The sequence below is a fragment of the Mobula birostris genome, chromosome 3 (genome assembly GCF_030028105.1).
Source record: "Mobula birostris isolate sMobBir1 chromosome 3, sMobBir1.hap1, whole genome shotgun sequence".
Taxonomy (NCBI): domain Eukaryota; kingdom Metazoa; phylum Chordata; class Chondrichthyes; order Myliobatiformes; family Myliobatidae; genus Mobula; species Mobula birostris.
In genome coordinates, this window is record NC_092372.1 from 16,110,241 (window position 1) to 16,398,598 (window position 288,358).

General features: G+C 41.6%; 4 protein-coding genes across 5 annotated transcripts; 1 reads left to right on the forward strand and 3 right to left on the reverse strand.

Moving 5' to 3' along the window:
* Positions 1-10,692: 10,692 nt before the first annotated feature.
* Positions 10,693-32,615, forward strand: grp (gastrin-releasing peptide). Its single transcript, XM_072251754.1, has 3 exons — positions 10,693-10,949; positions 21,542-21,789; positions 32,237-32,615. The coding sequence occupies exons 1-3, from the start codon at positions 10,793-10,795 to the stop codon at positions 32,288-32,290; spliced, it is 459 nt and encodes a 152-aa protein (XP_072107855.1). The 5' UTR covers positions 10,693-10,792; the 3' UTR covers positions 32,291-32,615.
* A 21,422-nt stretch (positions 32,616-54,037) lies between these two features.
* Positions 54,038-78,813, reverse strand: rx3 (retinal homeobox gene 3). The gene is made up of 3 exons (XM_072252114.1): positions 78,573-78,813; positions 77,692-77,933; positions 54,038-54,490 (listed from the first exon to the last, which is right to left on the reverse strand). The coding sequence occupies exons 1-3, from the start codon at positions 78,811-78,813 to the stop codon at positions 54,038-54,040; spliced, it is 936 nt and encodes a 311-aa protein (XP_072108215.1).
* An 18,190-nt stretch (positions 78,814-97,003) lies between these two features.
* cplx4a (complexin 4a) lies at positions 97,004-145,960 on the reverse strand. Its single transcript, XM_072251755.1, has 3 exons — positions 145,794-145,960; positions 106,577-106,664; positions 97,004-97,231 (listed from the first exon to the last, which is right to left on the reverse strand). The coding sequence occupies exons 1-3, from the start codon at positions 145,958-145,960 to the stop codon at positions 97,004-97,006; spliced, it is 483 nt and encodes a 160-aa protein (XP_072107856.1).
* Positions 145,961-156,514: 10,554 nt separating this feature from the next.
* lman1 (lectin, mannose-binding, 1) lies at positions 156,515-220,277 on the reverse strand. Of its 2 annotated transcripts, none has more exons than XM_072252275.1 (13): positions 220,016-220,277; positions 203,003-203,157; positions 202,811-202,918; positions 199,445-199,506; positions 197,767-197,866; positions 195,871-195,994; positions 195,708-195,766; positions 190,532-190,664; positions 182,041-182,231; positions 180,774-180,844; positions 167,715-167,859; positions 165,900-166,021; positions 156,515-158,400 (listed from the first exon to the last, which is right to left on the reverse strand). In XM_072252275.1, the coding sequence occupies exons 1-13, from the start codon at positions 220,179-220,181 to the stop codon at positions 158,364-158,366; spliced, it is 1,473 nt and encodes a 490-aa protein (XP_072108376.1). In that variant the 5' UTR covers positions 220,182-220,277; the 3' UTR covers positions 156,515-158,363. The 2 variants fall into 2 exon arrangements, with proteins under 2 accessions (XP_072108376.1, XP_072108375.1); XM_072252274.1 differs by having other exon boundaries at positions 182,041-182,234; positions 220,016-220,215.
* Positions 220,278-288,358: the final 68,081 nt, after the last annotated feature.

The following is a 288,358-nucleotide window of genomic DNA, read 5'->3' on the forward strand; positions in this document are numbered from 1 at the left end:
TGGATAAGAGACAGAGGCCATGGAAGAAAGGGAAGGGTGAAGAGCAAAGGAGGGAGGGGATGGCCAGGTAGGAGAGAGAAATGCAATTCGACTTCCCATTCCCACTTGTCAGTCCATGACCTCCTCTACTGCTGCAAAGAGGCCACACTCACGATAGCCTCCAACCTGATGGCATGAACATCCATTTCTCAAACTTCTGCTAATTGCTCCCCCCCCCCCACCACCATTCCCCATTCCCCTCTCTTATCTTATCTACTTACCTGCCCATCACCTCCCTCTGGTGCTCCTCCCCCTTCCCTTTCTTCCGTGACCTTCTGTCCTCTCTAACCAGATTCCTCCTTCTCCAGCCCCGTACCTCTTTCACCAATCAACTTCCAGCTCTTTACTTCACCCCTCTCTTGGTTTCACCTATCACCTTGTTCTTCTTCCTTCCTCCCCACCTTCTTACTCTGACTTCTCACCTCTCCTTTTCCAGTCCTGTTGAAGGGTCTTGGCCCGAAACGTCCACTGTTTACCCTTTTCCATAGATGCTGCCTGGCCTGCTGAGTTGCTCCAGCATTTTGTGTGTATAATACATTTTGCTGTACGTTTTGATGTAGTTCGATGCATGATATTCTCCCAGTGTTTGTCATCTGGGATTCCCTTAATGGAGAACGCCTGCACGCGACTTCATTCAACATGGGGAGGCTGTTGCATAGACAGCTATCACACGGTCCTTGACAGATCAGGGTCAGGGTCCAGTGGCCTGAGGTGCAAGACGACTGGGGACCCTTCACTGCTGCAGCTTTCCTCTGCCTTCACTGTCTTTGTGATGTGTCATCATCTTCCACCAGCCCCACCATTAAGGTCTTGGTTGGATTGCTCTTTTTCTGGAACCTCCCCCTTGACCTCATCACCACGCGAGACCCTACCAGGAGCTAAGCACCAGACGGCATCACTCTTGGGATCTCAGGAACTGGCAAGCCTCTCCACCAGGTAAAGGTAACGCTCTAATATTTCAATGTACAGTACATGTGACAAATGAATCCGAATCTGAATTGGAATATAATTCAAACAGTCACAGGTCCTGCTCTTACAGGTCACAGATCCCCTGGACAGGGCAGTTCCAGCTGCTCAGTTACTGCACGTTTATCCTGAAAAACCCCATAGATCCCGACAGAGCAGGCACTGAAACTGGGAAACGCCACATACTCACTGCCGCCATGAAACGTTATCTCCCTATAGGTGTGTCCTACCTACCCAAGTTGAGAAACGTGTAGATTCCAGCTACCTGGAGTCAATACCTGGAGTGTTCCAGGTGCTGGAGAAAATCCAAAGGAGGTTCACAAGAATGATCCTAGGATTGAAAGGATTGAGGAGCATTTGATAGCTCTGGACATGTACTCTCTGTAGTTTAGGAGAATGAGGGGAGATCTCCTTGAAATCTATTGAATAGTGAAAGGCCTGGATCGAGTGGAAGTGGACAGGTTGTTTCCCATAGTGATGCAGTCTAGGACCAGTCTCCTTTGAACAGAGATGAGGAGGAATTTTTTATCCAGAGGGTGGTGAATCATTGCCACAGATTTGATGGGTCAAATGGCCTAATCCTGCTCCTATGTCTTATGGTTTTATGGGATGTAAGGGTACTCCAAGTGTATAACACCTCTGTTAAAAATAAATATGGCTGAGGTTATCCTCATGATTGTGTGATTGTGTGGCCTTTCTCCAGGTGCTCTGCTTTCCTCCACACTCTGAGGATGAACGTGTTTAGGATTATTAAGTTGTGGGCATGCTAAGTTAGCGTCAGAAGCATGGTGATACTTGCCGGCTGGATACTTGTTAGATACAAGCAGGCCTTTTCCACTGAGGCTAGGGGAGAAAAAAATCAAAGGACATGGGTTAAGGGTGAAGGAAGAAAAGTTTAAAGGGAACATGGGGGGGGGTGTCTTCACACAGAGGGTGGTGGGAGTGTGGAATGAGCTGCCAGATGAAGTGGTAAATGCGGGCTCACTTATAACATTTAAGAAAAACTTGGACAGGTACATGGATGAGAGGTGTACTGAGGGATATGGTCCAGGTGCAGGTCAGTGGGACTAGGCAGAAAAATGGTTCGGCACAGCCAAGAAGGGCCAGAAGGCCTGTTTCTGTGCTGTAATGTTCTATGGTTCTATGTTCTATACAAGCAGCACAACATTGGACAAATGACGCACTTCGCTGTATGTTTCAATGACCATATGACAATTAAAGCAGATATGTCTTCTTTAATCTTTAGCTTCTGTGGACGTGACCAACTAGAATGACTCGGCCCATCAATGGTAGGTTATTCGAGAATGGGAAGATTCCAGGAATCACTGTGGTGTGAATTGGAACAAACTGCCAGTGGAAGTGGCGGATGTGGGTTCTATTACAATACTTAAGGGAAGTTTGGGTAAGTACGCGGATGGCAGGGATTTGGAGAGCTATGGTCCAGGTACAGGTCAATGGGACGTGGCAAAATAACAGTTTGGCATGAACTAGATGGGCCAAAGAGTCCGTTTCTGTGTTGTAGTGCTGCATAACTCTGTGATTGGTTGAAACATTTCAAATTCGCTCCGTATGTGAGGCAAACTGCTCAGTTACCAACTGTACCCTTGATTGGTTCGTTCTGAAATGAGACTAGCACTGGAAGATCTTGCTATGTAACTCCACAATCGTCATGGAAAAAAGTTCAGTGCTCCCATTTTATTTTCAATTCAGCCCTGATCATTTCAAAGATTTTACAGCCCTGTTCAACCACTTAACACTTCAGCTCTTAAAATGAGGTCCTCTTTTTATGAGTTGCGAACTCTGTCATCTCCATCACGGGCACTAGCCTCCGTAGCATCCAGGACATCCTCAAGGAACGACGCCTCCAAAAGGTGGCATCCATTACCCGTGACATGCCCTCTTCTCCTGCTACCATCAGGAAGGAGGTACAGGAGCCTGAAGGCAGACACTCAACGATTCAGGAATAGCTTCTTCCCCTCTGCCATCGATCTTTGAAGTGGATGGGCTACAGCAGCTGACGACCACGAACATACACTCAGTGGCCACTTTAGGTACATGAGGTACAGAGTAATGTGGCCACTGAGTGTAGATGGAGGAACACCAATGCCTTTGAATGGAAAATCCTACAAAAAGTAACGGATATGGCCCAGTCCATCACGGGTAAAGCCCTCCCCACAATTCAGCACTGTCAAGGTCACTTAGATCACACTTCTTCCTCATTTGATGTTTGGTCCGAACAGCAGCTGAACCTCTTGACCATGACTGCATACTTCTATGCATTGAGTTGCTGCCACATGATTGGCTGATTAGATATTTGCATTAATGACCTGGAAGAACTCAGTGGGGTGAGCAGCATCCGTGGGAGGAAATGAACTGTCAACACTTCAGTTTGAAACCCTGCATCTGCTCTGATGATTCAGGATCTAGATTCCAGTCTCTTGTGTCTTCCTGCACTGACATGGTGAACTTTCCCTCACTGGCAACCCTGCTTCATACCCAATGAGTTACAAAATTGAGAAGTAAATGGTTGTTATACTGGGCTCAAGGTGATGGGCAAAAATTTCCTGGCTGTTTCTACTTTATCACAAAAAACATCCAAGTCATACTATACTTCATTTTGTGGCCTTCAGATTTCAGATTCAAAAATTGAAGTCAATTGAGAATCAAAATCAATTGAGAAATTAAGCTTTGTAGAACAAAAATGGCAAATATTATATTCTAGTGCCCAATTCTCACCGGAACATATGATTTTGCGTACAACCTGTTAGGGCAGGACTGAAATCACTTATCACACCCAATGACTGATGAATATGTCCATGCATTTTGTCAAAGATTACATGTACACATTGCCTGGTTAGACCACGCGTTATAACAGTGGATGTACACATCAGCCACTCTGATCAAATACATTTATTTATCATGCATGTCGAAATGCATCATTTGCATTAACAACCAGCACAACCCAAAGATGTGCTGGGGGGCAGCCACAAATGTTGCCACACATTCCGGCACCAACATAGCATGCCCACCATGTTTGCAGAATACACAATCAACAACCACAGAACAGCAACAAAACAACAGTAAAACAAACCTCTTACTGCGCGTGCACACACACACACTTCCAAACCCCAGGACAAGCGTCTCTTGGTGCTCAACCTCCAGTGGACTTGTCCTCTCAGACATTGGGCCATTGGCTTCCCTGGAGGACTCACAGACCAAAGCTTCAACCATCTGGGCCTGTACTCACTAAAGTTTAGAAGAATGAAGGGGGAATCTCATTGAAACCTATGGAATATTGAAAGATCTAGATAGAATGGATGTGGAGAGGATGTTTCCTACAGAGGGGGCATCCAGGGCTAGGGGACACTGCTTCAGAATAGAGACATCCATTTAGAATAGAGATGAGGAAAATTTCTTTAGACATGGTGGTGAATCCATAGAATTCATTGCCATAGATGGCTGTGGAAGCCAAGTCATTGGGTATATTTAAGGCGGCAATTGATAGGTCCTTGATTAATCAGGGGTCAAAGGTTAGTGGGAGAAGACATGAGATTGGGGTTGAGAGAGATAATAAATCAGCTATGTTGGAGCAGACTTGATAGGATGAAATGCCTAATTCTGTTCCAATGTCTTATCTTTTTATGAACTTCTGGACTGCATTGGGATTCGATTTTCAGTATTGGTTCACCAATGACAATGAATGAGAGCCCTAGTTGAAAACCCTGAACTCCAGGCCTTGAACTCTGGATTCGCTCATGACAGGACCCAAACCTTAGGCCTCAAACTCTGATCTCGGTTGCTCCTACCCACATGAAACCACCCAAAGACCTTGGGGGACAACCTGCCTTTGTCCTCACTGATCTGCTGAACATGGATTACTATTGCTGAATTAAATTTATGTGCCCATGTCTCTCTGCAACGTTGTTCAATAATTAGCCCCCGCTGTATTCTATAGAATATTAAATACATTTATTTTGTGAGCTGACTTTCAGAATCAGAATCAGGTTTAATATCACTGACATATGGCATGAAATTTGTTATTTTGCAGCAGCAGTAGAATGCAATACATAAAAAGCTACAAATTACAATAAGAAATATATATTTAAAAATTAATTTAAATAAGTAATACAAAACAGAGAGCAAAAATAGTGACGTAGGGTACGTGGGCTCATTGTCTGTTTAGAAATCTGATGGTGGAGAGGGAGAAGCTGTTTGTCAACTGCTTTCTGTGTGCCTTCAGACTCCTGTACCTTCTCCCTAATTGTAGCAATGAGAAGAGCACCATGTTCTGGGTGATGGAGGTCCTTATGATGGATACCACATTTTTGAAGCATCGCCTCGATGCATCACTGCGTAAGCTGCTGTCCATGATGGAGCTGGCTGAGTTTACAGCTTTCTGCAGCTTTTTCCGATCCTCTGTAGTGGCCGCTCCACACCAGACGGTGATGCAACCAGTTGGAATGCTCTCCATCTGTTGAAATTTGCTAGAGGCTTTGGTGACATAACAAATCTCCTCAAGTTCCTAAATATAACCGCTGACGTGCCTTCTTTGTGATTGCATCAATATGTTGGGCCCAGAATAGCTCTTCAGAGATGTTGCCATCCAGGTATTTGAAACTACTCACCCTTTCCACTGCTGATTCCTCTATGCGGTCTGGTGTGTGTTCTCTCAACTTCCCTTCCTGAAGTCCACAATCAATTCCGTCTTACTGATGTTGAGTCCAAGGTTGTTGATGCGGCACCACTCAAAGACTTCAGAATATTTCACAAACACTAACTTTTACCCTGAGACTGATCCTGGAATGTTCCATAAAATTAATAACATTTTACTACTGAAGAGTTCAGGAACATGACAGGAGCACTGGTGGCAAATCAGTCAAAAGGGCTCTTGTGACAATGGAAATCACACATTACACTAGGGAGGTCTCGTGGATCTTCAGATTTGGGACTTTGTGTGTTGATGATCATAAAGAAGAGACTGCGTGTGCTGAAATCTGGAACAACACACAATCAGCTGAAGGAACTCAGTTGGAGATCAAGCAGCTTTGGTGTGGGGGGGGGGGGGAAGAATTTGTAGATGCTTTGGCCAAACTCCTGATGAGAATGGAAAGATCGGCAAGCCCTAGGATCAATAGTGAAGACTGAAGTCTAAAGGTCGATCAGTAGTCCGCAAGTTGAGGCCCGACGGCTGAAGCTTGGGTTTTCGAGATGGGCAGCATTGCAAGGAAACGGGGAACTCTGAGAAAGAACTCCAAGGCAATTGGTGGCAGAGGAGTATAAGATGACAGGCAGATAGCAGCAGATAAGGGAGGTGATCAGGCAGAGTTGGAAGACTATGGCAGGTGAATGATTGATGAAAGCAGAGAGAGAGAGATTAGAGAGTAAAAAAGAAACACCAGATGGAACAATGGGAGAGTGAAATGGGAGGCAGCTGCTGGAAGAGTTGTTCTGGAGAATGTTCTGGCAAACATTGCTTCCAAACAATAGAATCACCAAATGACCATTTGGTTCGCTGGTTGTCCAATGAAAGAAACTCTGTGGAATTTGATCCCCACCATTTTCTCTTGCTGACTCACAAATGTAGTCTAGAAGAAGGCATACCATTTGGATTTTGAGGCTATTTGGGATGTCACCAAAGACACTTAAATTTTCTGATAGATTTAGGGTGCTGAGTATTCTGACTGGTTGCATCACAATCTGATATGGAAGCCCCAACGCACTCAATCACAAAAGGCTGCAGAAGACTCGGGCAGTACCATCAAGACACAACCATCTCCCATCTAGGACATCTTTAAGAAATGCTGCCTTAGGAAAGTCCTACTAAAACCCCTCACCATATGGGATATGCCCTCTTCCTGTTACTATCATTGGAGAGGAGGTACATGAGCCTGAAGACCCTTACTCAATGATTCAGAAACAGCTTCTTCCTCTCAGCCATCAGATTTCTGATCAGTCCGCGAGCCTATTTGTTCTTCTTTTATTTTTCGTAGTTGTCTTTGCACTGTACTGCTGCCGCGATGCAACAAATTTCGCGTTTTGTAAGCCAGTGATAATAAATTGATTCTGATTCTAAAGGAGACAATAAATCGAAGAATTACGCTGGAAGGTCCATCCCCCTCGGAAAGGTCGGCCTTTCAGAGGAGGTTCACAGACACGAGAAGCTCTTGGCATTTATCTGTTCAGATCTATCGGGATACAGAATGGGCGACCCAGGATACGATTCACCGCAGTCTTTACATACAACACACTTTCAAACTCATAGAGGGATTTTTTGGCAATGACGTGACCTAGAGATTAACCCCCCCCCCCAAACATGCCCCTATGAGTCACCGCCCCGCCCCGCTGTTGCAATTGGACTCACCCTGGTGGTTTTACAGCCGTGTAAATTAGGGTTATAGAGCACCACAGCACAGGAACCGGCCATTCCGTCCACCTAGTCTGGGTCGAACTGTTATTCTGCCTAGTTCCATCGACCTGCACCTGGACCATAGCCCTCCATACCTATAATGTACCTATCCAAATTTATCTTAAGTGTTGCAATCGACCCCACATCCACTACTCCCACTGGCCGCTCTCTGAGTGAAGAAGTTCCCCCTTAAATGCCACATAAACATTTCACCTTTCACCCTTAACCTATGACCTCTAATTCCAGTGGAATATGGCTGTTTGCATTTACCCTATCTATACCCTCATAATTTGGTCTACAACAGTGAATAACGTGCAAGAGTAATTCAAAAAGACGGCAGGCTGCATGGCCTCCATTTAATTCGCTCATTGGTTACAGTGCGTCAAATTCCCGGGCGTAAATCTGCTGACTTCCCGCCTCGTGTGCACCATTACTCCAAACAACGCGCTGCAATTCTGATCGAGTTTTACAAGCAAAGGTTGAAAGAGAGCCGGAGAAGTTCAAAATACCGGGGGGGGGGGTATGTACTGAACTCGTCACGACCTCGTCAAACACCCACCCTCACCCTCGGTACTACACTACACTGTAACCACTTTAAACTACATTTTATAATGCTGTTTATATTGTAAGTACATGCCTGTATTTATGCACATTTTATTCCATATTTGTATTTGCAACTTTATTTTTTATATATTTCATCTCACTGTATTTCCTGCTGTGCGGGAATCTAAGACTAGGGGGCACAGTCTCAGAATACAAGGATGTCCCTCTGGAACGGAAATGAGGAATGTCTTTAGCCAGAGGATGGTGAATCTGTGGAATTCATTGCCACAGACAGCTGTGCAGGACAAGTCGTTGGGTATATTTACAACAGAGGTTGATCAGTTCTTGATTAGTCAGGGTGTCAAAGGTTACGGGGAGAAAGCAGGAGAGTGGGGTTGAAAGGGATAATAAATCACCTCTGATGGAATGATGGAGCAGACCCGATGGGTCGAATGGCCTAATTCTGCTCTTATGATCTTATACATTCTTTATTCTGTATAACAGTTGAATGTAGCGCCAACATACCACAGCGATTTCCTAAGCCATGTGGATAAATGGCAAATAAAGTTGATGCTTAATCCTTCAGTTTCCAGTAGGAAACCTCGAATCGGTTCCTTAGTTACCGCCGCATACAACCTCATTGGGAAAGCAAGTCCATGTCAGGACATAAACCGTAGAGGTTTTTAAACTATCCCACCAAGTGGTGTTTGATCGGTTAACCCACGGTTTTAGAGTCGTGTCTGCAGAAGAATTAGTAGAAGAACATCTTGCGCTGCAGGTATCTTGACAGTACTGAAAACAAATCAGTCAGCATCCGAATCACACACACACACACACACACACACACACACACACACACACATATATATATATATATAGCAAGGCTTCATAAGACTTTTGCAGTGCTATACAGTAGGAGCAGAATTAAGCCATTCGGCCCATCGAGTTTTTCCGCCATTCCATCATGGCTGACTAATTACCACTCTCATCCCCATTTTTCCGCCTTCACCCCTGACTAATCATAAACCTATCAACCTCCGCTTTAAATATCCCCAATGACCTGGCCCCCCAGAGCTGCCCGTAGCGATTAATTCCACAGAATCGCCACCTTCTCGTCTAAAGCGGCGTCTTTCTACTCTGAGGCTGTGCCCTCTTGCCTTAGACTCCCCCCCCCCCCAACTACAGGAAACATCCTCTCTACATCCACTCTACCTAGGCCTTTCAATATGGGACTCCCCTCCCTGCCTGACCCTCCAGCATTGTGTGTGTGTGTGTGTGTTGCTTCAAGTTAATTTTGATCTGTTGGCCTCTTCTGAATGTCCACTAATCACTGGTCTAGCTGTAGGGAAAGGTATGAAATTAGTGCCTCGTTTCAGAGTAAACGTGCAACATTACCCAGACGGGGCTGGTGGAGAACCGCCCGATTTTTAATTTCACTCCAAAGACGGAAGGCAAAGTGGGTGTCGGGGATAAGCCCCAATATAACACAAGGTGCGTGAGGAACTCAGCAGGTCAGACAGCATCTATGGAGAGGCATAAACCATCGACGCTATTCTGCTTGACTTGCTGGGTTCCTCCAGCATTTTGTGTGTGTGTGTGTGTGTGTGTGTGTGTGTGTGTGTGTGTGTGTGTTTGTGTTGCTCTGGATTTGCAACATCTGCAGATCAAACTTATTTTTAAGCACCAGAATATCGGACGCAAAAAAAAAGAGGCACTCAAAAGATTAAAGCATGGTTTGAATTTGTTGATCTGGGTGAGGACGTTGGTCATTCAGATACCTAAATTTCCATAATAACTAAATAAAAATAAAGAATCCAATGTTTATCCTTTCTAATTCTTCATCAGCAAGGCATCTCGTTCGTTTACCTTCAATGGATATTTTCTGCGCTGACTGTACGAGAGTTTAAACATCAGCACAAACCAGTTCAAAAGGCGATGAAAGTTGTAGCAGCGATGACTGGACAAGCGATGAAAGGAAGCAGGCGGTAGGATGAGTGAAGCGTGCCGAGTTCTGAAAACCTTACAAACACAAAGGGAAAAGCTAACACCAAAAAAAATGGAAAACATGGTATATAGATCAGAAGTTAAAGCAAGAACAATAGGACAATAACAAAGGTGACTTTAATGTAAAAGGGGCAGTGAGAGAGCGATGCAAGTCGGATAGTCTTTAGATGAGGTCCTCCCTTGAGTGACTAATGGTGAGGTTTTCAGCTTCGTTTGGCTCGGTTATCGGAGAGCAGATCATCAGGTCGCCAACATCTCTCATTGCCGCCGCCTTTACTAGGCGAGTGGAGACTGGGTTATCTCTCCAGCTTTTTGAAAGCGTTCACTAGACACAAGCTGAACAACACGGCTCCTCTTCTGCTGGCACCTGTCTGTCACTGAGATGAGATGACAGGCGGAGAAGGGTGTACTCGTGGGTTAAAAAAGGTCCCTGAAGCATAAAAAAAACATAACTTTTTACACAATGGAAAATCTTGATAACTTTTCCAAAATTAACAAAGGGAACCCTCGTGGATTCATTAAGGTACCATATCCGGCGCCGGGAGACACAATCGATCCGAAAGAGAGATGGATGATAACGTAACCCCTGATTTATACCACACCAACACATCACGCATGCCATCGTCAGCCGCTTTAATTTTGTCGGCTCCCCGCGATTTCGTCACGGTTTCTTATAAATTCCGCTCACAGCCGAAGAGAGACAGAGATCATTTTTGTGACTGAAGATCGGAAGATCCTTCTGAAGCGCTCCGGGACGGCGTTTTCCCAGTCTAGAGGGAAAGAAAGAGAGAGGACAAGGGGAAGGGAGGGAGATTGGTGAGCAACTACCGGGAGATGGGGTCGGAACTGATTTTTTGGAAACATCGTTTGCTCCTATCTCTGATAGTTTTCAGCATTACTAGTTCCAAAGTCCACTATGGACTTGCTGCTCCAGTTCAAAATCACGGCGGTTTGTCTAAGATATTTCCCAGAGGCAGTCACTGGGCGGTGGGTGAGTATACAATTTTATTGCTGCTTGTTTGAAACCTGATTCAACCCGGCAAGGGGGCACAAGTGGACATTTTATCGGCCTGATTAATGTCAGGCTGGTTGCGATTTTGCCAATGATGTCTTGTGTTCAACCTTCTGAATTCGAGGATTTAAAGATTGAGGAGGGATCTGATTGAAACCTATCGAATATTGAAAAGCCCAGAGAGTGGATATGAAGAAGATGTTTCCTACAGTGCAGGTTCCCAAACTGGGGTTCACGGACCACTCGTCCATGGCACAAAAAAAAAGTTGGTAACCCCTGCCTGAGGGTCTAGGACCGGAGGACGCAGCATCGGAATAGAAAGACGTCCCTTTAGAACAGGGGTTGAGGAGAACTTTATTTAGCCAGCGGTTGACGAATCTGTGGAATTCATTGACACAAACGGCTGAGCCGACCAAATCCTTGGGTATATTTCAAGCCGAGTTAGTGAGGGCGTCAAACGTTACGGGAAGAAGGCAGGAGGAGTTTCGGGGTTCAGAGGGGTAATGATTGAATGGTGCAGCAGACACGATAGGTTGAATGGCCTCATTCTGCTCCTATGTCTTATGACCAAATGTGTTTTCTCTTCAAATGTCAAATATCGGAATTTTACTGAATATATTTTGAATGCGTATTTGTTTTAAATTTAAGCAGAACTTCTGCGCACTTGTTCCACCTCTGCGCCTGAGTCTCAGCACTCTTTCCACCGTAGAACAGCTTTGCACGTTTTATTTTCTTCAGATTCAGAACTGTTTATCATCTGCCCATCGAAACATGTGAAATGCGCCGTTTGCGCTAACAGCTAGCACGGTAAATGATGTGCTGGGGGCAGCCAACAAGTCTTTTTAAGCAGCTGCGACGCTTTCGATAAATTCATTTCGCAAAGCGTTATATAACGCGTTCGCCCAGAACTTTTCATCCACAAAAGCGCTGCCTGAACACAGTTGCGAAGTTCTACTAAAGACAAATTGTCCCATGATTAGGCTAGGATTAAATAAGTGGGTTGTTGGGTGGCGCGGCTCGAAGGACCGGAAAGGCTCGGTAGATTAATAAATAAATAATTAAGCAGAGTAATGAAACTAATTTATGCTAATAAAAGGTTTAATAGGATCAAAATGCAACCTGACATAGAGTTTTTTCTCTTTGGAGTGGAAGAGAATAGGAAGTTACTTTATGGAGATATACAAGTTGATAAGAAGCATAGATAGAGTGGATATCCAGACACTTTCCCCAGGGCGGGAGTGGCTAATACGAAAGGACATAACTGTTAGGTATTTGAAGGAAAGTATGGGGTGGGGGGGGCGGTGAGAGTCTGGCGGGCTGGGCGGATGAAATTTATAGAGAGATCCAACCGCCAGGAGGGCGGTTCGGCAACGCTCCGTGGAAAGTGAAGGGCATGACACGGCACAGAAAACTTCATGGTCATCCACTGCAACCAGGGAAGACCCAGTTTGTGACGCTCGTTCGTACCACTGGACCTGGACTTCTGGGATCGAGGAAGTGGAATTGCCGCACTGTAAAAACTCTCCCACACAGCTTTCCTGCTATCGTCGAACACGATGGACAACCACCATAAAATGGGGGGGGGGGGGGAGGACACCAGAGCCAGGTTTCTTTCACACCCAGCGTCTGTGGAAATGTCGGATCAGGCCGACACCCTTCTTCAGGACGCTTTAACACAGAAGCTGGCAGATGTTGGAGCGCAGAGGCGGTGCTAGAGGCAGATGCATTAAAGATGTTTCAGAGCCTGTAGGATAGGCACAAGGACGAGGAAACTGGAGGGCTGTGTGGGAAGAAAGGATTAGATTGAATCTTGGAGCAACACACATAAAAGTTGCTGCCTGGCCTGCTGCGTTCACCAGCAACTTTTATGTGTGTTGCTTCAATTTCCAGCATCTGCAGAATTCCTGTTGTTTGCGAGATTGAATCTTGGAGTAGGTTGTACTATACTGTTCCATCTTGTGCGTTCTGAAGACCCTATACTTAGTATTTAACAGTTCGGCGATGTCTCTGTCACATGGTGTTAACCTGGATCCTCCGGCTGCAGTTTTCTCTAATTTGCTGTAGGACGGAAGTATTTGTTCACCCCTGAAGGGCAAAAAGCGCATCAACAATGGAAGCAGCGTCCCCAGTTAAGGTGAAAGCACTTCAGGCAAGAAGTCTCGTCTCCATTTATAATTCTATCTCCCTCTCTGGAGCTCGGAAATTCGATTGCAGACAAGATTTTCACAATCTCCAACGCCGTCATTTCACGGACTTCCAAAGTAAATCTATACAGTGGCGATTTCGATGGAGGCTAGAACAGGAGACCGTTCCAGACCTATTAATTGACCGAAACTCCTTGACATACTGTATTTATAGTCTAAAGGGAACAGACCTCTGTAACACAGTATTCACCCGTGAGAGAGACGCATCCAAATCGCCCGGGTAATTTATCAGCTAATTTTAAGACCTAAGAGGAGAGTTAGACCGTTCGGCCCATCGAGTCCACCCTGTCATTCCGTCGTACCCACTTTCCTGCCTTTTCTCCGTAACTTTTGACGACCCGACTAATCAGGAACTTTAAATATACCCAGCGGCTTGGCCTTCACAGCTGTTTGTGACTATGAATCCCACAGGCGGTCGAATGCCAATTCATTGCAACCGCGTTATTTCGGATGAAGAACCTCTGCCCTCCGTAGGTGCTGCCTGACCTGCTGAGTTCCTCCAGCAATTTGTGTGTGCGTTATTTCGCCAAATTTAAAAAAAAAAGATTCACTTCATTCGCCATATGCACTTAGGAATTTGCTCTGGCGTGTCGGCGCGACGTGATACAAAAAACAATATTCAACACTTACAGGAATAAAGAATTACATAAAATACTCTTAGAGGTTAAAATGCGGTATGAAATAAAATGTGCATAAATAGCATGATGCATTTATTATAAAGAGCATAATAAACAGGGGTTTAACGTATTTACAGTGCGGTGGAGTGATTGAGGTAATAGATTTGCTGTGCCTGGACAAATTTCTCTTATTACAAAGGCCGACAACAGAATAGTTAGGATCAGTTTATTAAACATGCAATATGGTAGAAGTTTGCTTTATTGGCTCTTAGTATCTCTGTAGATATTGTGCAACTTTCGTGTGAGCGGCAGGATCTCTAGTTTGCGGTGGTTTGCGCCACCTTTTGTTAATGTTTGTAACGGCAGGCTGAGTTATTAACAGGTTGGCAGCCCGAGTCACAGCCGTCGAAATGGGCTGCAGTCAGAGTCGGTGAACAGTTTCGCCATCTAATGGATACATTTCCTGAACCATTTTCTGTCTTTCTTTTCCGTCGTATAGACCAACTCGTGGGGTTCTGTCAATCACTCAGTCAGTTATTCCGAGCTAAAATTGTTTTGTTGTTGCAGCTGTTCTAGTGTGAGCTGGATTAAGACCTCACGATTTTGTTTTGGCTTGACATGTGGTTTTCCTACATGGTAGTGACAGTTTAAATTCCAGTTTATTGTCATTCAACCATAGACAGTGTGACCTGTAGTATTAATCTGTAATCATTATCTCCAAAAATAAATCAGGTGGTTATTTATCCTGTTGCAAAAAAAATCCCAATGTTACAACTGTGAATACTTTTCAAGAAATATTCAATATATGCAAAATACTCCGACAATTCTTAAAAATGTATCCCTCACTTGGTTTCACCTATCATCTGCCAGTTTATAGTCCTTTCCCTCCTCCCACTTTCTTATTCTGGCTTTTGCCCCCTCTCAACCTAAAATGTCAACTGTTTATTCCTCCCCATAGATATTGCTCATCTCCTTCAGCACTTGAGTACGTTGCTCAAGATTTCCAGCATAAGCAGAATCTCTTGAGTTATTATTCTGGCTTCTGCTCCCTTCCTTCCTGATCCTGATGGAGCGTCTCTTCCTAAAATAGCAACTGTTTAATGCTTCCCATAGATGCTGCCTGACCAACTGATTTTCTCCAGAATTTTTTCTATGTGTTGCTCAAGACGTCAAGCATCTGCAGAATCTCTTGCATCTTGAAAATATGTCCACTGTTTTATAAATGCATGTTTTTTTTGAACCAGCTGTGGTGGGGTGGGACCTATTCTAGATTTCCACAGGCAGTCAAATTAGACTTGAAAGAACCATTAGGTACTGCCATAAGCAAACCTTCTGAATATAATCATTGATTGACATATAAATAGACTCATTGTGATAACTATTTGATCAGCTTTGCATGACTCTGTAAAGTAGGACTACTGAATTAAAGTAATTCTGCTCCAGAGTAAGTAATATACAAAGACCCCCACCATCCAGGTAATGTCCTCCTGTCACATAAGAAATAGAAGCAGGAGTCGGCCATCTGGCCCGTCGAGCCTGCTCCGCCATTCAATAAGATCATGGCTGATCTGGCCATGGACTTATCTCCACCTACCTGCCTTTTCCCCATAGCCCTTAATTCCCCTGCTATGCAAAAAGCTATCTAACCTTCTGTTAAATATACTTACTGAGGTAACCTTCACTGCTTCATTGGGCAGAAAATTCCACAGATTCATCACTCTCTAGGAAAAACAGTTCCTCCTGATCTCCATCCTAAATCTACTCCCCCAAATCTTGAGGCTATGTCCCAGGCAACTCAACCTTGCCTCATAGTCTAACCCCCTCATCTCTGGAATCAACCATCAGGCAAGAGGTACAAAAGCCGACACCATTAGGTTCAGGAATAGTTTTTACCCTACAAACATCAGGCTTCCAAACTGGACTGGATAACTTCACTCACCTCAACTCTGAACTGATTCCAAATATTGAGGCATTGATCCTGTGCATAGTCAGAGGCTTTTCCCCAGGGCTGAAGTGGCTAGCACGAGAGGGCATAGTTTTAAGGTGCTTGGAAGTAGGTACAGAGGAGATGTCAGGGGGAAGTTTTTTTATGCAGAGAGTGGTGAGTGTGTGGAATGGGCTGCCGGTGGCAGTGGTGGAGGGGGAAATGATAGGGTGTTTTAAGAGACTCCTGGATGGCTACATGGAGCGTAGAAAAATAGAGGGCTATGGGTAAAGGCTAGGTAGTTCTAAGGTAGGGACATGTTCAGCACAGCTTTGTGGGCCAAAGGGCCTGTATTGTGCTGTAGGTTTTCTATGTTTCTATGTTCTATCTTTCTAGAGATTTACTTTCAAGGATTCAACTTTGTTTTATTTTGTATATTGGTTATTTGTCAGTGTGTTTCTGTCTGTATATAGTTTTTCATAAAAATCTGTTGTATTTCTTTCTTTTCCTGTAAATGCCTGCAAGTAAATGAATTGCAGCGTAATACACTCAGTGGCCACTTCATTAGGTACACCGGTACACCTGCTCGTTAATATAATTATCTAATCAGCCAATCATATGGCAGCAACTCAATGAATGAACGCGTGCAGACATGGTCAAGAGGTTCAGTTGTTGTTCAGACCAGACATCAGAATGGACAAAAAATGTGATCTAAGTGACTCTGACCGTGGAATGACTGGACGGTTTAAGTATCTCAGAAACTGCTGATCACCTGGGATTTTCATAGACAACAGTCTCTAGAGTTCACAGAGAATTGTGCAAAAAAAAAACATCTAATAAGTAGCGGTCCTGTGGGCGAAAACACTTTGTTAATGAGAGAGGTCAGAGGAGAATGGCCAGACTGGTTCAATCTGGCAGAAAGGTGACAGTAACTCAAATAACCATGTGTTATAACAGTGAACATCTCTGAATGCGTAACACATCAAGCCTTGAAGCGGACTGGTTACAGTAGGAGAAGACTGCACTGGATTCCACTCCTCTATCTTTCAAGAATCATTGGACTCTGGCATGGTTCTGTAGAACTGGAAAATTCCAAATGTCACTCCAATCTTTAAGAAAGCAGGAAAGCAGCAGAAATGAAATTATAGACCAGTTAGGCTGAGCTCAGTGGTTGGGAAGATGTTGGAGTCAATTGTTAAGGATGAGGTTATGGAGTACTTGGTGACACAGTACAAGATAGGACAAAGCCAGCATAGTTTCCTTAAGGGAAGATCTTGCGTGACAAACCTATTGGAATTCTTTGAGGAGATTACAAGTAGGATAGATAAAGGGGATGCAGTGGATGTTATATATATGGATTTTCAGAAGGCTTTTGACAAGGTGCCTCACATGAGGCTGCTTACCAAGTTAAGAGCCCATGGTATTACAGGAAAGTTACTAACATGGTTAGAGCATTGGCAGCAAGTGGGAATAAAAGGATCCTTTTCTGGTTGGCTGCCAGTGACTAGTGGTTTTCCGCAGGGTTCAGAGTTGGGACCATTTCTTTTTATGCTGTATATTTATGATTTAGACAATGGAATAGTTGGCTTTGTTGTCAAGTTTGCAGATGATACGAAGATTGGTGGAGGGGGAGGTAGAGTTAAGGAAACAGGAAGACTGCATAAAGGCTTAGACAGATTAGGGGAATAGGCAAGAGTGTGGCAAATGAAATACAATGTTAGAAAATGCATGGTCATGCACTTTGGTAAAAGAATTAAATGTGCAGACTATTTTCTAAATGGAAGGAAATTCCAAAAATCTGAGATGCAAAGGGACTTGGGAGTCTTTGTGCAGAACACCCTAAAAGTTAACTTGCTGGTTGAGTCGGTGGTGAGGAAGGCAAATGTCATGTTAGCATTCATTTCAAGAGGTCTAGGATGTGATACAGAGGCTTTATAAGGCACTGGTGAGGCCACTTCTTGAGTATTGTGACCAGTTTTGGGCACCTTATCTAAGAAAAGATGTGTTGGCTTTGGAGACGGTTCAGAGGAGGTTCACAAGAATGATTCCAGAAATGAATGGGATAATACAAGAAAAGTTTGATAGCTCTGGGCCTGTACTTGTTGGAATTTAGAAGGTTGAGGGGGGATTTCATTGGAACCTTTCGAATGTTGAAAGGCCTAGACAGAGTAGATGTGGAAAAGGGGCATCTAGGGCATGAGGGCACAGCTTCAGGATAGAGGGGTGTCCATTTAAAACTGAGATGTAGAGAAATTTCTTTAGCCAGAGGGTGGTGAATTTGTGGAATTTGTTACCACAGGCAGCTGTGGGGGCCAGGTTGTTGCGTGTATTTAGGGTGAAGATTGATAGGTTCCTGACTGATCACGGCATTAAGGGTTTCAGGGAGAAGGCCGGGGAGTGTGGCTGAGGTGGGGAATAAAATGATCAGCCATGATTGAATGGCAGAGCAGACTCAACAGGCCAAATGGCCTAATTCTATGTCTTGTGGTCTTATGGTCTAATCTGAACGCACAACACTTTGAAACTTGAGGTCAATGGGTTACAGCAGCAGAAGATCAGGTTCCACTCCTGTACCAAATAAAGTGACCACTGGATGTATACCTATGTATTTGACAATAAATTTACTTTGAACTTGGAACAATACGAGATTATGCATGTGAGTGACAGCAATGAATTGTTGAAATTGCTCCGGAATTCCAAGATTTGCATCAGGCCTACGAAAATTATAGACATCTGACAGCGAAGGATTGTTTGTAATGAATCTGCTGCAACCAGTAATGAAGAGAACCCCCTTCTATTGTGAAAACCTCATCTTAAGTGTTTCTAGCTGGTTGCTTCTAACCAGGAAAAGAAGCTTTTATCAGAGTCAGAAGATGAATTGGACATTCTTGAAGATTTAATAAAAAAAGGGGCTAATTTAATGAAAATTATGTAGTACTGTTTGCATTCTGAGAGGTAAAGGCAAGCACTGTGGCAACACGTGCAGTTCTATATAATTTTATGGAAGCTAATATCAGTTAGAGAATTACCCACATAGTGTTCCAGATACTCTCAAAAGCCATATTTTCATTGGCAATTTACTAAGAGGTGTATAAATAAGATCTGTAAATTGTGAATTGAAATGCGCTGACAAGCATTAGTAGTTGCTAACGTGGTGGTAGCTAATTATGATTATGTTTTTGTTAAAAGTGAAAAATAAACTGTGAATTTTGGATCCTTTCTAAGTGTGTGGAGACTGAGCTTTTGGTAAGGGGCTGTGTCCTGAGAGAACAGTTAACACTGTTCAGACTTGCATTACCAGTGGAAGTGTAGAGTAACAGTAGCGGCTGAAGGAATTGTGAAACGGCACGGATATTCTTGTGAATGATTGCTATACATTATAAATGGTCTCCAGGTGACAGAGTGAATCGCAGGGTTGTATAGGGTAACATATATAAGAATCAGGTTTATTATCACTGGCATGTGTCGTGAAATTTGTTAACTTAGCAGCAGCAGTACAATGTAATATATAATAATATGGAAAGAAAGTAAATTACAGTATGTATATTTAATAGTTAGATTAAATATAATGCAAAAACAAGAAATAATATTAAATAGAGGTAGTGTTCAATGTCCATTTAAGAATCAGATGGCAAAGGAGAAGAAACTGTTCCTGAATTGCTGAGCGTGTGCCTTCAGGTTTCTGTGCCTCATTCCTGATGGTAACAGTGAGAAGAGGGCATGGCCTGGGTGGTAGGGGTCCTTAATAATGGACACCGCCTTTCTGAGACACTGCTTCTTGAAGATGTCTTTGATACTATGGAGGATGGTACCCTAGATGGAGCTGACAAATTTTACAATTCTCTGTAGCTTCTTTTGGTCCTGTGCAGTAGGCCCCATACCAGACAGTGATGCAGCCTGTCAGAATGCTCTCCACGGTACATCTATAGAAGTTTTCAAGTGTTTTAGGTGACAAACCAAATCACTTCAAACTCCTACTGAAATATAGCCACTGTTTTGCCTTCCTTACAGCTGCATCGATATACCGGGACCAGGTTAAATCCTCAGAGATCTTGACACCCTGGAACTTGAAATTGCTCACTTTCTCCATTTCTGATCTCTCTATGAGGATTGGTTTGTGTTCCCTCATTTTACTCATCCTGAAGTCCACAATCAGCTCTTTGGTCTTACGCCAAGGTTGTTGCGGTGACACTACTCAATCCTATTGCTGTGATACTACTCAACCAGCTGGTATATCTCACTGCTGCACGCTCACTTGTCTCCATCTGAGATTTTACCAACAATGGTTGTATCTTCAGCAAATTTATAGATGGTATTTGAGCTACACCTAGCCACACAGTCATGGGTGTAGAGAGAGTAGAGCAGTGGGCTAAGCACACACCCTGAGATACGCTAGTGTTGATGGTCAGTGAGGAGGAAGTATCACCAATCCACACAGATTGTGGTCTTCCAGTTAGGAAGTCGAGGATCCAATTGCAGAGGGAGGTACAGAGGCCCAAGTTCTTTGATAATATATACTTTGATAATAAACTTACTTTGAACTTTGAATTTTTCAACCAGAATACCTGAAGAATATTAACAGGGAAAATGTTAAAAAGTTTTAAGTTTGTACTTAAATGTTGATGAGAGTATGGCTTGCTGCCAGCGGAAGTGGTAGGTGGGGAGCGGATGGGGTTTGGTTACAGCATTTAAGAGAAATTTGGATAGGTACAAGAATGGGAAGGGTATGGAAGGCTATGCTCCAGGTGTGGGTTGTTGAGACTATGAAGATAAATAGTTTGGCATGAACTAGATGGGCCAAAGTGCCTTTTTCTATGCTCTAGTGCTCTATGACTCCAAATACTCAGAAACACAAGTATATTCTGCCTTGATAAAGGGCCTTGGCCTGAAATATCAACTGTTTATTTCCCTTCATAGATGCTGCCTGACCTGCTGAGTTCCTACAGCATTTTACATGCATTGTTTGAAATACTCAGCAGCTCTGGCTGCATTGGTCACAAGAGAAACTAAGTTAACCTTTCAGGTTGATTAACCCTTCACAGATGAGATGTCATTGACCTACAACATCAGTGACTTCAGTCTTTGCGGATCTCTACTCTACTGCCCGTTACACCGCCGGCTTTTAGGGCAGCAATGAAGGTCCTCCATCTTTGGCGGTGTTCAGAGCTTCCTTCATCATGTCGGTAGCTCAGTTTTCACTGCTGTCAGTCATGCAAGTCCTGGGTGGAAACTCAGGAATACCACCTCACTCAGATGTAGAAGGATTCTTCATTGCTGTTTCCAGTGGACCACTCTTAGTCTGGCCTCTATACTTTGACCTGTTAGGCATAGGCAACCCTACCAAAAGCCAAAGTACAAAGCTCTGACCCAGCCAACATAGCCCCCGGGGTTGTTGAGGCACGCAAGCCTTCAAAACCTCCGACAAAGTTGTGGTCCTCTTGGAGGGGTCTTTGCATTTCCAGCAAGTTGTATTCACTTCAAATTTCTGACAGCTTTTGATTTCTGGTATTAAGTGTTGCTTGTTTGAAAATACATTGTGTAAAGATTAAATAAAAATAGCTTTAATTGTCACGGACAGATTGAATCATCAAAACAAATGAGTCATTAGTGTTGATGACCAATACAGTCTGCAGATGTGCTGGGGGACAACCTGTAAGTGTATAATTTGCATGTAATTTTAATATTGAACCTTTATCAATCAAGATATCTTAAATGACTCCTTTCATTCCTGGTGAAGGTTCTGTCTTCGAGGAAAAATATTATTTGCGAAATCCCGCCTTTTCATGCTTATAGAGTAAAGATTTCTTTGTTTCATTTTTTCAAAAGGACACTTGATGGGGAAAAAGAGTATAGATGATACTCTTTATGGCTATGCCAATGGAAACAGCATGATATATCCAGTTCTGTCAGGAATTGCTAAGCAGCCAGATGACAGCTTGCAGTCGACCGAGGTGGACAAGAATTTCTTAAGTTTGTTGGAACAAACCTTGTCAACAGACATTCAGAAATCAAGAGAAGACATTCCAGTACTTAACAAGAAAACACAGCAGACAGCTGACTACAACTTCAAAGAGGCAAGTGTGTTTAAAACAAAATACATTTTGTTAAATTGTTTGCCCCTTGTTATGGCTTATACAAGGGGATGTAAATTTAAGGTGTTGGGAAGAAAGTATAGGGGGGATGTCAGAGGCATTTTTTTTTACACAGAAAGTGAAACACACTGCCAAGAATGATGGAAGGGGCAGATACATTAGGGGTATTTAAGAGACTCTTAGATAGGCACAGAGATGAAAGAAAAATGGAGAGCTATGTGGGAGTGAAGAGCTAGATTGATTTTGGAGAAGGTTAAAGGGTCGGCACAACACCGTGGGCCAAAGGGCCTGTTCTGTGCTGTACAAGATATTGGCACAGAATTGGGCCATTTGGCCCGTCGAGCCTTCTGCACCATTCCATCATGGCTGATTTTATTATCCCTCTCAAGCCCATTCTCCTGTCTTCTCCCAGTAACCTTTGACACCCTAAATGACTTGGCTTCCACAGCGGTCTGTGTCAATGAATTCCATGGATTCACCACCCTCTGGCTATAGAAATTCCTCCCTATCTCTGAGATATGTTCTATGTTCTCAAAACAGAGTATTCCAGGTTTAATTTGGGGAAACAGCACGTTGTATGATAGTTGGATTTAATAATTGCATAATGCATTTTGGAATGAGGGTTCAGGTAATCACCATTTTATAGTGAATCCCTCATGATGTATTTGCCTATGATGTATTGGAGAAGCAGGCCAGCAACCAATGTTCATGAAGGAGAACTACTTTTGTAAAGCAGAAGAGATCACTTCTTGTCTAAAGAATAACAGATTTCAGTCAGGAAGGAAATGAAGAATGTTGAAAGAAGAAACAAAAGTTGACCTAGCTATTGAGTTTGACAGTCGCGAGGTAATATTGCAGCTCTGTAAAACTCCGGTGTTTATGGTCAGTTCTGGTCACCTCATTATAGGAAGGATATAGAAATTTTGGAGAGGGTGCTGACGAGATTTACCAGGATGCTAACTCAATTAGAGAGCACATCTAATGAGGAAAGGCCGAGCAAGCTAAGGCATTTCTATTTAGGGTGAATAAGGATGAGAGATGTCTTGATAGAGGTGTATAAGACGATAAGAGGCATTGATGGAAGAGACACTCAGTGCCTTTTTCCAGGGCAGCATAATTTTAATATGATTGGAGGAAAGTATATGGGGAGTGTCAGAGGAAGGTTTTTTTCCAATGCAGAGAGTAGTAGGTGCATTGAACATACTGCCAGGGGTGATGGTAGAAACAGATACATTAGGGGCATTTTTGAGACTCTTAATGTTAGTGTTGATTTTATTTGATACTGGTGCTGTGAATTGATGGAAATAAACTGTTGTACCAAAGTTGTGATTTAAATAGAAAATTATTGTCAAAAAAAAGCATCAGTTATTCACCTTGTAGGATGAAAGAAAAATGGGAGGGAAGGGTTAGGTTGATCTTGAAGTAGGCTAAAGGTCAGCACAACATCATGGACCAAAGGGCCTATACTGCACTCTACTATTCTGTGTTCTATGTTCTATTTTCAGATAGTGTTTTCTATGAATGTGATAACTTTATCTAATTTATAGTTATACAATGTATAACAGTGACAACACAAACACATGCCCAGTAGAAAGCAGATACCAAGATAAGTGATCAGAAGCATAGTCAAAGCATTTGTTCTTTCGAGGCATCTTTGGCAGAAAACTTCAGGTTGGTAAGTCCTGATACTGGAATTGAAAACCTTGAAACCAAGGAAAGCAATTAGTATCATTACAATGGTTTCGGAAAGGCCATGTCCATTTTTTGTCAATTACATAAAGTATGGTAAAGTTGGAAGGTCATTTTATATAAAAGGGTGAGTAAGTAGTTTTCACTATAATTTCTTTAAGATACTCAAACTAATTTTTTTTGTTATTTATTATTAATCTCCTTAAATGGAGCATGTGTTCATGTTGATTGTATTTAATAATGTTCCTATGAATTGATGGGAATAAACTGTTGTACCAAAGTTGTGATTTAAATAGAAAATTATTGTCTGAAAAACTGATCAGTTATTGACTTTTCAGGTTCTGGTCTAGTTGTTGGTGACAGTGGCAATTGTTTCTTACCAAAAAACCTCAAAGAGCATTTTTACACAAAAATAACTGATCTTCGTTGATGCCTATTGTCAGTTTAGAAGTAACCAGTTTGTTTTGGTTTTATTTCCTTTGTCTTTTCCATGGCAGCTCTGTGTTTTTTAAATTTCTAATTAACATAGGTGCTCAGATATGCTTTACAATGTATCCAGCCTTGATGAAGGAGCTCAACCCAAAATGTCGATTCTGGTCAGTTCTGGTCACCGAATTGTAGGAAAGATGTCAACAAAATTGAGAGAGTACAGAGAAGATTTACTAGAACGTTACCTGGGTTTCATCTCCTAAGTTACAGAAAAAGGTTGAACAAGTTGGGTCTTTATTCTTTGGAGTGTAGAAGGTTGAGGGGAGACTTAGATTAGATTAGATTAGATTATGAGGACACGCAGTCCTCTTTTATTGTCATTTAGTAATGTATGCATTAAGAAATGATACAATATTCCTCCGGTGTGAAATCACAAAACACAGGACAGACCAAGACTGAGAAAGCTAACAAAACCACATAATTATAACATATGACTTGATAGAGGTATTTAAAATTATGAGGGGGATTGATAGAGTTGACGTGGATAGGCTTTTTCCATTGAGAGTGGGGGAGATCCAAACAAGAGGACATGAGTTGAGAGTTAAAGGGCAAAAGTTTAGGGGTAACATGAGGGGGAACTTCTTTACTCAGAGAGTGGTAGCTGTGCAGAATGAGCTTCCAGCAGAAGTGGTTGAGGCAGGTTCGATGTTGTCGTTTAAAGTTAAATTGGATAGCTATATGGACAGGAAAGGAATGGAGGGTTATGGGCTGAGTACAGGTCGGTGGGACTAGGTGAGAGTAAGAGTTTGGCACAGACTGGAAGGGCCGAGATGGCCTGTTTCCGTGCTGTAATTGTTATATGGTTATATATGAGTTATTCCTTTCCCTAGATGCTGCCTGACTTGTTGAGTTTTCCAGCATTTTGTGTGGGCTGCTCTAAGTTTTACATTCCCTGAATGTAATAAGTTATCCATGTAATTTATGTTCAAGTTTAATTGTCATTCAACCACACATAAATACCCAAAGAATACAGCCAAATAAATCAGTGTTCCTCTGAGGCCAAGGTGCAACACACAGAACCAACAGTCATACTTAGCACAAGGCATATATAACACATTTAAAATAGCAAAGGCAATTAAGATCGGAATAAACTACAGTCACACAAAAAGAAATATGGTCCAAGTCCCTGAGTCCATGAATGTTGCAGCAGTCTGCAGTCGAACACAATACAGCTTGTCTTCTGCCAAGCAAACTCACTGTCTCTAGCATGGATGCATTGTCACATCACCTCTGGCACTCTGGCACTTTCGATTTGGTCTGTGGTAGAAGTAGAATATAAATTCATTTTGGTCACTGGTGTTAACCAAATACTAGAGTATTAGTTGTACTTTTGTTCATTTGGCCTCTCGAATCTGATGCTGGTAAAGCATTGTTGTGTATTGCAACATCCGACCTATGAAAGCATGAAACATCGGGAAAATCCGACAAAGAAATAAAAGTCTATTGACAGATTTAAACTACATCATGAAAGCATCTTACTGGGATCACTCAAAAAGCCTAGATTGACATGAGTTTAGTTATCCATAATGTTGTGCAAAAATAAAAACAACTGCAAGTACAAAAAGAAAGAGAAAAAAGATTATAATAATAATAAATAAATAAGCAATAAATATCAAGAACATGCGATGAAGCGTCCAAAACGCGAGTCCAGTTCAGTGGGAGAAGTTCAGTGACGTGCAAGTTAGTTGAGTGAAGTTATTCCCTCTGGTTCAGGAGCCTGATGGTTGAGGGGTAATAAAAGTTCCTAAACCTAGGTGTGCCTGTCCTGAGGCTCCTGTACTTTCTTCCCAATGACAGCAGTGAGAAAAGAACATGCCCTGGATGATGGGGGTCCTTGATGATCGATAATGCTTTCCTGCTACAGTGGTCCATGTAGATGTGCTCAGTGGTGGGGAGGGTTTTTCCCATGATAACTTGGCCATATCCAGATCTTTCTGTGTAGGCTTTTCTGTACAAGGGCATTGGTGTTTCCATCCCAGGCTGTGATGCAACCAGTCAATACATTTCCAAAGACATCTATAGAAGTTTGTCAAAGTTTTAGATGACATCAATCTTCACAAATTTTCAAGCAAGTAGAGGCACTGCCATATTTTCTTTATGATAGCACTTACGTGCTGGACCCAGGTGATAACACCAAGGAATTTAAAGTTGCTGACCCTTTCCATCTCTGATCCCCCATGATAAGGACTGAATCATGAATCCCCATTTTCTCCTCCTCAAGTTGAGAGGGTAAACAGCTTTAAGTTCATCGGCATCCACATCACCGAGGATCTCACGTGGTCCGTACACACCAGCTGTGTGGTGAAAAAGGCATAACAGTCCCTCTTTCACCTCAGACGGTTGAGGAAGTTTGGTATGGGCCCCCAAATCCTAAGAACTTTCGACAGGGGCACAATTGAGAGCATCCTAACAGGCTGCATCACTGCGTGGTATGGGAACTGTACTTCCCTCGATCACAGGACTCTGCAGAGAGTGGTGCGGACAGCTCAGTGCATCTGTAGTTGTGAACTTCCCATGATTCAGGACATTTACAAAGACAGCTGTGTAAAAAGGGCCTGAAGGATCATTGGGGACCCAAGTCACCCCTAATATAGTCTATTCTAGCTGCTACCATCCGGGAAACCATACCACAGCATAAAAGCCAGGACCAACAGGCTCCAGGACAGCTTCTTCCACCAGGCCATCAGACTGATTAACTCATGCTGATTTGAGTGTGTTTCTACGTTACATTGACTGTTCTATTTATTATAAATCACTATGAGTGCACATTGTATATTTAGATGGAGACATAATGTAAAGATTTTTACTCCTCGTATAAGTGAAGGATGTAAGAAATAAAGTCAATTCAATTCAACTCAACTCAATAATCTTCTCCTTGGTCTTGCAGATGCTGAGTGAGAGGGTGTTGTTGTGATACCACTCAGCCAGGTTTAAAATCTCCCTCCTATATGCTGATTTGTCACCGTCATTGTTCGGCCAGTGATAGTGGTGCCATCAGCAAACTCAGATATGGCTCTGGAGCTGCGGTTAGCCTCACAGTCATAAGTATAAACTGAGTAGATAGGGAGCTAAGCACGCAGCCTTGTGGTGTACCTGTGTTGATGGAAGTTGTGGAGTAGATGTTATTGCCAATCCGAACAGGCTGGTGTTTGCAAGTGAGGAAATCGAGGATCCAACTGCATGAGGAAGTATAGAGACCTAGATCTTGGAACTTATTGATTAGTTTTGAGGGGATGATAATAATGAGTACTGAGCTGTAGTGAATAAAGAGTTTCCTGATGTGTGCACTTTCACTGGCTAGATGTTCCAGGCTTGAGTCAGGAGCCAATAAGATGGCATTTTACTGTTGTCCCCTTGTGACAGTAAGCAAATGGAGTGGATTCAAGTCCCTTCTCAGGCAGGGGTTAATGTATTTCATCACCAACCTCTCAAAACACTTCTTCATTATGGATGTGGTGCTACTGGATGATAGTCATCAAGGCAGGTTACCACAAATATCTTAGGCACAGGTATAATTGATAAAATAGCCAAGTTTCCCCTTGTTTCTTAGGAACACTGTGCTGCTTAAGTTGGACAGGAGACTGTTGCAGAACAGTTTCTAACTAGTGTCATTCATGTGCACTTGTGTAGCCATTAGGCTCTACCCTGTGCTTTGAGCAAATAGTTTTAAAATAGTATCAGTAGCTCATATTTTGTGTTCAAAAATCAACAATTTTTATCACTGATAATTGGTGAGAAATAAGCAGTAAGACAATTCAGTATTGTTTTGTTCACTGTGGTTTCAAGCATTCAGGCTTAGAGATGCCAGAAACTGTATCTTCAGGCCAGACATTTCTTACAGGAATATTTAAGTAAATTTTCCATATATACAGGATTCTGACCTGTTAGACATTATTTTAAAAATGAATCCTTCAGTGAAAGGTTTTACTGGGAAAATTTATAATTTACTGCTACAACAGTACAATTACCTTCACTTAAGATTAAGCAAGATTGGGAAAGAGAGCTTAACATGACCTTGATAACAGAGGATTAGTTGCGAATTTTGAACTTTGTTAACTCTTCTTCGATTTGTGCCAGTCACTCTTTAATTCAATTTAACATTGTACATCGTTACTATTTGACAAAGGAGAGACTGTCTAAAATGTTTCCTAATGTTGATAGTCAGTGTGATAGATGTAAAACCGAGACAGCAATATTGACACATACGTTTTGGTCATGTTCTGTACTGAAACGGTTTTGGAAATCTATTTTCTCTACAATTTCTAAAGCTTTAAAAATTAATTTACAACCTAATAAGTTGACAGTTTTGTTTGGTACAATCCCTCAATATATTCATGGTATTTCTATATCAGACCAACACGTAATTGCATTTGTTACATTATTGGCCAGAAGGGCTATTTTATTAAAATGGAAAGATGCCTCTGCTCCCATTTTGATACAATGGTTCTCTCAGGTGATGTTATGTCTTAGTTTGGAGAAAATCAGGAGTCGAACTTTTGATCCTCGATTTGACTTTGAGAAAAGGTGGGGTTCTTTTGCCCGATACTATCATCTGATTTGAGTTAATTAAGATGGTTTCCTTCTGACTCTTGTTTAAATGGATTTGAGTTGGCGGATTGATGTTTTTCTTTTATGGAAGCTTGTATGGCGTATAGCACCGGGGTTGTGCTCCCAATGGGGTTTTTTTTCTCTTTTTTTCTTAGCAGGGGGTTTTTTTGTTATAGTTATTAGGGGTTCTTTTTTCCAAAAATATATTCTTAACACTTTATTTTTTCTTCTTATTATTGATATATTGTTTAGCTTTGTTAATCAGATATTTGGTAATTTAATTCCTCATTGTACGTATTGACATGTTGACTTGATTAATGTTTTTTTGTTGACCTCAATAATAATCAATAAAAAAGATTTAAAAATGAGAGATGCCAGAAACTGCTGGAAGTGAAAATGAAACAATTTAGCTACTTCAACAAGCTTCCCTTTCTCCAGCATCAATGCTGCCCTCAACCGTATCTCTCCCATTTCATGCAGTTTGCTCTCACCTCATCCTCCTGCCACCCTACTAGGGATAGGGGTTTCTCTTGTCCTTACTTACCACCCCACCTGCCTCCACGTCCAGCACATAATTCCCCATAACTTCCACCATCTCCAACGGGATCCCACCACCAAGCTCATCGTTCCCTCCCCCCCCCCCCCCCAATTTCTGCTTTCCGCAGGGATCACTCCCTACATGTCTCCCTTGTCCATTCTTCCCTCACTACTGATCTCCCTCCTGGCACTTATCATTGCAAGAGGAACAAGTGCTACACCTTCTCCCTCACTACCATTCAGGGCCCCAAACAGTCCTCCCAGGTGAGGTGACACTTCATCTGTGAGCCTGTTGGGATCATATACTGTGTCTCGTGCTCCGAGTGTGATCCCCTGTATATCGGTGAGACCTGACGTAGATTGTGAGACCGCTTCGCCAGAAAAAGCAGGATCTCACAGTGATTACCCATTTTATTTTCAGTTCCCATTCCTATTCCGGTATGTCAATCCATGCCTCCTCTACTGTCACATGAGGCCACACTCAGGTTGGAGGAACAACACCTTATATTCCGTCTGGGTAGCCTCCAACCTGATGGCATGAACATCGACTTCTCCAACTTCTGGTAATAACCCCGCCCCCCCCCCTTCACCATTTCCCATCCCCTTTTCCCTCTCTTACCTTATCTCCTTGCCTGTCCATCGTCTCCCTCTGGTGCTCCTCCCCTTTTCTTTCTTCCATGGACTTCTGTCCTCTCCTATCAGATTCCCCCTTCTCCAGCCCTGTATCTCTTCCACCAATCAACTTCCCAGCTCTTTACTTCACCCCTACCCCTCCCAGTTTCACCTATCACCCTGTGTTTCTCCCTCCCCTCCCCCATCTTTTAACTCTACTCCTCATCTTTTTTTCTTCAGTTCTGCCAAAGGGTTTCGGCCCAAAACATCGACTGTACTTTTTTCCCATAGGTGCTGCCTGTGCTGCTGAGATCCTGCAGCATTTTGTGTGTGTTGCTTGGATTTCCAGCGTCTGCAGATTTTCTCTTGTTTTTGAAACAAGAATAATTCTATTCTATTTACAGTGGCAAGTTAACTTGCCAACCTGCATGTCTCTGGGATGAGGGTAGAAACCAGAGCACACAGAGAAATCCCACGTGGGAACGTGCCAACACCTCGCGAGCATCATCAGAGGTCAGGGTTGAATCCAAGTCACTAGAGCGGTGAGACAACAATCCCGTTAGCTGTGGCACCGTGCCACCAGGCAGCATCTGTTGAATGAGAATCAAAAGTTAATATTTGAAGCTGAAGGCTCCATCACAGATTTTAGAGACCATAAGAACATAAGACATAGGAGCAGAATTAGGCTATTCAGCCCATCGAGGGTGCTCCGCCATTCCATCATGGCTGATCCCGGATCCTACTCAACCCCATACACCTGCCTTCTCACAGAGAGGGGGATTCCTATTGCAAGATTCTACTTTTGGGTAAACTTTGTAAATTTTCTAGATTTGGCTCTGATGCTATGTTACAAAGGCGATTTGCTTAAATATCAACAATCAACTTCAATTGCCATATTCATTTACGTGTGAATTTGCTGTAATGTATTGGTGTAACATACAACAAAAACATCATTCAACAGTTATAAGAGTAAAGAATTAGATTTAAATAAAAACTTAGGTTAAAGTACGGATATAGAATAAAATTTGTATGAGTACATAAATACCAGAGACTACAATATAAACAGCATTATAAAAAGTGGTTTAAAGTGTTTACAATGCAGTGCATGACTGAGGTAATAGATAGAGGGGGCTGGCGTGTCTAACCAGAATGATTGATCACATTAAGTGCCTGGGGAAGTAACTTTTAAGATGGTGCGATTTTTTTTTTGTTTTAATGCTATAGGGATATAAAAACGAAAAGCTTCATGCCATCTTAAACATCTCTTAATAGCAAGGAAAAGCAGCTAAGATGGTACCAAAAAAAATGGAAAATACTTAACTCAATTGTACTGTGTCTACAGATTTTGTGTATCCACTTGCTGTTTTGGGGGCAGCACAGTACCATAGCAGTTAGCATAAAACTCTTACGGCACCAGGAACTGGGGTTCAATTCCAACGCTGTCTGAGGAGTTTGCATGTTCTGTGCATAACTGTAGGATTCCTCTGGCTGCTCCTGTTTCTTCCTACGTTCCAAAGGTGTGTAGTTTGCTAGGTTAATTGGGCTTATGGGGCCGGATGGGCCTTTTACTGCACGATGGGCTGGAGATACATCTCTGTCAAATGAGTTGCAAGGTTCTTCGTACCTCTGCTAGCCTGCAGGTCACCATTGGGCAAGGTGTAGCACCTGCTCAGCACCCCCGATCAGGGTCACGTGAAGCCATGGGAGCAGGTGGCGGATAGTCATATGAGCAGCTGGTGCACATCACAAGCCCTCGTTATGGGACTATTGATGACAGTGAGACAATCTCTGAAGAGCATTGATTATGGCTGGGGTCGATCATCTTGTAAAGACACTGGCCAGAAGGATGCAATGGCAAACCACTTCTGCAGAAAAATTTGCCAAGAACAATCGTGACAGGGCACACAATGATAATGGTGATGGGCCCGTTACTTGCTGTATCTCTAAGTAAGTCTTCAGTTGGGCCAAAAGGGGGAGCTTCACCATGTCTGAAACAAATGTAAGCCTCACCATATCTGTATTTTACCAGAGATCAGCAAGGAAGTATGGAAGTCTGAAAACAAGTCAAATGCCTCTGTTCTATTTACCTTTTTTTTGTGAGATCAGTAATCAAGAGGAAAAGAGAGCTAATAAGGACGAGGGAAATAAAATATAAAAATACAAATACTATTACTCTTTGAAATGTCTAAAACCAGAAGGCATGTATTTAAGGTGTGAAGAGGTCATTTCAAAGGGGATGGGAGGGGAAAATTTTTTACACAGAGTGGTGGGTGCCTGAAATGTGCTGCCTGGGGTGGTGATAGGGGTAGATACATTAGAGACTGTTAAGAGACATTTAGACAGGCCCATGAAGGTGAGGAAAATGAGAGGATGTGGACATTTCATAGGCAGAAAAGTTTAGTGTATTTGGCTATTTGATTACTAATTTAATTGGTTCGGCACAACATTGTGGGCCAGAGGACCTGTTCCTGTGCTGTACTGTTCTATGTTCCAAACAACCTTAAATGATTAAAATTACCACTCTTTTGCTAATGATGTATTTCTTCTTTGACAGATGGTGGACTATCTTCTACAGTTTATGAACGTGAAGGATGAAACCCCAAGCTGAATACACAACAAGAGTTCAACCAGAAATATTCTAAAGAGACTATTATGTTTTTGTCCTCCAAGTGTTTAGCACCACCAAATACCAGACTAAATCGCTTTTGTTTTAAAATTACTGAATGTTCTTGTATGTCTGAACTTGAACTAAATGATTTTCACACAGCAGATTATGTTTTGATGTTTTTAATGTAAATAAGTATTGTAAGGGCCAGTCTTCCAATAGAAAGATCCTGATGTTACTATATCCGTGTTTTATCATCATTCACCTTTTTGTTTGCAACTGCATTATGAATTAAAGAATAAAATCATAATTCATGTCATATTAGTTGGTAAAGTCACAGTAATTAAAGCCCATTTTAAAATGGCTTTAACTTAAGAGTCTGTTATTAGTTATACTGAATGTTCGCTTTGGAACATCACTGCATAGTACAGAACAGGTCCTCCAGCCCACGACGTTGTGCTAACCTTTGAACCTACTCAAAGATCAATCTGCAGAGAGTTGTAAGCTTAGTCAGCTCCATCATGGGCACTAGACTCTGTAGTATCCAGGACATTTTCAAGGAGAAATGCCTCAGAAAGATGGCATCCATCATTAAGGACCGCCATTACCCACATCATGGCTTGTTCTCATTGCTGCATCAGGAAGGAGGTACAGGAGCCGGAAGGCACACACTCAACGATTCCTCCCCTCTGCCATCCGTTTTCTGAATGGACATTGAACCCATGAACACTACCTTACTATTTTTTGTTTCTATTAAACTACTTGTTTAATTTAACTATTATATATACCTACTGTAATTCACATCTTCTTCTCTATTATTATGTATTGCATTGTACTGCTGCTGCAAAGACAACAATTTTCATGACATATGCCGGTGATATTAAACCTGATTCTGATTCCTCCCACAGAGCCCTCAATTTCTCTATCACCCATGTGCCCATCTGAGAGACTCTTAAATGTCCTTAATGTATCTGCCTCTCCACCATCCTTGGCAGTGTGTTCCACACACCTAGCACTATCTGTGCTAAAATAAAACTTACCTCTAATATTCCCCTATACTTTCCTCCAATCATCTTGAAATTATGCCTCCTTGTATTAACCATTTCTGTCCTGGGGAAAAGCCTCTGTCTGTCCACTCTATGTATGCCTCTTATCATCTTTTACATCTCTATCAAGTGACCCCTCATCCTCCTTTGCTCCACTGAGAAAAGCCTTAGCTTGTTCAAGCTATCTGCATGGCGTGTTCTCCAATCCAGGCAGCATCCAAGTAAATCTCCGCTGCACCATCTCTAAGGCTTCTACATCCTTCCTATAATGGGGTGACCAGAACTGAATACAATATTGCAAGTGTGGGCTAACCAGGGCTTGATAGAGCACAGATGGATAATCAACGTCAGGGAGTGCATAAAAAGAGCTACCTTTCAGTCAGGCTCACTTTCAAGATTTAGTAAGCTGGGTTTCATGTACTTTTCTCTGAGTTGGACGATAGATGTGAGGGAGTGAGTAAAAAGAGCTAGCTTTCGATCGGGACGGTGACTGAGATTTTAAAGGCAGAGCTTCGCAGCAGTTTCTCGGAGTTGAGCGACCAATCAGCAGGAGGAATTCATTAGAAAGGGCCAATAAAAATGGCAAGGGTGCAAGAGGAGCAGCCATTCTCGTGGGTGAGCCAGTGTCTGGGCTTTGGCTCACCATGCTTAGGTGAGTACAGGCTTGGGTGAGGTTAAGTATCTTGAAAGTATCTCTTTCTGTTCTTATTTGTTCATTCCTCATCTGTTAGGGCACAGTAGTTGAGTGAGAATGGCTCCAGGGGCAGTGCTTTGTACTCTGTGTGAGATATGGGAAGTCTGGGAGACCTCCAGTCTCCCGGAAAAAGACACCTGCACCAGATGCACTGAGTTGCAGCTCCTGAGAAAACATATTAAGGAACTGGAGCTGCAGCTCGAGACTGAGGAGGTGATAGACAGGAGCTACAGGGAGGTAGTCACCCTTAGGAAGGAAAATGTACAGCTAGTGCAGAGTACAACTGAGGTCAACTGAGACCGTTCACTTTAATAATAAGTCTACAACTTGAGATACTATTGAGAGGGATGACTTACCAATGGTGAGCTACAGTGACCGGGTCTCTGGGACTGAATCTGGAGCTGTGGCTCAGAAGAACAGAGAGGTGAAGAGGATTGTAGTGTTGATAGGAGATTCATTAGTCAGAGGAACAGAGATGAGATTCTGTGGCCACAATAGAGACATCGAGATGGCATGTTGCTTCCCTGGTGCCAGAGTCAGAGATGTCTCAGATTGGGTGAGCGGAAGTGAGCAGCCAAAAGTCTGGCTACATATTGGCACAAATGACATAAGTAGACAAGGTGAGGAGGTCCTGAAGAGGGATTTTAGGGAGCTAGACAGAAAGCTGAGAAACCGGACCTCCAGAGTAGTAATCTCTGGATTTCTGCCTTTTCCATGTGCTATTGAGGATAAGAATAGGATGATTTGGCAGGTGAATGCATGGCTGAGGAACTGGTGTGGACGGCAGGGATTCACATTTATGGATCATTAGGATCTTTACTGGGGAAGGTATGATCTGTACAAAAGAGGTGAGTTACAAAGGGTGGACTTAAACTAATTTGGAAGTGGGGTGGGAACTGCAGTGATAGGGCTGAAGATGAGGTGGCCAGTTTACAAACAGAGGCAATGTGTAGTGAGGAGAGGCTGTTGATAGGGCAAAATTGCAGCCAACAGGATGAATTGCAACATAAAAAGCAGACAAAATCAAAAAGGATGAATGCAGGACTGACAGTGTTATATTTGAACGTGCGCAATATACAGAATAAGGTCGGTGAACTTGTAGCACAGTGACAGATTGGCAAGTATGATGGTGTAGGCATTTCCGGATCATGGCAGAAAGAAGATTATAACTGGGACCTTAATGTCCAAGGATACACATTGTATTGAAAGGATAGGCAGGAAGGCAGAGGGGGCAGCATTGCTCTGTTGGTAATAAAATGAAATCAAATCATTAAAAAGAGGTGACAGAGGGTTGGAAGGTGTTGAATAATTGTGGATAGAGCTAAGGAACTGTAAGGGTAAAAAGACTCTGATGGGACTTGTATACACACCCCTGAATAGGAATAAGGATGAGGTCTCCAAATTACAACAGGAGGTAGAAAATGCATGCCAAAAGGGCAGTGTTACAATAGTCAACATGCAGGTAGATTGGGAAGATTAGGTTGGTGTTGAGCTCCACAAGGGTGAATTTCTAGAATGCCAGTAAGACGAGTTTTTAAGAGCAGCTTGTAGCTGAGCCCACTAGGGGACCTCCCATTCTGGATCACCTATATAGGCCTCCAAATAGTAGCCAAGATGTGGAGTTGGGATTGCAAAGGGAGCTGGAAAGGGTTTGTAATAAGGGTATTAAGAAACTTCAATATGCAAGGGGATTGGGAAAATCAGGCTGGAGTCAGTTCGCAAGAGAGAGAATTCACCGAGTGCTTTTTAGAGCAGCTTGTGTTTGAGCCTACCCACAGAGAGACTATCTCAGATTGGGTGTTGTGTAATAATCCAGATTTATTAGGAAGCTTAAGGTAAAGAAACCTTTAGGAGGCAGTGATCATAATATGATTGAATTCATACTGCACTTTGAGAGAGAGAGAGAGAGAGAAGCACAAGTCAGATGTATCAGTACTGCAATGGAATAACGGGAATTACAGAGGCATGAGAGAAGAGCTTGCCAGGTGGATCAGAGGGGTATACTGGAGGAAATGACAGCAAAGGAGAGGTGGCTGAAGTTTCTGGGAATAGTTCACAAAGTGCAGGATAGATAGGTCCCACAGAAGAAGAAGTTCTCAAATGGCAGAGGTAGGCAAACTTGGCTGACAAGGGAAGTTAAGGACCGCATGAAAGCCAAGGAAGGAACATACAATGTAGTAGCAAAAGTGAGTGGGAAGTTGGATGATTGGGAAGTTTTTAACATCCAACAAAAGGGAACTAAAAAAGTCTTTGGAATGGAAAAGATGAAACATGAGGGCAAACTAGCCAATAATATAAAGCAGGATACAAAGAAATGGTGGATGAACTTACTAAGTATCTTACATCAGTATTCACTGTGGAAGGGACACGAGCAGTGTGCCAGAAGCCCATGAGTGTCAGGGAGCAGGAGTGAGTGCCATTGTTATTACAAAGGAAAAAGTGCTAAGGCAAACTGAAAGGTCTTAAGGTGGATAACTCACCTGGACCAGATGGACTTCATCCCAGAGTTCTGAAAGAGGCTGCTAAAGAGGTAGCAGATGCATTGGTTATGATCTTTTAACAATCACTTGATTCTGGCATGGTTCGGAGGAATGGAAAATTACAAATGTCACTTCACTCTTTAAGAAGGGAGGAAGGCAAAAGAAAGGAAATTGTTGGCCAATTAACCTGACTTCAGTGGTTAGGAAAGTGTTGGAGTCCATTATTAAGGATGAGGTTTGGGGGTTCTTGGAGACTAATGATAAAATAAGTCAAAGTCAGCATGGTTTCTGGGAAGGGAAATCTGTTGGAGTTCTTTGAGGAAGTAACAAGCAGGGTAGACAAAAGGGAGGCAGTTGATGTCATTTATTTGGGTTTTCAGGAAGTATTTGATAAGGTTCCACACATGATGCTGCTTAGGCAAGATAAAATCCCATGGTATTACAGGAAAGATACTGGCATAGATAGAGAAATGGCTGACTGGCAGGAAGCAGCAAGTGAAAATAAAGGAGATCTGTTTTGGCTGCCAGTTACTAGTGGTGTTCCTCAGGGGTCAGTATTGGGACCACTACTTTTCACATTGTTTGCCACATTGATGGCTTTGTGACAAAGTTTGCAGATGATATAAAGATAGGTGGAGGGGCAACTAATGTTGAGGAAGCAATGTGGTTGCAGAAGAACTTGGACAAATTGAAAGAATGGGCAAAAAAGTAGCAGATGTAATACAATGTTGAGAAATGTATGATAATGCATCTTGGTAAAAGGAACAAAAGTGCCGACTACTATCTAATTGGGGAGAAAATTCAAACATCAGAGGTGCAAAAGGACTTAAGAGTCCTTGTGCAAGACTCTCAGAAGGTTAATTTACAGGTTGAGTCTGTGGTAGAGAAGGCAAATGCAATGTTGGCATTTATTTCAAGGGGAATAGAATCTAAAAACAAGGAGATAATGCTGAGGCTTTATAAGACAGTAGTTAGGCCACATCTGGAGTATTGTCAACAGATTTGGGCCCCAGATTTGTTGCCATTGGAGAGAGTCCAGAGGAGGTTCATGAGGATGATTCCGAGAACGAAAGGGTTAACAGATGAGAAGCGATTGGCAGCTTTAGGCCTGTACTCACTGGTATTTAGAAGAATGTGTGGGGACCTCATTGATCCCCACCAAATGTTGAAAGGACGAGATAAGGTGAATGTGGAGAGGATGTTTCCTATGGTGGGGGTATCCAGAACTAGAGGGCACAGCCTCAAAATAGAAGGGCAACCTTTTAGAACAGAGATAAGGAGGAATCCTTTTAGCCTGTGTAGTGAATCTGTGGAATGCTCTGCCACAGACAGCTGTGGAGGCAGACTGCGAGTATATTTAATACAAAATTTGGTAGTTTCCTGATTGGTCAGGTTGTGGTGAGAAGGTAGGTGTATGGGATTGAGTGGAACTGGGAGATCATTGTTAATATGTTGGAGAGAGCGCCGGCTGGTGGCGTAGTGGCATCAGCGCCGGACTTCGGACCGAAGGCTCCCGAGTTCAAATCCAGCCGGCTCCCTTGCACACTTTCCACCCGTGCTGGGTTGAGCGTCGAGCTAGCAACTCGGCCTCGTAAAAATAAGAAAACCTGCTAAAAAAGACGCCGTCGTGCTGGCGTCCCGATGACTCCACTTGGAGTTAAGGGCTTTCTTCTTCTTCTTCATGTTGGGGAGAGCATTGCATGGAACGTCTAGAATAGCGACCATCTCAAAATAAAGAGCCATCTATTCGACTAGAATGCATAGAAATTTCCTCACCTTGATGCTGGTAAATCTTTGGGAATCTCTTCTGTGGAAGCTCTTTCGGCAGAATCTAATGAGTTGGTACTAAACGAATTTGGGATATGGGGTTAGTGCAAAAATCTGGTTTTGAAATAAAAGATTTAAGTGATCTAATTGAATGATTAAGCTGATACAAGATGTCAAACAGACTATTCCTTTTCCCTTTCTCCTGTGCCAGCCTGAACAGTGGCCTCCATACTTCCCAAATGAATTAACAAAATTGACTGATCAACCAGCATTCAGAATCTAACCACAAGAGATTCTGCAGCTAATGGAAATCTTCAGCAACACACACACAAAACACTGGAGGAACTCAGTTGATCAGGCAGCATCTCTGGAGAGGAATAAACTGTCAATGTTTCAGGCCAAGACCCTTCATCAGGACAGGACAGAATAAGAAGTTGGGGGGGGGAGAGGAAGTTGCACAAGTGACAGGTGATAGGTGAAGCCAGGTGAGGGGGAATGTAGGTGGGTTGGGAGGGAAGGGATGAAATAAGAAGCAGGGTGGTGATAGGTGGAAGAAGTTAAAGGCTGAAAAAGAAGGAATCCGATTGGAGTGAACAGTGGACAATGGAAGAAAGGAAGGAGGGACACCAAAGGGAGGTGATTGGCAGCTGAAGAGAAGAGAAGGGGTGAGAGGGAAGTCAGAATAGAGAATGGAAAAAGAGAGGGGAGGAGAGAATCTCGTACCTGTCCATGATACCGTTGACTTTTAACCTACTCGAAGATTAATCTAATCCTTCCCTCCTACGTAGCCCTCAATTTTTCTATCATGCTTGTGCCTATCTAAGAGTTTCTTAAATGCAACTAGGGTATCTGCTTCTACCACCATCCCTGGCAGCAAATTCCACACACTCACAACTCCCTATGTAAAAATAACTTAATTCTGACATCCCCCTACACTTCCCTCAAATCACCTTATAATTAGCCCCTTTATTATCACTTTATTACTTCCTTTTTTTATCAATTGGACTCTCTGTTCTCTAAGTTAACTCTTGGAAAGTTTAGTTCCTGAACTTAGCTATTTGTAACAATTTTGCAATAAAGACAATTAGATTGTTCCTTTTTATGACTATTCTGCCACCAACTCACTTGTCTTATTTTGAATGCAGCATGCATAGGACATGGAACATTACAATATGAGCCCTTCGATATACCAGAAGACCATAAGATATAGGAGCAGAATTAGGCCATTTGACCTATTGAGTCTGCTCCAGCATTTCATCATGGCTAAACCATTTCCTCTTGGTCTTCTCCCCGTATCCCGTCATGCCCCGACTAATCAAGATCCTGTCAACCTCTGCCTTAAAGAAGAACCTAATGATTAACTTGCAGGTGTAAGGAAGAGAAATGCAATGTTAGTATTCATTTCAACAATACAAGAGCAAGGATGTGATGCTGAGGCTTTGTAAGGCACTAGTGCGGCCTCACCTTGAGTTTTGTGAACAGTTTTGACACAAGATCCTATGACATCTTTCTACTGATCCGATGTCATTCTTTGCCAGCAGAGCCATGCCACCCCCTCTGACTACTTTTCTATCCCTCTGATACTGACGCCAGGCAGACAATCTCTGAAGAGTTTTGATCTCCACATCTAAAAAAAGATGTGCTGTCATCGGAGAGGGTTTGGAGGAGGTTCACAAGGATGATACCAGGAATGGAAAGTTATCATACAAGGAATGTTTGATTCTACATCCCCCCCCCCCCACCGTACTCGCTGGAATTTAGAAGAATGAGGGGGGAACTCATTGAAAACTTTCGAATGTTGAAAAGTCTAGACAGAGTAGATGTGGAAAGGATGTTTCCCATGGTGGGGGAGTCTAGGACAAGAGGGCATAGCCTCAGGATAGCAGGGTGTCCATTTAAAACAGAGATGCGGAGAAATTTCTTTAGCCGGGGGGTGGAATTGTTCCCACATACAGCTGCGGAGGCCAGGTCGTTGGGTGTACTTAAGGTCCTTGTTTGGACATGGCATCAAATGTTACAGGGAGAAGGTTGGGGAGTGGGGTCGAGGAGGGGAGAAAAGGATCAACTATGATTGAATGGCGGAGCAGACTGGACACGCCAAATGGCCTAATTCTGCTCCTGTGTCTTATGGTCTCATAACCAGGACTTGTGATCTGCACCAGCTGCTCACACGACCATCCACCACCTGCCCCCATGGCTTCACATGACCCCGATTGTGGGGGGGTTGCTAAGCAAGTGCTATACTTTGCCCCAGGGTGACCCACAGTCTAGTGGAGGAAAGGAGCACGTTGCACCTCCTTTGGTAGAGATTTAACTCCACCCCACCACCCAATAGTATTCATATTTTGATAATAAATGTACTTTGACTTGATTATTGCTTTGCCCCTTGTCTTACCTTTTGTCAAATGGTGACAGGAAAGTGCCTAAGCGATTGTATAGCTAATGCATAGTCGACACTGGTACCTCATTCCTGCTAAAATCCAACATCAGAAAACTCAGCGCCCATCTATTTGACAAGGTTTCTCTATGTGCACTCTGTGATAGTCTGAATCAGGGACCAAAACTAAGACACCTCAGCCTGCACAATTCAGCACTAGAGAACTCTAATATAAGTGTTCTCTTCAGCACTTAACTGTCAGGGATCAGTGCTGGGTCCATTGTTATTTGTCATCTATATAAATGATCTGGATGATAATGTGGTAAATTGGATCAGCAAGTTTGTTGATGATACAAAGATTGGAGGTGTAGTAGACAGTGAGGAAGGTTTTCAGAGCCTGCAGAGGGACTTGGACCAGCTGGAAAAATGGGCTGAAAAATGGCAGATGGAGTTTACTACTGACAAGTGTGAGGTATTGCATGTTGGAAGGACAAACCAACATAGAACATACAGGGTTAATGGTAAGGCACTGAGGAGTGCAGTGGAACAGGGGGATCTGGGAATACAGATACAAAATTCCCTAAAAGTGGCGTCACAGGTAGATAGGGTCGTAAAGAGAGCTTTTGGTACATTGGCCTTTATTAATCGAAGTATTGAGTATAAGAGCTGGAATGTTATGATGAGGTTGTATAAGGCATTGGTGAGGCTGAATCTGGAGTATTGTGTTCAGTTTTGGTCACCAAATTACAGGAAGGATATAAATAAGGTTGAAAGAGTGCAGAGAAGGTCTACAAGGATGTTGCTGGGACTTGAGAAACTCAGTTACAGAGAAAGGTTGAATAGGTTAGGACTTTATTCCCTGGAGCGTAGAAGAATGAGGGGAGATTTGATAGAGGTATACAAAATTATGATGGGTATAGATAGAGTGAATGCAAGCAGGCCTTTTCCACTGAGGCAAGGGGAGAAAAAAAACCAGAGGACATGGGTTAAGGGTGAGGGGGGAAAAGTTTAAAGGGAACATTAAGGGGGGCTTCTTCACACAGAGAGTGGTGGGAGTATGGAATGAGCTGCCAGACAAGGTGGTAAATGCGAGTTCTTTTTTAACATTTAAGAATAAATTGGACAGATACATGGATGGCAGGTGTATGGAGGGATATGGTCCGTGTGCAGGTCAGTGGGACTAGGCAGAAAAATGGTTCGGCACAGCCAAGAAGGGCCAGAAGGCCTGTTTCTGTGCTGTAGTTTCTATGGTTTCTATGGTTTCTTTAGAGTTTTACCACCTTTTGTTGCCTGTCACATTGATTGACAGCTACGCTACTCCTCATTCTATTTTCAAAACAAACAGTATGTTGAGGACAAAGATGTTTCTTTCACCTTATGAGTAAGAGCCTAATATAAAAGAGTGCAAATTTAAAGGCAAAACAGCCACATTCAAAATCGTGTATAATGGTTTCACGAGGGCTACCTGAATGCCTAAATGATTTCCTCATTTAAAACCTGGGACTCTTACAGCAAAACATGGATAATACAGAATGAATTCAAAGCAACAAGCACTCAATGCCATTTGCTGAATAGCCTGTCTCATTTGCAACAAGGAATACTTTATGAAATCAAACATCAATCGTTGGCACAATCAGCTAAGCTTTTCATCCCCTTCTGCTTCAAGGATTCTTGTGATTGAATTCATTTCTGCCGGGAACTTAATATGAAATAATTACCTGCTAATCGTTGAATTACCATGTTGATCCTAATGAATTAAGTCAGAATGGTTTGGGCATATAATGAGCTAATATAACCTAATAAGTCTTAGGGACCAGACTCAACAGTATATATTTTTTACATTTGCAAACATATTTTCCCTTAATTTTGCTGGAATATGGTATCATGGGTGCAAGCTCTCTTTTTACTGTACCAGAACTGAATGGACTTCTCTCAGGTGTACTGTATGTTTGGACAGTAAATTTATTTTACTTAGAGCTACAGCAGGAATAGGCTGTTCTGAAATAAAATGTACACAAATTTTAAAAAGTATATAATATTGATTCCTAATGAAGATACTGATATAATCCATCAACTAGTCCTTAAAGCCTATGAGGATATATTAGCTCATTATATGCCCAAAACATTCTGACTTAATTGATTAGGATCAACATGGTAATTCAATGATTAGCAATTATACTTCATATTACATCCCTAGCAGAAATGAATTCAATCACAGGAATGCCCAGCAACCTACCTATTTGACCGTAACCTAATCGAGGACCATTTACAATGAACAATTAACCTACTAACTGGTATGTTTTTGGACTGTGGAAAGAAACTGGAGCACCTGGAAGAAACCCATGCAGTCACAGGAAGAACGTACAAACTCCTTACAGAAGATGCTTGAATTGAACTTCAAACTCCGGTGCCCTGAGCTGCAACAGCATCATGCTAACCGTTACACTAAAGGATGTCCGAGCAATAAAACTATGAAAACTAGGAAGTTATAAAAGGATGCAATATATATAAACACAAAACTTTCTATCCTAATTGGTTTTAAATTTATAGGAAGAGGTGCAGTCGACGTTTCAGGCCAAGACCCTTCGTCAGGACCCTCCTGACGAAGGGTCTCGGCCTGAAACGTCGACTGCACCTCTTCCTACAGATGCTGCCTGGCCTGCTGCATTCACCAGCAACTTTGATGTGTGTTGCTTGAATTTCCAGCATCTGCAGAATTCCTGTTGTTTGGTTTTAAATTTGCCTTTTTTCTGGAGCAACAGACACAAAGTGCCAGACGCCAGGCACAATCTAAGATGGGGAATAAGCAGTCGGTGTTTCAGGCTGAGATCCTTCATCTGGTTTTCCTGTATCTTGTGTTTATGTTTTACCTTTTTCTGGTTTATATCTAATTGTTTTTTATTTACGCCTATGGATTACCTTGAAAGAATCACTACAAATCACGCTGTCCTTGTAACTTTTTATCGCTCTCCAGATTTCCTCCATTACTTTCTTTCCGAGGCTGTAGAGTCTGTGACATTACACTTATGAAATTACCATCTCCTTCTGTACACTGCTAACAGTACTGGATGTTTTCATTTCTACACTAATCAGTATTGCAGAGTAGGTATCATTGTAACACCATGTCACCTTCTCCTGTCAATGCTTCAGATTCAGAATCAGGTTTACTATCACTGCTATATGTTGTGAAATTTGTTGTTTAGCAGCTACAGTACAGTGCAAGACATTCAAGGTTACAATAAATGATAATGTAATAATTTACAATAATATACTAAAATAAATAGTGTAATGTTTAATAATAATGTAAATTGTATAACATATATAACTATGTCAATTGCCTAGAACATAGAATATTACAGCAAAGTACTGGCCCTTCAGCCCACAATTTTAACATTTAACCTAATCCACGATCAATCTAACCCCTTCCTCCTACATAGCACTCCATTTATCTATCATCCATGTACTTAACTTAGAGTCTCTTAAGTGCCCTACTGTATCCACCTCTAACCCCACCCCTGGTAGGGCATTTCACAAACTCATCACTCTCTGTAAAAACTTATTTCTGACATTCACCCTACACTTTCCACCAATCTTCCTAAAATTATGCTACCTGGTGTTAGCCATTTCTGTCGTAGGCAAATGTCTCTGGTTGTCCTCTCAATTTATCTTTCTTATCATCTTGGATACCTCTGTCTAGTTATACAAATTGAAAGTGAGAGAGAGGCGTGTATTTTAATCTGAAGACTGAATGCTGTACAAGGAAGGGACTGTTACTAATGGAACGGTATAGATGAAAGGGCTGGCATCTGCTATGAGGTTGGAAAATGCAGAGGAATAGAAATTGTGAGAGTCCAACAGATTTTCATTCACAGAGCTTTTTACAGAGATGGCTCTTTGCACTGGCGTTCTGCTTCACGAAGCTAGGTGGCAGTGTGGGCTGTGGAGAGAATTGATCAACATTTTCAGGGATTGTACATAAGGAGTTCAGCTGTATTTGTCACATGTGCATCAAAACATCGAAATATATAACGAAATGTGTCACATGCATCAACGACCAACACAATCCGAAGCTGTGGAGGTGGGGGGGGGGGGGGTCAAGCCAAAAGGGTTACGGAGGAGGAAACTGGAGCATTGAGAGGAAACCCATATGGTCACAGGGAGAACGTATAGACTCCTTACAGACAATGGCGGGAATTGAACCTCAATTGCTGGTGCTATAAAGCAATACATTTACATTATCCACTGCACTACCATACCACCCATGTGAATAGGTTACAGTATATGAATGGTTGGGAACCTGGCAGAGGGAAAATAATACAGGGAAAATTTAAGTCACACAACTTAGTGGAAAAAATAGGAAGGTAAGGTATGCTAATGGTTAAGAGATAAATAGCTTTAGTGTCCAGAGAGGAGTGAGAGACGAGAGAAGTCACCTTAGACACAACTTACTGAAAGTTAAAATCAAGAATAGGAGTGGAAATTGAAGTCACATGTACCAAAATACAGTGAAAGGTTTGCCTTGCATACTTTTTATACAGATCAGATCATTACACAGTGCATTGAGGTAGATCAATAGCAACACTGAATAAACTATAACAGGGGATGCCATGGAAGCGGAGTGGTTACCATGACGATATTACAGCTTGGGACATTCCGGAGTTTGGAGTTCAATTCCAGCTCTGCCTATAAGGAGTTTGTACATTCTCCACAGGAACCATCGTGTGCTACGTCTGAAGATGTTTCGATTAGTAGGTTAATTAGTCATTGTATATTGTCCTGTGATTAGGCCAGTGTTAAATAGGTGGGTTGCTGGACATTGCAGATTGTTGAGCCAGAAAGGCCTGTTCCATGCTGTATCTCTGAATAAATAAACAGATAAATAAATCATTCATTCATTCAGGTGCCTTGCCATTCAGTGCAGGCGATCATGTCTCTCCATCCATCACGGTCCCTGACCCTCCGAACTGTAGTTGTTGCCTCCCCTGTTTCTAACCAGGATGTTATTCCATCGATCGTTTTCATTCTCTGTCTGCCTCTGCTTCTTTTTCCTTCCAACTTTCCAGTTGTAACTAAATGTTCTAATGTCTCTCTTCGCATGATGATGTGTCCAAAGAATTTTGATTGCTGTTTTCTGATTTTTTTCAAGTAATGTACATTTTGTTTTCGTTCTCTGTAGAACTTCTTCGTTGGTTCTCCTGTCTGTATATGATATGCAAGGCATTCTTCTGAGGAACCACATCTCTGCTGCATCGATTCTTTTTCCCATTGCATTTGTGATGGTCCATGACTCGCAGCCATACATCAATATAGGAAGAATGTAGCAGCTAAGAGTTCTAAGGCAGATGTCAATTGCTATTTTCTTGTTCGTTAGGATGTTTCTCATTTCTGTAAATGCTGTTCTTGCCATTGCTATTCTTGCTTTTATGTCTGTTTCACATTTGCCATCAGATGTTACCCATGATCCAAGGTACGTGAAGTTGTGAACTTGTTTCAGGATTTCATTCCCCAATACGATCCTACAGTTTGAGATATCAGGTTTCTTTGATATTACCATTACTTCTGTTTTCTTTTTGTTTAAGGTTAGGTCAAGTCTTTCGCTCTCTGTGTTGATGGTAGATACTAGTTTCTGTAAATTTACTTCACTGATAAATAGCTACAGATAAAGTGCGGTGCAGGGAAACAATAAGGTGCAAGGTCCTGATGAGGTGGACTGTGAGGTTGAGTCTATCCTTATCATACCAGGGAACCACAATAGTCTTATAGCAGCAAGGTAGAAGCTGTTGTTGAGAAAACAATTTTGGAAGTAAATGATACTTTAACCTGTATTTCTAGAGGATATGAGTATAAGAGCAGAGATTTCTTACTCCAGAATCAAAGTGGGACCATATCTGGAATATTGAGCACAATCCTCGTTTCTATATCTAAGGAAGGATATATTTATGATAGAGTGAATGTGTCACATTGACTGCTGGAATAGCAATTTGTATTATGAGGAGAAATTAAGCTGATTGGACTTATTAATTTATTAGTTTTGGAAACTGAGAGTCGAAGCCATTGAAAGGCATAGCTTTCTAACAGGGCTGGGGTGTCTGGAACCATAAGACCATCAGACATAGGAGCAGAATTAGGCCATTCAGCCCATTGAGTTTGCTCCACAATTCGATCATGGCTGATTTATCATCCCTCATGTTCCTCTTCATTTATTAATCACACATTTTCTGGTAAATGATCACTGCAATCAATAGTCAGTAACTTCCCTTTCGGAGGTGACATTTTGAACCGCATGTATGATCTGGCATTTTTGCAACGTGAGCTGGATTCTTTCAAGGTGCAGGATGGTTATAGTATATATACTTTGATAATAAATGTATTTCGTACTTTTGTACTTTGTCATCTCTGTTCTAAAGGGACATTTCCATTCTCAGACTATGTCCACTGGTCCCAGCCTCTCCCACTAATGGAAACGTCCTCTCCACATTCACTTTATCTGGACAATTCAGCGGGGTTTACAAATTCATAATAAGTGTTGATTGTTCAGAACAGAGATGAGGTGAAATTTATTCACCAAGAGGGCTGTGAATCTTTGGAATTCATTATCCAAGTGGACTGTGGTGGCTCAGTGACTGACTATATTTAAGATAAGTTTCAAAAGATTTTTGGATGTTAAGTAATTATGGAATGGAGAATTGCTTTGAGAAAGCGACGCTGAGGAGTGCAGTTATGACCTTATTTAATATCAGAGCAGCCAGACGTTATTGGATTCTATGTTGTGTGATCTTAAACTTCTATTAGGAATGGTCTGTATAATAAAGTTATCAGGTAAATGAACATTCATTCTGTGTTTATATCAAGTTGTATTCACACACAGTTGTAGCTGAGTCAGAAAATGAATTGCATACTGCTTTTATTTTTAAAGATAACCTTCTGAAAAGGCAGAGCCACCTGAAGTGGAGAAGTGAGAGAGACGGTAAGGTGGAGAAGTCAAGGTGAGCAGTGGGGACAAAATTTGATTCACAGGGCTTTTAATTTACAGGTTCTTGGGGGTTCAATGGTAGTCAAACGTTTGATGGGCAAGGTAAATTTGTTAATGAGCAACAGAAGTTGATTGGATAGCTGCAGTGCAAGGGAAGGGCTGAAGTTGCTATGGGAACTGGATAGAGATCGGTGACTGGTGAAGAGAAGAAGGTCTATATTAGTTAGAGAGATGAAAGTTCAAAGTAAATTTGTTATCAAAAGTATGTATATGCATTCATTTTCTGGCAGGCATTCACAGTAAAACAAAGAAATGCAGTAGAATCAATAGAAAACTACACACAAAAAAAACAATCAACCAATGTGCAAAAGAAGCAAAACGTGCAAATGTAAAAAAGCCAAATAATTAATAAATAACTAGCAAACAAATAAACAATTAATACTGAGATCATGAGTTGTAGAGTCCTTGAAAGTGACTCCGTAGGTTGTGGAAGCAGTTCAGTGTTGCTCGTTCGGGAGCCTGATGGTTGAAGGGTAATATTTGTTTCTGAACCTGATGGTGTGAGTTCTGAGGCTCCTCTACCTCCTTCCCGAGGGCAGCTGTGAGAAGAGATCATGGTCTGGGTGGTGAGGATCCCTGATGACAGATGCTACTTTCTTGTGGCAGCACTCCTTGTGGATGTGCTCAGTGGTGGGGAGGATTGTTCCTGTGATGGCCAGGACTGTATCCACCACTTTCTGTTGATATTTCCATTCTTGGGCATTGGTGTTTCCATACTGGGCCATGATGCAACCAGTCACTGTGCATCTGTGGAAGCTTGTTAGTGGAGTTATGGGGTATTTGCTGGGCTTGGTTGTTTTACCAGGGCTTTGGGGTAAATGTCTTTACTTCACAGATGAACACTTCACTGTTACTTGAGCAGCAGCCCTGAATTATGAAATCAGTTCTTCCACAGAGTGCCAAAAGGAAAATATAAACATTGGCACAATGAGTAAGGTTGTTGATTAATACTTATGTGTTACTAGTTAGAAGCAACAATGCAATACCATAGTATTTAACAGCCTTGTTTCTGTGGATCAGCAACTGCCTTTGCTAATTGGGTGACCACACCACACAAGATGCCGCAGGACAGCATCTATGGAGGAGAATGAACAGTCAATGTTTCGGGCTGAGAACCTGTATGGAAATGAAGGGAGTGGAAGGGGCCTTGGCCTGAAATGCTGACTGTTCATTTCTTTTGATTTATTTCTCTTTCAACTCCATGTTCCTGTCTCCTCTCCAAAATCTTTGGCACCCTTACTAATCAAGAACCTACCAACCTATGTTTAAAGTATACCCAATGACTTGGCTTCTGTCGCTGTCTGTGGCAATGATTTCTTCAGATACATCACCCTCTGGCTAAAGAAATTCCTTGTTATCTCTGATCTAAAGGGTTGTCCTTTTATTCTGTGATCTCTGGTCCTAGACTCTCCCGCTATAGGGAACATCATCTACCTGTCCACTTGATCCAAGCCTTTCAATGTTCGGTAGGTTTCAATAAGATTGCCCCTCATTCTTCCAAACTCTAGTGAGTACATGTCCAAGAGTAATCAAAAGATCTTCACTCATTAACCCTTCCAGCTTGGGCCACTTAGGTAAACTTACTCTGGACCCTCTCCAGTGCCATCACATGCTTCCTTAGATAAGGGGCCCAATACTGCTCCCAGTACTCCAAATGTGGTCTGGCTAATGTCTTATAAATCATCAAATTTACTACCCTACACAACCGTGGGATGGCATAGTAGCGAAGTGGTTAGCACAACGCTTTACAGTACCAGGGACCCAGATTCAATTCCCGCCATTGTCAGTAAGGAATTTGTACATTTCACAAGGATTTCGTGAGGATTTCCTCCAGGTGCTCCAGTTTCCTCCCACTGTCTGAAGATGTACCAGTTGGTAGGTTAATTGGTCATTGTAAATAGTCCCATGATTGGTCTAGGATTAGGTCAAGGGATTGCTGGGTGGCACAGCTTGAATGACTGGAAGGGTCTATTCCACATTGTATCTCAATAAATAAATAAGTAGATTACATCCTTGTTTGATATTCTAGTCTGCTTGAAAAGAATGCTCACATTGCTGCTCCACAAAGCTCTGTGTAGATCACATGGAGTATTGTGTTCCTTTCTGGTCACCTCATTATAGAAAGGATGTGGAAGCTTTAGAGAGGCTGCAGAAGAGATTTACCAGGATGTTGTCTGGATTGCAGAGCATGTCTTCTGAGGATAGGTTGAGTGAGCGAGGACTTTTCACTTTGGAGTGAAGGAGGATGAAAGATGACCTGATAGAGGTGTACAAAATAATAAAAAGCATAGATAGAGTGGACTGCCAGGGACTATTTTCCGGGCGGAAAAGGCTAATACAAAGAGGCATAATTTTAAGATGATTGGAGGAAAGTATAAGGTGATGTGACAGTGAGTATAGGAATAGAATGAGGTGGAGGATAAATGTGTGGCTGAGGGATTGGAGCAAGGGGCAGGGGTTCAGATTTCTGGATCATTGGGACCTCTTCTGGGGCAGGTGTGATTTGTACAAGAAGGATGGGTTGCACTTGTATCCAAGGGGGACCAATATCCTGGGAAGGTTTGCTAAGGCTATTAGGGAGAGTTTGAACTAGAATTGCTGAGGGTTTGGAACTGAATTGAAGTGGCGGAGGAAAGGGAGGTTGGCTCACAAACAGAGAAAGTTTGGAGACAGTGTGAAATTGAGGATAGGCAGGTGGTAGAGAAGGGACGCACTCAGTCTGATGGTTTGAGATGTGTCTATTTTAATGCGAGGAGTATCATGAATAAAGCGGATGAGCTTAGAGCGTGGATCAGCACTTGGAGCTATGATGTTGTGGCCATTACAGAGACTTGGCAGGGGCAGGAATGGCTACTTCAAGTGCCAGGCTTTAGATGTTTCAGAAAGGACAGGGAAGGAGGCAAAAGAGGTCGGGGCGTGGCACTGTTGATCAGAGATAGTGTCACGGCTGCAGAAAAGGAGAAAGTCATGGAGGGGTTGTCTACGGAGTCTCTGTGGGTGGAAGTTAGGAAAAGGAAGGTGTCAATAACTCTACTGGGTATTTTTTATAGACCACTCAATAGTAACAGGGACATCGAGGAGACAGATAGGGAGACAGATTGTGGAAAGGAGTAATAATAACAGGGTTGTTGTGGTGGGAGATTTTAATTTCCCAAATATTGATTGGCATTTCCCTAGAGTGAGGGGTTTAGATGGGGTAGAGTTTGTTAGGTGTGTTCGGGAAGGTTTCTTGACACAATATGTAGATAAGCCTACAAGAGGAGAGGCTGTACTTGATCTAGTATTAGGAAATGAACCTGGTCAGGTGTCAGGTCTCTCAGTGAGAAAGCATTTTGGAGATAATGATCACAATTCTATCTCCTTTAACACAGCATTAGAGAGGGATAGGAACAGACAATTCAGGGAAACGTTTAATTGGAGTAAGGGGAACTATGAGGCTATCAGGTAGGAACTTGGAAGCATAAATTGGAAACAGATGTTCTCTGGGAAAAGTATCGAAGAAATGTGGCAAATGTTCAGGAGATATTTGCGTGGGGTTCTGAGTAGGTATATTCCAATAAGACATGGAAAGGATGGTAGGGTGCAAGATCCGTGGTGTACAAAGGCTGTTGTAAATCTAGTCAAGAAGAAAAGAAGAGCTTACGAAAGGTTCAAAAAACTAGGTGATGATTATGAATCTAGAAGCTTATAAGGCTAGCAGGAAGGAGTTTAAGAATGAAATTAGGAGAGCCAGAAGGGGCCATGAGAAGGCCTTGGCGGGCAGGATTAAGGAAAACCCCAAGGCATTCTACAAGTATGTGAACAGCAAGAGGATAAGACATGAGAGAATAGGACCAATCAAGTGTGACAGTGGAACAGGGTGTATGGAACTGGTGGAAATAGCAGAGGTACTTAATGAATACTTTGCTTCAGTATTCACTATGGAAAAGGATCTTGGCAATTGTAGGGATGGTTTGCATTGGACTGAAAAGCTTAGGGACATAAGGGCCATTTAAGAGACTCTTAGAAAGATAGATGGATGAAAGAAAATGGAGGGAAGGGTTAGATTGACCTTGGAGTAGGCTAAAAAGTTGGCTGAATACTGCTATCACATTCCATGTTCAATGTTCTCTGATTCTAGTCTTATCCACCAGGGGGGAATGTCTCCACAAGATCCAGCTAGATTTTTGGACTATAAGGAAGTCAAAATTTATGGGCAATAGTCAGAAAGAAAGTGGTGTTGAAGCCAAAGTGAGATCAACTATGATCTTATTAAACAGCAGACCAAGCCTACTACTCCTGTTCTGTATGTACTTATGCTCCATAAGTGCTGTTGATCCAAACTCACACCTCTGTGCCCGATCTGTTCATCAGTAATAGTGAGACCAGCACATACCACAGTTCTGTAAGAGCAGTTCTGGAATTCCTAGCTTACAAATCAGATTATCAGTGCTGGAAAATGCACGGCTGATTACAGGAGCAGTTAACATGTTGAATTGTGATCCTCTGTTTGTGTCTCCAACTACTAAATGGATACCTACTTGGGGAGCAACACTCACAAAATGCTGGAGGAACTCAGCATGTCAGGCAACATTTATAGAAACGAATAAACAGCTAGCATTTCAAGCCAAGACCCTTTATCAGGACTGAAAAGGAAGGGGGAAGATACCAGAATAAAAAGGTGGGAGGAAGGGAAGGAGGACTAGACAGAAGGTGGTACGTCGCCAGGTGGGTTGGAAAGGTAAAGGGTTGATGAAGGAGGAATTTGATAGGAGAGGAGACTGGACCATAGAAGGACAGGAAGGAGGGGTACTAGTGTGAAGTGAGAGGCAGGTGAAGTGAAGAGATAAGAGGCCAGAGTGGGGAATAGAAGAAAAGAGAAGGGGGAGGGAAAAGAATTACCAGAAAGAGAAATCTACAAATGCTTGTATGTTCATGCTATCAGATTGGAGGCTAGCTAGATAATTATTTGGTCTTGGATTCATATCTGTAGAGTCAAATTTGAGTAAACTCTTCAAGTGCAGAATGAAGAGGGAACCCAAGGTAATCAATGTAACAAAAATATGCTACATGATTCTGGCTTCTTCCGCCTTCCTTTCCAGTCCTGACGATGAGTCCCAGCCCAAAATGTCAATTGTTTATTCCCCTCCAGAGATGCTGCCTGACCTGCTGAGTTCCTCCATGATTTTGTGTGCATAACAAAAAAAATGCACTCCTTAAAATTTAGAAATACCTCAAATCCATTATTATTGATGAAGTAACGCACAGAAAATGCTTGAGAAACTCAGCAGAGCAGGCAACATCCATGTAGAGGAATAATCAGTCAATAATTTGGGCCAAAACCCACCATGACTCCTAATGAAAGGTCTTGGCCCAAAATAGAAACAGTTTATTCCTTGTCAGATGCTGCCTGAACTGCTGAGTTGCTCCAGCACTTCTTGTGTTTTACTCTGCATTTACTCAGCATTTGCAGAGCCTTTTGCATTTTTACTGATGGAGTTTTCTTTTTAAAGTGACCTAATTGGGCACATGGCCAAATGGTTAAGGCATTTGACTAACAATCTGAAGGTTGAGAGTTCGAGCCCCAGCCGAGGCAACGTGTTGTGTCCTTGAGCAAGGCACTTAATCACACATTGCTCTGCGACGACACTGGTGCTAAGCTGTATGGGTCCTAATGCCCTTCTCTTGGACAACATCAGTGTCGTGGAGAGGGGAGACTTGCAGTATGGGCAACTGCTGGTTTTCCATACAACCATACCTAGGCCTGTGAAGACTTTCCAGGCGCAGATCCATGGTCTTGCAAGACTAACGGATGCCATCCAATTGGAAGAATAATTTCATAGCTTCAGCAAGTCACTGCAGGAGTAGTTAGAGTAACCCAAAAAGTCAAAGTCAAAAATCTAACAAAATTCAAGGCATAAAGTACTGTACATCTATATTTTTTTTCCAAAATTTAAAACTTTAATGTTCTATTTTTAATTACTTGCAGAAAAGATAATTTGCTAAAAAGTTGGCTCAGATTTCCTTTGTTATTTGTGAATCTTTCTACAATAAAATGCATATTTTAACAGGGTATCGATATAAAATGTACAAAAATATTAACAGTGGTTTAAACCATTAATTTGTAACTTATCTGACATTCGCTTAGGAAACTACAGACCACGAGAAACACAAAATTATTGCATCTACAACAAATACATAGTTAGCAACAGATGTACAAAAATAAAAACAGATTAATTAAAATTCTGAGGAATAATGCAAAAAGATTATGCTTCTTTGACACTTAATAACAGCTTTATACATTCAAATTTTAAAATTCTGATCAGCATTTTAAGCAATAGTAGAGGATCATTAAAAGACCTCTGCAATCTGCCTCAGATGGTCTGCCAGCTTTTCCCAATGAACTGGATGTGTTCTTTGGCCTTCATTCTGAGGGAAGCTATGCTGGAGTGTCTCTGTTCTGCATCTTGCAGAGGAAATTTGTCCACATAGGGGGTCCCACACTGAAAGGTGGAGGGACTGATGCCGCCCATGGGTTGCAAGGTATGCCCTAAGCCTGGGGAGTTTAGAAAAGGCGGAGGGGTATAGCTGCCCTGCAAGCCCTGTGTTGTGGTGGTCATGAAACCTGGGAGGTTCTGTAATGCAGTTGTGCTGGACATTGGTGAAGTGAGCCAAGGATCCATTGATAAGTTACTGTTCAGAGGGCCTATGGCTGAAGACTGCGATGATCTGTTGAAGGACAGCATTGGCGAATCCTGCAATTTCATGGCACTGGTTTCCAACTTCTCTTGCCGCCTCCACTTGGCTCTTCTGTTTTGAAACCACACCTGAAACAAGAGCATATTAGTTTGACATTTATATAAAATATGGGAATTGTAAGGTCTCTGACCTTGGGACCTTGCAACGGATTGTGTGGACTGCTGAAAGAATCGCTGGTTTCCCTCACCCACAATCCCCTCCCCATCCAGGACGTATACCAGAATTGCCACATTCGCAGAGCCATCAGCACTATCAAGGACCCATCCTCAACCCCCTATCCCCACCCCCCTACCCCATCTGGCCCACAAACCTTTTGACCTCCTACCGTCAGGCAAAAGTTACCGCAGTATCAGAACGAGAACAAGGACTGTTAGGCTGAGTAACAGCTTCTTCCCCCAGGCTGTGAGACTTCTGAACACCCTGCTACCTACCCAGTATACATTAGTTATGAAAGCGCCAGTAACAGTGCAAAACTGTTGTATATTTAACTAGATATCATATATGCACTATGTCAACTTGTACATCTGGAGAATATTATCTGTCCATATTATTGTGTTAATACTATTTTATGAACTGTATGTGATAAATATACTTCTTGCAGCTTGGTCCCAGAGGAACAGTGTTTCATTTAGCTGTATACATGTGTATGGTTGAATGACAATAAACTTGAAAATTCATACTAACTGTTTTGCCAGTTTTTCTGACATGGAACAATTGATTGCTGATGTGTGCACTACCCAGCTGACAATTTCACTTTTACTTCCAGGCTCACAATACTTAGTTTAATTGCTATCGATGATCAGTTAATTCAGTCATTCCCATGGCTTCCAGTGGCGTGAGGTATACAGTCATGCACATACTCAGCAAACTATCTTACAAGATGGAGTTGAAGGCAAATGGCCTTCCAGTCTCACCAATATGTACTTTTTGACATGGTGATAGAGGTCTGGAGTACACAACTCCCTTTAGGTCTTCTCAGTGCCACTTTGCTTTGCCTTTTTCTAATTATCTCCTCACTTTTTGCTATTACGTGGACACCACATTTTTGGCAAATTTGTCTTCGCTTTTCATTTAAGCTGCCACTGAATGGCACAATAACTGTTCTAGCTGGAGGTTGACTTTGTTGTGTTGCACTCCATTCCTTTCTCAATTATGTGTATATAATATTACGTCACTGAAAGTAAGCATGCAGGTACAGCGGGCAGTGAAGAAAGCAAATGGCATGTTGGGCTTCATAACAAGGGGAGTTGAGTATAGGATCAAAGAGGTCCTTCTGCAGCTGTACAAGGCCCTGGTGAGACCACACCTGGAGTATTGTGTACAGTTTTGGTCTCCAAATTTGAGGAAGGACATTCTAGCTATTGAGGGAGTGCAGCGTAGGTTCACGAGGTTAATTCCCGGGATGGCGGGACTGTCATATGTTGAAAGATTGGAGCGACTGGGGTTGTATACACTGGAATTTAGAAGGATGAGAGGGGATCTGATTGAAACATATAAGATTATTAAGGGATTGGACATGCTAGAGGCAGGAAACATGTTCCCGATATTGGGTGAGTCCAGAACCAGTTTAAGAATAAGGGGTAGACAATTTAGAGCAGAGTTGAGGAAAAACTTTTTCACCCAGAGAGTGGTGGATCTGTGGAATGCTCTGCCTCAGAAGGCAGTGGAGGCCAATTCTCTGGATGCTTTCAAGAAAGAGTTAGATAGAGCTCTTAAAGATAGCAGAGTCAAGGTATATGGGGAGAAGGCAGGAACAAGGTACTGATTGTGGATGATCAGCCAGGATCACAGTGAATGGTGGTGCTGGCTTGAAGGGCTGAATGGCCTACTCCTGCACCTATTGTCTACCGTCTATATTGGTGAGACTGGAAGGCCATTGAAGATCACGATAGCAGAACATAAGAGCGCCTTAAAAAACTTGAGAGCAGGACGAAGTGGGATCACTGAACAATGTCTACCATATTCATGTAGACCAAGGTTTGATGAGGCCAACATCCTTGGCCAGGAAGAGAATGCCTACAAGAGAACGATTAGGGAATCACTAGAGATGGAGCATGAAGGGGACCTAAATGTAGGTTCTAAGAGTGTAGAGATAGCTCCAGTCTGAGTTCTGTAGGGTTTATTTGTTTTGTGGCTATCTCAAGGTTGTATACAGTATACATACAGTATCTTGATAATAAATGTACTTGGAACTATGTAGAATCTTTCACAGATTTGGCTTCCTCAGAAAATGGCCTCCATTTCACATCTGCTTCAGGGTGCCATGAAATTTGATGTTAACCAACAGGTCCTGGTAGCGTAGCCATTAACACAATGCACGCACATCTCAAGGTATTAAGTTCGGAGTTCAATTCTGGTGCTGTCTGTCATCAGTTTGTATGCCCTCCCTATGGATGTGTGGGTTTCCTTCACATGCTCTGGTTTCCTCCCACCGTCCAAAGTAGGTTAATTAGATATTGTAAGTTGTCCTGTGATTAGGCTGGCATGGGTTGCTGAGTGGTGTGAATCAGAATCAGCCTTAATATCAGCAGAATATGTTGTGAAATTTATTGTTATACAGCAGCAATACATAATAAAACTGTTAAAGTATGTAGATATATTAAAAGTTAAATTTTAATAAATAGTGCAAAAATAGAAATAAAAAGTAGTGAGGTCGTGTAGAGGGGTTCAATGTTCATTCAGAAATTGGATAGCAGATGGGAGGAAGCTGTTCCTGAATCGCTGAGTGTGTGCCTTCAGTACCTCCTAACTGATGGTAGCAATGAGAAGAGGGCAGGTCCTGGGTGATGGGGACATTGGGACGGAGGGGGACTGATCTGTGCTGTACCTCTTAAAAAAAAACAAGTTCCAGCACAGATGAAACTCTGGTGCAGACTGGAGCGGAGCAAGGCTAGCTATCACTCACATTAGAGGAACACTTCAGCTCCACCAGGGTACTACTTGGGTAAAGAGCACGTAGTCGCAGAGCACGACGGCACAGAAACAGGCCCTTCAGCCCATCTAGTGCACGCCAAAACATTTAAACTGACTACTCCCATCGACTTGCACCTGGACCATAGGCCTCAAACCCCTACCATCTTAGAAATTTGGTTAAGTGCTGAAATCAAACATGTATCCACCACTTCTACTGTTCTACCTCATTCCACAATTACATCACCTTCCGAGTGAAGATGTTACCCCTCATGTTCCCCTGAAACATTTCATCTTTCAACCTTAACCCATGACCTCCAGTTCTAGTCTCACCTAACATCAGTGGTAAATGCTTGCTTGCATTATCCTTGTCTATACCCCTCATATGGGGGGCATGTGGGAGACTATTTCTTGACAACATTCCATAAACAATGTCAGAATGACATTTTGGCCAAAGAGCCTGTTCTTATGCTGCAGTGTTCTATGACTCTAAGGTTATTACAACTTCAGTCGTCAACACCTTCAGTGTTGGCGCGTGGCCAAGTGGTTAAGGCGTTCGTCTAGCGATTTGAAGGTCGCTAGTTCGAGCCTTGGCTGAGGCAGCGTGTTGTGTCCTTGAGCAAGGCACTTAACCCCCACACTGCTCTGCGACGACACCGGTGCCAAGCTGTATGGGTTGCAGCTCATACCTCACCACCCAAAACTCCGCAGCCATACCTCTCCCAGTCACACATATACATCCACAAGCCCAACACTTAATCCTAACATACAAGGGGGCACACACCCCTACAAACCCAAGGCACACCCCGACTAACCCTGGCCACACCCCCACAAACCCGATTACCTTTGTCAGGAGGGGCAAGATCCAAGAAAGGCGAGTATTGGACATGGTTAATGAGGGTGTGGGCCAGATCAAAGTGGCAGGGTTGTGTGAAATTGAATCTCAAGTGAGTAGATCAAAAAGCACAAGAGGGCTGATTTGCCCACTGCCCGCATACTCTCAATGCCCTTCCCTTGGACAACATGGGTGCTGTGGAGAGGGGAGACTTGCAGCATGGGCAACTGCTGGTCTTCCATACAACCTTGCACCCTGGAAACCTTCCAAGGCACAAATCCATGGTCTCATGAGACTAACGGATGCCTATATAAAAAAAGTCGTCAAGCAAATACAGATAACTCTGCACCTCCACCATTACTAAGCTAATAAAGCCCTCCACACCATGAAGCAGATCTACAAGGGGTGCTAACACAAGAAAGCAGAATCCGAAGAGCCCCACCATCCAGGCCATGCCCACTTCTTACTAGTGCATTTGAGCAGGAGGCACAGAGCTCATGTCCTGCACCACCCAATTCTGGGACAGTTATTATCCTACAACCATCAGGCTCCTGAACCAATATGGATAACATCAATCACCACAACCCTGAAATGATTCTACAACAGGCAGAATCACTTTGAAAGACTCTTTACAACTCAAGTTCTCAGTATTATTTTTAATTTGTGAAACCACGCGGTATCCTTGGCCACGCAAGTCTAGGGAATTCACACTCCAGTCCTGCCAAACCCGTGAGGTTGAGACGTCTCTTCCATCCCAAACCTCAGTTTATGCGGATGCTGTGTAATTTGCTACCCTGTTACAACTCAGTACCAAGAAATAGCAGACAGCACACTGCATACGAGTAAAAGAATTATATTTATGAATCTTAACTTAAAGGGTTAATAAAGAAAAGGAAAACCAAAAAGAGCCCATTATAATTAAACAGTCAAATGTGCACAAGTTGGAGCTCAATTCTTCCAAAAGTTAACCATATCCACCGATCTTCCTTACACCCTGGCATCTTGCCCTGTTGAATCATGGTCCCCCACCGGGTCAAATCCTACGACCTGTTCTCTCCAGCATCTTCTCTCTTCATATTCTGCCAAACAAATAACCCAGCTCACACCGGTGTCAGGCACACAACACAAAAACACACTCCCCCTTCTCCTGAAACATGTTCCAAAACCCCGTCGTAAGCTCCATTGGGCTTCCCGTTGCGCCAAAAACATTCTCTGGCGCTCGCATGCAGCCTGCGGAAGTAGCAAAGGGGTTCTGCGCCACTGTGCATCTGTCCCCCTCAGAATCTCTATCAATCTCTGTCTTTTTATGTCATCAGAGCACTGCCACTCATCCAGCATCTGAGAATTCTGCTCTGCTCAAGTCTCACACTCCTCTTCCCCGCCGGGCGTGAGCGTTTTTCCCCCGAGAATGTTCTGAGCCCTACAATAACTGGGACTTTCAACCTGGGCACTTTGCCATTTATTCACCAGGGAGGCGAGGGCCAATACCAACTCAGAATGCTCACCCCTCACTAGAGGACTCATTCGACATTCCAGAACACTCCTTCCCCTCGCTCTGCAGAAACAAGGGCAACTTGTCTTTAAAGTCTCCACCCCCAGCCATGGGAAACTCTGATTCCAATTCGGCAGCCTCACCTATATTTGCATTGTCAGTCTTCTTTTGCACGTTGGTTAAGTCTTTATATATATAATATTTTCATAATTCTATTATATTTCTTTATCTTCCTGTAAATGCCCACAAGAAAATGAATCCCAAGGTAGTATATAGTGACATATACTGTACTTAAATTTACTTTGAGCTTTGAATTTTAATATTTTTTTTTATTTGCAGAGTTTGTCTTTTGCACACTGGTTACCAGTCTTTATGTATAACTTTACGTAAAGAAATACAATTGAATTTATCTTCCTGTAAATGCTTGCAAGATTCCTGCTCCTGTCTGTAAAGACTTTGTAGATTCTCCCCGTGACTGTATGGGTTTCCTCCGGGTGCTCCAGTTTCTTCCCTCAGTCCAAAGGGGTTATGAAGTTTAAATGGTCCGTTATTGTAAACTGTCCGTTAATAAACTATGGTTCAGTTGAGGGATTGCAGGCAGTGCGGCTCGGAGGGCTGGAAGAGCCTATTCTGTGCTGTATCTCAATAAATAAATAATGAATCTCAGGGTAGTATATGATGACATATATGTACTTTGCTATTAAATTTACTTTGAATTTTGAAAGATCTTTTACCAACTTGCCTCACTACACAAAACCACACTGTTGCAAATAAATGCCCAAAATAAAACCTTGGAAAACAAGGACAAGAAGACAGACACTGACGATTAAAACCAGTGTGCCATCAAAATCTTTGCCATCTGAGGAACAAAGAAGTCAAAAGGTCAAGACCTCAAACCCAATACAAAGTTTATGAGCAACAAACACAAAATGCTGGAGGAACTCAGCAGGTCGGGCAGCATCTGTGGAGGGCAATAAACAGTCAATGCTTCAGGTCAAGAACCTTCATCAGGACTGGAAAGGAAGGGGGAAGAAACCAGAATTAGGAGGTGGAGGTGGATGATGGAAAGGAATACAAACAGGCAAGTGATAGACATAACCAGGTGAAGGGGAAAGTTGGTGGGTGGGGGTGGAGGTGAAGCAAGAAACAGAGAGGATAGGTTGAATAAGTAAAGAGCTGAAGAAGGGGGGATCTGATAGGAGGGAAGCATGGAGCATAGGAGAAACAGGAGGAGGAGGGGCACCAGTGGGGAATGACAGGCAGGGGAGGAGAAGTAAGAGGGGAGCCAGAATAAGGAATGGAAAAAGGGAGAAGGGGAGGTGTGAGAAAGTATCAAAAGTTAAAGAAATTGCTGTTCATGCCATTAGGTTGGGTATAACCAGCATTTTATGTGTGTTTTATATATGCAAGTCTTTCTATCCTTTTTGGTCCTAAACTTGTCTTGATTCTAGTTTATGATCTATCATGCAGCATTGAGATCTTTGCCCTCTATGCTCCAGTGACATGTATTACCCTCAAAAGCACCAGTGGACTGGTTGTAGTTCATTAGTGGAATGGACAGACAAACGTCAGCATCTTCTCCCAGGAAAGGCACCCCATGGATCGAATGGGTTAATGGATGAGAAGAGTTTCAATGGATCTGGGTCTGTTCTCACTGGAGTTTGGAAGACTGAGAAGGATCTCATTGAATCCAATCCAAAATAGTGTGGATGTGGAGAGGACATTTCCATTAGTGGGAGAGTTTAGGACCAGAGGCCTCAGCTTCAGAATAAAAGGACATGCCTTTAGAACAGAGATGAGGAGGAATTTCTTTAGACAGACTGTGGTGAATCTGTGGCATTTATTACCATAGAAGGCCAAGTCATTGGGTATACTTAAAGCAGAGGTTGATAGATTCTTGATTAGTAAGGATGTCAAAGATTGTGGAGAGAAAGTTCAAAGTAAAATTTATTATCAGAGAACAGACATGCCATCACATACAACCCTGAGATTCTTTTTCCTGTGGGCATATTCAGCAAATCTCTAGAACTATAACTGTAAACAGGATCAATGAACAACAAACTGTGCAAATGCAAATATAAATAAATAGCAATAAATAATGAGAGCATGAAATAACAAGATTGAGTACTTGAAGTGAGATCATTGGATGTGGGAACACCGGAAATAAAATGAGTGTAGTTATCCTCTTTCGTTTAAGAGCCTGATAGTTGAGGAGTAGGAACTGTTCCTGAACCTGGTGGTGTGAGTCCTGAGGCTCTTGTACCTTCTACCTGATGGCAGCAGCAAGAAAAGAGCATGGCCTGGGTGGTGAGGATCTTTGATGATGGATGCTGCTTTTCTATGATAATGTTTCATGTAGATGTGCTCAATGCTTGGGAGTGCTTTACCTGTGATGTACTGGGTTGAATCCACTAACTTTTGAGAATTTTCTGCTCAAAGGCATTGGTGTTCCTACACTTTCCGCCACATATTTATAGAAGTTTGCCATGGTTTTTGATGACATGCCTAATCTCTGCAGACTGCTAAGGAAGTAATGGCGCTGTTGTGCCTTCTTTGCAATTGTATTTATATGATGGGTCCAGGACAGGTCCTCTGAGATAGTGACACCCAGTAATTAAAGTCACTGACCACCTCCACCCCTGATCCTCTGATGAGTACTGGCTCACGAACCTCTGGTTTCCCTCTCCTAAAGTCTACAATCTGTTGCTTGGTTTTGCTGACGTTGAGTGAGAACTTGTTGTTATGACACCACTCAGCCAAATTTTTCAATCTCCCTCCTGCATGCTGATTTATCACAACCGTTGATATGTCCCACAACAATGGTGTCATCAGCAAACTTGAATATAGTAGGAGAAACAAGCAAGTTTATTTGTTTAGCATTTTTCAAACACAAGCCAGCTCAAAGTGCTTTACATAGAACAAGATATTAAAAAAATCAAATTTCAGACAATATATGAGAATAAAATCACACAAAAACTGCTATGATAAATAGAAGTTACAGTGCAGGAGATTCTAATTAAAAGCAACAGCGAAAAGAGAAGTTTTAAGCCTCAGTTTAAAAGAACTTAAAGTTGGGCAGACTTCAGATCTCTGAAAGGTTATTCTGGATATGTGGAGCATAGTAATTAAAAGCTGCTTCACCATGTTTAGTTTTGACCTTGGGGACGGTAAGCAGACCAGCTCCAAACAACCTGAGAGCTCGGGAAGATTCATAATGCAGCAAGAGATCGGACATGTATTTTAGCTCTCGATCATTCACCATTGGTAATATTTTAAAGTCAATCCTCTGATGGTCAGGATGCCAATGTAGCGATCTGAGAACTGGAGTGATGTGCTCTACTTTTTTAGTTTTAGTGAGGACTCTAGCAGCAGGATTCTGAATGAGCCGCGGCTGTCTGAGGGATTTTTTTTTACAGAGACCTGTGAAAACACTATTACAGTAGTCAAGCAACACACATCAAAGTTGCTGGTGAACACAGCAGGCCAGGCAGCATCTCTAGGAAGAGGTGTAGTCGACATTTCAGGCCGAGACCCTTCGTCAGGACTAACTGAAGGAAGAGTGAGTAAGGGATTTGAAAGTTGGAGGGGGAGGGGGAGATCCAAAATGATAGGAGAAGACAGGAGGGGGAGGGATGGAGCCAAGAGCTGGACAGGTGATTGGGAAAAGGGATACGAGAGGATCATGGGACAGGAGGTCCGGGAAGAAAGACGGGGGGGGGGGGACCCAGAGGATGGGCAAGAGGTATATTCAGAGGGACAGAGGGAGAAAAAGGAGAGTGAGAGAAAGAATGTGTGCATAAAAATAAGTAACAGATGGGGTACGAGGGGGAGGTGGGGCCTAGCAGATGTCATTTAAAATCTTGACCAAAACAGTCTCAGTGGTATGGTGTTGTCGAAATCCGGACAGGAGAACATCCAACCAGTTGCTTAGTGCCAAAAAGGTCTTAAGTTTCTGATAAGCAACCTTTTCAATGATTTTACTGAAATATGGTAAGTTTGATATAGCCTGTAATTATTAATTACTGAGACATCTTCGTTCTTCTTTTAAAAAGAGGCTTAATAACTAGTTTTCAGGGGTTTTGGGAAGTAGCCTGATGGAAGAGAAGTGCTGCAGAATGTCTAGTGCCATGCAATTAAAAACATATTTTAAGAAGGTTGTAGGTGAAATGTCAAGGAAATAGGGGGAAGATTTCAGGTGTAACACAATTTCTTCTGGAGCTTTATAGTTAACTAAATCAGTTCTAAGTGAATGAAAGGACGACACGGACTTCTGACCTGATGCAGAGACACTGACAGCATGTCTAATCTTCTGAATTTTGACAGGAAGAACGAACGCAAGGTCATTACATGACTTTGTAGAAGGAAGTGCAGGTACTACTGATACGAGGTTGTAAGCCTATCAATTGTAGCAAATAAGGCACATACATTATTACTGTGAAAGCCGTTGAGAGGGAAAGTAAATCAGACAGGATTGAATGACAAAGTAGACTCCGGACTGAATGCCTACTCTATGATTCTAATGGTCTTATTGTCTTATCGTCTAATTGTCATGATGAAAGCCACTGGTCCAGAATCTTTTGGAATAGGACTTCTCATGGAATTATCTGTTTCTAATGTTTGGAATGTTGCTGGAATTGGAAATTGATAACCAAAGGTGTGGGACTTTACTGAACAACATAGCCTTCCATTAAGAACTATAGAAACCATAGAACCATAGAAACTACAGCACAGAAACAGGCCTTTTGGACCTTCTTGGCTGTGCCGAACCATTTTCTGCCTAGTCCCACTGACCTGCACACGGATCATATCCCTCCATACACCTCCCATCCATGTATCTGTCCAATTTATTCTTAAATGTTAAAAAAGAACCCGCATTTACCACCTCGTCTGGCAGCTCATTCCATACTCCCACCACTCTCTGTGTGAAGAAGCCCCCCCTAATGTTCCCTTTAAACTTTTCCCCCCTCACCCTTAACCCATGTCCTCTGGTTTTTTTTCTCCCCTTGCCTCAATGGAAAAAGCCTGCTTGCATTCACTCTATCAATACCCATCATAATTTTATATACCTCTATCAAATCTCCCCTCATTCTTCTACGCTCCAAGGAATAAAGTCCTAACCTATTCAACCTTTCTCCGTAACTGAGTTTCTCAATTCCCGGCAACATCCTTGTAAACCTTCTCTGCACTCTTTCAACCTTATTTATATCCTTCCTGTAATTTGGTGACCAAAACTGAACACGATACTCCAGATTTGGCCTCACCAATGCCTTGTACAACCTCATCATAACATTCCAGCTCTTATACTCAATACTTTGATTAATAAAGGCCAATGTACCAAAAGCCCTCTTTACGACCCTATCTACCTGTGATGCCACTCTTAGGGAATTTTGTATCTGTATTCCCAGATCCCTCTGTTCCACTGCACTCCTCAGTGCCTTACCATTAACCCCGTATGTTCTACCTTGGTTTGTCCTTCCAACATGCAATACCTCACACTTGTCTGTATTAAACTCCATCTGCCATTTTTCAGCCCATTTTTCCAGCTGGTCCAAGTCCCTCTGCAGGCTCTGAAAACCTTCCTCACGGTCTACTACACTTCCAATCTTTGTATCATCAGCAAATTTGCTGATCCAATTTACCACATTATCATCCAGATCATTGATATAGATGACAAATAACAATGGACCCAGCAGTGATCCCTGTGGCACACCACTAGTCACAGGCCTCCATTCAGAGAAGCAATTCTCTACTACCACTCTTTGGCTTCTTCCATTGAGCCAATGTCTAATCCAATTTACCACCTCTCCATGTATACCTAGCCACTGAATTTTCCTAACTAACCTCCCATGCAGGACATTGTCAAAGGCTTTACTGAAGTCCATGTAGACAATATCCACTGCCTTCCCCTCATCCACTTTCCTGGTAACCTCCTCGAAAAACTCCAATAGATTGGTCAAACATGACCTACCACGCACAAAGCCATGTTGACTCTCCCTAATAAGTCCCTGTCTATCCAAATGCTTGTAGATTCTGTCTCTTAGTACTCCCTCCAATAACTTACCTACTACCGACTTTAAACTTACTGGCCTATAATTTCCCGGATTACTTTTTGATCCTTTTTTAAACAACGGAACAACATGAGCCACTCTCCAATCCTCCGGCACCTCACCTGTAGACAGCGACATTTTAAATATTTCTGCCAGGGCCCCTGCAATTTCAACACTAGTCTCCTTCAAGGTCCGAGGGAACACCCTGTCAGGTCCCGGGGATTTATCCACTTTAATTTTCCTCAAGACAGCAAGGACCTCCTCCTTTTTGATCTGTACAGTTTCCATGATCTCACTACCTGTTTCCCTTAATTCCATAGACTTCCTGCCAGTTTTCTTAGTAAATACAGATGCAAAAAACCTATTTAAGATCTCCCCCATTTCCTTTGTCCGCACATAGCCGACCACTCTGATCTTCAAGAGGACCAATTTTATCCCTTACAATCCTTTTGCTCTTAATATACCTGTAAAAGCTCTTTGGATTATCCTTCACTTTGACTGCCAAGGCAACCTCATGTCTTCTTTTAGTCCTCCTGATTTCTTTCTTAAGTATTTTCATGCACTTCTTTTATTCCCTGCTTCCTATACGTGTCATACAACTCCTTCTTTTTCTTTATCAGAGTTGCAATATCCCTTGAGAACCAAGGTTCCTTATTCCTATTCACTTTGCCTTTAATCCTGACAGGAACATACAAACTCTGCACTCTCAAAATTTCTCCTTTGAAGGCTTCCCACCTACCGATCACATCCTTGCCAGAGAACAACCTGTCCCAATCCACGCTTTTTAGATCCTTTCTCATTTCTTCAAATTTGGCCTTCTTCCAGTTAAGAACCTCAACCCAAGGACCAGATCTATCCTTGTCCATGATCAAGTTGAAACTAATGGTGTTATGATCACTGGAACCAAAGTGCTCCCCTACACAGACTTTTGTCACTTGTCCTAACTCGTTTCCTAACAGGAGATCCAATATTGCATCCCCTCTAGTTGGTCCCTCTATATATTGATTTAGAAAACTTTCCTGAACACATTTTACAAACTCTAAACCATCTAGACCCCTAACAGTATGGGAGACCCAATCAATATATGGAAAATTAAAATCCCCTACCACCACAACTTTATGTTTCCTGCAGTTGCCTGCTATCTCTCTGCAGATTTGCTCTTCCAATTCTCGTTGACTATTGGGTGGTCTGTAATGCAATCCCACTAATGTGGCCATACCTTTCTTGTTTCTCAGCTCCACCCATAAGGACTCAGTAGACAAGCCCTCTAATCTGCCCGGCCTGAGCACTGCTGTAATATTTTCCCTAACAAGCAATGCTACTCCCCCACCTTTCATTCCTCTGCCTCGATCACATCTGAAACATCGGAACCCTGGAATATTAAGCTGCCAGTCCTGCCCCTCCTGTAGCCAAGTTTCACTAATTGCTATAACATCATAATTCCATGTGTCAATCCACACCCTCAACTCATCCGCCTTCCCCGCAATACTCCTAGCATTGAAATATATACACCTCAGAAGATTTTTACCACCACTCACAACCTTTCTATCAGCGGATTTGCTTGAACTTTTAACATCATTTATTTTCACCCCAGCCACACTGTCAGCTCTGGCACTCTGGTTCCCATCCCCCTGCAAATCTAGTTTAAAGCCTCCCCAACAGCATTAACAAACCTCCCTGAAAGGATATTGGTCCCCCTATAGTTCAAGTGTAACCGGTCTCTCTTGTACAGGTCCCACCTGCCCCAGAAGGGGTCCCAATTATCCTGAAATCTGAAGCCCAGCTCCTCAGCCACTTGTTCATCCTCCAGAGCATCCTATTCCTACCCTCACTGGCACGTAGCACAGGTAGCAGTCCTGAGATTACCACCCTTGAGGCCCTGCTTTTCAACTTCCTACCAAGCTCTCTATACTCACTCTCCAGGACCTCCTCACTCTTCCTTGCTATGTCATTGGTACCGATCTGCACTACGAAATCTGGCTGATCACCCTCCCACTTCAGAATGTCATGCAAGTGATCAGAGACATCCTTGACCCTGGCACCCGGGAGGCAACAAACCATCCTGGATTCTCTGTCACAACCACAGAACCTCCTATCTGCACCTCTAACTATCGAGTCCCCTATCACTACTGCTCTCCTCTTTCTCCCCCCTCCCTTCTGCACTGCAGAGCCAGTCTCAGTGCCAGAGATCCGGCTACTGCAGCTTGTCCCGGGTAAGTCATCCCCCCCAACAGTATCCAATGCGATATACTTGTTGTTGAGGGGAATGGCCACAGAGGAACTCTGCTCTGCCTGCCCTTTCCTCTTCCCTCCCTGACAGTGACCCAATTTCCTGTCCTCTGCTCCTTTGGCGTAACTACCTCCCTGTAGCTACTATCTATAATCTCCTCATTCTCCTGAATGATCTGCAGGTCATCCAGATCCTGCTCCAGTTCCCTAACGTGGTTTGTTAGGAGCTGCAGCTGGATTCACTTCTTGCAGGTGTCATTGTCAGGGACACTGGAGGGCTCCCTGACTTCCCACATTCTGCAAGAGGAGCATTCCAACATCCTGCCTGGCATTCTCTCTACGCTAGACAATCTGAATAAAAAACTTACCGGAACCCACCCTGGCCTCTGCCTGTTCTCGCCAAAGCCTGTTGAGCCAAAGCCATCCCACTCTGACTCAGTCCACTCTGACTCAGTCCACTCCGACGATGGCCGCTGTATATGGTGGTCTGCTTTTTAAACCTTGGCGCGCTACGTCACACGCCTGCGCAGTGCAGACCCTTCTCCCCGAGCAGTGTTTAAGAAAAAAAAATGACTTTTTCTACCCGAATTCTTCCACTCTCTTCTTCAGCTGCTTGGTGGAGAAAGAAATAGAGATATGGCAGAGGAGGAAGTGGTGACAACCACATAGACTCCACAACCAAGAAAACTCACAAATGCTTTGATTGTCTTAGGAGGATGAGGAAATGTGGCATGTCCCCATTGACCCTTACCAATTTTTATTGAGGTACATAGAAAATATTCTATCTGGATGCATAACTGCTTGGTAAGGGAACTGCTCTGCAGGTGAACACAAGAAACTGCACATCGCGGAAATCAGCCTCCCTTTCCATGGAATTTGTCTATACTTCTCACTGTCTCTGTAAAACAACCTGCATCAAAGACCACACCCTCCCTAGACATACTCTCTTCTCCCTTCTTTCACTGAGCAAGAAGATACAAAAGTTCTTAGTATGATAATGTTTACTTTCAAACTCACAATCTACCTTGTTGTGATCTTGTACCATGCTCCATATTGTCTATCTGCACTGCACTTTCTCTGTAGGTGTTACACTTTATTCTGCATTGTTATTGTTTTACCTTGTACTACCTCAATACACTGTAATGATCTGAGCTGTAGAAAATTGTGCAAGATGCGTTTTCCACTGTATGTGAGGATAATAACCCAATTCAAATTATTGCCAGATCAGATGTAGAGCAAGGAATGGAGAGGGAGTGAAGGAATAGATGAAGAAAGAAGTGTGATGAAAAAGGGCAAGCAATGAAGGCATTCACATCAGAAGTTTTAATTTTCTGTGGGAAATTTAAATAATTTAACAGCAGTGATATAATGATTGTTTGAAGCTTAGAGAGATTGACAGCTATCTGCCAGATGAGTGAGATCAAATGGCATTACACTTTGTGTTGAATACTAGAGGGCATATACAGACATCCCACCTCTCCCGGAAGTTCCGGGAGTCTCCCGCATATAGATAGCGGCTCCCTGATGCCCGGAAATTATATACAATATCCCGCAAATCGATTTTTTTTGAGAACGAGAGGGAAAGGGAGAGCTAGAGCTAGAGCGAGCATCCTGATTGGTCTCTTCGTGCTAAGTAGACCTATCAGTTTTCGCTGTGGGCGGGCTTTACAGTTGACCTCAAAAATAATGACAGTGTTGCTCGCTGCACTGTTTGCAACAGTGACTTTTCTACTGCCCATGGTGGGTTAAAATGTAAAAGACATGTTGAGGTGAGTTTAACAGGTGTCATTCGTTCATTAGCGTAGCTAACGTTATTTAAACTAGCTGGCTAGCTGCTAAGGAGCTACTCTATTGATGTCCAATGTGATGAGGCCAAACTCCCTGTAGACTTGCTTAAGGTTGTAATAGAATAAACATGATAATATAATATGTACATAATTTAATGTCACATTTTCTGCATATATCCAATTTGGTTTACAGATTAGACAAAATCACTAATCAAAGTATTACATACACCCTTGGAGGTCGAGGGGGGGGTGATATGGGGTTGCGGGGGGGGGGCGGGGGTGCTGAAATGGTGGTGCTACCTCCCTGAAATGAGTTTTTGCAGGGTGGGATTGGGATATCTGGCATATAGTACCTGTATAGTTATGAAGGGAGAGAAAACTTAAAGAGGAGATGCAGGGCAAGTTTTATTTTTACACAGAGTGGTAGGTGCCCGGAACGCACTGCCTGGAGTGGTGGTAAAAGCAGCATTCAAGAGGCTTTTAGAGGGGCACATGAATATGCAGGTAATTAATGGGAATGGATCATCTGTACCAGAAACCCAGGTTCAATTCCCACCGCTGCCTGTAAGGAGTTTGTATGACCATGGCCGTGACCGCATGCGTTTCCTCCAGGTGCTCCTGTTTCCTCCCACAGTTCAAAGATGCACCGATTGATAGGTTAATTGGCCATTGTAAATTGTCCCATGATTAGGCAGCAGCAGTGAAATCAGTGCAGGGGGTGGGTTTGTATCTTGATAAAAAGGATTTGTTTAATTTTTATCCATGCACAACAGAAAATATTCTATCTGAATGCATAATGGATTGGTATGGAAACTGCTCTGCAGGTGCCCACAAGAAATTGCAGAGGGTTGTGGACACAGCTCTACACAGAGGCCGTGGGCTGTAAGGCCTGTTCAAGAGTTCTACTGCTCTATGTTCTAATTCAAAACTCATACAAGTGTTTACACATTAATTATGTCCTGTACCTTAAACTTATCTTTCACTTCCCTAACTAATTTTGTCCTACTACTTTAGACCCATCTTACTTCTACAGACTTTAAATGGTCAAATAAAACAATTGTGCCAATTTGAATAAAATAATGAATGGTCAAACTTTTGAACATAGAACATTACAAGACAGTACAGGCCCTTCGGCACAATATTGTCCTGACCTTTGAACCTACTCTAAAATCAATCTGACCCTTCTCCCCCACCCCACATAGCCCTCCAGTTTTCTATCATCCATGTGCCACTTCACAAGTGTTAGCTCTGCTACACTGACTTCCCATTTCTTTCTTCTGATTTTAGTTGGGAAAAAAAGTGAATTCTCCAGTCCTCACCTTCCTCCCCACCTGTCTCATATGGATGACTTAGGCAAAGTTCGATTCATGAAGCCTCACTGATTTTTAGTAAAATTTCAGGCATCTTGTTGGGCAGAAGTTTACTAAAACTATTCCATTTAACACCTTCTTTAAATTGCAGAGAACATGTCCAGTATAATTGTCAGTCTTCAATCTGCATTTACACAATCTGCCTTTAATCTATTTGTAATGTAATCCTCTGAGGATCGTCACCTTGGCGTGGTAGAGGCTTGTGAGCACTCGATATCCCAAGAGTGATAACGTCTAGAATTTAGCTGTCTAGCACTTGGGTGCTAGAAAGGTCACGGTAAGGTCAAGGAGGGGATGGAACAAAGACCGATCCAAGAGGAGGGAGGAGAAGATGGCAACGCGACACAGCGTGCGTGGCCGTTCCGAATGATATTGTATGTGTTAACTAGGGGTCGTCCACAATCCTGATTTGATGGAGACAGCTGTGAGAAGCACGGAGGAACACCTGGAGAAACTTCTGAAATGCCTGCTTTGCTGCCGCTGCTACTGTGCGATCGAGAATCTCCGGAGGGGAAGGGCCCAAATCCTCAGCTTTGCCTATTGCCTGTTGCCGGGGCCAGGGTCGAAGCGCTCGGCAGAGATGGTGCTCAGTGCTCGGTGTCGGAGAGCTGGTCGGAGGCTCGGAGTTTTCGGACGGACTCGGAGTCAGACAGTGGTCGGATGCTTCCAGGATGCTGCATCGGCAAGTCTGCGGCGCTGGAGGTTTACTGTCTGCGTGAGATGATGGGACTTTCGAGAGACTTTGAGACTTTTTACCATGCCATGGTCTGTTCTTTATCAAATTATGGTATTGCTTTGCACTGTTGTAACTATATGTTATAATTACGTGTTTTTTGTTAGTTTTTCAGTCGGTTTGTCATGTGTTTCTGTGATATCATTCCAGAAAAACATTGTATCATTTCTTAATGCATGCATTACTAAATGACAATAAAAGAGGACTACGTGTCTTCATAATCTAAAAAACTAAGACCTCAACGGTGAAACTGCCAAAAGGTGATGACATCACAATGGCAATGAAGGTGGAGGAAGGCTACAGCAGAGAAAGGTCCTCAGTCATCTTGCATTCCATGCCACCAGACCTGGAGCCTGATCTGTCAAGGACAATGGTGGCTGTGCATGCATCGGCCTCCTAAATTCAACAAACTCACTGCACGTGTTCTCCATTAAGAGAATAACCTCTTAGGACATCATACTCTAACTTAGTCAGCCCCATCATGGGCACTAGCCTCCATAGCATCCAGGACATCTTCAAGGAACAATGCCTCAAAAAGTCAGCGTCCATCATTAAGGACTCCCATCACCCAGGTCGTGCCTTGTTCTCATTGCAGCCATCAGGAAGGAGGTACAGAAGCCTGAAGACACACTCAAAAATTCAGGAACAGCTTCTTCCCCTGTGCCATCTGACTTCTGAATGGACATTGAACCCATGAACACTATCTCACTCCTTTTGTTTTAAATCTCTATTATTGCACTTACTTAATTTAACCATAATATATATACTTACTGTGATTCACAGGTTTTTCTATTACGTATTGCAGTGTACTGCTGCTGCAAAGGCAATAAATTTCACGACACATGCCGATGATATTAAACTTGATTCTGATTCTGTTCGAGTGGTCACATTACTAATGTCTAGTGAAGTTAATGAGCAACATTTTGGAATTTTAATGGAATGAATATTAGTGCAGGAGAGAGGTCCTCAGGCAGAAGTTCAGCCATGATCTTAGAGAAAGGCTGTGCAAAAGGGATTGACCAATTAATCCACATATATTTCTGTGCTGGCCCTTGCGGAGGACCATAGACTCAGGCAGCTCCATCATGGGCACTAGCATCCCCACTAACAATAACACCTGCAAAAAGGTGATGCCTGAGAAAGGTGCCATCCATCAGTAAGGACCCCCATCACCCAGGACATGCTCACTTCTAATTACTACCATCAGAGAGAAGGTACACACACTCAACATTTTACAAACAGCTTCTTCAGTTCCATCATCTCACTATTTTGCTTTTTCTTGCACTACTAAGTTTATTATATTGGGTGATGGGGCGGAGATACATCTCTAACTAAGGAGAAGGGTAAGACACTCCCTCCCTTCGCTAGCCTGCAGGTCACCCTTGGGCAAGGTGTAGCACCTGCTTAGCACCCCCCCCCCCACCGCCGCCCCAGGATCAGGGTCACATGAAGCCAAGGGAACAGATGATGGGCGTTGACATTGGCAGCTGGTCCTATCACAAGTCCTGGTTATGCAGCCACTGACACCAGGCAGACAACCTCTGAAGAGTATTGACAAAGGCTGTGGTCATCCATCTTGTAAAGACACTGCCCAGAAGAAGACAATGGCAAACCACTTCTGTAGAAAATATTGCCAAGAGTAATCATGATCATGGAAAGACCATGATCACCTACATCATATGACACATGAATGAATGAATATATACATACACACATACCATAGGTATGATGTTACTTATGTGTCAAAATTATTCGTAAAATTTAATGAAGTCAGTCTTCAATTGCAAGGAAATTATGTGAGTTTTTCAAAGCCATACCAGTTGTCTCCATTTTTCTGCCTAGGTTAACCCTATTTAAGTGCAAATTTGTTCAGCTTGACTTTTTCCAATTTCTGAGCCTGGAAAAGCATAAAGTATAGCACATGATGATCTCCTATAATACTATGCCCACCTGGGACAACTGCAATAAGACATGGCAAAGAGATTTCAGGATCTTCACTCAATCCAAATTCCAGATTGGGTAATAAATCCATTCCTGAACATTTGTAATGAGAAATTAACAGGAAGTATGGAGGAAGAACTGATCTTTCTACAAAATGACTTCGAGCTCAAGCCGAAGTTCAAAAAAAGAACCTAGACTTTGGTTACAGAGAGAAATCACCGAACACTATCCTACACTGTGGAAAAAGATCAAGATGTTCTTTATTGCCTTTCTAACATCATACTTAGCAGAGCACAGTTTCAGTGCAAGTGCCCAACTTCTTTCAATGCAATGAAACAGACTATAAATTACTGAACATGGAGATCTGAGACTCCTCCTGAGGGGGTTCAGCTTCATGTTGAGAAACTGCTATCACTGCACCAAGCCCATCCATCTCATTGAAAGGTGAAAAAGCAATGGAGTAGTGAATAGTTGGACTACTAATATTCGCTCTAAAATTGTTGAAGGAAATTATTTTTACTGTAATTAAATAATTCTTGTTGTAGCTTTAAATAGATTTGACTAGTTTTTGCAATTCTTTGAGAATTTGCAGGTCCTCTTTTCTTTCACTGAGCATCACAAATCAAAATTCTTTATAGTTTTTTTACTTAATGGCCAGGAAGGGAGAGGAGGGCACTGGAGATGTGGTCTGGAAGCCAAGGGAGAGCTAGGGAGCTTAAGAATTTTTCACACTACTGTAGGTATGTATATACTGTGTATATTGTATACATAATGTTATAGTAATTTTTATGCATTGCTCTGTACTGCTGCCCCAATGCAATGAATTTCATGACATATGTCAATGATAATAGACCTGATTCTGATTAAACTTACTCAATGACAATGCAATCCATTTAAAAATATGAAATGATGTACAGCAGATAGTGGCAAAAGTCTTTTACTGATTTTGATCCCAGCAGATAAAACAATTGGATCATAACACTTGAGTACACTTGAGTTTGTTCTGTGTAACTTAAATTGGTTATGACAGACACACAAGTAGAAAGTGAGACTTGAGCTAAAGACTCAGATTAAATGATTAGAATGTTTCTTCATAATTTCAGTTTTACTGGATGGCAAAATTTCTCCCATGCCCTGGAGTCCAAGTTCTCTTCCCTCCTCCTTGCCAAAGTCGACTTTGTAAACTCTTAGCCTAGAATCATATTTTATGCAGAAAAGCCTTTGTATTAAATTGTTGAAATGCTTTTTCTCGAATAAAACTCGGATAAGATATAGATCGGGTAGCTCCATCATGGGCACAAGCCTTCCCATCACTGGGGACATTTTCAAAACATGATGCTTCAAGAAGTCTGCGTCCATCAATAAAGACCCTCACCATCCATGACACGCCCTCTTCTCATTGCTACCTTCAGTGAGGAGGTACAGGAGCCTGAAGACAAGCTCAACAATTTAGGGACAGCTTTTTCTCTTCACAATCAGATTTCTGAGTAGTGCATGAATCCACAGACCCATACTATTTATTTTTATATATTTATTATATAATACTTAGGTATTGTATATATTTATATATATTTCTTTTTATAACTTATAGCAAATTTTATGCACAGTACTGCGGCCACAAATTTCACAACATACATCAGGATAATATATCTGACTTCGATTTCGATTCAAGCTTTTTGATGAAGGGGGTGAGGGAGGAAAGATTGCCGGTTGCTGTCATGATTTATTTCACCTACTAGTTTGCCTTGAAATTGCATTAACAAAAACATTGTAAGAAAACAAGGGACTTAAGTTGTGCGTTTTAGGTGAAAGAGAACACGATCTTTTAATTAAACAGAAACGTTTCCTTTGCAAAAATGTCACAAAGGCTTTACCCCCATTCCAAAATTCACCGCCGAGTGCAGAGCAGTAGAATTATATAAATTTGTTCAATTTCGATTCCTCAAGTGTATAGCATCAAGCGCGTTTAATGGTAAACAGTTTTAAAATGCCCTGCAAATCAACTTTCAATTAAAACGATTTTATTAAATTGTTTACGGAAATGCTAATTAGTTGAGTTCTATGTACGACTCTTTGCTGGGTACTGTACTGAATTTTCAACGTGAAAATGTAAACCATTAATTACTTTCGGTGTTCTGAGCTGTTCGTAGGTCCACTCTCCTCTCCTGTCAGATTCCTTCTACTCCAGCCCTTTACCTTCCCCCCCCCCACCTGCCGTCACCTATCACCTCCTAGCCATCCTCCTTTCCCCTCCTTCACGTTTTATTCTGAGGTCTTCCTTCTTCCCTTCCATCCCCGAAGGGTCTCGGCCTGAACGTTGCCTGTTCATTCATTTCGATTGATGCTGCCTGATTTGCTGAATTCCTCCAGCATTTTGTGTGTATTGCTTCAAAATGTTACTGACTGTAACTAGCAAAGCATTCCACCAACGACCCCCTCCCATAAGATAAGACTAGATAATTATTCACGATATTTCAGAATCATTGACTTTGAGGTGGAGAATATTTCATAATGAACACCAAATGTTTCAGGCACGCGTGAGTAGAAACTTGCCAAGCTGTATATACAGATTTTCGTTTACCAATTCAACATATCAAACAGGACTTTTGTTGAAGGAATGTACTTCAACTGCTCCTGATGTGCCGTTCTTCCGCTTAAGCGGGAGGGTTATTAATTTATATCTCGTTGGCACGCTGTTGTGCCAAAAAGTAAGTGAAAATATGAAAGCAAAATCTATAGAACTGGGTACAAAGTCTTCCAACACTCTAGTCAACCTCCCTGGCATTCTTAAAATATAAAGTCACTGTGCAGCCTTCACTGATCGTTAAGGTTTGGACACCTTATGATTACAAGCCAATTGATACAGCATGGAAATAGGTTGCTCGCGCCAGCCATCGAACACCCATATTTTACAGAATACAAAAATGCATTCTTCTGCTTTGATAAATCACATTTTCAATCAATGCGAAAGCTCTTTTCGAACTACCTGTTGTGGCCCTCCAGTTCAGAAAAGGTAATCTCTAAGTAAACCGCTGGCTTGCTGGCAAAGTTCAGTTCATCCTTTATTCAAGAAAAACATTCCCAGCGAGCCTAACTCATCCCTTGAATGCATAGGTCAGTTGGCGAGTTTACAGTAAGAAACTGTTTGACAACTTGGGCGATCGAACGAAAATAAATATTGGCATTTGAAATGGTACAATTAAAAGAATCCTGGTGAAAATAATAAATATATTTGTGCTTTAACGATCAATTTGAACTCTTATCTCACGATCTGTAAAAAATTCTAACACTAACTTTTGAAATAGAGAAGATGATTCGAAAACTTGATATTGTCATTAACGATACATTATGATTTTATATTGAATTATTACTCAGAGTCCATGAGGGAAATTAATAACGGAGTGTGGTGAACGGCTGAGTATCATAAGGACGAAGATATAGGAACAGAATTAGGCCATTCAGCCCATCGAGTCTGCTCCGCCATTCCATCGTGGCTGATTTATTATCCTTCTCAACCCATTCCCCTGCCTTCTCCCCGTAACTTTGACTCCCTGACTAATCAAGAAATTAGCAATCTCCACTTTAAATATACCCAATGAGTTGACCTCCACAGCCAACTGTGGCAATGAATTCCCTAGATTCACTACCATCTGCCGAAAGAAATCCTTCCTCGTGTCTGTTCTATATGGCCGTCCTTCTATTCTGAAGCAGTACTTTTGGTCCTAGACTTCCCCATTATTGGAAGTATCCTTTCCACGTCAGCTGTATCTAGGCCTTTGGATATTTGATAGGTTTCAATAAAATCATTCTTCTAAACTCCTGTGAGTACAGGCCCAGAGCTATCAAACACTCCGCATGCGTTGTAACTGGCCTATAATTTCCTATAATGACCAGAACACAGCAACAGGAGGTAACAGAGCCTCACCTGCACCCGAACCTCAGGTAGGTTGACTTTCATGGCCAGCTCCTCTCTGCTGTACACGTCCGGGTAATGGGATTTCTCAAACGCCCTCTCCAGCTCGTGAAGCTGGTACGTGGTGAATGTTGTCCGGTTTCTCCTGTGCTTCTTCTTGGGCTGTTCCTCGTCCGATAGGTTATGTTCATGTTGCTTGGTTTTCACTATGTCTGGCCGGAGACCTTCCCCGTTGCTGTTCGTACAGAAGTGATCTTTGAAAAAGAAGCAAATTACACGGTTACCTAGTCCGCCATGGACGGTGCAAAACCTGGCTTCAAACGGTAGAGGTTTGGGCATGGGGCTAGTAACTCCATCCCATTAAAAACCCCAGAGCAGCAGAATCTCCAAGGTCATCAAACCTGCGAGAGGAAGGAACTTCGAAGATGGGCTACAAGTGGGGACAACGTGAAAAACTGGCCCAAGAGTAAGGATTCTAGCGAGCTGCATTTGGCGGCCTACGCCCCAGTGGGGGTGGTGGGTTTAAGTACGTATTTATTTACAACACATTGTACAATTGCAGTAGGGTTTCAAACCCAAGGTAAAGAAACCGTTAACCGCCTCCTGCTTAGCATCGTTAATAGCAAACAGTTTTGTTAAGAAGGACCGGAATCAGGGCTTATTATCAGTGACATATGTCGTGAGTTTTGTAATTGGTTGGAAATAAAACTGAGCGTTTCCTACTGAACAAATCTTTCATTGCTACCAAGTAATCATACAATTTGACGAGTTTTACCCAAATGGGAATTTAATTGTTGCATTTATATTAACAAAACGTGTTGGGGCCAGTGGCATTGGTGAAGCTAATTTAATTTGAATAGAAAATATTTGATAGCAGCAAAACACTTTATTACCGTCAAAACGTTCTGAGTTCTCTTGTTCATGCTTTGAGTTTGACGCTCTGTTGCAACAATCCCGGCCGGTGCCTTTTACTCCTTCTTCCACAATCCTGGAGTTCCTGCTGGAAGGGAAGGTTGAACGGGGAGCCGGTTCATCTTTGGTAAATCCCAAAATCGCGTCGATACTGTGCACCCTGGAAGACGCGGTGCCCGTACTCCTTCCCAAGCTCCCAAATGGTGACAAACCTTCGTCCATCCCGGTACAGCCCGAGCACAGGAAACGCATGGATTATTGTCTGATACTAGTAACTTTTAACAGTCCTTCAATAATTAAACCCTAGGTCTTTTTAATCTTCAAATGATCACTAATTCTTCTTTAATATTCCGTCTCGTTTCAATTCTTCTGCAAGGGCAAATATTGCCGCGATGGTAGTTGACTCCTTTAGCCGAGAGAGTCTTCTAATTAGTATATTTTGGAAAAGTAAGTAGCTAAATAGCAGAGGAAATGTAGTGGAGATATATACCGCAAATGTAGGAACTGTAGTTACAAAAGGGCACGTTTGCAGGACGAGCCGTCCGCTCTTTCACCGTTCTAGCACGCACAGCCTTAGGAGTTTAAGTAATGACTCGCTGCCATCCATTCAACACTCCTTTCCCTCTAATAGCTAGGAGCTTCCTGCGAGATGTGCTCGGATTTCCAAACGGCGGAGACCGTCTTAGTAAAGACCTCGAACCGCTCGGGTAGCAAGTTCGGACTTCTTTCTTGCACTTCTGGGGAGCCTCTGGCGAAACTGTTCCTTATAAATCTTGGAGCAATCTTTGTGTATCCCAGCTGCCGCTGGATGAAAGGATGAGGGGGTGGAGCGGGTGGGGATTAGAACAGAGTTTGTTCAAACAGAACAAGACCGGACAATTGCACATCCATCCTAAACCCACAGATTACCGATGTGAGGTTTACTTAAAACATAAATTATAGCTCAATCCTTTAATAAACTTAGTGGTTTTTCATTGTACATTGGAAGAAGCTGTACTGTTTCATAACTACATGGCAACTCTAAATAAATGTGTTATCAAGGTCCACCTTCAGGGACCCCCACCACCGAGGCCGAGCTTTCTTCCCGCTGCTGCCCGCATGAAGGATGTACAGGAGCCTAAGGTCCCACACCACCACTCCAGGAACAGTTGAGGCTCTTGAGTCAGCGTGAATAACTTCACTCATCCACAACACTGAACTGACAGCACCATTTATAGACTCACTTTAAGGACTCCATCATTCGTATTCTCGATATTTATTACTTACTAATATATATTTTCCTCTCAGGTCAAGATGGTAAAACCTCGGTACACTGGTGGTGTTTAGTATTGTGGCTTACTGGAGGTTTGCATAAATATTGCTGTGAAGGCCTAATTGTTTAATGTTATTATGACCTTGGGATGATAGCAGTTATAGATATTACTATTAGGACAATGTCTGCCCTGCTCATGTTCCATAGTCTTTCAATTTCCTATTTTAATTCAGCATATTTCTGGTGTTTTTCACTTATTGATTTCTGTATGCCTTGTGTGCTTGGAATGGTTGCATCTATTAAATAAGTTGTTCTTGCTTGTTTATCCTGTAACATATCTGGATACTTATTATAGATTGACTTTGTAATATAATTTGTAGGACTGTGACTCTAAAACTGAATCAGGCTTGTATTTATAGCAAAGAATGGTGTCTTTAATGAGTTTGTATCTTAAAGCAAGATTTTGGCGAGTGATGTTTGGCACTTGTTCGTGCCTGTGCATGGTATCCGATTGAGTTAAACTGCCATATAATCCTGTAATGTTTCGAGTTGTTTCCGGTTTCTCTTGGCATATTCTGCATTTATCATCTTGAATTTGTTGGTCCTTTATTACGTATTTTTGATGTGTGTGTGTGTGTGTGTGTGTGTGTGTGTGTGTGTGTATGTTAACTGCTTGGTCCTGTATTACCACAAGGAACCAGTCTGTCTCTGGGAAGAGGTCTCTAACTCCAAGCCAGGCGGTCGACGCTTCCTTGCCCACATCCAGTCTGTTCAGATCGTGCAGATGTCTTCCATGGAGCGTCATGCTTTTCTATTGGTTAACCTTTTCTTCTGTAGTGATAATTTCTTCATTTTTCTGTGTTGTGCTGTCATTTAAGTTTAGTGCAGTGTACTTCATATCAGAATTGCCAATGCTCGTATGGGGTGCTAAATCCTGTTTTCGATGATGAAAATATATCTTTAGAAGATTTATCTAACCGTTGTGTATTTTTTTACGACTGTTATTCCTCTTCCTCCTTCTGTCCTAGGCAATGTTAATCTAAGTGCGTTCGAGTGAACATAGTGTTTCTTATTTTTCTTTGTAAATTCTCCAGATCAGTTTCAAACCAAAATATTATGCCAAAAGATTGTGTCAGAATGGGTATAGCGAAAGTGTTCCTTGTTGTTATTATATTTTTACTAGTGAGCTTTGTTTGGCAGATTTTCTTAAGTTTTGAAGTAAACTTTATCGAAAGTTTTCCTTTTATCGCACTATGATCTATTTTCTTTGCTTGTTGATATCTCAGATACTTATGTTTTACATCCATCCATCAGTTGTATTGCATCCTGTTCTCTGTTTTATATTCTACTAGCTCTATTGCACCTTTCTTTATGTTTAATGTTCTGCATTTATCCAGTCCAAAGTTCATGCTTATAGCTTTAGAAAATCGTTATACTGTTTGATTTACTGATGAAGGAATGTATAATTTCAAATCGTCCATGTATAGAAGGTGTGCCAAGGTATAATTCTTCTGGTTCTCTCTGATTTGATCCCCTATTTTCGTCCGAAACGGTAAATTAGAGAGTGGGCTTAAAGCGAGACAACTCATGGAGGGCACAGAGAGTCGCCCTGGAAGATACCTTGGTTTATTCTTATTATTTTTATTTCTTTTCTTGTAGTATTTGCACAGTGTGCACATTGAATGATTATCTGTGTTGTTGAGTGCGGCTTTTCATTGATTCTATCGTGTTTCTTTCCACTTGCTGTGCATGCCCGCAAGAAAATAAGTCTCGGGTAGTAAATGATGACCTATATGTACTTTGATAATAAGTTTGCTTTGAACTATTGTCCTGGCGGAGAAGTCGTGCTGAGACATCTGAAGGGTGTTAATGTCAAAGTGAAAGTGACTTTATAATTATGATCAACAAATTACAATATAGAATTATGCAGATTAACAACAACACGTTTCTCACGCACACCCCATTCGTCCTCATCAAAAGGATAAAAATTGCCTTGGTGGGTTACGTATTCCTATAAAATACAACAGAAAATGTTAATGTATTTAATGTTTTTTAACGAAACTACAAAAATTTATTCACTCACAAGATACACACAATGATCGTGGATTTACAAAACTATTTACAATTTAAAATTAAAACGTGGTTACCATTATCTACGAAACAGCCAATTTCCTGAGGGGCCCACTCTTCTCGGGACTCCTCCTCTGTCCATAGTGACTGCATGCTCCCTCTAGGACACTCGGGCACGAACCGAACACCTGAAAGGAGGGAGACTGTCGGCTTGGGCAGAGCCCTCGAATGCACGTCACCTGGAATTGGGAATGGCCATCTTGCTGAGCTATCATTGAAATTCACCGATGGAATGGTCCTCCTCATTGTCAGTTATCGGCGTCATAACTGTTGAGCTATTTAGCTTTTGTATGTGTGCTTGTTCCTCCTTTTCCGAAAGCTTCTGTCATAGTATAGTGAAAGGAATGGTGACGTCCAGTAATTCCTCCAAATACACCAGAGCGCCTGTTGCTTGTTATAATGGAGAATTCTGTTACGGGGAAATCAAACTGTTATTTTCCCCAAGCAGTCGGGTTGATCAACACCTCAACCTACTAACCCAGCCCTCCAAACTCCCCACACCACTATTTTATTATTTCCTGTCAGTCACTTTATGTACGGACACTCCTGTGCCTAGCGTCACTTTATGGACATACAATCAATCAACTGTGCAAAAATCTTAAGCGGCTTGATTTTCTGTATGGTTTCCACCGAGCCCTGATCTCACCATCATCGAGACTGTCTGGGATTACGTAGAGAGACAGAAGCAAGCGAGACAGCCAAAGTATGCAGAAGAACTGTGACACGTTCTCCAAGATGCTTGGAACAACCTAATCAGTGGATTTTCTTCTTCTAAAACTGCAGGACAGTGTATCTAAGAGAATTAATGCAGTTAATTAATGCAGTTGATTCGGTTACTTTTTTTTACTGCTTTCTGCACTTTATAGTAAATACTTTGATACTTAGGAACTTTTAATTTTATTACTTTTAAAGCATCTACACTTTACAGATTTTTTTACATGATCTCGAGACTTTTACACAGTACTGTATTTAAGCTATTTTATGTATTTATATTTACTGCACTTTTTATTATTGTGTATTTTTGTTCTGCACTGGATCCAGAGTAACAATTATTTCATTCTCCTTCGTACTGAAAGTTGCATTAAACATTAAACAACAGGAGAAGCTATTATGCAAACAATTACCAGGAACGTAGTCTCAAGGAGATGATGCCAATAATTGCTTTCAAGTGTGACATGTGTGCCAACCAGGGCTTGTTAGGTCTTTATTTGAGTCCATTGAAATGTCGATATATTAATGATTTAATGGGATTTATCGTTAATTAGTTTATCCATAAGAAGAAAACCTGGCGTCAAATTGCATTTTCCAATTAGCTTGCGGATCTACACCCTTCCCTGGATTTTAAGTTTCTTTGCAACGCATGTAAATTACTGAAGGAGTTCAGCAGGGCAGGCAGCATCGATGGAAAAGAATAAGCCGTCGACGTTTTGGGCTGAGATCCTTCATCAGGACGGGAAAGGTTTCTCATTGGATAGATCAAATCAATATTTGGTGTGACCGCCTTTAAAACTGCATCAATAATCTTAGGTACATAAACGCGTGTAGTTTTATAGGAAAATGGATTTGTCGACATGAATATTCCTCCCTACAAAATGTCAGTTTATTTTCAGAATGCAAGTAATTATTTATTAACTGTCTGTAGGGACATCACAGCTCTCTCTGATTTTTCTTGTGAGATCAATGCTGGTGAAGAAACGGAAGCGTACAGACACTCTTGTGCCTAGTGTCACTTTACGGACATGCAGTCAGTCTATATATATAAGCGATCATGTGTATTTTTATTTATTGTTTTTTTTATTATTCTGTTCTTTATCTAATTTTTTTTTGTACTGCATCAGATCCGGAGTAACAATTACTTCGTTCTCCTTTACACTTGTGTGCTGGAAATGACATTAAACAATCTTGAATTTTGAGTTTCAGCGGCCTATTTCACAAGGTGATTTTTGCTCTTCAATAAATTTGGGCGAACGTCGTTGGAATAGTTAACGGGAGTGAAATGAATAAATGCAATGTAATGTGTGATGTGTTATTTCTCTTAAATAGGGTCGAGGAGCCGATTTCCACTTCTGCTACATTGTTTGTTAATTGTTCACAACTTGTACGTCTCAGGATTTATGGCAACACTTAAATTGTCTTAATATTTAAGTTACGGGGTACATTGGTATCCGTCCTACTTTGTAAATAAAGCAAACAAAGGTTAAAGTGATCACTGCAATTAGAGCTAAACAGAGTGGCTGTGCCTAAGTCCCATGCCCACACGCTGCTAAGCGGCTTAAGTATTTTTCCAATTTAAGCCAGTTTAGAACGGCTGAGCGTTTCTAATGACCAGGCGGTGTTATCTTTTATTTACAATTATTCCAGAGCGCGGGTTTTCCTTGCGCACTATTTACTGACAGTCAATGACGTGTTGTCACGGTAACGGAGTGAAGTCAGGCATAAAACGTCCAGTGATGGCTATTGTGAGCAATTAAAAAAGTAAGTCAATAGTGTTTGGGAAGTTGAAGGTGCGCCCTCCCAGTGCTCGGCTGAGTCCTATTGTCTGAACACGTACATTTCGCTTGCTATCTCCTTGTTCTGCGATATGGTCTGCGCAAAGTAACGAAACTTTCTTTTAGACCTGCTTGTAACTTGAGTTAAATTAGTGCATAGACTTGGGGGTAATCTTTTGATTGCCTTAACCTATTTCCAAACCGGTTAATAAAGACAGCGACTCCTCGCTGCATAATTTTCACCACGAGGAATAGCGCTTAATATTTAGCACACGGGATTCATGGGAGCATTTCTGTGGAATCTAAGGTAAGGAAGCTGACAGAGGAAGGTCTGTGTCCCAAACCTCACATTCTTTCCAGATCTGACATGTGCTTGCCGATTGGTTATTTTTGAGTATAAAGGTCAATTTTTAAAATAAGTTAATATCTACCCACTTTGTTGGTAGTGTATTGAAATGTTTGTATGTGACCCACATCTTCCACAGGCGATGCCTCAAAAAGGCGGCGTCCTTCATTGAGGGCCCCCATCACCCAAGACATGCCCTCTTCTCGTTGCTACCTTCAAGGAGAAGGTACATCAGTCTGAAGATACACGGTTAGCGTTTGAGGAATAGTTTCTTCCTCTCTGCCATCATATTTATGAATTGATTATGAATCTATTTACACTAGCGCACTATTATTTTTTTGCTGTCTCATTTTCGACTACTTTAAATTACAAGAAACGTAAAAAATAAATTAGTTTATTATTATATATTGTAATGTTCTGCTGCCTCAAACAACAAATTTCACGACATATACCAGTGATAGTAAACTTGAATCTGAATAAATATTTCTAGAAGAATGAACGATATTGTTTTGAGATTCTCTTCTGTGAAAACTGTACCAATTCAGACTAATTGCGTGTCAGCTTCTGTGTCTTTAGCTGAATGAATCGTTCGGATAAACCCGAATCAGTTCATTCACAAGCGGGGTGGTCATACGGATTTTATTGGGTTTTCTTTTGTTTCGGATTTTGAGACGGAAAAGGAGGGTATTAAGCGATTTTATTGAGATTCCTTTGTTTAAAATAAAATCTATAATTCTTGGGAAAGGAAAACTGTATTTTCACTACCAAATCTAGTACAGTAATCTTTAATACACAAAGTGCAGGAGGAACTCAGCAGGCCAGGCAGCATCTATGGAAGAAAGTAAACGGTCGCCGTTTCGGGCCAAGACCCTTCATCGGGCCTGGAAAAAAAAAGGATGCGGTTAGAGCAAGAAGATGAGGGGAGGACTGGAAGAAGTACAAGGTAGTAGGTGATAAGTGACACCGAGAGAGGGGAGAGGTGACGTAAAGAGCTGCGAAGTTGAGAGGTGAAAGAGGTAAAGAGCTGAAGAAGGGGGAATCGGACAGGAGAAGGTAGGACACCGTGGAAGAGAGGGGGAAGAGCATCAGAAGGAGACGATGGGCAGGCAAGAAGATAAAGCGAAAGAAGGAAACGGGAATAGGAATGCTGAACAGGGTGGGGCTCAGTTACCAGAATTTCGAGAAATTGATATTCTTGCTATCAGGTTGAAGGCTACCCTGACGGGATATAAACAGTTGCTCCTCCAACTTGAGTGTGGTCTCATTGCGACAGTTGAGGAGGCCATGGACTGACATGTCGGAATGGGAATGGGAGGCAGAATTGAACTGGGTGGCTACAGGGAGGTACCGCTTTTTCTGGCTGACGAAGCGTAGGCGCTCGGCGAAGCAGTCTCCCAGTCTACATTGGGTCTCACCGATATACAGGAGGCCATACCGGGACTACCGGACACAGTGGATGACACCACAGGCTCACAGGTGAGGTATTGCCTCACCTGGAAGGACTGTTTGCCGCCCTGATTGGTAGTGAGGGAGGATGTGTAGGGGCAGATGTAGTACTTGTAGTAACAGGAGGGAGATCAGTGGTGAGGGACGAATGGACAAGGGAGTCACAGACTAGGCGATCCTTGCGGAAAGTGGGGCGGGTGGGGGAGGGATAGATGTGTTTGGTGGTGGGATTCCTTTGGAGATGGTTGAAGTTACGGAAAATTATGTACTGAGGCTGGTGGAGTGATCGGTGAGGACAAGAGGAGCTCTGTCCCTGGTGGAGTGGCGGGTGGATAGGGTGAGGCAGATGTGAGCCAAACTGGAAGAGATGTGATGGAGGGCAGCGTTGGTGGTGGAGGAAGGAAAGCCCCTTTATTTGAAGAAGGAGGACATCTCCTTAGTTCTGGAATGAAAAGCCTCAGCCTGAGAGCAGATGCGGCGGAGACGGAGGAACTGAGAGAAGGGGATGGCATTTTTACATGTGATGGGTGGTGGGGTGGGGTGGAGAGAGGTATGGTCCAGGTAGCTGTGAGAATCAGTGGGATTATGAAAGATAAATTTAGGCGTAGGAAAAGTTGAGGACTGATACTAGTGTAGTCCTGGAACATAGACTGTTCGACTGGCTGCATCACTGCCTGGTATGGGAACTGTCCATCCTTTAATCGCAGGATTCTGCAGAGAGTGGACAGCCCAGCGCATCCGTAGTTGTGAACTTCCCATGATTCAGGAGACTTACAAAGACAGGTGTGAGAAAAGGGCCCGTAGGATCATTGGGGACCCGAGTCACCCCAACCACAATCTATTCTAGTTGCTACCATCCGGGATATGGTACCACAGCATAAAAGCCAGCACCAACAGGCTCCGGGACAGCTTCTTCCACCAGGCCATCAGACTGATTAACTCTCGCTGATTTGAGTGTGTTTCTACGTTACATTGACTGTTCTATTTATTATAAATTATTATAAATTACAATAATTGCACATTTAGATGGATACGTAAGTAAAGATTTTTCCTCCTCATGCATGTGAAGGATGTAAGAAATCAAGTCAATAATAAATAAAATTCCACAAAAATGCAGGCATCGCTGGGACCCACGCGACCCAAACTACGCGGCGCCTTTGAGCGGAAAATGCTACAAAAGGTATGTTCAGTTCAATGCCCCGCGGTAAAACCCTTGCAACTATTGAGCACATCTGTATGAAACGTTGCCGTAGAAAAGCAGCATACATCAAGAGATTCTCATCACCCACGCCATGTTCTTTTCAGGAAGAAGGTATGGGAGCCTCGGGACTCTACCAGGTTCAAGAACAGTCCCTATCCATCAACCATCAGGCTCTAGAACAAAAGGGGACAACTACAGTCCTCTATTGTATCCGGTGCTCCCAGTTTGGCCTCACCGATATACAAGGTGAGACCGACGTACATTAGGAGATCGCTCCGCTGAACGCGGCGGCCACACGTTATAGTTCCCATTCCCATTCCGAGAAGGTAGTCCTTGGCCTCCTCGGTTCGATGTCGCCAACACTGAGCGCCCGAGGAGAGCCGTCGAAAAGACCTGCGTCTTGGTCATCTCTGAGGCTGAAGTACACAGGTGTTTCCAACGAGTGGACAGTCGCAAGGCTGCGGGACCGGACGGCATCCCAGGGCGGGTACTCGGGATGTGCGGGTCTCAACTGGCAGGTGTGTTTACAGACATTTTAAATCTCTCCCTCCCCCAGTATGGAGTGCCCTCCTGCTTCAAATTATCCACCATTGTCCCTGTACCTAAAAAGACCAAGGTAACATGTCTGAACGACTGGCGTCCTGTCGCACTCACCTCAATAATAAGCAAATGCTTTGACAGGCTGGTTAAGGACTACATCTGAAGCATGCTACCACCCACTGTGGACCCCCCACAATTCACCTACTGGCACAACCAATCGACAGATGACGCAATAGCCACAGCTCTACACACAGTCCTTACACATCTGGAAAAGAGGGATGCTTATGTGAAAACGCTATTATTGGACTACAGTTCCGCATTCAACACCATAATTCCCTCCAGGCCTGACAAGAAGCTCAGAGACCTCGGCCTTCACCCTGCTTGTGTAGCTGGGTCCTAGACTTCCTGGGAGATTGCCTGCAGGTGGTAAGAGTGGGCTTCCTCACCTCTGCCCCCTGATCCTCAATACGGGTGCCCCTCAGGGCTGTGTCCTAAACCCCCTCCTTTACTCTCTGCATACCCATGACTGTGTTGCCACCCACAGCTCCAATCTGCTAATTGAATTTGCAGGTGATATGACATTGATTGGCCTTATCTCAAATAATAATGAGGCAGCCTACAGAGAAGAAGTCATCACCCTGACACAGTGGTGTCAAGAAAACAACCTCTCCCTCAATGTCGCAAAAACAAAGGAGCTGGATGTGGACTACAGGATGAATGGAGACAGGCTAATGCCTATAGACATCAATGGATCTGAGGTTGAGGAGCTGAACAGCTTTAAGTTTTTTGGCATACTGAGGATCTCATATGGTCTGTACATGCCAGTTGTGTGGTGAAAAAGGCACAACAGCACCTCTTTCACCTCAGATGGCTGAAGGAGTTTGGTATGGGTCCCCAAATTCAAAGGTCTTTCTACAGGGGCACAATTGAGAGCATCCTGACTGGCTGCAACACTGCCTGGTATGGGAACTGTACTTCCCTCAATCGCAGGACTCTGCAGAGAGTGGTGCAGACAGCCCAGCACATCTGTAGATGTGAACTTACCACTATTCAGGACATTTACAGAGATAGATGCATAAAAAGGTCCCGAAGGATCATTGGGGACCCGAGTCACCCCAACTACAAACTGTTCCAGCTGCTACCATCCGGGAAATGGTACCGCAGCATAAAAGCCAGGGCCAACAGGTTCTGGGACAGCTTCTTCCACCAGGCCATCAGACTGATTAATTCACACTGATACAATTGTATTTCTATATTATATTGACTGTCCTGTTGTACATACTATTTATTACAAATGACTATAAATTGCACATTTACTTGGAGATGTAACGTAAAGATTTTTACTCCTCATGTATGTGAGAGATGTAAGAAATAAAGTCAGTTCAGTTCAATACTGCCTCAATGAGGCCACATTCAGGTTAGAGGAGCAACATTTTGTATTCCGTCCCCCACAACTTCACCATTCCCATTCCCATTTCCATCTTTCACCTTATCTCCTTACCTGCCCATCACGTCCCTCTGGTGCTCCTCCCCTTCCCTTTCTTCCATGGTCTTCCACACTCTCCTTTCAGATTCCCCCTTCTCCAGCCCTTTACCTCTTTCACCAATCAACTTCCAAGTTCTTTGCTTCACTCTGTCCCCTCTCTCAGTTTCACCAATCGCTTGCCACCTTGTACTTCATCCTCACCTCACCCACCTTCTTGTTCTAAATTCGCATCCTTTTTCCCGGTCTCACCATTCTGAGTGAAGATGTTCCTTCCTCATTTTCCCCTTAAACATTTCACTTTTCATCCTTAACCCATGACCTTGATTTCTAGTCTTAACCAGCCATTGTGGAAAAGGCCTTTTTGCACTTACCCTACCACTACACCTCAATTTTGTATACCTCTATCAAATCTCTCCTTAGGTTGAAATACGAATTAATGTAATTATCCTTCAAGTTTCGAAGAAGTTTAAGAAAAATAACTGTAAAATGTAATAAAGGAGTTATTATTATTTGAATAAAACACTACCAGTATTGAAGATTAACACTTCAAGAAGGACCTTAGGAAAGCTCATTTATTTCACATCAGTTCTTGATTTGCAAGCACAATTCAAAGATTCAAAAAACTTTATTGTCATTCTAACCGTACATCAGCTCTGCAGGGCAGAATGAGACAGCGTTTCCCAGGAGCAGTGCAATCATAACATAACAAACGCAACACTAAATAACAAACATAACAATAAAAAGTAAAAACAGAACAGCCACATGTCAGTTAAAATCTGTTATAAGTGTCCAGTACAAGTTAAAAGTGCCCAAAGCAGAGTCAGGTGGAGCAGCTATTTAGCAGTCTGACTGCCTGTGGGAGGAAGCTGTTTAGTAGCCTTGTGGTTTTAGTTTTGATGCTCCTGTAACGTTTGCCTGATGGCAGAAGAACAAACAGTTCATGGAGAGGGTGTGAGGGGTCTTTAATGATGTATCATGTCTTCTGGATGCATCAGTTCTGAAAGAGGTCTTGGATAGAAGGTAGGGAGACCCCAATAACCTTCTCTGCTCCCCTAACCACCCTCTGCAAGGCTTTTTTGTCAACAGCATTGCAGCTGGAGTACCAGGTTGTGATGCTAAAGATCAGCACACTCTCAACCACCCCTCTGTAGAATGTATTTAAGACGTCAGTGGGGAGTGATGCTTGTTTAAGCTTCCTCAGAAAGTGCAATCTCTGCTGGGCCTGTTTCATAATCCCAGTGGTGTTCCTGGACCAGGTGAGATTGTACTGAAACTTTCAGTGATCCATTGAGGTCCTTGAGGTTATGTGGTTCACAGTGGTAGAGAATGCTAGAACAAAATTTAGTAAGTGGCGAGGAAACAATCACCTAACCAAGATGGTGATATTTGATTTGCAGGAAATCTTGGAGACGCTGATAGTGGTTACCATACAATTTTGTTCATGAACATAGCGGCATTTTACAGCACTTCGACCTGGGTTCAAGGTACGTGAGGAGTATGTAGGGGAATTCAGGGTTCTGGGGAAAAGGCAGGTTTGTGGGGATGAGTCCATGGCCAGATCAGCCATCATCTTACTGAATGGTGGAGCAGGCTTAGCTGACCAGATGGCCTACTCCTGCTCCTATTTCAGATATTCTTATGTTCTTATGAGTTTGAATATTCTTCCCATGACCACATGGGTTTCCTCTGGGTCCTCTGGCTTCCTCCTGCAAAGACATATGAGTTAGGGATAGTAAGTTGTGGGCATGCTATGTTGGTGTCAAAAGCATGGCAACACTTGTGGGCTGCTCTCAGCAAGTTCTCAGACTGTGTTGGTCTTTGATGCAAATGTCACTGTATGTTTCAGTTCAGAAAACATGTCCCCTTATTCTGAGGGTGTGACTTCAGATCCCAAACTCTTCAGCATCCACTGTGTCCAGGACTTTCAGTATCTGGTAGGTCTTAATGAGATTCTTCCCACCCCCTTCTATAGATGCGTGGTGGAGAGTACGTTGACAGGCCGCACCATGGTCTGGAATGGAAACACCAGTGCTCTTAAATGGATGTTCCTACAATAATAGTGGATCCAGCCCAGTCCATCACCAATAAAAGCCTCCCCACCACTGAGCACACCTACGTTTGTACATGAAATGCTGTTATAGGAAAGCAGCATCAATAATCAGGGACCACCACCACCCAGGCCATGCTGTCTTCTCATTGCTGCCATCAGGAAGAAGGTACAGGAGCCTCAGGACCTACACCACCAGATTCAGAGGCAGTTATTACCCCTCAACCATCAGGCTCTTGAACCAACGGGGATAATATCACCCACCTTCTCTCGCCCCATCGTTGAAATGTTCCCACAACCAGTGGACTCACTCTCAAGGATTATTCATCTCATGTTCTCAATATTTATTGCTTATTTATTTATTATTATTATTATTTCATTTTGTATTTGCACAGTTTGTCATGTTTTGCACACTGGCTGAGCACGCAATTTGGTCCAGTCTTTCATTGATTCTGTTATGATTATTATTCTATAGATTTATTGAGTATTCCCATGAGAAAATTAATCTCAGGATTGTATATGGTGACTTATATGTACTTTGAAAATAAATTTACTTTGAACTTTGAACTCTGAACTCTGATACAGCTATAGGATTCAGGCCACTGAGAAGCAACCAGTCAATGTACGATTCACTACACAGCTATAGAAGTTTGTCCAAATTTTAGATGTCATCCTGAATCTTCAGAAACTTCTAAGAAAGTAGAGGCACTGCCATGTTTTCTTTGTAATTGCATTAATATGCTGGGTACAGGACAGGTCCTCTGAAGAATAACTCAGAGGAACTTAAAACTGGTGACCCTCGCCACCACTGTTTCTCCAATGAGGACTGGCCCATGGATCTCTGGTTTCCTCCTCCTGAACTCAATAATCAGCTCCTTGGTCTTGCTGACATGGAGTAAGAGGTTGTTGCTGTGGCACCACTCAGCCAGATTTTCAGTCTCCCTCCTGAATGCTGATTCACCACCACCTTTGATTTGCCCTGTGACAATGGTGTCATCAGTAAACATTGGAGCTGTGCTTGGCCACACAGTCATAACTGTCAAGTGAGTAGACCAGGGGGCTAAGCACACAGCCTAGTGGTTTGCCTGTGCTGATGGTGATTGTGAAGGAGATGTTGTTGCCAGTCCAAACTGATTGGGGTCTGCAAGTGAGGAAATCGAGGATCCAATTGGTATTGAGGCCAAGGTTGAGGAGTTATTGGTAGGTTTTGAGAAGATGATGGCATTGACTGTTGAGCTGTAGACAATGCAAAGCATCCTAGTATATGTATCTTTGCTGTCCAGATGTTCAAGGGTTCACTGAAGAGTCAATGAGATAGCATCCATTGTGGACCTGTTGCTCCAGAAGGCAAATTGGAGTGGATCTAAATTGCCACTCAGGCAGGAGTAGATATATTTCATCGCCAACCTCTCAAAACACTTCATCACTGTGGATGTTAGCGCTATTGGATGATAGTCTTTGAGGCAAATTACTATGTTCTTCTTAGGCACTGGTATAATTGAAGCCTGCTTGAAGCAGGTGTGTATCTTGGACTGCTGAAGTAAGAAGTTAACGTTCTCAATGAACACTCCCGCCAGTTGATCGGCACAGATCTTTAATACTTGGCCTGGTACCCCATCTGGGCCAGATGCTTTCTGTGCGTTCACTCCCCTGAAGGATGCTCCCATGTCGACCTCAGAGACCGAAATCGCAGGGTCATTAGGGGCTGCAGTAGTTCGTGATGGTTCCTCCATATTTTGATGGTCAAAGTGAGCATTTAAGTCATTGAGGTCATCTGGAAGTGAAGTTCTGCTGTTGCCTATGTCACTTGATTTAACTTCAGAGAAGATGATAGTATTCAAGATATATCTTCCCTGGATAGGACAGCGTGAATTACTGCCAACTGTGTACTTATCTGAAATTCTCAGGAGTGTTGAAAGCCAGTAACGGTGATGGAACTGTGAGATATTTTCAAGTTGAAAAACTGGCGATATAGAGGGGAGACTATTGTTGTTAAGACTCCATGAAAAGTCACTCACATAATTGGGTGTTTCTGTAAATATTCAACAATCTCAAACTGCTGCTTCCTGCTCTCTCCCCTCTCCCTTTTCCCAACCATGATTCCCCTCTCCCTGCCTTCTTCCCACTCTCAGTCCACAATAGAGACCCATATCAGAATCAGGTTTATCATCACCTGATTCATATGTCATGAAGTTTGTTTGTTTTTTTTTGTGGAAGCAGTACAGTGCAATACATGCACCTAAGATTCTTGCACAGTGCTATAGTAATGTATTGCATTGTACTGCTGATGCAAAAACACAGTCCAAGAATATGCTGGGGGGAGCTGGCAAGTGTCATTGTGCTTCCGGTGTCAAAATAGCATGTGCACAGCTTACTAACCCTAACCCATATGTCTTCGGACTGTGAGAGGAAACTGGAGCACCTGCAGGAAACCCCCATGGTCATGAGGGAAAGCGTACAAACTCCTTATAAACAGCAGCGGGAATTGAACCCCAGTTGCTGGTGCTATAAAGTGTTGCTCTAGCCACTATGTAACTACGCTGCCTGCAAAGGACCAGCATTCAACACAAATCTCGAAGAAAGCTGCTCACAAAGGTCCAACCATGTAAACTTCCCACTTACTGCATGGGGACCTGCCAGGCATCAATCCAAAGGGTCCCTGACGTTCAGCATTCTGATGTCATTGATTTGATTGCCGAGCCATTGAAGAGTTCCCGATTAATAAAGCAGGAGACAAAAAGCAGTTTTTTTTAACTAATTAAAAGATTTATTGTGTATTGTAAAACATACATAAGATTAAGATGCATACTGAAATATCATCACCTGACTACAAAGTGAACAATCACTAAAATCAATTATTTTAAAATGTACATAAAATTAATTATTTTAATGCCGGAACATTAGCCAAGTGCTATTTATGGCTTAAAGACTCAAACAAAATAGAACATTTTTCAGCAAATTTTCAGGAAGAAGTGTAAATGCCAAAAATATTTGCAGTTCTGATTCTGGAGGCTGCAAAGAAACTCCTTGCAAATAGCATACACTGTAGGAAAGTGCAGAATAAAAGGGAGCACTTTCTAAATTTGCACATTTTGCGGCTCAGAATCTAGAAATTTACAGTGTTGCGCATCATATCTACAAAATCCAGGTCCTTCACACAACCATCTAAAGTTTAGAACTCTCCAGGTTCAGAGTTTTGTATTCATTCAGGTCTGATCAATGGTTTGAACTATGGCACAGCATACAATGCATCTGCTTTAAACTGGCAGGAAAATATTGTTTAGGTTTGAAACTACTGCCTTGCTATAGGCTAGGGGTTCCCATCCTTTTTAAAGCCATGGACCAATACCATTAAGCAAGGGGTCCATGGACCCTGCTCTAGGCCGTCAGAAAATAGTTAAAAGTATAAAACACAAAATACAGTAGTATACTTGGGTAGCTCCCATCATTAAGTTTAATGACCTGTGACCAGTTTATCTTACTGCAAATCAAATATATACCCCCACTAACTTTGGCTCAGGATGAATGACCATAGACAGCAAGTAACTATCGCGGTTTCTCCACAGAGGATTTTACTTATTCGTGGCAGTTGTGTTGTCTGATAATCCACTCTCACGAGTTATTCTTTATTTAATCTGTCAGGTGTGTTGCTTTGTTATTGGTTCTTATTTGATCCCGTGGATCAATCCATACTGGTTTTGAGTAAGTTCAGTGCTTGGAACAGATATGTGTTTCATATTTACCCACATAGAACATTGAATATTGAAAGGCCTTGACGGTGTGGATATGGAGAGGATGTTTCCTATAGTGAGGGAGTTTAGGACCAGAGGGCACAGCCTTGAGAATAGAAGGATGTTCCTTTTTAACAGAGATGAGGAGGAAGTTCTTTAGCCTGAGGCTTTGTGAATTTAATCCCACAGATGGCTGTGGAGGCCGTCAGTGGGTATATTTAAAGCCGAGGTCGCGGCCCTAAACGTCGACCATTTACTCTTTTCCACAGACGCTGCCTGGCGTGCTGAGTTCCTCCAGCATTTTGTGTGTATTACTTTGACTTCCAGCATCTGCAGATTTTCTCTTGTTTGCTGATAGGTTCTTAATTAGCAAGGGTAGCAAAGGTTACGGGGAGAATGCAGGAGAAGGGTTGAGAGGGACAATAAGTCAGTCATGAAAGAATGGTGAAGCAGACTTGATGGGCTGAATAGCCTACTCCCACTCCTACGTCTTATGGTCTGAACTAATAGTTCTATGGCAGTGGTCCTCAACTCTTTTTTTATGCCATGGACCCTTACCATTAACCAAGGGTACCGTGGACCCCTGCACTACAGAGTGATATAAAGTGAAAACAGGGCTTTCAGCCAACCAAATCTGTGCTAACTATCAAACATTCACATGTACTAATCTCTTTTATTCTCCCCACACTCCTGTTAACTCCCTCATGTTCCGACAATCAAAGAGTGGCTTTTAGTTAGACTTTGTTGTATTAATTATTAGATTTATTTAATTACTTGAACTTTATATCCTCAGTCCGATGTGGAACTCAGACTTGCATCTCTGGACTATTGACCCAAAATGCCAAACTAGTAACTTGACCTTATCAGATTGAAAAGATAAGAAGCCAAAAACAATGTGTCAATTTGCATGATTTACCCAAAATGTTGATTGCAAGTTTACGTAAAACTTCCAAAAGGAAATTTAAAAGAATGCTTTGTCTCTCTACACCAGAGGTTCTCAACCACTTTTATGCCATAGACCAATGCATGAAGCAAGGGTTCCATGAACCCCAGGCTGTGAACCCCTGGATCTACATGATGAAATAAAAGTTGCAATAAAGATATTTTTCTTCCTTATTTCAGGTGTCAAGGTAAAGGACGATGATGTTCTGGAACCAGTCAAGATGATGGGCCCCAGATCACTTGTGCAAATAAATGCACACTCTGGGAATCTGGAATAAATGGATGAGTTTCAGCAACTATGGAGAGACAAGCAGGGCCAAGATTTCATAGATCTTATGACGACGCATCAAAGCATCTTCATCCTGAAAGGTCTCTCTCTTCGCAGATGCTGATTAATCTGTCGAGTATTTCTGGTATTTTGTTTTTGTTTCAGATTTTCAGTGTTTTCAGTTCTTTATTATTTTTGAAGTTAACTAAATATTTTAAAGAAAAATAATGACTATCAATTGGAGGTGGTCCAATCATTTCCTTGAACAACAATCCAACAGAGTATGTAAACCCAAAATTGTATTAATCTCTACTAGTTAAATTCATATATGCATGTTCACAGAAGATGAAATATATCTTGGTGTTATATTAATAACTCATGTGGAGGGCTGTGTGGAAAAATCAAGCAACTCTTCATGAAGCTGTTCATGTGAAGAATGCACATACTGGACTGCTACACACGGGGTGAGCTGCATGCCTAAAAGGGTGTATCACAGTTACCACCAGAAATGGAAACTGAGGAAGTAACACTGGCTCACATTAAGCAACATTTCTGTTCAGCAGCCTGCTTTAGTTCAGTGATTGTTGCCTGAGCCTTTTCTTTTATTTGGTCTACATCCATATTCTGGAGGTTTTGAATTTGTCCAATAAAAGACTCCTTGTCTTCCTCCTCCTCCTCATCTTCATGCACCATCTTCTTCAGCTCCTCCGGCAGCTCAATGTCATCTCCAGCCATTAGTATTTGATTTTCATCCTGTTCGCTCTATACAAGAACAAACCAAATTTGAAAGAAATAATCCATAATTTTTATTTTTTAAAACTTGCTTGATTGAATAATATGATCCCTTGCCCTTTGAGTCTTTATTCCCCAAATATTGACATGTTAGCACTAACAAGGAAACATCTAGAATATTACAACATTAAACTCAAGATGCAGGTGAAATTATCATTATTAAAAACAGCATTGCAAAGACATACAGGTTGATAGGATAATCGGTCACATGGGTGTCAATGGGTAGCATGAGCTTGTTGGGCCAGAAGGGAATGTTACTGTGCTGTATCTCAAAATTAATAACTAAATGAACAACTAAATAAGTTAATAAATAAATGGACATGGATCGTTGCATATAAATAAATAAGTAAATAAATACTTATGTAGATAAATACATTAGAAATGGATAAGTGGATAACTAGAAGAGTAAATCAAAGTCAAAAAGTCAAAATACATTTATTATCAAAGTATGGAAACAACTCCAAGATCGTCCTCTCACAGGCAGCCACAAAAGAAACACCATGTTCAAGAAAACATCAAATACCCAACGTGTGAAAAATGGATAGACAGATGAGCATCACACATCAAAGTTGCTGGTGAACGCAGCAGGCCAGGCTGCATCTATAGGAAGAGGTGCAGTCGACGTTTCGGGCCGAAACCCTTCGTCAGGACTAACTGAAGAAAGAGTGAGTAAGGGATTTGAAAGTTGGAGGGGGAGGGGGGAGATCCAAAATGATAGGAGAAGACAGGAGGGGGAGGGATGGAGCCAAGAGCTGGACAGGTGATTGGCAAAAGGGATACGAGAGGATCATCGGACAGGAGGTCTGGGAAGAAAGACAAGGGGAAGGGGAGGGAAAAAGCCCAGAGGATGGGCAAGGGGTATAGTAAGAGGGACAGAGGGAGAAAAAGGAGAGAGAGAAAAAGAAGGTGTGTATATAAATAAATAACAGATGGGGTACGAGGGGGAGTTGGGGCATTAGTGGAAATTTGAGAAGTCAATGTTCATGCCATCAGGTTGGAGGCTACCCAGACAGAATATAAGGTGTTGTTCCTCCAACCTGAGAGTGGCTTCATCTTTACAGTAGAGGGGGCCATGGATAGACATATCAGAATGGTAATGGGACGTGGAAATGGGAGGTGGAGTTAAAATGTGTGGCCGCTGGGAGATCCTGCTTTCTCTGGCGGACAGATAAGTACCTGGATAGATTAGTAGATCAATGCAAAATCAAATGTCTTTGCAAATGGGTAGCAGAGCAGAGGCTGCTGTGGGAGTACTATTCTTGGCTTTTGTTTACACTGAATCCATAGGAGCTGAAGCATTGTTATTGTTTAAAAATTTACCTATGGGACTGATTTCGTCCTTTTCAAGGTTACACATGTACACTGTAACAACAGCAGCTTTTAAAGACTGTCTCGAAGTTCACTTGTGATTTTCTTTTTGGAATTGAAGTTCACTGCATGAAAATGTCTGCAAAAGCTGATCCCAGGAACAAAACCACATTCCAGAATAAATAAAGTATATAATGCAAACACGAGGAAATCTGCAGACGCTGGAATTTCAAGCAACACACATAAAAATTGCTGGTGAATGCAGCAGGCCAGGCAGCGTCTATAGGAAGAGGTACAGTCGGTGTTTCGGGCCGAGACCCTTCGTCGGGACTAACTGAAGAAGAGCTAGTAAGAGATTTGAAAGTGAGAGGGGGAGGGGGAGATCCAAAATGATAGGAGAAGACAGGAGGGGGAGGGATGGAGCTAAGAGCTGGACAGGTGATTGGCAAAAGGGATATGAGAGGATCATGGGACAGGAGGCCTAGGGAGAAAGAAAGGGGGCGGGGGAAGCCCAGAGGATTGGCAAGGGGTATAGTCAGAGGGACAGAGGGAGAAAGAGAGAGAGAGAGAGAGAGAGAGAGAGAGAGAGAGAGAGAGAGAGAGAGAGAGAGAGAGAGAGAGAGAGAGAGAGAATAAATAAATAAATAACGGATGGGGTACGAAGGGGAGGTGGGGCATTAACGGAAGTTAGAGAAGTCAATGTTCATGCCATAAAATGTATACCTGCCTGGTGAAAATACCCATCAGTTTTCATGGAGAAGCGACAACTGAATATGCAGAAGTGAACATGAATAAGGCATTGGTCAGATCACATTCGGGGTATTGTGAGCAATTGTGGATCACTTTTCTGAGAAAGGATGTTCTGGCATTGGAAAGGGTCCAGGGAGGTTCACGAGAATGAAAGGGTTAATGTATTTGGAAAGTTTGATGTCTCTGGGTCTGTACTCACTGGGATTTAAAAGAATGAGGGAGGGATCTCAGCGAAACCTATTGACTATTGAAAGGCCTAGATAGAGTGGATTAGGAAAGGATGTTTCCTATAGTGGGGGAATCTAGGACCAGAGGACACAGCCTCAGAATACAAGGATATCCCTATAGAATAGAGATGTGGGGGAATTTCTTTAGCCAGAGAGTGGAGAATCTCTGGAATTCATTGCTATAGACAGATGTGGAGGCCAAGTCATTGGGTATATTTAAATTAGAGGTTGATTGGTTTTTGATTACTTATGGTGTCAAAGCTTACGGGGAGAAGGCAGGAGAATGGGGTTGAGATGGATAATAAATCAGCCGTGCTTGAAGCGCCCCCTTTCTTAGATAAGGGGTCCAAAGCTGCTCACAATACTCCAAATGTGATCTGACCATTCCCTTATTCCTATCCCTTATTCCTATTCCTATTCACTTCTGAATATTCAGTTTTATCTTCTTCATGAAATGTGCTGAGTATTTTCACCGGGCAGGTCTATCTCTCATTTATTGTGGAATCTGGTTTTGCTCCTGCAATCAACGTTTTGCAGATATTTTCATGTAGTAAAGAAATCAACTGTTTTAACAGAAAATGTTCCTCGAACTCCTTAGGACCAAATGTCAACCCTGAGGAGTAGTTATAACGAAGAGTTGCTTCTGGTTCAAATTCTTACTTTCATTCAGTCATTTGGCAAAATGGATTTGGAACCTGGTTTTCATCTAAAGCTCTTCAAGCGTCTTGGAGAAGTTCATCATTACCTAGGTGCTAATGGGATCAGGAAGCCATTGACAGTAATCGGTTGTCAGATTCCTTTCCTGTTTAATCTTTGCAACTAATTCTTCTCAGTCAGACTTCCAGTTTCTTTTTCTTAAAGTGGCTCAGACATAAAAATGGTCAGTATTATAAAGCAACATGGTGAATAATGACTGAAAAATAACCCAGAAAAGTGAGAGAAAAACTGGAGACACAGAGGGCAGAATTAATGTTCCCTTCAGCTAAAGTTATGTTTTGGGGCAGGGTGTTCTAAGTAATTATGTCATAGAGCTCTTTGCGATGGAAAAGTTTTACTTAATGTAACAAAGAACGAGGCCACTTGACCCATTTGAGCAATCCCATCAGTCCCTTTTCTCTCTCCTTATTACAATTAATTCTCCCCTATATGCCCTTAGATTCTTTTGCAAATTGCTTACAAAAGGATGTAATTTTACAGTAAACAGTTAACTTGTCAGAAGGTCTTAATGATGAAAGAGAAAAGCAAAGCACCCAGTGGAAACCCATGCGGTCACAGTCCAAAGACAACATCCCAGGGCAAAATTGAACTTGGATCCCTGGAGGAATCTGCACTAACAATTACAGTTCTACTGTGCTGCCCTACCAGATTTCCTGTTGCAACATTCTCAGAAGGAAGATTCAAAGTTAAGAAGGGACAAAGTATAATTATAAACATGAGGAATTCTTCAGATGCTGGAAACCGAAAGCAAAATGCTGGAGGAACTCAGCAGGTCGGGCAGCGTCTATGAAAATGAATAAACTGTTGACATTGTGGGTTGAGGCCCTTCTTCAGGACTGGAAGGGAAGGTGGAAGGTGTCAGAATAAAACGCTGGGGGTGAGCAGAAGGAGGATAGCTGGAAGGTGAAAGGTGAAGCCAGGTAGGTGGGAAAGGTCAGGGGCTGGAGACGGGGAATCTGATAGGAGAGGAGAGTGGACCATAGGAGAAAGGGAAGGAGGAGGGGACCCAGTGTGAGGTGATAGATGGGTGAGAAGAGGTAAGAGGCCAGAATGGGGAATAGAAGAAGAGGGGAGAGGGTGGGATTTTTTTTACTGGAATGAGAAATTGATATTCATGGCAGTAAGTTGGAAACTACCTAGGCGGAATATAAGACGTTGCTCCTCCGCCCTAAGGATGGCCTCATCTTGGCACAAGAGAAGGCCATGGACTGACATGCCACAACAGGAATTGGAATTAAAATGTTTGGCCACTGGGAAGTTTCACTTTTGGTGGATGGAGCAGATTGTCTTAAGAGTCAGGAGGCTTCAGACTGACTGCTTGCATCACCACCCGGTAACAGAGGCTCCAATGCACTGGATCAAAAGAGGCTGCAGAGGGCTGTTTACACAGCCAGCTGTATCATGGGAGCAAGCTTCCCTCACCATCAAGGACATCTTCAAAAGACAGTTCCCTCTGCTCAGATTTCTGAATGGACAATGAGTCCATGTATAGGCCCTCACTATTTTTGTTCTCTTTTGGTACGAGTATTTTTTCTTTTATATATATTTCTTACTGCAACTTATAGCATATTTTACGTATTGCTCTGTACTGCTGCTGTAAAACATCAAATTTCACAACGTTTTTCTCTCCTTATTGCAACTTATTCTCCCTCACATGCCCTTTGTTTCTTTTGACAATTACTTATTAAAAGATGTAATTTTACAGCAAACATTCAACCCATCATAAAGTCTAACTGATGTAGAAGAAAACCAAAGCACCCAATGAAAACCCATATGGTCGCACTCCAAAGACAACACCCAAGAGCAGGATTGAACCTGGAAACGTGGAGGCATCTGTATCAATGACCATAGTTCCACTGTGCTGCCCTATCAGCTTCCCTGTTGCTGAGGCCCTCCAGTGGTCTGAGTCAACCATAGATGATGCATCCTAGCTGTCTACCTAATACACAAACTAGGGCAATACGATATGGAGAGCAAGCTGTTGCCCATACAGCAGGCTCCCCCTCTCCACACAGTTGATGAATCCAGAGGACCAATACAGTTTGGCACCAGTAGTGTCGAAGGAGTTGCCAGTCAGCATTGAACTCAGTGTAGGACTGCCTTTGGGTTTGCTCCCAAAGCCTTCTCCATGAGTGGATATAGCCGCAAGGCAGCGGAGGATTGAGTTCAAAGTTTTTCTTTTTCTACGTGAGCTGCGAATCATAGCTGACAAGCTCCATCTGCCCAAAGCGAGTGGTCTTAAGTCGCCAGTAACCTGCCTTTGCCCAATCTCCTGTGAGTAGAAACGGTTCTACTGGGCTTCGTAGCTAAGTGAAAGCCAGGAGCTGGACTTGGTTAGCAGAGGCTATCTGAGACGCATGCCAATGGGAGCTCATCTCCACAACTTCCCCAGCTATGACAACTTAGAGGAACCACCAGCATACCTATCGCTGAGTTATTGTGCCAAAAACAGCTCAAGGAGTCAACAGTTTCCCATAAGCAACTAGCAGGCTAATGGCTTCTTGGTTAGAATCATAGAACAGTACAGCAGAGAAACAGGCCCTTCGGCCCATCTAGTCTATGCCAAAACCTTTTAAGTTGCCTACTTCCATCAGCTTGCACTGGGATCATAGCCCTCCATACCTCTACCATCAAAACTTCACTTAAACGTTGAAATTGAGCTTGCATGCACCAGCTGCACTGTCAGCTTATTTCACACTCTTACCACTTTCTGAGTGAAGAAGTTTCCCCTCATGCTGTCCTTAAAATTTTCACCTTTCATCCTTAACCCATGACCACTGGTTGTAATCCCACCTAACCACAGTGAAGAAAGCCTGCTTGCATTTACCCTGTCTATACCCCTCATCATTTTGAATACCTCTATCAAATCTCCCCTTAGTCTTCTACATTAGAACCATAGAACCATAGAACATTACAGCACAGAAACAGGCCTTTTGGCCCTTGGCTGCGCCGAACCATTTTCTGCCTAGTCCCACCGACCTGCACATGGACCATATCCCTCCATATACCTCCCATCCATGTATCTGTCCAATTTATTCTTAAATGTTAATAAAGAACCCGCATTTACCACCTCATCTGGCAGCTCATTCCATACTCCCACCACTCTCTGTGCGTAGAAGCCCCCCCTAATGTTCCCTTTAAACTTTTCCCCCTTCACCCTTAACCCATGTCCTCTGGTTTTTTTCTCCCCTTGCCTCAGTGGAAAAAGCCTGCTTGCGTTCACTCTATCTATACCCATCATAATTTTACATACCTCTATCAAATCTCCCCTCATTCTTCTACGCTCCAGGGAATAAAGTCCCAACCTATTCAACCTTTCTCTGTAACTGAGTTTCTCAAGTCCCGGCAACATCCTTGTAAACCTTCTCTGCACTCTTTCAACCTTATTTATATCCTTCCTGTAGGTAGGTGAAAACTGCACACAATGCTCCAAATTAGGCCTCACCAACATCTCATACAACTTCAGCATAATATCCCATCTCCTGTACTCAGTACTTTGATTTATGAAGGCCAATGTGCCAAAAGCTTTCTTTACAACCCTATCCACCTGTGACACCACTTTCAATGAAATATGGAGCTGCATTCCCAGCTCCCCTTGTTCTGCTGCACTCTGTGCCCTATTGCTCACTGTGTAAAACCCACTTGGTTGATCCTACCAAAGTGCAACTCCTCACACTTGTCTGCATTAAGTTTCATCTGCCATTTTTCCAGCTGCTCCAGATCCCTTTGCAAGCCTTCCTCACTGTCCACTACACCCTCAGTCTTGGTGTCATCTGCAAATCTGCTGATCCAGTTAACCATATTATCATCCAGATCATTAATATAGTTGAAAAACAACAACAGACCTAGCACCAATCTCCAGTAGACACAGACCTCCAGTCAGAGAAGCAACCATCTACTGTTTTCTAGCTTCTCCCATGAAGCCAATGCCTATTCCAATTTACTACTTCACCTTGAATGCTGAGCAACTGAAACTTCTTTACTAACCTCCCATGCAGACCTTATCAAATGCCTTGCTAAAGTCCATGTAAACAACATCTGCTTTCCTGGCAACTTCCTCAAAAACTCTATAAGATTGGTTAAACATCATGCCTCTTCCACCCAAGTCACCTTGCCCCTCATCTGTTCTCACCTATCACCTCCAAGTTTGTACTCCTTCTCCTACCCCCACCATCTTGTTCTGGCTTCTTCCCCCTTCCTCTCCAGTTCTAATGAAAGGTCTTGGCCTGAAACGTCAACTATTTATTCCCCTCCATAGATGCTGCCTGACCTGCTGAGTCCTCCAGCACGTTGTGTATTGTTAAGGATGATTTTTAGCCTTGTGGAGCTCCAAGTACTTGTGTTAAAGAAGTTATTAGCTATACGTCTTGTTATCGTTGGAGGGTTCAAAAAATGTTTTAGAACTGAGACAGTTTCTCTCTTAAGGCACTGTACCATTTCACAGTGTGCAATGACAATTCCTAATCCCCTCCTACCCATGTTCTTTCTATAAATTCAGATTTGCTCATTTGCAGATTCTGAGATGGTGCTGTGTATGGTCACAGCCGCCCCTTTGGCTTCAAACAACTTGAACTTGTGTTCTTGGCTCTTCCTATAGATTGTACTGGTCAAAGCATAAAGTGCGAGGATGGCAGTCATGTATAAGCCAGACTAAACTTCCCTGAAGGACCCCACGGCACAATGGGACAGTGGTTAGCGCAACACATTACAGTACCAATGACCCAGGTTCATTTCCCACCGCAGCCTGTAAGGAGTTTGTACGTTCTCCCCGTGACTGTGTGGATTTCCTCCGGGTGCTCCGGTTTCCTCCTGCATTCCAAAGATGTACTGGTCTATATGTTAGTTAGTAATGGTAAATTGTCCCGTGATTAGGCTTGGATTAAGTCAGGAGTTGCTGGGCAGCGCGGCTCCAAAGGGCCAGAAGGGCCTATTCCACACTGCATGCCAATAAATAAATAACATTTCATTGCCATCATTACTGGTTTATTTCAGATTTGTTTTCATTTTCAGAATTTAAATTGCCATAATAAATCCAAACTCATATTTGAACCTAAGCATACCAATTCGATAATTTAATCACTAAGCCATGGGACCCTGTAATTAACAGTAGGGACTCGTGCAAAGAAGTTGGCAGAAACCCCTGACAGGGTCGTAAATGGGATGGCGCAGTAGCATAGTGGTTAGGGATCTGGAGCAGCTGGAAAAATGGCAGATGAATGCCTGCAACCTGGGTTCAATTCCCGCAGCAGACTGTAAGGTTTTTGTACATTCTCCCCGTGACCATGTGGGTTTCCTCCAGGTGCTCTGGTTTCCTCACCCCTTTCAAAGATTTACAGGTTAGTAGGTTAGTTGGAAGCATTGGGTGTAATTGGCCTATTACCGTGTTACATCACTAAATCAGGGATTCCCAACCTTTTCATGCCTGGACCAATACTATTAAGCAAGGGGGCCATAGACCCCAGATGGGGAAGCCCTGCTCTTAATAAATTTAAAAAAAGGGCATTTTTACAGATTACCTCCAAAGGAGAGGTCCAGGTCAAGGTGAGATCTCTACTGATCTCAAGTCCATGTCAGATTGCCTGGTGCAAGGCCCATTAAAACTGGGCCAGTGACATCAACCCTGGCCAATTACAACAGGAACATCACAGAAGATTGCTACATGGTTGACATGCACTCAGTGGACACTTTATTAGGTACACCTGCACAGCTGCTCATTAATGCAAATATGTATTCAACCAGTCATGTGGCAGCAACTCAATGCATGCAGAATGGTCAAGAGGTTCATTTGTAGTTCAGACCAAACATCAGAATGGGGAAGAAATGTGATCTAAGTGACTGACTGTGGAATGATTGTTAGTACCAGATAGGGTGGTTTGAGTACCTCAGAGTCTGCTGATTTCCTGGGATTTTTATGCACAACAGTCTCTAGAATTTACAGAGAATGGTGTGAAAAATGTAAAACATACAGTGACCGACACATCTGTGGGTGAAAACACTTTGTTAATGAGAGACGTCAGAGGAGAATGGTCAGACTGGTTCAAGCTGTCAGGAAGGCAACAGGAGCTCAAATAACCACATGTTACAACAGTGGTCTGCAGAAGAGCATCTCTAAATGCAAAACACACTGAATCATGACATGGATGGGCTATAGCAGCAGAAGACCATGAACATACTCAGTGGCCACTTGATTTGGTACAGGAGGTATCTAATAAAGTTGCCACTGAATGTATTTAGAAAACAATTCTTTGATATAATTGCATCAGTGCTTTGTCACAATCATTTAGCTTTTCTGAGCTGATAATGTCTCTTTCACCTTTGGAAGCCTGTACTTTTCCCTTAAGTGGACTCTGAGAGTTGCTCTTTCTGCTTTCTTCTGCGCAAAGATACCATCCCGTTCCATTCTGAAAACAAGAGCAAACATATCTTTTCAATGGCAAATAAGACTGTCTTAACAGACACTTTGACTGCTAACTGTGTTGAACTGACCTTGATGATTAGTTCTTTGTAGGTTTTGGTTATAGAGGTTTTCAGCAGAAGAACCATGATAAAGACAAAGGCTAAAAAGGGAGTACTGTCTTCAGCTTCAGTAAATAGTCACAAACCATTTTTCTCCTCCCTAGTCTCTCACAGCCCATTGCCCAATTTGAAATCTTGAAGCTCAAAGTAAATGTACTATCAAAGTACGTTGATGTCACCAGATACAAACCCGAGGTTCAGTTTTTTTGTGGGCATTCAAAGTTCAATGTAAATGTAGTATCAAAGTACATATATGTCACTATATATAAACCTGAGATTCATTTTCTTGCAGGCATACTCAGTAAATCCATAGAATAATAACCATTGAAAAACTGCACCAAATTGGGCATTCAACCAGTGTGCAAAAAAAAAAACAAATTGTGCACATGCAAACAGAAAAATATAATAATATGGTAATAGTAATAAATAAATAAGCAATACATATCAAGTATATGAGATGAAGGGTCCTTGAAAGTGAATCCATAGGTTGTGGGAACATTTCGATGCGTTCACAGCGGAACAAAGAAATGCAATAGAATCGATGAAAAATGACACATAAAGGAAGACTGATAAGCAACTAATGTACAAAGGAAGACAATTTATATAAATACGAATAAATAAGTAAGTAGTGAGAATATGAGTTGCAGAGTCCTTGATTTGCAGGTTGCCAATGTTGAGGTGAGTAAAGTTATCTGTGCTGGTCTTGGACAGGAGCTTAATGATTGTAAGGTAAAAACTGTTCCTGAACCTGGTGGCATGGGTCCTGAGGCTCCTATACCTCCTGCCTGACGGCAACAGCAAGAAGAGAGCATGGACCGGATGGTGTGGGTACCTAATGAAGGATGCTGCTTTCAGTGCTCCTTGTAGATGTGTTCAATGGTGGGAAGGGCTCACCACTCTCTGAGTGAATAAGATCCCCCTCATGTTCCCCTTAAAAACCTCACTTTTCACCCTTAACAACCCATGACCTCTGGTTCTCGTCCCATTCAACCTCAGTGGAAAAATCCTGTTTGCTATTACACTATCTATACCCCTCATAATTTAGTATGCCTCTATCAAATTTCTCCTCATTCTCCTATGCTCCAGGGAATAATGTCCTAACCTATTCAACCATTTTCTGCAACTCAGGTGCTTCTTAAGGAAATTTAAGAGATTAGATGCAAAATTTACATTTGTTGGATGCAAATGTTTGAACTAGATTGTGAAACAGGAAGGAATAATTGTGGGCCAAATCTTCCCCAGAGGCTAAATTTATGTCTAAATGTAATTAAATTACAACTAGACGAAGAGTCCTTAATTTTCACTTCAGGGATCAGAGATGTTTTTTCTCATGTGGCTCTTTAAACACAACTGGTCTAGATGTTAAAAGAAAAAGTTGACACACAGAAGTTTTGGTGGATTTACCTGAGTGAAAAGGACTGGAAAGCGATCTCCTCCGGTGATCAATATAGTGATTAATGCCATATTAATGAATTGCCATTGATACACTCATTAAACACATCGAAACAAAAACTGTATCAAAAATAATTCCTGATCTGTCTGACCCAGGGTTTGTATTGTACTTATTTTTACAAACTTATTATGTACAAAATTAGGCTCTCAATATCCGATTTCCATTTTGTCGTATCGAAAGTTAATAGATTGAGCGAGCTAGCGCTTTTCTGTTTGGAATGAAGGAGGACGAGAGGTGACTTGACAAAGATGGCCTGTGGCCATCAAACTTTACAACTCCTCCCTTGGAGGGTCAGACACCCTGAGCCAATAGGCTGGTCCTGGACTTATTTCCTGGCATAATTTACATATCACTATTTAACTATTTATGGTTTTATTACTATTTATTATTTATGGTGCAACTGTAACGAAAACCAATTTCCCCCGGGAATAAAGTATGACTATGACTATGACTATGTACAAAATCATAAGGCATAAATCGGGCAGCTAGCCAAAGACTTGATCTCAGGGTGGAAATGGCTATATTGAAGGGGTTTCATTTTAAGGTGATTGGTGGGAAGTATAAGGGGGATATCAGAGGTAGGTTTCTTACGCAGGAATGGTGGGTGACTGCGACGCACTGCAAGGGGTGAAAGTAAAGGCTGATACATTAGGGGCATTCAAGTGGCTCTTAGATAAGCACATGAATGATAGAAAAATGGAGGGTTATGTGGGAGGGAAGGTTTAGATTGATATTCACATAGGTTAAAAGGTTGGCACAATATCACAGGCTTAAGGCTCTGTACTGTATTGTAATGTTGTACGTTCTCTGAAAGTCTGATTCACAGACCAATAATGAGGCCACGCCATTGGCACATGGGGTGCATTGTGCATCACCTACCCATAATTTCCAATAAGTGCTTTCTCACCAACTATTTAGACTCTTTACAATTTGCCATTCTAAATAGATTGTAATGTTTCAAAGATTTAAATTTCTATTTCAAGCTAGTCTGAGGTTTCACTTAATTAACTGACTGAAGCTTTTGCATATTTTCAATCCTTTTGAACTTTATTAAACCTATTTCACCTCATCAGATTTGACATAAAGCTATTGACTTGTGAAATAATTTAATTCGTTCTGGGGATGTGGGCATTGCTAGCAAAGCTGGAGCTGAATGCTTAATCCTGCACTTGAGCTAAGTGTCTTTTTTCCGAGAGTCAGAAGTTTGAGGTTATGTATTGTCCAGATTTCCTTATCCAAGGGACTGTTATTCAAAATATATTTCAGTGATTTAGATAAGGACCCCACAAAGACCTTGACATCTATTTAGAGTTTGTTTTGCCTACAAGAAGATGATTCTCAATGTTGTATATTTTATACATACTTTGATAATAAGTGTATTTTGAACTTTGAAGTTTGAGTTGTACCTGGAGTATTCTTGTGTAGTTATGGCCTGTGTACTTTTTGGTATCAAGGGGAGGGGAGGGAACGTCGACTCAGACCATGAGAGGCCCGCGCTGGGCATTTTCATGCCTTACAAGGCGCAGATTGGAAGTCTGCGTGGGCCGCCACTCCTCGCACAGACACTAGAGCAGTGTCTGGTTAAGTGCCTTGCTCAAGGACACAATCACGCTGCCACAGCTGAGGCTCGAACTAGCGACCTTCAGATCACTAGATGAACATCCTAACCACTTGGCCACGTGCCCAACACATATCAAAGTACCTGTAAACTATATTAATAATAAAAAAATATAAGAATAAACCGCACAATGCCTTTTCATCCTTACATTCATAGTCAATTTATTAGTAGTGTTTTATTACAGCACGCCACTCATGTGGCCCCTGGGGCGATACAGCACTAGAATAATTGAGGGGCTTCCTCAGCCAACCTGGCCCCTCCCTGCCCAGTAGCTGAAGAACCCCATACTCTGATCCTTCCCCCAAAACACCTTGCAATGACTATACCATGCTTCAGCGCATCCTCCTGCAGCCTGGAATGCACCAGTTGGCAACATTCCTGCAATGATATCGCGACGTGCTGGCGGATCAACAAGTTTTGGGCAGATCAAAGGGTGTTTTTGATCTGCCACTGAGTTGAAGATGGGCCAGCAGTTTATGTCCATCTCTGTGTCTGGCCCTGGGAACAGAGAGTCCTCTGGATATACTGTCATAAAGGGAAGGGCAATAAATGTTTACTTGGCTGATTCTAGGAATGCTGGGTCAGAATCAGAATCAGGTTTAATATCATCGGCATATGTCATGATATTTGTTGTCTTTATGACAGCAGAACATTGCAATACATGAAAATATAGGAAAAAGCTGTGAATTACAGCAAGTATGTTATATATAATAGTTAAATTAAATAAGTAGTGCAAAAACAGAATTAAAAAAGTATTGTGGTAATGTTCATGGGTTCAATGTCCATTCTGAAGCGGTATGACAAAGGGGAAGAAGCTGTTCCTGAATCACTGAGTGTGTGCCTTCAGGCTTCTGTACCTCCTTCTTGATGGTAGCAATGAGAAGAGGACATGTCCAGGGTGGTGGGAGTCCTTAATGATGGACGACGCCGCTCCTTGAAAGTGTCTTGGATACTACAGAGGCTAGTGTCCATGATGGAGTTACAGCAGCAAAAGACATTCAGGTAATTTGTGTTGTATTCAATAGTTTAGATTGATGAAAGGAGATGTCATTGATATGTATCTAATTCTGATAGGCTGAATGCAAGGAGGTTGTTTTGTCTGGTTAGTTGGGGAGGGGGGATGAAATATGTACCAGGGGTCATGGTCACAGGACATGGGGTTAGATATTGGTTAGGGATTATTCAAGGGCTATGAAATTATGGATAGCATAATTATGCATTAATTAAAATGAGAATCAGTCTTCAGGAAATAAAACCTACATGTACACTCATTGGCCACTTTATTGAGTATCTCTGTACCAAATAAAGCGGATACTGAGTTTACATTCATGGTCTCTTGACCATGTCTACATAAAAGTGGGCAGACCTGGTCAAGAGGTTCAGTTGTTGTTCAGACCAAACAATAGAATGGGGAAGAAACGTGATCTAAGTAATATCCTGGGACTTTCCTGAATATCCTGACAAGAGACCTAGGTGAGGATGGTTTGGACCCAAGTGCTGGATTATTCGAGACTAGAACATTTTCATGCACAATAGTCTCTAGAGTTTGCAGAGAATGGAGCGAAAACAAAAAAAAACATCCAATGAGCAGTAGTTCTGCAGGCAAAAACACCTTGTTAATGAGAGATTTCAGGGGAGAACGGCAATATTCTACTAGGAGTTTGAGGAGATTTGATTTGTCACCTAAAACACTTGAAAATATCTATAGATGTACTGTGGAGAGCGTTCTGATAGGCTGCATTACTGTCTGGTATGGGGGGGGGAGGAGGCTACTGCACAGGATTGAAAGAAGCTACAGAAAGATGTAAAATTAGTCAGCTCCATCTTGTACACAGTCATAGTCATAGTCATACTTTATTGATCCCGGGGGAAATTGGTTTTCGTTACAGTTGCACCATAAATAATAAATAGTAATAAAACCATAAATAGTTAAATAGTAATATGTAAATTATGCCAGTAAATTATGAAATAAGTCCAGGACCAGCCTATTGGCTCAGGGTGTCTGACCCTCCAAGGGAGGAATTATAAAGTTTGATGGCCACAGGCAGGAATGACTTCCTATGACACTCTGTGTTGCATCTCGGTGGAATGAGTCTCTGGCTGAATGTACTCCTGTGCCCAACCAGTACATTATGTAGTGGATGGGAGACATTGTCCAAGATGGCATGCAACTTGGCCAGCATCCTCTTTTCAGACACCACCATCAGAGAGTCCAGTTCCATCCCCTCAACATCCCTGGCCTTATGAATGAGTTTTTTGATTCTGTTGGTGTCTGCTACCCTCAGCCTGCTGCCCCAGCACACAACAGCAAACATGATAGCACTGGCCATCACAGACCCTCCATAGTATCCTAGATATCTTCAAGGCAGGGTGCCTCAGAAAGGCAGTGTCCATTATTAAGGACCCCCATCACCCAGGACTTGCCCTCTTCTCAATGTTACTGCTAGGAAGGAGGTACAGAAGCCTGAAGGCACACACTCAGCAATCCAGAAACAGCTTCTTCCCCTCTGCCATCTGATTCCTAAATGGACATTGAACCCATGAACACTACCTCACTTGTTTTATAAATTATTTCTGTTTTTGCACTATTTTTAATTTAACTATTTAATGTACATATATCGTCATCATTCAGGGGCCTTGCCGTTCGACGTGGGCGATCATGTCTCTCCATCCATCACGGTCCCTGACCCTCCAAATTGTAGTTGTTGCCTCCCCTGTTTCTAACCATGATGTTATTCCATCGATCATTTTCATTCTCTGTCTGCTTCTGCTTCTTTTTCCTTCCAGCTTTCCAGTTGTAACTAAATGTTCTAATGTCTCTCTTCGCATGATGTGTCCAAAGAATTTTGATTGCTGTTTTCTGATCTTTTTTTAAAGTAATGTACATTTTGTTTTCATTCACTGTAGAACTTCTTCGTTGGTTCTCCTGTCCGTATATGATATGCAAGGCATTCTTCTGAGGAACCACATCTCTGCTGCATCGATTCTTTTTCCCATTGCATTTGTGATGTCCATGACTCACAGCCATACATCAATATAGGAAGAATGTAGCAGCTGAGAGTTCTAAGGTGGATGTCAATTGCTATTCTCTTGTTCGTTAGGATGTTTCCCATTTCTGTAAATGCTGTTCTTGCCATTGCTATTCTTGCTTTTATATCTGATTGGCATTTGCCATCAGATGTTACCCATGATCCAAGGTACTTGAAGTTGTGAACTTGTTTCTGGATTTCATTTCCCAATACGATCCTACAGTTTGAGATATCAGGTTTCTTTGATTCTACCATTACTTCAGTTTTCTTTTTGTTTAAGGTTAGACCAAGTCTTTTGCTCTCTGTGTTGATGGCAGATACTAGTTTCTGTAAATTTTGCTATCAGTAAGTACTGTATCATCCGCATAGCTGGGGTTGTTGATATTGTATCCTCCTGTACTTATTCCAGGTAGGTCTTGTATGGTTCTCATGATGTTTTCATTGTACAGGGAGAACAGGTCTGGTGATAGAACACAACCCTGTCTGATTCCTTGCTTTATTGGCTGATATTCACCAATCTCATTGTCTATCCGTATGGCTGCACTTTGTTGCCAGCAGAGATTCCTGATTATTCTTAGATCTTTTCCATCAATATTAATATCTTTAAGCATTTTCATGATGAGTTGGTGTTTCACTGTGTCAAAGGCTTTTGTGTAGTCAATGAAACAGAGGTATAGGTCTTGTTGTACTTCTATTGACCTTTCGATAATATTCCTGAGAATGTAAGTGGAGTTTGATGTTCCCTTGCCTTCGACAAAGCCGCACTGTTCTTCACTGATCTCTGGTTTAATTTTGTTTCTTATTCTGAGCATGATGATTCTAAGTAGAATTTTTATGACGTGGCTCATTAAACTAATTGCTCTGTGTTGTCCACACTCTGTTGCACCTGGTTTCTTTGGCAGTGCAATGAATACTGTCTTTAAAACATCTTCTGGTACTTTGCCACTGTTGTATATTCTATTCAATAAGATTGTTAATTTCTCTACACCAAAATCTTCTAGCGCTTCATACCGTTCAACCGGAATGTTATCTGGTCTTGATGGTTCCCCCTTTCACATTTTCTTCATAGCATGTCCCACTTCCTCTTTCAGTATTGCTGGGCCCTCGTTGTTGTTGCCAATATCAGAGTTGTCCTCTCGGCCTTTGTCGTTGTATGGGTCTTTGATGTATTCTGACCATCTTTGCACTGTTTTTCCTTTTTCCATAATTGTAGAGCATCCTTTTGCTTTTATACATCCTGTTGTTGCCCTGCTTTTCTTCCGATTTGTGACCGCTTTGATCTCGTCGTGCATACGTTTGCTGTTGTTGGTCTTCTGCAATTGTTCTATTAACTCACATTTGGCCTTAAGCCACTTTTCTTTTGCTTCCTTGCACTTGGTTGTTATCTGTGCATGCAAGGATACGTAGGCTTTTTCATTTTCCTTACATTTTCTTCTTTGTTCCATAAGATTCAGAATTTCTTCTGTCATCCATTTCTTCTTAGTTTTTTTCTGTTGTTTGGGAATCACCTCTTTGGCTGCTTGTGTTATGCTGTCTCTGAGGTTTTCCCATTGCTGTTCTATAATAGTGATGTTTTGCAGAGCCTCAAATTTGTTCTTCACTGCTATTTGGAATTCATTTTTGATGTCACTGTTTTTTCTCTAAAGTCCCAAATTCAGCTTTGGCTCTACTCTTGGTCTTTTAAGCTTTCTGAGTCTCAGGTACATCACGCTGATTATTGGTACGCGATCACTGTAGCAGTCTGCACCCGGATATGTTTTGCCTGATTTCAGAGCATTTCTATACCTTCTCCTTATAAGCACATAATTAATCTGTTCTTAGGTGTTATCCCTTGGGCTCTTCCATGTCCATAGTTTTCTCGGATGTTGCTTGAAGACGGTATTACCGACTATGTAATCTTTTTCTGTGACACATGTAGCTAGTCGTTTACCTCTCTCATTTCTCTCACCTATGCCGTAATACCCAATATTGTCCTCGTCCCTGGTCTTGCCTACTTTTGCGTTGAAGTCACCTTGAATAATGGTATTTTCTGAGCTTTTACATTGTCTTAATGCTGTTTCTAGTTCATCATAAAATTGATTGATGCTTTCTGCTGTCTGCTGTTGGGGCATAAACTTGAACGATGTTAATGTCAAAAGGTTTTGCATGTAGTTTCACAAGTAATATTCAATCTGATATTGTCCAATAGCCTTTTATTGATTTTTCATGTTCTTCATCTAAAATAATTCCAACACCTTTTTCAAGTATTTCTCCTCCTGAGTAAATGATGGTATATCCCTCGGAGCTTGTTTTACCAGCTCCTTTCCACCTCATCTCGCACATTCCCAAGATGATTTTTAATCTTTCCATTTCCTGTTTGATGTTGTCTAGCTTACCAGGTTGGTTAAAGGTTCTTACGTTCCAGGTTGCTAGTCTGATCTTCTTTGCTCTTAATCTGCCGACAGTCGCTGGATAACGGTCGAGGTTCGCCTGTGGCGCATGAGATCTTCTACTGGATGAGGCTTCTTCGGTGAAGGCTCCATTCACATCTTTGAGCTGAGACCGTAGTTGATTTGAGTTCATGATTGTACAAGGGAGGACTACTGAAGTGGTTTCCCGTAGCCTTCTTCAGTTGCAGTGTTCATACTGGACGGGCAACCCTGGCCATTGATCAGCAGATTCATCTGCCCAGCATTTTTAGTTTTACAAGCATAAATTCCAATTGTAGAATCTGTTTGTAAAACCATCCACGACCTGCAAAGCATGGCTTCACGTGACCCTGACTGGGAGGCTAAACAGGTACGACACCTTGCCCAAGGGTGACCTGTAGGCTATAGGACGGAAGGAGCACCTTACACCTCCTTTTGTAATTCATTTACTTATTTCTATATTATCATGTATTGCATTGTATTGCTACTGCTAAGTTAACAGATTTCACAACATATGCCGGTTTTGGATTCATTCAAGCTACAGGAAAACAATATTAGATTATGAAGACACGTAGTCCTCTGTTATTGTCATTTAGTAATGCATGCATTAAGAAATGATACATTATTTCCTCCGGTGTGATATCACAAAACACAGGACAAACCAAGACAGAAAAAACTGACAATACCACATAATTATAACATATAGTTACAACAGTGCAACAATACCATAACTTGATGAAGAAGTCCATGAGCACAGTAAAAGGTCAAAGTCTCTCAAATGTCCCACATCTCACGCAGACGGGAGAAGGAAGAAAAACTCTCCCTGCCATGCTGACCACAGTCCGACTCTGAGTCATCCGAAAACTTCGAGCTCTGATCAGCTCTCCGACACCGAGTACTGAGCGCCATCTCTGTCTGAATGATTCGACCTCCTTCTCGGTCGCCAAAAGCAGGCAAGCTGGGGATTTTGAGGCCTACCCTCCGAAAGATTCCCGACCACGCAGTAATGACAGCAGCGAACGAGCATTTCAGAAATTTCTCCAGATGTTCCTCTGTGCTTTCACGTCCATTCTCCATCAAATCAGAATTGTCCACGGCCCCTATTTAACAGATACGATATCATTTTTCACCGGTGCACTGCTCTCTCTCCTCTGGCTCAAATAACTATGTATTAGAACAGTGGTGTGTGGAAGAGCATCACTGAATGCAAAACACATCGAACCTTGAAGTGGATGGGCTACCAGAGCAGATGATCAGGAGCATACACTCAGTGCCCACCTCGCTAGGTACAGAAGGAAGCTAGTAACATGGCCACTTAATGTATATGAAAGACATTCTTTGAACTTAACTGGACTGAACTGAAATCAGACTCTGCCAGCACAAATACTAAACATTCCAACTAGAAAGAATGGAGAGACTTTGCAGAGTAACAGCCCAAAAAATGGCAGCCGCACAGTGAAACACAGTCCATAAAATGTGCAGAAACCCCAAGAGAAGAATATATGAAATGCAATCCTTCCTTTGAAATGAAGTCAGAGCCCTGCTGCCAGCCAATGGGGTCACATCGTTTTGAACTTGCTTCTACCTTAACTATCCTTTTTGTTTCCTACCTGTTTTTTGAAACCTTATTATAAATCTCAATATTGCTCTACTATGTCTTTGAAAAAGACTAAAGCCTCCGGAAAAGAAAAAAGAAGATGATTCTCCAACCACTTTGGAATCAATTGGAGATTTCCTTAAAAAGCAAAGAACAGAACTTTCTGAGGAATTTCATCTTAATGTCAAGTTGGACACTATTCAACAAACTCTAATTGAACATGATAACCGAATTAAGGAGAATAAAGAAACTTTGTCGATACTGGAAGCGGACTTAGAAGATGAGTAAGCTCTGCAAAAAATTATCATTATCTAATGAAAAATTAACAAAGAAGATTACCAACCTGGAAAGCAGAAGCAGAAGGAACAATCTACGTATTCTGGGTCTTGAAGAATCGATTGAGGGTGCCCACCCCATGGAGTTCTTTGCAAGCTTTCTGAAGCAGCTATTCCCTGATTTATTGCCGTCTGTGCCTAAGTTGGACCACGCCCACCAGTCACTGGCCCCGAAACCAAAGTCAGGGGAGTGATCTAGGTCGGTTATTTTATGTTTTCATGAATTTCATACTAAGGAGCTTTTATTCCGTCATACCCGTCGAGTAGGAATGATCGATTACAACGGGAAGATGATCAGATTTGTGGAAGATTGTACATCGGAAGCTATGGCTGAACGTGCCAAGTATAAAGAGGTTATGTCGCTGCTTTAAAACAAAGTGCTTAAGCCCTCCCTTTGCTTCCCCGCACATCTTAGAATTGTTCAGAAAAATGGTGTGCAGAAATGGTAGGGTTCGGTTGAACACGCACAGAAGTTTTTGAAAACAGAAGATTAATTGTGTTATATCTCTAACAAGAGCAATTATCTTTTTAATGTTGGAAAGGATAAGGTTTTAATAAACTTACGTTTTGACTGTTTATATATCTTGCTTTTTGATATTTTCTTTGATAATTTTTATTGCTTTACTCTTTTTTTGAGGTTTTTCTATATATATATTTTTTGAAATTGTTAAAATGAATCCTTTTCTGTTTTGGATTTCTGATCTAAGTTTATTTTGTCTGCTTTCTCTTGGTAGGAACATAATAACCTTGAATGTGGAGTTTTGCCAGCAGGATTTCTTTGGGAGGATTTTGTTTAGGGGTTAGCATGCTGACTGTCCTTTGGCCAGCTTTTTGGCTTTGGGCGGGGGGAGAGGAGTGGGATTTTTTTTCTCTGGAAGCTGGGTTGGGCTATCTTCCAAATTTTCTGTTTGAGTACCTTATTTTATGGTTCGTTCTCTGGTTCTAATAATTTATGGTCAGATCTTTTAACTCTTCTGTTAATTAGTATTTAAAATATTCTTCTTCATGGATTGTCACCTTGTCGTGGTGGAGAAGCTTGTGTGGTCCTGCGATCCTGAGAAAAATGCCGTCTGGAGCTATGCTTCTGGTAGGGTCACCCATGGCGGTAAGGTTGAGGGTGAGGTCCCTGACAAAGAACAACCCAACCAAGACCTCAACGGTGGAACAGGCGGACAGAGTTACTTCGAATCCAACGGCTGTGAAGGCGGCTGAAGGCTGCAACAAATCCATCAGCTCCAGTCGTCGTCGTTTCAATGCCATTGGAATCAGTTGATTGATTTGTGAAGTATCGTGTGGTTCTTGGAGTGCAACATCAAGTACACGTTAAACAAATCCACGCACAGGTGCCTTCATTCTGTGGGCCACTTCTTGAGAACGAAGACCATCATCCTCGCCCTCGAGGGATAGCCATGACCGACCAATTTAAAATGGATTGAAATATTAATTTACATAGTTTTAATGTGAAAGGGTTAAATCATCCTGTGAAACGGAATAAGATTTTTGTATATATTAAAAAGTTAAGGGCCCCCATCATTTTTCTACAAGAAACACATGTACGTAGTTGTGATGATGCACGCCTTTTTAATCGGTGGAGGGGTTTACAATTTCATTCTTCACTCAGAGCAAAATCACAAGGTGTCTCAATTTTTAAAGACAATACAATTTCTTTTGTTCAACATAAAGCTGTCCCTGACCCTTATGGGCAATTTGTCATAGTGTCAGGGAAACTAGATAATAAATTAATTGTATTTGTTAATGTGTAATGTGGATGACCCAAGATTTTTTGAGAATTTCTTTTCATTCCTGCCAGATTTGAGTCTTTATTCTTTAGTGATGGGAGGAGATTTTAATTGTTGTATAGACCCAGTATTAGATCATTCTTCTCCTAAATCAGCCACACCTAATAAATTCTTTCTAATGAAATGTGATATTGTTGATGCCTGGCATTTTTTTCACCCGACAGAAAGGGTGTATTTATTCTTCTCTCATGTCCATCATTCCTATACAAGGATTGATTTTTTTTATTGATAGCCAAATGGTTCCATTAGTTCAATCCATTGAATATAAAGAAATAGCTGTATCTGACCTTTCTCCTGTATTTCTATCTTTAAATCTTCTTGGTTTCACTCATATGAACAGATCCTGGCGTTTTAATTTAACTTTGTTATCTGATAAGGACTTTCTAAAATTTCTGGAGAATCAAATTGCTCTTCTTTTTGAAGAAAATGCATTGGAAGAGACTTCTAGTCTTATCATTTGGGACACTTTTAAGGCATATATTAGAGGGCAAATTATCTCCTATACTGCACATATTAAGAAAAAAGCTAATAAAGAGAGAACTGACTTAGCTAATCAATTAAAACAATTAGACCAGAAATATACTTTGGCACCAGACCCTGAACTATACAAAAGACGTATTGAAATTAAAACTAAATATGATCTTTTTATAACGTATCCAATTGAATGCCAAATTTTAAAAGACAGAAGCCAATTCTATACACATGGAAAAAAACTGGTAAACTATTGGCTAATCAATTGAAGAACTTTATAGCTAAACGGCAAATAAAGAAATTCACAAAATGGTAATTTGACAACTGTCCATTTTGAAATAAATGATACTTTTAGAGAATTTTATTCTAAACTGTATAGTTCTGATTTTGTTAAAGATAATACTGCAATGAACAATTAAATATTCCTGGATTTTCGGTTGATAATCGAAAGCAGTTGGATCAACCTATTTCTCAGGAGAAAATAACTGAGGCTAGTCTTTCATTGCATTCTGGGAAATCTCCTGGACCTGACAGATTCTCTGGAGAATTTTGTAAGGCTTTTTCTTCATTGCTTATACCCTATTTATGTTCTACTCTTACTGATTCCTCCAAGGTGGGTAGCTTGCCACAGCCTTTTTATTAACCTTCCATTTCGCTTATTCTTAAAAAGAATAAGAATTCCACTGAATGTACTTCATATAGACCTATCTCTTTACTCAATCCTGATGCTAAGATCCTATCTAAATTTTTGGCCCATAGACTCGAGAATATTATACCTTCTATAATATCTGATGATCAGACAGGATTTATTAAAAATCAATATTCCCATTTTAATATAAGGCGATTGTTAAATGTTATGCATTTGCCATCCGAGGAAATATCGGAATGTGTGATTTCTCTGGATGCAGAGAAGGCTTTTGACCGAGTTGAATGGAATTACCTATTTAAAACCTTAAAAAAACTTAGTTTTGGGCCCAATTTTATTCTTTGGATTAAATTACTTTACTTATCTCACTCCGCTCGGGTCCTTACTAATTTTCAGAATTCTAAACCAATTAAACTCCAACATGGAACCAGACAAGATTGTCCGTTGAGCCCTTTGCTTTTTGACTTGGTATTAGAACCTTTAGCAATTGCCTTTCGAGAGTCTAAAGATATCACCGGTATCTTAAGGAAAGGTAATATTCATGAAGTTTCGCTTTATGCTGATGACCTATTGCTTTTTATATCTAATGTTACAACTTCTTTACCCTCTGTTTCTTTTACTGACTAATTTTAGTCCATTTTCAGGATATAAATTGAATTTACATAAGGGTGAATTGTTTCCTTTAAATAATTTAATACCAACTGATATTAACCTTCCTTTTAAAATTGTAAGAAAACAATTTACGTATTTGGGTGTAACAATCACTAAGAGTTATAAAGATCCAGTCAAAGAAAATTTTCTAACCTTAATGAAGAATGTGAAAAAGGCACTTTCCAATTGGTGGCCTCTCTCTTTATCATTGATCGGTCGAATTAATTCTATTAAAATAAATATTTTACCTAAATTTATATACCTTTTTCAAGCGATACCTGTTTTTATTCCTAAGTCTTTTTTTGATTCTATAGATTTGATTCTTTTTTCCTATATACGGAAGAACAGTAAACCCTGATTAAATAAAGCCCACCTTCAAAAAATTAAAAAGAATGGAGGCCTTGCTCTACCCAATTTTAGGTTATATTACTGGGCAATTAACATACGAAATCTTACGTTTTGGTTATATTATATTAATCGTGAGGATTGTTCAATATGGGTCTTTTTGGAAGCCAACTCTGTTACGAAATTTTCTATTATTTCTCTTCTCGGATCCTCTCTTCCTTTATCTTTAAATAAGTTAACTGACAGTTTGGTGGTTAAAAACACTTTGAGGATCTGGCTATAGTTTAGAAAAAATTTTGGTTTATTGAGATTTTCTCTTTCTAGTCCTATTTTTAAATTTTTTTTAAACCATCTATGACTGATCTGTTTTTTAGAGAATGGGATATATTAGGCATTAAACAATTTCAGGATCTGCTTGAGCAGCTGTCAGTGAAATATAATTTATCAAATACCCACTTTTTTCGATATCTACAGATAAGAAATTTTTTAAGATCTAAACTATATATATTTCTTACCAGCCCGGATAAGAACATAATAGATGTAATTTTTAATTTGAAACCTTTTGAAAATGGCTCAATATCTTATATTTATGGTCTGTTGTTGGGACTGAGAATGGCTCCTTTAGACAAAATTAAAAAAGATTGAGAGAAGGATTTACAGATTTCATTATCTGATGAGACCTGGAGGGCTATTTTCAAAATGGTTAATTCTTCATCATTATGTGCTCGTCATTCCCTCCTGCAATTTAAAGTGGTACAGAGGGCTCATATGTCTAAAGACAAGCTCTCCCGTTTTTTTGCAGATATATCTCCTTATTGTGTCAGATGTAATAATGGAGAGGCTTCATTAATTCATATGTTTTGGTCATGTTGGAGCCTTGAAAAATATTGGAAAGATGTATTCCAAACTTTTTCTGTACTTTTTAAAGTTAATTTTGAGCTCAAAACTTTGACTGACTTATTTGGTATTGTTGAGGAAAGAGCTATAATTTTGGAGCCTTCTCATTTGCAGGTACTGGCTTTTATTTCTCTTACGGCTTGGAGGGCGATCTTGCTTAAATGGAAGGAGGTTGCCCCCCCCACACACACACATGCTCAATGGTTATGTCATGTTTGAATTTAGAGAAGATTCGTTGTTCGATTTCTGATTCTAATCAGGATTTTCAAACGTTATTGGGACCCTTTCTGAACTATTTTGAAAATCTTTGAATTGTTATTGTTATTAAAATATAGATCTGCGCTATTATTATAAAACACTATATGATAAAGTACTCTTTCTTTTATTTTGTTCTTTTTTTACCAACCAGCTTTGTCTTGGTAGTGGGTGTAGATTTTTTAATATAATTAACCATATTATTGTATTTCAAAATTCAATTTATTTTACTTGATTGATCATGAATATGGGATACCGTGATTGTATCAGTGTGATTTATATATAGTGCATTTTGTGCTACCTTATTTTGATCTATAATAACTATCCTTTTGATTCTGTATTTGTGTACATGGAATTTAATAAAAATATTGGAAAAAGAAAGAAAGAAATGAAGTCCAAGGCAATGATTCCATTGATAGAAATGAACATTTGCAATTCAGCATTAATGCTAAAAGCTTCCAAATTCAAGGTTATTTCTTGTTGCTCAAAGGAGCAATTCAGTATTTCATTTGGTTAAGAACTCAATATGAATCAATTTTCATCTGGCAACAAAGGAAAGTGTCACTTGACAGAGTATAAATGAAAGGGACCAATCTGTTATGAGCATGGCTCAAAATAGTCACTTAATGACAGCGAATTTACCTGGACTCAATGTCTGAAGGCTGAAGCCAAAGAAATGAAGCAACACAGATAAATATATTAGTTCTGGAATAATCTCATGGCTTTTAAAGGACTCAACTATTTTTTAATTTTGTAGATACTTCTTTCTGTCCAAAATTCAAAGTAAATTTAATATCGAAGTATGCATATGTCACCATATGCTACCTTGAGAGTTTTTGCAGGCGCTTACCGGGAGCAAAAGAAATACAGTAGAATTTATGGGGACCGGGAATAAAAGAAATACAATGGAATTTAGGAGGAACCATACGTAACAGAGACTGACAAACATGAAATGTGCAAAAGAGGGCAAATCATGCAAATAGTACATTTTAAAAAGTCAATAAATAATATCGAGAACGTGAGCTGTAGAATCCTTGAAAATGAGTTGATAGGTGTGGAGTCCGCTCAGTGCTGAGGTGAGTGAAGTTATCCACACTGGTTCAGGAGTTTGACGGTTAGAAACATAGGAACATAGAAAATAGGTGCAGGAATAGGCCATTCGGCCCTTCAAGCCTGCACCGCCATTCAGTATGATCATGGCTGATCATCCAACTTAGAACCCTGTACCTGCCTTCTCTCCGTACCCCCGATCCCTTTAGCCACAAGGGCCTTACCTAACTCCCTCTTAAATATAGCCAATGAACTGGCCTCAACTGTTTCCTGTGGCAGAGAATTCCAGAGATTCACCACTCTCTGTGTGAAGAAGTTTTTCCTCATCTCGGTCCTAAAAGGCTTCTCCTTTATCCTTAAACTGTGACCCCTCGTTCTGGACTTCCCCAACATTGGGAACAATCTTCCTGCATCTAGCCTGTCCAATCCCTTTAGAATTTTATACGTTTCAATAAGATCCCCCCTCAATCTTCTAAATTCCAATGAGTATAAGCCTAGTCGATCCAATCTTTCATCATATGAAAGTCCTGCCATCCCAGGAATCAATCTGGTGAACCTTCTTTGTACTCCCTCTATGGCACGAATGTCTGTCCTCAGATTAGGGGACCAAAACTGCACACAATACTCCAGGTGTGGTCTCACCAAGGCCTTGTACAACTGCATTTGAATTTGGAAAAAATTAGAAGTGCGTTTTATGACCCTTCCAATAAATTTGAAAAAACTTGGAGGCCATTTATTCAGCATTTTCATTTGATGTACGTTGACCATTTCCAAACTTGTTTTATCTCTCTGTACTGCTGGTTGAGAGGAGCGGAGTCATCGACACTAAGGTTTTCTTCTTTCCCGTTTTTAAGTTGTTAGTACTGCCCAAGTCTTTTGTTTAGTTGACAAATTCTGTTTAGTCTTTTTTGGGATAGGGTTTTTTTTTTCATGTTTTTTTTCAGTTTTTTTTTTGCTTTGTATTATTCATTCCTATTCTACACGATTGGGAGTTTTGTCAATTTACACTATTTGGTTTTACAATTATTTATTTTAACTGTAACAATGTATCTCCTACTATTTGTAATATTGCTATGTTATGTTTTCATTCTATGAAATTAATAAAAAGATTGAAAAAGAAAGAAAGCATAGCGCTTAGCATTATGCTTTACAGTCCCAGCCGTAAAATCAGTGTTCAGTTCCTGCAGCTGTCAGTAAGGAGTTCGTACATTCTCCCCGTGACTGCATGCACTCCTCGGGGTGCTCTGGTTTCCTCTTACATTCTTACAGTTAGAACTGGTAGGTTTTGGGCACCAGTAGTGTGGCAACACTGGTGGCCCACCCAACACAATCATCACTGGTTTGTTTCAACCGAAACGATACATTTCACTGTATGTTTCGATATATACATGTAATAAACAAAGCTAGTCTTTTCAATCAGAGCAAAACTGTAAAGAGATTTTCTGAGCAAACATACTTCCAGAAAAAAAGTTATAATCCAAAAATTATCATTTAGAAAAGTTGTAAGTTCAGTCCAAGTTGTTTGTAGTATCCAAAGTATTGTATTGATGAAGAGTTATGGCATACTTATTTTCAATGGTTAGGTGCTGAGCATAACATTTGGGAAGTTATATTGCAATTATATTAAACTTTGACTAGACCATATTTGGAGTATAACATTCTGGTCATCACATAACAAGAAAGATGTGGAGGCTTTTGAGAGCTGCTGAGGAATTCAGCAGGGTGTTGCCTAGATTAGAGATATTAGCTGAGTGGTGGCCTGATAGAAGCATATAAAACTATGAGAGGCAGAGATAATATAACATGTACAAAATGCTGGAGGAACTCAGCAGCTCAGGCAATATCTATGGAGAGGAATAAAGAGTCATTGCTTTGGACCAGGAGCCTTCATTGGAACCTGATGAATTTTGATTTTATCCTTACTGTTATCTAGAATGAGTGGGTGCGAAGAGGGTACTTCCTGTAGTGGGAGAATCTGGGACCAGAGGTCATAGCCTCAGAATAGAAGGACACCCTTTAGAAGAGAGATGAGAAGAATTTCTTTAGCTAGAGAGTGGTGAATCTGTGGAATTAATTGTCACAGGTTCTTAGGCCAAGTCATAGGGTACATTTAGAGCAGAGGTTGATAGGTTCTGGATTAATCAGGGTGTGAAAGGTAATGGGGAGAAGACATGAGACTGGGGTTGAGGGGCATAATCAATCAGCCATGACAGAACGGTGAGCATACTCAATGGGCCGAATGGCCTAATTCTGCTCCTATGTCTTATGGTCTATCTCTTATGTCTTATTTTTCCAGCTATGAGCGAAAAGAGGCTGAAAGCATAATTGGCGGAAGAGCTTAATATCTATTTCTATGGGATTCTCTAAATAAACAGTGGGGGAGCCACTTAAAGCGGATAAGATTTCATAGTAACCCCGGTGGAATGTGGTTATGTTGCTCATATTATATCATTGAGGTTTGGAATGTTAATTCCGCTGTGTCTGAGAGTATGCAACTTGTATCGCTAACTTGTATTCAACAAACTGAAAAAATAATTAGTAGATTTGTTTATAGCAGTTTTGGGTCAAAACAATTGTCATTTTTCTCTTTATTTACCTTGTTTTGCAGAGTCCTGATAAAATAGTTTATAAATCCCATTTCCTTTTCCCTTAATAGATCACTAATCCTTTTTGTAAACTGCTTAAAGTTATTTTGTTTCTGCTTAGCTTAGCCTAGTCCATGTCAGTCTTTGATTTCCTAAAATATTAATTGGAATCTGTATTTAAACTGCAAGCAATCCTGCTGGCTACTAATTTTAACTCCAATACATAATGCCACAGTTAATCAATTTTCTGCTTTGGAAGTTGTAATTTCACTACCATTATAACTTCAGGCTTTCTTGCACTTCTTAAATAAATCACAGTTAACTTATTTTACCTCAAAACAATCTGCTTCCTGAGCATATTCTTTTCCATTTATAATTTGGTCGTTCTGCAAACGACTCGAGGGCCAAAGATTTATATATTTTGTTAGTTTCGAGATACAGTGCAGAATAGGCTCCTCTGGCCCTTTGAGCTGCATCACCCAGCAATCCTTCCTGCCTCCCGATTTAACCCAAGCCCAATCACCGGACAATTTACATTGACCAATTAACCTACTTGACCAGTATGTCTTTGGACTGTGGGAGGAAACCGGAGCACCCAGAGAAAACCCATATGTTCCATGGGGAGGATATACAAACTCTTTACAAAGGATACTGGGATTGAACTCTGAACTCTGACGCCCTGAGCTGTAATAGCGTCGCGGTAACCGTGACATGACTATGGCCTTTTTCTGTTAAAATCTCCAAGTGAAGATAGGATCTCTGTCATTGGGTAAGAACCTCACAGTAGCATAGCAGTTAATTGGCCATTGTAAATTGTCCTGTGATTAGGCTAGTGAATGTTCTGTTCCACACGGAATCTCTATATAAATAAATAAAACCAGACCATTTGAGACTTGTTGCTGCATAATCCTGTCAAACTGCACGTTGAGGGGCTGGAGCAGTTTGGGAGAGAATGGCAGGCACGTTGGGATCTGTACTGGGTTGAGAGCTGGCTCCTCCCATCAGTGCTGCCCTCTGGTGTTCGCTGCTGGAAAACAAGCTGGGTTGCTTTCACCTCTGGCTGTGGGAGATGAGGAACTGCTGTGTGCTTGTTCTTGCAGAAAAGTGGCTCCAGGACAATATGCCATGCAACATCAGGCTTCAAGCCATGCCACTCAGGGACTTGTGCTAATGTTATATTTTTGTGATCGTTTGTACTATTGTATCTACAGTATATTTGCTGTGACTGTACAGTACTTTGTAAAAGCCTTAGGCACACTAGATTTTTATATGGTTTCAAATGTTATTGCCTCGACAGAGCTATGATCTCAACATCATCAAAGTTGTCTAGGATTACCTGGAGAGACAGAAACAAGCGAGATAGCCAAAGCCTGCAGAAGAATTGTGATAATTTCTCCAAGATGCTTGAAACAATCCACCAGCCGATTTTCTTATAAAACTGCACGACAGTGTACCAAGGAGGATTGATGCAGTTTTAAAGGCAAAATGTGGTCACACCAAGTATTGATTCGATTTAGTTTTTTACCGTTTACTGCTCTTTGTAATTTTTTTGATATTTAGATATTTTTGATTTCATTTTGCTCTATGAATTTTTTTTACATGTGCCCCAGACTTTTTTTACTGTATGTTTTAACAAAAGGTGATCCTCGCAAGACCATGGCTATATTTCATTTGGAGTTAGAGGAGATTTGGTTTGTCAACTAAAACACTCACAAACTTCTACAAATGTACCTTGGAGACCCACTCTGACTGGCTACATCACCATTTGGTATGGGGGGGGGGAAGGGTGCGCGCTACTGTACATGGTCGAAATAAGTTGCAGAAACTTGTAAAATTAGTCAGCTCCATCATGGACAGTAGCCTCCATAGCATCCAAGACATCCCCAAGGAATTGGTGTCTTAGGAAGGTGGTGTCCATCACTAAGGACCCCCACCACCCAGGGCATTGTTACCATTGTTACCATTGGGAAGGAGTTACGGAAGCCTAAAGGAACAAACTCAGTGATTCTTCCCCTCTGCCATCTGATTCCTAAATGGACATTGAACCCATGAACACTACCTCAATACATTTTTTTAATTTCTTTTTTTTTTGCACTACTTATCTTAACTATTTAATAGACATATATATACTTACTGTAATTCAATTTTTTCTATTTTTATTTATGCATGTATTTCATTGTACTGCTGCCATAAAGTTAACAAATTTCACAATATATGATGGTGATATTAAACCCAATTCTGAATCTGAACAAACTAAAAAGGACATGTTCTCTTCTCGATCCCGCGAAGCTACAGAAGCCTCAGGACTTACACCACTAGGTTCAGGAATAATTATTACCCCGCAACTATCAGGCTCTTGATCCAGAGAGGATAACTTCACTCAACTTCACTTGCCCCATCATTGAACTGTTCCCACAATCAATGGACTCATTTTCTAGGATCCTCCATCTCATGTTCTCCATATTTATTGTTTATTTATTTATTATTATTTGCACAGTTTGTTGTCTCCTGCACTCTGATTGAACACCCTAGTTGGGCAGTCTTTCATTGATTCTGTTATACTTATTATTCTATGTGTGGGCATGTGGCCAAGTGGTTAAGGCGTTCGACTTGCGATCTGAAGGTTGTGAGTTCGAGCCCCAGCCGAGGCAACGTGTTGTGTCCTTGAGCAAGGCACTTAATCACACATTGCTCTGCAATGACACCGGTGCTAAGCTGTATGGGTCCTAATGCCCTTCCCTTGGACAACATTGGTGTCATGGAGAGGGGAGACTTGCAGCATGGGCAACTGCTGGTCTTCCATACAATCTTGCCCAGACCTGCGCCCTGGCGAGTGAAGACCTTCCAGGCACAGATCCAAGGTCTCGCAAGACTAACGGATGCCTTATTATTCTATAGATTTGTTGAGTGCTGATGGCTGTTCTTTCTTTGTGAAGATCAGGAGGGAAGAGGAGTCCTCAGGAGCGACAGCACGGTCGTTGGTGACTGTAGAGGCCAATTCTGGATCTGCAATGTCTAGTGCAGTAGGGACATGGGAACAGCTGGGATGCAGGCACTGGGTAGTAGGATCCTTCCCGTGTCTCCTTTTCTCTACACCAGTCACTCTTCTGGATTCCTCAAAATCCTTGGCTGCTCTGTGGATCAGCGTTCTCCAGCAGTCTCTGTCACAAGCCAGTGGCTGCCACTCATGGACCTCGATATTTGCCTGAGAGAGCTGCTGCTTAAGTTGGTCTTTATACCTCCTCTGCAGGGCACCACGATCCCTCTTGCCCTGAGAGAGTTCTTCATAGAGTATGGCTTTCGGTAACCTGGACATGTCCATGCGAGACACGTGGCCTGACCAGCAGAGCTGCTGGAGCAGCAAAGTGGCTTCAATGCTTGGAAGCTGAGCCTTCTCCAGGACCTCATTGTTGGAGACAAGATCCTGCCAGCTGATACCCATGATGGAGTGGAGGCAGTGCTGATGGAAGTGCTTGAACAACAGGATTTGCTTGTGGTACAAGACCCAGGCTTTGAAGCCTTATAGCAGTTCTGTGACAACAACAGCCCAGTACACCTGGATTTTTGTGGACAGATGCAGCCAGTGGTTTTTCCACATGTGTTTCTGGAGGCATCCGAAGGCACTGCTGGCTCTACGAGTCGATTGTCTACATCCCTTACTACCGTAGTGTGATTGGAGATGACACTGCCCAGGTAGGTGAACTGCTCAACATGGTGAGAGGGAGGTCGTCAATGGTGATCTGAGGTTTGTTTGTGAACACCATGAGGGGGCTTCTGGTGGAGGATCATTGTTTTCTTCAGACTGACCATTATCTCGACAAGCCCTTGCAGCCTTGGCAAACAAAGTGACTGCAGCCTCTGTGTGTGTGTCAGGAGCACAGACGTTCACATATAGTAGCTCAAGAGTGGGCTCTTGCAAGGTTTTTGTTTGGGCGAGAAGGTGGTGGAGGTTGAAGATATTTCTGTCAGTGCGGAACTGAATGTAGATGCTCTCCAAGGTGGCCTCATTGGCTTCCTGTAGTATCATGCTGAAAAAGATGGCAAAGAGCATTGATGCCAGAACACAGCCTTTTTTTACGCCAATACTGATGGGGAATGGGTCAGACAGGTCACCGTTGTGTTTAACCTGACCGCTTTGGCCTTCATGGAGCTGCTACAGGTTGATGAGGATTTTTAGGGAACAGCTGAGCTTCGACAGAATCTTCCAGAGGCCATTGTGACTGGCCGTATCAAAAGCCTTGGTCAGGTCAATGAATACTGCATACAGGCCCACATTCTGTTCGCGACATTTCTCCTGTATCTGGCACAGGACGAAGATCATGTCGGATGTGCATCTGTTCACTCTGAACCCTCACTGACTCTCTTTGGCAATGGTAGGGATAATTCTGTCCGAGAGAATTCTGGTGAGGATCTTCCCGGTGGTGGACAGCAGGGTAATGCCTCTAGTTTGAGCAATACAGCTTCTCCCCATTGTTCTCGTACAAGGAGACAAGTACAGCGTCCCCTAGGTCATTTGGGACTGAGTCTTTCCCCCAAAAGAGTGGAAACAGGTTTGTGAGTTCGCTCTGGAGAATATCTCCACCATTTAGTAGGCTTCTGCTGGGATCTCATCAATGCCTGGGGCTTTATGGCATTTCAGCTTGGAGGTAGTGGCTTTGACCTCGTCCAGAGTTGGCAGGCCCTCAAGCTGAAGCCTGACCTCATGCTGGGGGATCATTTCAATGGATGCCTCTTTTACGTAATGATTGTTCCCGAAAAGGCTCTCGTAGTGCTCTGCCTATCGCCTCTTGATGGCTTCCTGTCTGTTGGCAGGCTGGAGCCGTCGGATGAGTGAAGGGGGGCTTGAATCTGACAAGTCGGACCATGCACTATGTAGAAGGCTCTGTATTCTACATTGGCTGCTTGGTCATCAGGTCTAGACAGCACCACTTGATGGGAGGAGCATTTCTTCTGGAGCAGAATTCAACATTGTTTTCATCAAACCAGTCTTTGTTTCCTCTTGAGGAGTACCCAACTACCTCGATAGCCGAATCTTGGATGGCCGTCTTCAGGTGCTCCCATTTCTTTCTGGTGTCGAAGTCTGCACTTGGGGAGCCTTTCCTGTCCAGTTTCTCCCTTAGCTTGATCTGGAATACATCTCGGAGGCCAAAGAGTGCATCCACCCGGCGTCTCTTCAACCCTGATCTCTCTTCCTTATTGCTGGCTTGATAGCCAGTCTGACTGTGGTCTTGACCAGTCTGTGATCCATATAACGGACTGTGCTCAGCATGACCCAGGTGTGTTGAACATCTGACACATCTTTTTGGTTCACCAGGAGGTGCTGGTGTTTGTATCGGGGGTGTCTCCAGGTCATCTTGAACTGGCTTTCTGTTGAAACAGCATATTTGTTATAACCTGGCCTAATTCTGTGCAGAGCTCCAGGAGCATCCTCCCATTGTCGCTGCGGTTTCCGACACCATGATGACATAAGACTCCCGGCCATACCTTGACATCTCTACCCCTTCTGGCATTGAATTCGCCAAGGACAATGTTCTTGTCTGCCTTATTTTTTTCCAACAGGAGGGACTTCAGCTCCCCATAGAAGGCCTCTTTGACAGCAGGATCTGCCTGCAGTGTGCTTACAAGGGTGACAAATTTGTTGTTTTGCAATGGGAGCCACAGGGACATAAGTCGATCTGAGCACCCGACCGGTAGGCTTTGAAGCTTATTGATGATGGTGTTTTTGATCGTGAAGCCCACCCCCAAGAGTTTGTTCTTGTTGCTGCTTCTACCTGACCAGAAGGGAGTGTAGCCTACGCCGTGGTCTACCAAAGATCCTTGACCTGCAAATCGTAGTTTGCTTATAGTAACAATGTCAATGTCCAGCCGAACTAGTTCTTGTGCCACGAGCGCTGAGCGCCTTTGGGATCGGACACCTTCTGTGGAGTCCTGCGTTGTGCATACATTCCAGCATGCCATTTTGAGTTGTGTTCACTCCTTTAATTTATTTTCTTTTTTCTTACCGCTTGGGTGAGTTGCCCATCAGCCACAGAGACCCAACCAGGTTGTGGTGAGGCAAGTTTTCTCTGGACCACTTTTTCTAGGTCCGTCTCCGTCTGGAGTAAGCAGTGCTACCCCTGATGTGGGCTGCTTGGTCACTCAGGGGGCTGCCGTATGTTGTTATTGCCTCAGGTTGACAGTCAGATGACCCATGTGTCCGAGCCGAATACACACAGAGTTGAGACTGCCACTTCCAGTGCCATCTAACACCTGGCATTTCACCACTTCTCCATTGCTGTAGGACTTTTCTTCCTACCTGCGCTGCGTAGGTTTGTTGTGAGGGTCAGTGCAGATGGACTGATTCCACTCTCTAGGCCAGGGGATATTCCACAATGGCACAGTGGGCTGCGACGGCGGCTGTGACCTCAGGGTTGTAGGTTGAGTATCAGAGTTTTCCTTCTCCTAGACAGACTGCCTGGCAAGGCTAACGATTCCCATCTACCCGGGTTTGGAATTGGAGTTGTCCTTCTCCTCGGCTGGCTGCCAGCTGAGGCTGATGAGCCCAGCCTGTCCACCCAGTTATATCACTGGACACTTGGTCGCACCATAACATAGCAAACTCAGTAAGAACAGGGTCACCATGTGAAGGCGTTGATATGGGCACAGAAGTGTAGGAGGGGCCATATGTAAGTGACCTGCATGGCCAGCCAAACAGAGGTCCTGCAGCGATCACTACACCTGGAAAGGAGAGTCTATGGGAGATGTTTCACCTTCCTTAAGTGGGCAAGATGTCCAGCCCAGGACTCACTCATCCCCATAGATCTGGTGAGTATGCCCACAAGAAAAGGTTTGTATATGGTAGCATATATGCACTTAGAACTTTGAATTGCACACAGAAAAGTGTTTTTATTGTTGTCATGATATATTGCTAGGATTATGTGCAGATATCAGTCATGATATCTGAAGGTCCTTGAAAAGAACCATTCAAAATCATTTTTGCAAGTGATTTCTTCATTCAAAGTTGATTTTTACCACAAGTTCACTCTTGTATCTTTACTTAAGGGCACCCACCCTGGCCATTCTCTCTTCTCCCCTCTCCCATCGGGCAGAAGGGTGCCAAAAGCACGCATCTCAGGCTGAAGGACAGGTTCTATCCCACTGTTATCAGACCCTTGATTGGACCTCATACGGTAAGATGGACATTCACAATCTACCTCATTATGACCTTGGACTTCATCCTCTACCTCCTCTGCACTCTTTCGCTAGCGTTTACACTTTAATCTGCATTGTTATTGTTTACCTTATTCTAGCTCAATGTACTGTGCAATGATTTGATCTGTATGAACAGTATGCCAGACAAACTTTTCACTGTATCTTTGTACATGTGACAATAATAAAGCAATTCCAATTCCAATACCAATCATTCAGAAAGCCTTCCACAGAACATATGAACATTTCCTTGCTGGTCAGCCGCCAGCTAGGAGGGACAGCTTTCTCTTTGGTATCTTGCTCTCCCTTATCAACTTCAAGGGCAAAGCCTTTCTCTTCAACCCAGGCTATTGGTAGATGGAGAATGCGACGCCACTGAGGCTGATTAATGGCTTGTGGCTCTCCTCTTGTGATGCCTGTATGTGGAGAGGGTCCAGAGGAGGTTCATGAGAATAATACCAGGAATGAAAAGTTTCATGTATGACGAGCATTTGGTGGCCCTGGGCCTGTACTCACTGTAGCTTAGAAGAATGAAAGGGAATCTCACTGAAACTTATTGAATATTGAAAGGCCTAGATAGAGTGGATATGAGGAGGATGTTTCCAGTAGTGGGAGTGTCTAGAATCAGAGGGGACAGCCTCAGAAGAGAAGGATGTCCCTTTAGAACGGAGATGAGGAGGAATTTGTTGCCACAGGCTGCTGTGGAGGCCAAGTCATTGGGTACATTTAAAGCAGAGATCGATAGGTTCTTCACTAGTAAGGGGATCAAAGGTTACAGAGAGAAGGCAGGAGAATGGGGTTGAGTGGGATAATAATTCACCCATGATGAAATAGCGAAGAAGACACAATAGGTGGAATGGCCTAATTCTGCTCCTATGTCTTATGGTCTTATGGTCTTTCCTGAAATATGCTTTCTATACATACCTCTGACCACCATGAGTGTGGGTGAACTGGTAACAAAGGATCTGTTTGGCTATATGAGAATTTGGCATGTGTACAACATGTCTGATCATTGTGAAAATATGCAGATTACCTGAATTTCAGGATCCCTCTGGTTTCTAATAAAATAGTAATTTTATTGCTTTCCTGGCCACTGTCACATTTCCTTTTCACACAGCTATGCCTTGGGCTTGCTTGATTGATATTTCTTAAAAGATAGAGTTTATACGAAAATACAAAAAAAAACAGACGCTGGAGATCTGAAATAAAGACTGAAAGTGCTGGAAACATTCAATGGGTCAGGCAGCATTTCTGGAAAGAAATCCAGCCCTTCCATCTAAATCTTCAAGGAGCTAAGTTGGCTCTGAAAGCATGGAAATTCTTGCTGGCTGCCCTCAGAACAATCCTTGCTGATTTGATTTGATGTAAACAATGTATTTGTGACAAATGAAGTTAATCTCATTCTTTATCCTAATGGGCGGAAGAGAGACCCCAACGATCCTCTGGGCAGTCCTGTAATCCATTGTAGGGACATGTGACCTGATGCCTCACAATTCTAGTACCAGATGGTGGTACAGCTGGTCCGGACTCTCGATGGGGCTCCTGTAAAAATTGCGGGGCGGGGGAGAAGCCTCACTCGCTTCAGTCTGCTCCAGAAGTGCAGACACTGCTGTGCTTTTTTGGCCAAAGAGGTGGTGTTGAGGTTGTCCACATGTGCACTCCTAGGAACTTAGTGCTAACTTAGAAACATAAAAACATAGAAAACATATAGCACAATACAGGCCCTTCGGCCCACAAAGCTGTGTCGAACATGTTCCTACCTTGGAACTACCTAAGCTTTACCCATAGCCCTCTATTTTTCTAAGCTCCATGTAACCATCCAGGAGCCTCTTAATAGACCCTATCGTTTCCACCTCCACCACCACCGCCGGTATGCTATTCCACACACTCACCACTCTCTGCGTAAAAAAACTTACCCCTGACATCTCCTCTGTACCTACTTAAAACTATGCCCTCTCGTGCTAGCCATTTCAGCCCTGGGAAAAAGCCTCCGACTTTCCACACGATCAATGCCTCTCATCATCTTGTATACCTCTATCAGGTTACCTCTCATCCTCCGTCGCTCCAAGGAGAAAAGGTCAAGTTCACTCAAACTATTCTCATAAGGCATGCTCCCCAGTCCTGGAAAAATCCTTGTAAATCTCCTCTGCACCCTTTCTATGGTTTCCACGTCCTTCCTGTAGTGAGGCGACCAGAATTGAGCACAGTACTCCAAGTGGGGTCTGACCAGAGTTCTATATAACTGCAACATTACCTCTAGGCTCTTAAACTCAATCCCACGATTGATGAAGGCCAATGCACCCTATGCCTTCTTAACCACAGAGTCGACCTGCGTAGCAGCTTTGAGTGTCCTATGTCCTTGGGACCCCAAGATCCCTCTGATCCTCCACACTGCCAAGAGTCTTACCATTAATGTTATATTCTGCCATCATATTTGACCTACCAAAATGAATCACCTCCCACTTATCTGGGTTAAACTCCATCTGCCACTTCTGAGCCCAGTTTTGCATCCTATCAATGTCCCGCTGTAACCTCTGACAGCCCTCCACACTATCCACAACACCTCCAACCTTTGTGTCATCAGCAAATTTACTAACCCATCCCTCCACTTCCTCACCCAGGTCATTTATAAAAATCACAAGGTGTAGGGATCCCAGAACAGATCCCTGAGGCACACCACTAGTCACCAACCTCCATGCAGAATATGACCTATCTACAACCACTCTTTGCCTTCTGTGCTCTTAACTCTCTCCTCTCTGTGCAGTGAGGAGTGGTCAGCCTGCACTGTCCTAAAGTCCAACATCGCCTCCTCGGTCTTGAAGATGTTAAGACTCAAGCTGTTATTCTTGCACCATTCTACCAGCCGCTCTCCCTCCTCTCTACACCATCTCGTTGTCATTGTTGATGAGGCCAACCATTGTTGGGTCACATTCAAACCTGATGATTCGGTTTGAACTGGATCTTGTAGTACAGTGATATGTCAGCAGCGAGGACAGCAGAAAGCTGAGCACACAGCCCTAGGGTGCACCGGTGCTCAGTGTGATACAGACATCCCACCTCTCCCGGTAGTTCTGGGAGTCTCCCGCATATTGATAGTGACACCCTGATGCCTGCAAATTATATACAATATCCCTGAAACCGATTTTTTGAGAGCAAGCGAGAGAACGCGAGAGAGAGAAAGAGTGCCATGGCTGAATGTGCCAAAAAAAGAAAATATAAAATGTACGTCACCCCAGACTACACTAAAGTGCACCCCTGCCTAATAGAGGTCAAAATTAATGACAGTGTTGCTCGCTGCACTGTTTGTAACAGTGACTTTTCTATTGCCCATGGTGGGTTAAGACTGTAAAGGACATGTTGAGGTGAGTTTAACAGGTGTCGTTCATTCATTAGCATAGCTAACATTATTTAAACTAGCTGAGTAGCTGCTAAGGAGCTACTCTATTGCAGACATCCCACCTCTCCCGGAAGTTCCGGGAGTCTCCGGCAAGTTGATGGTGCTACCTCCCTGCAATGAGTTTTTGCAGGGTTGGAGGTCTGACGATGGAGCTAGAGATGTTTCTGTAAACATGGACTAACTGTGGCCTTTTCTGTCAAGAAGTCCAGGATTCAGTTACTGTACAAAGAGAGGTCTTGAGGCACCTGACATCCAGAGAACCTCTGGACCACAAAAGCATCAGGATCCAACATACATTCATATGATGCAATGAACTACAAGTTACAAAGCTCATAATGACCAACAAAACTCAACAATAAAAGCTGCTGTTTTTGATTATTTCCAATTAATTTAGACCATGAGACATAGGAGCAGATCATCCCATTTGGCCCATCGAGTCTGCTCTGCTAATCAACATTGGCTTATTTATTTTCCCTCTTAACCACACTCTCAGCCTTTCCCCATAACCTTGATGCCCTTACTAATTAAGTACACATCAACTTTTGCTTTAAGTATGCCCGATGACTTGCCCTGTACAGGCATCTGTGACACAAGGAGTCCATGGAACTCAGGTTGAGAACAACTGATCTCAGCTTTCAAAATGCAGTAGGGTACAATGAGATTCTCCCCCTCTACTCTTTAAAACTGCAGACTATTGGCCCAGAGCTATGAAACACTCCTCATACATTAACCCCTCCATTTTTATTCTGAGGCCATCTTCATTATTAATCTATTGAACTCATTATTTATTGTCTATACATAAATCGAATCCAAGACATTTTGTCTGTGTGACTGTACATCTATGTGATTGTGTCGCTGAGTTCGCTGTTGCAATCTGGACGTTGAGTTCCTGAACATAATACTCACAGTGAGTACAGATTACAGACCATTTCCTCAAAATGCAAAATGCCATCAGAAATCAGCTACTAGATTCTTCTAAAAAAATAAAAGGCTGATTTTAATGCATCTTTTTTAGAAAGATTAATTTATCAAAAAGCTTTAACAGAAGGGATTGCTGTTTAAGGCCAAAGGAACACATGATTCAAATTTACTTAGTCTGATCAAACCATTCAGGAATTGAATAACATTATGCCACATTGCTACAGCAATTTCAAGAGAAATCATTTTCCATTTAAAAAAAATCAATAAATAAAACAAAATGTTGCCTACAGTTTGGGGATTGAAATCATATTGAACCAGAGGTATGAGCAGATATCTAAACACTAAGGAAGTTCTTCATTTTTAGAGACATAAGCTTTCCAATAAGGCTTTGAATGTGTCCTCTTGTGTACATATAAGAGGATGGATTTCCTCGATGGAGAATGCCTGTGAGTGACATTGTTTAATGTGGGGAGGCAGATTGATGGGCAGCCTCCATAGGGTCATTGAGAAATCGGGGTCAGGGTCCAGTGGTGTGGAGTGGAAGATGACCGGGGACCCTTCACCACTGCAGCCTTCCTTCACCTTCACTGCCGTTCTGATGTGTCACCATCTTCCAACAGCTCCACTGTTGATATCCTGGCTGGATCGTTCTTTGTCTGGAACCTAACTCTTGACCTTTGCACCTTGGGTGACCCTCTCAGGAGCTAAGCATTAGATGGCTAAAATCCAGACGGAATCACTCCCAGGACCTCAGGAACTCACAAGCCTCTCCACTACGAGAAGGTGGCCATCCTTGGAGAAGGTCGATATAAAACATTTGAAGGAATGGTCTAGAAGAAGTGAAGGGTAGTTTTTCTCAATGTTTTGATTAGTAATTTTCACCACGGATTATGGAAGTTTGCTGGGCATAATTTGGCTTTTTCAAATCCTTCTTTATTTAGTATGTCACCAAAGACACTCACAACTTTTTACAGATGTATCTTAGAGAGCATTCAAACTGGCTGCATCACCATGCGGTATGGGGGTGGGGTGGGGGGGCTATTGCATAGGATCGAAAGAAGCTGCAGAAGATCAGATTGGTAATCCATGCAAAGAGCCAAAAGAGATGGGGGAGTTCTTAAATAGATTTTTTTTTGCTCAGGAGACAGACAAAGTCTATAGGAGTGAGGCAAAGCAGCATTGACTTCATGAACTCTCTAAAGATTACAGAGGAGGGGGGATTTGCTGCCCTGAGGCAAATTAGGGTGGATAAATCCCCAGGGCCTGACAAGGTGTTCCCTCAGACCCTCTGGGAGACAAGTACAGAAAATGCAGAGGCCCTAGCAGAGATATCTAAATCATCCTTAGCAACAGGCAAAGTACTGGAGGATGGGAGGATAACTAATGTTGTTCTGCTGTTTAAGAAAGGCTCTAAAAATAAACCAGGAAATTATAGACTGGTGAGCCTGACATCAGTAGTGGGAAAGTTACTGGAAGGTATTCTAAGGAACCAGATATATGAGCATTTGGATAGACATGGACTGATTAGGGATTTACAACATGGCTTCATGTGAGGTTGGTCATGTCTAACCAATCTTACAGAGTTTTTTGAGGAAGTTACTAGGAAAGTTGGGGGGCGGGTGCCTGGCACTCGGCTGGGGGCCGTGGTTGAGTGGTCGGCAACTTGGGCCGGCTCCCTCATCGGACTTAGTCTGGTGAGGAGTGTATGAGGACACCCAGCAGGACTGAAAATAACAAGACCTGACAAAGGGCGGATGAGCTCCTTGTGAGCCAGCGGCCATCTTCTGTGGAAGAGATTAAAGCCTCACCACGTATCTACAAATCGTATGCTATGCACCTGGTTAGAAGAGACATGATGAACTTGGGCGCTGCACTGTGTGCCTGGACCTGCCCAAGGTCTCCACCTAAGGAAGGGCCGAGCTTGAAGAAGCGGCCGCGGCTGGAGGCCGACACGGCCTTGGGCTCGAGTTCGGCGGGGGCGGTGGCAGGCAGTGCCAAGGTGGCCAGCGAGAACAAACAGGAAGAGAGGCTGTACTCGGTGCTGCCGCAAGATCGAAGAAGATGGAGGTGCATAGCCGCCAACCCTGGATTCGGGACGGCACCCACTGACTGACTGACTGACTAGGAAAGTTGATGAAGGCAAGGCAGTGGATGTTGCCTGTATGGACTTTAGAAAGGAATTTGACAAGGTCCCGCATGGAAGGTTAATCAAAAAGGTTCAGTGACCCAGCATTCAAGATGAGGTAGCAAATTGGATTAGACATCGGCTTTGTGGGAGAAGCCAGAGAGTGGTAGTAAAGGGTTGCCTTTCTGACGGGAGATCTATGACTAATGGAGTACAGCAAGGATCAGTGCTAGGTCTGTTATTGTTTGTCATCTGTATCAATGATCTGGATGATAATATGGTTAACAGGAGATATGCAGATGACACCAACATTGTGGGTGCAGTGGACAGTGAGGGAGCCTATCAGAGTTTACAGCTGGAAAAACGGGCAGAAAGATGTCAGATGTAATTTAATGTAGACAAGTGCAAGGTGTTGTACTTCGGCTGGACCGACCAGGGTAGATCTTACACAGTGAACGATAGGGCACTGAGGAGTGCTGTAAGGGAATACAGGTCCAGAAACAGGACCAGTTTCTGTGCTGTACTTTTCTGTGACTATCACTCTAGGACTTTTGCTGGAAACTCATTCCACACACTCATAACCCTCTGAGTGAAGAAGTTCCTCCTCATGTTCCCCTTAAACATTTCACCTTTCACCCTTAACCTGTGACATCTGGCTCTAGCCTCACCCAAGTTTGGTGGGGAAAGTTTGCTTGCATTAATCCTATCTACAGTACTGTGCAAAAGTCTTAATCATATGGAAAAAAAATTCTTTAAGGCAAAGATGCTTTCAAAAATAATGAAATGAAATGTTTCTGAATATCAAAAAATGCATTATAAAGTGCATTAAACAGTAAAAAATTAAATTAAATCAATATTTGGTGTGACCATCCTTTGCCTTTAAAACTACTTCAATTCTCTTAGCTATACTGTCCTGCAGTTTTGTAAGAAAATTGACTAGTAGGTTGTTCCAAGCATCTTGGATAACTTGCCACAGTTCTTCTGCAGACTTTGGCTATCTCGCTTGTTTCAGTCTCCAGATAATCCCAGATAGCCTCAATGATGTTGAGATCAGGGCTCTGTGGAGGCCATAACACCTGAAAGTACATAAAAAATCTAGGGTGCCTAAGACTTTAGCATAGTACAGTATACCCCTCATAACTTTATATATCTCTGTCAAATCTCCCCTCTTTCTCCTTTGATTCAAGGAACAAAGTCCTAACCTCTTCAATCCTTCCTAATAACTCAGGTTCTCAAGTGTCTGCAACACCCTTGCAGATTTCTGCTGTACTCCTTCAATCTTTTCTCTAGGTAGATGGCTAGAACTTCACACAATATTCCAATTTCAGCCTCTTCAACATCTCGTACAATAACAACATAACATCCCTATTCCTGTACTCAATACTTACAGCATTTTGTTTTTGTTTTATATTTCCATAAGACCATAAAATATAAGAACAGAATTAGGCCATTTGGCCCATCAAGTCTGCTCTGCCATTTCATCATGGTTGATCCATTTCCATCTCAGCCCCAATCTCTTGCCTTCTACCTGTAACCCTTCATGCCCTGACTAATCAAGAATCTATCAACCTTTGCCTTAAATATATCCAGTGGTGTATGTGGCCTCCATTGCCACTGTAGTAATGAACTCTAGAGATTCAACATCTGCTGATTTTTTGTTTTCTATATCTGGTATCTTGGGAAAAACATCTGACTGAATCTTCAACATCTTTCTTCCAAAATAAATGAGAGGTATAAATAAATATTACGGTTGAAGAGATAGAGAAAACCAACATCAGTACTGCAAGAAACCCTCCTACTAAGGAGCTGGTGGTAGACCTGAGGAGAGCTAAGGTACCGGTGACCCCTGTTTCCATCCGGGGAGTCAGGGTGGACATAGTGGAGGATTACAAATACCTGGGGATACGAATTGACAATAAACTGGACTGATCAAAGAACATCGAGGCTGTCTACAAAAAGGGTCAGAGCCATCTCTATTTCCTGAGGAGACTGAGGTCCTTTAACATCTGCCGGACGATGCTGAGGATGTTCTACGAGTCTGTGGTGGCCAGTGCTATCATGTTTGCTGTTGTGTGCTGGGGCAGCAGGCTGAGGGTAGCAGACACCAACAGAATCAACAAACTCATTCGTAAGGCCAGTGACGTGGTGGGGATGGAACTGGACTCTCTGACGGTGGTGTCTGAAAGGAGGATGCTGTCCAAGTTGCATGTCATCTTGGACAATGTCTCCCATCCACTACATAATGTACTGGTTGGGCACAGGAGTACATTCAGCCAGAAACTCATTCCACCGAGATGCAACGCAGAGCATCATAGGAAGTCATTCCTGCCTGTGGCCATCAAACTTTACAACTCCTCCCTTGGAAGGTCAGACACCCTGAGCCAATAGGCTAGTCCTGGACTTATTTCCTGGCATAATCTACATATTACTATTTAACTATTTATGGTTTTATTACTATTTATTATTTATGGAGCAACTGTAACGAAAATCCAATTTCCCCCGGGATCAATAAAGTATGCCTATGACTATGACTATATATTGTTTCTGGTTAACTGATGAGATGGGGACACATTTAATGTAAAATCATTAAGGCAGTTTTGTGCCAACTTTAACTTGAATAGTCCTGCACAAAATCATGGGCTGCAGGGCTTGTTTCTGTGCTATATGTTCTATAGTTAGGCATCTGAGTAACTGATCACCTTGTGTAAGGTGAGAGTCTGTGGTGTTGCTATTATGGGTCACCTATCTATCAAGAGAGTGGAACTGCCCTATTGCAATCGCTTTGCCACTTAAAAAACTCTCCCACACATCTTTCTTTGTGCAGTTTGTTAGGGCATATTTTGGACTTAGGGTGTATAGCAAAATATTAACTTCAACAACCAATCATTAGACCTGAACATGAACTGTAGATTAAATTTGAAATACAGCTCTGGGCATTAGGTTCATAGAGCTGTGATCACCAGTTAATTGAAAAACCAGACAATGCTGATTAACGTTCATTTTGGGTGTCTGGAGTGTGGGTGCAAAGAAGAAGGTTTAAAAGTTATATGTAATTCAAAGGAAGCATTGTAGATACAGTATAAATATAGAATTGTCCTTTGATCTTTAGCATATAAAATATCATGTAATATTGGGTCGAACAGGCCTCTTCCTTCAGAGAGTGTTTCACTTTTGTCGAATGAAAAACTATTTGATATCTACCAGTTGCATCTCTCTGGTGACGTTGTTCACATTGCTACAGAGTTTACATCATCTTCACAACTTTTAACATCTTCATTGGATAAGATAAACAAATAATCATCCACGCACATGAGATAGTGTGACTAATGAGCTACAGGCATTTCCATTTGACAATTATACTACCTCAAGGGCTCTCCATCTCATGTTCTCAATATTTATGGCTTATCTATCTATCTATTTATTATCTATCTATTTATTTATTTTTGCGCTTGCATGGTCTTTTGCACACTAGTTGAAAGCCAAGTTGGTGCAGCCATTCATTGATTCTATCATGGATTTATCAGTATGCCCACATGAAAGCGAGTCTCAGGGTTGTATATGGTGACATACATGTACTTTGACAATAACTTTACTTTGAACTTTGACCTTTAAAGAAAACTTTTTTAAAAATCTTCAGCTCAGTGTCCTTCATAAATTCTAGTCTTTAAAAAAGCAGGAGATGACTAATTTAAGTCGCTATGTCTTTTCTTTTTGGACATAGCACACCCAGCAAAGAATATAACTAAATATTGTAATATATTGTTTAAAAATTATGATTATGTGCAGAAATAGAGGAACAATAGACTATATTCATTACATGTAATATATTCATCGTAAGGAGTAAGCTGCTTAGGACAAAGATGAGGAGAAATTTTTTTATGCAGATGGAGGTGGATCTTTCAGATTCGCTATACTGGAGTGTTGTGAAGAGTCATTCAAATCAGAGATCGATAGATTTCTGGATATTAGGAGAATCAAAAGACAATGCAGATTGTGCACATAAAATGGTTTTGAGCTTGAAGAACACCTCTGACCTTGGTAAATGACAAAGCTAGCTCGAAGGGCTGCTTTAACAGGTACTTCATATGCACTTATGTTTTGGTATGTAGATTGTCTTGATAAGGAACAGTTTGAAAGAGTTGTGAGAACATTCAATGTGTGTAGAATTAAGGAAGGTCTGAATGATTCAGCCAAAGGCAGCAAACAGAGAGAGCTCATCTTTTCAATGGGAGCATCTATAAACTGGTGTTTTTACGAGATCACAGATATTGGAGATACAGCTTTTAGCAGATTTTACTAAACTAAGTGACGTTACTGTGGGAATACAGGAAGATATAAAAAGGCTTAAAGAATGGTTCGATTCAATTCAAGCTAAATATAATGGAGCAACATATGAGGTGATACATTTTCATAAATGGAAAATAATGTTATTTATTGTTAAGAAGATGGGAAATTAAATCAGGCATTTGGTCTGCTGATAATGTAGATTTAATGTAATCTATGTAACTCAAGGTACATTCCGAACTAAAAGTATTGTACTAAGAATAAACAAGTTGACACTAACTTCTTTAAAAAATAATAGCATTATTCATAAGAGCGGAGATTGATAATTTCATAGTAATTGTTCACTTTGTTTACTCTGGACATCTGACCCAATCATTATCCAAGAACAATGGAGAGCAACTCGTTTTTGTTTCGTAAATAGTATTCCAACTGGTTGCATCATCATTTGGTTTGGAGGGGCCAATGCACAGTATCAGAAAAAGGTGTAGAGGGTTGCAAACTCAGCCAGCTCCATTATTGGCACTAGCCTCCCCTGGAGGTCTTCAAAGGCAATGCCTCAAAAAGGTGCATCCATCATTAACCACCCTCCTCACCCAGGACATGCCCCCTTCTCATTGCTGCCATCAAGGACCAGGTACAGGAGCCTGAAGCCACACACTCAATGTTTTAGGAACAGCTTCTTTCCCTCCAACATTAGATTCCTGATTGGACAATGAACCCATGTGCAATACTGTTCTTTTTGCTCTCTTTTTGCACTAATTACAATATTTAATTATAGCTTGCAGGTCACCCTTGGGCAAGATGTAGCACCTGCTTAGCCCCTCAATCATGGTCATGTGAAGCCATGGGATTAGGTGGTGGATGATCGTATGAGCAGATGGTGTATATCACAAGTCCAGGTTATGTGACCACTGACACCAGGCAGACAATCTCTGAAGGGTATTGATAATGGCTGGGGTCACCTGTCTTGTAAAGACACTGCCCAGAAGAAAGCAATGGCAAAGCACTTCTGTAGAAAAATTTGCCAAGAGCAATTATGGTTCTGAGACCACGATCGCCTATGAAATACAACATGACATGACACATAATGATGATGATGGTACATACTGTATACATTCTTATTGTAATTTAAAGATTTTTTTTATTATTATTGTATATGGCAATGTATTGATGCCACATAACAACAGATTTCATGACACATGCCAATGATATTAGACCTGATTCTGTTTCTGATTCTGCATTTTACATCACTCAGATAGTAAAACAGATTTTATTTTCTTTCTGCCACCATCAGTTAAGGTATTTAGCGAACTTTAAAGCTGTAATATAAAGAAAGATGTGTGCCTACTCCTCTGGTTTCACTGAGTATACTTGAACATTAATTAATGCCATGCCTTCAACAACTTTAAAATGTGCTACACACATGAAATGTTGGAGAAATTCAACCAGTCAGGCAGAATAGACAGTCGATGCTTAAGGGTGAGACCCTTCATCAGGACTGTTTGAACATACATAGTGTCAAAACTAGCGTCCTGAAACAGTTCAAACACAGAATATGCCTGGAGATAGTGAAAAATAACTACAAACTCAAAGCCTTTTCTGTTAGATACAGGGACATTGCTGAGATTTTACAGATTTTTAAATTTTGCTTATTAAAGATTTTACCTGATGCAATTGTTTCCATAATAATTGTTCACATTAACCTATAATGATGCATAGAAAGGCTTTATTATTTTTTATATCAGATCCATACATAGATAGCAAAAGGTTCAGTAAATAAATAATTGATCATTTATATTTCTATTAATAACAGCAAACATAAATATTTAAAAAATCTTCAGAAGTGTACTGTTAATACTATTTTATGCGCAAATCTGTGTAATCATTTTGCGTGGCTTGATACTATCCTTGAGAATTAAATTCAGTGAAATTATTTTCATATTTTTTTTGTGAAACTTACTTTTCTTCCACAATCTGCTTTTGGTATTCTTCATATTCTTCCCTGGTCATCCCTGCTGCAGCCGCAGGGTCTGTGGAACTTCCTTCTTCTTTATTTCCTTCATCTCCACCTCCAAGTCCTAAATTCTTCACCTGCCCACTCACCATTGACTTCAACAAGAAAGACATCTTTTATTAAGGGGATAATTAGATTTTAAAGCCACAAATACAAAGTATATGTGAGGAAAATGAAGAGAAAGCCAGTCAGTCTTCTTGGCTTTTACAATAAAGTGCCTTTGAGAAAATGCTTTGCGTTTGGTAATCTGGATTAAACCATTGAACTCTTGAATCTTCCAGAGGCAGATGGTTGAGATCACGCTGCACATTCAATATTCTCCACCATCTATTTCTGTTAACATTTAAGCTAATGTTTGCAAAAAGCCTCTATCTGTGGAATCTTACTTACTTTTCGATTTAACCCAACTCAAATAAAAATAAATTGTGTCATAATTTATAATTGTGACTTATTAAATGCAATTAACTATTTAATCAATAATAATCATGTCATAATTTGAAATTTTAATTTGATAAATATCTCTTTTCAATCAATAATATATTGTGCCATGATTTGAAAGTTTAATTTGATAAGTGCAATTAAGTACCCCTTTTAATTCAACAAAAAAAAATTGAAATTTTGTTTTGATAGATGAAATTAAATATCACTGTTTTAATCCGGCTGACCAGGGAGATGCTGTTGGAAAACCACACAGGTCAAAGAGAGATTTGTATAAAAATATATACAGTGTTTAGAACGTGTTATTATCTGTATTCAAATTATTGTCAAATATGGATATTTAAAGGGAAGTGAATGTCTTGGCACAACATAACAGAACACTTTGGAATTATTGGTTTTCTCTGAAGAGTTAATAACTCAACTTAATTAGTGACCTTCAGAAAGAACTATAAAGTCTTATTTAGATGATGAATAAATTACCAGTTGATATGATGAATGTAATGTGTTACGGTCAAAAAATCATGTTCAGGTAATCTCAAATAAATATGGATGGTCGTGTTTTTCTTGATATATATATATATATAGTGGCTACTTTATTAGGTACACTTGTACTCCTGATCATTAATACAAATACCTAATCAGCCAATCATGTGGCAGCAACTCAATGTGTAAAAGTATGCAGACATGGTCACAATTCTATCTCCTTTACCATAGCATTGGAGAGGGATAGGAACAGGCAAGTTAGGAAAGCGTTTAACTGGAGTAAGGGGAAACATGAAGCTATCAGGTAGGAACTTGGAAGCATAAATTGGGAACAGGTGTTCTCAGGGAAATGTATGGTAGAAATGTGGCAAATGCTCAGGGGATAATTGCGTGGTGTTCTGCATAGGTACGGAGAACACTCATTGTTCCAATGAGACAGGGAAAGGATGGTAGGTATAGGAACCGTGGTGTACAAAGGCTGTTGAAAATCTAGTCAAGAAGAAAAGAAAAGCTTATGAAAGGTTCAAAAAACTAGGTAATGATAGAGATCTAGAAGATTATAAGGCTAGCAGGAAGGAGCTTAAGAATGAAATTAGGAGAGCCAGGAGGGGCCATGAGAAGGCCTTGGTGAGCAGGATTAAGAAAAACCCCAAGGCATTCTACAAGTATGTGAAGAGCAACATAGAAACCCTAGAGCACAATACAGGCCCTTCGGCCCACAAAGCTGTGCCTCAGGGATCTGTTCTGGGACCCCTACTCTTTGTGATTTTTATAAATGATCTGGATGAAGAGGAGGAGGGATAGGTTAGTAAATTTGCTGATGACACAAAGGTTGGAGGTGTTGTGGATAGTGTGGAGAGCAGTCAGAGGTTACAGGAGGACATTGATAGGATGCAAAACTGGGCTGAGAAGTGGCAGTTGGAGTTCAACCCAGGTAAGTGTGAAGTGGTTTATTTTGGTAGGTCATAAATGATGACAGAATATAGTATTAATGGTAAGATTCTTGGCAGTGTGGAGAATCAGAGGGATCTTGGTGTCTGTGTCCACAGGACACTCAAAGCTGCTGCACAGGTTGACCATGTGGCTAAGAAGGCATATGGTACATTGGCCTTCATTAACTGTGGGATTGAGTTCAAGACCCAAGAGGTAACGTTACAGCTGTATTGGACCCTGGTCAGACCCCCCTTGGAGTAGTGGGCGTAGTTGTGGTCACCTCACTACAGAAGGGATGTGGAAACTATAGAAATGGTGCAGAGGAGATTTACAAGGATGTTGCCTGAATTGGAGAGCGTGCCTTATGAGAATAGGTTGAGTGAACTTAGTCTTTTCTCCTTGGAAGAGAGGTGAGGTGATAGAGCTGTATATGATGATGAAAGGCATTGATTGTGTGGATAGTCAGAGGCTTTTTTTCCAGGGCTGAAATGGCTAAAACGTGAGGGCACAGTTTTAAGGTGCTTGGAAGAAGGTACAGAGGAGATGTCAGGAGTAAGTTTTTTTACGCAGAGAGTAATGAGTACGTGGAATGGGCTGCTGGCAATGGTGGTAGAGGCTGATACAATAGTGTCTTTTAAGAGACTCCTGGATAGGTACATGGAGCTTAGAAAAATAAAGGGCTATGGGTAACCCAAGGTAATTCCTAAAGTAAGTACATGTTCAGCATAGCATTGTGGGCCGAAGGGCCTGTATTGTGCTGTATGCTTTCTATGGTCAAGAAGTTCAGTTGTTGTTCAGACCCAACATCAGAATGGGGTAGAATTGTAATCTGAATGACTTTGACTGTGGATTGATTGTTGATGGCAAATGGGGTGGTTTAAGTATCTGAGAAACTGCTACTATCCTGTGATTTTATTGCACAGGGGTCTTTGGAGTTTACAGAGAATGGTGAAAAAAAACAGAAAAAAAATCCAGGGAGTGGTAGTTCTGTGGGTGAAACACCTTATTAATGAAAGAGGTCAGAGGAGAAAGGCTAGACTGGTTCAAGCTGATAGGAGTATGGAAGTATCTCAAGAACATCTCTGCACAAAATATTGAACCTTGAAGTGGATGGGCTACAGCAGCAGAAGACCATGAACTCAGTGTACACTTTATTCAGTACAGAAGGTATATTATAAAGTAGCCATTGGGTGCAAATTTAAAAGTATTGAGACTAGTTTTGATAAAATCATTTATAGTAACATTCCATAAACACATTTCCAATTATTTAAGAAAATGAATAGCAATTTATCAATACAAACTCCTGAGGTATTTATTCTCCATTTTACTTGTACACTGGTTATTCTTTTTATTTTCGGTACAGAACCAGTTTAATTTTCATAGCCTTGGGATTCAAATCACTGGTAAGTGCAGATTACATTTTCATTATGGAAGAATTATGGTCTCAATGTGGTATTATTTGATGAAATGCTATTGCATAGGATTTAAAACCACAAGGTTTATATTCATAAGGATATTAAGAGTTCTGGGAGAAGACGAACAGTTCCAACAGTACTATTTAAAACCATTTGTAAGTGTGGATGTCTGGACACAAATTCAGTTCCTAATAGTTAACATTAAAATTTTGCCTGATGGTGCAGTTCATTGCAAAATAGGTTTATTATTCTTGGTTGAAGCTTTATTCATAAAAGGGTAGTTATGTAACATGTTTTGGAGAATATGAAGTTGTTTTGACATTGTTTCAGTACAGACCACATAATGTTATTAGGCTGAAACCCAAAATGCAGGAGGAACTCAGCAGGCCAGGTAGCATTTCCAGCATCAGCAGATTTTCCCCTGTTTGATGCTGCTTGGCCTGCTGAGTTCCTCTAGCATTTTCTGCGTATTGCTCAGATTTCCAGCATATGCACATTTTTCTCTTGCTTGTGATCAGGCTGAAATGCTTTCAGATTAAAAACAGACAGAAAATATGTGATTATTTCTCGGAATCACCTTCAATCTACTTCACATTTGCACCAGATACAGCTCAGAGAAAGATGTTTATAATGATCTCGTGTGTTCCAGCGGCTTGATGGTGTGCACCTTATATTTTATTTGTAATCTTTTAATAATCACCATCTTGTTGACTCTTTTGTAATATTAACCTTAATTCAGAGACAGGAGAGACTACAGATGCTGAAATCGGGAGCAAAAGAAAACTACTGCAGGAATTTAGTGGGTCAAGCTGCATGTATGGGGGGGAGGGAAGGTGAATGCAGGGTGGGGGGAGAAGAATTACCAATTTATCAGGTTAAAGCACTGCATCAGTACAGATAAAGAGTCCGGACACGACACAGTGACAATTCCTCTCCCCCACAGATGCTGCTTGATCCAATGAGTTCCTCCATTTGTTTGTTATGTGCTGTGCCATATGACGTGGGTGATCATGGTCTTTCCATGACCACGATTGTTCTTGGAAATTTTTTTCTGCAGGAGTGGTTTGCCATTATCTTCTGCTGAGCAGTGTCTTTACAAGACGGGTGACCCCAGCCATTATCAATACTCTTTAGAGATTGTCTGCCTGGCATCAGTGGTCACAGAACCAGGACTTGTGATATGCACCAGCTGCTCATACAACCATCCACCACCTGCTCATATGGCTTCACATGACACTAATCAGGGGGCTGAGAAGGTGCTACACCTTGCCCAAGGGTGAGCTGCAGGCTAACGGAGGGAAGGAGTGCCTTACACCCACTTTGGTAGAGGCATCTCTCCACCCTGCCACACAAAGAAAGAGTTCCTCCAGTATTTTGTTTATTTGTATTAAAAATAATCTTTTTCAAATGCTAGAAAGTCATAGTCTGCTGATGAGTCAAAGATAGGCCCATGTAAAATGTAACCAGAATACGCTACAGAAGAGCTGGACCTGTCACTTTCTTGGGCAGAAGTCTCTTCTCAGAAAGGGATAGATTTAGCAGAGTAATATCTGTGAAAGAGATTTTTGGACAGGTTTCCAATGTCTATGAGGCCTGGAAAACAATTTCCTAGAGTCTCTTCACACAAAAATGTATGGGGAGAGAGTTGGAAATGAAATTGAGACTGATGGTCAGCAACAAATTCATTAAGTAATGGAACATGCTTTAAGGGCTGAATGGTCTTCTCCAGCTCAGGCACTTTGTGCCCATTTTCTTTGGTTCCTCCTTTACCTAATAAACAGGTCATAGATTGTAGATCATCCACCTCAAGGTTCAACGTGTTGTGTGTTCAGAATGTTCTTCTGCACACTGAGGTAACGCATAGTTTCTTCAGTTACTGTCACCCTCCCATCAGCTTTGGCCATTCTCCTTTGGCCTCTCTCATTAACAAGGTCTTTGGCCCACAGAACTGCTGCTCACTGGATTTTTTTTTGACATACTCAAACCACTCTGTCTGGCACCAGCAATCATTCCACTGTCAAAGTCACTTATATCACATTACTTCCCTGTTCTGATGTTTGGTCTGAATCACACCTGAATTTCTTGACCACGAATGTATACTTTTATGTATTGAATAGCTGCAACACAATTGGCTGATTAGACATTTGCTTTAAAGAGGTGTACAGTTGCACCTAACAAAGTGGTCACTGAATGTATTTTCCATGGTTCCCTGATTCTACCCCACCTCCCTTCTTCATGAATGAGACTGGCTTTTCCTCTCGCTAAGGCGACCTTATAGGCTGAGTGAGCCTTATGGGTCTCAAGGCTTTATCCTGCCCATTAATCTTTGACAGATCTTTGGATTTGTATTTACATTTACATAATGAGTTATCCTTCTTGCGACCCCACGAACTTTTACAAACAATCAATTATTTTGAAGTACAATCAATAAAGATTTGAGTGCAAACATGGGGTAGCCAGTTCCCACCAAGGACCCTTCATAACTAGAAAATTAGAAACCACTGGATGAAACTTTTGGCAATATTGAACAGAAGAGAAATAAATGCTCAAAACAATAGTAAGTTCTTACTTTAATAGAAGGGTATTGAAAGTTCATCAAACTAACTAGTTCAAAATTTGGACATAGAACATTTTAGTACACTACAGGCCCTTTGGCATACGATGTTGTGCCGACCATTTAACACACTCCAAGATCAATTTTACTCTTCTCTCCCACATAGTCCTCTACTTTTTTTTCATTCACACAAAATGCTGGAGGAACTCAGCAGGTCAGGCAGTATCTATGGAGAAGAATAAAGAGCCGATGTTTCAGGCCGAGACCCTTCAGAAAGCAGAGGGTGGTAGTAGATGGAGGGCATTATGCTTTAGAGTTTTGTGACCAAGGGTGTTCTGGGACCCCTGCATTTTACGATTTTTATAAATGAATGAAGAAATGGAAGGATTTTTAGTAAGGTTGTAGATGACACAAACTTTGGTGGTGTTGTGGATAGTTGTCATGGGTTACAGTGGGACATTGATAGGAAGCAGAACTGGGCTGTGAAGTGGCAGATGGAGTTCAGTCTGGAAAAGTGTGAATTGACTTATTTGGAAAATTGGACTTGAAGATCGAGTACAGGATTAATGGCAGAATTCTTAGCATTGTGAAGAGATAGAGGGATCTTGGAGTCCACATCTATAGATCCCTCACAATTACTACTCAAGTTGATAGAGTGGCTAAGAATGTGTAACGTGTGCTGACCTGTATAGTTGGGTAATTGAGTTCAAGAGTTTTGAGGTAATGTTTTAGCTCTATAAGACTCTGGTTAGTCCACTTGTGTTCATTTCTGGTCACCTTATTATAGGAACGATAGCGTGCAGAGGAGATTTACCAGGATGCTGCCTAGATTTAAGAGCATGTCCTCTGAGGATAGGTTGAGCGGGCTAGGGTTTTTCTCTTTGGAGAGGATGACGGGAGGTGACTTGATAGAAGTGTAGGCTAGGGGCATAGATAGAGAGGGCAACTAACACCTTTTTTCCCAGGACAGAAATGGGTAATACAAGAGGGAATAATCTTAAGGTGATTGGAGGTAACGCCAGTGGTGGGGTTTTTTTTACACAGTGATTGATGGATGTGTGAAACACTCTGCCCGGGTTAGTGGTAGAGGCAGATATATTACAGACTTTAAAGAGACTGTTAGATAGGCATATGGATGAAAGAAAAGGGTTAGAATGATGCTGGAATAGTTAAGACATTGTAAACCAAGTGTCTTTAATTTCCAAATATTAGTTACATTAAATCAACCTCAATAAAATTTGTAAGCTGAATACTGTACAAATCTCCTTTTATGATGGACATTAAACATTGATGATCAAAGATGAATTCCTCTCCAGATGTTTTTAAAAGCAAATAAAAGAGAAGTAATATCAATGAGTAGAAAACAATCACTGAACAGTGATTGTAGAAAGAGCAAATAAATAAAATTAGGAATTATCCTTATTGCTCAACTTGTCAAACACTCAAGGTGGATAGATGCTTTTGTGTATCTAATCACTAATTAATGATCTGCCATTAGGAGAGAAATTCTAGGATGTAAGGATAACATTGAGACTCAAAGGCTGATTTAACCATGCAAAAACACTAGTAAATTTGAAGTGGCAGGCTTCAAAGAAATCTAAATTAATTTACTGCATTCCAAAATACATGATCACATTTACTAAAAATATATTTAGCCAACTGCTGACATAATTGAAATTCAATCTGGTTAAAGCATAAAAGTGACAAACAGCAAGGCTTTTGAGGGTAAATAAGAATATACATGTACTACTGAGGCAACTACTTAAATCTTAGTGAACAAAATTATGCAGTATTTAGACCAGAAATAAATCATTTGGTCCAAAAGGTCTAAGGTGCTCTTATGGTTCTATGTATCCCTTCTTCAGAACAGAGGGCAGAATATGTCAGGAAGGTTAAGTTCTCTCTGCAAGACTGCAGAAGCACTTAAGGGAATAAGGTCTAAATGTGAAATGTGTTGTGTGGGAGCCAACAACTGGAAAGATAATTCGACAGGCATACTATTGAAAGCGTCCTGACTGGTCGCCTCTTGGTCTGATACAGCAATTCAGATGTAAAAGTGGCAGAAAGAAAAAAACTCTGCCAAATACATCACATAGGTGAAGATGAGTCCATAGCGAGATCAACAATGATCTTATTGAATAGTGGAGCAGGCTTGATATGCCAGAAGGCCTGCTCCTTTATGTTCTTATGATGCAAATTCTTCCCCACTATTGACAACACCCATCAACAATGATCCCCACCATCAGAATCAGGTTTGTTATCACCGGCATGTGATGTGAAATTTGTTAACTTGGCAGCAGCAGTTCAATGCAATATATAATCTAGCAGAGAAAAAAATAATAAAATAAAAAATTAACAAATAAATCAATGTATATTGAATAGATTAAAAAAAACTTGCAAAAACAGAAATACTGTATATTAAAAAAAATGAGGTAGTGTCCAAAGAATCAATGTTCATTTAGGAGTCAAATGGCGGAGGAAGAAGCTGTTCCTGAATCGCTGAGTGTGTGCCTTCAGGCTTCTGTACCTCCTACCTGATGGCAACAGTGAGAAAAGGGCATGCCCTCAGTGCTGGAGGTCCCTAGTAATGGACTCTACCTTTCTGAGACACCACTCCCTAAAGATGTCCTGGGTATTTTGTAGGCTAGTACCCAAGATGGAGCAGACTATATTTACAACCTTCTGCAGCTTATTTCGGTCCTGTGCAGTAGCCCCTCCATTCCAGGCAGTGATGCAGCCTGTCAGAATTCTCTTCGTGGTACAACTATTGAGTGTATTTGTTGACATTCCAAATCTCCTCAAACTCCTAATAAAGTACAGCCGCTGTCTTGCCTTCTTTATAACTACATCGATATGTTGGGACCAGATAAGGTCCTCAGAGATCTTGACACCCAGGAACTTGAAGTTGCTCACTCTCTCCACTTCTGATCCCTTTATGAGGATTGGTATGTGTTCCTTTGTCTTACCCTTCCTAAAGTCCACAATCAGCTCTTTCGCCTTACTGATTTTGAGTACCAGGTTGTTGCTGTGGCACCTCTCCACTAGTTGGCATATCTCACTCCTGTATGCCCTCTCGTCACCACCTGAGATCCTACCAACAATGGTTGTATCGTCAACAAATCAGATGATATTTGAGCTATGCCTAGCCACAGTCATGTGTATATAGAGAGTAGAGCAGTGGGCTAAGGACACACCAGCTGGGGCATCCCATTGTTTTTCAGCTACCATCAGATAGAGAAGCTTGAAATGGCATACACCAGTTCAAAGTCAGCTACTTCCTTTGACCATTCCATTCTTGAACCTACCGGTAAAACACTAATCACTACAGTTTAGCAACACTGTGTGAATCTTGCATTAAAACACTTTTATTCTAAGTAATTTCTTGTAATAATTTATGATTGTCTTTCGCAAATGCTGCTTAGCTGATGCTATTGCACCTGCGAATACATGTACTTGATGCAAGCTCGTCTTGTGAGCAGGATGTTGTACTTAGACACAAAGACAAGTGATTGAAAGCATGATTCACTTCACTTCAAGATACATTAACCGAGAAAGAAGCTTAGCACAGGAGATAATAGCAGCTCTTTCCTTTATGGACCATACGAACCAATCATGTTTTATACATCGCAAACACAAGGAAATCTGCAGATGCTGGAAATTCAAGCGACACGCGCAAAAGTTGCTGGTGAACGCAGCAGGCCAGGCAGCATCTCTAGGAAGAGGTACAGTCGACGTTTCAGGCTGAGACCCTTCATCAGGACTAACTGAGAGCTAGTAAGAGATTTGAAAGTGGGAGGGGGAGGGGGAGATCCAAAATGATAGAAGACAGGAGGGGGAGGGATGGAGCCAAGAGCTGGACAGTTGATTGGCAAAAGGGATATGAGAGAATCATGGGACGGGAGGCCTAGGGAAAAAGGGGGAGGGGGGAAGCCCAGAGAATGGGCAAGGAGTATAGTGAGAGGGTCAAAGGGAGAAAAAGGAGAGAGAGAAAAAGAATATATATATATATAAATAATAAATTAATAAGTAACAGATAGTGTACAGGGGGAGGTGGGGCATTAACAGAAGTTAGAGAAGTCAATGTTTACAAGGGGGAGGTGAAAAAAAATGCCATCAGGTTGTAGGCCAGCCAGACAGAATATAAGGTGTTCCTCCAACCTGAGTGTGGCTTCATCTTTACAGTAGAGGAGGCCGTGGATAGACATATCAGAATGGGAATGTTCTTTTTTCCCCAGTTAGTCCTGACGAAGGGTCTCGGCCCGAAACGTCGACTGTACCTCTTCCTATAGATGCTGCCTGGCCTGCTGCATTCACCAGCAACTTTTAGGTGTGTTGCTTGAAATTCCAGCATCTGCAGATTTCCTTGTGTTTGCATTTTTAAACACACACACAAAATGCTGGTGGAACGCAGCAGGCCAGGCAGCATTTATAGGAAGGGGAACAGTTCCATTCTGATGTTTATCCACAGCCTCCTTTACTGTAAAGGTGAAGCCACACTCTGGTTGGAGGCACAACACCTTATATTCCGTCTGGGTAGCCTCCAACCTGATGGCATGTTTTTTTTCCCCCAGTTAGTCCTGACGAAGGGTCTCGACCCGAAACGTCGACTGTACCTCTTCCTAGAGATGCTGCCTGGCCTGCTGCGTTCCACCAGCATTTTGTGTGTGTTGTGTGTTTTATATATCTACTGTTCTTCAAACTGTTACTTTGCACTGCAAATTTACTGAGAACCATTAATAGGAAGACACCAACTCCACTTGTGCTGCTTTTTGCTGATTTTCTTTAAATGAGAATAACTCAGGCAACTATGCAAAAGGTGTTAATAATGAAAGCCTTCAGTAAACTTAATTTCAAACAGTTTTAATAATGTTCAATCATCTTGTCTTTTAATATAACAAGATATTTCATTAAAATATTTCATAGTTGAATGGTTGAAGTCTGTCAACACCCAAATATAAATTGGTTTCCTTGAGTTGCAAGAGGACATTAATAAAAAAAAAACACGATTTCCTTTTTTTAAAAAAAAATAAAGGAAATTTCACAGATGATCTTCAAATGTCCATTACTGTATACAATTCCCTTTTCTATTTTAAATTATAAACAGCCAGCAATCCACACTACCCACCGGTGCACGGATGGCCCATAATGCTTCTAATGCAGTTGGTCAAGACTTGGGGAAAAAGGAATAACTGGGAGTGCATGCAACTGGCATGGTTGGGAAAGAATCAGATCTCAAGAATTATCTACATTTACAAACTAGGTCTGAAAGACCTATTCTTCAGAGCAAGTCTGTGCATTCTCAAGGATTTCTTCACCTTGACTGACCTCAAGAATGATCTGGATATTCAAATACCTGTTTAATTATCAGAGCATGTATTTTTCATACATTTAATTAAAACACACACACTTTAGGCCTTACACTATACAATATGCTACCAGAATGAGTCTCTAAGGAAGTTAGACAAGAATAAAATTTGAACAAAATTGTGGATTTTTTTTGGATTGATGTTTTGAAGTAATTGGTTACATGTCAAAGATTTTAAAATGTTGGGCATCCAAGTGCCCTTAGGAAAAAACTTAATCAGTTGTTTTATATTTGATATACATGGAAGCTATCTTCTTAAGCTTCAGATGACTTTCTTTCACAATGGTAGGCAGCACAAAGCACTGGCTGTTCAGGAGGCTGAATTTTATAAACAAATTACAGGTCAACAGACAAAGGAACATATAGAAATAATTAAGAACATTAATCTGGAGTTCAAAAAATTGAGGATATAGAGCAGAGAGAGTATGAATTTGAAAGGAAATACACATTCAAAAGATTAAGCACATCAATTAAAAAAAGGCCAAAGTTCAGACATGAAGGAGACCACAGAAAAAGACAATTTTGCTTTTTAATTTATATAAAATTCTAACATGTCTTTTGGGCAGTTTTTCTTTGCATCCCATTTAGAGGGGAGAGAAAATGTGCCAGAAGTTCCTTCCAGGTACAAGAGTGATACTCAATTCCAAAGTACTTGGGTTTTACAAAGAACTGAACATTTGACAAAAAAAAAGAAAACCAACTTTCTTAGAGAGGGATACTAATGTCAAAGATACAGGGTTACTCTTTAAGGTGAAAGTTGGATTTGACAAATGGTCATTTGGGACTAAAGTCTGAAATGCAAGATTGAAGTCAATTAAATTTTAGTTTGCAATTGAAAAAGGCAAGAAAAGATTCATGAAAAATTACATGAAATAAAGCCAAGATGAACAAGTTTAGAGGAGGGTGTAATTACAAAACCCTTTTTTTTAAAAAAAAGGCACAGACAAAGCAATATATGGTTGCAAAATCAAACAATAGTTATGAGCACCCAAGAACTTTCATCTAGTTCTTAATAACTCATTTCCAAACATCTCTAAAGAACAGAATCGGCATTCTCAGTTATTGCTTTACTTATCATGTAAACATCTATTTCATTCTTCTGTAACATTGTAACTCCATAATGCAGAATTCAAAAAAAAAATTAACTGCCCACAGCTTCATCTTTAGCTGTAGAAAAATAATTTGTATGCACAAAATAATTTTGGAATTAAGGAAATAGCATTCCACAATAACTTAGTTTGTTGAAAAATATTTTTTTAAAAAATTCATTTAGTTTTCCTTTGTTTCATCACAGGGCACTATCAAAGTAAAAACTAAGAACAGTAACATCAAAAGAACTTCTTCGCAGCTGCTTCTTGCTGGCTCCTGCGAGAGAAAGGAATAATTATTAGTAGATGAAAAATATACCATTATTCAGCCTAAAGAAGTGCAAAAGGCAGGATACCATTCACTTTAACTTTTTGGGAGGGGACACAAAGGAATCACACTTTTGACTTTGTGACTTTACAAATAGATTGATTTTCATTTGAGTTTCCAAAAATACCACAGATAGCTGTACAGCAGGAGCTCACTTTAAGGAACTAGAATTTGAACAGTTTTTATTGCCAGAATTTTGACACAAGAGCCTAAATCCTTCATGCTGAGGATGGAGTCTTGGAAGACCCAGAGTCTCCCAGGGAACTAGATCTGTGTGAAGTGCATCCAGATGCAGCTCCTTGAAGACCTTGTTAGGGATCTGGAGCAGCAGCTAGATGACCTTTGGAGTGTGTGCTCATTATTGGCATTAAGGGTTTACTACACTAGGTACAGTAAGAGGGGTAAAAAAGGGGAACCTTAACAGAAACTTACCCAAAGCCAGGTGTCTTGATACATATTGGTATCAATGATGTAGGAAGGAAAAGCAAAGAGATCCTGAAAAAAGAATCGTGAGGGCTAGGCAAAAAGCTGAGACGCAGGATCTCCAGGGTAGTAATTATTGGATTGCTGCCTGTGCCACACACCAGTGAGGATACAAATAGGATGATTTGGGAGATTAATGCTTGGCTGAGAAGCTGGTGCAGGGTGTAGGGCTTTAGGTTCTTGGATCATTGGAATCTCTTCTGGAGGTATGGCCTGTACAAAAGAGACAGGCTGCACCTGAACGTGAGGGGGATGAATATTCTCACAGGCAGGCTTGTTAGAGTTGTTGGGGAGGGTTTAAACTAATTTGGCAGGGCGGTGGGAACCAGAGTGAAGGGACTCAGGATAGGACAGAAGGTAAAAAAAGCAAAGATTGCGTGTAGTCAGACAGTCAGGAAGGGCAGCTAGCAGGGCGGGTATCAGTGCATTAGGGATGCAGAATCAAAAAGGGTATCAAATACAGTACTCAAAGTATTACATTATTATGGTTTTTTACAGCAACACACATAAAGGTTGCTGGTGAACGCAGCAAGCCAGGCAGCATCTCTAGGAAGAGGTACAGTCGACGTTTCGGTCCGAGACCCTTTGTCAGGACTAACTGAAAGAAGAACTAGTAAGAGATTTGAAAGTGGGAGGGGGAGGGGGAGATCCAAAATGATAGGAGAAGACAGGAGGGGGAGGGATGGAGCCAAGAGCTGGAACGGTGATCGGCAAAAGGGATATGAGAGGATTATAGGACGGGAGGCCTTGTGCATTACTCCCAGAAGGTTAAAGGTGGCAAATGCAATGTTGGCATTTATTTCAAGGGGAATACAATATAAAAGCAAGGAGATAATGGCAAGGCTTTATAAGATATTAGTCAAGCTGCACTTGGAGTATTATCAACAGTTTGGGCTTCACATCTCAGAAAGGATGTATTGTCATTGGAGACTATCCAAAGGATGATGATTCCAGGAATGAAGGGGTTAACATCTGAGGAGCATTTGGCAGCCTTGGGCCTGTGCTTACTGGGATTTAGAAGAATGCGTGGGGATCTCATTGAAACCTACCGAATGTTGGAAGAACTAGATAGGGTAGCATCTCAAAATTGAGGGGCGACCTTTTAGAACACAGGTACGGAGGAATTTTTTAAGCCAAAAAGTGGTGAATCTGTGGAACACTCTGCAACAGACTAGGGTGGAGACCAAGTCTGTGGGTATATTTAAGGCAGAAGCTTGTAGTTTTGTGATCGGTCAGGGCATCAAAAGACGTGGCAAGAGGAGGTGTATGGGGTTGAGTGGGATCCAGTATCAGCTATGATGTAATGACAGAGCAGACTCAATGGACTGAATGGCCTGAATGGTCCTGTGGACAAGAGGGCACAGCCTCAGGATAGAGGGGCATCCATTTAAAACAGAGTTGATGAGAAATTTCTTTAGCCAGATAGTCGTGAATTTGTGGAATTTGTTACCACAGGTAGCTGTGGAGGCCAGGTTGTTGGGTGTATTTAAGACAGAGCTTGATAGGTTCTGATTGTTCACAGCATCGAAGGTTATGGGGGATGGGACTGAAGAGGGGGAAAAAGGATCAGCCATGACTGAATGGCAGACTCGACAGGCCAAATGGCCTAATTCTGCTCTTATATCTTATGGTATAATTTAAATATTTAACATAAAGAAAACGTAGTTTTACTAACATCCTTTCACACCTCTAATGACCTCAATTTTTTTTTCAAATAGCCAATCTTGTTAATGCTTTGGAGCCTTACCAGTAACCAAGGGGTCTGAGGACCCCAGGTTGGAAACCCCTGGTTCAAAGGATAAAATTAAAATATTATTAACATTTACTTAAAAAATTTATTAATGGGAAAATGATAAAATCAAAAGGGAATCAAAAGGGCAGCAAAAGGGATTAAAAAAAACCACAACTTTATTCACAGCAGAAGGGAGATCAAAGAACAAGACAAAGGCTAAAATGGCCACAGATGAAATAGGATATTATAAATAACAAACTGACTTAGCTTTCCACAACTTAATTCCTGTCACATCTACAACACAGAAAACTCGGTTAGTGATTAACTATCCCAAGACATCAAGACTTCTTGGGTGCAGCATACAATTGTCAATCAATACGACGTTATTGATGCTTAGCTCCTGCTTTTAGAGCTCCACAAATAAAGAATTAACAAGAGTATGGATAAGACAAATGCAGATGGAGATAGGTGAACCTCAGCAGTTTATAGGTCATTCGTGTAGATGAAAGGCTTGATGTTACCCCTGGGGTTTTTTGGAGTCACAAATCTATCCTCCTCAAGAACCAGGGATCAAGAGTACAACTCAACTCACAGAGAAAAATATACAATTCTCTGTTCAAACCTCTTTCCACATCCATTTTCACTATTTCCTACTTTTTTTAAAATTAGACCATAAGATATAGGAGCAGAATTAAGCAAGTTGGCCCATCAAGTCTGCTCCGCCATTTCAACGTGGCTGATCCATTTCCCTCTCAGCCCCAATCTCTTGCCTTCTTCCCATTTCCCCTTCTGCCATGACTAATAAAGAACTTATCAACCTCTGCCTTAAATATACCCAATGAATTGGCATCCACAGCTGCCAGTGGCAACGAATCACTGTGGACTATTTAAGTGTTTTATTTATGTTTTACATCATGTTGATCAAAGCCTTTTCCCAAGCATATTGGATGCAGTTTCCCTAGTGTTTCCTTGAAAAACACAGGATCATTAGAAGTAAATCAATGGACAATGTGATCAAATCTTTCAAAGGCAGCTCAAGCAATTAAACCTTTTCATTTCAGAGAAGGCATAATACAAATCCTTAAACAAAAAAAAGACAGAAAAAGCTTATGAAAGGGAAGTATTTTCCATAAGACGACACCTGGAATTTATAACCTTTGAATATGATTGAAGATTTGATAGTCACCTAAAGGTTAACTCCCCAAGTTGTCAGGGTGGATATCTAATTTGAATGTTTATAACATTACGAAAGGAGGGATGGATGGTTGAGAGGGATGTCACAGAGGGAAGAAGATAAAGTGACGAAGGGGAAAGATCAGCAATTTCAGGAAAGAACAGAGAACAAACTGGTGGTTGTAAAGGAAGTCTATAGTATGATGCAAACTTAACCTTTTCATGTTCTGGACAGTATGTTTATGACTGGACTCACTCACAAACATATAAATTTGCAATCAGCTCAATCAAAGATCAGAGTTATGTGGTTTGCCAATGCTAATTGGTATGACCCTAAAGTGTCTGGTAGTCAAGTACTAGAAATTTAACCAGTACCATTAGGAAAAATATATCAGATACAAGATTAATCCATTATATTCAATTAAAAATGTCAATAATGCTACACTGACTTTGAACAATGATACCAATCTTGACAGGATTTAAGCCAAAACAAAATTAGTGCTAGGCGATTCTGTAGACGCAGGAAAGAAACTCAGATGGTAGTTTGCCTCCCAGGTGCCAGGGTCCAGGATGTTTCTGATTGCGTCCAAGATATTCTGTAGTGGGAGGGAGAATAGCCAGAGGTTGTGGTACATATTGGTACCAATGACTTAGGTGGAAAAAGGGAAGAGGTCCTGAAAAACAGACTACAAGAAGTTAGGAAGGAGGTTGAGAAGCAGAACCGCAAAGGTAGTAATCTCGGGATTACTGCCTGTGCCACGCGACAGTGAGAATAGGAATAGAATGAGGTGGAGGATAAATGCGTGGCTGAGGGACTGGAGCAGGGGGCAGGGATTCAGATTTCTGGATCATTGGGACCTCTTCTGGGGCAGGTGTGACCTGTACAAAAAGGACGGGTTGCACTTGTATTCCAGGGGGACCAATATCCTGGCGGGGAGGTTTGCTAAGGCTAATGGGGAGAGTTTAAACTAGAATTGTTCGGGTGTGGGAACCGAACTGAAGCGACTGGGGAAGAGGTGGTTGGCTCATAAATAGAGAAAGCTTGTAGACAGTGCGAGAGGGAGGATAGGCAGGTGATAGAGAAGGGATGTGCTCAGACCGACGGTTTGAGATGTGTCTATTTTAATGCAAGGAGTATTGTGAACAAAGCTGATGAGCTTAGAGCGTGGATCAGTACTTGGAGCTATGATGTGGTGACCATTACAGAGGCTTGGATGGCTCAGGGACCGGAATGGTTACTTCAAGTGCCGGGTTTTAGATGTTTCAGAAAGGACAGGGAGGGAGGCAAAAGAGGTGGGGGCGTGGCACTGTTGCTCAGAGATAGTGTCACGGCTGCAGAAAAGGCGGACATCACGAAGGGATTGTCTACGGAGTCTTTGTAGGTGGAGGTTAGGAACAGGAAAGGGTCAATAACTTTACTGGGTGTTTTTTTTAATAGGCCACCCAATTATAACAGGAATATCGAGGAGCAGAGAGGGTAACAGATCCTGGAAAGGTGTAATAATAACAGAGTTGTCGTGATGGGAGATTTTAATTTCCCAAATATAGATTGGCATCTCCCTAGAGCAAGGGGTTTAGATGGGGTGGAGTTTGTTAGGTGTGTTCAGGAAAGTTTCTTGACACAATATGTAGATAAGCCTACAAGAAGAGAGGCTGTACTTGATTTGGTGTTAGGAAATGAATCTGGTCAGGTGTCAGATCTCTCAGTGGGAGAGCATTTTGGAGATAGTGATCATAATTCTACCTTCTTTACAATAGCATTGGAGAGAGATAGGAACAGACAAGTTAGAAAAGCGTTTAATTGGGGTAAGGGGAATTATGAGGCTATCAGGCAGGAAATTGGAAGCTTAAATTGGGAACAGATGTTCTCAGGGAAAAGTATGGAAGAAATGTGGCAAATGTTCAAGGGATACTTGTGTGGAGTTCTGCATAGGTACGTTCCAGTGAGACAGGGAAGTTATGGTAGGCTACAGGAACTGTGGTGTACAAAGGTTGTAATAAATCTAGTCAAGAAGAAAAGCTTACGAAAGGTTCAGAGAGCTAGGTAATGTTAGAGATCTAGAAGATTATAAGCCTAACAGGAAGGAGTTTAAGGAGGAAATTAGGAGAGCCAGAAGGGGCTATGAGAAGGCCTTGGTGGGCAGGATAAAGGAAAACCCCAAGGCATTCTACAAGTACGTGAAGAGCAAGAGGATAAGATGTGAAAGAATAGGACCTATCAAGTGTGACAGTGGGAAAGTGTGTATGGAACCGAAGGAAATAGCAAAGGTACTTAATGAATACTTTACTTCAGTATTCACTATGGAAAAGGATCTTGGTGATTGTAGTGATGACTTGCAGCAGACTGAAAAGCTTGAGTATGTAGATATGAAGAAAGAGGATGTGCTGGAGCTTTTGGAAAGCATCAAGTTGGATAAGTCGCCGGGACCGAATGAGATGTACCCCAGGCTACTGTGGGAGACGAGGGAGGAGATTGTTGAGCCTCTGGCGATGATCTTTGCATCATCAATGGGGACGGGAGAGGTTCCAGAAGATTCGAGGGTTGCAGATATTATTCCTTTATTCAAGAAAGGGAGTAGAGATAGCCCGGGAAATTATAGACCAGTGAGTCTTTCTCCAGTGGTTGTTAGGTTGATGGAGAAGATCCTGAGAGGAGGGATTTATGAACATTTGGAGAGGTATAATATGATTAGGAATAGTTAGCATGGCTTTGTCAAGGGCAGGCCCTATGAGTCCGATTGAATTTTTTGAGAATGTGACTAAACACACTGGTGAAGGAAGAGCAGTAGATATAGTGTATATGGATTTCAGCAAGGCATTTGATAAGGCACCCCATGCCAGGCTTTTGAGAAAGTAAGGAGGCATGGGATCCAAGGGGACATTGCTTTGTGGATCCAGAACTGGCTTGCCCACAGAAGGCAAAGTGTAGCTGTAGACGGGTCATTTTCTGCATGGAGGTCGGTGATCAGTGGTGTGCCTCAGGGATCTGTTCTGGGACCCTTACTCTTCGTGATTTTTTATAAGTGACCTGAATGAGGAAGTGGAGGGATGGGTTAGTAAGTTTGCTGATGACACAAAGGTTGGGGATAGTGTGGATGGCTGTCAGAGGTTACAGCAGGACATTGATAGGATACAAAACTGGGCTGAGAAGTGGCAGTTGGAGTTCAACTCAGGTAAGTGTGAAGTGGTTCATTTTGGTCGGTCAAATACAATGGCAGAATATAGTATTAATGGTAAGACTCTTGGCAGTGTGGAGGATCAGAGGAATCTTGGGGTTTGAGTCCACAGGACGCTCAAAGCAGCTGCGCAGGTTGACTCTGTGATTAAGAAGGCATACGGTGTATTGGCCTTCATCAATCGTGGAATTGAATTTAGGAGACGAGAGGTAATGTTGCAGCTATATAAGACCCTGGTCAGACCCCACTTGGAGAACTGTGCTCACTATAGGAAGGATGTGGAAGCGATAGAAAGGGTGCAGATGAGATCTACAAGGACGTTGCCTGGATTGGAGAGCATGACTTATGAAAACAAGTTGAGTGAACTCCCCTTTTCTCCTTGGAGTGACGGAGGATGAGAGGTAACCTGATAGAGGTGTATAAGATGATGAGAGGTACTGATCGTGTGGATAGTCAGAGGCTTTTTCCCAGGGCTGAAATGGTTGTCACAAGAGGACACAGGTTTAAGGTGCTGGAGAGTTGGTACAGAGGATATCAGGGGTAAGTTTTTACTCAGAGAGTGGTGAGTGTGTGGAATGGGCTGCCGGCAACGGTGGTGGAGGTGGATACAATAGGGTCTTTTAAGAGACTTTTGGATAGGTACATGGAGCTTAGTAAAATAGAGGGCTATAGGTAAGCCTAGTAATTTCTAAGGTAGGGACATGTTCGGCACAACTTTGTGGGCCGAAGGGCCTGTATTGGGCTGTAGGTTTTCTATGTTTCTATTGAATGCTGGATATTCCATGTAAATTTCCTTATAATTTAATTAAAATTCACTAATTGCATTCTTATAAGCATTAAAAGCCAAAAATAAAACCTACTTCATCAATGTAAATTATACTTACCTATACATTATATAACCAATGAACAATACCGTTTGAAAGGCCACAAACATGAAGAAATGAGTTGTAGATAAACATGATGGGAATGGGGGTAATTCTGGGCATTTAGGCTTCTCAATATTTACCTGTTGAAAAACATGAGCCATGACTTAAGATTTATATTAGCAAATATACAGTAGGATCTTCAAATAGCACAGCTTTGAAATATTAATTGATCCAGTCAAATACAAGGCAGCTGCTTCCAGTTACCCAAGTTCACTTCTGACTTCTGTTGCCATTCGTGTGGAGTTTGCATGTTCTCCTGGGACTGCACAGGTTTCCTCCAGGTTATCTGGTTACCTCTCTCACCTCAAAGGTGAACTAATTGTTAGACATTTAACCAATTACAAGTGTATGTGGCTGGTGAGAAAATCAGGGGGTTTTAACTGACATATATGAGACACAAGGTTAAAAGTGAAATAAGTCGGTGACTGGTATTTCTCCAAGAGTCAGACAAAAACTCTGAGAGAATGTCCTATGGGTCATTCCACACGACATTCTCATATGTCCTATGAGAATGACTTTATGGGTCGAATGTCTACGTTTTATGATGTAAGAAAAATGGACCTGACAAGATTGAGAGATGCCAAGTTAGTCTAAGTCCCAGTATTCTCGGTTTCATTAAAGACCTAATCAAAATGGTTGCTCTGAAAACCCTTCAAGGGTATTTATCTAATTAATGAGTAAACAAGATAGGTTAAAGGGAAACAACAAGTATAACCTTTATACAAAGACAGATGGTGTTTCATATTTGAATTTCTACAGAGGGTCAGACCAGATCATGTTTTGTTGCGGATGGAAATTACATATCTCACTGCCACATATCTCCCATCCATTGTCTTGGACAGTTCTACACCATAGCACCATTGTACAGAAATAAGATGGAGGTTGAATGTTTATACACATTGCCTGCTCTACCACATGACTAAGCACACTGAGCTGTGAGTTCCATAAAAAAATCAGTCATGAATTAAGTTTTTAAATTAGCAAATATACAGTAGAATCCTCAAACAGCATAACTTTGAAATATCTAGTCAAGTGCAAAGCAGCTACCTCCAGTTAGCCAAGTTTAATTCTGTCCCATATATTTGGCTTAATTTTGAATTCTTTTTAAAATGTCTGATGATCAGAAACTCCTGAAGAGGTCCTGACAGCAAGAGCTGTCAAAAAGTGTTTTCAATTCCTGTACGAGGCTTAATTGCTGCTACTGCACATTTGCACTTTGTGATACAGCTATAGCAGTAAGACTTGATTTTGACTGAACCCGGGGGGAGCTGGTCACAGAAGGTTTAGTGCAGCCACAGTGATCAAAAGAAGAGCTATCATGAGGTACAGTCTGCATCAAACTCAGTGGGTGAGTCTAGGACCAGCAGGCTGTCTTCATATCAACTACAGGAACAGTTGTCTAGGATCCAAAAAAATAGCTGACAAGGTTGCAAACTAGACAGAGGGGATGCAGAGGGAAATGTTAAATTGCCCTACCTCATAAATCATTAATTTACTCATTTATTAAAATTGAAAGGAGTTTTGCAGTCTCTGCTAATCTTCAGGAGTGGATCAAATGAACAGTAAAACTACATCAAAAAGCGGGCAATGCTAATGCCACGCAAAATTATAATTTCCTGTTAGCTCCATCTCATCAGTAACTACATCATTAACTTTTACATTAAGCAAAATTGTTAGATCTAAAGACTTTTGGATGCTTGAAAAGGCTAAAAGTTGGCATAACAAACAAGTTTAGTTTGTTCTGAACTCCAAAACAAGACTTAAAGCACTTACATTTCTTTGTACCAATGCACCAAGGTCTCTTTTCACAACATGGAGGTGTTCTTTGATATCGTTGAAATGTTGAGTCATTTCATACCCTCCAGTTGCACCACCTGGAAGCTGAGCTGCCTGACTCAGGGCATTAGTTACTGAATTCCTAAAGAGATAGACAAACATCAGTGTGAATAGTTAGGTAGCTGGCTACACTCAAAACTTTCAAAGTAAGGCTACAAAGATAGACAATTACTAAGTTACATAAACACAAGAGATTCTGCATTTCTGATAGAAATTTTGAGCAACACACACACACAAAATGCTCGAGGAACGCAGCAGGTGAAGCAGCATCTGTGGAGAGGAATAAACAGTTGACTTTTCAGGGCATGACCCTTCACCAGGACTACTGTTTATTTCTCTTTATAGATGCTACCCGACCTGCTGAGTTTTTATGTTACTTGCTAGTTTTCATAAGATCAGGACTTCCCAAAGCAATTCTGATTGGAGAAGATATTGAACTGCAATCAACTGATGAAATATGTGAAATGCAACAACCAATAAGCACTGAAATTTCCAACTGCAAAAATAAAATCTGACAAGATCTTTGATGTTTACAAGTCTTTCCACAAAAGCTGCCTGAGCTGCTAAGTACTTTCAGTAACTTCAGTATTTGGCTTTTATAGACAGATCAATTATTGATTAAGGATGTATTCAGAATATGAAACTGCCTTGCTTGTCCTTGAACTGATTCAAGGGATATTTGGCACTTATTCAAAACACATGTACAGCAGATGTGATCTCAATGACTATCCACACAGCTTTCAAACACTTGGACAATCTAAAAACCAAGCAACATAAAAAAAATGCTGGAGGAATTCAGCAGGCCAGGCAGCATCTATGGAAAAGAGTAAACAGTCAACGATTTGGGCTGAGACCCTTCATCAGAACTGGGAGGAAAAAAAATGTTTCCAGTCCCTATATTTTTTCAGCCCAGAAATAATATCTCCACTTTGCTGGCAATCAACTCTGGTGCACCACAGGGTGTGTGCTTAACTCATCGCTCTCTCTCTCTACATCCATGACTGTGTGGCTAGGCATAGCTCAAATGCCATCTATAAATTTGCTAATGATACAACCATTGTTGACAGAATTTCAGATGGTGATGAAAGGGTGTACAGGAACGAGATATACCAGCTAGTTGAGTGGTTTCACAGCAGCAACCTTGCAATCAGCATCAGCAAGACTAAAGACCTGATTATGGACTTCAGAAAGGACAAGACGAGGGAGCACAAACCAATCTAGAAGTGGAGAGACTAAGCAATTTCAATTTCCTGGGAGTCAATATCACAGAGGACCTAACCTGGATGCAACATATTGATGCAGCTTCAAAGAAGACAAGACAGCAGCTATATTTTATTCGGCGTTTGAGGAGATCTGGTTTGTCAAAATGTTCAAAAATTTTTATAAATGTACTGTGGGGAGCATTCTATCTGTTGGATCACTGTCTGGTATGGGGGAGGCAAGATCGAAGTAAGTCGCAGAAACATGTAAAACTAGTCTGCTTCATCATGGGTACTAGCCTCCGTAGTATCCAAGATACCATGAAGGAGCAGTGCTTTGGGAAGGCAGCGTCCGTCATTAAGCATCCCAACCATCCAGGACATGCCCTCTTCTCATTGTTACCACTGGGAAGGAGGTATAGAAGCCTGAAGGTACACACTCAGCAATTCAAGAACAGCTTCTCCTCTGCCATCCAATTTCAAAATGGACATTGAACCCATGAACACTACCTCACTACTTTTTTTTGCACTAGTTACTTTAACTTAACCATTTAATAGACATATATGTTTAGTGTAATTCAGTTTTTTCTCTTTATATTTATCAATCATGTACTTGATTGTATTGCGGCCATAACATTAACAAATTTCATGACATGCTGGCAATATTAGACACAATTCTGACTCTAAATATACCTTTTTACAGATTGCCCACTGAAAAGCTGCGATAGATTTCATCAATATAACTCTTATGCTGAACCTTACATAGAGAACATAGAAATTTGCAGCATATTACAGGCCCTTTGGCCCACAATGCTGTGCCAACCACATAACCTACTCTAGAAACTGCCTAGAATTTCCCTAGCACGTAACCCTCTACTTTTCGAAGCTCCATCTGCCTATCTAAGAGGCTCTTAAAAGACCCTATTGTATCCTTTTTGGATTGTTTTCCCTGGAGGTTTAGAGGCTGAGGGGTAACCGATAAAGTACATAAAATTATGAGTGATATTATTTATAATATATATATAGTTTTACCCTCAGGGTGGAAATGTCAAGGAAAGGCATAGTTTTCAGGTAAGAAAGGAAAAGGTTTAAAGGAGACTTTATGTGGCAAACATTTTGTTTTAGAGAGTGTGATAGGTGCTTGGAATGCACTGCCAGGGAAGCAGATACAACAGCAGATTAAGAAACATTTAGACAGACACGAGCAAGCAGAGGATCGAGGATACAGACTATATCCGGGCAGATGCGCAGTTACATTGGCATGATGGTCAGCACAGACGTTGTGACCTGAAGGGTGTGTTCCTGTACTGTACAATTTTATGTTCTTCAAGGGACATAATTAAGTAGCAAGTGGGCCATTCCCAGTGACAAAATTCTGACTGAGAAACACACTCATCCAGTCTGAGTACTCAAATCTTCAAATCAAAAATTTAACAGAAGCATCATTTTTCAAGACCCTTCTCCCAGGCTGAACTTTTCTTTTAATGTAACGGAAAAATTGTTAAACTGTTGTACAATTGAATGAAATAAGAAATTCATTTGTTTTAATCAAGGCAAAATAAACTTCAGGGCAAGATTATTCCTTTAATCAAGGATTAAATTTCTTAAAATAAAACAAATTAGACTGAGTTCATAATTTACAATGGAAATCACACTGCTTTTGTTAGGAAATTACCTTAAGCACATTGTGTAAAAGGAAAAGCAGTATCAAATTCTCTTAAAATTATTCTTAAGTTTAAGTACAGGAAGTTTAAAAATGTTTCTTATTCTTTTATAACAATTGACAAGTCAAATACTTCACACTTTTTTTTTAAATTTTGAGATGTGTGATTTTAACAAATACCAGACACATTGTGAGGTTGTTGCAATGGCTCTGCACTTTTCTAAAGTAGATTAGAGTGAGTGCTAGAGGCAATTTTATTGGGCCTTTTAATCCCTGTCTGTGAGCATAATACACAATCATGAATTTGATCTTTGAACCATTCCTCAGTTAATCTGTCTGAAACCACACATTTCATTCAGATTGGTTCCTCATAAATCTCTACACACTTTATCAAACAGCAATAGTCGAGCAAATGAGGAGAAAGGAATCTCCTATGGCAGTAAATAGCAACTGGCTTGGTACAGGCATACATTTCACAACTAAGTTTTAAAAGGCCTGTTATTTAAAAAAATTGTGCAACTGTAGTGAACTTCAAAACACAAGTTAAGAAAAATTAACTTAAAATCAAAAGCAGCATTTTTTTCAGAGAGTCATATTGCCTAGTATCATGTTTGATGTCAAGAAATCAGTCTTAAACCTTTGCTTAAATCTGTAAGGAATTAAAAAGTGAACATCTCTTTCCTTTGTATTATGCATTTATTGATTGTTTTTAAATCAAAAGCATAGCTGAGGGACCCGTGTTACTTTGAAAAGCAATTTGTTCATTGCACTTTTCTAATTCAAAGTATTCAAGGGGTTAGAAATCAAGTCATTACAGATTTTCAATGGAACCATAAACAATTGTTCTAATTTTGTTTGCAAATGTCACTAGCTATGAATCGAACTTTCAGTAATTACCCATTAAAATAGAAGCAAGACTGACACTTGTGAATGACCAGTCAAAATGTGGAATTCCACAAATAAAATCTGGCAAGTGCTGAAATAATGATAATTGCATTCATTGAAAACTGTTCTTGAATTTTCACTTAGTAGCATAAATGGAGTTAATGCCAGCTGAAAAATAACAGTGCAAAACACTAAGGACGTTCACAAGGTATCCGCTGCCAGACACACGTTCTATGCCGTAAAAGTTTAATGCTACCTCGATTATATGGCCAATTAAAAAGGTAGTAAAAATCAAATAAACCCAAGGATTATGAAAATTTGAGAACTCAGCAATCAACAACCAGGATATTGATAAGGAAATTAAAGATAGAATAGTCCAGCAAGAAACTAAAGCATTAATGGATAGGCAAAAAGGAAATTCTTATTCCAGCTTCATACCTCATTTGCAATATTTTCATCTCTTCATGCAACGCATATTTAGTCTTCCAATTATAACACTAATTTCCTGTGTTATCAAGTGACAGTTTGGTTTTACATGTATTCTTCACATTCAAGGAATTTATTTTTAATGAAAATTTCAGAAAGGCAAGAGCTAGTTCTAAATTTATAGCTGTATTTTAAACAAAAAAGTTGATTTCTCTGATAATCTGGCAACATTTAAACAAAGTAGCCTATCATAATTTGAATGATCAGAAGCTCATATATACAATTTACTTCATAATGCACAACACACTGATGTCACCAGGAAATATTCAAACTAAACATATAACGAAAAGGGTAAATTAAAAAGGAAAACACAAACATTTCATTTAGGACACACTTTTAAAAAAAAAGGTTCATCTAACCAGTGTTCATAATCTAATCTAATTAGCCCCAGATCTCCAATAGCTCTGCACTGTAACTTACCAATATTTCCTTTCTGTAGCATAGAATATGATCTCCCCAGAACTTCAATTATACAGTAAACTACCACCATCCAGTAGTTATATTCATTGTGACTGCAGATCAGATTGGTAAACAAGATTTAGCAATTGGTCTACCACTGTTTCACTGTAACTCCACCTAAATTCCAACCATCATCACAAACATGACTAGAGGTCAACTACAAGTCCTGTATTAGGGGCATTCGGGTAATAAATTCACCTTTAAAATTTCAGATCAGTGATTTATGAAATATGTGAGATATAGCCTAAAATTAGCTGTCACAAAATTTGTGTGAAGTAAATAAGCTGCTCCCTACAGATCCATACATTACAGTGCGGTTTGACCAATGCCTTATAAAGCCTCAACATCACATTCTTGTTCTTATATTCTAGTCCTCTTGAATGAATGCTAACATTGTATTTGTCTTTTTTACCAGCAACTTAACCTTTAGAGAATCCTGCACAAGGACTCCCAAGTATCTTTGTCCCTCTGATATTTAAATTTTCTCACAATTTTGAAAATAGTCTGTCTTTATTTCTTCTACCAAAGTGTATGATCAAATACTTCCCTACACTATACTACATCTGCCACATCTTTGCCCACCTTCCCAATCCATCCAAGTCCTTCTGACAGCTCCATGCTTCCTCAACATTACCTGCCCCTCCACATATCTTCATATCGTCTGCAAACTTGGCCACAAAGTTATCAATTTCCTCATCCAAATGACTGACATATAACATGAAAAGCAGCAGTCCCAATACCGATACCCTGAGGAACATCACTTGTCACTGGCAGCCAACAATCAGCCTCTTTTATCCAACTCTTTCCCTCCTGCAAATCATCTATCCACATTATCCATGTCGTCTTCTTGTAATACCATGGGCCTTTTTGTTGTTAATGAACCTCATGTGCAGTATCTTGTTACTCTTTATATATTTGAAAAAAAAACCTCTTGGTATCCTCTGATATTTTTGGCAAGCTTATCTTTATATTTCATCTTTTCTCTCCTTATGGCTTTTTTAGTGGCCTTCTCTTAGTTTTTAAAAGCTTCCCAATCCTATAACTCTCCACTATTATTTTTATTATATGCCCCCTCTTTTGCTTTTATGCTGCCTTTCATTTTCCTTGTCAGCCACTGTTGTCTCAGCCTCCCTTCAGAATACTACTTCTTTGGGATATTGCGCCCGATTTGTTCCCAAAAAAAATCCAGCCATTGCCATCATCTCTGCTAGTGTCTCCTTCCAATTAACTAATGAAGTGCTCCACTCTCATGACTCCAATTCCTTATACTTCATTGTAAAACTTATACATTTGATTTTAGCTTTTCCCTCTCAAACTGCAGGGCAAATGTTATATTATGATCATTGACTTCTAAGGGACCCTTTACCTTAAGCTCCCTAATCAAATCTGTTTCATTACACAACACCCAATCCGTAATTGCCTTTTCCCTGGTGGGCTCAGCCACAAGCTGCTCTAAAAAGCCATCTCAGACATTCTACAGATTCCCTCTTTTGGGACCCAGCACCAGATTTTCCCAGTCTACTTGCATATTGAAATCCTCCATGACTTATTATAACATTTCCCGTTTTACATGCCTTTTTACCTCCTGTTGAAATTTATATACCACAGCCTAGTTACTGTTCAGAAGTCTGTACACAACTCCCTTCAGCGTCTTTTGACCCTTGCAGTTTCTTAACTCTACTCCCAAGGATTCAACATCTTCTGATTTAAGAATTTGATTTCAATTTTTACAAACAGAGCTACACCACCCCCTCTGCCTACGTGTCTGTCATTTCAATACAAGGTGTATCCTTGGATGCTAAGCTCCCAACTATAATCTTCTTTCAGCCATGTCTCAGTGATGCCCACAACACCATACCTGCTAACTCTAACTGTGCCACAAGATCATCTACCATATTCCATAAATTGCATATATTAAAATATAACTCCTTCAGTCCTGTATTCATTATCCTTTTTAATTGTTCCATGTTACACTTCACCTCATCCTACTGTCTGCAATTTTGCCCCATCATCTGCCTGTCCATCCCCAGTCTCACTACACGCTGCATCGACTTCTGTACCAATTAACTCATCCTTAGCTCATCACTCCGGCCCCCATCTCCCTGCCAACTTAGTTTAAACTTGAACAGCTCTGGCAAACCAGCCAACAAGGATATTTTTAATCAAATAATCGTTCAACCATGAACGAAAATGTACTGACATGTTGTTAGTTATAGAAAGTATGATTTTATGTTACATTCTTCTAAGAGGATATTACAGATTAATAAATGGGGCATTGACATGTACACAACATCTTACAAAAACATCTATTAGGAATGATATGTAAAAATTAAATTGTTAGATTGAAGGTACAAAGAAGACACAAGGATGTTTAAGAAATTAAACTGCAAACCTGTTGGACAATGGAGTTACTGTATAATTTAGGAGTATTACCGATAATAATTTTCTTAATCCTTCTGACAAGGATCTTTGTTTAATAAAGGAGATGTTGACTTGAAAATTACAAATTGCTCTAGATATTTTAGTTCTTCTGATTAAACTGATTAGTAATTCTGAGACATTCAAACAAGCAAATCAATTTGAAACAAAGGAGATGCTCTCTTAAGATCCTGGCTGAGATTGTTGCTCATGTTATATTTTATTAGACATTGTTTAATCCAGTAAATTTTGAGATCAGGCAAGCCATCTTGTAATGCACTTGAAAGTACAAAAAGATGGAATGAGACAAGGCTGTAATTGCTAAAAAATCAAATCCGTTGTCTTCAAATAAAGTCAAGATTATTAAAATCAAAGTCTACTCAATGATGTAATAAGGTTGCCGATTTGCTTAATCTATAATTTTGCAAGATTTTGCAAGTTTGCAATCTCTAGGCTCAGCTGCCATGGTAACTCAGTAACATTTAATATACTGTTTGAAAACCTGGAGTTCTGTAACATGTTAGATAAACTTAATTGGCAGCAAATGTTATTTAACTGTTCATTAATTTAAATAAAAGCAGTATTTTATAATTTAGAAAGAGAAAACAAAATTTCCTAACAATGAATTGCAGAAATATGATGCCGGATGGTGTCGGCATTGAACTTATAAAGTTAACTGTGAATTTTAACCACATGCTTTAATTTCTCCTCGAATCTCAAGAGGTTATATTATTACACAAACACGAGGAATTCTGCAGATGCTGGAAATTCAAGCAACACACATCAAAGTTGCTGGTGAAGGCCGCAGACCAGCAGCATCTCTAGGAAGAGGTACAGTCGACGTTTCAGGCCGAGACCCTTCATCAGGACGACGAAGGGTCTCGGCCTGTAACGTCGACTGTACCTCTTCCTGGAGATGCTGCCTGGCCTGCTGCGTTCACCCGCAACTTTGAGGTTATATTATTAACTGTCTACTTTAAGTAAGTGGAAAGAGAGTTAACTGGGAAGTGAAAAATAGTTATGTGAGTGAGAAAGTTTGAGAGATACAGGGAAACAAAGGGAACGAGTATGATGGAATATCTCTGGTGGAAGATGGCAGGGATCTGATAGGGCAAATACCCTTCCACTGTGCTTTATGAACCAAGTGAAAAGGATGAGAAGTGGCAGATGGAGTTCAACCCAGATAAGTGTGAGGTGGTTTATTTTGGTAGGTCAAATATGATGGCAGAATATAGCATTAATGGTAAGACTCTTGGCAGTGTGGAGGATCAGAGGGATCTTGGGGTCCAAGTACATAGGACACTCAAAGGGGCTACGCTGCTACCCTGTGGTTAAGAAGGCATACAGTGCATTGGCCTTCATCAATCGTGGGATTGAGTTTAAGAGCTGAGAGGTAATGTTGCAACTATATAGGACCCTGGTCAGACCCCACTTGGAGTACAGTGCTCCATGGAAACCATAGAAATGGTGCAGAAGAGTTTTGCAAGGATGTTGCCTGGATTGGGGAGCATGCCTTATGAGAATAAGGTTGAGAGGTGACTTGATAGAGGTGTACAAGATAATGAGAGGCATTGATCGTGTGGATAGTTAAAGGCTTTTCCCCAGGGCTGAAATGGCTAGCAGGAGAGGACATAGTTTTAAGGTGCTTGGAAGTAGGTACAGAGGAGATGTCAGGGGTAAGTAGTTGTTGTATTTTTTTAAACGCAGAGAGTGGTGAGTGCGTGGAATGGGCTGCCGACGGCGGCGTTGGAGGCGGAAATGATAGGGTCTTTTAAGAGACTCCTGGATGGCTACATGGAGCTTAGAAAAATAGAGGGCTATGGGTAAAGCCTATGGGTAAAGGTAGGGACATGTTCAGCACAGCTTTGTGGGCCAAAGGGCCTGTATTGTGCTGTATGTTTTTCTATGTTTCTATGAATGAGTGCATGAAAATAGTTTATGCTGGAACACTGTTCCATTATAAAAATGTTTTTGGTCACCAGAGAGGTATGACTCTAGGAGCAGAAACAGGCCATTCCGCTCATCAAGTCTGCTCTGCCTTTCTATCATGGCTCATTTATTATCCCTCGCAACCCCATTCTCCTGCCTTCTCCCCATACCTTAGACACTCTTACTAATCAAGAATCTATCAATCTCTGCTTTAAATATACCCAGTGATTTGGCCTCTACAGCAGTGAAATCCACCGATTCCCCGCCAAAGAAATTCCTCATCTCTTTTCTAAAAAGATGCTCTTCTATTCCAAAGCTCCTTGACTCCCCCACTACTGGAAATATTGTATCTACGTCCACTCTTTCTAAGCCTTTCAATATTTGATATAGATTTCAATGAGATTTCCCCAATGCAAGTCTTCTAAACTTCAGCAAGTACAGGCCCAGAGCCATCAAATGCTTTTTGTACATTAACCCTTTCATTCTTGCAATCATTCTCATTAACCACCTCTGGACATTCTCCAATACGAGCACATGCTTTCTTAGATAAAGGACCTCAAAACTGCTCACAATTCTCCAAGTGCAGCCTGACCAATGCCTTATAAAGCCTCAGCATTACATAATTTCTATTGTATTATAGCCCTATTGCCCTATCTTTCTCCGTGGATTGTCACCTTGTCGCGGTGGAGAGGCTTGTGTGGACCTGAGATCCCGAGAGCGATGCCGTCTGGAGCTATGCTCCTGGTTGGGTCACCCATGGCGGTAAGGTCGAGGGTGAGGTCCCTGACAAAGAACAATCCAACCAAGACCTCAACGGTGGAGCAGGCGGACGAAGTTGCTTCGAACTCAATGGCTGTGAAGGTGGATGAAGGCCGCAACAAATCCATCAGCTCCAATCGTCGTGGTTTCCATGCCATTGGAATCAGTTGGTTGATTTGTGAAGTATCGTGTGCTTCTTGGAGTGCAACATCAAGTACACGTTAAACAAATACACGCACAGGTGTCTTCGCTCTATGGAACGAAGACCATCATCCTCAACCTCGAGGGATAGCCACGACGACGACAATTGCAATGAATGCTCCATTGCATTTGCCTTCCTTACTACTGACTCAATCTGCAAGTTAACCTTCAGGGAATTCTGCACAAGGACTCCCAAGTCCTTTTGCACCTCTGATTTCTGAATTTTCTCCCCATTTAGAAAATACTCTATGCCTTTATTTCTTCTACCAAAGTGCATGACCTTACACTTCCCTGTGCTGTACTCCATCTGCCACTTCTTTGCCCATTCTGCTCGTCTGTCCTAGTCCTTCTGCAGACTTCCTGCTACCTCAACATTATCTGCCACTATATGGCATGTTTATTGTTTAGATTAAGAACAACAGCATATCAATCTTAATTTGTCTTTCACTAATTTAAATCAGAAACATTTTACAATTGAAGTAAATTAAAAGATGGCACTAGCAAAACTAGTGACCACAAAGTCATGAAAATCCAATGAGTTCAAAAGATATCTGCCAGGAAAGCAAACCTGCCACCTTTACATAGACTGTTCAGAATATTGTGTTGCAATATCCTGCATCACCCTCTGAAGTGGTTCAAAAAGTTTATGGTCATTAAATACTGGCTTGCCCGTAACATGCACACTACAGCAAAAGATTTCTTAATAAGATATTCAAAATGGTCAGAATAAACGTAGTGCTAAAGATGAAATGGTAGAACTTGTGTGAATGAGTAAATAGGGATACAAATCGATGGGAAAACCGTTAATGTCAACTGTTCTGTCTATAGAGGTGCAGTTCATTTTGTCTGGACATCACATCCTTTACGCAAGCTGTTTGTAAAAATACATATTGCATTTCCTGGGTGGGTTCGTTTTTATTCTATTTGAAACACATGGTGGAAGACATATTTCTCTAGCCAAAGACTGTCAAACAATCAGCCTGCAAAAGATGACAAATCGTGCAAATAATAATACTACTGAGATCACGAGTAGCCGAGTCGTTGAACGTGATTCTGCAGCTTGTGGAGTCAGACCAGCATTGAGGTGAGTGAAGTTATCCACACCGGTTCAGGAGCCTGATAGGAGTCAATGACTATAGAGGTGATGGGTGAAAACAATCAAGTGAAGTTAGGATTTATACAAAGGATGCAAAGTGAAAAGCCCACATGAATGAAGGTTTCAGGAAATGAACAGATAGGTACAGGAATCATTAGGAAGGTGCAAATATGCAAACTTCAACAGTGAAAAAGGTACATGTTTTGAACATAAAGGTTGGTTAAATCTCAAAAATCAATTCCTTGGGAAATTTCCTGTGCACCACTTTTCAATGAGGGATCAGGAGTTACAAACAGCTCCAGAATGCGCTGTCGCAGCCGATCAAAAAAAAAAAATCCCAAAACCTTTAGCTGGGAACTAGAACACCTCACCTTGTTTAATCTCTTTAATTAAAGAAATAATTCAGGAAACTGCGAATATTCAAGATTTCCCATATTAGTAAATGTTACATAGAATTATATTTATTTTTCATTTTATATGCTGCTTTACAGTATATGACAACCAAAACAAATAAACATATAATGTTCAGCAGTTCTTTTTGCATGCAATTTCTTTTAATGGAGATTGAATCTCCCCGTACCAAACAAGAATCTTGTTTGTGTTTTGGAAATATCTCAGCTTTCACTGTTTTATTCACAGCAACTTAAGTGATCAGTTGTTATTTCAGGACAACACAAAATTTGACTCAGTGGTTTACTGGCTGCCCTCATTCCAACCTTGATAGAATAACTTCTTGCTGGGAGGAAATACAAATTCAAAGCCAAGTCAAGAAGATTACCGTTACGTAAAAACATCTTCATTTTTGGGAAGCAATGGCTGGATGATGAGAAAGAGTTTAACTTCGCACCAAATTAAAAAAATATATATTTTATCACTACAAGAATTAAAAAAAACTAGAGGGACTGTAGATGCTGGAAATCTAGATCAACAGGTCAGGCAGCATCTACAGAGAGAAATGGCGAGTCAATATTGTGAATCAAGACCTTTCATTAGGTCTGCTAAGAAGGAGGGCAGATAGCTAGTATAAAAAGTTGAGCGAAAGGTTGGATCCAGGTGAAATTTAAATGAAAGACAAGTAAGGAAGACAAGAGTAGGAACAATGCAAGCTGGGAGCTGACATGTGAAGGTGACAAAGGGCTGAAGAAGGCAGAATCGATAGCAGAAGACAGCGAACAATGGAATAAAGGAGATGCAGAGGGGAACCTGAGGGAGAACTCATATGTGGGAGATAGGCAGATTGAAAAGAGTGAGGGAGGATAAAGAAAAGTGGTGATGTACAGCACTGTGCAAAAGTCTCAGGCATGTAAACATAGCTAGGGTGCCCAAGACTTTTGCACAGTATCATTTTTGTCAACTTGGAGCAGAGAGCGAGTTGGTAAATCTGGCAGGAGAAAAGGATGCTGGGAATGGTGAGGGTGGAGCGCCGTGGCTGCAAACACCAAGCAAGGTCATTTGATTCCAAACAATTGGTTTATTGATCATCACAGAATGTCACTCTGGTGCTTCCTGCTCCCTCCCCCCTCTCCCTTCCCCTTTTCCCAACCATGATTCCTCTCTCCCTGCCTCCTTCCCACTCTCAGCCCACAATACAGGCAAATATCAGAATCAGGTTTATCACTCACATGACATGAAATTAATTTTTTTTCTGTGGCAGCAGAACAGAGCAATACATAAAATTACTACAATACAACGCAAATATATTAGGCACCCCAGCTACATATATGTGCCTTAGTCTTTTGAAAAGTACTGTAGATGTTGGGGTAAAGGAAAACAAGGTGGGGGAGGCTGGCCGCAGGCAGAGTGGTTATCAGAAACTACAGAATATGTTCATGCTGTTAGAATTAAACTGCACTCAAAATATAACAAAAAAATGTTACAGACCAGAACTATTAGTCACTCACTTCAGTTCACCAACATGCCTCAGCACCTCCTGCTGGTATTTCACAACATTGTCCAATTCTGCTTGAGGTAGCTGAACAAAACCAAAAATAAGTTTGATATTAATTGGGTCAGAAATGTAATAACCAACTTAAGAACTGTTCCTAATGCTTATCAATATAAAAAACTAATGAACTTATACTTGTAGATACAGAATTATTTTTGTATCTGAGTACCAATGTACTCAATTCCTAGTTAAGAATACTACAATACTTGTGTTAGCATTTCTAGAAGAAACTATTATTGCTATTTATCACATCAACACACAAAACTGAACATACAACACAGACTGGAGCAGACATGACAGCATCACTGGTAATATACCACCTTATTTACAGAGTCGATAGGTGGTTTTATGGTAAAATTAAGAACATAAAAAAATGCATCTATAATGCAGTATTTCAAAAGACAAGGTCCTATGGTATGATCTGATTATTCCCCCTCATCTGATCTTAAAACATGCCCACACCTCCATCCCTATCAGAGGATACTCCTAAAGAGCTTTAGTCTTTGCTGATTTAATCAATTAAGTTGCAGTTCTCATTTGGCTGTGAATTAAAGTTTGAGATGACCATCAAGTCCTTTCAACTGGGGATGGATCTACATTAGCAAAAGACAAATTTCTCTTACATATTGTATACTTTGGAAATCTGAAATCATTACAAGGAACCTAATGTGATTCAAAGGATATTTCGCCAATATATTTTTTTTGGGAGGGGGAAGAGGGTTGAATACTTTTAACAGGCAATGTATCATTTCTGACCATAATTTTGCTTCACAACATTTGAGTTCAAATTGAGTGATTTCAACTCAATAGAAAAGGACACTTTGTAGATGAAGAACAGATATGTAGTGAAGGTTTATGTACTTCTGTACAAGAATCATATTATTCACCAACTCAGATAAATTAAATTGCTCCACGAAATGAGTGTTAAGTTTATCATTATCAGAACTTAGTTTCAAAGGTTGATTAAACTGTCAAGTCACAGTATATAGAGGGCACAAAAGGAAATTTGCCCTTTAAGGTCAAGACAGCACAATACAAGAAAGCAAAATTATTGCTGTTACATCCACATCTTGGGAACTAATAAATTAAAGAGTTGAAAATGATGAGGAGCAAAACAATAACATAACTATAGAACTCATATTTGCACATCTTATGCTGAACAACAAGAAATTGAAGGAGTGCTTTTACTTCAACGATCTAACTCTGTCAAATATCATATCTACCTGTCCCATCTGTGATACAACATTCGATCCCTTCTTTGATATCTCCTCGCTTACGAGATTCATATATTTTCTCTGCTCATCCAGAATCATGTCAAGTTGCCTGTTCAACTGCTTGATTTCAAGGTGGATTCGGTTCTGGCCTTCGAAGATCTGTCGTAACTCTCTCTCGTTCACACTTTCAAACATGTCATCTACTGAATTGTAAGAAAACCAGTTAGACTTTAGATAATTTCTGATAACATGAATATCTGGCAACTACTTATTTATTTATACTCAGTATAGAACATGGAATTTATAAGTGCAAATAAAGAGAAGTAAGAGCAAATAAAAAGTTAAATACATACTGCAAAATTCTACTTTAATTTTAAGTGATCAGACAATTCACTTTCAAGGAAATAAATATCAAAGCAGTAATTTATTCTTTTGTTTTTAATTTTATCTACATATTGTCTTCCTCGAGAAATAGAATCTGTTGAAGATGATAGCAATCATGTAGAAATGAAGCTTAACTCTCTAAAGGATGCCTTGGTAGAATCAGCAAAGTCAGTGATTCCCAAAAAAGAAAAAAGTACAAAGAATAAATGGATGACAGATGAAATCAAAAATCTAATGGAAGAAAGGAGACGGAAGAAAGCAAATCCTATGGAATATAAGTCCTTAGATAAAAAAGTTAAAAGCTTAGTCAAAAGACCAAAGAAGAATGGTTAAACCAGGAATGTGAGCAATTAGAAAGAATCCCTATTATTTTTTTTTAATATAATTTTTATTAAATTTTCAAAAAGAATACATGAAAAGATAAAATCTACCCACACCCCCCTCCCCTTAACCCTCCCCCGCTATATATAGTCCTACCTAAAAAGAAAGAAAGAGAAAAAAAGAAAAGAACCGCCTGGGTGTTGGAAGGTTTCCACATGCTCCATGGGATTCAAAATAAATTTGGTATAATTATTCGTTACTTTCCCCAAGTAACCAAAATCTTTATCGGAGCACTTAAATATGCCATCCTATCTTTTGTAAATAAGGGCACCAAATATTCAAAAATGTTACATATTTATCTCTTAAATTATAAGTAATTTTTTCAAGTGGAATAGAACTAGCCATTTCACTATTCCAACGATCCATACTTAAATACGAATCAGATTTCCAAGTAACTGCTATAGTCTTCTTAGCTACTGCCAATGCAATTTTTATAAATTCTTTCTGATACTTATTCAATTTAAGTTTCGGTTTTATCCTTTCAATATCACCTAATAGAAATAATACAGGGTTATGTGGAAGTTGAATTCCAGTAATTTGTTCCAATAAGACTCTTAAATTTATCCAAAAGGGTTGAATTTTAAAACAAGACCAAGTAGAATGTAAAAAAGTACCAATTTCTTGATTACACCGAAAACATTTATCAGATAGATTTGAATTTAATCTATTTATTTTTTGTGGTGTAATATATGATTGGTGTAAAAAATTATATTGTACTAAGTCGAACATTTATTGTACTTGTCATACTGTCAAGACAAAGTCTTGACCAATTTGTTTCCTCAATATTAATATTCAGATCTGTTTCCCATTTTTGCTTTGACTTATGGATTCCTTGTTTAATTGTCTGTTCTTGAATCAAATTATACATACAAGAAATAAATTTTTTAATTTTCCCTTTTTGAATTAAAATTTCAATTTCATTAGGCTTTGGCAAAAACATTGTTTGACCCAGCTTACCTATTAAGTAAGCCCTTAATTTAAAGTAACAAAAGAAAGTATTATTAGATATTTTATATTTATCCTTTAATTGTTCAAATGACATCAATATACCTCACTCAAAACAGTCTCCTATAAATTTAATCCCTTTTTGGTACCAATTATATAAAAGTTGATTATCCATTGTAAAAGGAATAAGTCTGTTTTGGAACAAAGGTCTCCTTGCTAATAGAGATTTCTGTGTTTCCTTATCAACATTTATCTTATTCCATAGATCAATCAAATGTGTTAATATAGGAGATTCTTTCTTTTCCCGTATCCATTTAGATTCCCATTTATATATAAAATCTTCAGGTTTATTTTCTCCTATCTTGTCTAGTTCTATTTTAATCCATGCTGGTTTTTGATCATCGAAAAAAGATGCAATAAATCTAAGTTGATTTGCTTTATAGTAGTTTTTAAAGTTTGGAAGTTGTAATCCTCCTAACCCAAATTTACATGTCAGTTTTTCCAATGATATCCTTGACATTTTACCTTTCCAAAGAAATTTTCTCACATTTATTTAACTCTTGAAAAAATTTCTGTGGCAATTGTATTGGTAATGTTTGAAACAAATACTGTAATCTAGGAAATATATTCATTTTTACAACTTTGACTCTACCTACTAATGTTATTGGTAGTATCATCCATTTGTCAAGATCTTCTTGAATTTTTTTCAACAGTGGCAAATAATTAAATTTATATAAATTCTTTACATCATTATCAAGTCTTATACCTAAATACTTTATACCATTTACCGGCCATCTAAATTGGGTTACTAGTCGACATTGACTATAGTCTCCTTTAGTAAGAGGTAAAATTTCACTTTTATCCCAGTTTATTTTGTAACCTGATACCTTCCTATATTCATCCAATCTAGAAGATAATTTATGTAACGAATGTTGTGGGTTTGTTAAATATATCAAAACATCATCGGCAAAAAAATTAATTTTATATTCCTCTTGGTTAACTCTAAAACTCATAATATCTGGATCAATTCTAATTAGTTCTGCTAATGGCTCTATCGCCAATACAAATAAAGCAGGTGATAGTGGACAACCTTGTCTAGTTGACCTTTTTAACTGGAATGGTGTTGAAATTTGAGAGTTCGTCACTACTTTAGCTTTAGGGTTAGAATTTAAAGTTTTAATCCAATTTATAAAAGATGTTCCTAACCCATATTTTTCTAATACTTTAAATAAAAAATCCCATTCTAATCTATCAAATGCTTTTCCTGCATCCAAAGCTACTACTATACTCTTCTCATCCCTTTTTTGTGCCAAATGAATTATACTGAGTAGCCGAGTTACATTATCTGCCAATTGTCTATTTTTAATAAATCCTGTTTGATCCATATGTATTAATTTTGGTAAATATTTAGATAATCTATTCGATAAAATTTTTGCTATTATTTTATAATCCATATTCAATAAAGAAATAGGCCTGTATGATGTTGGTTTCATAGGATCTCTGTCCTTTTTTGGCAATACTATTACAATCGCTGTTGAAAAAGATTCTGGAAGTTTATGTATTTTTCTGCTTGACGTATTAGTTCCATAAAAAGAGGAAATAATAAATCTTTAAATTTTTTATAAAATTCAGGTGGAAAACCATCTTCTCCTGGAGATTTATTACTTTGGAGTGATCCTAAAGCTTCTTCAACTTCTTTTAATGTAAAAGGTATATCTAATCCCCTCTGTTCTTCCAAATTCAATTTTGGAAGAGAAACTTGTGATAAAAACCTTTCTATCTCATTAACATCATTTTGGGATTCTGATTGATATAATTCAGAATAAAAATTTTTAAAGGTTTCATTTATTTCAAGAGGTTTATAAGATATTTTATTTGCCCTTGTTCTAATTGCATTTATTGTTTTGGAAGCTTGTTCTGTTTTCAATTGCCAGGCAAGAATTTTATGTGCTCTCTCACCTAACTCATAATACCTTTGTTTAGTTTTTATAATTGCTTTTTCCGTTCTATATGTCTGAAGCGTATTATATTGTAACTTCTTATTGAGAAGTTGTCTTCGTTTTTCTTCTGACATATATCTTTATTCTTTTTCTATTCTTGTAATCTCTTTTTCCAATTGATCTAGTTCTGCCATATATTCTTTCTTAATTTTAGACGTATAGCTTATTATCTGGCCCCTAAGATATGCTTTCATCACATCCCATAATATAAATTTATCCTCCACTGAATGAAAATTTGTATCCAAAAAAAATTGAATCTGCTTTTTCATAAAATCACAAAAATCTTGATGATTTAATAATGTTGAATTAAATCTCCATCTATAAGCCACTTCTTTCTTGTCAGCCATTATTATTGTCATTAATAAAGGAGAATGATCTGATAATATTCTTGCTTTATATTCCATATTTTTCACTCTGTGTTGAATATGCATTGATAATAGAAAAAAATCTATCCTTGAGTAAGTTTTATGTCTACGGGAATAGAACGAATAGTCTCTTTCTTTAGGATTGATTCTTCTCCATATATCAATCAAATTTAAATCTTTCATCAATGATAAAGTTAAATTTACTACCTTCGATTTTATAACAGCCTTGGTTGATCTATCTAAGACTGGGTCTAAGCAAAAATTAAAGTCTCCTCCAATTAATATTTTTTCATGTGCATCCGCCAAATTCAAAAAAGCTTCTTGTATGAATTTTGCATCATTTTCGTTTGGTGCATAAATATTCATAAAAGTCCGTAGTTCGGAAAAAAGTTGACAATGTATAATCACATATCTCCCCGCAGAATCAGTTATTACATTTTGTATTCTAATTGGTAACGTTTTATTGATCAAAATTGCTACTCCCCTCGCTGATGAAATCAAAAATCTAATGGAAGAAAGGAGACGGAAGAAAGCAAATCCTATGGAATATAAGTCCTTAGATAAAAAAGTTAAAAGCTTAGTCAAAAGACCAAAGAAGAATGGTTAAACCAGGAATGTGAGCAATTAGAAAGAATCCCTATTATTGATCCAAAAAGGTTACATCAACAAATCAAGAATATCACTGGTAAAAAGCTCCTCTATTCTTCAGGTGGATGTTTGAAAGCAAAGGACAGTACCATTATCATGGAAAAAGATGAGATTATGAACAGATGGACTGAGTATATTCAGGAATTGTTTGAAGACGATCGAGGTGAAAAACCAGGAATTGAGAACATTGAAGGTCCAAGTATTTTAAAATCTGAAGTTCGTAATGCAATAAGAAAGATGAAGAAAGGAAAGGCAGCAGGTCCTGATGAATTAGTAATAGAACAAATTATTGCCCTTGAAGATTATGGAATTGAAAAACTTACTGATTTAATCAATGACATTTATGAGACTGGAATAATACCAGAAGAGATATAAAAAAAAAATCAGTATTTATCACTCTTCCTAAGAAACCTGGAGCAATAGAATGTGAATTACATAGGGTAAGTTTAATGAGTCCTATCACTAAGATGCTTTGAAAAATTTTGATGACAAGAGCTAAAAGTAAGATACAAGCTGAAATAGGTAAAGAACAATGTGGTTTTATGAAAGACAAAGGTACAAGAAATAATATCGATGTTAAGGATACTATCAGAATGAGTTATTCAAGTGCAAAAAGATTTGTTTGTTTTATTGACTACACAAAAGCATTTGATAAAGTGAGGCACAATAAGTTATTCGAAATATTACAGGAAACTCTAGACCTCCGCCTAATCAGAAATCTGTACTGGGAACAAACTGACGTTGTAAGAATAGATGGAGAAGTGAGTCAGTTTACGAAAATCAAGAGAGACGTTAGACAAGGGTGTGTTTTCTCCCCTGATTTGTTTAATGTGTACAGTGAAACAATATTACAAAAAAAGAAGAGACATCTTGGGAATCAAAGTTGGCGGTGAAAACATCAATAATTTTAGATATGTGGATGACACTGTGTTAATTGCAAGTACGGAAGAAGAACTACAAAACTTAATTGATATAGTTGTTGAAAAAAGTGCAAAAATGGGTCTATCAATTGCAAAAAGACAGAATGTATGGTGATATCCAAAAAGAAGAATGCTATCTGCAGGCTGAGAATAAACGGGGAAGACATAAAACAAGTTCAGAACTTTTGCTTCTTAGGAGGCTGGGTGACATCAGATGGCAGGTGTGACATGGACATCAAAAGAATAGGGATGGCAAAAGACACCTTTACGAGGATGAAGAGTATACTGACCAACACTAAACTAGGCATGACAACCCGCCTCAGAGCACTGAAATTTTACGTTTATCCAGTTATGTTATATGGCTCAGAATGTTGGACAATATCGAGTAACATGAGGAAATGAATTGAAGCAGCAGAGATGTGGTTTTTGAGGAGGATGCAAAGAATATCATGGATGAAGTGAATATCTAATGAGGATGTCATGAACAGAGCAAGCACAAAAAGAGAAATAATGTATGAGACCATGAAAAGGCAATGTGAATTCATTGGACATGTGATTAGGAAAGATAAGTTAGAATGCACGGTAATTATGGGAAAGATTGAAGGGAAGAAAGCAAGAGGAAGGCAAACACAAATGATGATGGAGACAGCAGCCAGAGAACTGGAAATGAATACCAATGAATTGATCCACTTGACCTGAAACAGAAGTGTGTGGGCCATGGCAGTCAAAGGTCAAACCGGGCATGGCACCTGATGATGATGATTGTCTTCCTCAAGTCACTCATTAAAAGGGTGATGTTGACTAACTGACAATCAAATGGGAACTGGATTCTGGTTAACTTTCCCTTCAGTGGACTCAATTTAATGGTAGTGAATTATTTTGATTAGAAATCCAAATAACACAGAGGAAGCAACTTCCAAGTTCATTCCATGGGTTGTACAACTTCAACAGATTTTTACCTTGGATTGTAATAAGGATATTCCAACTCTAAAAATTCATTTTCAGAATTAGGACATTGCTAATAAGGTCAGCATTTACTGCCACAGCCTGAAGGGTCTGTTATAGTCCCAAACTCAAAAAGTTCAACACCTACACACTCCCTACGTTTTACTAATTATGCTGTTCTATGGTTTTGATGCGATTTGCCTTAGCTTAGATAACAAATAAGTGAAGGCAAATTAGAATAAAGTCTGAATCCTAGTTAAGAATATTGAACTCAAACCTTCTGGTACTGAAATAAATGGTATTGACTCTGGTTAATCCAATGTTGATACTCTACTATTGTTTTAAGTCAGCAAAGATGCATACATCAGGATGCTCTTTATCAACTACAGCTCGAAATTCAATACCATCATCTCCTCAAAACTAATCAGTAAGCTTCAATAACTTATCCTCAATACCTCTTTGTGCAATTGAATCCTTGGTCTCCTCAGTTGCAAACCCCAGTATGGATGAGCAACAACAGCTCCATCAGTACAGGAGCACCACAAGGCTGTGTGCTTAGCCTCCTGCTCTACTCACTTTACACTTATGATCGAGACTAAGCACAGCTCCAACGTCATTCTTAAATTTGCTGACGACGCCAATGTCATAGGCAGAATCAAATCAGTACATAGAAGGGAGATTGAAAATCTGTCTGAGTGGTACCACAACAACAACCTCCCACTCAATGTCAGCAAGACCATGGATCTGATTATTGACTTCAGGAGAAGGAAACAGGAAGTCTATCAGTCAGTCCTCATCAGGGGATCAGAAGTGGAGAAGGTCAGCAATGTTAAATTCCTGTGTTATTATTTCAGAGGATCTGTTCTGGGCCTAGCAAGTAAGTGCAATTATGAAGAAAGCATGGCAGCACGTCTACTTCTTTAGACATTTGTGAAGATTTGGCATGACATCTAAAATTTTTACAAACTCTTATAGATGTGTGGTCAATGATATATTGACTGGTTGCATCAAGGCATGGTATAGAAATACTAATGCCCTTGAATGGAAAAGTCTATAAAAAGTAGTGAATATGGCCCAGTCCATCAAGTAAAGCCCTCCTCACCATTGAGAAAATCTACGCAGATTGCTGTCACAGTGAAGCAGCATCTATCATCCAGGACCCCCACAATCCAGGCTATACTCTCTTCTTGCTGCTGCCATCAGGAAGGTACAGAAGCCTCGGGACCCACAGCAGCAGGTTCAGGAATAATTACCCCTTTTGAACCAGAGGGGATAACTTCATTCACCCCATCAGCGAACTATTCCCACATCTCAAGTTCTTGATATTCATTGCATACTTATTATTTTTTTTCTCTTTTATATTTGCAAAATTTGTTGTCTTTTGCACATCAGTTCTTTGTCCATCCTGTAAGTTGTGGTCTTTCATGGATTCTATTGTTCCTTGGATTTACTGCGTATGCTCGCAAAAACAAAACTCGGGTGTATATGATGACATATGTACTTTGATAATAAACTCACTTCAAACTTTGAAATACGAATTCCCTTGCCCCACTTCCCACCCATTAAACAAAAATCCTCTGCATAGTATTTGCTTTGTACTTTCCATTTCAAGTTCATGGAGGATTTTGCTTTTACAAAAAATTACAAAAGGTATTTCAACTTGCAATGCAAAGCATTTAACTAACAATAAGTGCACAGATCCACCTTAATGCTAAAATCACAGCCAAAAACCACAACCTCTATGCTACTGACTGCAGTTCAGCTGTCGATGCTCGATGTTATATTTAAAGCAAAATTAACTTCTGTATGATGGCCACAACTTTTATCAGTGAAAATTATGACCACACATTTTTCTAACAAAGCCTTGCGAAACAAAAACTTGAACCAAAATTGTTACATCTACACTCCCCACCTTGTTCTCCTTGCACATCAGGATGTTCTTTCTGGAACTCCTCTTTCTTCTTATCAAGTGCTTGTTGGAAATTTTCATACTCCTCTCTATACTTCTCCTTTTCTTCTTGGGGAATTGTTGAATCAGCAGGCTCCTACAACCACATCAAAATTAAAATTATGTTTGAAGTCAGTCATAAAAGATACTGCAACAGAGTATGAAGGGTCGATTAATTATTAGAATATCTAGATAGCATCAGTGGAAAAGCTCCATTGCTCTATAAAACATGTAACATAACTCAACTTGTTGTGAGAGTTGGAGTTGTAAGTTTGGTACAATGCCACCAGTTGAAGGGCCCAGATTCTATGGTCCATGTTGAACAGGGAAATAAGTTGGTACCTTTTTGGAAGAATCAGGAATGTGTATTCATGCAAGGTGAACGGGTACTATTGATCCTAAGGCTCTACCTTCCAGCTGGCTGGTCCGTTGACTTTCCTAAACTCTTTTCTAACGCTGGAATTTATCTTAAATCCATGCCTCCTTCTACTGCTGTATTTCCTGATACACAGAACAAGGCCCTTCACCCTGCTGACACTAATCACATTTGCCTGCATTTAACCCATATCCTCCCAGAGTCCAGGAGGAATTTCTTTGGCCCACATGGTGAATCTCTGCCACAGACAGCTGCGGAGGCCAAGTCATTGGACATAATTAAATTGGAGGTCGATAGGTTCCTGATTAGTAAAGATGTTAAAAGGTTAAGGGGAGAAGGTAGGAGAATGGAGCTGAGGGGATAATAAAATCAGCCATGATGGAATGGGGAAGCAGACAACGGGCCAAACTCTGCTTCTATGTTTTATGGTCTTAAACTATTCCATGCCTGCCAAAATGTTTAAATTTTGTAACTGTACCTGCCCCTACCACATCATCTGGTTTGGCAACAATCTTCCATATACCTTAATGTTGTAAATTTTATACAGCTCAATTAAAAATTTTCCTTCAAACTTAAATTTGTTCTTCACATTTCCAAATCACCTTTCATTTTAAAGTTCTCAACTGCTGGAAGCATCCTCTTACAACCTTCATCTTCACTGCAATCAGGGAACCAGTACCGTATGCTGTAACCTAGCTGTGACCCAAGAAATGTTTTCCACATGTTTGCGGGGCTTCCATGTCATTATATTCTATGGCACGACCAAAAAAATGCTTTGAGCGTCCTTTAACAACCTTCCTTATCACCTTCAGAGATTTGAGAACATAGACTGCCAACATCTTTGGCTTCCTCTGGACTTCAGTGCATGCCCACATATTACATATATCTTACTCTGCCTTGTTCACCCTCCCTAAATCAAATATCTTAAACTTTTCCAGATCTATTTTCATTTGCCAGTTTTGGTCCACATGACCAATAGTGACTACTTGCTAAAATTTACAATTTTCTTCATGAACCACAAAGTTATTGGCTGAATTTTCTTGGTCTTCAGCTGGGAAAGCTATGTCAGATTTATATGAGGCAAGTAAATTTGATGAGGGTTACTAATTTTGTGTGGAATAACCCCCAGGATAATTTCCTTTTCATTGTAAAGGTCCAACAAGTAGTTTTCCAAAACTGATTATTAACTAATTACTTCATTGGTAAAAATTGAAGTAAAACTAGAAAATTGGAGTCGGCCATTCACCCTTTTGGGTTGTTCCATTAGTCAATATAAACATGGCCAATCATTCTAAACGCAATACCCTGTTCCAGTGTTCATCTCCCACACCCCATCTCTTAATTCTTCCAGCTCGTTCTATATTGATATGACCTTAACCTCTTGATAACGAGTTACACAGGATGCAAGAAAATTTTCCTTCTATTGATCTACAGATTACCCTTTATTGTGACCCATATTCTGCTTGCGCCCTCTTCTCACCTTCATGCATAAATCCAATCTAATTGAACTTTGTGGATTTCTCTGAGATCTTCTATCAATCTTCTAAAATCTAGTGAATATAAGTCTAATTGACCTAATTGTTTCATGTCAATCCTACTACCCAGAATCTGGTCAACTTTCACCAAACTCTCCATAGTAAGAATATCCTTCTATGTTATGGATAATCAGATCAACAAGCAAGACATGGAGTCACCAAGGCACTGATCAATTGCAGTATAACATCCCTATACCTGTAAACATGGCAAAAGGACAACAAAGACACTTTGAAATCCCCCCTTTTCCAAAGGACTGCCTTTCAGATAACAAATTGCCTGCCTGTTATTGCCAGATAGATGGCCTTGCATTTAAGCCTCATTAACACATACAAAATGTTGGAACTCAGTAGGTCATGCAGCATTCATAGAAAGGAATAAACAGTCCATGTTTCGGGTCAAGACCCTTCATCAGGGCCTGAGGACCCAAACATCGATTGTTTATTCCTTTCCATAGATGCTGCCTGACCTGCTGAGTTTCTCCAGCTTTTGGTATGTGTTACTCTGGATTCCTAGCATCTGCAGAATCTCTTGTTTATGATTTAGCCTCATTATATCTGCCCACCACCTCCATTAGTTTAAATCAACCTGGTGCTTTTCTGCATCCTCAAAGCTCTCTCTCCCACCAAGCTTTGCCTCACCTGAAAACTGGGAGATATGACATTAAGTTTTCTCTTGCAAATCATTACCACTACTTAAAAATATCTGAGGTCTCAGCACTGATCCCTATGACACTGCACTAATCACTGCCACTCAGAAAAGCATTTATTTTCTGTGAGCCACCTGTTCTCCATGCACATCACCAGTTTATGGCAAAAGCCCATGTTTTAAATTTGCACAATAATCTCACCTGAAACCTCATGAAAGTATTCTGGAAAAAAAAAATGAAGGTAAAATGTTTAAGGAGAACATGACGGGGAACTTCTTTACTCAGAGGGTGGTGAGAGTGTGGAACGAGCTGCCAGTGTAAGTGGTGGATACAGACTCAATTTCACCATTTAAGAGAAATTTGGGTGGGTACATGGATGAAAGGGTTATGGAAGGCTATGGTCCGGGTGCAGGTTGATAGGATTAGGTAGGATTTTTCCGCATGCCTAAATGGGCCAAAGGGTCTAATTCTGTGCCACAGTGTTCGATGAAGTGGTAATAAAATAATTATAGAATTGATGAATAACCTCTTTTTGTTTCGTAGGTGTTGCTAATAAATATCATTGCAATTTGTCTATTGTTTACATTTTGCACAGAACAAGTCATAAATATCCAAAATATGGAGATTATTAAAATCCATATTTCACACAAAATGCATAATGTTCCAGTGATTGTTTGATTAAAACCATACCACGATCAATCAAAAAGCTGAAAAAAGAATATGTACAGCTATATGGTTTGAGCAATACCTCCAGAGATTTGAAAAAATAGTTGTCTATTTTGCCAATTTTATTTGACATATTTGATGTATTCACTCTATTTTTCTTCTCTCCCCACTCGCTGGAGCCAACAATCAAACATTTTGCCCACTGGCACAGATTTAAGGCTTGTAGCCTTGAACGTTTTGAAGGTCAGGTCAGTTTATTTGCTTTAGTGTTATCTTTTAATCAAACCTTTTGGAGCAATGAGAACTAGAATTTTATTAAAATGAACAGCTGCTTGCCACGGCCTGAAATGTTGACTGTACTCTTTTCCATAGATGCTGCTTGGCTTGCTCAGTTCCAACAGCATTTTGTGTGTGTAGCTGCTTACTAACAGTCCTTTATTTACAGTTTTAACTCTGAAGCTGATCAATACTTTAGAGCAGGGCTTCTCAATCTGGGGTCCACAGGCCCCTTGCTTAATGTTATTGGTCTATGGCATACAAAAGGTTGGGAACCTCGGCCTTAGAGAAACCATCAGCCAGGATTGTGAGATATTAATTTAAATTGCAACTTTAGCATTCCTTATTAAAATTAAATAAAACCAACAACTTCAAATCTCCTGGTATGCCAGTTTAATGTACAGATCCTGGTTGTTGCCAGTAATTTATTGTTCCTCCATTTTCCAATGCATTCAAGGGAGAACCCTGAAACTCAGTAAACCTTGTATTTCTCTCAAACCAGTTCTGCTGCTAAGATGCTTTCAAATCTTGAACCAGTTATTTAGGTTAAGTTTTACAGTAATAGTCACTGCATAGCAAATTACTGAGCATCAGAAACAAAATTTAGTTAAAAATTAATTTAGTGTATGTCCTTTGTAATTCTTTCACAAATATTTTGAAATAACAAATGATAGACTACTTACTTTGCACAAGGTCTGACAGATTTCAATCTTTACTCTTAAAAGGATAATTAAAAGTTTGCTTTCTTATTCCTGATTATCAGCATGAGAATCTATTAATGTAACCCACTACATCACCGAAGAAGTTGCCAAATCTACCAAGTGTAGGAGAAGGCTTATAAGCAAGAGCAAGAATGTGTGACTATAGTTATTCAGCAAAAAAAGTGATGGAGCACATCGGATGGTACGAGCCCTGTTCTTTTCCCACCAATCTAAAGGATTTGTAGCAGATCATTACTGATGCAAGGTACCGGCAATCTAACCCAAACTATTTTCAGTAGTTTCTGCAAGCCAAGGTCATGCTTGCTGGCAACAATACCAGGACTTGAGGGATTTATTCTGCTCTTTAGATAATTTAACATAGTTAAAACTGGTCTTTGCATTTTACCAAGGGCAATTCATAACATTTAATGTTTAGCACACTATATCTCACTGAAGTCTCTTGAACTCTGAACTTAACTACATACAAGCTTTTAAAAATACCATGGCATTATGGCAAATTACCTATTCTATAACTCACATGGAGAAAAAAGGAAATCCATTTCTTATTAAGCATCTATACATTTGCATTTTTTCAATACTTAATTTTTATTTATTGTTATTATTTATTTAGATATAGCATGGAATAGGCCCTTGAGCCGTGCCACCCAGCAACCCATCATGATTTAACCCCAGCATAATTACGGAACAATTTACAATGACCAATTAATCAACCGTTTGGCACGCCTTAGGACTGCAGAAGGAAACTGGCGCCCCGGAGGAAACTTGCACACAGGAATGAACAAACAAACTTGCTTACAGAGGACGCTGGAAGTAAACTCCAGACTCCGACATCACCAGTCGTAATAGCATTGTGCTAACTACTACACTACCATGGCTAAAAAGTCAGCTTTGGCTTGTCTTAATTAACTAAAAACTTACCACTGGCTTTCCAGGCTCAAAAAGTCTGAATGTCAGAAAAGACAAGACATCATGGTCGTCTGTCAAGAAACAGAAAAATATATTTTTTTAAAATCAACTGAAGTCCATTCTAAGCCAATGTGTTTTATTTAAAAAAACTACCTTAAATAAGACCAAACATTACCTGCAAGGGCCCCAGTGGCTGCAGAAATTCCAAAATAACCTTCAGATGGAAGAGACAAATTTTCTATTCTTGCACAAAGTTCATAATCATCATTATTTGGAGTAAAGCCGTTATGTATCATTACCTACAACAGCAACAGACAAATATGAATGTCTTACTATGCATCACCAAGTGACCCAATTAAAAACTACTTAAAAAGTAATCTCTTGGGTAGCAGATAGGGCTTGTTCGCTGTGTTTGGCAGCTCAACTAGGAAAAGGAAAACGCTGAACTCAAACATCCACAGCCTTGCAGCTATACCCAGTCACAGGGAAAACTTCAAGAGTAAACCCTGATGAAAAATACAGAGCTGGAGACCCCAAGGCAGTCCTACTTTTAGTTCAATGTTGACTTCCAACTCCTGTGACATCGCTGGTGCCAAACTGCATCAGTCTCCACCGCTCCTTTGATTAGCTGCATGGAGAGGGGAAGCCTACTGCATGGGCAACAGCTTGCTCTCTGTATCATATCACGTAGACAGCTAGGACACAACATTCATGGTCGACCTCAACCAATGGAGACCTTACCTCACCAGTTGATACTAAATTGCCAGAATTTGTTGGAAATATATTGGAGGAAGTCTTTGTAATACAGTTCAACAGTTTAAAAATATATTTTGATTAATAACAAAAATACGTTATAAGCTTGTCTATCAATGACAAGAGTAAAATTATCCAGATACTGAGAACTCAGCACATTCCTACACCACTTGTAGTCACACTAAAAACGCTACCCTGGTGATAAATATTAAAACCATTCTTTATTTAAAATCTAGATCTCAAAGTTTTGAAAGTAAAGTTAAAGTTGTTCAGAGCTTGGTGATTCCATAAATAAAATGGGTTCTGCAACAATAGTTCAATGAGAAGCTGCCTACTCAAAGTAATTCTGTTTTATTTATGTTCTCATGCCTTTATAAATAAGGATGCTCAACTTAACCCATGAAATGACATGTATGAAAATAATTTTAATTAGTCAACAAACTGGAAAATCCCAAGCATTTTATTCTAAGCAGCAAAAGTATGACTTTAGGACTTCCAATCACGAAAAATCCAGGAGAGACTATGCTTGTTTTGAACAAGAATTTATTCACACTGGCTACTGAAAATTGCCATGCATGCACACAGGTAGAAAACAGAGCTTAAATGAGAACTATAAAGAGTTTCACACTTAAAATGCTGGAGGAACTCAGGAGAGGAACGGAGACTCAACATTCTGGATCGAGACCCTTCATCAGGACTGGAAAGAGTGCAGGTAGCAGAAATAGACAAATAGGACTGATTAAAAAAAAGCAGTATGCTGGACTCAATGGGCTGAATATAATTTTTTTTATATTTCAGAAGAAATTAATAAGGTTTAATCAGAAATACTCAAGATCGGTAAACATTAAAAAAAACAAATTCTTTAAGAATGGGGGAACAAAAGAAAACTTTTAACATAAAGGAATAAAAATACAGTGGCATATAATCTTTGCCAATCACATTAAACCCCTGATTTTAAAATGAAAGCAAGAAAAATAACTGAGAAAATTCTTATGAACAAAATCATAGATCACTAGATGACAAGGAAAATGCTGAAATATGCTACAACTATAGGACATGCAACAGGAGACAGATGAAAAAGTGAAAGTTATACAAGACACATTTGAAACCCAGCAGAAAATGTTATTTCTGCAACTATTCAACATTAGGAAAGCTTTCCAAAACATACAAATTTACTTTCTGAATCTTGGGAATAACCGAAGAACTTCAAAACAACAGTAATTCCCAGCTTATCTGTTCAGACTAGATTTGTTTGATTAAATGACGAAATCTCAAGGCTGTAATTTATTTTGTATATGTTAAAGCAAAGAAAACTTACGGTCAGTATTTTTCTGTAGTAGATAATTCTGGCTCTTACAGGGTAAGGCTTGTTTCTAAAATCTCTTAAACAAGAACCCAATGCTTGTGTTGCACCATCACTGCAGACATAAATGAATGTGGCAGTCAAACACATAGCATGATGAACATAAAATTGTATTTAGATACATATACTTCAATTCTGAATTTAAAAAGAAAAATCAATATTCATGTCAATCTCAGGAAGTTGACAAGGTATTTCCTGTTGTATCAATAAGCAAGTGGCATTGTTTCCGAAAAAGTAGATGAGAGTCTGCCTTGAGAGAAAGGGCAGCACACATGTGTAGTGGTTATTGAAAAGGTATTAGTGCCAACAACAGAGGTTTAATTCCACCACTGTATGGAGCTGGTACGTTCCCCCCGTGACTGCATGGGTTTCCTCTCACATTGCAAAGACGTACAGGTGAGCGGGTTAATTGGTCCCATGGGTATAATCTGGCAGCACAAGCTCATTGGGCTGGGAAGGCTTGCTACTTGCTACTGTGCTGTATCTTCAAATAAAGTGATTTATTTTAGAATTCTCTACCTCACAGCTGTGGAAGCAGGGGCATCCAATGTATTCAAGGAGACTGACAAATACTTAAAGTGCAAGAGACTTTTTGACAGGCATATAAATGAAAGAAAAATGTAGGGAAAAGTTAGACTGACCTTAGGGTAGCTTTAAAGGTCAGCACAACATCATGGGCTGAAGTGCTTGTACTGTTTTGTGTTGCATGTTCTGGGGATATGGAGAGATATGGGAAAGGAGCATGGAGGCCCAGAATGGATTTTTAATTCAGGATTGAGATGCTGGCCTACCTACTTTGTTCCCATTATTTTAATCACTTAAGAGTTTCTAAGATCACATGATTAATCATATCTTGCTTTTTTTATATGCTTATTAAAGTTGCACTTACAGACAAAAAATTCTGACAGCTGGTTCTGCTGAGATGAATAATTTAATGGTTAAATGTTAGAACAGATCAGGGTATCAAGTAGATCAGTCAAGCAACAGAAAACATACTAGATCCCCACTCAACTTAAAGTGCATCAGTGCAACAGCGTGGTCAGAACACTGTCCCAGGATTAAACTGGCTATGTGGAGTATATGTAATGCAGTACAGGAATAAGACATTCAAGTTGTTTTCTTATTAAGATTTATATGATATTGCTATAAAAGGATCTCTTACTGATAAGGAGTCATTAATATTCAATGAATTGAATGTAGCAGATTGAGTGGGGCCTTCATACTTCACTCATTCATAGCACAATGATCCAGCCATGAGTGAGCTCAGCATAGTGAAGACTTAGACAAACATCTTTTAAGCGTTTACCAATTATGCAAATTATCTGTTGGAACATCTACAATTTCAGAATAGGTTGAATGACAATGTTAACTACTTAATGCCTGGAGGATATATGAATTGATTCAAAATCTCCCCCCCAGCCGCCTTTCATTGCTAACAAATGTTAAGTGTCAAAGCAAAAGATAGAGGAAAACAAGATTGTAAAATGACCAACACATATATCCAAAACAAACATCTACCCACTTTGGGAAATGCAGCCCTTGACAAAATTTGATGCTGTACTTGGTGAATGTAATGCCAGGTCAGATGTAGCACATAGTTAAGAAAATTGTAAAAAAATTAAAGTAGACTTACTTCTGATGATCATAAAGTTGATTCCCATTATTTCCAACGACAAGTATTACTGGGTTATTTTTCTGCAAGTCACAAAACAAATTTTATAGGGACACAGAAAACCTACAGCACAATACCGGCCCTTCGGCCCACAATGCTGTGCCAAACATGTACTTACTTTAGAAATTATCTAGGGTTACCCATAGCCCTCTATTCTTCTAAGCTCCATGTACCTATTCAGGAGTCTCGTAAAAGACCCTATCGTATCCACCTCCACCCCATTCCATGCACTCACCACTCTGTGTAAAAAAAAACTTACCCCTGACATCTCCTCTGTATCTACTTCTAAGCACCCTAAAACTGTGCCCTCTCGTGTTAGCCATTTCAGCCCTGGGAAAAAGCCTCTGACTATCCACACAATCAATGCCTCTCATCATCTTATACACCTCTATCCGGTCACCTCTCATCCTCCGTCACTCCAAGAAGAAAAAGCCTAGTTCACTCAACCTATTCTCATAAGGCATGCTCCCCAATCCAGGCAACATCCTTATAAATCTCCTCTGCACCTTTTCTATGGTTTCTACGTCCTTCCTGAAGTGAGGTGACCAGAACTGAGCACAATACTCCAAGTGAGGTCTGACCAGGGTCCTTTACTGTAACATTACCTCTCAGCTTTTAAACGCAATCCCACGGTTGATGAAGGCCAATGCACCGTATGCCTTCTTAACCACACAGTCAACCTGCGCAGCAGCTTTGAGTGTCCTATGGACTCTGACCCCAAGATCCCTCTGATCCTCCACGCTGCCAAGATTCTTACCATTCTATATTCTGCCATCATATTTGACATACCAAAATGAACCACCTCACACTTATCTGGGTTGAACTCCATCTGCCACTTCTCAGCCCAGCTTTGCATCCTATCGACATCCCGCTGTAACCTCTGACAGCCGTCCACACTATCAACAACACCTCCAACCTTTGTGTCATCAGCAAATTTACTAACTCATCCCTCCACTTCCTCATCCAGGTTATTTATAAAAATCATGAAGTGAAGGGGTCCCAGAACAGACCCCTGAGGCACAACACTGGTCACCGACCTCCATGCAGAATATGACCCACATACAACCAGTCTTTCTTGAATAAGGGAACAACATCTGCAACCCTCCAATCCTCCAGAACTTCTCCCATCACCATTGTTGATACAAAGATCATTGCCAGAGGCTCACAATTTCCTCCCTCGCCTCCCATTGTAGCTTGGGGTACATCTCGTCCGGTCCCGGTGACTTATTCAACTTGATACTTTCCAAAAGCTCCAGCACATCCTCTTTCTTAATGTCTAAATGCTCAAGCTTTTCAGTCCACTGTAAGTCATCCCTACAATCACCAAGATCCTTTTCTGTATTGAATACTGAAGCAAAGTACTCAATTAAATACCTCTGCTATCTCCTCCGGTTCCATACACACTTATCTACTGTCACACGTGATTGGTCCTATTCTCTCACGTCTTATCCTCTTGCTCTTCAAATACTTGTAGAATGCCTTGGGGTTTTCCTTAATGCTACCTGCCAAGGTCTTCTCATGGCCCCTTCTGGCTCTCCTAATTTCATTCTTAAGCTCCTTGTTGCTCGCCTTATAATTTTCTGGATCTCCATCATTACCTAATTTTTTTGAACCCCTCATAGGCTTTTCTTTTCTTGACTAGATTTTCAACAGGCTTTTGTACATCACGGTCCCTCTACCCTACCATCCCTTCCCTGTCTCAATGGAACATACCTATGCAGAACGCCACGCAATTATCCCCTGAACATTTGCGACATTTCTCTGAAAACATCTGTTCCCAATCTATGCTTCCAAGTTCCTGCCTATAGCTGCGTATTTTCCCCTACTCCAATTAACCGCTTTCCTAACTTGTCTGTTCCTATCCCTCTCTAATACTATGATGAAGGAGAAAGAATTGTGATCACTATCTCCAAAATGTTCTCCCTCTGAGAGATTGACACCTGACGAGGATCATTTCCCAATACCAGATCAAGTACAGCCGCTCCTCTTGTAGGCTTATCTACATGTTGTGTCAGGAAACCTTCTTGAACACACCTAACAAACTCCACCCCATCTAAACTCCTTGCTCTAGGGAGATGCCAATCAATATTTGGGAAATTAAATTCACATGGGTGAATTTTGCTTTAAAAATTAACAACAACTTATTTACCAACTTCAATACACTGATTCAATAATTAGCATTTGTACATGATTGATATTCAAAAGAAATATTTACTTTATCCAAGCAAAACTCTTTGGCATCAGTTAAAACAAAAATATAGAGCAAACGAGAGGTTTAAAACAGCAATATTTATAAAATCAAAAGGTTTCATCCATGCAGTAACTTTACAGTTATAAAATTCAGAAGCAACAAACAATATTGCTGGAGGAATTCAGCAGAAAGCTGAGGCGTGAGCCCAAAGTGATTGGTGGTCAGGAAAGGACGCAAAATAATGGACAGCACATGTGTCAGGAAAGGGAAGGGTGATTTGGAAGAGCTGGAAGACAAGCAGGTAGATGAAAGATGTGTGCAGATAAAAAAGGCAAATAGAACAAATTGGCAGCAAGGGAGTCAGTGGGGAATGCCGCTTCTTGGAAAATTTATTGCATTACAAAGCAATAGCATCCAACGACATTGCAATGAATGCTATAACAGATGAGCACTGAGTGGAATGTGATACAAACCTTGAACTTGTACTCTTAAGTCAAGTTCAGCTAACAAATGCTGAGACATCTAGTATTAAAGTAATTGTCACCTTTTCTGAGGAAGAACTTACCTTATTTTGTAGGTTTAGATCCATCAAATGAAAAAAAAAATCTCATTTATGTTTGGCCGTAAGTAAATGGAACTGCGCACTGAATAGATATTTCCCTTGAATCTGGGCTCTACAATTACCATAAATATATCAAAATCCTTTTCATTTGAAGAGTTCTCAAATTTTAAACACCTTGATGTGAAAAGTCAATTCTCTCAATGTATTGCTATATATTTGAGTGAAACCAGAGGATTGCAGAAATTTTGGAAATGCTGTAGAACTGCAGTCAGTACAATTATGAATGAAAATGTCAATTTTTATATTTATTCGCCTAAGAAAATACGGATGACATCTTTGAACACCAAATGAATATAAAGATGGGGTGGGAAAAATCCATCTGTGACATCACACAGACTTGATCCACATAACTGAGTCCAAGTCAGGTTTTATTTTCTAAAGTCTTCTTGAAATGGTACACTCCCAGCTGGCTAGACAAGAGGAAGAAATACAATGCACCTACTATATTTGGAAGACTTTATTTTAAATGAGTCAAATTAACTTTTAACCTATGAAATTAATTATTTATAAATACCTTTCCATCATTATCAAAGGAGTCGAAAAAAATGCCAAGACCATTCCATGAGTCAGCTGCTCCAAAAACTGGACCATCTAAGCCTTGACCTGCCGTGTACCAGATTGCCTGATATGAAAGGAAAGCAAATTAGGTTTGTAAATTCCACAATTTTTAAAAATACAAAATAATATATTTTTTAATTGTCATTACCAGTCCATCAGCTCCAACCCTTCCTCTTCCTGTCACGCGAAAAGTAACTTCAATTTCCCAATTTTCAAAGCTAAGTTTGCTTCTTGTCCAAACAGATCCCTTTTGACTTTTTAGTGATGGTGTTATCCTGACTTGGTCTGCACTAGGTATTGCATCTAAAGTAAAACAAGGAAAATATATAGAATGATTAAACCAACTTGTTCCAAAGGCTACAATCAAATTAACCCAATCATAAACCATCCCGGTTCACTGACTCTGCTGAAGTAAGCAACCAAGCACAGGGAGCATTTCTATAAAGTTAAAATATTGAAAAATAAAACCAAGTTAAAGTTAACAGAATGATATTAAACCAAATCTCTTGATATTCAAACTTCAATCCGATGTTTTCCACTAGATGATTGTGAACATCATGCAAATTTGATGACGGATAGGATGCACATCTGGGCTGAGAAGTGGCAGATGGAGTTCAAAACAGATAAGTGTGAGGCGGTTCATTTTGGTTGGTCAAATATGATGGCAGAATATAGCATTAATGGTAGGACTCTTGGCAGTGTGGAGGATCAAAGGGATCTTGGGGTCCGAGTCCATAGGACACTCAAAGTTGCTACGCAGGTTGACTGTGTGGTTAAGAAAGCATACAGTGCATTGGCCTTCATCAATCGTGGGATTGAGTTTAGGAGCTGAGAGGTAATGTTGCAGCTATATAGGATCCTGGTCAGACCTCACTTGGAGTACTGTGCTCAATTCTGGTCGCCTCACTACAGGAAGGACATGGAAACCATCGAAAGGGTGCAGAGGAGATTTACAAGGATGTTGCCTGGAATGGGGAGCATGCCTTATGAGAATAGGTTGAGTGAACTTGGCCTTTTCTCCTTGGAGCGACGGAGGATGAGGGGTGACCTCATAGAAGTGTACCAAATAACAAGCGGCATTGATCGTGTGGATAGTCAGAGGCTTTTCCCCAGGGCTGAAATGGCTAACACAAGAGGGCATAGTTTTAAGATTCTTGGAAGTAGGTACAGAGGAGATGTCAGGGGTAAGTTTTTTACGTAAAGAGTGGGGAGTGCATGGAATGGGCTGCCGGCGGCGGCGGAAACCATAGGGTCTTTTAAGAGACACCTGGATGGCTACATGGAGCTTAGAAAAATAGAGGGCTATAGGTAAAGCCTAGGTAGTTCTAATGTAGGGACATGTTTGGCACAGCTTTGTGGGCCAAAGGGCCTGTATTGTGCGGTAGGTTTTCTATGTTTCTATGATACTAAATTATGATAAACACAAGCATTTCAAAATATATTTAAATGAAGTAATTAGATTTTAGCATGTATCAATTCTGTTCAGGGTTCTGTAATTAAGGGGTCCCCAACCTTTTTTGAACCGCAGACTGGTTTAATATTGAAGACATTCTTGTGGACTGGCCGACTGGGGGGGGGGGGGGGGGGGTTTCAAATTCAACAGTGCGTGACAGGAAATGAGGAGAGGTGCAGCTGACTCATATCGTTTCCTCGATGGTTGGGGACCACTGCTGTAATTAACAATGTAATTTTCCTTTCTTTACATTTGATTTTTCAAATTTCAACTCTCCAAACTTTCCCAGGTTAAGTTGATCAACATCCCGCTGTAGCATTTGGCAATCCACGCTATCCATAACATTACCAATCCCTGTATTATCTGTAAACTCACAAACCTACCCTTCCACATTTTCAAAATCATTTGCCTGTCTTCTGTTGACAAGCCAATTCTGAATCCAAACTAGCCAGGTCACTGTGAAAACTATTCATTGTCATTTTCCATATCAACTTTGTTGAATGCCTTACGAAAATTAATATTCAATTTCAAATATGTGCAGCTTTTGATTTTAAGATTATTTCCTTCCCTATATTGGGTATTAATCTGATGAATTTCTACAACTCTGCATGGTCATCTTATGATTCGCCAGGTAGTTTCAGAAGTTTCAAATCCTCAAAATGGAAATCTAGAAGAAGTTGTAGATACTGGAAATCAGCAGGAAAATAAAAGTAAAATACTAGAAATGCTTGGCAGGTTAGGTAGCATCTGTGGAGAAAAAGCTTAGTATTTCAAGTTGAAGTTGTTTTTACACTTGTGTTGCTAATACGTACTAATGGCGTATCAGAAAAAAAAAATTTCATTTTAACTTACAGATCGCTTAAGCTAAATAAATGGAACCAATCTAAATTCTATGAAATACAGGTCGACCACCTAGAATCCAGCAGTCAGTAATCTAGTTCCACTGCTGAGTTGGATATAATTTTCACCACATAATTTCAAATTTCCTGAGTTGCCGCGCTAACCCATCGTCACTGATTTGATGGCACCATTAGCAGAATCAGTTGTTGGTACCGTCTTTAAAAGAAGCAAGTTGTTCCTTTCTGTTATTCTGCATTTACTTTTATAACCTGTGCTTATCTAGCCCAAGTCATGTCTTCCTTGAATAAAGGAAGTGCTTCTTGTGGTGTTAAGTGCAAACACCATACGTTACGTATACAAGATAAGGTGGAAGTTCTGAAAAAACTTAACAGTGGTGTGTCTGTGAAAAGTATATGCGACTTGTATAACATTGGCTCTGCCACAGTTTATGATATAAAGAAAGTAAAAGAAAAGTCGCTCCAGTTATTCGCTGACAGCGAATCAAAAAAAATGTGCATAAGGAAAACAATGAAGGACGGAAGATGTTCACAACTAGATAATATTCTCAAAATAGTTTAAACTTCACGTCAGTGAAGGTGTAGAACTGTCAGGAGAGATGGTGAAAGATTGAGCAAAATTATTTCATGAACTAGGACTGGATTAAGAGTGTGATTACAGCAAAGGGTTGCTTCAACGTTTCAAGCAGCAACATAACATAAAATTTTGTGCAGTGTGTGGTGAAAAACAAACGGTAGACAAGCAAGCAGCTGCTGAGTCTGAGAAACATCGGTTTCTCAAATTTCTGCCTCCGCTCACCATTTCCCATCCCCTTGTCCCTCTCTCATTACCTGCCCATCACCTCCTTCTGGTGCTCCTCCCCCCCCTTTATTTCTTCCATGGCCTTCTGTCTCTTTTACCAATCACCTTCCTAGATCTTTGCTCCATCTCTCTCCCTCCAAATTCCACCTATTGCCTGGCGTTTCTCTCTCCCCTCCCAACACCTTTCAAAACTACTCCTTAGCTATTTTACTCCAGTCCTGCTGATAGGTTTCGGCTCGAATAGTTGACTGTACTTCCCCCCCCATCCAATACAATGGCATGCAAAAGTTTGGGCACCCCAGTCAAAATTTCTGTTACTGTGAATAGCTAAGCGAGTAAAAGATGAACTGATTTCCAAAAGGCATAAAGTTAAAGATGACACATTTCTTTAATATTTTAAGCAAGAAAACTTTTTTATTTCCATCTTTTACGGTTTCAAAACAACAACAAAGGAAAAGGGCCTGAAACAAAAGTTTGGGCACCGTGCATGGTCTGTACTTAGTAACATCCCCTTTGGCAAGTATCACAGCTTGTAAATGCTTTCCGTAGCCAGCTAAGAGTCTTTCAATTCTTGTTTGGGGGATTTTTGTCCATTCTTCCTTGCAAAAGGCTTTTAGTCCTGTGAGATTCTTGGGTCATCTTGCATGCATTGCTCTTTTGAGGTCTATCCACAGATTCTTGATGAAGTTTAGGTCAGGGGACTGAGAGGGCCATGGCAAAACCTTCAGCTTGCATTTCGTGGTAGTCCATTGTGGATTTTGAGGTGTGTTTAGGATCATTATCCTGTTTAAGAAGCCATCCTCTTTTCATCTTCGGCTTTTTTACAGACTGTGTGATGTTTGCTTCCAGAATTTGCTGGCGTTTAATTGAATTTCTTCTTCCTTCTACTAGTAAATGTTCCCCATGCCACTGGCTGCAACACTAGCCAAAAGCGTGATCGATCAACCTCCGTGCTTAACAGTTGGAGAAGGGTTCTTTTCATGAAATTCTGCACCCTTTTTTCTCCAAACATACCTTTGCTCATTGCGGCAAAAAGTTCTATTTTAACTTCATCAGTCCACAGTCCTTGTTTCCAAAATGCATCAGGCTTGTTTAGATGTTCCTTTGAACCTTTTGAATAGAACTTTTTGGCTGCAATGAGCAAAGGTATGTTTGGAGAAAAAAAGGTGCAGAATTTCATGAAAAGAACACCTCCCCAACTAAAGGGGGTGTTACTAAGTACTGCCATGCAGGGTGCCCAAACTTTTGCTTCGGGCCCTTTTCCTTTTGTTGTTGTTTTGAAACTGTAAAAGATGGAAATAAAAAAGTTTTCTTGCTTAAAATATTAAAGGAATGTGTCATCTTTAACTTTATGCCTTTTGGAAATCAGTTCATCTTTTACTCACTCAGCTATTCACAGTAACAGTAATTTTGACCAGGGGTGCCCCAGCTTTTGCATGCCACTGTAGATGCCACCTGGTATGCTAAGTTCCTCCAGCATTTTGTGTGTGTTGCTCAGATTTCCAGCATCTGCAGATTTTCTCTTGTTTGCCGAGTTTGCTAAGTTAGTTTCTGATGAAAATTTAAGTCCCACCTTATATTGGCATTGTACTCCAAGACAAACACTGACTAAAGAAGATGTAGAATCACAAACAGGTTATAAAGCATGAAAAGATCTCATCACTGTGTTGGGCTGCTCTAATGCTGAGGAACCCCCAGGTGTAGGTTGTTAGTCATCAGCAAAAGATTCCATCCCAAGAGATTTCAAAGGTATGAAGCAGCTTCCAATAATTTACCATGCCAACAAAGAAAGGATAGATTACAACAGACATTACATTGGAATGGTTTGAACATTACTTTGTTTCAGAAGTGACAGCTCACTGTTGGTCTGGAAAAAGATTATAAGATAATGCTGCTTTTAGATAACTTTCTAGGATTTCACAACTAAAACGAAGTGAGTTGCTTTACATTTAAGAAAAACCATAACACATTTTATTGAACTCCAAAACCTGAACACAAAGCGAGCTAAAAACCCTTTACGTAGTTACATCATCATGCCAGACCTGCCTCTTAAAGTGAATCCCAACTCAAGGTCAGTGGTTGTGAATTATGCATGTTTCCACTGATTATATTACCCTGCAATTGCTCTGCACACCCAAAAACAGAACTTTTGGTAAAGAACGTTTATGGTATCTACCAGCCACCTAACCGTACGTCATTAATTCAAACCCTGGACAATGCAATATTACGCTCTTTAAAGGCTAAATATCATTTTCCTTTTTCTTTATTATGCAAAGGTGAGGTAATCATCAAGTGGGTTAGAGGTGTTAATTTATCTAATCCTAACCTAACCACCTGTAAATTCAGTAAAAAGAAATCACTAATTTGGCACTGCACAGTCCCAATCATTCCAGATTTGTGGTGGTCAACCTGTACTAAAAAAATGTTTAAAACAGCTACAGCAAAATGTGATCTTTCTATATTCACGCTATATACAATGGAGTCAGCTATTTGAGACACATTGGGACCAGTACATTTTGGCCCAATTAAGCAGTTGCCCCAATTAGCTGAAGTTTCATGGAAATAGTTAAAAAGGGTATAAAAAATAAACTACTATTTAACTGAGTACCAAATTATGTATTTAAGTGGAACACAGAACAAATTAGAACACTACCAATATACAGTATTAAAAAACTGTATTAGTTAGGCTTATCGTCATCAATGGAGGAATTCATCTAGCGTACACTGTGTTCTTTTGATTGACTTTAATTGAACAAAATCAGCACAGTTAGTTCAAATTATGGACTAGCTTCATATTATAATTGATGATTGCATCCTTGAAATCTTTACTTTCTTTATAACATTCATGACGATTGTCAATATCTTCCAATTCTTTGTAGTTCCCAGCCTGAAGTAGTGAAATCATTTCATTTTCACTCATGGTCATTTCTGGTATCCCCAAACCTTAATACTTGAAACCGCAATGAGCCAAGCAGTTCTGAATTGTAAAACTGCTCATTTCTCACCAATCATCAGTGACAAGAATCACTGCTCTTTGAACACACACACAACTAACGCTATTTAAAAACTGTTCACTCTAAGCAAGGTGTAGTGTCTAACTAACACACAATTCATATGACTGATGCTAGTTGGAAACTGTTCGGCAAGTCTCCTGCCCAATTAAGTGGCATCCCAAATAAATGAAGGAAATCCCAGCTAATTTCACAATTGATTTTAGATCTTTAAGAGCTGTTCCAAATGAACAGCTGCACCATTTAACCGATGGGCAAATTGACCAGAATCCACTGCATCGCTAATGTGTACATTTATGACAACACAAGGAAACTACAATGAAAATATTTATTATCTTTTGAACGTAGCATTTCATGCAAAATGAAAAGCAGCCAACAAAGCAAAAAAAATATAGAAACTGTCAGTATTTGGGTTTTCATATCTATAACAGCTGCAGAAAGAGCAAAAAAATTGCTGAGGAACCAGATTTACCAAGTAGCAAATGGCCCATTCCCATCTTCCACCTATTTCAAGGTTTAAAGACAAGTTACTTTTCTTGCTTTAACGTGAACACATACTAGCTGCTGTAGTATCGAAAGTTCCTTGTTGAAATTCAGATTCACGATTTGCTTACAATTTTACTCTGAAGTTTACACAAAGATATGTAAACTATATGTGGGCATGTGGCCAAGTGGTTAAGGCATTGGACTAGTGACCTGAAGGTCGTGAGTTCGAGCCCCAGCCGAGGCAATGTGTGTTGTGTCCTTCAGCAAGGCACTTAATCACACAGTGCTCTGTGACGACACTAGTGCCAAGCTGTATGGGTCCTAATACCCTTCCCTTGGACAATATTGGTGTTCTGGAGAGGGGAGACTTGCAGCATGGGCAACTGCTGGTCTTCCATACAACCTTGCCCAGGTCTGCGCCCTGGAGAGTGAAGACTTTCCAGGCGCAGATCCATGGTCTCGCAAGACTAATGGATGCCTTTACTTTTATGTAAACTATGGTCATTACCATCAAGAGTGCACCAGCATCAAGAAATTATGTATTTTAAATTACAAAATTCAATTTTAAGAAAACATGACCATCTTTAAGGGCCTCACCACCCAGTAAGTGTCCTCTTCTTACTGTTACCATCAGGAAGGACATACAGAGGCCCGATGGCACACGTTCAATGATTCAGGAACAGCTTCTTCCCCTCTGCCATCCAATTTCTGAATGGACATTGAACCCATGAACTAGTACTACCTCATTACTTTTTTAAATTTCTGTTCTTGCATTACTTACTTAATGTATATACACCCACACATACACATGCATTTACTGTAATAGTTTTAAAAATATATTATATATTGCATTGTAATGCGCCGCAAAATTAACAATTTTCACGACGTGCTGGTGATATTAAACATGATTCTGAATCATTAAGTAATTTTCTGAAAACTAATTAAACAGTAGTTTTCTTCATGGAATTTCACTATTATACCACTGAGGTATTGATCTTAATTAATCTATTTTTCACCAAAAGGCGAGAGGAGGAGCGAAGTCAAGATGGCACTAAATGGCAACTCCTTTGCTTGCATCTTCGGAAACAGCTCTATCTTCATCTATAATATCTTTATGTTTCCCTTTCAGGGTTCTGTTGAAGACCCTGACCTGCAGTTAGACATCGACTTTAGTTCTTTAGCTCTTGAGGTTTCAGGACTGGTCGTTGTTTGGCACGCCAAGGGTTCGGCCTGAGAGTCTAGCTCAGATTTGGAAGCCTAAGATCTCGAGGCTCTGGAGATGGGCGGACTGAGGGTCGGTGTCACGGTAGGAGACCCCTGTGTCGTCAGGGGAGTCGGAAAATCTTCTGCTGTGTGCCCAAAGACACGGGATCTTCGAGATCTTTGGGAACAGAGCTCGGAAAAAGCGAAATAACGGACTTTTAACATCGTAAACCAGCGAGTTGTTTGTTATATCCCCCCGCTCGCTGGGGAGAGAATGGAGACATCTCCTTCTCCCTTATTAGGGAGAGAGGGAACCTGTGGTATGTCGAATGCCGGGTGATACGCGAAGTCTTTGGGGTAACTGCAGATCTGTGTCTTTGCTACTGCTCTGCTCACACTTGAGTGCTTGGTGGTGGCTGATTTTTTTTTTGCTGTTGGAGGGAGGGGGGTTGTTGCTTGCTGCTGCTTATGCACAGGAGGGAGGGGAGCTGGGGGGGGGACTTTGGGGTTCTCATGTTTAACTGTCATTCATTCTTTGGGGCAGTCCTCTGCTTTTGTCGATGTTTGCAAAGAAAAAGCATTTCAGGATGTATATTGCATACATTTCTCTGACATTAAATTGGACCTTTGAACCTTAATCAAAGGGTACACCAGCCCTTGCCCCTAAAAATACACTACACCACTACAGAATTTAGCTCCATCAATTCATGCATATTCACTTAAATGCTTTTCTAGAAATTAATTTCTTCAGAAATGTCAGAATAGCTACATTAAAAATAGTGTACTATTCACTATTTCCCACTCTTCCCTCAGCAACCTTAGGTGCATCCCACCTGAATTATTTCTTATACACTTAGTTTCCTGTACCTTTCCTTAGTTTTCTTTCAGTAAAATAAAATAACTATAATTTTCAAATTACTACAATTATCATCTACTGTTACTAAGAAGGTATAGAAAAGCAGACTAGCAAACATAAGCTTATGGATAATGGAAATTTATTTCAAGATGCCACAGGGTAGTTTAGATAAGTGGAAAATGCTCACGACATTGCGTTTCTGTACTACTACTACTACATCGACTCAGGCCTAAGGGGCCAGCGTTGGGCACGATGACAGACTCTCCACTTCTCCCTCTCCCTCATCAGTGTGTTCAGTTCATCTACATTAGCCGTGCCGCTGTCTTCTAGGAGCGTATTGACCATAGTCTTGGGAGGGCGTCCAGGGTTCATCCTCCCATGCTTGGGCTCCCATATGATGACTAGGCTGGCAGGTAGCTCGGGGTGGCGTAGACAGTGCCCCACTAGTTGCAGTCTTCTCGCCTTGATTTTAGTGGTGAGCATCGGTAGGTCGTCATTGAGCTTGATGTTCATCATGTGTTTCCAGATAAAAACACTGGAGAAATGGACAGATAGGTGGTAGATGAAATATAACGTGGTACATTTTGGTAGGAATAGACGCCTCAATTTTAAAAGGTTTATAAGAAGAGGGATGTGGACTGGGTGTGCAAAGTTTGTTAAAAGTGTCAGGACAACTTGTGAAAATGGTTACCAGGGTTTATGACTGGAGGAAGACCATAACAAACAAGGACAACATGATGAATTATTATCAAAGCCTGGTTCAGTTACAACTGCAGAACGGTGTACAATTCTGAGTTCATCACTCTAGGAAAGATGTGAAGGCTTTGGAGATGGTGCGGTAGAGATTTACCAAAATGGTAAGAATAAGAGACCACATGTACTGGAGAAAACTCAAAGCACTGCATAATGATTTGGTCTGTATAAACAACATGCATGACAAGCTTTTCACTGTACCTCAGTACGTGTGACAATAATAAACCAATTCCAACATTCTCAGACGCTTGCAAAAGGGCAAATAAAGCAGATGCTGCCTTTATACCATGAAATAGTTGAAACCTCAAAATATTGAAGGCTGGGGATAGCTTCAATTTGAATTCTGTGAACTGCATACACATTTCTATTGCCCAGACTCCTAGCAAGAAGCAACTTCTTGACTTCATTCCTACAAGCTTTAATTTTTCTTATGTCAGAGTGTAACCATATGTTTTCTAGAAGCACACAAGTAACAATCATGGGCATTTCTATTTTCACTGCAGAAGACAACTCCAAAGTATTTGAAAAGGTTCTCCAAACAAAATTTAGCCTTCACAAATCAGTCTTGATGCAGTGTTTCAAAGTTGAACTCTAGGTTATCACTATCTGTGCAAGCACGTGCAATGAAAACTCACTTGCAGCAGCATCACAGTTACAAAACATTAGAGGCAACATTCACAAGAAAGTTAAATTGAACAAATTATACAAGAAAGGACATAATTAAAACAAAGTCCATTGTGGTGCAAAGTGGTCAAATAGTCATAGTGTTACTACAGTGAGATAGTGATTAGGGTTGCGTAGGTTGGTTCAAGAAGTTACAGCAGAAGGGAAGTGGTGTGGAACTTATGTGCTTCCTGGTTAATCGTAGCTGTAAGAAATTGGCAAGGCTGATGGTGGGAATCTTTGATGAAAGATGCTGCCTTCCTGAGGCAGCACCTCACGTAGATTCTTCCAATGGTGGGAAGGATGTACCAGTGATGTATTAGGCTGAGTCCACTAATTTCTGCAACTTCTGATGCTCCTGTACAAAATGCTGTACAAATCCATTGCGCAGCCAGTCAGGATACCTTCAGAAGGCACATCAACAGAAGTTTGCTGGTGATTATGGACAGGCCAAATCTTCTTCACCTTCTAAGTAAAAATGTTGAAATGCTTTCTTGTTATTGCACAAAACTTAATCACCAAAAAATTCAAAATTCTTTAATGTCATTTCTAATACACATATGAAACAAATAATTGTTAATCTGGATCCAATGCAGCACAAAATAAAACACACTAAGATAGAGAAAATAGTTTTAAAAAACACAATAAATGTAGGCATTTTCCCAGCACCTTTCTGTATACATGTCCTTGATGGCAGGTAAGCTGGTACAGTGATGCATTCCACTATCAAAGTTATACAGGTGAGCCCACATTCCTAGCTGTGTTATATGCTTGTGCCTAAAAGAGAATTGAAAAATACAAATTTATTTTCTCTCTCTCACTCACACAAAAGGGAAAAGGAAGAATCAAGAGTAAAGTTTACTTCAATAGGAAGGTGGTCCATTAAATAAGACAACAAGCACATCGACTCCAAATTCCTCCTCCAGCACAAAATAAGGGGAATGAGAGGAGATTTGATTAAGGTATACAGAATTATGGGGTGTGTAGGTAGGGGAAATGCAAACAGGTGCTTTCCACTGAGGTTGGGTGAGACTACAAGAGGTCGAGAGTTAAAGGTGAAAGGTGAAATGCTTAAGGGGAACATGAGGGGGAAGCTTCTTCCTTCAGAGGGTGGTGAGAGTGTGGAATGAGCTGCCAGCAAAAGTAGTGGATATGGGTTTGTCTTATATGGATGGGAAGGGTATGGAAGGTTGTGGTCCTGTTGCAGGTCAATGGGACTAGGCAGATTAAGGGTTCAGCATGGACTAGAAGGGCCAAAGAGTCTTTTTCTGTGCTGTCATGCTCTATGACTATGACTCAATGTTAAATGTATTCACATCCTCAAAGTAAATCAACTTTTGCCCTCTGAAATAGTGCAGTAGCCTACTCTTTGGCTTGGTGCAAAGGTGCTCAGACAGTGGAAACTTAGCTGTCTAAAATTTAAATTTATACCCATAATATTTATAGAAAACACCTACAATTAACATTTAATTCCACACTGAGTCAACACATACTCTGCATATGCAGTGTATTAATGTACAAACACACTCAGAACACCTCCAAAATATAAACGCCCAAGAACATTACGTCTAATCACATATGATTTGAACCATGGCCTACACTCAGTTGCCAGGCTAACCCCACAAAGCCTCTTCACTGCCACAGTGCTGAGCAGTTGACATACCAAGCTGTTATGCACCACAGAAAGCACTCCATCTGGATGCATAACAGTGTGGCATGGCATCTGCTCTGCAGATGACTGCAAGAAACTGCAGTTATGGACACAGTTCAACAAATCATGAAAACCATTTTCCTTTCTATAGTGTCTACACCTAACTGGCTAAGTAAAGAAGCAAGCATAATCAAAGCCCTCACCCGCCCTGGACATTCTCTCTTCTCCCCTCATCATCCAGCAGAAAACACAAATGTGAAAACACATACAACCAGGATCAAGGACGGCTTTTATCCCACTGTTACCAGACTCTCGGAGTTCTTGACCTCACAATCTACCTCTATGATCTTACAGTTCATAGGTTATCTACATTGCCCTGTCTCATAGGTTTTACACTTTATTCTACATTCTGTTGTTGCTTTATTTTGTTTGACATCAATGCACTGGGTAACGATTTGATCTGTATTGGTATGCAAGACAAGTTTTTCCACTGTATCTTGGCACATATGACACAGGCAAACTGGTTCTCCAAGCCTAAAGATGATGGCAGATATTCTTCATCAATGGCATTTCTTGGACAATTCTCAACTCTCAATTTGCTTAACTTTCTAGAAACTTATCCATTTGTGTTTCAATGAAGTGAAAAACCAAGCCTCCACAGGTCTTTGTGGAAAACAATTCCAAAGACTTTTTATCATATGCTTGAAGGAATTTCACACCTCTATTCTAAAAAGTCAATATCATATTCTGACACTGCAATCCCCGTTCCGGATTCCGCAGGTAGGGCAAACATCCACAGATTCATAGTTATACACATAGAAACAGGCCCACCAGGCTCACTCACCCATGATGGTCAAAATGTTTATTTATGCTGATCCCATTTGCTTGCACTTGGCCTATGTCCCTCTAAACTTTTACTATCCGTGTACTTATCCAAATAGGTTTTAAATGATATAACTGTACCCACCCTTTCTGGCAGGTTGTGCTCTGTACCCTGTGTGGAAAACCTTGCCCCTCTGAACTCCATAATATATTTTCCCCTCTCATCTTCAATCTGTGCTCTCTCGCTTTACACTCCCCTACCCTGGAAGGAGGATTGTAATTATCTATCCTATCTTATGCCTGAACAGAGACTGTCAGACCCTGAAAAAAAATACAAAGTGCTGGTAGAACTAAGCAGGTCAGTCAGCATTTATAGAACAAAGTTAATAGTCAATGTTTCAGTGCCGAGATGCCTCAGTTGACCCTGAAAGAGCATAAGTTTCATTGAGATGATCTCTCATCTTTCAAGCCCTGGACAATGCAGACTCATTCAAAGTATTGAGTACAGGAGTTAAGATGTTATGTTGAAGTGGTACAAGATTTTGGTTAGGACTAATTTGGATTATTTTGGTCACCTACCTACAGTGAAGATATCAGTAAGACTGAAAAAGTGCAGGGAAAATTTACAAGGACATTGTCAGGACTAGAGGACCCGAGTTACAGGAAAAGGCTGAATAGGTGAGGACTTATTTCCTTGAGTGGAGGAGAATGAGGGGAGATTTGATGGAGCTACACAAAATTATGAGGGGCAGACAGGGTAAATGCAAGTCGGTTTTTTCCACTGAGGTTGGGTGAGACTAGAACTAGGGGTCAGGGGTTAAGAGTGAAAAGTGAAAAGTTTAAGGGGAACATGAGAGGGAGCTTCTCTCAGAGGATGGTGAGAGTGTGAAATGAGCTGCCAGTGGAAGTGGCGGATGCAGGCTTGATTTCAGCATTAAAAAAAATAAATTGAGTAAGTACATGGATGGGAGAGATACGGTGGGCTACAGTTCGAGTGCAGGTTGATAGGACTAGGTAGCGTAATAATTTGTCATGGACTAGATGGACAGAAGAGCCCGTTTCTGTGCAGTAGTACTCCATGACTCTACACTTTAATTTCACAGAAGCTCCAGAAACCTATCTAGGAAGTAACAGTATCACAGTAACATTACAAGTGCAGATATAAATATTAGGAGAGGTAGAAAGAATTTTAAAAAAGTTACCACAAACAGTCTAACGGGGGTGGGGAGTCATTACTTCCCTGGCTGTAGACTGACTCACTATAGAGCATAATTGCCAAGGGTGAGAATGACCTCACATGGCGCTCTTTGGAGCAGTGCAGTTATCTTAAAAGTGCTCCTCTGCTCATCCAAGGTGGCATGCAGAGGGTGAGGAACATTGTCCAGAATTGCCAGGATTTTCAATAGGTCTTTTGTTCTATCACAGTCTCCAGCATGTCCAGTTTGATTCCTATAAATGGAGCCAGCCTTTCTAATCAGTTTATTGAGCCTGTTGGCATCCCATGTTGATGCCACTGCCCCGCTCAGAAGATTGTACTGGTGACAACAGACTGGTAGAACATGTGAAGGAGAGGCCTGCATACTCCACCTCAGTCTCCTCAGGAAGTGGAAGAGACTCTGGCCCTTCTTGTACACAGCCCCTGTGCTGGTGCTCCACTCAAGTCTACCATCCATGTGCACACCCAGATACACGCAGGTCCTCACCATCAACAGTAACAGGGAGCAACGCAGGCTTAGTCTTCCTAAAGCCCATCACCACTCCTTGTCGAGCTGCAGATGATTCGGCTTGTACCATCTGCCAAAGTCCTCCACAGGGTCCTGTAATGATCCTCCCACCCTCCCTTTACACACCCAACTATTGTTGAGACATCAGAGAATTTCTGCAGATGACATGACTCAGTGTTGTATCTGAAGACCAAAGTAAATAGGGTAAACTGTGGGGGGCCAGTGCTGCTTATAGCCATGTCTGACTCTCAGCTCCGAAGCCTTTGTGAAGGCTTCTAATGAATCTCTGCTGCACTGCACACTTCCAATGGCAAGTACAATGCATTCTGGTTAATTGGGTCATTGGTTAATCAGGGCAGCCACTTACTTGGGACAACTCAAAGAACAAAAAGTAATCGAGAAAATAGTTGGGATTCCATTTATTTGGGATACTATGCTGCTTAATTGGGACAGGAGACTGTTTCTGACTGGTGTCAATCGTTTACACTTGTATGGCTATTAGACACTACACCATGTTTAGAGCAAACAGTTTTTAAATAGCATTAATTGCGTCTGTTTATTCAAAGAGCAGGGATTTTTGTCACTGATAGTTGGCGAGCAATAAGTGGCAAGACAGAACCGTTTTGTTCACTGTGGTTTCAAGCATGCAGACTTGGAAATGCCAGAAATGAAAATGAAACCATTTCACTACTTCAACAAGTTAAGATCTATGAATAATTTGAAGGTATTAACAATCACCTTGAACGTTACAATGAAAATGAAGATTTGGAAGATGCAACCATCAATAGCATTGTATGAAGGCAGTCCATATCTGTACTAGGGGTCTGCACTGATTTTGTTCATCTAAAGAATTTAGTGGTGCACACTGGATGAATCCCTCCATTAAATAGTAGAAACTAATACAGTTTGTTCTGTATTTCTTTTAAATACATTAATCGTTACTCAGTTACACAGCAGACCTCGGCCTACAGGGACGAGGTCCAGCACCTGGCCGCGTGGTGTGCCAATTAACAACCTGGCCCTTAACACCCAGAAAACCAAGGAAATTATTGTGGACTTCAAGCATGCTAGGAACCACACTCATGTCCCCATCTACATCAATGGAGCTGTAGTGGAGCGTGTATCAAGCTTCAAATTCCTTGGTGTCCACATTTCTGATGATCTCACCTGGTCCCTGAACTCCTCCATCCTGATCAAAAAGGCGCAACAGCGCCTTTATTTCCCGTGGAGCATCAAGAGAGCTCACCTCTGTCCCAGGATACTGATGGACTTTTACCGCTGTACCATTGAGAGCATACTCACCAACTGCATCTCAGTGTGGTATGGCAATTGTCCCATATCAGACCGCAAAGCACTCTAGTGGGTGGTGAAAACTGCCCAGCGGATTATCGGCACCTAATTGCCCACTATTGAGAACATCTACCATAAACGCTGCCTGGGCAGGGTGAAAATCATTATCAAGAATGCATCTCACCCTAACAATGGACTTTTTACTCTCCTCCCACCCGGTAGGCGCTACAGGATCCTCCGCTCCCGCATCAGCAGGCACAGGAACAGCTTCTTCCCTGAGGCTGTGACCCTGCTGAACCTCATATCACAGCACAAAGCAGTATTGCACCCATATTAGACCGTCTCAGTACTTTTATATTTGTATGCTGTAGTACTTACTTTTTATTTGCAGTTATTTTGTAAATAATACTATTCTTCTGCACTTCTGGTCAGATGCTAATTGCATTTCATTGGCTTTGTATCTGTACTTGGCACAATGACAATAAAGTTGAATCTAATCTGATTGAAATGACAGTTTGTTTCTTTTATACCTTTTTAACTATTTCCATGAAAGTTGGGCTAATTAGGGCAGCCATTTAATTGGGTCAAAATATACTGTTCCCGATGTGTCCAAATTAACCGGAATCTACCGATTGCCTTTTAAAAAAAAAGGCCAGATGAACAAAAGTGGATACACTAAGGTTTCAGATCTTTAATGGAGTATGCAAATCCTCTCATAATAAAGGCCTTGCTCATTGCTTGTTATACTTGTGAACAAGGACAACTTGACCCCTTAGAACAGCAACATTATCTAATCTCCACCTATTTTTTTTAGAAGATCTGCTTTTCTGTTTTGTGTAAATTCAATAACTCCACTTTTTCCACATTACAGTCCATCTGGAACAGTCTCACGCACTCATCGTAAAAGTCTGCTTTTTAACACGTGGGCTTCATCAATCACCTTAAAACCAATAAACCTTTAGTGAAAGCAAGTTAACCATTAATCCTGAAGTGCTGCCTCAAAATAATACAAATCTGATTCTATAATGGCAGCAAAGCAGTAACAACCTTTCGGCAATTCTTGCCAATTGCTTTTAGACTTAATCAAAGCTGAACTGCAGTTATCAGCAGTAAACGCGACGCGCAAACCAAGGCACACCCTTATACCGGGATGCAGGTGATAACTACACCTACAAGCAGATGTAGGTGTAACGGGAACTGATTTCGTTTAGGAGTTAGGGGTAAAACCTCCAGCAGCGATTCCTAGTTACCAATCGGTGGGGGTGAGGTGCACAACGGCTCGGTTAAAATGAGTCAACTGCTGGAGGAACTCCAGATGAGGAGTCTCGGCCCATAACACAACTGTTCATTTCCTTCTACAGATGCTGCCTGACCTGCTGAGTTCCTCCATCATCCTGAGTGTGAGTAGATCCAGATTTCCAACAGCTGCAGTCTCTCTTGCGTGTGGTACGGACAGCCGTCAGACTATAAATCTATATAAATCGGGCTCTCCCCCCTCCCCCGGAATGTTGACCAGGATCGGTCCATCGTCAAGGACAGGAACCGGGTCCACTCCACGTACTCCCCACATCCATACCCCCTCTCACTTACTGCCAGCGTGCGTCCAGAAGGGGATGGTGCCATCGCTGTGTACCAGTTGGGGCCCCTTGAAGCTGTACTTGTACTCGAAGCGGCGGCTCGGCAAATCGGCAGACGCCCAGCAGGCAACCAAGAGTTGAAGCTGCAGCCACACCAGCCGGCTCACCAGCGCCGCCATCTTCACCGCCGCTGACGCGCCGCGGCCCGGAGCCCGCCGGGAAAGCCGCTCGAGCCAACACGGCGCTTCGCCATTGGTCGGCGGCGCTGGGCATGCGGACAGGTCGCAGCAGCAGCTGTGGTGATGCAGGTTTGTCATTACTGGCGTGTGGCGTGGATTTGTTGTTTTGCAACAGCAGCAGACAGGAAATATTGTTATAAACTACAAAATAAATAAATAGTGCAGAGGAAAAGGGAGAATGAGGTAAAGGGAAAGTCTGCAGATGCTGGAAATCCAAAGCACCACACACTAAATGCTGGGGGAACTCGGTAGCTCAGGCAGTGATGATGAGTTTCGGCCCAAAACATCAACTATCTATTAATTTCCATAGATACTGGTTGACCTGTCGAGTTCCTCCAGCGTTTTGTGTGTTGCTTTGGAAGAATGTTCTTGGATCATTCAGAAATCTGATGATGTTTTAATGTCTAAGAATAAAACGACAATTACACAACAATTAAAGGAATTGAAGTAAATTTTAAATTAATATTAAAAATAATCTAATTCATGTAATGTTTATTATTGCTGACATGACAGAAAATTTGTTCTGCAGCAGTAGCACAGTGCAAACACACAAAACTTACTATGCAAAGATATAAATGTTACTGTAAATTACAAAATAAAGAGTGTAAAAGAAAGGAAGAATGAGGTAGTATTCATGGACCGTTTGGAAATGTGATGGTAATACGATGTCAAAAAATTAAAGAGAAATACCATGAGCTGAGTGTTGATTTTTGCGAATGAGCAATTTTATACGAATATGTAACCCTGAACTGCCTGCATTCTGTAAGTTAGTGCATTTTAATTTGAATTAGCCAAAAAAAGTGCTGCTGTAATGCACAATTTGCGCTAATTGGAGGTCACAAACAGACAGACAGAGCATGAGAGTTCTAGTAGTATATAGATGATGCAATTATATAAAAATCTTATTCAGTGAATGGGGTTTATTATTGCTAACATATGCCATGAATTACAAAATGATTAATCAGCCCAAAAGAGGGATAACAAGGTAGCATTCAGTAGTCCCCAACCACCGGGCCGCAAAGCATGTGCTACTGGGCCACGAGGAAACGATATGAGTCAGCTGCACCTTTTCTCATTCCCTGTCACGCACTGTAGAACTTGAACATAGGGTTGCCAGCTGTCCCGTATTTGCTGGGACATCCCGTACACTGGGCTAAATTGGTTTGCCCGTATTTCCCCCGCTAAGGTAGAGCATTCCTATGAAACGTTTTGTGCTGAAATGGCGTGAAGCGAAGAAGCAATTACCATTAATTTATATGGGAAAAATTTTTGAGCGTTCCCAGACCCAAAAAATAACCTAACAAATCATGCCAAATAACACATAAAACTGAAAATAAATACCACTAACATATAGTAAAAGCAGGAATGATATGATAAATACACAACCTATATAAAGTAGAAATAATGTATGTACAGTGTAGTCAGGAAGATGAAGGCAAAAGCAATTTGTGGGGGGGGGGGAAATTAGCATGTACACGCATGCGCACATCACATGCGCACACAGGTGCCTGCGCAAGGCTTCATGGTCATGGTAGTCTTTCCCAGGGCAAAGTGTCCCAGGATTTCACTGCTACTTTTGTCTCTTATTTGAGAGTGAGAAAGTGCAACCTTAACTGTAAAAGACATGTTGAGGTGAGTTTAACCCTACCTGAACAACCCCCACCCCCGGTTGGCCGGTCCGCAAGAATATTATCAATATTAAACCGGTCCGCGGTGCAAAAAAGGTTGGGGACCCCTGCATTAGTTCATGGATTGTTCAGAGCTTTGACAGCCGAGGGGACAAAGCTATTTTTCATTTAATTACAAAGCTTCTAGTTTTTTTTTTGTTACAAGGAAATAGTAAAATATATAGTGGTTCAGAAAGGTGATGAAAGGTGTCAGCCCAATATGTCGGTGAGTCCTGACGAAAGGTCTTGGTCTAAAACATCGACTTTCTTTCCATTGATGCTGCCTGACCTGCTGATTTCCCCCAAAGTCAGAAAGTAGCATAATATTTCAAAGAGCTATTGTAGTAATAATATTTTTTAAACACATAGTTGAATGGATTTTGTTAGTCTTCTATATTTTTCTAGTTATCTGGAATTGCTTTATTATTGACCCATTCACTGTCCATACATTACATTATATGTCAGATCATTACATAGTGCAAAGCAGAACAAGATAAAACAGTGACCATAAGATGTAGGAGCAGGAGTAGGCCATTTGGCCCATCGCGACTGCTCCGCCATTCAATCATGGGCTGATCCAATTTTTCCAGTCATCTCTACTCCTCTGCCTTGTCCCCTTAAGACCCTACCTATCTCTGCCGTAAATGAACCCAATGACTTGGCCTCCACAGCCGCTCGTGGCAACAATTTCCAAAGATTTACGGCCCTCTGACTAAAGTAATTATTGGCATCTCTGTTCAAAATGGATGTCCTTCAATCCTGAAGTCGTGCCCTCTTGTCCTGGACTCCCTTACCGTGGGAAATAACTTCGCCATATCTAATTTGTTCAGGCCTTTTAACATTCTGAATGTTTCTATGGGATCCCCCCTCATTCTCCTGAACTCCAGGGAATACAGCCCAAGAACTGCCAGACGTTCCTCATACGGTAACCCTTTCATTCCTGGAATCATTCTTGTGAATCTTCTCTGAACCCTCCCCAATGTCAGTATATCCTTTCTAAAATAGGGAGCATAGAACTGCAAGCAGTACTCCAAGTGTGGTCTCACAAGTGCCTTATAGAGCCTCAACATCACATCCCTGCCCTTATATTCTATACCTGTAACTCTCAATTTGCTAGCTGCTTAATCTAGTGGATGATAGCCCCCTAGCCTGGCCAAATTTAAGAAATCTCATTTGGGTGGATGCTGCGTGCTGTGTCCCCTGTTACAAATCAGTACCACGAAATAACAAACAGTACACAATATGTGGTTAAATGATTGAGCTTTATAATTCGTAATTTGACTATATGGTTAGTAAAGAAACAAAAAAAAAGAAAAAGGGTCCATTCTCATGAAACAGCTAACGTGCAAATGTTGGAGCTCACTGATAAGGCCGTTCGTCTGCCATCGACCTCTGCCGATCGTCACTGACCTTCGGACCCTCGCTCCAAGTCCACTCCGTCTGATCGCGTCTTCTCTCCTCATCTTCCCCTGGAAAAAGTCTGCAAAGTCGCTGCTCCCCGACACACAAGAAAGAACAGCATCCCGCTCATTGGCTGACATGCCCCCTTATCTCTAGTCATAACCCAAACATTGCTGCTACAGAGAAACCATTACCTTAGCAGTGAAACATTACAGAAAAGCCATTGCATTAGCCTTAGTAGTGAAACATTACAGAGAGGCCATTACATTAACAGTGAAACCTTACAGCATGTTACACTCTCCCCCCACCACATTTAGTCACGTCTTCATGACGTTGAGATAATTCGCCAACTCTTCCTGCAAAACATAAAGTCCAATCCAGGTGTACAAGGCAGTGACATAGCTCCCCAAAACAGTAGGGGTCACACTCTGTTCCCCTGGTGCTACATAGGCCAGCCTATCCAGTGGTCTAATCCTCTGAGACCTTTGCATCCCCTCACCTAACGCTTCAGGTTCGGATACTACTGGGGATACTTCCGGTCTACCTGGCAAGGCCTCCCCGATCTATCACGCGTGCTGCCCGTGTAGGGAGTATCTTCCACCGTATGCATCGAATGCATGACTTGCAGTATTCTTCGACCTCCGATTTCATCCAGGGCCAGTAAAACCAGTCTCTGGAACAATCCATATGTCTTTTCCACCCCAAATGTCCAGAATCATCGTGAAGTGATTTCAACACAATCCTCCTATACTTCTTGGGCAGAACCAACTGGCAACTCCGTGTCAGTCCGGGGGTGACATGACCCGGTATAAGATCTGTTCTTCAACTCTAACCGAGGCCATTCTCGCTGTAATGGAGGCACCAAGGCATGTTTCATCTTCTCTGCTTGAGCCATGTCTCCCTTTTCAACTGCTGCCCAAATGGTAACAATGCCCAGATCGCTGAGCAGCTGCCATTTCCCCACAACTCAATTCCGGCAGCAAACCTGTCTTCAGAGCAATCAGCTTACAGTAAACTTGGGGAATGGTGTCATCAGAAGCTCCCAATTGATCCACCGCTTGATCCTGCCCCTCTTTTCCCTCTGCCTTCATGGTGATGGCGAACTGACACAGGGCCTTCACCCCTGGTGCAAGAACGCTCTCCCACTTCTCGTCCCTGTCCAGTCCCTCACGCGCCTGTTGGGACAAAGCGTCCGCATCAATGTTCCGGCTTCCTGACCGGTACTGCAGGCTGAAATCATAGGCAGACAATGCCACCAACCACCGATGGCCTGTGGCATCCAGTTTCGCCGCGGTCAGGACATAAGTTAGGGGGTCGTTGTCTGTTCTCACCTCAAACTTGGCCCCGTAGACGTATCCACTCAGCTTATCCACCACCACCCATTTCAATGCCAGAAATTCCAACTTGTGCATGGGTCCTGATGAAGGGTCTCGGCCTGAAATGTCGACAGTACCTCTTCCTAGAGATGCTGCCTGGCCTGCTGCATTCACCAGCAACTTTGATGTGTGTTGCTTGAATTTCCAGCATCTGCAGAATTCCTGTTGTTTGTGCATGGGATAGGTTTTCTCGGAGGGTGACAGACTATGGCTGACAAACGCAACGGGCCTCAACCCGGAGCCCTGATCCTGATACAGGACGCCCCCAAACCCTCTCGGCTGGCATCTGTGTGCAATCGGAGGTCCACAAAAGCCAGCACTGGCACCTGGGCCAGCAGCTCCTTCAGCGACTGAAAGGCCCCCTCACATTTTGCATCCCATCTCGGTCCAAAGGGCTCCGATGGGCTAAGATATTCTCCACCCTCCTGTCCTTTTCTCCCCCTCCCTTTCTTCCCCAAGGGTGGGTAACCGCACAGAAGCTGATTCAACGGGTGACTCAATTTTGCGTAGCCTTTCACAAAACTCCAATAGTAACCACAGAGCCCATGGAATGAGCGCAGAGTGCTCACAGTCTGGGGTCTTGGCCAAGTGGTCACCACCTCTGTCTTAGCCGGATCTGTAGTTACTCTATGAGTATGACTATGTGAGACTATGTGCCCAACATAGCAAACAGATGTTTGGCAGAACTGGTACTTGTCCAGGGAAAGTTTTAACCCTTCAGATTTCAGGCAGCCCGGCATCTTCAGCAGCCTCGCTTCATGTTCTTCCAAGGTGGATCCAAACACAATGAGGTCATCCAGATATACTAATACCTCAAGCAAGTTCATATCCCCCACTGTCTTCTCCATGACCCGCTGGAAGGTTGCAGGAACTCCTGAGATGCTGTGGGGCATCCTTTCGAACTGGAAAAATCCCAGGGGACATATAAATGCCGTTTTCTCTTTGTCGACCTCACTCATGGGGATCTGGTAATATCCACTCCTCAAGTCCAGCACACTGAACCACTTCACACCACTCAGACAGGCCAGCGCGTCTTCAATCCTCAGGACAGTATACTGGTCAGGGACAGTCTGCCTGTTCAGAGTCCTATAGTCCACACACATCCGTACCTTCCCATTCTTCTTTCGGGCCACTACTATTGGGGGCGCATAGGGGCTTCGGGACTCGGTGATGATCCCAGCTTCCTTCAACTTACACAAATGGTGCTGAATGTCCTCCACCTCTGCAGGGGCCAGTTGCTGCGACCGTTCTCCGAACGGGGTACCCTCAGTCACCCGGATAGTGTGACGCGTGCTCTTGGAACAACGCACATCGGACTCGTCAGTGGAAAAGCAGCGGAAAAGACACCTTCCAGCTTCAACATCTTCTCTACCAACCCGCAGGAACCGAGGAGTCCCCGGATGAATGACTCAGTAGTCAGCTTTCCCCCTTTTCCAGTAGTTTCTCCCTGGCTTGTCTCACAGGGACACTAGACATTACCATCACCGAGAACAGATGCGCCGGGGCATCCCTCGCTTGAAGGTGACCTCCCTCTTCGTAGTTCTCCTGGCAATCTCTGCCATTCTGCTCGCCTATACAACCGAGGGCTTCCGCAATTCGGGCCTCACCAGTACCCAAGCAGGAAATCCCAACTCCCCCTCGTGGTCTTCCAGAACATCCACTAAGAGGGCCTTGTCCTTAGGCACTCCTGGAAATTTGGGGGTCCCCGTCACTCTCGCTACTTACCTGGGCTGTACCACCATTGGCTTCAGCTGGGTGAACCGCACAGTGCGTAAGACCATAAAATTTAGGAACAGAAGTCTGCTCCACCATTCAATCATGGGCTAATCCACTTCATCCAGTCATCCCCACTCCCCTGCTTTCACCCCATATTCTTTGATGCTCTGGCTAACCAAGAACCTATCTATCTCTGCCTTAAGTACACCCAATGACTTGGCCTCCACAGCCGCTCGTGGCAACAAATTCCATAGATTTACCACCTTCTAACTAAAGTAATTTCTCTGCCTCTCAGTTCTAAAAGGACGTCCTTCAACCCTGAAGTCGTGCCCTCTTGTCCTAGAATCCCCTACCATGGGAAATAACTTTGCCATATCTAATCTATTCCAGCCTTTTAACATTTGGAATGTTTCTATGAGATCCCCCCTCATTCTCCTGAACTTCAGGGAATACAGCCCAAGAGCTGCCAGATGTTCCTCATACGGTAACCCTTTCATTCCTGGAATCATTCTCGTGAATCTTCTCTGAACCCCCTCCAAACTTAGTCCCTCATCTAAATTCGGTATCCAGCCCAATGCAGCCACGCACTTCCTCAAAAGCAATTTGAAACACCGAGTACACGGACAATGTTCCCAGAAAGCACTCACCAGCCTTCTCCTTGCAGGCCCCCATGAGCCTCCTCACAAGAGGTGTGTTGGTCCCCACCAGAAATGAAACGCTGCCCTTCTCAACAGGGTCCGGAAAAACCAACACTAATGTATCAAGGACCTCAGACACTCCCATGTTGGCTTCCGAGAGCTCCAACTTCACTGCCCAGTAACCATCGTATGGATGATCACTAGCACTAATCCCCCAAATCTCCAGTGGGGTCAATGGTAAAAGCTTCAGATACCAGGTGTGAAACGAACGGTACAACAATGTGACCTGCGACCTGGTGTCAAGTATGGCTTTGGCAGGAATACCATCTCTCCGTAGCAACACACTGGAGCATGGTCCCAATAAGCCTTCAGGAATAGGGCCTTTTGCTTTCGGGGGTTCCTTGGTATAATGCTTGGAACGTGTTCCCCCAGAGACAATAGGCCGTTCCCTCACTGGGTCTCCTCTAAGTTTTCCGAACGACTCTCTCTGCTTAGGTACCTGGGGGATCCCTCTCCTTCTAGCATGACACCTGCTGCCAGCAGCCCTTCTGCATTGCTCTTCCCCTTGGGGGATCCGCCTCCCCCATCAGCTCCATCACAAGGGGGGGGGGTTCACACACACTGATAACAGCCGATATATCTCAGTTCTCAACTCTGCTGCCACAATCTCCTCTACCGCTCCCCAGGATAGGCTACCTGTGGTCACTTCACTGCAAGAGACCACTACCGAGTACTGAACCCTGCTGATGGAGTCCTCTCGCGCCTCCACCGTGTTCTCCTCTTCCCTTATCTCTCTGATCAGCTCAACAAAAGATGGAGGGGGGTAAATCTTACGAGACTGTTGGAGACCCCAAGCAATCTGGTCATGGGACTGGTCGCCCCTAGCCATCTGGTCCATTCTTAACTGATCCACCTCAGACGCCTGAATGACCCCTCTGCACTGCAAGCAATTGAGCTGCCTCTCTAGCCGAAAAATAAAAGCAGAAAGCTTCTCCCACTTCTCCTGATGCTTCCTCTGAAACTCCACTGTGAGCTCCATTGGGCACTCCATTGGGCTTCCAGTCAGGCCAAAAGCATTGTCCAGTGCTTGCATATAATTGACAGCTGTTGCTATGGGATACCATAACTTGACAGCTCTCACAACATCAGCGGCCCGCCCATTCAAACTTTCAACCAATCTCTGTTGCTTTACGTCATCAGAGCACTGCCACTCATCTAACAACTGAGAGGTCTGCTCCGCCCAAGCCTCATACTGCTCCTTCCCTTTAGGGGTGGACGTTATTCCAGAAAATAGGCGGAGCCTACGACAGCTGGGACTTTGAACCCGGGCATTTTCCCATTTATTCGCCAGAGAGGTAAGGGCGGATACTCACTCAGAATTCTCACTCTTCACTTGGGGGACGTGGACTAATGAGACATTCCAAGTCCGACCACTGCTTCCCCTCATGCCTCAGAAATAATAGATCCCTGCTTTTGAAATCTCCACCTCCAGCTACCACTACGTCAGCGCTGGTCTGCATTAAAACGAGAGCTGACCCAGCCATTTTATCAAACCTCCGCCTGCTATTGCAACTTTAACAGCACTTAACAGGCGAATTTACAATTCATCAGAGGACGAATACCTACCCTGCTGTTTCAATGCTCAGGGTAATGACACAGGGAAATCAATCCCGGACGAGCCCCCATAATTGTAACTTTCAGTTCAGCTGGTGGCTTAATCTAGGGGATGATAGCCCCCCGGCCCGGCCAAACTTAAGAAATCTCATTTGGGTGGATGCTGCGCGATGTGTCCCCTGTTACAAATTAGTACCATGAAATAACAAACAGTACACAATATGTGATTAAACGATTGACCTTTATAATTCTTAATTTGACTATATGATTAGTGAAGAAGCAATAAAAAAGGAAAAGAGCCCATTCTCATGAAACAGTCTAATGCACAAACATTGGAGCTCGCTGATGAGGCAGTTCGTCCACCATCAACTTCTGCCGATCGTCGCTGACCTTCAGACCCTCGCTCCAAGTTCATTCCGTCCGGTGATCTACCAACTCTCTCCATTCGCGTCTTCTCTCCTCATCTCCCCCCGGCAAAAGACCGTGAAATTGCTGCTCTGAGACGCACAAGAAAGAACAACATTGGCTAGCATGCTCGGTTATCTCTAGTCATAACCCAAATATTGCTGCTACAGAGAAACCATTACCTTAGCAGTGGAACATTACAGAAAAGCCATTACATTAGCCTTACCAGTGAAGCATTACAGAGAGGCCATTACATTAGCAGTGAAACCATACAGCGTGTTACATACCTCTAGAAATGAATGCCAACATTTCATTTGCCTTCTTCCCCATTGGCTGAAGCTGGAAGTTAACCTTTAGGGTATCCTGCCAAGGACTCCCAAGTCCCTTTGCATCTCTGCATTTTGAGTTCTCTCTCCATCTAAATAATAGACTGTCCATTTATTTCTTCCACCAAAGTGCATGGCCATACACTTTCCAACATTGTATTTCATTTGCCACTTCTTTGCCCATTCATCTAAACTATCAAAGTCTCTCTGCAGGCTCTCTGTTTCCTCAACACTACCCTCTCCTCCACTTATCTTTGTATCATCGGCAAATTTAAACACAAATCCAGTAATCCCGTAGTCCAAATCATTGACATACTTCGTAAAAAGCAGTGGTCCCAACACTGACCCCGTGGAACCTCTGGTAACCGGCTGCCAGCCAGAATACGATCCGTTTATTCCCACTCTCTTTTCTGCCAACCAGCCAACCAGCTGATGCTCCATCCACGCTAGTAACTCCCTTGTAATTCCATGGACTCTTACCTTGCTAAGCAGCCTCACGTGCAGTACCTTTTCAAAAGCCTTCTGAAAATTCAAGTACACCACATCCACTGCATCTCCTTTGGCTACCCTGCTTGTAATTTCCTTAAAAAATTGCAGTAGGTTAGTCAGGCAGAATTTTCCTTTCAAAAACCCATCTGGCTTTGGCCTATCTTGTCATGTGCCTCTAGGTACTCTGTTATTTCATCTCCAACAATCGATTCCAACAACTTCCCAACCACTGGATGTCAGGCTTACAGGTCTATAGTTTCCTTTCTGCTGCCTCTCACCCTCCTTAAATAGTAGAGTAACATTTGCAATTTTCCAGTCATCCGGTACAATGCTAGAATCTATCGATTCTTGAAAGATCATTGTTAATGCCTCTGCAATCTCTCCAGCTACTTCCTTCAGAACCTGAGGATGCATACCATCAGGTCCAGGAGATTTATCCACCCTCAGACTGTTAAGCTTCCTAAGCACCTTCTCAGTCATAATTTTCACTGCACTTACTTCACTTCCCTGACACTCTTGAATGTCTGGTATACTGCAGATGTCTTCCACTGTGAAGACTGATGCAAAATACACATTCAGTCTCTCTGCCATCTCTGCGTCTCTCATACGATATCTTCAGCGTCATTTTCTATTGGTCATATATCTACCCTCAACTCTCTTTCTCTCTTTTACCCTTTATATACTTAGAAAAAGCTTTTAGTATCTTCTTTGATATTAGTTGCCAGCTTCCTTTCATAACAACCAACACACATAAAAGTTGCTGGTGAACGCAGCAGGCCAGGCAGCATCTCTAGGAAGAGGTACAGTCGACGTTTCGGGCCGAGATCCTTCATCAGGACTAACTGAAGGATGAGTTAGTAAGAGATTTGAAAGTGGGAGGGGGAGGGGGAGATCCAAAATGATAGGAGAAGACAGGAGGGGGAGGGATGGAGCCAAGAGCTGGACAGTTGTTTGGCAAAAGGGATATGAGAGGATCATGGGACAGGAGGCCTAGGGAGAAAGAAAAAGGGGAGGGATGGAGCCCAGAGGATGGGCAAGGGGTGTAGTCAGAGGGACAGAGGGAGAAAAAGGAGAAAGAGAAAAAGAATGTGTGTATATAAATAAATAAATAACGGATGGGGTACGAGGGGGAGGTGGGGCATTAGCGGAAGTTTGAGAAGTCAATGTTCATGCCATCAGGTTGGAGGCTACCCAGACGGAATATAAGGTGTTGTTCCTCCAACCTGAGTGTGGCTTCATCTTTACAGTAGAGGAGGCCATGGATAGACATATCAGAATGGGAATGGGACGTGGAATTAAAATGTGTGGCCACTGGGAGATCCTGCTTTCTCTGGCGGACAGAGCATAGGTGTTCAGCGAAACGATCTCCCAGTCTGAGTCGGGTCTTGCCAATGTATAGAAGGCGGTATCGGGAGCACCGGACGCAGTATATCACCCCAGCCGACTCACAGGTGAAGTGTCGCCTCACCTGGAAGGACTGTCTGGGGCCCTGAATGGTGGTAAGGGAGGAAGTGTAAGGGCATGTGTAAAACTTGTAAACACAAAATACTCTGCAGATGCTGGGGTCAAAGCAACACTCACAATACACTGGAGGAACTCAGCAGGTCGAGCAGCATCCGTGGAAAAGATCGGTCGACGTTTCGGGCCGGAACCCTTCGTCAGGACTGTAGAGGGAAGGGGCAGAGGCCCTATAAAGAAGGTGGGGGGAGGGTGGGAAGGAGAAGGCTGGTAGGTTCCAGGTGAAAAAGCACTTGTTCCATTTACACAGATAAGTGCCAGGAGGGAGATCGGTGGGGAGGGATGGGGGGGATGAATGGACAAGAGAGTCGCTTAGGGAGCGATCCCTGCAGGAAGTGGGGGGGGGGAGGGAAAGATGTGCTTAGTGGTGGGATCCCATTGGAGGGAGTGGAAGTTACCTTCTTCTGCAAGTTTTTGTAACTTCCCAATCCTCTATCTTCCCACTGGCTTTGACTTCCTTGTATGCCTCTCTTTTACTTTTACTTTAGCTCTGACTTCACTTGTCAGCCATGGTAGTATCCTTCTTTGATTTGAAAATTTCTTCTTACTTGGAATATATCTGTCTTGTACTTCCCTCATTTTTCGCAGAAACTCCAGCCATTGCTGCTCTGCTGTTCTTCCTGCTACATTTTTTTTCACATGTATAACCTTTTCCATTCTTTTTATATATGTATAAATCTATAATTATTTATACATTCCTAAGTACACATTGAGATGATATAAAAAGAACTTAGACACTTAAATGGATAATTATGTGCAGTTGAAATTCTACTCTATTAGGCTAAGTAATGATATTAGTTGTTAAGAAAAATAGTAATAATAGTGGATTAATAATAATTTCCATATATCTCTTCTGGACCATTTCTTTCTGGTCCAAAATATTGTATGTAAGCCTATGTAACTACCATTGTAGGTGTTTATATCCTAACTTGTTCATGTTTGCTCCTACCCCCAAACATAATTATCCAATCCCTATGTACTTATTTACTTAATTTTATCATTTTTTTCCCTTTCCCAAATCTTTTCCTTTACTTGTGTTAATTCTCCATTTTCCAAAAAACCTAATCCACTTTCATGTTAAAATCCCCAATGATTATCATGACATTGCCCTTCTGACACACCTTCTAAACAATAAGGTGCAAGATAATAACAAGGTAGATTATGAGGTACAGATTCCAATTTATCATACCAGGGAACTTACCTGAGACATTTTAAAATAATTTATAAACCTTTGGCAGTTATTAAATGCTGTTAAAGTGTTCTGGGAATTCAGAATCAGGTTTATTATCACTGGCATATATGATGTGAAATTTGTTATTTTTGCAGCAGCATAGACAGAATAACTAAATATTACAAAAAAAAGTGCAGAAGAAATGAATAACAAATGACTGTTCATAGGTTTATAGATCTGATGACAGCAGGGAATAATCTGTTCCTGAATCGTTGAGTGAGTGGGTTTTCTGGCTTCTGTACTTTCTCCTTAACAGTAGCAATAAGAGGGCAAGTACGTTTAATCCTTCATTACAAACTAATAAAATCATTCCGTTCTTCTGTAATTCATGTAAAACAAAAGTGAGCAAGACGAGCGCAATTGGATCAAATCAAACAAGGAATGAACGGTCAATAAACCCGTCAGCCCTCCCTACTCACCCCCTCTCTAAACTGCCATGCAGGTGAACAGGTAACCATATTCATTTATTTATACTGCCGCCCAAACTGATGTGACAAATTACTTTAAGCCAGAGGGAGAATGTGCAACACAAATATAATACAGACAGACTATAAATAGATATCTGGCTCCTACAAGTGTCAATGTACTTTTAGAATGGAAATTGTCTGGGGCAGCTCCATAACAGAAAATACAACTCTAGATTTGGCCAGGCCATAACTGCATCCATTCACTGTGAACATACAGTGAAACACAGAAATGATCAGCAGGACTGTTCAAGTGTATTGTGATCAGTATACATACAGTACACCAAGTGTAAATGCCAAGACAATTAGCCATTTTTCAGTAGCAGTATAGTACATTACAAACATGAGGAACATGTTAATGTAAACTTAAATTTATATAAGTCATACATAAACACTGACTTTAGATATAACACTGGTTCATGCCATCCGCAGAAATTCTCTGAAGATTCAGCAATAGTTGGGTTTATAAAGGGAGGGTGAGAGGATCACTACAGGACCCTGGTGGAGGACTTTATCAAATGGTGCAAGCTGAATCATCTGCAGCCTCAACATTAGTAGGACAAAGGAGATGGAGGTGGACTTCAGGAAGATTAAGCCTGCATTGCTCCCTGTTACTATTGATGGTGAGGACATGGATGTGGTGAGCACCTACAAGCACCTGGATGGCAGACTTGAGTGGAGCACCAACACAGAGGCTTTGTACGAGTAGGGCCAGAGTTGGCTCTGTTCCCTGAGAGGACTGAGTTTCTTTGGAGTATGCAGGCCTCTCCTTCATATATTCTACCAGTCTGTTGCCAGTACAATCTTCTATGTGGTGGTGTGCTGGGGCAATGGCATTAACATGGGGATGCCAACAGGCTCAGTAAACTGACTGGAAGGGCTGGCTCTGTTATAGGAGTCAAACTGGACACACTGGATACTGTGGTAGAACACAATCCTGGCAATTCTGGACAATGCTTCTCACCCTCTGTATGCCACCTTGGCTGAACAGAGGAGCACTGTCAGTAATAGACTACTTTTAGTAATAGTTAGTGCCATGTTTCTATTAGATAGGTATGGCACAGTAGCGTAGCAGTTAGTGTAATTGCTTCGCAGAGCTAGCAATCATGTAATGGGGTTTGATTCCTGCCGCTAAGGAGTTTTTTAATGTTCTCCACATGACCACGTGGTTTTCCTCCAGGTGCTCTGTTCTTCTTCCGCTTTCAGAAGACGTATGGTTCGGATAAGTAACCTGTGAGCATGCTGTGTTGGCACCGGAAGCGTGGTGACATACGCAGGCTGCCTCCAATACGGTCCTTGGCCTGTATTGGCCATTGACCTGAAAAGATGCATTTCACTATATGATTTAATGTTTCGGTGTGCATGTGACAAATAAAGCTATTGTCTTCTTTAAATTTTAGAACAATTCAAAAATGTGATGACATTGGTAGAGAAACTGTTGTTGAACCTTGAGGGTGTGTTTTCAGGCTCCTATACCTTCTGCCTGAAGGAAGCATTGAGAAGATTGAACCTGGAGTGGACTGAAAGGTCAGCACAAAATCATGGGCCAAAGGGTCTGTACTGTGCTGCAGTGTTCTGTGTTCTATGTATGGGGAGAGCAGAGGAAAGAGAACAAGGGAGGCTGCAAATGGCAGGGTTGCAAGGTCACTTGGATGCTAATGGGACAAGTGTCAATCTAAATAGATTAAATAAAAATAACAGGATTGCTATGCACTGTTGTTCTTGTTTGTTATTGTAACTTGCAGTAATTTGTTATATCTGCACCGTACTGCTGCCACCAAACAACAAATTTCATGAGGGGTGATGTTAAACTGGATTCTGATAAACCTGATTATGAGAATGTAAACTGGAGTAACAAAAACCAAAGATCACACTGTGTAAAATTATAAGATAGAGATGAGAAGAAATTTCTTCAACCAGTGGGTAGTGAGTTTTGGACTATTTTAGCTATGTGTCTGTAAGATAGAGGAGTAGAATTAGGCCATTTGGCCCATTGAGTCTGCTCTACCATTCACTCATGGCTGATCCTTCTTTCCTCCTCCTCAGCCCCACTCACCAGCCTTCAACTTGTAACATGTCCAATCAAGAACCTCTCAATCTCTGCCTTAAATATACTCAGTGACCTGGCCTCCACAGATGCCTGTGGTAACAAATTCCACAAATTTATCCCCCTCTGGCTAAAGAAATGTCTCTGCATCTCTGTTTTAATGGACGCCCCTGTATCGTGAGGCTGTGCCCTCTTGTCCTAGCCTTCCCCATCATGGGAAACATCCTTTCCACATCTACTCTGTCTAGGCCTTTCAACATTTGAAAGGTTTCAATGAGATCCCCCCTCATCCTTCTAAATTCCAGTGAGTGCAGACCCAGAGCTATCAAACGTTCCTCATATGATAAACCTTTCTTTCCCAGAATCATACTTGTGAACCTCCTCTGGACCCTCTCCAATGCCAGAACATCTTTTCTTAGATGAGGATCCCAAAACTGTACACAATACTCCAGGTGAGGCCTCACCAGTGCCTTATAAAGTCTCAGCACCTTGTATTCCAGACCTCTGGAAATGAATGCTAACATTACACTTGCCTTCCTCACCACTGACTCTACCTGCAAGTTAACCTTTAGGGTGTTCTGCACAAGAACTCCCAGTCCCTTTACATCTCAGATTTTGGGATTTTCTGTCTGTTTAGAAAATAATCTGCATATTTATTTCTTTTACCAAAGTGCATAACCATGCATTTTCCAACATTATATTTCATTAGACCCGGCTGGTGGCATCAGCGTTGGACTTCGGGACGAAAAGTCCCGGGTTCAAATCCAGCCAGCGGGCTCCCCTGCACGCTTTCCATCTGTGCTGGGTTACAAGCTGGTGATCTCTTTGGAAACTCACCCAACAGAAGGCAATGGCAAACCACTGCTGTAACTTGCCTCGTACGTGGTTCCTCACTACGTCAGAGAGGCGTGGAGGGAAATCGTCTGCTAACCGGAGAAACTCCGGATGCGACGTACCTTTCCTTTCCTTATATTTCATTTGCAACTTTCTTGCCCATTCTCCTCATTTGTCTTAGTCCTTCTGCAGCCTACCTGTTTCCTCAACACTACCTGTTGCTCCATCAATCTTTGTATCATCTGTGAACTTCACAACAAAGCCATCTAGTCCATCATCTATATCATTGATATAAAGCATAAAAAGAAGCGGTCCTAACACTGACCCCTGTGGAACACCACCAGTCATTGGCAGCCAACCAGAAAAGGATCCTTTTATTCCCACTCACTGCCTCCTACCAAGCGACCAGTGCTATAACCATGCTAGTAACCTTCCTGTTATACCCTGGGCTTTTAACTTGGTAGGGATGCTAATATGTAGCATCTTGTCAAAGACCTGAAGGTCCAAAAATATAACATCTACTATATCCCCTTTATCTATATCCTACAAGTAATCTCCTCAAAGAATTCCTACAGGTTCGTCAGGCAAGATTTTCCCTTCAGGAAACCATGCTGACCCTTTCTTGTCCTGTGTTACCAAGTGCTCCATAATCGCATCTTCCCAACCACTAAAGACAGGCTAACTTGGTCTATAATTTCCTTTCTGCTGCCTTCCTCCTTTCTTAAAGGGTGGAATGACATTTGTAATTTTCCAGTTCTCTGGCACCATGCCAGAGTCCAATGATTTTTGAAAGATCATTACTAATGCCTCCACAATCTCTACCACTACCTCTTTTAGTACCCTAGGGTACAGTTCATCTGGTCTGAATGATGTATGTACCCTTGGATCTTTCAGCTTTTGGAGCAACTTCTCCCTTGTAATAGTAACTGCACTCATTTCTCTTCTCTCACACCCTTCAATATCTGGCACACTGCCAGTGTCTTCCACAGTGAAGACTGATGCAAAATACTCATCTAATTCATCTGCCATCTCTTTGGCCCCCCCCCATTATTATTTCTCCAGCCTCATTTTTTTAGTAGTCCTATATCCACTCTTACCTCTCATTTTTTACATGCTTGAACAAGCTTTTACTATCCACTTTGATATCGTTTGCTAGCTTGCTTCCATGTTTCATCTCTTCCCTCCTAATGATTATTATAGTTGCTTTCTGTGGGTTTTTAAGAGTTTCCCAACCCTCTGTCTTCCCACTAATTTTTGCTTTGTTCTATGCTCTCTCTTTTTGCCTTTACATAACTTTGACTTCCCTTGTCAGACATGGTTTTACTAGTTTGACATTTGAGTATTTCTTCATTTTTGGAATACATCTAAGCAGCACCTTCCTTACTTCTCCCAGAAACTCACACCATTGCTGCTCTTCTGTCATCCCTGCCAGGATCTCCCTCCAATTTATTTTGACCAACTGTCATACCATAAACAAGAGAGAATCTGCAGATGCTGGAAATCCAAGTGTCGCACACAAAATGCTGGAGGAACTCAGCAGGCCAGGTAGCATGTATGGAAAAAAGTACAGCTGATGCTTCGGGCCAAAACCCTTCTCCATTCCTGCCGAAGGGTCTCGGCCTGAAATGTCGACTGTACTTTTTTCCATACATGCTGCTGGGCCTGCTGAGTTCCTCCAGTAACTTGTGTGTGTTCCGCTGTCATACCAATGTAATTTCCTTTACTGCACTGAAATACTGCTACGTCAGACTTTACTTTTACCCTATCCCTGTCTCTTAAGGGTTCTTTTACTTTAAGTTCCTTAATACCTCTGGTTCATTACATAACACTCAATCCAGTATACCTGATCCCCTAGTTGGCACAACGACAAACTGCTCTAAAAAGCTGTCTTTCCCAATTGACCTGCATGTTGAAATCTCCCATTACTATCATAACATTGCCCTTTTGACATGCCTTTTTGATTTCCTGTTGTAATTTGTGGTCCATTTCCCAGCTACTGTTTGAAGGCCTGTATATAGCTGCCATCAGGGTCCTTTTACCCTTGCAGTTTATAACTCAACCCACGAGGATTCAACATCTTCCAATCCCGTGTCATATCTTTCTAATGACTTGATGCCATTCTTTACCAGCAGAGCCATGCCTCCCCCTCTGCTTACTTTCCTATCCATCTGATACAATGTGTAAGCTTGGACATTTAGCTCCCAACTACAATCATCCTTTAGCCACGATTCACTGATGGCCACAACATCATACCTGACAATCGTGCAACAAGATCATCCGCCTTATTTCTTGTACTCCGTGCATTGAGATATAACACTTTGAGTACTGTATTTGCTACCCTTTCTGATTATACATCCCCAATGCACTGATACTCACCATGCTTGTTGCAATTATGTCCTATCACCTGCCTGTTCTTCCTTACAGTCTGACTGTACACCATCTTTTTTTTTTAACCATCTATCCTATCCTGAGTCCCTTCACTCTGGTTCCCATTCCCTTGCCAAATTAGTTTAAACCCTCCCCAACAGCTCTAACAAACCTGCCCGTGAGAATATTGATTCCCCTTGGGTTCGGGTGCAACCAGTCACTTTTGAACAGGTCATACCTCCCCCAGAAGAGATCCCAATGATCCAAGAACCTGAAACCCTGTCCCCTGCACCAGCTTCTCAGCCATGCATTAATGTGCCGAGTTATCATATTTCTACGCAAACACGAGGAATTCTGCAGATGCTGGAAATTCAAGCAACACACATCAAAGTTGCTGGTGAATGCAGCAGGCCAGGCAGCATCTCTAGGAAGAGGTACAGTCGATGTTTCGGGCTGAGACCCTTCATCAGAGATGCTGCCTGGCCTGCTATTGTATTTCTACCCTCACTTGTGCATGGCACAGGTAGCAATCCAGAAATTACTACCCAGATGATCCTGCTTCTCAGCTTTCTACCTAGCTCTCTAAATTCTCTTTATAGGACCTGTTTGCATTTCCTTCCTATGTCATTGTTACCAATATGTACCAAGATATCTGGCTGCTCTCCATCCCTCTCCAAAATGTTGTGGACGCTATTCGAGAGGTCCCTGACCCTGGCACCTGGGAGACAACATACCATTTGGGAGTCCCATTCACATCCACGGAATCTCCAGTCTGTTCCACTGACTATTACTACCACTCACCTCTTGTCCCTCTTTCCCTTCTACACCACAGACATGGTCAGTGCTAGTAACCTGGTTTCCATGGCATTCCCCTGGAAGGTGATCCCCCACAACGGTATACAAAACGGTATACTTATTATTGAGGGGAATGGCCACAGGGGTGCTCTGTGCCAGCTGCATATTCACATTTCCATTTCTCCTGACAGTCACACAGCTACTCGCCTCCTGCAACTTCAGGGTGACTACTTCCCTGCAACTCTGATTACCCCCTCACTCTCCCATATAAGCTGAAGGTCATCCAGCTGCTGTTCCAGATCCCTAACAAGGTCTTCAAGGAGCCGCAGCTGGATGCACTTCATGCAGATGTAGTTCCATGGGAGACTCTGGGTCACGTAGGACTCCAGCATCCAGCCTGAAGAACGCACAACGGCCATTTATTACACTAGGTACAGTAAGAGGGGAAAAAGGGTGACCTTAACAGATGGTCACTCAGAGCCAGCACCTCTTTCGAGCCAAAGCCTGACACTCCTTCTCTTCCCACTGGTCTACTCCCAACAATGGCTGCCCTGCTTGTCCCTTCTGTACTTTTAAACAAGCGTCGCTGTCCTGTGAGAAACCTCATCACTGTGGCCTGCTCCTGCTGCTGATTGGACCGTCGGAATTGTTTGCCCGTGAAGGTTGCCTTCACACTGAAGATACATTTCATCATGTTCTGGTGTCTGCTAAACTACTAAACAGGATAGATTCAGATCAGGCAGCTCAAAACTGGGCACCCATGAGGCACTGTGGATAACCAGCAGCAGGAGAGAGGAATAGTCCCACATCCTCAAAACTCATGGGCTCACATATTCCTCACTCTACCACCATTACCAGGCCAAGGAATTATAAATAAAAGAGATTCTCCACGTGCTGCAAATCTTGAGCAACAATACCTCTTTGTGCAACCGGATCCTTGATTTCCTCACTTGAAGACCCCACTCAGTTTGGATTGGTAACAGCATCTCCTCCACAATCTCCATCTGCAAAGGTGCACCACAAGGCTGTATGCTTCGCCCCCTGCTGTACTCGCTTTTTTATTTATGACTGTGAGGCGAAGCACAGCTCCTGTGGCATGTTTAAGTTTGCTGATGACGCCACTGCAGCTGGCCGAATCCAACATAGTGACATATCGGCATATAGGAAGGAGATTGAAAATCTGGCTGAGTGGTGCCACAAAAGCAACCTTTCTCTCAATGTCTGCAAGACCAGTTTGCTGATTATTGACTTCAGGAGGTGGAAACTGGACGTCTATGAGCCAACCTCTTCGGAAGGTCTGAGGTAGAGAAGGTCACAAACTTTACAATTACGAAGAAAGCAAGACAATGCCTCTACTTCCTTGGAAGTTTGCAAAGATTCAGCATGACATCCAAAGCTTCGACAAACTTCTATAGATGTGTGCTGGAGAATATAAGGACTAGTGGGATTATCACTGCTAATGATGGCTACAGAAAAGGTGGAAGTCATGGAGGGATGGTCATTGTGGGTGAAAGTCAGGAACAGCAAGGGGGCAGTAACTCTACTGCGTGTTTTTTATAGGCCTCCCAATAGTAACAGAGACATCGAGGAGCAGATAGGGATGAACGGTACAATATTAATAGGGTTGTTGTGATGGCTGATTTTAACTTTCGTAATATTGACTGGCATCTCCTTAGAGCAAGGAGTTTAGATGGGGTGGAGTTTTTTAGGTGAGTTCAGGAAGATTTCCTGATGCAATATGTAGATAAGTCAACTAAAGGAGAGGCTGTACTTGATCTGGTATTGGGAGCTAAACTTGGTCAGGTGTCATATCTCTCGGTGGTAGAGCATTTTGGAGGTAGTGATCACAACTCTATCTCCTTCACCGTAGCGCTGGAGAGGAATAGGAACAGCCAATTAGGGAAAACATTCAATAGGGGTAGGGGGAAATATGATGCTATTAGGCAGGAACTTAGGAACATAAATTGGGAGCAGATGTTCTCAGGGAAACGCATGGCAGAAATGTGGCAAATCTTCAGGGAACATTTGCATGGCATTCTGCATAGGTATATTCCATTGAGGCAGGAAAAGGATGGTAGGTTTAAAGAACCATGGTGTACAAAGTATGTAGAAAAGCTAGTTAAGAAGAAAAGAAAAGCTTATGAAAGGTTCAAGAAACTAGGTATTGTTAGAGCTCTAGAAAACTACAAGGGTGCCATGAAAGAGCTCAAGAGTGAAATTAGCAATGCTAGAAGAGGCCATGAGAAGGCCTTGGTGAGCAGGATTAAGGAAAACCTCAAGGCATTCTACAGGGTTGTGAAGAGCAAGAGGATGAGCTGTGTGAGAATTGTACCAATCAGGAGTGAAAGTGGAAATGTGCATAGATCCAGAGGAGGTAGTGGAGGTACTTAATGATAACTTTGCTTCAGTATTCACCAGTGATGGTAATTGTGAGGATGACTTACAGCGGACTGAAACACTTGGTTGTATAGACATTAAGAAAAAGGATGTGCTGGAGATATACCCCAGACTACTGTGGGAAGCGAGAGAGGGGATTGCTGCACCTCTGGTGATGATCTTTGCATCATCAATAGGGATGGGAGAAGTACCAAAGGATTGGAAAGCTGCAAACATTGTTTCCTTGTTCAAGCAAGGGAGTAGCGATAACCTAGGAAATTACAGACCAGCGAGTCTTAATTCAGTGGTGGGCAAGTTGTTGGAGAATATCCTGAGAGGCAGGACTTATGAGCATTTGGAGAGACACAAACTGCTTAGGGATGGTCAACATGGCTTTGTCAAGGGCATATCTTGCCTTACGAACCTTGAGGATGTAACATAACACAAACACATTGATGAAGGTAGAGCAGTGGATGTAGCGTATATGGGTTGCAATAAGGCATTTGATAAGATTCCCCACGTGAGGCATACAGTGCATTGGCTTTCATCAATCGTGGGATTGAGTTTAACAGCTGAGAGGTAATGTTGTAACTATATAGGACCCTGATCAGACCCTACCTGGAGTACAGTGCTCCATGGAAACCATAGAAATGGTGCAGAGGAGTTAAATTAAGTAAGTAGTGCAAAAACAGAAATAAAAAATTAAACACTGTTGAATAAAAGTTAAATAAAAACTGTTATTCTCTCTAGTCCCAATGACCAGCACCTGAACAATAGCCCTCCATATTATTCCCATTCATGTACTTATCCAAATTTCTCTTAAAGGTTACAGTTGCCACAGGAAAGCAGCATCAAACATCAGGGATATCCGCCACCCAGGATATGCTGTCTTCTCACTGCTGCCATCTGGAAGAAGGTACAAGAGCCTCTGGACTCACACTTCTAGGTTGGGGGATGGTTTTTACTCCCCAACCATCAACCTCAACTCTTAACCAAAGGGGATAAATTCTTTCAACTTCATTTGCCCCATCACTGAAATGTTCCCACAACCTATGGACTCACTTTCAAGGACCCTTCAACTCATGTTATTGATATTCATTATGTATGTATGTATTTATTTATTTATTTATTATTTCTTTCATTTTGTATTTGCACCATTTGTTGTCTTTTGCACACTGGTTGAGTGCCCCAGTTGTTGCGGTCTTTCATTGACTCTATTATGGTTATTATTCTATCGTGGACTTATTGAGTATACCAATAAGAAAATGAATCTCAGGGGTGAATATGCTGACATATACCTGTATGTACTTTGATAATAAATTTACTTTGAATTGAACTTGCATTTACTATTTCCATTGGCAGACTGTTCCACACTCGTGCCACCCTATGAATGAAGAAGCTCCCCCCTCAGGTTCCTTTAAATACATCACCTTTCACTCGAAACCTATGATCACTAGTTCTCCTCTCAGCCAACCTAAAGAGAAAAAGCTTGCTTGCATTTACCCTGTCTACACCACTTGTAATTTTGTATACCTCTATCAAATCTCCCCTCATTCTCCTGCAATCTGGGGAATAAAGTCTGCACGTACTTGATCTATCCCTATAACCCAAGTCCTTGTGTAAATTTTCTCTGAAACTTTTTCAATCTTATTGACAACTTTCCTGTATGTAGGTGACCAGAAATGCTCACAATACTCCAAATTTGGGATGGTGTTGAAGTTCTCAATACCATTCCAAGTATCCCTTCTCCATATGAACCAGTTATAAGCCAAGGAATCCTTGGAGTCATTGGGATGTTGCATTTCTTCAAGGTGTTTTGAGTACACCCTTTTATTCCCATCTACCCAGTATTACTTTCCCATGCAGAAGTCAGTAGATTGGGGGGGCCTGGTATTGGTTGTGTGAATGACATGGCCAACTGACTGAAAAAATATAGTCATTGTTGGAACTGCAAATTTTAAGAACACCCCTGCATTCTAAAAGTCTGTACTGCACTATACCTTCCTATGTTCTTGGTTCAGCAAGAAATTAGGAAGACAAATTCAAAGTACATTTATTATCAAAGTATGTATGCAGTATACAACCCTGAAAGAGATCTTCCTGCAGACAGCCATGAAGCAAAGAAGCACCATGGAACCCACTCAAAGAAAACATCAAACATCTAACACACAAAGAAAGAACAAACATCAAACCACAGAGTTCTTGAAACAAGCTAGAAATGTTCAGTTCAGTTCAATTTAGTGCTGTGTCGTTAACCGACTTCTGGCCACTGAGCCGGTCTGTCCCGATCAAAATCGGGAAAAATGGCAATAACAAAAGGAGTAACCAGAAGTCCAAGCACATATAACATGAACTGCAGAGTTCTCTAAAAACAGGTCCAATCTACAAACAGTGCGGATCAAACCTTGCCCAAGAACCAAGACTCTGGCACCTTCCTTTGGCAACAGTGAGTGAGAGGGAGAGAGAGAGAGACCAGTCAAACGCAGGCAGATGGCACTGAACATCAACTTGCCTTCTGCTCTTATCCTCATTGATTTCAATCTTGCTCAATACTTCAATCAGAGAATTGGTCAAGAATTGGAGCCATTCATGAGCTTATACTCTACCATTAGACCACATACCCCTTCCTAACCTCACTCTCAACCATGCTGCATTGCCTCGGGGGCAACAAAAGCACCAGATAACTTAGTCAACCTAAAAACACATTGTCACAATGTAAATTACAGGTTCCAATTGTACCCAGGTTAGTAATAGAAGTGTATTTAAAAGAAGAAGGAAAAGACAAAATAGTAATTTCGTGAACTGTCTTCGGGTACGTTGATTTTTAATGCACAAGGATTTCAGTGCAGGAGCAGAGACATCTTCAGTTACATACTGCCCAGTGAGACTGCATCTGCATAAGATGTATGGGTCTGGGAAGGACATAAGAACCTAGAGATGGGAGCAGGAGTCGGCCATCTGGCCCGTCGAGCCTGCTCCGCCATTCAATAAGATCATGGCTAATCTGGCCACGGACTCATCTCCACCTACCTGCCTTTTCCCCATAGCCCTTAAATCCCCTACTCCTCGCTGATGCAAACAGTCCATGAGCAGGGTGAGTGGGATCATTCATGAAGTTACTGGCCTTTTTCCGGCTTCTTTCTGTATACATGTCCCTGAAGAGGGATACTCACTAGTTTTGAAGAACGAGATAACTGTACAAAATACTTTAGGAACTTGTCAGGAAAGATATAGAATTGGTGCTTCTCCAGCTGGAGATTGGAGAGCCGTGCACTCCGTGGCCTTCTGCAGCTGTAGCTCATCCACTTCAAGGTTTGACATGTTGTGTGTTCAGAGATGCTCTTCTGCACAACACTGTTGGAACACATGATTATTTCAATTACTCTCTTCTTCCTGTCGGCATGCTTTTCTCACTCAAAGGAATATCCAAGAGGCTATGAAAGCTCAAATTCTGATCAAGACAGAGATTGATTGATTTTGATATATTGAGGAAATCAAGGTTATAGGTGAATGCAAAAAAAATTAGCACTGAGGTAAAAGATCTACCACGATCTTACTAAATGGTGAAGGTGCTGAGAGGGCATGCTCAGGTCATTACTATCTGTGCTCAGAAGTGTTTTCCCCATATTCTGTTTCCTTTTTGCCAATAATCTCTATTTTCTTTGTGCCATCTAGTCCTTGACACATTCACAAACAAAATGTTTCTCACGAGTTACTCTGTCTTGGCCCTTCTTGATTATGAACACTTCTGTCAACCTGAGAATAATCTTTATGCAGGTTTAGTACCATGCAAAAGTCTTAGGCACACAAATATAGCTGTATTTGCCAACATGAAGCAGAAAGTGAGTTTTAAAATCTGGCGTGAGCAAAGGGTGTTGTGAATGGTGATGGCAGAGCACTGGGAGGGGTGTGGGACATGAGGAAAGGAGCAGCTGACTCATATCGCCAAATCATATCGTTTCCTCGCGGCCCAGTGGTTGGGAACCACTCTTAGCACGAAGAGAGACCAGGATGCTCGCTTTCTCTCTCTCCCTCTCTTTCTCAAAAAAATCTATTTCCGGGATATTGTATATAATTTCCGGGCGTCAGGGAGCCACTATCGATATGCGGGAGACTCCCGGAACTTCGAGGAGAGGTGGGATGTCTGGAATTCAAAGTTCTGAGATGCAACAGGACTTGGGAGTCCTCGTACAGGATATCCTTAAGGTTAACCTCCAGGTTGAGTCGGTGGTGAAGAAGGCGAATGCAATGTTGGCATTCATTTCCAGAGGAATAGAGTATAGGAGCAGGGATGTGATGTTGAGGCTCTATAAGGCACTGGTAAGACCTCACTTGGAGTACTGTGGGCAGTTTTGGTCTCCTTATTTAAGAAAGGATGTGCTGACGTTGAAGAGGGTACAGAGAAGATTCACTAGAATGATTCCGGGAATGAGAGGGTTAACATATGAGGAACGTTTGTCCGCTCTCGGACTGTATTCCTTGGAGTTTAGAAGAATGAGGGGAGATCTCATAGAAAAATTTTGAATATTGAAAGGCATGGACAGAGTGGATGTGGCAAAGTTGTTTCTCATGATGGGGGAGTCTAGTACGAGGGGGCATGACTTAAGGATTGAAGGGCGCCCATTCAGGACAGAGATGCAAAGAAATTTTTTTAGCCAGAGGGAATCTATGGAATTTGTTGCCACAGGCGGCAGTGGAGGCCAAGTCATTGGGTGTATTTAAGGCAGAGATTGATAGGTATCTGAGTAGCCAGGGCATCAAAGGTTATGGTGATAAGGCGTGGAGTGGGACTAAATGGGAGAATGAATCAGCTCATGATAAAATGGCGGAGCAGACTCGATGGGCCGAATGGCCAACTTCTGCTCCTTTGTCTTATGGTCTTATGATCATTCTATCCGTGCAACTTAATGTCGCAGACTTCCATCATCTGTTGGTCTTCCTCTTAAATCATAAGCCTATGGCCAATTTAGGTAGTACTTATTTATTCTTGTTACATTGGCAAAAATTGCTATTCAAAGTGGCTGTAGTTCTGAAACAAGGTAGATAATAATCTTAACACTATATATTGTGAAGTGACATTGGTTTTGATTATATTGGGTCTGAGACATTCTATCATATGCTGGCATGTGTGAGAAAGAACATGCTGAATGGAACTAATCTGTGGCCTTTGCCAAGGTCCAGTTCAAATATATTTAGAGTGGATTAGATTGTTTCAGCTGTCAAAGTTTCTGTTTTTATGACAGCATTAGTACTAATAAAATATAAAAGCTTGTAATTGATTTTCTAATACTTCAGACACGGGAGACTGAGGCCCAGACAAAATCTTTAGTCCATTTATCTAATTAGACTGAAATAGCAAATTGTACTTCTAATCCTGTAAGAGGGCTAAGTACATCACTGGACAAGAGCTTTAAACCTCTACTATTGACTGCAGCTATGTTAAACTCTCTTACTATTATGGAAGTAAGAAATTAGATTGCTGTAAAAAGATTCCTAATTAGCTGGTTTCAAAACACTTACAGGATTATATTGTAAATTATAAGATTAGTGAGACAATACCTCTCCAGTTTCATTCTTTGTTTTCTTTCATATATTTCTGCAGCATGTTCATGTATTAAATATGTTTGCATTAAATAATCAATTAACTATATTCATTCTAATGTTAATTATACTGTGTGAGAATGGAGCAAAAGTTAACTCAAATACGTATTCCTGTTTCTGTAAAACAGAGCTAAAGCTTTTGGGAACTGTCCTGCCTTTTTATTTAAACTGAACAAACAGGCAGCTAAGAATTGCAGAATAGTAAAGTAAACTTACTATCAAAGTCCTGCAGTATGTGTCACCATGCTCAGCCCTGAGATTAATTTTCTTGGTGGCATACTCTGTATGTCTGGTAACCATAATAGAATCAATGAAAGACTGCGCTGACAGGGCAGACAACCAGACTGCAATAGAGAACAAACTCTACAAATATAAAAAGGAAGAAAGAAATAATAAATAATAATAATAATAATGTTAAATGAATAAGCAATAAATATCGAGAACATGAGATGAAGAGCCCTTTAAAGTGAGCCAATAGGTTGTGGGAATACTTCAGTGATGGGGCAAGAGAAGATGAGTGAAGTTATTTCTTTTGGTTCAAGAGCCTGATAGCTGAGGGGTAATAACTATTCTTGAACCAGGTGGTGTGAGTCCTGAGGCTCCTGTGCCCTTTTTCTAATGATGGCAGCAGCGAAAAGAAATCACGACCTGGGTGGTGGGAGTCCCTGATGGTGGATGCTGCTTTCCTGCCACAGGGCTCCGTGTAGATTTGCTCAGTGGTAGGGATGGCTTTACCCATGATGGACGGCCATATCCACTACTTCTTGAAAGATTTTCTGTTCAAGGGTATTCTCTGATCTTTCCATACCAGGTTTTGATGCAACCAGTCAGTGTACTCTGCACCACATCTCTACAGTAGCAAGTCAAAGTTTTAAATATCATGCCATATCTTAGCAAATTTTAAGTAGAGGCACTGTTGTACTTCCTTTGTAATTGCCCAGGACTGGTCCTCTGAAATGATAACACTGAGGAACTTAAAGTTGCTGACCCTATCCACCTCTGGTTCCTCCAGTGAGGACTGGCTCATGGACCTCTGGTTTCCTCCTCCTGAAATCGATAACTAGCTCTTTGGTCTTGCTGACATTGAGGAAGAGGTTGTTGTTATGGCACTACTCAGCCAGATTTGCAATCTCCCTCCTATATGCTGATTTGTCACCCTCTTTGATTCGGCTTACAACAGAGAACTAGAAAATGGCATTGGAGCTGTGCTTAATCATATAGTAAGTGTAAAGCGAGTAGAACGGGGGCTAAGCACACAGCCTTGTGGTGCACCTGAGCTGATGGAGATTGTGGAGGAGATGTTGTTGCTAATTTGAACTGACTGGGGTCTGCAAGTGAGGGAATCGAGGATCCAAATATAAAATTGTGAAGGGCATAGATACAGTAAATGGAAGCAGGCTTTTTCCACCGAGGCTAGAACTAGAGGTTACAGGGTAAGGGTGAAAGATGAAAAGTTTGAGAGGAACTTTAGCGGGAACTTCTTCACTCAGAGGGTGGTGAGAGTGTGGAACAAGCTACCAGTGGAAGTGGTGGGTGTGGGTTCATTTTCAGTGTTTAAGAGAAATATAGATAAGTACTTGTAAGGGAGGGGGATGGAGGGCTATGGTCCAGGTGCAGATTGATGGGATGAATAGTTTGGTATGGACGATAGAATGAAGGACCCGATTTTGTGCAGTAATGTTATATGCTCCTATGACTATAATAATCATTCAGAAAATCAAGTGAATTGGGATCCATTGGTTGTATAGATTCAGAATTGGCTTGTTCATAGAAGTCAGAGGCTGGATGTAGATGGAACGTATTCTGCCTGGAGGTTGGTGACCAGTGGGTGTTCCTCAGGGCTCTGCTCTGGGATCCCTGCTCTTTGCGATATTTATAAATTACTTGGATGAGGAAGTAGAAGGGTAGGTTAGTAAGTGTGCAGATGACACGAAGGTTGGTGGTGTTGTGGACAATGTAGATGGTTGTTGTAGGTTTCAATGGGACATTGATAGGTTGTAGAGCTGGGCTGAGAAGTGGCTGTTGGAGTTCAACCTGGAGAAGTGTGAAGTGATTCACTTTGGAAGGTTGAATTTGAGGGCAGAATACAGTTAGTGGCTGGTTTCCCAGCAGCATGGGGGAACAGAGGGATCTTGGGATCCACTTCTATAGATTCCTCACAGTTGCTTGCAAGTTGATAGGATTATTAAGAAGGCGTGTGATGTGTTGACTTCCATTAGTTGGGAAATGGAAGCTTTAGAGAGGGTGCAGAGAAGATTTGTCCAGATGCTTCCTGGATTAGAGAACATATCTTATGAAGATATGTTGAGCAAGCTAGGCTTTTCTCTTTGGTATGAAGGACGATGAGGAGTGATTGACAGAGGTGTAAAAGATGATAAGAGGCATAGATTAAGTGAACAGCCAGATACTTTTTCCCAGGATGGAAAAGTCTAAGACAGGTAGACATAACTTTAAGGTGATTGGAGGAAAGTATGGTGGGGGTGGAGGGTGGGGAACATGTTAGAGGTAAGATTTTTATAGAGGGTGGTAGGTGTGTGGAATGCACTGCCAGGGTGACGGTAGAGGCAGATATATGAGACATTTGAGAGACTCTTAGATAGGCACATGAATGATAGAAAAATGGAGGACTATGTGGAAAGGAAGGGCTAGATTGCCCATAGAGTGAGCACAACATCATAGGCCGATGGGCCTGTGCTCTACCATTCTGTTTCCAACGTTCATGTTCAAACCAAGTTAAAATTTTAGTTTGGCAAATGTTCAGTGATAAAATTCTGTTCAAGTAAGAGCATATATTCGCTTGAGCATTTATTTCTCTTTCATTCAACGTGACCAGAATTGTGAAAGTAGAAATAATAATACTATGAACAGGAGTTGTAAAATTCTTGAACGTGAGCCTGTAGGTTGTGGTATCCGTTCAGGGTCAAGGTGAGGGAAGTTATCGACATTGGTTCAGGTGCCCGATAGCTGCAAGATAATAACTATTCCTGAACCTCGTGATGTGGGACCTAAGGCTTCTGTACCTCCTGGCCAATGGCAGTGGCGAGAAGAAAGCATGGCCTGGTTGTTAGGGGCTTATGATGATGAATGTTGCATTCTTCTGGCCGTGCTCCTTGTAAAAGTGTCCAGTGGAGGGGAGGGCTTTGCCTGTGATGGACTAGGCTGTATCCAACACTTCCCATTCCTGGTGTTTCCATACCAGTCTTTAATACACAGGATACTCTCCACTGTGCATCTATAGAAGTTTGTCAAAGTTTTAGATGTTGTGCCAAATTTATGCAAACTTCTAAGAAAGTAGAGTCGCTTTTATGCCTTCTTTGCGATAGCACTTGCGTGCTGGTCCCAGGACAGATCCTTTGATATGAGATGATATTATGCTAGTAAACCTGATTCTGATTCTGACTGGCTAGGTATTAAAGTTATGCAATAACCATAGATATAGGAGCAGAATTACCCCATTCAGCCCATCAAGTTTGCTCTGCCATTCAATCACGGCAGATGTATTATCCCTCTCAACCCCATTCTCCAGCCTTCTCAGAATCAGAATCAGGTTTAATATCATTGAAATATGTCATAAAACTTGTTGATTTGCAGCCGCAGTACATTGCAATATATAATAATAAAAACTATAAATTAGAGTATATATAAAACTAAGTAAGTAGTGCAACAAGAGAGGGAAAACAAAGTACTGAGGTAAAGTTCATGGGTTCATTGTTCACTCAGAAATCTGGTGGTGGAGGGGAAGAAGCTGTTCATGAAACATTTAGATTAGATTATGAGGACACTCAGTCCTCGTTTATTGTCATTTAGAAATGCATGCATTAAGAAATGATACAATGTTCCTCCAGAGTGATATCACAAAAAAAACAGGACAATCAAAGACTAACACTGACAAAACCACATAATTATAACATGTAGTTACAGCAGTACAAAGCAATACCATAATTTGATAAAGAGCAGACCATGGGCATAGTAAAAAAAGTCTCAAGTTCCAATCGACTCCCGATAGTAGGCGGTAAAAGGGGGAAACTTTCCCTGCCATAAACCTCCAGCCAAATCCGAGTCCATCTGAAAACTTCGAGCCTCTGACCAGCCCCTCCAATACAGCCTCCCGCGTGCCATCCTCTGCCGAGCACCTTTGACCTCGCCCCGGCCGCCGAAACAAGCAAAGCTGAGGATTCGGAGGCCTTCTTCTCCGGAGATTCCGGACCAAACAGTAGCAGCGGCAACGAAGCGGGCATTTCAGGAGTTTCTTCAGATGTTCCTCCATTCTCTCGGGTCTGCCTCCACCAAATCAGAATTGTGCATGGTACCCTACTTAACAAATAACAGATATCATTCGGAGTGGCCGCGCGCGCTGCGTCATGCCACCATCTTCTCCTCCTCCTCCTCACTAAGTGTGTGTCTTCAGGCTCCTGTTCCTTCCCCTTAATAGTAGCAATGAGAAGAGGGCACGCCTGGGAGATGGGGATCCTTAATGATGAGTGCCACCTTTTAGAGACACCTCCGCAACATCCGCCACAAGCAGGACTTCTCAGCGGCCAAACATTTTAGTTCCAATTCCCATTCACAGTCTGACATGTTGATCCATGACCTCCTGTTGTGCCAAGATGAGGCCACCCTCAGGGTGGAGGAGCAACACCTTACATTCTATCTGAGTACCCTCCAACCTGATGGCATTAATATCGATTTCTCCTTCCATTAATCTTCTTCCCTCCCACTTCCCTCTTCTTCAGTTCCCCGTTCTGGCCTCCTATCTCCTCTCCTCACCTGCCTGTCACCTCCCCCTGGGTCTCATCCTCCTTCCCTTTCTACTGTTGTCCATTCCCTACTCCTATCAGATTTTTTTTTTCTTTTCCAGCCCTTTTCCACCCACCTGGCTTTACCTATCACCTTCCAGTTAGCCTCTGTCCTTCACCCCCACCTTTTAATTCCGGCATCTTCCCTCTTCCCTCTCAGTCCCGAAGAAAGGTCTCGGCCCGAGACATTGACTGTTTGCTCTTTTCTATAGATGCTGCCTGGCCTGCTGAGTTCTGCCAGCATTTTATGTGTGTTGCTTTTTGAGGCGTTGCCTCTTGAAGATGTCTCGATGCTGGGGAGGCTAGTGCCCATGATGGAGCTGGGTGAGTTTACAACTTACTGCTGTTTTTCCAATCTCATGCAGTGACCCCTCCAAACCAGACTACGATGCAGCCAATTAGAAGGCTCTCCACAGTATTTCTGGAAGTGTAAGCTACATTTATTATCCAAGAGTGTATACTATATACAACCTTAAGATGCATCTCCTTACAGGCAGTCACAAAACAAATAAACTCAATAGAACTCATTAAGAAAAAGACCATCAAATATCCAATGTGCAGGAAAAAAGCAAATTGTGCAAACAATAAAAGTAAGCAAGTAACATGCTGAACTGAAATTCATGAAAGTGAGACCACAGCTACGAAGCCAGTCATCAATGCAGCCAATTCGGGAGCCCGTTAGTTGCAGGCCAGAGCCTCAGTTCAGTGGAGGGGTAAGTATATCTACAGAACAACGAGCTGAATTGGCCCATCCTTCACACCCAGCCCCAACACCCTGAACTTTTCACTCTGGCCTGGCACTTAAATTGTCCATACCTGGGTTGTTCCTTGCTCTCGCACCTGGACCCTACAGCCTCAATAATGTTCTCAGGCCCAGGCCCTGCCACCTCTGCATAGCCTCCGCTGGTCTTGCCTGGGTTCTGCGGCATCGAATCACCTGCAAGTCCAGTTCAGCAATTTCCAAACATTGGCTCAACCGCTCCTCCTCCCCACCCCCGGCTCTCAAACCCAGGCCCCTCTGCCTCGATTTGGCCTGTACGTGACATGCCACATCCATCCTGCACCTTTGAGTCTTCAGTCCACACGCAAAGATCCCAGGTTGTATAGGTGGTTCAAATGCTTAACTCCAAAAGGGAAGTTCTAGGGCTATTGATTGCAGTAATCATTTACTAGGAAAAGTGCTCCCAATGGCGAGGAGGAATATAAGCAGAATAGGGGTAATAATTGAGATCTGGAACTGCTTTGAATGCAATGCCCATTTACTGTAACATTATTATGAAGTTATAAATAGCACAAATTCTGACATTGCTGTTTTGGATTTTAATACTGAGCTACGTAAGGAAATAATTCTGACATGGACAGTCCCTCGTCCAGCTGCAAAAGAGGCAGGGTTGGGCATGGGGCTAGCAACCCCATCCCGTAAAATTTCAGAGCTACAGGAACGCCAACAGATAGAGGACTCTGGCGAGCTGCCCCCGTAGGGGTGATGGGCTCAAGTAAGTAAGTACTTTAGGAAATAGAAATAAAAACAAAACAAAAAAAAGAAAACAGCTATTCAGGGAATCCAAAACGAAATCAGTGTCTTCCGAAAATTCTCATTAGGACAGACAGCATCTGTGGAAAGAGAAATGGAGTTAATATTTCGGAAAAATATCCTTTCTCAACCCTTTGTCAGAGCTAGGAAAAAGGGAAAATAAGTTACCCTGTTTCCAAATGCTGCCAAAGCCTCTTTGACCTGTGACATTAGCTCTTTTTCTCTGTCTACAGATGCTACCTGAGAACAAGAAGTGTTAGCCTGCACCACACAGTATAGAGTTCTTCCACAACTGGAGAGGAAGAGGCTTGGTTGAGTGAGGAAGCCCTCGATTATTATACTAGTGTATTACCCCAGGGGGCTACATGAGTGGCAACAGTACTATTGGTTTTAAGGAACACAATAGAACAGCCCTGAAAGCATTAACTATGAAGATAAGGCATTGCATGGGTTAGAGTCTTATAAATAATTTTTGTCATGAATTAAGTTTATTTTTATGAAAAAAAGCTGAGCTGAACTGAGGACGGAGATGAGGATGTCACAGAGCTCTAAAAAGGCAAATATACAACTCCATATCATCCCCTGAAATACTTCAGATGCATCATGAACACCCACATGCATTGGATATGCAAAGCTTAAAAGTGAAATTGGAACCCCATGTATGTCACAATATTTCTCATTTGTCATCCACTGAGAGCCCTTCCATGCAGCTAATGACTGGTCTCGTCCTGAAGTGTCGACTGATCATTCCCCTCCATAGATGCTGCAAGACTTTCACCAGCATTTTGTGTGCTTTGCTCAGTTATAAAGTCTAGTGCCTGAGGAGAGAAGACGATTTACTCATTGACAAATAACACTGAAACCCAAGTCTGTTCAAGTGTGCTGCTATAAGTGTACCTCAGTATCACATCTGCTACTTAAAAATTAATACAATTTTTAGATGGATTCACTCAATTAAATAGTATAGAGTGATATAAAGTTGAACTGAAAGACCGTGACATATGATTTCTGTGGTGAAGTGCTTCATTCAGATCACTTTATGGGTGACGAAATAGAGATAGAAAAGTGACTGACACAAGTATTGTCACGTCAGGGTGCTACCCACTGGGAGACATTCGCTTCCGTTTGAAAGAGATGCCTTTGGGAATCATGTGATCGGAATCACCTTGAATGTTGTGTCATCTTAGCTTGACCAGATCTGCAAGGACATATTAACCTCCTCTTGTGATTTCAAAAAAACATTCTAATTTAACAAGTAATTAAGGGTCACATGTAGGATAAGGAGCAGGATAATCTGGGATTATGTACAGGAAGCTTTGTTTCCACGGCAACCTAAGCGACGGGGGTGTTAATGCTGAGGTCACTCAGTTAATGAACAGCGAACAGTTGTCAGTTCCAAAACATTGAAGCTTGGCAATTGGAAATGCATTGGATGAGTAGCACTCTTTGAAATGTTGCTTCCTAAAGTTTCAAAGTAAATTTGTCATCAAAGTTGTATTTGTCACCATATACAACCCTGAGTCATGTTCTTGCAGGCATACTCAATAAATCCATAATAGAATCAATGAAAGACTGCACCAACTTGGGCATTCAACCAGTATGCAAAAGACAACAAACTATGCAAATACAAGAACAAAGAAATAATAATAAATATCAAGAACATGAGATGAAGAGTCCTTGAAAGCAAGTCCATAGGTTGTGGGAACAGTTCAATGAAGGGGCAAGAGAAGCTGGATCAAGAGCCTGATGGTTGAGGGGTAATAACTATTCCTGATGGTGTGAGTCCTGAGACTCTTGTATCTTCTACCTGATGGAAGCAGCAAGAAGAGAGTATGACCTGGGTGATTGGGGCCCTGATTTTGGATGCTACTTTCCTGGGACAACATTTCATGTAGATGTGCTCCATACCAGGCCGTGATACAAGCAGTCAATATACTTACCACCACACATCTAATGAAGTTTGCCAAAGTTTTAGATGTCATGCTGCATCTTCGCAAACTCCTAAGGAAGTAGAGACACTGCCGTGCTTTTTTCATATTTGTACTTACATGTTGGGCCCAGGACAGATCTTCCAAAATGATAACAGAGGAATTTAAAGTTGTTGACCCTCTCCACCTCTGATCTTTTGATGAGGACTAGAAAGGAAGGGGAAGACACCAGAATAAAAAGGTAGGGGGAGGGGAAGGAGGACTAGCAAGAAGGTGATAGGTGAAGCCAGGTGGGTAGAAGAAGTAAAGGGCTGGAGAAGAAGGAATCTATGGGAGAGGAAAGTGGACCATGGCAGAAAGAGAAGACGGAATACCAGGGTGAGGTGAGAGGCAGGTGAGGAGAAGGGGTAAGAGGCCAGAGCAGGGTATAGAAGAAGAGGGGAGAGGGAGGGAAAAAATTACTGGAAGGAAAAATCGATATTCACCCTATCAGGTTAGAGTATGAGATGGAATATGAGATCTTGCTCCTCCATCCTGGGAGTGGTTAATCAAATTTTCTCAGTTTACTTCATGTTCGTTTGTCTTCTTTTCTGCTCACTGATTTATTATCAATAAAGTTTTACTTCCAAGAAAAGTGGTTCAGTCTTCTGTTGATCAGTTTATTTAATATCTGCACTTACCGACCACCCAACACAGGCTGGAAATGACATTCAGCCTGTTCACTTTTGACAGTTTCCAATGAAGCCCGCAAATTGTTAATGCACGTAAAGCAATTGCTTTCCCTTTACGTACTGTATGTATTTAAGATAACTCTGCCATGGACTCGGCTGCAAAAGGAGGAAGGTTGAGCATGGGGTTTCCAACCCCATTCCATAAAAACACAGAGCTACAGAAGCTGCAATAGAAGCTTCAAGCACCTCATCCCTGGGTCCAGAACAGAGGTGAGCTGCTGTTGGCAGCCAAAGCGCCAGTAAGGGCGATGGGCTTAAGAGAGAAGAGATATATTTAAAATAGTATAAACAATGAAGATTAAAAATCAAGGCATTCAATAAATATAAGTATTTTGTTTATTTATTTATTGTGATACAGCGCAGATTAAGCCCTCCCGGCCCTTTGAGAGGTGCCACCCAGCAACCCGCGACTTAACCCTAGCCTAATCATGGGACAGTTTACAATGACCAATTAACCTGCCTACTGGTATATCTTTGAACTGTGGGAGGAGACCCACACAATCACGGGGAGAACATATAAACTCCTTACAGAGAGCAGCGAGAATTGAACCTGGCTCACTGGTACTATAAAGCATTGTGCTAACGACTACGCTACTGTGCCATGATTGATACTAATAAACCATGGTTTAATTAGAGACCACAAGTTTTTTAACTTTTTTGCATTGCTGATCCATAGAATTATATTTTATTTTCAGAGTAATGTAAAACTAAAGGAGCCCATTAGTTGCAAGCCACAGCCTCAGTTCTCAGAAACCTTAAAAAAGAATCTTCATGGTTTTCAAATGGTTATGGGTCAACAATCTGTCAGTTTAGTTCAATTAACCTTGTCAATTGACATTCTGATGAGCTGCTGCTGTGAACTAGAAACGCTAGAGTTTAGTTCAGTAACAAGTAAGAAAAAAAACTAAACATCAAGGGAAATTGTTTATTACAAATGTAATAACTTTAATACTACATAATCTGACAGGTCTCCTGTAATAAGAAGGGGATTTACTAAATTGTAGCAAGAATATTTAAACAAGAATTTAATTGAATTAAAGCATCAAGTGAAATTACTAAATGAGCCCTTTCACATTCATGCAAATTTCTCTTTCTTGCCTTTAAACAAGAAATGGACAAGTAGTTTCCAGCATTGATCAATATCTTTATCTTTGAATTAATCTACCATTCTAGGATTTTTTCTTTGTTATTTAGTTCTTGGTGCAATTTATCATCATATCTGCTGCTATGGGGCTTAAGGTTTTACCTTTCCTCTGATTCCTGTGCTTGTGATTCTGAACAAAGTTCAAAGTAATTTTGTTATCCAAGTACATATATGTCACCATTACATTCCTGAGATTCTTTTTTTGCAGGCATTCGCAGTAACTACAAAGAAACACAATAGAAGCAATAAAAAATACACACAAAAGCAGACAACCAATGTGCAAAATACAACAAATTGTGCAAATACAAAATAAAAACAAAATATATTATAAATAAGTAATAAATAATATTCAGAACATGAGTCCTCAGGTTGTGGAATCAAATCACAAACGAGAAAATCTGCAGATGTGCTGGAAATCCAAGCAACACACACAAAATGCTAGAGGTACTCAACAGGCCAGGCAGCACCTCTGGAAAAAAGAACAGTTGACGTCTCGGCCCAAAAAATCGACTGTAGTTTTTTTCTTAAATGTTCCCTGGCCTGCTGAGTTCCTCCAGCATTTAGCATATTCTCCTTAGGTTGTGGAATCAGTTTAGTGTTGGGATGAGTGACATTATCCACTCTGGTTCAGGGGTCTGCTGATTGAGGGGTAGTAACTGTTCCTGAACCTGGTGGTGTGGGACACAAGGCTTCTGTAATTCCTTCCCAATGGCAGCAATGAGAAGAGACCATGATCTGAATGGGGTCCTCGATGATGGATGCTGGTTTCCTGTGGCAGCACTGGGCAGTGAATATTAGCAATACTTCAACTAACTTAGCAACTGGTACATTTCTGAACTCGGTGAGGAAACTTATGCAGTCATGGAGAGAACGTAGAAACTCCTTCCAAAGAGCAGGGAGAATTAAATTTATGTATCATAACTAAACCCAATCCTGTCCTCATTTAAATATTTCCCTGTGTACTTTTATTTGCGATTTCTTGTTTTGTGATATAATGCAGGCTTCTTTTCTGCAATTTTACATCCTATCCAGGCTCAGGACAGTTATTGAAACACTTATTGGCACCAAGCACATCCTTGACACTTAAACTGCATTTCTTCTCGGTTCCAGCATTCAGTGCTGTACCCATCAATACATAAGTTCAATTCCAACAGTCTATAGCCCACTAATTAACATTTGATCTTAGTTCACAATTTTGTAAGAATATCTTTAGGAAGTTACAGTTTTGCTCATTAAAAGTTTGCAGTGCTTGAATGGGGTAATGACGACACAATGAAGAAGTTATTACCTAATAACTATGACTTTCTATATCTTTTACCCTGTATGATCTGTTACATGTCATCAATTATTTCACAATCAGCAAACTTATGAAACTGACTATTAAAACAAAAAACTTCACACCATCTTACAAGTTCCTTCTCCCGGACAGTTAATCAGATTAACCATTCTAGTTGGCCTTGCATCCCCTCTATCTATCACCCCTGTCACTACACTGCTCTGAAAACACTTTAACTCACTTTTTACAATGCTGTTTACATTGATAATACAAGCTGGCAGTTACTTATTTATGTAAATTTTATTCCATATCCATCTTTTAATTTCTAACTTTATTAGCTTTACTTACATATATTTATATGGGTTATTTTTATATAACCCATTATCCTTGTTGAATAGTGTTATTTTATGTTACATGTCATGCCCTGGCCAACACACCACAGTAAACCCCTAATACTTGTAAATGTATATGGCGAATAAAGTTGATCCTTGAAAATATTCATTCCTATTGTTGCTGTTCCCCCCCCCCCCAACTGTTGTGAAAAATTTGCTTTCTTCGGGATGTAGTCAGTTATTTTTGTTTCACCTCTATCATTCCATTGCTTTGTGGACAAGAGATATTCGCATAATGTATGCACATAATTATTTTATAATACTCTTACTTTATACTTCATACTTTATTGTCGCCAAGCAATTGGTACTAGAACGTACAATCATCAGAGTGACATTTGATTCTGCGCTTCCCACTCCCTGGATTACAAATATTAAATATTTAAAATAGTAAAAATTAGTAAATATTAAAAATTTAAATTATAAATCATAAATAGAAAATAGAAAAATGGAAAGTAAGGTAATGCAAAAAAACCCAGAGGCAGGTCCGGATCTTACTACTGATCCTTAAAACTTACTGGAGCAACAAACAGTCAAATGGTATCTGTAGGGGTGAGGGGACAAAGTTGTCAATGTAGGGTTAAAGCACTACTGCAGGACCTGTCAGAGTCCTACTAGTCTCCTGATGTAGTGTTTCGACCAGAACCATTAACGATTCCTTTCACACCACTGATGCTGCTCGAACCACTGTGTTCCTTTAGCAGGTTTTGGGCTCCATATCCAAGAAAGGATGTGCTGGCATTGGAGAGGGTCCAGAGGAGGTTCACGAGAATGATTCCAGGAATGAAAAGGTTAAGGTATGACGAGCATTTGATGGCCCTGGGCCTGCATTCCCTGGAGTTTAGAAGAATGAGGAGGATCTCATTGAAACCTATTGAAGATTGAAAGGCCTAGACAGGGTGGATGTGGAGAGGATGTTTTGTATAGTGGAGGAGTCTAGGATCAGAGCGCACAGCCTCAGGATACAAGCACTGACATGAGGAGGGTGATGACTCTGTAGAATTCATTACCACAGAGGTCTGTGGAGGCCAAGTCATTGGGCATATTTAAAGCAGAGGTTGATAGGTTCTTGATTAGTAAGAGCAGCAATGCTTATGAGGAGAAGGCAGGAGAATAGGATTGAGAGGGATAATAAATCAGCCATAAAGAACTGGCAGAGCAGACTCGATGGGCCAAATGGCCTAATTCTGTACTTGTATTATTGTTTGTTGGTTCAGATTCAGCATCTGAAGTCCCTTGAGCCTCCTGTAAAATTTACTGATTTGGTCTGTTTTATTGTGGGTCTTTTAAAAGTAAAATAATATACTGATAATGCTGTATAAAACAAGTTTACTTACCAGCATGTTTTTTTTTGTGATGTTGCAGAGAATTAGTACACAATCACAATGTCTGTATGGAAAAGAAATGCTAGCAATGGGAAGTAGATTGACTTTTGGCAAACTGTGTGGTCACACAGCTGGAGAGAAGCCTATCATTCACATCACAAAGGAAGGCAAATTGTGCCCGTGTATGGAAACAAAAGAATCCTTAGATTTTCAACTCCCACAGTTGCCACGGTTGGTTGTAGTAATTGGCTGAGCTCATATTACCTAAAGCTCATGTTTGACCTGATCTTCATCTGGAATACAAGTGGCAGAAGAAAACGAAAAAGAATTTAAAAGCTTCTTCCCTTCGCAGCTTGCTCTACTTCTAGAACTTTCTCATTGCATAATAGATGTGCAATGAACAGATTTTTAAAATAATAACAGAAAGTTCTCAAAAGAGAAGCAATTAAACTTTCAGGTCTGTGGCCCTTGTTTAAATAGGTTATATATTTATAAATGTCCAAAGTTTCAAAAATATTGCAGGCCTTGCAACTTCTGATTATCACTATTCATGTTTTCAATTGCTTTGGTGATAAGATACCCCAGTATTTGATGGTCAGATCGGAAAGTTTCAAGTCCAAGTTCCTCAGTACATTGATTGAATTATTTTTTGATACTCAGTTGATGTACAACAGGGACATTGCATCACAGAAAATACACTTTTTTTTCTCTCTCTCTCTCAATACACTTTACATTTGCAGCATGTGATAAGTGTGGACTATTACAAAACCGGGGAGTAAATTCAGATTTTAGCATAATTAATTGTGTTACGAGTGGATTGAAGACAATGTTGATTCATTGGCAAATGTGAAGCAAGTGCTTTCCCTCAAGGACGAAACGTCGACTGCACCTCTTCCTACAGATGCTGCCTGGCCTGCTGCGTTCACCAGCAACTTTGATGTGTGTTGCTTGAATTTCCAGCATCTGCAGAATTCCTGTTGTTTGCTTTCCCTCAAGGACCTATTTTCCCTTGCGAGGGTTTGTTCAGTGAATAGAGAGCATTCTGTGTAGCCAAAAGTCCCAGGCTGACCTTTTCAGCCCCAACTCCTTCAGGGGAATGTGCAAGATCCTCTGCACCAGTACTGTATAAAAGCCTCGGATCAGTCTGTTCCATTGCCTTCATAAATCCACTTCAAGTGAGAGCAACAGTTCTTGTTTATTAGCTGTAGACAAGCTTTAGAGCATTGGTTATCTGTTGTATGCACCTCCTGGGCTTGGTTCTGTTAAGAGGAGAAGTGGTGTACTAAGCTTCACTTCTGGGAAACAGTGTGCAAATTTCTTAGAATATAATGTAGGATCCATGCATGCATTTATTGTCTGTGTTGTATTTGTGTTCCGCATCCTCACTTTGGGTTAAGGTAATTTGTTATGTGGGTTTGTCATGTGGCAGAAATAAATGAATATAGTCTACATGGTGGCATAGAGAGGGGATGAGTAGGGTCTGCTTTGTTTTGTTGACTGCTCGTCCTTGTTGCGGTACAGGCCAATCCCCTGTACAGTGGATGCAATGGGTTACCGAAACATCGATGAACTCCAACCATTTCTTTGCCTTTTTGAGAAGAGGCTCATCATTGAGAAGGACGGTGGAGATGGGAGGCCGATGCACCACTGGGAGTTAAGGGACCAAGAAGATAAGAAGAAGAAGAAGCTCGTCCTTGTTAGAATTTGATCCAGTTATGCTTGTCTCACTCATTTTTGTTTTACATGGATTATGGAAGAGTCAAATGGTTTTACTTTGTTTATTCTTTCACCTTCCCCCTTCCTCTCCAGTCCTGATGAAGAGTCTCAGCCCGAAACATTGACTGTTTATTTATTTCCATAGATACTGCCCGACCTGCTGAGTTCCTCCAGTATTTTGTGCGTGTTGCTTTGAATTGTTTTGTTGGTTTGTAATAAAGGATTAAATGTACTTTTTCGAATTGGAACTCAGTTAGTTGGAAGCGCATCATACAGTGTGACACTTCCTTAATTAGCCTTGTTCGTTTTCAAGTAGTCGCTACACATAATAGCAGACATAGGTGAAGCAGAAGTAAGCCGTTCATCTCCATCTGCTTGATCCTCCATTCATGAAACTATATCTGATCTTTAACTCAGCATCACTTCCCTCATCCCTATAATATCTGAAAAATCTGTGATTTCCATTTTGAACTTAATCAGTCACTATGGAGGCTCAGTGACCAAGTCCCCACTGTCCTCTTGAATAAAGAACAATTATCTAATGAGAAATTACTATCTCAGTACTGAATAGCCCTTTCCTTAGCAACAAACACAAAATGCTGGAGTAACTGAGCAGGTCAGTCAGCATCTATGGAGAGGAATAAATTGTCGACTTTTCAGACCAAGACCCTTCATCCTGAATTCCTTATTCTAACACTATGACATATACTCCAGACCTTCCATCAATTCCTCAGTCATCCTGTCAAACCACTGAAGATTCCTAAGTGGTTCAATTCAATTCCCTCTCATTCTTAAAATTTTTTAGAGAGTATGCTTCTAGCCTGCTTGATCTCTCTTCATAGCACAATCACTTCATTCAGAAAACTATCTGATGAACCTTCGCTTCATTTTCTTTATCGAAGGTTTATCCCCTCAGAGAAGACAATTCTGTTCACAACATTTAGTGTGTGTTGCTCAAGATCTCCAGCATCTGCAGAAACACTTGTGTTTATGATGGTAATGAAATGTTTTCAATTTATCTGTATGCAATAAAGTCCAAGGTAATGTTTCCGATCCTCATTGCTTACTGCACCTGCATGTATGCAGTGAACTATGCACACAAACACCCAGTCGCTTTTGAGCAGAATCCAACGTTCCCTCTAAGGTGTGCATGTGTGTATGTGCGCACACACATCTTTTGCTACCAGCGCACAAAGGAATTTAAACTGCGCAAAGAAGTTTGTCACTCTCTAACTTGCTGGCATGTTAAGTATATTTCACGATCATACACAATCACATTTCCTTTTATGGATGGGAATAAACAGACTATGTTGCAGGCCGAGACCCTCTATCGGTCCGATGTTTATTCCCGCGCATAGATGCTACCTGACCAGCTAGGCTCCTCCAGCACATTGTGTATGTTGCTCTAGAATACCTGCATCTGCAGTGCCTCTTGAGTCTATGACTCTGTTTCTCTACTTCACCTCCCTCGGTGGACGGCATCACATTTCCCCTCCCAGTTGATGACATCACATTGCCCCCTCCATATTCATTTTCATCAACCATGACTTTTTATGTCCTGTGATGCCTTTCTACTTGCTCCTTACACCTCACAGTTGTTAAACTACTTTGAGCAACATGCATAAAATGCTGGAGGAACTCAGCAAGTCAGGCAGCATCTATAGGTGGGAATAAACAGCTGACATTTTGTTTATCTTCTCCTTAGATGCTACGTGACTTGCTGAGTTCCTCCGGCATTTTATACATACATTGCTCAAGATTTCCAACATTTGCAGTATCTATGATAAACTGTATTAATGGTGCTTTCAGTCATGTGAGTGCTCTAACTGCCATTGTGCAGGTGGAAACCACCAACAACCCCAAGTTCATCAACTTAATGACTCTATTTCTCTGTTGTATTTCTGCTACCCAACCCGCCGAATATTCCTGGGATTAATTGCTGTGTTATTTCCAGCTTTCACAGCATGTTGCATTAGTGTCAGGCTTGTCTTATTTTTACGCTGATCATTGGAAATACTTAATAAGTCTTAATGGATGCCACATTGGGCACCGTAGATGCTGTCTGGTCTGCTGAGAACTTCCTTTAAACTAAAAAACAAATCTGAAATAATTGAAACATTAAGTAGTAATTGGAGTCAGGTCCAAGACCTTTATAGAACAATAGAGCACAGTTCAGGTCCTTCTTATTCATTCTACTCTACTCCAACATGAGTCTAACTCTTCCCTCCCACAGCATCATCATCATTAATTGCCATGTGTATGATGTGGGCGGTCACAATCTTTGACTATGATTGTTCTTGACAACTTTTTTTACAGAAGTGGTTTGCCGTTGCCTTCTTCTGGGCAGAGTCTTTACCAGATGGGTGATCCTAGCCATTATCAATATTTTACGCTACACCTTGCCTAAGGGTGACTTGCTGGCTAGCAGAGAGAAGGAGTGCCTTACACCTCCTTTAGTAGAGACAGATCTCCACCCCACAATCCAATTCCTCCCACATAAAGGCATCTGTTAATCTTGCGAGACCATGGATCTGCGCCTGGACAGTCTTCACTCTCCAGGGCGCAGGCCTGGGCAAGGTTGTATGGAAGACCAGCAGCTGCCCATGCTGCAAGTCTCCCCTCTCCATGACACTGATGTTGTCCAAGGGAAGGGCATTAGGACCCATACAGCTTGGCACCAGTGTCGTCGCAGAGCGATGTGTGATTAAGTGCCTTACTCAAAGACACAACACGCTGCCTCGGCTGGGGCTCGAACTCACGACTTTCAGATCGTTAGTCAAATGCCTTAACCATTTGGCCATGTGCCCACACTCCTCCCACAAAGCCCTCCATTTTTTGTTCATTGTTTGCCTATCTAAGAATCTCTTAAATGTCCCTAACGTATCTGCCCTTACTACAACCTCGAGCAGTGCGTTCCACACACCTACCACTCTGTATAAAAATAAAACTTAACTCTAACTGCCTCTGTCATCCTTCAGAACTGTAAATGTATTCTCTGGGAAATGATAGGAAATGTATTCCCATCATTTCGGATCTCCCACTTCCCCTCCCCCTCTCAAATCTCTTACTAGATATTCTTTCAGTTAGTCCTGACGAAGGGTCTCGGCCCGAAACATCGACTGTACCTCTTACTAGAGATGCTGCCTGGCCTGCTGCGTTCACCAGCAACTTTTATGTGTGTTGCTATGTATTCTGTGGGCTATTGGTTTTAGTATCTTTGTGTTTCCTTCATCTTTGCGACTTGTTATAGAATATCAAACGCTGAGAGGGGGTGACGCTGACCCAGAATGAAACAATACAGAAGTAATTCTAAACCCTTTAGGCCAAGGGAACATACAGTGGAAAGGGTGAGCAGTTTCAACTAGTGTCAACACCTCTAAGTTTGAGGAAATTTGAGGAATATGTCACCAAAGACTCTTGCAAATTTCTACAGCTGTGCTGCGGAGAGCTCTCTGACTAGTTGCATCACCATCTGGTGTGGAGGGGCCACTGCACGGGATCGGAAAAAGCTGCAGAATATGTAAACTCAGTCAGCTCCTTCATCCCACCTTGACACCCTCCCCACCACCAAAGACCTCTTCAAAAGGAGTGGAGTTGCCTCAAAAAGGCGGCATCGATTATTAAGGACCCCCACCAGCCAAGGTGTGCCCTTTTCTCATTACTATGGTATGGGAGCCTAAAGACACGTGCTCAATGTATTGGATACAGCTTCTTCCCCATCCAGATTTCTGAACGGTCCATGAACAGTTCCTATGGAAAAGAGTAAACAGCTTTCCATAGATGCTGCCTGATCTGCTGTGTTCCTCCAGCATTTTGTGTGTATGACTTCGTTTCAACATTTGCAGATTTTCTCCTGTTTGTGACCTCACTACATATTACGTCAGTGATAACAAACCTAATTCTGATCTTTATTTATGCTACTTATCGCTTTTTGCACCAACTATTTATCTTTTTAATATATATTTCTTGTTATAATTTGTAGTATATTTTATGTATTCCACAAAGCAACAAAGCTGCCGCAAAGCAACAAATTTCACAACATCAGCGAAAATAAATCTGATTCTGATTTTGAAACCGCACATTCAGTTGTTGGACCATTCTTCCATCTCAGCTGCTTGATCTGATAATAATCCAACTGATTTAAAGATGAGCAAATTATGGTCATACCCTTTAAAACAAAACATACCCAAATCAAATGAGCCTAGAAGTAACCCAAAATGTTTTCACAAACAGGCCTCGCTTCTAAAAGGGCCTCTTTTGTTCGCCAATCTCTCATTAACTCCACTCATGCTGCCTAACTGCTTAAGTAGCATGTTTTTTTAAAAAGGGAACCAATTAGGGCCTCATCAGCACCAATTAGGAGAGACAAAGACAGTGTAAAGATAACTCAATGAGAGAGAGCAGCACAACATCATTGAAGTAGGTAAGACACATTGAAAGACTCACGCTGACTGTGCTAGGCCCATTGACGATTTATTTCCCCCTTTCGGACGCACTTTAGCCCTAATACTGATTTGCTGGGAAGCTGCTCCTCCTGGGAGTCTCAGAGATCCCATTCAGAAGCTACCTGCCCTGAGCTCCTGGAGCAGAAGGGCCCAGACAATTGCATATTGTGAGCTGAATGCTTACTTAAAGCATTGCAAAAATTCATCAACAAAGCCGTGTTTTCAGTGACCAGACAGAATAAGTTAAAGGCCAGCTTTACATCATTAAATGCCTCATTTGTACGATCTCATAATGACATGGAAGGACAACAATATATTTCTCTTCCAATAAAACGAACCCCCAGCCTCAGCCAGTTAATTTGGTGCTTGTAATAAATGACCAAGCATTAATTAGAGCACAGGGAAACCCTAATTTCCTCTGCAGCTTTCCTCTTCATTTACTGCCCTTTTACACAAGCCTGGATGAGCTGTTGTAATGAAATTACCTCATTAATGTCTTTGTTCAAACACAGTAACTCTTTCAGTCTGCTTCATTTAGTGCTAATTTGATGCTGTCAAAAGCAGGAGGGTGCATTCATGTCCCCGATTAGAGATTTCTTATATGTATAGTGGATAGTTTTAAATAATGAGGACTGCAAGCAGTGAGATATAATTGGGAGCAAGCAGCTCTTCAGCAAATATTTGAAATCTTTTTTTTGAATGCGGCCCCATGCATGCCATCTATTAATTAACTGAAAATGTTTTCAAAGGAGACAAGAAGTTTTTGTGTCAACAGACCTGCCTTCAACTGTTAAAGAGGAAAATCCGAACATAAGTGCCTTTTTCTGCGGATGAACTCATACCGTAGCTATAGGACATCTCTTTGGAAACAAAAAAGTGTTGGATTTTATTGAATTCTGAAAGCTTTCATGCTGTATAAATGTGAACAAATTGTAACTCGAAAAGACTTTATGGAGTGCTTTCTGAACGCTGATGGGATTCATTTAGACAAGCTACATTTTTAGGGTCTATTTTATTAAGGATAGATCATGTTTTACAATATACAGTTGTTTTCACTTATAGGAAAAATAGGCAACCAACAGATCTTAACCGAAAAAAAAACTTTCTTTTACTGCAGGACACAAAAATGTTGAATATAATACAGACTGCAATTTAAATTAAATTGAGACTGTGTCGTGGTAAGATGTGGTTCAAAGTTCCAAGTAAGTATATTATCAAGGTACATATATATCACCACATGCTAGCTGAGATTCATTTTCTTGTGGAAATTCAGAGAAAATACAAAGAAACATAATAGAATCTATGAAAAACTGCACAAAACAAAGACGGACAACCGACGTGCAGAAGTTGACAAACTGTGTAAATACAAAAAAGAAAAAAACAAAAAATAAGCGATAAATGTTGAGAAGATCAGTTGAAGAATCCTTGAAGGTGAGTTCAGGGTTTGTGGGAACAGGTCAGTGCTGGGCTGAGTGAAGTTATCCCCTCAGGTTCAAGAGCTCGATGGTTGAAGGGTAATAACTGTTCCTGATCCTGGTAGTGTGAGTCCTGAGGCTCCTGGCCTCCATCCTGATGACAGAACTGAGAAGAAAGAACGCAGCTTTCTTGCGATAGCACTCCTTGTAGATGAACTCAATGGTGGGGCGGGCTTTACCCGTGATGGACTACTTTTTGTAGGCTTTTCTACTCAAGAGCATTGGTGTTTTTGTACCAGGCCATGATGCAACCAGTCAGAGTACTCTCCACACCCACCCCCCCCCCCAAATCTACAGAAGTTTTTCAAAATTTCAGATGACATGCTGAATTTCTGCAAACTTGTAAGAATGTAGGTGTGCTGCCGTGCCTTTTTGTTATGGCACACACATGCTGGGCCTCTGAAATGATAACACTGAGGATTTTAACGTTGCTGACCTCTCCCTTGATGTGGACCTCTGGTTTTCTCCTGAAGTCAATAATCATCTCCTTGATCTTGCTGACATTGAGTGAGGGATTTTTGTTGTGGCAGCACTCAGCTAGATTTTCAATCTTCCTCCTACACTGAGGCTGTCTACAAGAAGGGTCAGAGCCGTCTCTATTTCCTGAGGAGACTGAGGTCCTTTAACATCTGCTGAACGATGCTAAGGATGTTCTATGAGTCTGTGGTGGCCAGTGCTATCATGTTTGCTGTTGTGTGCTGGGGCAGCAGGCTGAGGGTAGCAGACACCAACAGAATCAACAAGCTCATTCGTAAGGCCAGTGATGTTGTGGGGATGGAACTGGACTCTCTGACGGTGGTGTCTGAAAAGAGGATGCTGTCTAAGTTGCATGCCATCTTGGTCAATATCTCCCATCCACTACATAATGTACTGGGTGGGCACAGGAGTACATTCAGCCAGAGACTCATTCCACCGAGATGCAGCACAGAGCGGCATAGGAAGTCATTCCTGCCTGTGGCCATCAAACTTTACAACTCCTCCCTTGGAGGGTCAGACACCCTGAGCCAATAGGCTGTTCCTGGACATATTTCATAATTTACTGGCATAATTTACATATTACTATTTAACTATTTATGGTTCTATTACTATTTATTATTTATGGTGCAACTGTAATGAAAACCAATTTCCCCGGGATCAATAAAGTATGACTATGACTATGTCTAATGCTGATTCAACACCACCTTTGATTAAGGCAAAAAAACAATGGTGCCTCCTTCCAAGCTGTGTTGTAAAAACTTGCAAGTTATTGTTATATGGACAACGGTTCCCATTTTTTTCTGAGAATAACAGGTGGCCATTTCATTCACTGAGTATACTTCATCACTTTGTTTGGCAGATGGTGTTAGTTTTAGTGTCATAATTTCGATCCTAGATCAGTGCAGGACAGTAAGGCCCTTCAGCCCACGATGTTATGCCAACTGTTTAACCTACTCCAAGATCAATACAACCCTTTCTTCCCACATAATTATAATAAGATCATAATAAGATATAGGAGCAGAATTAGACCATTCAGCCCATTGAGTCTGCTCTGTCATTTCAATTTTCCAATTTTCCAATTTTCCTTTCAGCCCCAATCTCCTCCCTTCTCCCCATATCCCCTCATGCCCTGACCAATCAAAAATCTATCAACCTCTGCCTTAAACGTACATGAAGGCTTGGCCTCCACGGCTGTGGCAAAGATTCCACAAATTTACCACTGTCTGGCTAAAGAAATTCCTCCTCATCTCCATTCTTAAAAGGACAACCCTCTATTCTGAGGCTGTGTCCCCTGGTCTTTGGCTCTCCCACCATAGGAAACATTCTCTCCATATCCACTCTATCAAGGCCTTTCACCATTTGATAGGTTTCAATGAGGTCAGTCCTCATTTTTCTGAATTCCTTTGAATAGGGGCTCAGAGCCATCAGACACTCTTCATATGATAAGCCATTCAAACCTGGAATAATTTTCATGAACCTCCTTTGAACCCTCCCCAGTTTCAGCACATCCTTTCTGAGATAAGGGACCAAAATGCTCACGATACTCTGTGAGGCCTCACAGTGCTTTATAAAGTCTCAACATTACGTCCTTGCTTTTATATTCTAGCCCTTTTGAAATGAATGCTTACATTGCATTTGCCTTCCTCACCACAGACTCAACCTACGAATTAACCTATCGGGAATCCTGCACAAGGACTACCAAGTTCCTTTGTGTCTCAGTTTTTGGTATTTTCTCTCCATTAAGAAAACAGTCAACCCTTTCATTTCTTCTACCAAAGTGCATGACCATACACTTCCTGACACTGTGTTCCATCTGCCACTTCTTTGCCCATTCTCCTAATCTGCCTAAGTCCTTCTGTAGCCTCTCTACTTCTTCAAAACTCCTTGCCCCTCCACCTAACTTCATATCTTTGCAACAAATCTATCAATTTCATCATCCATATTTATTTATTTGTTATTGAGATAGAGTGTTGAATAGGCCCTTTAGGCCCTTTAAGTTGTGCCACCCAGTAACTCCCAATTAAGCCCCAGCCGAATCACGAGCCAATTTACAATGAGTTCAACATTGTAACTTTCAATGTTCCCAACTGGTATGTCTTCGGATTATGGGAGGAAACTGGAGTACCTGGAGGAAATCCACGTGGTCACAGGGAGGACATACAAACCCCTGAAAGGCAGTGGCGGGAATTGAACTCAGGTCACTTGTGCTAACCACTATGCTACCGTGCCTCCTTCATCTATGTGCTTATCTAAATTGGGGGACCATTTTGTTGAGCATCTATGCTTCATCCAGCAAGAGCAGAATTTCTTGGTGGCCAACCATTTAAATTCCTATTCCTATTCCCATTTCGACATGTCGGTCCATGGCCTCCTCTTTTGCCACAATGAGGCCACTCTCAGGGTGGAGAAGCGACACCTCATACTCTGTCTGGGTAGCCTCCAACCTGATGTGAATCTGAAACATCATTCTAATGTATGCATCTTTGCTGTCCAGATGTTCCAGGATTGAGTGGAGAGCCAATGAGATGGCACCTACTGCAGACTTGTGCTCTGGTAGGCAAATTGGAGTGGATCCAAGTTGCCTCTCAGGCAGGAGTTGATATATTTCATTATCAGCCTCTCAAAACTCTTCATCCCTGTGGATGTAACTGCAACTGGGTGATATTCATAGACATATAATTGAAGCCAGCTTGAACTTAACAACTGAACTTGTTGAATTCAGCATTAACTACAGAAGGCTGAGAAGTGCCAGTGTTGAATATGAGGTGCTGACTCACCAATTTGTACAAATTTTCTTGGAAAAATACAGGAGACTAAAACCAGAGAGGTCAGAGTGGAAATGAAGTGAAGAACTAAAGGCCTAGACAATTTGAAACACAGTGTCTTGCTGATGGAAGGTGAAGTGATCACTCAGTCTGAAATTGGTTTCCCTAGTATGTATAGGAGACCACAATGTGAACAGTGATTATACTCATCATTGATCTCTCAAGGTATGCTTTGTTTTGTATGGACTCTTAGGTTACTATGGATACCAATCATATGGGCCGATATTACAGGTAGTGCCAGAAGGCAGGGTAAGGCCTTAACAACTTAAACAGTTTTTTGGTATTTAATTGTGACTAAGAGGAGAACATATTCATGAATTAGAGTCCCTCTTTCTCTGAGAATATTTGCCTAATTGGCAGAGAATTAGAATCAGAATCAGGTTTCGTATCACTGGTATACAATGCTATGCAAAAGTCTTAGGCACATATATACAGCTAGGGTGCCCAAGACTTTTGCACAGTACTGTAGTAATTTTATGTATTGCACTGTACTGCTGACGCAAAAAAAAATCATGACATATGTGAGTGATGATAAACCTGATTCTGATATGAGGTCTCTATTGTGGACTGAATGTGGGAAAGGGGCAGGGAGAGGGGAATCATGGTTGGGAAAAGGAGAAGGAAGAGAGGATAGAGCAGGAAGTGCCAGAGGGACATTCTGTAATGATTAATAATTCAATTGTTTGGAATCAAATGACCTTGCCTTGTATCTCAGGGCTGGGTATGTCTGCACCCAGCGCCAAAGCCTGTCACTGGCACTCCTCGTCTGCCACCTGTACCACACCCGTCCTGCAGTGCTCCACCCTCTGCATCCCAACATCCTTTCCTCCCGCTGGATTTACAAACTCGCTCTCCACTCCAAATTGAGAAATACAGTACTGTCTTAGGACCCCTGGCTATATATACTGCATATGTGCCTAAGACTTTTGCATAGGACTGTATGCCCTGAGATTTGTTGTTTTGCGGCAGCAGTACATTGCAATATATAGTAATAAAAACAATAAATTACAAGAACTACATGTAAAAACTAAATTAAGTAAAAAAGAACGAAACAAATTTTGAGGAAGTATTCGTGGGTTCATTGTTCACTTAGAAATCTAATGGTGGGGGGGCTGGGAAAGAAGTGACTACTGAAACATTGAGTGTGTGTTTTCAGGTTCCTCTACCTCCTCACTGATAATGGCAATGAGAAGAGGGCATGTCCTGGGTAATGAGGGTCATTAAGCTGCCTTTTTGAGGCATCGCCTTTTGAAGGCGTCCTCAATGCTGGGGAGACTAGTGCCCATGATGGAGCAGGCTGAGTTTACAACTTTCTGCAGCGTATTCTGATCCGGCACCATCATACCAGAGAGTGATGCAACCAGTTAGAATGCTCTTCACGGTACATGTGTAATGTTGATGCTGCATCCCTTGATCTTTATTTTGAAAATACCTTTAAAGCCTTTTTGTCCCTGTCCCCATTGTAGAGTTGGACATACAGCGATTGTTTTTAATAAATGTGCACCAGGTGTATGAATACAGTATCCTCTCTATCACATTTAATGTCGAATATTTTACACAAAAGATAATTGGCCTTCGTAAGGATATTGTGGGGATCTACACAATATACAACCTGGATCTTTCAAAGAAGATGAAGGTGCTGGTATTCCAAGAAATCCAAACTATTGCTGTCAATTATGACATGCAGGGATTTTTCTCTGTGAGATAATATTTTAGCAGTACTGTAATCCCCAGGCCCTGCTGAGATGTGTTCCCGCCCTGCTCTGGGAGTCTGGGAGGCAAGGGCAGAGATCACTGGGGCCCCGATGAGATACTTAAGTCTTTGCTGACCACAGATGAAGTGCCAGCTGACCAAAGGAAAGTGAATGTGTGTTCTTTATTCAAGAAGGGCCCACAGGAATAATCCAGGTAATTACAGGGTAATTAGTCTAGCATTACGAGCAAGGAAATTATTGGGAAAAGACAATTCCAAGAAGCAGGATTAATCTATACTTAGAATAACCTCCAGGGATAGTCACGTGGGTTTGTTGCATGGTGTGAAGCATTGGAGATCTTGCCTGACTAATTCGATGACTTTTTTGAAGTGGTAACTAAATGTTATGATGAGGGCACTGTGAGTGATGTGGATTGTCTGGACTTTAGTAGTCTAAAGGACAAGGCAAGTTGGCAAATTTAACCCAAAATGGCTTATTAATAGGAGACAGTACGTGAAGGTGGAGGGTTGCTTTTGTATTTGGAAGCCTGTGATCAGTGTTGGGAGCCAGGGGGTGCCTTTATGTAAATTAGCAACTTGGATGTGAGCATAGGAGGCTGGATTTTGGAGATAATACAAAATTTAGTGGTGGTGTTGATAGCAAGGCTATAGCATAGTATTGATCAGCTGGCGGGAAGGAGGGGAAAAGGCAAATGGAATTTAATCCTGATGAGTGTCATGTACTGCCTAATAAGGGTCAGATACATGCCTTGAACAATTGGATCTTTGGATAACAAAGGGACTCTGGCATGCAAGATCAAACATCCTTCAAGAAGGCAGCATTAGTAGATAAGATGATGAAGAAGGCAGATAGGGTACTTGCCTTTGTTAGTTAGGTTACAGAGTGAAAAAGTAAAGAGGTCTTTGTAAAACTTCATAATGCTCTTCAGCCCATAACTGAAATATTGTGTCACTCACAACACGCTGGAGGAACTCAGCAGGTCGGGCAGCATCCGTGGAAAAGATCGGTCGACGTTTCGGGCCAGAACCCTTTGTTAGGACAGGGTGAAATATTGTGTGTAGCCTTGTTGCCCCACACCTGTACATGATTGCACTGGAGATGGTGCAAAGGAAATTTACCAGGGTGTTACCTGGAATGTGACATTTTATTTGTGAAGAGAAATTGGAAAGCCTGAGTTTGTTTTTTTCTGGGAGTAGGAGGCTGAGGGAAGACCTGATGGAGGTATGCAACATTTTGAGGTGTAGGCGAGTAAGAAGCTTTTGACTGCGGCAGAGATATCAAAGTGAGGAATAAGAAGTTTAGAATGGATCGGAGGAAAGAATTCTTCACCAAAAAGGTGGTTACTACTGAGTATGAAGGTGGTGGATGCAGAATCTCTCACAACATTTAAGCAAAATCTGGATGAGCACATAAATTATCAAGACATTGTAGGTTGTAGGCCAAGAGCTGGTAAATGGAATTAGTATAGCTAGGTGCTTGATTGTCAAAATGGTCATTGTGGGTTGAAGGGCCTATTGCCAGATGGCTGTATGACTCCATCTCTCTAGGAAGATCGTGAACTGACCAAGCTGATGTAACCACGCACTTTAATTAGATTGGAACCACAAGAGATTCTGCTGATGCTGGAATGACACACCAAAAATGCTGGAGGAACTCAACAGGTCAGGCAGCATCTCTGGAGGGGAATAAACTGTTGATCTTGTGGACTGAGAATCTTCATTGGAAACAGATATTATATTTGAACTAGTACACAAAAAATGGCGTCTCACCTGCAAAGGTTGATGGGAATATTGAATGAATTAAATAACCTGTTTGCAGAAAGTGGCATTCTCTTCAGCTTAACGTGCAACTACCTACATTGAAATGTAAGTTTACATTTTTTGATTACTCCTGCTTGAAAAAACTACAGCAATATCATATGAGAGGGTAAGTGAATTCACCGAGAGTATTCAGATGCTACCTGGCCTGTCTGTATTTTCAAACACTTTGCCCTAATTATTTTAGATTTTCTGTACCTCATAAATTCAATTCAAAAGCAGCCAACATTCAATATCAACACCATTCACTTAGCTCCATTTGAGCTTTTCACTTGATTCATTTGTTGATGGAGAAAAGAGATCAGTGGTTTTGTCACAATTGAAGGAGATTTTTTCATCTCACTAAAGACTCTAGCAAATTTCTACAGATGTACTGTGGAGAGCATTCCAACTGATTCCATCTGGTTTGGAAAGGCTTTAGCACAGGTTCTGAAAAAGCAACAGGAAGTTGCAAACTCAGCCAGCTCCATCACGGGCTCTGTCCTCCCCAGCATCAGAGACATCTTGGAAAGGCAATGCCTCAGGAAGGCTGCATCCATCATTAAGGACCTCTATCACCCAGGACATGTCCTATTCTCCTCAAGGACGAGGTACAGGAGCCTAAAGACACACACTCAACATTTTAGCAACAGCTTCTTCCGCTCTGCTCTCAATTCTGAACAGACAATGAATCCATGTACATTATCTCACTACTTTTTGCTCTCTTTTTGCACTATATATTTAATTTATTTATATATATTTCTTGTTGTAATTTAACAATAAGAATGGCCAAGTGGTTAAGGCATTGGTCTAGTGATCTGAAGGTCGCTAGTTCGAGCCTCAGCTGAGGCAGCGTGTTGTGTCCTTGAGCAAGGCACTTAACCACACATTGCTCTGCGACGACACCGGTGCCAAGCTGTATTGGTCCTAGTGCCCTTCCCTTGGACAACATCGGTGGCATGGAGAGGGGAGACTCGCAGCATGGGCAACTGCCGGTCTTCCATACTACCTTGCCCAGGCCTCAGTCAACAACGAAAATTGATGGACAGTCGAAGAAAAAAAAAATTGTAATTTATAGTTTTTTATATTATGCATTGTACTGTACTGTTGCCACAAAACAACAAATTTCAAAGCATATGCCAATGATATCCATTCCCCCAGGTAAACACATCTCCAGCAGGAACTGGATCTGCAACTCGATGACTTTCGACACACACGGGAGAATGAGGATGTGATAGACAGGAGCCTCAGGGAGGTAGTCACCCCTATGTTGCAGGAGACAGGTAACTGGGTGCCTGTCAGGAGGGGGGGGGGGTGGAAATGCACAGCCAGTGCAGAGTACACCTGTGGCTGTTCCCTTCAATAATAAGTATACAACTTTAGATACTGTTGAGAGGGGCAACAGAGACTGGGTCTCCGGCACTGAGTCTGGTGCTGTGACTTAAAATAGCAGAGAGGTGAAGAGGAGTGCAGTGTTGATAGGAGATTCCTTAGTCAGAGGAATAGCAAAGAGGTTCTGTGGACACGATAGAGACACCTGGATGGTATGTTACCTCCCTGGTGCCCGGATCAGGGATGTCTCGGATTGTGTCCATGGCATTCTCAAGGGTGAGGGTGAGCAGCTGGAAGTCTTGGGATATATTGGCACAAATGACATAGGTAGACAAGGTGAAGCCCTGAAGAAAGATTTAAGGAAGCTATGTAAAAAGCCTCCAAATAGTAAGGCTGTGGTCTACAAATTACAATAGGAGATATAAAATGCATGCCAAAGGGCAATGTTACAATAGTCATGGGGGACTTCAATATGTAGGCAGATTGAGAAAATCAGGTTGGTGGTGAATTCCAAGAGGGGGAATTTCTAGAATACCTACGAGATGGGTTTTTAGAGCAGTTTGTGGTTGAGACACTAGGAGATCAGCTATTCTGGAGCTGGGTTGTGCCCAGCTGAACTGGAATTGATTAGAGAGTTTAAGATAAAAGAACCCTTCAGGGAAAGTGATCATAATATAATCAAATTCATCCTGAAATTTGAGAAGGAGAAGATAAAGTCAGATGTATCAGTATTACAGTGGAGTAAAGGGAATTACCGAGGCGTGGAAGAGGATTGAGAAGCTTTTAAAAACCAACAGAAGGCAAATAAAAAAGTCATTAAGAAGGTAAAGATGGAATATGAAAGTAAAAAGATACATAAAGTGTAAAAAAGAGATGAGAGTGTCACGGTCCCGACCGTTAATTTTCCATTTTCTCCTAATTCCCTTTCATTGTGTCACGGTCCTGACCGTTAATTCCCCATTTACTCCTAATTTCCTCTGATGGCAGCACACCTGGTTTTCATCAAGACCAGCAGCATAAGAACCCTGGCTTTGCAACCACTAGTTGCCAGATCGTTGGTTTTGCCAGTGTGGTAATTAACATTTCCCGGTTGCTTAGGACTGTGTGTTCTAAGTTTTGCTCCAGTACTGAGAGTTACCTGTGAAACCCAGCCTCTCCGTGTCAAGATAAGTATTCAAAGTTTTAGTTTAGCACCGAGGTTTACCTGTGTAACTCCATCTCTCTGTGCTAAGAAAAGTTTTGTCTGCCGCTTTCCTTTCTACGCTCCATGTCAAGATAAGTTCTGCCTGCCTCCTGTTTTCTCGCGCTCCCTCCTGTTTGCTGTTCAACGCTCACGCCTGCGTCTGCATCCTAACTCAATCTCTGTGCCTGTGTCCTGCGTTTGGGTTTGCCTCGTCCATTGTAACAGAATGATCTGGCCACCATGGACGCAGCGGACAAGAATACCCTTCAACAAGCCCTCGCCAGCCAGGGTTCCCTACTAGGACAGCACGACCAGCTCCTCCGGGAGCTCATGGAGAACCTCCATTCCCTGTCTGCTCATGTCACGAAGATCGGTGACCAGGTGGACCATATATCCACTCATTTTACTCAACCCACTCCCTGGAACCCTGTCTAACCAGCCCAGACAGCCTGTAGCGGCAACCCCCTACGTGTCAGCAGCACCCCCGCCAAGAGAGCCTCACGTAACTGAACCGGAGAACTACGCTGGGGATTTGGAGAGGTGCTGGGCCTTCCTTCTTCAGTGCTCCCTGGTGTTTGAACTGCAGTCGTCAACCTACTCCATGGATAAGTCAAAGATTGCTTATATCATGGGGTTGTTGCGGGGAAGTGCATTAGTGTGGGCCACAGCAGTTTGGGATAACCAACCGGATATCTGCTCTTCTTTTACCACCTTTATCGCGGAAATGAGAAAGATCTTTGACCACCCCGTCTGTGGTAAAGGCGCCACCAAGCATCTACTCATTCTCTGCCAGGGCTCACGCAGTGTTGCCGAATATTCTGTGGTGTTCCAGATGTTAGCGGCCGACTCGGGGTGAACGATGAGGCACTCCAAGGGGTATTTCGGAATGGTCTCAGCGACATGGTGAAAGACGAGTTGGCGGCAAGAGACAACACTGACAGCCTGGATTCCCTGATCTCCCCAGCCACCAGGTTGGACAATCGTCTCCGAGAATGCCATAGAGAAAGAACTGGTCATCCACCACCTTTGGCCACTCCTCGGCACTCATTTCCGTCTCCTGCCAGAACAAGCCTCTCTCTTCCTCCTGCTCCTAGAGTAGCTCCCAGCCCGGCCGTTTCCACCGCCCCGGGAGAGGAACCCATGCAGCTGGGACGGAACCGCCTTTCTCCCACAGAACGACTACGGAGATTGAGAGCGGGTGAGTGTCTATATTGCGGCCAGTCCGGCCACTTCCTTGCTAGTGTCCCCTTCGGCCAAAAGGGAAGGCACCAGTAGAAAGGGGGACCCTGGTGAGCCAGATAACATTCCCTTCCGTCCCTCGAACCCGGGTGCAGTTTCAAGCCACTTTGTGTTACAAGCAACAGTCCCTGCCTCTGTTAGCACTGCTGGACTCCAGCGCTGAGGGAAACCTTTTTGATGAAAACTTAGCCTTCCAAGCCGGAATTCCTTGTGAGCAATTGAGTACCCCCCGGACGCCCGGGCACTGGACTGTAGACTACTGGCCTGAGTCACGCACTGCACGGAACCCCTGCTTTTTCTTCTCTCCGGAAACCATCGGGAACAGGTACGATTCAATTTAACTTTCTCTCCTCAAGCCCCTGTAGTTCTTGGTTACCCCTGGTTAAGCTGTCATAACCCCCACATCGACTGGCCCACCAGGAAGATAGTCAGCTGGGGTTCGTTCTGTCACTCCACTTGTCTACAATCAGTCCTTTCCGCAGTGGAGGTCACCGCGACCTCGTCCACTTCTGAAACCTCCGACTTTTCCAAGGTTCCGGTGGAGTATCATGATCTGGGAGAAGTGTTTAGCAAGCAACAGGCTCTTTTCCTGCCTCCACACCGCCCTTACGATTGTGCAATTGACCTTCTCCCTGGAGCCCCTCTACCCACCAGTCGGCTGTACAAACTGTCCCAATCAGAAAGGGAAGCAGTGGAGGCTTACCTAAATGACTCTCTCTCGCGGCTGGCATTATCCGACCCTCATTTTCCCTTGTAGGTGCAGGTTTCTTCTTTGTGGGGAAGAAAGACGGCTCACTGCACCCCTGCATTGACTACCATGGCCTGAACAGCATCAGCATAAAGAATAAGTATACCCTGCCTCTTACCACCTCTGCTTTCGAGCCCCTTCACGGAGCCACAATTTTCTCTAAGTTGGACCTGCGGGACGCCTATCACCTGGTCAGGATAAGGGAGGGACATGAATGAAAAACAGCTTTTAACACCCCCTCGGTCATTTCGAATATCTGGTCATGCCATTCAGTCTCACCAATGCCCCCGCCATCTTCCAAGCCCTGGTAAACAACGTCCTTAGGGACCTTATTAACTGTTTCTTTTTCGTTTATTTGGACGACATCCTAATCTTCTCGCGTAGTCTTCAGGAACACACCCACCATGTCTGTCAGGTTCTTCAAAGGCTTTTGGAGAACAAGCTATTTGTTAAGGCAGAGAAGTGCGGGTTCCATGCCCGTTCTGTCAGCTTCCTGGGGTACATCATTGAGAGCGGGCAAGTGAGGGCGGATCCCGAAAAGATCCGTGTGGTGGCGGAGTGGCCAAAACCCTCGACGCTCAAACAACTCCAGTGATTTCTGGGGGTCGAAAACTTCTACCATCGCTTCATCAGGGATTACAGCCGGGTGGCGGCGCCCCTTACTCAGCTCACCTCTCCTGCGACCCCTTTTCACTGGACCCCCGAAGCGGACTCAGCCTTCTCAGAGCTGAAGAGGCATTTCAACTCCGCTCCCATCCTGGTCCAAAATGAGCCCTCTCGCCAATTCATTGTGGAAGTCGACGCCTCTGACTGTTGGGTGGGAGCGGTCCTCTCCCAACGCTCCGTCCCAGACCAAAAGCTCCATCCCTGTGCCTTCTTCTCTCGCTGTCTATCCCCTGCAGAGTGGAACTACGATGAGGAGTTGCTGACTGTCAAACTTGCCTTGGAGGAGTGGAGGCACTGGCTGGAGGGAGCTGAACATCCATTCATCGTCTGCACGGACCATAAGAACCTGGCATACATCCAAACCACTAAACGCCTAATTCTTGCCAAGCCCGTTGGGCATTATTTTTTGGCTGTTTCAAATTCACCCTCACCTATCATCTTGGTTCCAAGAACTCGGAGTCAGATGCTCTCTCTCATCAATACGCCTTCCAGGAGGGCCTTCCCAACCCCAATACCATCCTTCCACCATCCTGTATTGTGGCTGCCCTCACCTGGGAGATCGAATCCATAGTCAAAGAGGCCCAATGGACCCCCTCCCCTCCAATCGCCTCTTCGTGCCCGACTCTGTCCGGTCTCAGGTTCTCCAGTGGGGGCATACTTCCCGGTTCGCCTGCCATCCTGGAATCGATTGAACTCTGTCCCTTCTGAAGCGACATTTCTGGTGGCCCATCATGGATGCTGACACTTGCTCCTTCGTCTCTGCCAGTTCAGTGTGGGCCCGCGGAAAAGCCTGCTGGGCTGCTTCGTCCCCTACCTGTCCCTAGCTAGCCTTGGTCCCACGTTGCTCTGGATTTCATCACTGGACTACCCCCTTCACATGGTAACACTGCTGTAGTCACCGTGGTGGACCGTTTCTCCAAAGCCATGCACTTCGTAGCCCTTCCCAAATTCCCTACAGCCCGTGAAACAGCCGACCTCCTTGTCCAACACGCCTTCAGCCTTCATGGAATTCTCTCTGACATTGTTTCTGACCGGGGCCCTCAACTCATCTCTCAAGTCTGGAGATCTTTCTGTCAAGCCCTTGGAGCTTCAGTAAGTCTGTCTTCTGGTTTCCATCCACAGACTAACAGTCAAACGGAGCGAGCAAACCAGGGTTTGGAAGTAGCACCGTGCTGCATATCCACCAACAACCCATCATCCTGGAGCACCCATCTCACCTGGGTAGAGTACGCCCACAACTCCCTGGTCAGCACCGCCACCGGAATGTCTCCCTTCGAATGCTTCCTCGGCTATCAACCCCTCTGTTTCCTGCACATGAAGATGACATCACTGTGCCTTCAGTTCAGGCCCATCTCCACCGGTGCCGCAAGGTCTGGAAGGATGCACGCTCGGCCTTGCTCCGCTCAGCTGACCGCAACCGGAGGATTGCCAATCGCCATCAAATTCCTGATCAGAAGGTTTGGCTCTTTTCAAAAGACATCCCCCTCAAGAATGAACCCAAGAAACGCGCCTATCGTTACCTTGGGCCATTCGAAATCGAGAGCCTTATCAACCCCTCAGTGGTCAAACTCAAAGTGCCCAGATCCATGCACATTCATCCCACATTCCACGTCTCTCAACTGAAACCTATGTCTGTCAGCCCTTTGTGCCCTCCTGCTGAACCTCCTCCACCCGCACAGGTCATCGACGACTACCCAACTTACACCGTCCGGTGAATACTGGATGTGCACCGCCGAGGCAGGGGTCTCCAGCACCTCGTCGAGTGGGAGGGATAAGGTCCTGAGGAGCACACCTGGATTCCCTGCTCCTTCATTTTGGACCCTTCCCTCATCCGAGATTTCCATCGCGACAATCCGGACAAGCCTGGTGGTTCGCCTGGAGGCTCCCGTTGCTGGGGGTGGGGGGAGGATACTGTCATGGTCCCGACCGTTAATTCCCCATTTTCTCCTGATTTCCTTTGATGACGGCACACCTGGTTTTCATCAAGACCTGCAGCATAAGAACCCTGCTTTGCACCCACTAGTTGCCAGATCGTTGGTTTTGCCAGTGTGGTAATTAACGTTTCCCAGCCGCTTAAGATTGTGTGTTTTAAGTTTTGCTTCTGTGCCGAGATTTACCTGTGAAACTCAGTCTCTTCATGTCAAAATAAGTTTTCTAAGTTCTACCCCAGTTCCGAGGTTTATCTGTGTAACTCCGTCTCTCCGTGCTAAGATAAGTTTTGTCTGTCGCTTTCCTTTCTATGCTCTGTGTCATGATAACTTCTGCCTGCCTCCTGCTTTCCTGCACTCCCTCCTGTTTGCTGTTCAACGCTCACGCCCGCGTCTGCATCCTAACTCAATCTTCGTGCCTGTGTCCTGTGTTTGGGTTCGCCTCGTCCGTTGCAACAGAGAGTTGATATGGACTGCTGGAAACCGATGTTGGGGAGGTACTAATGGGGGACAATGAAACAGCAGATGAACTGAATAAGTATTTTGCATCAGTCGTCACTGTGGAAGACACTAGCAGTATGGTGGAAGTTCCATGTGTCAGGGGTCATTTAGTATGTGAAGTTACCATTATTAGAAAGAAGGTTAGTGGGAAACTGAAAGGTCTGAAGTTAGATAGTCCTCCTGGACCAGATGGTGTACACCCAATGGTTCTGAAAGAGGTGAAGAGTCTGGAAGCATTAGTAATGATCTTTCAAGAAGAAAGGAAATTATAGGCCAGTTAGTCTGGCTTCAGCGGTTGGGAAGATGTTGGAGTTGATTGTTAAGGGTAAGATCTCTGGGTACTTGAATCCTCATGATGAAATAGGCTGTAGTCAGCATGGTTTTGTTAAGGGAAAAGCTTGCCTGACAAATCTGTTGGAATTCTTTGAAGAAATAGCAAGCAAGATAGACAAAGGAGAATCGGTTGACGTAGTGTATTTGGATTTTCGGAAGGCCTTTGACAAGGTGCCACATATGAGGCTGCTAAATAAGCTAATGTGCCAATGGTATTACAGAAAATATTCTAGTTGATTGGCAGAAGGCAAATAGTGGAAGTAATGGGAGCCTTTTCTCGTTGGTTGCTGGCGATTAGTGGTGTACCACAGGGGTCTATGCTCAGACTGATACGTTTTACATTATATGTCAATGATTTGGGTGATGGAATTGGTGGCTTTGTTGCAAAGTTTGGAGATGATATGAAGATAGGTGGAGGGGCAGGTAGTTTTGAGGAAGCAGAGAGGCTACAGAAGCACTTAGACAGATTAGGAGAATGGTCAAAGAAGTGGCACTTGGAAGACAATGTCGGGACGTGTATGGTCATGCACTTTTGTAGAAGAAATGAAAGGGTTGAATATTTTCTCAGCAGAGAGAAAATACAAAAAACTGAGGTGCAAAGGGACTTGTGAGTCCTTGTGCAGAATTCCCTAAAGATTAATTTTCAGGTTGAGTCTGTGGTGAGAAAGGCAAATGCAATGTTAGCCTTTATTTCAAGAAAATAGAATAGAAAAGCAAGGATATAATGCTGAGAGTTTATAACGCACTGGTGAGGCCTCACTTGGAGTATTGTGATCAGATTTGGTTTCTTTACTTTAGAAATGATACGTTGAAAGTGGAGTGTATTTAAAAAAGATTCACGAAAATGATTCCAGGATTGAATGGCTTTTCATACGAAGAGCATTTGATGTCTCTGGGGCTGTATTCACTAGAATTCAGAAGAATGAAGGGTGACCTAATTGAAACATCAAATTGTGAAAAACCTTGATAGGATGGATGTGAAGAGGATGATTCCTCTGGTGGGTGAGTTAAAGACCAGGGGACACAGTATCAGAACAGAGGGGTGTCCTTTTAGAACAGAGATGAGAAGGAGTTTCTTTAGCTAGGGGGTGGTGAATCTGTGAAATTCTCTGCTACAGGCAGGTGTGGAGGCCAAGTTTTTATATATATTAAGGCAGTGGTTAATAGATTCTTGATTGGTCAGGGCATGAAGGGATGGGGGTTGGGGGGGAGTGGAAAGGCAGCTGACTGGGCCTGAGACAAAAGGTGGATCAGCATGTTGAAATGATTGAGCAGACTCGATGGACCAAATGGCCTAATTCTGCTCCTATATCTTAGGGTCCTGATTCTAAGCACTCCATTCTAAGAATTACAGATGACGGAGCATTGGCGAGAGGCCAAGCTACCAACTGTGCGTGTGTTGTTTCTTGGAAATTATTCAACTGATCCTCTTCCCCTGCTTTTCCTTGTAGACCAGCATTTTAACCATAACCATATAACAATTACAGCACAGAAACAGGCCATCTTGGCCCTTCTAGTCCGTGCTGAACTCTTACTCTCACCTAGTCCCACCGACCTGCATTCAGCTCATAACCCTCCATTCCTTTCCTGTCCATATAACTATCCAATTTAATTGTAAATGACAACATCGAACCTGCCTCAACCACTTCTGCTGGAAGCTCATTCCACACAGCTACCACTCTCTGAGTAAAGAAGTTCCCCCTCATGTTACCCCTAAACTTTTGCCCTTTAACTCTCAACTCGTGTCCTCTTGTTTGAATCTCCCCCATTTTCAATGGAAAAAGCCTATCCACGTCAACTTTATCAATCCCCCTCATATTTTTAAACACTTCTATGAAGTCCCCCCTCAACCTTCTACGCTCCAAAGAATAAAGATCTAACTTGTTCAACCTTTCTCTGTAACTTGGGAGATGAAACCCAGGCAACATTTTAGTAAACCTCCTCTGTATTCTCTCAATTTTATTGACATTTTCCCTATAATTCGGTGACCAGAACTGTACACAATACTCCAAATTTGGCCTTACCAATGCCTTATACAATTTCATCATTACATCCCAACTCCTATACTCAATGCTCTGATTAATAAAGGCCAGCATACCAAAAGCTTTCTTCACCACCCTATCCACATGAGATTCCACTTTCAGGTAACTATGCACCATTATTCCTAGATCCCTCTGTTCTACAGCATTCTTCAATGCCCTGCGATTTACCATGTATGTCCTATTTTGATTAGTCCTACCAAAATGTAGCACCTCACATTTTTCAGCATTAAACTCCATCTGCCATCTTTCAGCCCACTCTTCTAACTGGCCTAAATCTCTCTGCAAGCTTTGAAAACCTATTTCATTATCCACAATGCCATGTATCTTAATATCATCTGCATACTGACTAATCCAATTTACCACCCCATCATCCAGATCATTAATATATATGACAAACAACATTGGACCCAGTACAGATCCCTGAGGCACACCACTAGTCACTAGCCTCCAATCTGACAAACAGTTATCCACTACTACGCTCTGGCGTCTCCCATCTAGCCACTGCTGAATCCATTTTACTACTTCAATATTAATGCCTAACGATTGAACCTTCCTAACTAACCTTCCGTGTGGAACCTTGTCAAAGGTCTTATTGAAGTCCATATAGACAACATCCACTGCTTCACCCTCGTCAACTTTCTTAGTAACCGCATCAGAAAATTCAATAAGATTTGTTACACGTTTTATTTTCATAAATTTAGCTATTTCCTTTTTTAAACTTATTTTCAAATTTGATACTTTTCACTCCATACGTGTGTTAGCTTTTTTCTCACATTGCCACTGATATCTTTACTAATTTCCTTATATCTCTTGTTGTGTCCCTTTCAGCAATTCCTCTCTTATCTACTCACAAATATAGAAACATAGAAACATAGAAAACCTACAGAACAATACAAGCCCTTCTGCCCACAATGCTGTGCCGAATATGTACCTACTTTAGAAATTACCTAGTTACCCATAGCCCTCTATTTTTCTAAACTCCATGTACCTATCCTGGAGTCTCTTAAAAGACCATCCACCACTGTCGCTGGCAGCCCATTCCATGCCCTCACCACTCTCTGCTTAAAAAAAAAAATTACCCCTGACATCTCCTCTGTACCTACCTCCAAGCACCTTAAAACTGTGCTCTCTCGTATTAGCCATTTCAGCCCTGGGAAAAAGCCTCTGACTATCCACATGATCAATGCCTCTCAGCATCTTATACATCTCTATCAGGTCACCTCTCATCCTCCGTCGCTCCGAGGAGAAAAGGCCATGTTCACTCAACCTATTCCTGTAAGGCATGCTCTCCAATCCAGGAAAAATCCTTGTAAATCTCCTCTGCACCATTTCCATAGTTTCCACATCCCTCCTGTAGTGAGGTGACCAGAACTGAGCACAGTATTCCAAGTGGGGTCTGACCAGGGTCCTATATAGCTGTAACATTACCTCTTGGCTCTTAAGCTCAATCCCATGGCCAATGCACCATATGCCCTCTTAACCACAGAGTCAATCTGCACAGCAGCTTTGAGTGTCCTATGGGCTTGGACCCAGGATTCCTCTGACTGCCAAGAGTCTTACTATTAATACTATATTCTGCCATCATATTTGACCTACCAAAATGAACCACCTCACACTTATCTGGGTTGAACTCCATCTGCCACTTCTCAGCCCAGTTTTGCATCCTATTGATGTCCTGCTGTAACCTCTGACATCCCTCCACACTATCCACAACACCTCCAACCTTTGTGTCATCAGCAAACTTACTAACCCATCCCTCCACTTCTTCATCCAGGTCATTTATAAAAATCACAAAGAGTAGGGGGTCCCAGAACAGATCCCTGAGGCACACCACTGGTCACTGGCCTCCATGCAGAATATGACCCCTCTACAACCACTCCTTGCCTTCTGTGAGCAAGCAATTCCGGATCTACAAAGCAAGGTCTCCTTGGATCCCATGCCTCCTTACCTTCTCAATAAGCCTTGCATGGGTTACCTTATCAAATGCCTTGCTGAAATCCATATACACTACATCTACTACTCTACCTTCTTCAATGTGTTTAGTCACATCCTCAGAAAATTCAATCAGGTTCGTAAAGCACGATCTGCCTTTGACAAAACCATGCTGTCTATTACTAATCAGAATCAGGTTTATTATCACTAGCATGTGACGTGAAATTTGTTAACAGCAGCAGTTCAATGCCATACATAATCTAGATGAGAGAAAAAAATTATAATAATAAATAAAATAAAACATAATAAATAAACAAGTAAATTAGTTATGTATATTGAATAGATTTTTTAAAAACGTGCATAAACAGAAATACTGTACATTTAAAAGAAGCCCTATAGTCTTCTATTTTTCTAAGCTCTGTGTACCTGTCTCTTAAAAACCCCTATCGTATCCGCCTCCACCACTGTTTCCGGCAGCCCATAGTCCCATCTGCAAAAAAATTCAATCAGGCTCGTAAGGCATGACTTGCCTTTGACAAAGCCAAGCTGACTATTCCTAATCATATTATGTCTCTCCAAATGTTCATAAATTCTGCCTCTCAGGATCTTTTCCATCAACTTCCCAACCACTGAAGTAAGACTCGTGGGCTATCTCTACTCTTTTTCTTGAATAAGGGAGCAATATCTGCAACCCTCCAATCCTCTGGAACCCCTCCTGTCCCCATTGATGATGCAAAGATCATTGCTAGAGGCTCAGCAATTTCCTCCCTCGCCTCCCATAGTACATATCTGTCAAATTTTTAAAGAAGTTTTTGCACTGGCTCCATCTCCACCTGACATTCCTACATTACTGAAACATTTATTTGTGTTTTTGCTTCCTTTAAATCTTCAGCCTGCTAAAACCTTAATATACCTTCTAAGTTGCTGATCCACAATACTACAACTAAGGTGTAATTATTTTTATGAATGCTTAACATACATTCTTGGTTTTCATGCATAGAACATAGAATAGTACAGCACATTACAGGCCCTCGGCCCACAATGTTGTGCCGACCCCCAAACCCTGCCTCCCATATAACCCCCCCACCTTAAATTCCTCCATATGCACCTGACCTTATTTCCCAAAGCCAATGAATCCATATTTTGTTGCAACATATTGACGTGTCCTGTTAATCTCAAAAACTTAAAAGTCTTTATGTACCTTCTCCAGGTCCCTGTGTCTCTGTACCCCTCTTGCAAATGCAGCGTTTCAAAGTTCAGAGTAAATTTATTGTTGAAGTATGTGCTCATTCATTTTCTTGCTGGTGTTTACAGGATAAAAAGGAAATACAGTGGGTTTCTTTGAAAAACTATACATAAGCATAGACTGACAAACAACAGAATTCAAAAGAAGACAAATTGTACAAATAAAAATAATACTGAGAACGAGAATTGTAAAGAGTCCTTGAAAATGTGTCTGTAGATCATAGAATCAGTTCAGAGTAGTGGTGGATGAAGTTATCCACATCAATTCAGGAGCCTGATGGTTGTTGTTTAACAACCTTTCCTGAACCTGGTGTTGTGGGATCTTCTACACCTCTTGCCTGATGGTGGTAGTGAGAAGAAGGCATGGTCTGGTTGATGGGGGTCTTAGAAGATGATTGTTGCTTTCTTGTGGCAGTCTCCATGTAAATGTAATTTACTTACACACCCTTTTCATTTTTTCTTATTGCAAATAACCACTTTCCTCCAAGAGGACCACAACCTTGTCTTGGTTTGGAGGTTTATGTGCCTCAA

Excerpts from the sequence above, each read along its gene's own strand:
- grp (XM_072251754.1), top strand. The coding sequence starts at position 10,793 with ATGGGGTCGGAACTGATTTTTTGGAAACATCGTTTGCTCCTATCTCTG. Across the intron at positions 10,950-21,541 it reads AGGCAGTCACTGGGCGGTGG|GACACTTGATGGGGAAAAAG; the intron begins GTGAGTATACAA and ends TTTTTTCAAAAG. Across the intron at positions 21,790-32,236 it reads CTGACTACAACTTCAAAGAG|ATGGTGGACTATCTTCTACA; the intron begins GCAAGTGTGTTT and ends CTTCTTTGACAG.
- rx3 (XM_072252114.1), bottom strand. The coding sequence starts at position 78,813 with ATGGACGAAGGTTTGTCACCATTTGGGAGCTTGGGAAGGAGTACGGGC. Across the intron at positions 77,934-78,572 it reads GAACTCAGAACGTTTTGACG|ATCACTTCTGTACGAACAGC; the intron begins GTAATAAAGTGT and ends TCTTTTTCAAAG. Across the intron at positions 54,491-77,691 it reads TACCTGAGGTTCGGGTGCAG|GTGTGGTTTCAAAACAGAAG; the intron begins GTGAGGCTCTGT and ends CTCTTGTTTCAG.
- cplx4a (XM_072251755.1), bottom strand. The coding sequence starts at position 145,960 with ATGTCTTTCTTGTTGAAGTCAATGGTGAGTGGGCAGGTGAAGAATTTA. Across the intron at positions 106,665-145,793 it reads AAGCAGATTGTGGAAGAAAA|AATGGAACGGGATGGTATCT; the intron begins GTAAGTTTCACA and ends TCTTGTTTTCAG. Across the intron at positions 97,232-106,576 it reads AAAAGTACAGGCTTCCAAAG|AGCGAACAGGATGAAAATCA; the intron begins GTGAAAGAGACA and ends GTTCTTGTATAG.
- lman1 (XM_072252274.1), bottom strand. The coding sequence starts at position 220,181 with ATGGCGGCGCTGGTGAGCCGGCTGGTGTGGCTGCAGCTTCAACTCTTG. Across the intron at positions 190,665-195,707 it reads TTGAGCCTGGAAAGCCAGTG|GAGCCTGCTGATTCAACAAT; the intron begins GTAAGTTTTTAG and ends ATGTGGTTGTAG. Across the intron at positions 158,401-165,899 it reads ATTGGTTATATAATGTATAG|GAGCCAGCAAGAAGCAGCTG; the intron begins GTAAGTATAATT and ends TTTCTCTCGCAG.